The sequence below is a fragment of the Eumetopias jubatus genome, unplaced genomic scaffold, assembly GCF_037043125.1.
Source record: "Eumetopias jubatus isolate StellerSeaLion01/CBP00866 unplaced genomic scaffold, mEumJub1_p1.0 scaffold_8, whole genome shotgun sequence".
NCBI classification, from domain to species: Eukaryota; Metazoa; Chordata; class Mammalia; order Carnivora; family Otariidae; genus Eumetopias; species Eumetopias jubatus.
Genome location: NW_028274814.1, coordinates 104,713,211 through 105,001,568, shown reverse-complemented (window position 1 = coordinate 105,001,568; position 288,358 = coordinate 104,713,211). Strand labels below are relative to the sequence as shown.

Below are 288,358 nucleotides of genomic sequence, written 5' to 3'. Positions count from 1 at the left end.
CCCAATGTAAATAAGCTACAGTTCTTCACAGGTAGTAAGAGGTCAGAATTTACTTAGAAAGAAGCTCGTGTTATATTACCAATAAAATTCAAAGATAAGAAGTTCCCACAGTAAAGGAAGCTAGAGTCATTTAGAAATTTCAAATCATATTTCCTTCATTCATTCCTTCATCATTCAACACATGTTCACTACGCACCAGTCCCCACTCTGAACAGAACAAAAGCCTCTTCCCTCAAGGAAAGTACATTCTGGAAGAGGAAACACCACAAAAGAAGAGAGCTAAGTAAAAGAAAAACAGTGGTACTGAGTAATAAATGGCAAAATTAAAAAGAAAGCAGAAAAGGGAGGTCCAAAGTCGTGTGGACATGGGAACATTTGTATTTAATATGGCCAGGGAAAATCTCATCCAGCTACCATGGAAAATAATATCCAGGTACCATGAACCATAGATATCTGGAAGAAACGCTATCTCAAGCAGAAGGTAGGTAAGTACAAAACTCCAAGTCAGGAATGGAGCAAGATGAAAGTTAACTGCAGGAGGCAGTGGGGTCGGGGTGTGCAGTGTAGTGGGGCTGGGGTATACAGTGTAGTGGGGTTGGGATGTGCAGTGCAGTGGGGCTGGGATGTGCAGTGCAGTGGGGCTAGGGTGTGTGGTGGAGTTGGGGTGTGCAGTGCAGTGGGGCTGGGGTGTGCAGTGCAGTGGGGCTGGGGTGTGCAGTGCAGTGAGGCTGGGGTGTGCAGTGTAGTGGGGTCAAGGTGTGCAGTGTAGTGAGGCTGGGGTGTGCAGGGCAGTGGGATTGGGGTGTGTAGTGCAGGGGGTAGGGGTGTGCAATGCAGTGGGGCTGGGATGTGCAATGTACTGAGGCTGGGGTGTGTAGTGTAGTACAGTGGGATTGGGGAGTAAGTCACAGGAGCTGATCATGCAGAACCACAGGTCACAGGGAGGAGTGGCTTTTGTTTTTCTCTTTCCATGCTCTCAGGATAAAGTACAAATCTGTAGTGTAGCACTCAGAGTTCTGAGAGTCTGGTTCACTGGAGCCCTATCTCGCTAATCACTCGTGCTTGTACTTTATGCCAAAGCCACCGGGGAGGCACTGGATTCTCCCTTCCCTGAATATCTCTGTATGAGCTATTCCTTGTGTCTGCAGGACCCTCCTTCCCACGATTTCCCTTCCCACTTCTGGTATTTTGGGCTAATTTTAGGCACTGACTCTTCCAGAAAGCCTTTCCATGCTGTATTAACAGTTGGCTGAGCTGCATGCCTTCCCATGTGTTTCTACAGAACATAATACTACCCTCTAACATAACCTTTATTACAGTTACGCAGGGTCTTAGCTCTTTAAAATAGGGAATGGGCACATTCGCCTTGTATCCCTTGTTCCCAACAGGGTTTGGCATATAAAACAAACATTTGTTGAATGAATGAATAATGGATCTTGAACCTGGCTCAAATCTCTCTCCAAAAAATCTTAATAAAGGGTTGTTTAAATGATCAGATCTACATAAAAGGTGACAGTTTTGGAAAAGCTCTACTTCTGAATCATTCTGTAAAATCTTCAGATCCTTCATGTCACTGAAACAATTTAGCCTAAAATGTGTCTGTCTCCTAATTAAATAAGAAATGCTAACTAACTTCATCAAGTTTTACTTAGTCAAAAACTCCCGGTAGAAAAGAGACAGAGGAGATTAAAACAAGTACAAAGCCACTTCTCTTTGTTTGTTCTCAGTGGCATTACCATTAAAGCTTTCTTTCTCTGTCTTCTCTACTTAATAAAATAAAGGCCACAGGGAACCGGGAGCAGGTAATCAAAGCAGAGCACAATGCCTCCCTCTTTCCTAACACTTCTTCCTTTAGTACTTTAGAGAAGAAAAGCCTGGGGAATCAGAAGCTGTCAGCAGGTGAGAGAAACAGGACTTTTAAGTACTTTGATGTCAGGCTAAACTGAAACCAATGAACCAGTACAAACCTCAAAAGGGTCTAAGAGTCTAGACTCAATATTAGAAAATAGAGATGAGTTAGCAGAAATGTTTCTAAGCAAAATGTGTATGTGTTTACCATATATACTTATGCAATTGATTAACAAAAAGCAGCAAATTATTTAACTCTCCTTAGTTTATGTTTCTCTAAAGCTTTCTCTTTGGCTCTGATGGTTATGTGTCAAATTCAATACTGGTATAGATAATATTCGGGAATATATAAGTAAGCGTCCTAATCTGTATTCTAATTAAGATTCACCTGTGTCTTAGGCCTTAATAAAATGAAGCTGTGACAATATGCCCAAATCAGAGGAGTAAAGTTTTTAATCATAGATAAACCCTCATCTAAAAGCCAAAAATGCGAACCTAAAATAAAACACAAGGTAGAGCAGGTTATCAGGAAATTTACATTATCTCTTATAATAAAACATGGCCTCAGATGAGTAACAGGGTCGTTTGCTAATGGAGTTCTCTCTCTCCTCAGCCCCAGTGTGAGCTCTGTTTCTGTATAATTCATTCTGAAAATAGAGTTCACACTTACAGACCAATACAAAGTACTCAACAGTATAATTGTGGCATTATTTTATTCTGTTCTATCTTGGGCTGCCTAACATTTGAACTCCCTTCTTATTGGATTGGAATTCCCTCAGTATGAGTCCTAGAGGGAGCTAGGACCCGAATTCCTACTATGAAATCAAAAGAAGAGAAGACATTTCTTCCTCCACCGCCTGGTACTTTAGGCATGTAACCTAAAATTGGCCAACTAGGTATTCCTACTGTGTCAGTCTAGGGGGTTAATTCAAGTTAGCAAGTCTAGTTACCAATGTGTGGGTTCTCCTTAAATTTTTACCTCTGCCCCTTCTCTAGTTACCAATGTGTGGGTTCTCCTTAAATTTTTACCTCTGCCCCTTCTCCCTTCTCACTTTTCTGAACCTGGTTCTTTAGTCTTCCCTTTTCATGAATTCCTCTTATGTTTAAATCAGCTGAAGCCAGCATTCACTGATACAACCAGGCTGATACCCAGCTTGAGTAAAACTGGCTTAAATTTCTCTCTTGATTGTTTGCAACAACTCAGGATGGAGACATTGGATTGTCCCAGTTGCCTTTTTTGGAAATCTCTTAGAAATCTAAACAGGAACATTGTTGATGCAAAAGGATATAATTTCAGGGAGCCAAGGAAAGTTGACCAAATTTTCTAAAAATCCAGCACAAACCCTAAGTAGGTTAAAAAAGCAAAAGAAGAGAATGTGCTTTCAAAAGCCTTAATTTAAAAGCAAATGCTTCCAAACCCTAGTATAACCAACTCTGCTCAACCAGTAGTTCTCAACCAGTAACCATTTTGCCACCCAGGAGACATTCAGCAACGCTTGGAGACTTTTTTTGGTCATTACAACTACGGGAGGTGTGCCATTGCATCTAATAGGTAAAGACCAGGAATGCTGCTAAACATCGTACAGTGTACATAACAGTATCCCATAACAAAGAATTCTCTGGCTTAAAATGTTGATAGTGTCGGGTGCCTGGGTAGCTCAGTCAGTTAAGCATCCAATTGGTTTTGGCTCAGGTCATGATTTCAGGGTTGTGAGATGGAGCCCTGTGTTGGACTCCATGCTCAGTGAGGAGTCTGCTTCTCTCCCTCTCTCCCTCTCCCTTTGTCCCTCTCCCCCTCTAAAAGTAATTAATTAATTAAAATAACAAATAAATAAATAATAAATAAATAAATAAAATGTCAATACCATCAAAGTAGAAACCCTTCCTTATGCTTTTATCTCCCTTTAAATCATATGTAAATAGGGCGCCTGGGTGGCTCAGTCGGTTAAGCGGCTGCCTTCGGCTCAGGTCATGATCCTGGGGTCCTGGGATCGAGCCCCACGTCCAGCTCCCTGCTCAGCAGAGAGCCTGCTTCTCCCTCTCCCTCTGCCTGCCACTCTGCCTACTTGTGCTCTCTCTATCTGTTGAATAAATAAATAAAATCTTTAAAAAAAAATCATATGTAAATAAATGCACCCACAGAGCTAGGATACATGTTGCACGGTCCACAATACCCAAATACATTCATAATTACTTCTGAAACCTCATTTCCACCTTAATGCTAAAAAAAAAATCTTATAATTCATCTGTCAATATTGTGATTCACCCAAGAACTACACAGATGGGAAAGAACAAACAAACAAGAAAAAAGAACAAATGAAGGAAAGGCACAGTGTGTAAAAAGACCTGTAACGGACAAGGAGTGCTGGAGGGCATGACGGGACAACCAAGATGAAGAACGGTTGTGTGCACGGCCAAGAAGTTCTGGAAATGAAGCTTGGGGAAATGCTTCATTACAAATGGCTTCTGCATTCCAGCCGTCCAGATTTTACTCTCTAAGTAATAGCAATTTTTACGGAAAAGGTTTTTAACTAATTGTTTCTTAAGGAGGAAACTCCAGCGTCACTTTAGGTAGTGATCCAACAGCAGGGGAGGCTGGTAGTGGGGAAGTTGGGAGGCTGCTTCACTACCGCAAGAGCTGAAAATTAGCAGGACTGAGTGATGGCAACGTAGATGGAAGCAAAGGCCAGGAGAGGACCTACACATATTCTTAGAGGCTTGCTAAGCTCTCCCTGTAAAATGAGTCTCTTCCAGTACTGAAACATACAAATATAAGGGATAAAAGCCATCTAAATGAGTTAACATACCTCTAGTTTTTCCAATGTGCATCAAAAGGAAACCATAGTAATGTACGTCAATGAATTAAGCGAAGTAAAGGTTACACAATGTGAATGCAGGTTATTTAAGTAATCTCTATGATTTCCAAATAACATATACAGAACATTTATGATATTACCTGCTCCAGAACCTCTTTGTAGGTAATAGTTGCTTTAGTGTTTGTAACAGGACTGTCGTAGATGATAGCAATCTTATCTCCTTGACCATTTTCAATATGACGATCGATGGCATTGTAACAAATGTTAAGCATTCCTTCCACAAACCTGAAAAATTGGAAGGTAAGGGTCAATAATTCTTTCCAAAATGTATTATTGCTTAACCAGTTTCTATATTTCTAGTTTGGTACCACTGCCCTTAAAATAGTGTTGCCCCATGCATAGTATGCCAGGTAATGATGTCTACAAAGTGGATATTTAAGATGGTACAGAAGGGACATCTTTTTTTTTTTTAAGATTTTATTTATTTACTTGAGAGAGAAGGAGCACACGAGCGCGAGTTGGGGGAAGGGGTAGAGGGAGAAGCAGACTCCACACTGAGCAGGGAGCCAGATGTGGGGCTGGATCCCAGGACCCTGGGACCATGACCTGAGCCGAAGGCAGACATTTAACGACCGAGCCACCCACGTGCCCCCAGAAGGGACATCTTTATTTTAATAAATATGTATTTATTTTGATGTGCACTAGAAAAAAATATACCTCACACTTCAAGGGGACAACTTTGTCAACTTAATCGCTTAGGAGGAAACTAAAGTATGGAGCACCAAAATAATCTAGGTTACATGGATGAAATGAATTGTATATAAGAGCAGTGCAGGCCAAGCAAACATTAGGCTGAGAGAACAAATGGTAGATGTGTGACTGAGTTTGGGTATCTGCTGTAAAACGACAAACTTACTGGAAAATTCAATTCTTTAAAAGAACTGTTTATATATACTTTTTTTTGCATCAATTAAGTGTGATGCCTCCAGTTGCACAAAGAATAGATAAGCTCTGTTCTGCTTTTTTTTTTTTGCGTTTTTGAGATGTTTCATAATTTGAATAAAGAATGGATATGCATATAAAATTTTAATTAATTTTTTCAAAGACCTTTGCAATTTAGTGCTTTTCATCTCCTAATTGATCAATGCCTTCCTGTGAAAATACGGATATCATGTAGATAGATGGAGATACTTTTTAAGGAAATATATCTCATTTTTCCAAAAGAAAAAGCTTTGCAGGTGCCACTTGTTTAGGAGGAGGGGATTAGAATAAAGCATTCAAATACAGCAATGGTCTATTTGTTCCAATGTCAGATTAGCAAATATTGCAACAATGCAAAATAACAAGAAAAAAAAACATTGATGCAAGAAGAAAAAGTCTTGTCAGATAGCAGAGGATCACCTTCAGGTCTTCATTCAAAAAGCCCTGTGTGAAACGAGGCAGTGAATTAAAAGCAGCTGTAGATTTAGTGGCGGCATTAAGAAATTACACATACAGAACTCAGCAGGAGGAAGGATCACTTAATCAGGGTCAAATGACCCTCCACACTTCAATAATCGGAATATGACTACCTGACAACACAGCACAAAGGGTAATTAACGTAAAGATTCTTAATCGCCAAGTGTGATAGGTTCAATGTTTGTTCAAAAATATTGTCTCTTCCCCTTGCCCCCACCTCCATGGGAGCTCATCCGTGGGAGCATGCTTTGCTGAATCAGCAGAGGCCTGAAAGCACTTGTGCAGCTGGGCTCACTCACCTTCACCTCTACTTCCTCCAGAAGAGCCTCCCGTATTACAGCTGCCTCCTCAGCCTCCTACCCAAAGCAGATATCTCTGCAGGTGGGAGTAGAGCCCCAAAAAAGTGGGGAACCCAACCCAGTCAGATAATATGTCTTGGAGCCACGTTTCCAGTCATGCCCATCCTGGATCATCTGACCCCATGACAACCTAGAGATACATGGAAATAACTGCTGAATGTGTTAGATTTGGACATTTTTAGAGTTACTGGATATGCATGCCAAGAAAAAAAGGTAGTTTGCTCAACATTTTGTGGCAGAAATAAGGAAAGATGTTTTATAGGATTTTCTCACAAAAATATTTATTTCTATTTTTTTTTTTGTTTGTTTCTGAAACAGAATATTGGAATATTGGCTTGCTGGAAGAGCAAATGTTTTTGTCATCATTCTCTTTCTTTTTATCTACTCTTACCACACTTTGTGCCCAATAATTAATTATGCTCATGACAGTGCACAAAAAAAGGGGCCCCCTCAATACCAAAGAACAGGAAGAATTCACTTTATCATCTGCTGACTATGCTCCTACCGCTTTACTTATTCCTTCTCAATACCTTTCATGGAATCCTTTTCCTGTCAAATCTTTGACCAAGATTCCTAAGGCTCCATATCCATCCCTTGACTCAATCTGCATACACTCCCTGGGTAATCTTTATACTCATATGGCTTCAACTTCCATCTTTAGCTCCAGCCCTGACCTTCTTTCTGAGCTCTGGACCCCTACAGCCACAGCCTGCTGGACACTGAAGGGTTTCGGAATGAGCATCCCCAAAACATGCTACTTTGACATGTGGATTATTTTGAGCAGAAGACAATCAAGGCCCAAAAGACTCAGGAAGACCTTTAGCCTCCCCTGTCCTTAACTGCTTCTAAGAATTTAGTTAGACGGCCTGGTCCAGGAAAAGATCTATCACCAAAGGTAACTACAAAGGGTATGGGCTAGGCATGGTAGGCTGTGGGGGGAGGGTTGGCAGGGCTTGTTTGTTCCAATTCCTCTCTATGTCCCATGGTCTCTGCAAAAAAACATTTGCTCTTTCCATCTTCCTGTGAATTGTCTTCCTTCCCTTTGAAGCTCTAGGCCCCTACCCCCTTCACCTTAGCTCAGGATGCCATATAAGCCTCAATAGTCTGACTATTAGACTCTCTCATGTCTGTGTGAGGCTCCCATACATTCGAAATTAGTTTTTTTCATTAATTTCACATTACATCAATTTAATTAATAGATCAGCCAAAAGAACCTAGAGGGGTACAGTAAAAAATTTTTCCTCCCCAACAAAATCTCTATTTGGAAAGAATAACATGTCCAAAACTATAGTCATTTTCACCCCACCTCAACCCACTGCCCCATCCCAAATGCAAACCCTCCCCTTCTCCTGTTTTCCATATTTCAAGGAACAACCTTGCACCCCGGGACCTGAATTAGAAACCCCAGAGTCAGATTTGATCCCTCATTCTCTACATTCCATTGGCCATATGTAACATCACATTAACCTCCATAAATGTTCAGTTCTCTCATTGATAACCTGGGTTAGAATTACTGCCTCCTAATTAATCTCCCTGCCTCAGGCCTCAGCCCATCCTCTCAAGTCATGTCTCTATGCTATTAGAATGTTTTTCCTCAATAAGTCAGACTTAGAAAGACAAATTCCATATGATTTCGCTCTTATGTGGAATCTAAAAACAAAACAAATGAATAAATAAACAAAAAGGAGAATCAGACTTAAAAATACAGAGAACAAACTGATGGTTGCCAGAGGGAAGGAGGTGGGGGAACGGGTGAAGGTAAGTAGGAGATACAGGCTTCCAGTTACATAACGAATAAGTCACGAAGATGAAAGGCACAGCCTAGGGAATACAGTTGATATTATAATGGCATTTTACAGTAACAGATGACAGCTACACTTGTGGTGAGCATAGCATAATGTACAAAGAAGTTCGATCACTATGTTGTACACCTGAAACTAATGTAACATTGTGTGTCAACTATACTCAAATTAAAAAAAAGGTTTTTAAAGAATGTTTTCCCTCAGTGTAAATGTTCTCATACCAAATAGTGCTCATATTTAGTACTGTTCCATGAAGTTCAGCATAAAAACTATGTATCTTCCAATGGCATGCAAAACCCATTCATCTCAGCTTTGTTTCTCCCCATCCAGCTTCCCACATTTCAGCTTCAATGAACTACAAAATTTGTAATTCCTGAGTCCAGTCAGCTGCTTTTTCTGTGGCTATCCTTTACCTTTACCACCACCCTCCCCCACGCAGTTCCAAAGCCCTATGTACATATCTCTGCCATGGTACTTATCACACTGTATTGACAATTGGTCTACTTACATGTTTCCTTCCTTATGCTATAATCTACCTTATAGCAGAAACAATGCCATATTCTCCTTAAAAGTCCTAGGATCTACTATAGCAGTTCTCATATTAGGCATTCAATGTATATTTGATAAATGAATGAATAAAAATACAGTGAATGTTCAAGAAACATTGGATTTAGGATCCAGGTAGAGTAGCCAGGGCAGTTTTTACTATCTCATTTTAAAGTTGAGAGAACAGAGACTTAACAAGAATAATTCCCAGGACATTTGGCAAGAAATTGGATAATGCCATACCTGCAACCCAAGTCTTCAGACATCTAGACACACATCAGTATTAACATCATATTAATTATTCCATTTATAAATAACTTATTTTCTATCCTCAAGTTCACTGATTCTTTCCTCTGTGGTGTCCATTCTGCTGTTGAGCCAATTTGGTGAGTTTTTATTTTGGTAATTGTATTTTTCAGTTCTCAAATTTCCATTTGGTTTTTCTTTATACCTTGTGATTCTACGCGGAAGCTTTCTATTTCTTTATTGTGACTTAAAAAAAATATTTTGAGTATGTGTATACTTGTCTGTTGAAGCATTTTGATGATGGCTGCATTAAAATCCTTATCAGATAGTTCCAATCTCTGTGTCATCTCAGGGTTGGCATCTACTGATTGTTTTCCCACTCATGTTAAGATTTTCCTGGTTTTTGGAATGATAGGTGATTTGAGATTGTACCCTGGACATTGTGGGTATTTTATTATGAGACTCTGGAGCGTATTTAAAGATCCTATTTATATTCCAGACCTCCCCTAACACTGTGTCAATGGAGAGGGATGCCTCATTACTCCCAGGTACAGGTGTCAGTCCCAGTTCCCCTAATGGCCTCCTTGGACACTGGCGCGTGTGAGGGGTATCTCAATACTGCCAGATTAGGGTGGAAGTTCAGGATCCCACTTGGCTTCCATGACACTATCCTGGCTGTGAGAAGGCACCTTTTTACTGTTTTCCCACGTGGTCTCCACTGACACTGCCAGATGGAAGAGGCTTGTTACCTCTCTACCTTAGGCAGAATGAAAGGTCTGACTCACAATATAACCTTCTCTGACAGCACCAAGGGAGGTGGCAATGTTTGCGTTGCCACCTTAGAGCCTGGCTAGAGTACAAGTCTAGACTGCACCAGGTTTTCATGGGTGAGGATGGGACTGGGGTCATAGTTTTTTCTGTAGCATTTGGCTGGGTTAGGGTGGTTACTGTCTAAAATCCAGAGACAGATTTTGGTTGGGGCTTTTATTTTTTTTCTCTACCTATTGGTGTTTCTGGGTGCCTCCTTCTCCAGCACTCAGTCTAGGATATATAAGACAAAAAGTAAACCCAAGGAACTCATTACCATGTCATTCCTAATATCTCAAAGTTTCTAGATGATTTGGTTTGTTCTCTCTACCTTCCAGAGTCTTCTTATGTGTGTTTTATATATAATGTCCTAGGTATTTATCTGTATTTAACTGGATCAATAGAGGAAAGTACATTTCTCCATCTTGTCCTGAAACCAGAAATTTTTATTTTTTATTTTTTTAAAGATTTTTTTTGTTGGGGGGGGAGCACAAGCAGGGGGAGTGGCAGGCTCCCCACTGAGCAGGGAGCCCAATGTGGGACTCCATCCCAGGACCCTGGGATCATGACCTGAGCCAAATGCAGACACTTAACCGACTGAGCCACCCAGGCGTCCCCAGAAATTTTTAAAAAACATTTATTGATCCCTTACTTTAGGCCAATATTTCATGTGTATTAGCTCATTTAATCAAAAAACAACCCTGCCTTATTAGGTAGGTACTTCATTCAATATTCAAAGAACTTTAGATTTTTTTCAATTATTTGAAAATATGTATGAGTTTCATATTTAAGTTATTAATATCCTAGGGTTTTCTTTTTTAAGGATACCCTTAAAGATATTTAAAGAATTTTAAGGGTATCCTTTAGGACAGGCAGAAAGGAAATTCAAATAAAGGGCAGGGCCCGCAAGAAGTGTTAAACAAGAACTGTTGCAGGAGACAACAAATTGGCATGGCTCCAGAGGTGGTAAGAGTTAATGAATATACCACTATAAATTGGCTAGACTTAAAGACTGGTTTACTGTGGCTGACTGGGCAAACTGACCTGCAAGGAGCCTCCCAGCCCAAAGATTTGATTATTCTACTATGACAAGATTCTTATTTCATTTTATACCAAATCATTTCAGTAAAGGTCAATTGAATGCCTTCTATGTGCTATCTCTTCACTGTCCCTTCTAAATTCATGATCAGGTTTTAAATGGGTTATCTCCCCAGATTATTAAAATAACTAATGTCCACTGAGAAACAACTGAGAAAATATACTTTGGGGTATTTTATTTTTTATATATGTAAATATTTTGCTCCTATGTTTAAGATTGCATTATGAGCCTTTTCCAAGGGCTGGAAAAATTTTAAAAAAACACACATTTAATGATGGCATAATATTCTATTCAATGGCTATTCAATAATAATGTTAACCCTGTATTGTTGCAAATTGCCTTTCATAATACTGCCATTATTTTAAATGATCTTGGAATGGTGTTTCTTATAGAGAAATACTGGTTGCATTGTTTTTTATTACATTTGCAGGCAAGTATTCCTATAATCAAACACATACATCAAATAATTAAATTCCTTCTGGAAATATTGAATCAATTTATATTACAATCAGCAATACCTGAAATCCCATTTTATCACACTCCTCCAAAGACAGATTATTCTCAATCTTCTTCAGTTTGAGAAGTGAAAAATAGTTTTAATTTTGGTTTGACTACTGGTATTAAGAACAACGTCTTATCAAGTTTTCAAAGTTCGTTATATTGAACAATGAATTTACATCTGACATGGTTACAAATTATTTTCTCAATTTATTCATGAATTTCAATTCATGGTGTTTCCTGACATAAAAATATTTGAAATTTGTATGTAGTCAAATAAACTCATCATTTTCCTTTGCAATTTCCTTCCTCTAAGAAATTCATAATACTCTCTCCGGTTTCATTTTTTATACTGATCCCTGACATATGCCAATAATTTATTCATGTATGTATAAAATCTGTATGTAATATATATGATATAGTATATTTACACATATGTATTGTATGCTATCTCTCTGTGTATATATATATGTATGTATGTATAGGTATACATATACATATGCCTAAATACTTATATTTATATTTATATAATGATGTGGTGGTAGAATTATATTTGTTTATTTATCCATAGTCAATTTTACAAGCATCAGGTTTTTTTTTTTTTAAGCATCAGGTTTTTTTGTACAATTTTTATACAAGCATAAATTTGTGACTAATGCTTACTATACTCATTCTTTCATGATGCTCCAATCTTCCCATATGTATTATGCATATATATCAGAGACTTTGCCAGGGCTATGTAGTTTCTAGATACAACTACTTGAATGTTTTTTCAGTAGAGTCTTGTGAAGAGTTCTCTCTTTAAACTCAGTCAGCTTTTAGTTCTGTTAAAGAAAGAAAGGAAAAAACTTCATATTCTTTATTCTACCACATCTCAACCCTGAATTTCTTCTGCACAAAACTGAAAGAAATCTGAATGTACCCCACAGCTCTCTTGAATAACAGAAAAAAATACAAAACTGAAAATAAATTGATAGCAATAATGGAACCACTAGAAATGGTGCTACCACCAGATCAGAGCAGGGGCAAAATTTGGACTACATGAAGCAAACAGAAGCAGAATGACTGTAAAATCCAGAAGTCATGAAAAACATGGTAGATCCAAGTGTACTGATACAGAAAGATTTCCATGACATCTTATGTACTGTCAAGTTAAAATAAAAGAAAGAAAGAAAACAATGTGTAGAAAAAATTATACAACCATACCATAGAATATATTTATGGGGAAACTATAAACCCCAAGCAGGGAATAAAGAGGCTCACTAAAGGCTCTCAATACAAGTCTGAAATAACACCATAATCAGAGGAAGGTAGGAGTAAAAAATGGGCCATAGGTGTTTGGATGGATAATCAAAACATAAGCCACACACACATATTCCCCCACCTACATACACATCACACAAACTCTCACCAGCCCAGTCTAACTTTCTGAAATAGGGAGAGTTTCTGTATGGATGACCCTCTAGAATATTTAAGACCTGTAGAACAGAGACAAGATTCTGCCTGACTTCCAGGAGGCCTAGAAACCCTACATACCATTGCCACCTAGAAATCCCCTTTGCTCTCAATCACAGGACAAAGGACTCTAGTAATCAAAATATGCATTCACTGACACATGAGCAAAGATCCTTACCTGGATTCTGAGATGTACTCCAATCAGCTACCTGAACCTGGACACTCAGATGAGCATATGTGTGTGTATGTAGCTGTTCATGTATGTATGTATGAATATATATATATATATATAGTCCAAATAGAGGACAATATAAAGCTGAGAAGTGGGTAAGGCATATTTTCAACATAAATAACAAGGAGAAAGACATATTTTTAACTTTTTGAATGAGTACAAATGACATGAAGCAAATCTCCTGGGTAACCAAAGACAAATTTACATGAATGAGAGACACCTGGGCTATTTTAAACTAGGGGTATTTGAAGGTCATTTATTCCTACAGCACAGCCTGGTCTATCCTGACTGATAGATAGAAAAATTCTCAGACCCATCAATTTTAGCAAATTCAAACAAACTTTAAAATTGCCATATTTCACAATTTAAGAGGCAGATAGGTACTTTCCAGGGCAAAACAAACAAACAAACAAAAAACAGGGTAATGTCAGCTGCCTTAATGTAGTCACTATAATAATGTTAGATGTCCCTAAAAAGAAGTCAAGATGCACCATCATCAGTGTCTGAGCTCACAGAGGTGGAACTGAGAGTCTTCAGAAGGAGCTCCATTTAGAAGAAAGCTCTGGGCAGGGGTGCCTGGGTGGCTCAGTCGGTTAGGTGTCTGCCTTTGGCTCAGGTCATGATCCCAGGGTCCTGGAATTGAGCCCCTCGTCGGGGCCCCTGTTTAGTGGGGAGTGTGCTTCTCCCTCTCCCTCTGTGTGCACTCTCTCTCTCTCTCAAATAAATAAAATCTTTGCAAGAAAAAAAGAAGAAAGCTCTTGAAATTCTTTCTAGACTTCTTTATGCATGATCTTCTATTTTCCCTTTCCTTTTTCTCATTAACCCCTGCTAGTTTACATCTAGCATAAAACCTTGGACTCAGCTCTTCAGAGGGAATCTTGTTTGAATTTGACTTCACTTCTTCCCCTAAGCCTATGCTGAGTCCTCTCTGTCTTCCTAATATTTGACTTTAGCCCACCCCGGATTTCCCTTTGACCTTGTTCATCAAATGAGTTAAATTGGAGTGTGTACTTGGCCCACACACTGGGCTGAGTGGATGAATGTAGGTAGATATCTGAAGGATTTTTAAGAGGTTGGGAGCCTGACAACTTCCATAGTCTTGATCTCTAGGTACCAGAAGAAACTAGTGCCAAATGCTCACATGATTCTTCTATTCCCATCAATTCTCATGATTACCAAACTGCTCTTTGTTGAGAGCTAAAATTTTGTTATTTAGGCATGTATTTGTTAGACCAGTTTTCAAACATTATATAAAGTAAATAAAACTCTGACACTAAAAAGAAAAAGAAAAAGAAAAAGAAAAAAGACTTCTTTCAGAGGGGGAAAATGATAGCAGTTACTCTGTGAATTTGATTAACCAGGTACAGAAAGTGGAATTAGTAAAGTTTAAAATGTTCCTTTCAATTCCACCACTCCCTCCTATTTCAAGAATAAAACTTACTGTATTTTCAACAGTGTGACCTATGAAATTCTTTCACAAACTGCCATATTTCAATCTGTAAGAAATAACTGTTGAAAGTTACCCCTAGCACAATCATATTTGCTTTTTTTTTTAAGATTTTACTTATTTATTTGAGAGAGACAGAGAAAGAGACAGAGAGCACAAGCAGGGCAGAGGGAGAGGGAGAAGCAGACTTCCAGCTAAGCAGAGAGCCTGACATGGTGTTCAATCCCAGGACCCTGGGATCATGATTGAGCCGAAGGTGGATGCTTAACAACTGAGCCACCCAGGCGCCCTAGCACAACCATATTTGGTAGTCACAGTGCTGCATCCCTCCCTGTAGTCCCAGCTTTTGATTTCCATACTGGACATACATTCACCATTAATTAACTGAAAAGTCCAACTTACAATTTACCTTCCGATAGGAGCTCCCTTCCTTGGATCATATTACAATTTCCTTCCTTGATGACCACCTATTTGAGTCTTTATTTTGGCACAATTTCAAAAAAAAAAGTTCAAGTTCTTTTTTAAAAGTTAAATAAACCCAAGGATAACATATTGAAAACAATTCAAAGATGATGGATATATTTGGCTATCTACATACTAAAACACTAAATCTATATAAAATAGTAAGGAATGTATAACCATGAAAAGAAATAATTCATTATTTTATAGGCAGACTTCGGCAGATTACAACCCCCAATGTTAGCTATCAATAATGATCTTCTCTTCAGAAGTTTTTTCATCCAAAAAATTTAACAATAATTTGTTGTTGGCTAGACCTGAGACTGTAAAGAAAAGGGGAAAAATATAATCGGGAACATGTCCACCATTCTAAAAGCCAGAATGATTTACATAACTGTAATAGGAAGCAAAATGTGGCAAATTTCCTGCGAGAGGTAGAAACTGAGTATGATGAAAGTACAGTAAAAAAAGAGATTAATTCCAGCTAGAAGAATGGGGTTAAGCACTGGTGGATGTTGAAATGAATGTAGTATAGTTGTTATAAGGGTCTGAACTCTGAGGTCAAAAAAACCAGAGTTCAAATACCAGGCATGTCAGGTACTAGATGTAGGACTGCAGGCAAATTAGCATGCTTAGGTCTTTCTTCCTCCATCTATAAAACTGGGAAAACAAAACAAAAAACAACAGAGCACTTACTCTGCACCAAGACAACACTAAGAACAGTTAACACAAATTCATTCAAGTCTCATAATGACTCTGTGTATACACCAATATCATCCTCATCTTATAGATGAGGAAACTGAGGCACAGAGAAGTTAAGTGGCCTAACCAAGGTCCACACTGGTGGAATGGATGTCAAACAGTCAGGCTCCAAGTCACAACCACTTATACTATGCTCTGAAAGGTACTCTATATCCTCCACAAGCACAATTTTATACACATTTCATTGACTCCTTTCAATAACCCTATCAGGTAATTACTATTATTATACACATTTACAAATGAGGGGGAAACTGGCTTAGATAAGTTATGAAAGCACAGTTTTGTGGCAATGGGTATAATGGGCTAAAGTAGGACACAAGGGGAGGGTGACTGTTGCAAGATTTCTTGTAATAATAGTGTTGCAGTGATAGAAATGGAAGGCAGGGAGGGGTGTGAGAAATATGGAAGACTGAAAAAAGAGATTTTTAGAGAAAGAGAGGAAGAGAATGAAAAGAATGCATATTAAAGAAAACAGGGCTCAAGAGGAATCTGCAAACCATAAGCACAAGCCAAATCTGGCCCACATCTGTTTGTGTACATAAAGTTTTATTGAAACACAGCCACACTCAATTGTTTACACACTCTCTCTGGCTACTTTTGCTTGATAACAGCAGAACTGAGAGTTTGCAATGGAACCTAACTGGCCCACAAAGCCAAAAATTATTTACTTTTTGGCCTCTTAAAGAAAAACTTGCCAATCCTGTCCCTAGAGAAGCCTTGTACGATAGAAATTTCTGTGATGATGGAAATTTTCTGTCTCTTCAGAATAGCATAGCCACAGGTAGCTGGCTAAATTTAAATTTTAATTAATTAAAAATAAATGTAATTTAAAATTTAGTTCTTCAATCATACTAGCCACCTTTCAAGTGCTCAATAGCCACATGTGGCTAATGTCACTGCAGAACTAAATTTTAAATGTGACTTAATTTTAATTAAGCTTAAATTTAAATAGCCACATGTGACTACAAACTACCGTATTGAACAACACCGTTGTAGGGAATTTCAAGGAGAGAGAAGTAGTCCCCAGCATCAAATACTAAAGAGAGATCAAATGAGGTAAGGACTCCAGGTCAATCCATTGAAAAGGAACACATAGGTATTGGTGTTCTCTGGGAGCACTATCTGGATACAATGATGAGCACTGAGGCCCCTGCAGTGGATGCAAGTGTCCTAAAGGAGAGAAGAACCTGGAATACAGACAACATGGCTGAGAAGTGAGGATATAAAGACAAGGGGGATGCTCTGGCTTCTCTTTAGCTTGTACAAACTTTTCAACTGGCTTTTATTAAACAGGTGAAAAGTGAAGGTAGCTGAGGGAGGAGGCCCTGAAAATTGACGGAAATATGATTTTTCAATGGCAATGGCAAGTGAGATGGATACAAAAGTTAGGCAAAATTCAGGTTCTGTTTTAGAAGTGCAAGTGCATTGAAGCTGCTGAAATAGGAGATGTTGGCGGGGGGCGGAGCGTACCAGGAGCCAAGACAAGGAAGACCAATGCAAGCCTTATCTTAAAAGCCTGGAATGCCTTGTTAAGTGCAGGCAAATTAAAAGGTCTAGAGCTGGAGAACACCCTGCTTAGAAATGGATTTCAGGTCAGACTTGAGAGGCAAACGAGGAAATGGAATCAGCTAGGATCTCCTAACTAGCCAAGAGGAGCAAATAAGTAATGAAAACATGGGGGAAGAGGACCTATTAGAGAACCAAATCAAAAAGGAACTAGAAGTAGGAGGAAGGACGGTATCAGAGAAAACTGAGGGGGTTTTTTTCATCTCTGGATGTCAAGTTTCTGTCGTCTTTAAAGGAGATCTGGAATAAGAAGAAAAAGGAACAGTTTTGAGATAGGAAAAGGAACTAATATTTTGTTAATCGCCCATGTGCCAGGTTCTGCGTCTGGTAATTTATATATATCAAATCATTTAATCCACACAATATCCCTTGAGGAAGACACTGTTATTCTCATGTTATAGATGAGAAATGAGCCCCAAAGAGGTCAAGTAACTCCCCAGAATTACAAAACTAACCCATGCGGCAGACGGCAACCCAGTGCTTTCTGACCCCAAGGAAAATGGGATGAATTTCCCATTTTATATGTCTGTGTGCTTATTTGAGTAATGCGTGTACCTTCACTAGAAGCTGTTTCCTGTGGGCAGAGACCATGTGCTAGTTCATTAATGGCACACAGCAAATGCTCAATAATTATTTTTAAATAAATGCCTGCAACTGTGAATGAATGTGAACTGCAGTAGTACTCTTCTGACACATTAACACAAATAAGAAAAAGAGTCTCATGAGGTAAACGCTCAGTAAAAAACAGTGACTAGCTCAAAAGACTATTATTGCACACAAACAGAGAAGGCTTTAGGCATTTTTAAGAGGGCATCATATTGCCTTATTCACACGGGGACATCTCATCTAAATTACAGATACTTGGCCTTGAGCGGTATCAACTGACTGTTCCAGGAAACCCTCCAAATTGGGTAATTGCTTACTTGGGGTGGCATAATAACCTAATGTTAATTTAACCACTAGGGATATTGTTTCTGTAAAAGTATTTGGAAAGCACATCTCTCTATAGGGCAGTTATTTTTACAGAGAAATCTAACACAAAGAGAGAGACACCCTTTAGCCCTACCAATCCTTTATAGGTGAGCACCTACACACAGAACCTGACCCCCCCCAGCCCTAGCCACAGCTTGTCCCATCTCCACATGAAAGGACAGCCCAGGCATCCGCACCTCTGCCAGATCATCTCAGATTCAAACGGAGTGAACTGCCAATGGTTAGAAATACAGCCAACAGGAAAAAGAATAGAAAGAAAGGCTCTCAAGAAATCAATACCTGTTATCTGAACTATATCCACTGTCAATGAAGAGAAAAGGCATGAATGAACGATCTTAAAGATCCACGGGTTGTGAGTCATGCATGACAGTTAAATTCAAAGCTGAAAGTGAAGACACCATTTTATCTTGTTGGTTTTATTTTTATTCTAGAGGAAATGCAAGGGGGAAAAAAGAGTTTAAGCAAACAGAAATAGGATTCGGTTTAATATAAAAACAAAAGATAAAATTATAATTAATTAATAGTAAAGGGCAAATGTTAAAGATCCAATCAAAACATGTTTAAATTTCAAAGCATGAATTCATTAAGATTGAAATATAATCATAAATAAATATAAATTTAAAAGTACATTTTAAAGGAAAGGAAACTTCCTCAGTCAGCCCTTTTCAAGAGAGCATTTAGGATATTCTTAGGAGCAGAGGTCCTCAGTCAACCAACTCAGAAATTAAGTCATCATAAGCTCGTAAGGAACCAAACTCCAAACCAGAGCAGGTTCCTAGGAAACCAGACCTACAGACCAGGGCCCACAGGGTCTCCAAGCAGGTAACCCTGAAACCTCAAAATTATCCAGAGAACCAAGAAGGGACAGAAGAGGCGGTGCCACACTCCAATGCCAAGCATTATTTGTCGGAGGGAAGAGAAGACACGTCTCAGCATTTAATCCTGATAACAATGATGAAGTGATGAAGAAAGAATTAAAGAAAAAGGAGGAGAGGGAGAAAGGAGAAGAGAAAGCAGCGCCAGCACCGTGCAGGAGAAGGAAGGCAACTTGTTAACATGGTGCTACCTTACTCTGGTTAAGGAGAAATGTGAAGAGACGGGAGAAAGAGGTAAGGACTGAAAGTAATGTGCTCAAAACCTGAGGACATTAAGGCTTTTTCCTATTTTCATATTACATCGCCATCTCAGCTACCCATTTCTTTCTCTTTAAGGCTATAACTCACACAGAATAACACACCACAATGTCCTGATGAAACTCTCCTCTACACCTGAGGCTCCCAGAAGGCAGACACCACATTCATTAAGTCATTCTGCACAACACTCAGCTCATGTCCACAGAGGGATGTCTAATACAAGCTCTTATTAAAGAGGAGGAATACAATCAGTCATTTTAGAATGTCTGAGAACTTTTTCTTCCCATTGAACCTATATAAATTATTCTGAGATTGTCTCTACAAAGACTGTAATTGGGAGAGAGACAAAGGGGGCATCAATTTTGTTTTACTGCTTAAAAAAATAAAAGATATGAAGCAAATGTGACACAATATTAAGATTTTACAAAGCCCAGTGTTCAATGTCCAATAAATTTTTATCTTTAGTTATTCTCTAAATATTTCATAAGGGAAGAAAGTTGTGAGACTTTATGCACAATATTAATCTTTTTGGAGAAAAAAATTGACAATATACATCAGAAAGTGTATAATTTCTCTTTGACCTAGAAATCTTCTAAGAATTCTTCAGCAGGAAGAAAGTTAAGAAGGAAAGAAGCAGATAGAAACAGAGAGAGAAATTTTGGGGAAATGCTGTGTCCAGAAGGGTAAGTATATCTGCCTGTTTATAATAGCAAATAAAGAGAAACCACCTAAATATCCACATGAAAGGTTGTAAAATAAAAATGTTTACATTCACCTAATATGTTAAAACATTCTGCAAACAGGGCGCCTGGGTGGCTCAGTTGGTTAAGCGACTGCCTTCGGCTCACGTCATGATCCTGGAGTCCCGGGATCGAGTCCCACATCGGGCTCCCTGCTCAGCAGAGAGTCTGCTTCTCCCTCTGACCCTCTTCCCTCTCGTGCTCTCTATCTCTCATTCTCTCTCTCTCAAATAAATAAAATCTTTAAAAAAAAACATTCTGCAAACATTAAAAAGCATGGAATAGAAGAATAGAGGGCTGGAAAAATCACACCTTATTACAAGTGGAAAAATGAGCTATCGATAATATGGATAGTATAATTCCATTTTTCAGCAAGAACAAAAATGGAGACCTAAGAGAATCAAACAGTCTGACAGACATATAAATTTTTTTAAAAGGCAAAACACATACACAAAAAATCTGAGTGTGTGCCAAAACTGGCAAATCTGAATACGGTTTATAGTCTAGTTAACTGTACTGTGCCAATGTCAATTTTGGTTTTGATAATGTCCTAGTTGTGTAAGATGTTACCACTGCGGAAAGCTGAGTGATAGGTACAAACAATTTGTACTATTTTTGTAACTTCTTGTGAGTCTATAATTATTACAAAATTCAATTATTACAAAATTACAAAAAGAAACAAAACAAAACCTTACAGACACAACCATGCTAGCAACATGGCTACAAAGATAAATCTGACTAACTAGATACCATTGAGCATAACTTAAAAGTTTTATTATGCCTTATCCTCAAAATAATCTTAGAACAGTATCACAAACTGTGTTTTATCCTTGCTGATCCCCCAAAATCTACATACATATTACATTCATAGATAAAACATTTTCCGTTAACACTTCCATAATTTGAAACTTGAATACAGTGCAGCCTACTCAATTTTCTAAGAGTTCATTACCTAGCTCCTGCTGAGCCCACTATTTCCTTTATTCTCTTTGTTGTTACTTGTCTTTTCCTCACCTTCCTTGTATTAGCACCTCTAGCAGAAAATGAGAGGCTGTACAAATGGATAAAATTAAAACTGGTTGATTCTTTTATCTATGAAAGGATTCATTAGTTAGAAAGTGGCTACTGTTGATCAAAATGTGAGGTTGTATCCTCTAGTTATTCACACCTCAACAATCAAAGGCAATTCAGAGTAGAGCTGACTGTAAAATAAAACAAATGTTAATACCCATATTTTCAGAAAATTATTGCTAGATAGTTCCCATCACTTGCAATTACTCTTTTTTTTTAAGATTTTATTTATTTATTTGAGAGAGAGAATGAGAGAGAGAGCGAGCACATGGGAGGGGGGAGGGTCAGAGGGAGAAGCAGACTCCCTGCTCAGCAGGGAGCCGGATGCGGAACTCGATCCTGGGACTCCAGGATCATGACCTGAGCCGAAGGCAGTCGCTTAACCAACTGAGCCACCCAGGCGCCCGCAATTACTCTTTTTAAACAAGAAAATGAAAGCGATCTCAAGCAAAAACACTTTTTTCCTTGAATGTATGAAGTTGGTCTTCAAGGTGACACCTTATCTGGAATTTCATTCAGCACGTGGAATAGTTTCTGGCTTAGAAGGCATTCGATAAACGTTTGTGGAATGAACAAGAGAAAGAAGGAAAGGATGAAGGAACAAATGAGTTAATGAATGAGTAAGTTCTGAGCCAAAACAACTCCACTTTCATAAATGTAACAGGCCAACAAACATAGATGTGTGTATATATATGTATACATGCACCAGGCTTGTTTTTTAAATCCGTAACACTGGTATTCTGATAGATGGGACTAACTGGAGAGGAATTATGATACAGCGAGAAGGTGATATACTCTAAAGCCTAACAGATCTGGTTTTTCATCCCAGATCTGCCACCTGCATGCTAGGTAAACATGAGCAAGTTACTTAATCTTCCCTAAATTCTTCAAGAATGTATGTGTTTGAATGGTAAGGAGTATTGTTATTATTACTGTAATAATATATTTTGCATTCTGTAACATTTTAACACGCACGTACAAACACATACACACGTGTGCGCACGCAGTCACACAAATACACACAGAAAGTAAAATCATCTTCCAGGATTTAAGGGATTTTGATGAGAACATTATTATTTCTATCAGATATAGACTTTGAAATAATTAGATATTTAATAAGAAAATCTTCCTAATTAAAGGTAAATTTTACTAATTAGAAATTTAAAAATTAATTCTTTTATAACTTAATTAAACCCAGATAAGAGAAAATTTTATCAAATTGGATCTACCAAGCCTGTAATTACAAATCACATTTCAAACAGCTCCTAAAAAATTCAGGTGAAATAATGAAATGTTTACAGTAAACAGTAGAAGATCTTGAGCAGTCAGGATCCAACATTTTAAAACAATAATAAAATCAATGTAATATTTTCTAAAATTCAAGCTCTTACCAGAATATAATCAGCTTTTACTTCAAATAATAATATTAAGATTTGTATCATTATGGCAATATCATAAATGTGTCCTAGAAAAATAATATTTTTGTATTATCTCATTGATATCACTTTTTAATTTTTTATTCTTTTTTAATTGAGGAATTGTCATATAACATATAGGTTTCAGGCATACAATATAATGATTTGACATTTGTATACACTGCAAAATAATTACCACAGTAACTCTAGTTAGCATCCATCACCACACAGAGTTACAATTTTTTTTCTTCTTGTGATGAGGACTTTTAAGATTTACTCTTAGCAATTTCCAAATATGCAATTAAGTATTATTAAGTATAGCCACCATGCTGTACATTACATCCCCATGACATTTATTTTATAACCAGAAGTTTGTACCTTTTGACCTCCTTCACCCATTTCACCCAAACCCTTAACGATCCCCACTCTGGCAACCACCAGTCTCTGTTCTCTGTATCTGTGAACTTGGGTTTTTGTTTTGTTTTATTCGTTTTGTTTTTTTAGATTCCACATATAAGTGAGACCATTCAGTATTCATCTTTTATCACTTTTAACCAATGATTTTCATTTGATCACTAAAATTTGGCTTATCGGTTAACTTATTAACTACAAAATGACTAATAAATGACAATGTGGTAACATGATATTGGTCTAACTCTTAAATCTGAAATTCTTAGAATCTGATATGTGCCAAAGAGAAAACTTTTTCAGTCCATACTCACATGGGGACTTGGTCTGTACCACGTAAGTGTTTACCTCCTTGTAGTATGTGTGTCTTTGGCTTAATGACTGAAAACCCATGCTGCCGTTAAAATAGTCTCTACTACAACTTAAAGATAAATGAGCTAAGGGGAAGCAAAGGGAGCCAACTGCCTCATCAGGAAACTTAGACCCAAATAGAATGCAAACTGGTACAGCCACTCTGGAAAACAGTACAGAGGTTCCTCAGAAAGTTAAAAATAGAACTACCCTATGACCCAGCAACTGCAGTATTAGGTATTTACCCAAATGATACAAAAATACTGATTCAGAGGGATATATGTACCCCAATGTTGACAGCAGCATTATCAATAATAGCCAAATTATGGGAAGAGCCCGAATGTCCATCAACTGATGAATGATGTGGTACATATATATATATATATATATATATATATATAAATATTCACACAGTGAATCAGTATACACACACACACGCGCACATACACACACACACACGCACACACACAGTGGAATATTACTCAGCCATAAAAAGAATGAAATCTTGCCAATTGCAATGACATGGGTAGAACTAGACAGTATTATGCTAAGTGACATAAGTCAATCAGAGAAAGGACAAATACCATATGATTTCACTCGTATGTGTAATTTAAGAAACAAAGCAAATGGGGCACCTGGGTGGCTCAGTCGTTAAGCGTCTGCCTTCGGCTCAGGTCATGATCTCAGGGTCCTGGGATCGAGCCCCGCATCCAGCTCCCTGCTCAATAGGGAGCCTGCTTCTCCCTCTCCCACTCCCCCCTGCTTGTGTTCCCTCTCTCGCTGTGTCTCTCTCTGTCAAATAAATAAATAAAATCTTAAAAAAAAAAGAAAGAAAAAGAAACAAAACAAATGAACATGGAGAGGTGAAGAGAGGCAAACCAAGAAACAGACTCTTAACTATGGAGAACAAACTGAGGGTTACTGGAGGGGAGATGGGTGGGGGGATGGGTGAAATAGGTGATAGGTATTAAGGAGTGCACTTGTTGCGATGAGCACGGGGTGCTGTATGTAAGTGATGAATCACTAAATTCTACACCTAAAACTAATATTACACTGTATGTTAACTAACTGGAATTTAAATTAAAAATTTGCAGAAAAAAATTTCAAACCCTTTGATGCCTTCATAGAAAGAAGATTCATGAGTCATTTTGGGTTCTGGCAGGATGGATAGTTCAGGCATATCTACCTACAATTTATATAGGAACCCAGATAGAAGATAGATGAAAAAGATAAATCTATACATGTGGTGAAGTTTCAAAATCAGTGCAGTTGATATACACAAGGTTATGTGCATTCCACTGGGGATATAAAGGTGGCTGAGACCCGATCCCTGCCCTTCCATGACTTAGTCATGATTTGTTAAATTACTGGTAGAAGTATTAGCGGAGTGGGAGCTTATCTAGTAGATGTATAGCGGATGGAGATGAGCATTGAGCATTCTTTGCCAAACTACCTTAAAGGGAAATAAGATTCGAGATGATGTGCTTTTTAGGAAAAAAAATAATTAGTCAAGAACATGTGTAAAAGTGGAATCTGGGAAACCAGTGAAGATTTACAATTCCTCTAAAATCAGAGAGTGGAAGATACACAGAAACAGAGATGACAAATGAGGATAAGGGAAGCTACACCTCGGATTAAAACTTTTTAGAATTCTAACACAGTTCTCACTCTTTCGCATCCTCCAGGTCCTGACATCTCAATAGCCACATGCTCACCAGGAAGAAGTTGAAGAGTGTACTTACAACTCATTCCAGAAATTGTGCTCCACAGTGTGACCCAACTTGGTTGAAAAATTAAGTCCACCACTACACGACAAGTCACTTACAACATTCTGTCCTTTCCTTTACACAGCTTTAAAAGTGCATTGTAACTACACCTATTTCACAACGTGTTGGCAGGATTTGAAGAATACATATGTACTTGTAGCACGGGGCCTGAGCTAGATTAAGTGTTCAGCAATTAGTTACCTGCCTCTGTATTCCCATAGTTGTTACCATTATTATTATCATTACTGAGAAATAATCCATCAGCATGAAAGAAAGGAATAGCTCTGGCATGAGCCAGAGAATAACCACATGTGCGTTCCCTATCAGAGACTCTACGAATATCCCAAGTCTTATTGTGGCACACCCCCTAAACACTCAAAGGAAGCATTTAACATTCTTAGAGGATTTGTTCCCCAATGTTTGGCAACAACTATGGAATAACACAAGTAAGTGAGAGAGCCCGCAACTCATTGTCCTTGTGCTGAATTTCAAAAAATATGGTCATATATTATTGATCAATTATATGTCAATATATATAAGAGCTGTATACAATAGGATTCCTGAGAAACACATCTCTGCACTTAGTGTGAGCCATTTAGCAAGGTTTGTCCACCAGGCCCTAGGGTCAAGAGGAAAAGCAATGGAAGAAAAACAAGAAAGAATACTGCATATGACTGTGTAAATCAGTAATAAACGCAGTAAATAAAATCAACAAGTTCCATAATTATACACATATAAGAAGTCCAGTATTTTCTTTTATTGAGAGGTTGGAGGAAAGAAAAATTTTCAAATATTCATACTTACATGAATTAATTAAGCTATTTATCACCAGGTTCTAGTAAAAGTAATATTAAAGCATATTGCAAGCAATGAATAATGTGGTCATTATAGATTTTCCTTAAGCCAAAAAACCAAGAGAGCATTTTTTAGAGAGAAGATTAATACTGTTTTCTAGCGTCCAGGAAACATTTCCAAAGTGGGTAACAATTAATATAAAGCCTCCCTCTCCCCAACTCTGGGACTGTTGTACACATTTTAAATATTTACATACAAAACATAGTTCATTTTTTTCAAAAAGTATCAATCTACTACTCCATATATAATGTGGATATTTTCCAAATGTTTCTAAGAATTAAATCCAGGTGTTTTAAATTACTTTTAGTGGTTTCAATGGAGAAGGAATAAGAAAAGGAAGAAAAGCTAAAATTAACTGAGACTCTTAGTATAGAAACACTATAACATAGTTTTTATTTACGTATGTATTTATTAGAGAGAGAGAGCGCACGTGTGGGGGTAGGGAGGGGCAGAGGGAGAGGGGAGAGAGAATCTTCAGCAGGCTCCATGCCCAGCACCAGCCTGATGTGGGGCTTGATCTCAGGACCCTGAGATCATGACCTGCGCTGAAATCAAGAGTCTGGCATTTAACTGACTGAGCCACCCCGGCGCCCCCGTAATGTAGCACTTAGATGGAGTATAGAAGCTAAATTCAGTCTGCCTGGGTTCAAAAATCCTAGATCTGCTACTTACTAGTTTTATGAGTTTAGGCAAGTTTCTTAAACTGTCCATATCTCCATTTCCACACCCATTTTAATCAGAATAAAAACTGACCCTATCTCACAGGGTGGTTTTAAATATTACATAAATTATAGCACTCAGTATTGTACCTGGCTCATAGCATGGACACAAAAAAGCCTAGCTGTTTTTACTATATGCTGGACACTATGTATACCAGCACATGATTCATTCCAACAATCCTATAAAGTTATTATTGTTGCCCTCTCAATCAGGAAGGATAGGCTGGATTACACCACAGTAACAATCGCAAACTCTCTGTGACTTGCAAAAATAAATGTTTATTTCTTATTCATGCAACTTCACTGCGGGTTCAAGTGGACTCCCCAGATCTGTTATCAATGCATTTCTCTTGCATTGATAGGTGCAGAGGACTTCTATTCCACGTGTGCCTCAAGAGGGCCACAGCACACCAGAAGATTAGGATGGAAGCTCTTGCAAATAAAGGCTTCACCCTCAAGTGACACACCCTCCTCCTCTCACTGCATTAGCCACAGCTAGCCACGTATCTCCGCGTGTATATGGGGACATCCAATCCTTTTGTGTGCCTGACATAGAGGAGAACAGATACCACTGAACAATAATACCCATCGCAGACCAATTTTATAAATTCCGCCATTTTACAATTACTTGGGGGAAAGCACCGTTTCACACAGTGCAGGCAGAATTTTAACCTAGGTATCAATTTGTTTTCTCCACTAATAATGATCCTCGACTTTTTATTCCCCTACCCACCAAAATGAGGTATCTAACAAACTCCCGTTGGTAACTGGCAAACTTCATTGGGCCTTGATTAAGGAGGGGCGTTGGGAGGAAGGCAAAGTCAGGGCATTTGTGGTTTAGAAAAGCACTTAACTCTCAATGAGAATCAGTAAAACTCTATGAAAATAAGAAGAACTGTGGAGAGAAGGCAAAGGTAGATTAGTATAAAAGTACACTTTTCTAAGCTCCAATGCTTTTGCTTAGTTATTTAGCAAACAGTCAATAATACTGATCCTATGTCCCTTTGACAATTATCTATCTTACTAATTTTTTTTACAAACATCTATATTGGTCATGTCTACTGTAGATACTGAGCATTCATTCTTTTTTTTAATCTTCCCAAAGTTATTTTACTTAACTGATACATCCACTTAGGAGAGATGTCTTGAAAGACTTTACTTGGGAAATGTTTTTATTCTAATATCAAAACCTAAGCAGAAGGTATTCTTATTGTCTAGAGTTACCTCTTAACTCCAAGACCTACAGAATTTAATTGCTTTTCTCCCACTTAGAAACATTTATATTTTAAATCTGCAAAATTCGCTATTAACCTAAAAGCCATAAATTAAATTCTACTTCCCTCTAACTTAGAATTTGAAAGTTTTTATTTATTTATTTATTTTAGCTATTCTAGGACTTTCCACTGGACTACTTCAAACTCAAAATCCTCTTTTTAAAAAGATTTTATTTATTTATTTATTTATTTATTTGAGATAGAGTGAGCAAGAGAAAGAGCCTGAGTGGGGTTGGGGGGAGATGCAGAAGGAGAAGCGCAAGTAGGCTCCCCCCTTAGCAGGGATCCGGGGACTTCAGGAACATGACCTGAGCCCAAGGCAGACGCTTAAACGACTGAGCCACCCAGGTGTCCCGAAACTCAAAATTCTTAAACTTCGACTTTCCTAGATATCATAAGAATAGTACTCCTCCTTTCTATGCACTGTCTTTTACCTCATTTAGCCATAATTCCAGCAAAAGCAAATATAATTACTCTCTTTTATAGTAAGTTCTCTATCTCCACGGTTTAGATAAAGGATTTTAGTTCCACATTCAGATGTGCTTCTGAAATTGTAATTTAAAGAGGTTATTAGATTCATATATTGTCACAAAAATTCATCAGCCTCCTCCATATTTCTCTTGCAAATGTCACACCACCATGGAAAGCAAGGAGTTGCTGCTTGTTGCTTATGAAAGTAGAATTCTTTAAAAAAAAAAAAAGCAGTAGCAGCAGAAGCAATAATTTCAACCACTGGATTTTTTTTTTTCTCACCTAATAGTATATGGCACGAACAAAGGAAAAGTAAGCCACTTTCCAGGAGGTGCTAAGAGTTTGGATTTTCCCATGCACCTGGTAGTTGATCCGGTCACAGCTGATTGAATTTGCATTGTTCATTGATTGTGCCATTTGTCAGGCAATCCATCCTTGCTTAAGTAATGGCAGCATTCCTGTAGTTCACTCTGTTCTGTCCTGGAGGTTCAGCAGCATGACGGACTGAGAAAATTAGATATGGCACAGCATCAAGCTGCTGACCTTCAGAATATAAAATAAGGCCCATCTTTTAAAACTGGTCTTTCTCCATGAGGTTATTCTGCCGGACCGTATTTCTAACAGGCCATTTTTCATGCTGACCATGTACCTTCTTAAAATATTTTTTGTATTTATAGAAAAATGATAATTTAAATTTATATATGCCTGTACTGTGCAGAATATTATGAATAAATTCATTTCATTTAGAGTTTGTCAAAAAGGGATAAATTTTTCATCTTTAGGTAAACCTCTACCTTCAAACCAGAATTAAATATCATTTTAATAAAATCTGATAAATATGAAGGAAAATTCACAGAATCTTCATAAGTTAAAAAAAAAAAGACTAAATTTCCCAAATAGTTTAACGTGGCTGACCAATGGATTGCCAAAGTACCAAAATTCAATAGGGAAATTAAACTACTTTCCGGTTGCATAAAATCCACATTATATTTTCCTTATTTGTTTTCCTTGGAAACAAAGTCAAACTCACAGAAAAGTTGCAAATAAAGAACTTTTTCCCCCCTGCTCTGAGCCACTTACTTACAAATGCCTAATAACCTGAGAATAATTTAGTAAATCAACAAATACTAATTATTTCATCCCTTTTCAACTGCCTCCTTATCTTCCCTGGTTAAACTCGCAATCAAATGTGTAACTATCTAGAGAAATAGAATTGCTACAGTATATAACAAGAACACAGATTGGCTGAGTAGCTCTTTATTGCATTGTTTAGACTTTTCCATGGAGTTTCTTCCAGGAACATCTAGTATCTAAACAAAAAAAGATAAGACCACACAAAGTTCAACTTGCAAAAACAGGGAGACCTGTTGATGAGAAACAGGTTTCAAAATAAGCAAAATTCCGGAAATTTAAATCGCGCCGGCCGGCTGCACAAGCCACACCGTCTTTGGGGTGATTCGTGGTGGACGTTTTGAGGGCAGCTGACCTGCAGCCTGCACTCCCCAGACCACCTCCTGTGGAAGCCTGAGCTGGTCGTGTAGCTTTCTCCCTTTGTCTCATAACCATGTCCACCAACGAGAATGCTAATTCACCAGCTGCCCACCTTAACAGATTCAAGAACAAGGGGAAAGACAGTACAGAAATGAGGCGGCGCCGAATAGAAGTTAATGTGGAGCTGAGGAAAGCTAAGAAGGATGACCAGATGCTGAAAAGGAGAAACGTTAAGCTCATTTCCTGATGATGCTACCTCTCCACTACAGGAAAACCTCAACAACCAGGGCACTGTAAATTGGTCTGTTGATGACATTGTCAAAGGCATAAATAGCAACAATTTGGAAAGCCAGCTCCAGGCTACTCAAGCTGCTAGGAAACTGCTTTCTAGGGAAAAACAGCCCCCCATAGACAACATAATCCGGGCTGGTTTGATTCCAAAATTTGTGTCCTTCTTGGGCAGAACTGATTGTAGTCCCATTCAGTTTGAATCTGCTTGGGCTCTCACTAACATTGTTTCTGGGGCATCAGAACAGACCAAGGCTGTGGTAGATGGAGGTGCTATCCCAGCATTCATTTCTCTGTTGGCATCTTCCCATGCCCACATCAGTGAACAAGCTGTACGGGCTCTAGGAAACATTGCAGGTGATGGTTCAGTTTTTCGAGACTTGGTTATCAAGTATGGGGCAGTTGAGCCACTATTGGCTCTCCTTGCAGTTCCTGATATGTCATCTTTAGCATGTGGTTACTTATGTAACCTTACTTGGACACTTTCAAACCTTTGTCGCGACAAGAATCCTGCACCCCCATTAGATGCTGTTGAGCAGATTCTTCCTACCTTAGTTCATCTCTTGCATCATGATGATCCAGAAGTATTGGCAGATACCTGCTGGGCCATTTCCTACCTTATTGATGGTCCAAATGAACGGACTGAAATGGTTGTGAAAACAGGAGTTGTGCCCCAGCTTGTGAAGCTTCTAGGAGCTACTGAATTGCCCATTGTGACTCCTGCACCAAGAGCCATAGGAAATACTGTCACTGTGTCCCGGACAGATGAACAGACTCAGGTTGTAATACTTGCTGTTTTTCCCAGTCCTAACGAACCCCAAAACTAATATTCAGAAGGAAGCTACGTGGACAATGTCAAACATCATAGCTGGTTGCCAGGACCAGATACAGCAGGTTGTGAATCATGGATTAGTCCCATTCCTCATTGGTGTTCTCTCTAAGGCAGACTTTAAGACACAAAAGGAAGCTATCTAGGCTGTGACCAACTATACAAGTGGTGGGACAGCTGAACAGATTGTATACCTCGTTCATTGTGGCATAACAGAACCACTGATGAACCTCTTAACTGCAAAAGATACCAAAATTATTCTGGTTATTCTGGATGCCATTTCAAACATCTTTCAGGCTGCTGAGAAACTAGGTGAAACTGAGAAACTTAGTATAATGATTGAAGAATGTGGAAGTTTGGGCAAAATTGAAGCTCTACAAAACCATGAAAATGAGTCTGTGTACAAAGCTTCATTAAACTTGATTGAGAAATATTTCTCTGTAGAGAAATAGGAAGATCAGAATGTTGTGCCAGAAACTACCTCTGAGGGCTATACGTTCCAAGTTCAGGATGGCACTCCCAGGACCTTTAACTTTTAGATTGTACAGCTGAGGCAGAAAGTTGTTTGTTGTGTACTCTGTTTGGTAGAAGTCTGTCTTACTGTTTCTCCACCAAGAACTCTTTTTAAATGTGTTTTGTTATTGTAGCACTTTTTACACTGAAACTCTACTTGACCAGTTCCAAACTGTACAACCTGAATGAAGTTCCTCCTCTCAGTGGGTTTCTTATTTCTATGTGGAATCTCCTCTCTTGCAGGGTCTTGTAAATAACGATTAAATTCCACTCTTTTCTTTAAAAAAAAAATAAGCAAAATTCCCTTCATTCCTATGTCACAGATTTCTTCACTTCTGCCTTTAACCATGGGTTTCTCCTAAAAGGGGAGGAAGGAAAAGTAAAGAGAGGGAGGAAAGTATTTCATAGCTCAGGTGTGTCTACACACTGTCATTCCGTCTCCCCTTCCTGTCTCTGTCTAATTCCTCCATGGAATGTTTACCTACCATCAGCTCACTCCGTAATGGCTGCTCTGGCCGTGGCCTCCGACTCTCCACTGACATCACATTATGAAAAGTCACTGAGGATTTCTGAATCAGAACTGCCCTTTCAATCCTCCATAGCCTTAAAACATCCCCAGAGCCTTTGACCTCTACTGACGTTCCTACTTTTATCTCTTCCCTTCTTCATACTCCATGACACTGAAATAACCTGCTCTTCCTTCTCCTACTTCTTTGACCAAGCCCCATCCACTCTTACACGGTATTTTTTTTCCTACTTGTCTTCAAAGTTTAGTTCTTAGTATGGTGCTCTTCCTCTCTCTCTCTCCCTCCACCCCCCATCCCCACTCAACATTCGCCAGGCTTTAACTCTACCCACCCCGCATCCCCACTCAACATTCGCCAGGCTTTAACTCTACGTCTTTTCGACTTAGAGTCAAATCTATACTCCTACAGCAAGCCCCCTCCAGGTTTCAGCCCATTAAGTTTCATTTCACAATCAATTCCTCAACTTGGATATCTGACTCACTTTCCTGCAGTTGCCATACATAACTCCCTTCCTTCCCTGAACCCCACTTCCAGGCAGTCATGATGTCGCATTTAGCTTGGGATGGCAGCTACTCAGTTCCAGCCAAGTGTTGCCCATAGCTGCTGGATATTCCACTTTTTTGTCAAAAGAAGACCAAAAATTGAATTGATAGTGGAAATGTAGATTTTAGGTGAAATCTTCCAATGTTTAAATACTGAGAACTACTTACAGAAACAAAAACTCAGTATCTGGCTCAAATAAAACCTACCTGCAGGCTTAGAGTCAGGTTGTGACTTGTAGCCTAAGAAGTGAAGGCAAATCCTTTTGCTTTCTATTCCAAGATTTCTGACACCATCCTGAAACTACCTTCTGAATTTGAGTACAGTAGTGTCCCCCACCCCCCCTTAACTGTGGTTTCACTCTGCTGTTTCAGCTACCTAGGGTCAATCTCAGGCCTAACATTTTGTCACAGGGCCTATGTCATTCATTTCACTTGATCTTATCACATAGGCATCTTATCATCTCACACCATCACAAGAAGAAGAAAGGTGGGTACAGTATAAGATATTTTGAGAGAAATAGACCACATTTACATAATGTTTACTAGAGTATATTGTTATAATTGTTCTAGTTCATTAGTTGCTGTTAATCTGTTACTTTGCCTAGTTTACAAATTAAATTTTATGATAGGTATGTACATATAGAAAAAAAAAACAGCATATGAGGGTTCAGTACTATCCACAGTTTCGGGCATCCACTGGTGGTCTTTGAATGTATTCCCCTTGGGTAAGGGGGACTACTGTACCAGTAACTCAAAATAACCTCTACAAGCCAACTGTTCTACTATACATAAGCACACTTGATTCTTTCTAACCTCCATGCCTTTGTCATGTTTGCTCCCCACACAAAAAAAGTGTTTTTCTTCTAACGTCCTATTTTAAGATCCAGTTCAAATGCTACCATATTTCTGAAAGCCTCCCGGACCACATTAGCTTAAGGAATATCTTTCCCATATTCCAAAGACATTAATACCTAGTATTGTGTGTCAGGCACAGCCCCAAGCATTTTACAAGCTCCTCCCTACCCCCATATAATTCTAAAAAACTGATACTACCATCATTCTCATTTTACAAATAAGGACATTGAAGCTTACCCAAGGTCAGTGGCAGAGGTGGGGCTGAACTCATACCTATCCTTTTCAAGTGCAGAAAGAAAAGTAGGAAATTCGTGTTTTGGTCATCCATTATGTGACATGTTATGTACCACAAAAAAATCTAAAGTTCCATAAATGACTCACAAGACCATTTACCATATGGCTCTCTTCTTCCATTTCTTTTTTTTTTTAAAGATTTTATTGATTTATTCATGAGAGACAGAGAGAGAGAGAGAGAGGCAGAGGGAGAAGCAGGCTCCCAAGGAGCAGGGAGCCCGATGCAGGACTCGATCCCAGGACCCTGGGATCATGACCCGAGCCGAAGGCAGACGCTTAACCATCTGAGCCACCCAGGCGCCCTCTTCTTCCATTTCTTTATAATTTCCTTGTCATTCCTTAAGCCCCAGCCGCATTAGCTTTCTTTCAGTTTCTACAATCTACTGAGCTACTTCATATCTCATGGCCTTTGCATATGCTGTGCTCTTTGCCTGGAATGTTCCTCCCCACTTTTGTCTAATCTCTGCTCATTGGGTTCTCAGTATAAACATCATTTCCTCAAGACTCCTTCCATGATCTTCTAGAGAAGACTATGTTACATCCACCACTAACCATTGTATTTCATAGTATCTATTGCAATTCTAAATAAATAGCTTTGTGATAATTTTTTTAATGTATGTCTCCCTTGCTGCTATGTGGTAAGTTCCTTCACAATCTCTTCCATCATTTTCTCTGTAGTATCCACACAGTAAGTGAACGACTGATGTCTTTAATTCTTATAGACCATTTGAAGACTTAGAGGAATTAAATAACCTTTATTTCATAGCTAGTAAGGGACTGAGATCTTGCATGTTGAAAAACCTACACACTTTCCATTATAGAAATGTTAACCAAGTTGAAATCATTTTCTAATAATCTGCATTTAGTTGGAGTCCTTCCTTTTCAGCTTATGGTCGCTGTTGTTATATATGAAATTCTAAATCAAATAATATATGAGAGTCTTATCATGGAATGCCGTTTAAATAAAAATAAGCAAAAAATGGTTTGCATTGCTTGCACAGAAAGAACAAACCGATGACCTAGACAGAAGAGTAAACCACAATGAGTAATGCAAAAGTGGACTGCCTAATCTTTACTTCAGAGGGTGGCAGCTGAATTTCAATTTCAGGCTAGGCAGCAGGATGTCTAATTCATGAGGAGAAAATAACCCAAACATCCATTTTGTTGTTCCAGGATTAGAGAAATTACTCGGAATTCTAATTGCTTCACCTTTGACTGCAGTTTTCCACTGAAGTCTCTAAAATAGAGACTTTAGTACCCCAAAAGCCAGGTGTCAACAATGTGAATTAACCACCAAACTGTGAGAAAAGGTGGATCTTCACAACTTCCTAGAGCACCTACATGTAATTGGGATTTATTTTTCAAAGATCTCAGAGATTACAGTACCAGAAATGTATTTTACAGGGCTATTCACTTCAATGGAAACTCCCTTCAGTTTATCACCCTTAAGGATTTCTATTCCATGTTCATACTCCTGCATCTGTAAGCTACTCTTGGATAGTTAGCTTATGCCACTGTGAAAGCTCATATGCATTAATATTTATGTGTTGGAGCTTTTGACAGGCCTACAGATGCTGAGGGGAGTTTACTTTCATGAAAACAGACAAGATTATAATGAAGATGGAGAAGTCAAAGGGCACCAAGGATCTTGATTCCATGTAAGTCAGCTCCATCTAGGAGAAGAAAGCTACAGCAACCCCTCCTCAGTTTACTTAAAGGTTTGGATGTCCACATGTCCATTACCCAGATCCCAGATACACAGAAAATAAGCAAGTCTCTTTCACATCAAATTTTGCTCATATCCCCTTACTACCTCCCAAAGACATATGGAAGCAAAAATCATCACATCTATGTATTCTGTTACTTTACTAACATTTTTTAAACTCATTATGTCAGCTCTGCCCTAGATCCTAGGGATATAAAGACAAAACAAGAGAAAGACATTCATCCTGCCCTTGAATTTAGCTTCATAAAAAATTGTTAACCCATAAGGAGTATCTTCAAATACGTGTCTAACACAGTAATGGATTCTATTTGAAATTGAAACTGCTTACTGATGAAGTTTTAGTTATATGGTCTCCCACCTCTATTTCCCTGTCGAACTCTGCTCTGCCAACCAAAATTCTTAGTAAGATCAAATCATACTGCTGAAATAAATACAAACTCAAAGACTTATCTTTATTCACCTTGATCTTTTGGGCTGCTATCAAACAGATATGGCCATGTGATTCCAAGAGTGCAAAGACAGAGGAGTTCAGATACAGTATTATCAAATGTCAGTGATCTAAAATGTATTGAATTTTTCAAAATACAAAGACCCTTCCGCAAAAATTTCATTAAAAACATTTAATGCACACAATTTTAGAAAATTTAGGCAAACAATTAGAGATTTAAGAAGAAAAAACAAGTTAGAAAATCTCCAGGTCAAGAACACACAGGTGGCTCCGTCGGTTAAGCGGCTGCCTTCAGCTGAAGTCATGATCTCAGGGTCCTAGGATCCAGCCCCGCATGGGCTCCCTGATCAGCAGGGGAGTCTGCTTCTCCCTCTCCCTCTGCTCTTCCCCATCTCTTGTGCTGTCTCTCTCTCTCAAAGAAATGAATAAAATCTTAAAAAAAAAAAAAAATCTCCAGGTCTAAAATACCTATTTGATGGACCTTTGACTTCCACATTCTCTGCACTCACTTGGGCCCCTGCCAACCCCAACCAAAGCTCTAGAAACCTGTGCTTTCCCTTCCATTGTCACTGCCACTGCCTTATATCTGGCCCTTACTGGTTTTTACTTGGAATATCCCCATGACTTCTTAATTAACTTCTCTGCACATGGTTTTAAGGTGGGGGGTGGTCACATAAATCATTTTCAATACCATACTTTATGACAGATATGTAGACACAGAACTTTGAGAACACACTCTTAGGAAAGACCATAATCTTTGTTTTGATCTAAGAAACACAAGGAGGGTTTCCTGTTCCTGAAAGAACTGTGGTGTAAGAGTGGAAAGACAGCTAGCTACTCTTCCTCCAACATTTATAAAGTCTATTTCATCCAAGACATGGTCTTAATTCTTTACCCATTTAAGCCTCATAATATTTCCACATTTATATATGAGAACACTGAAGCAGAGAGATTAAGTAACTCGGCTGTGAACACACAGCCAGTAACTGGGAGACCGAGAACTCAAGCCCAGTATTCTGGTTCCACAGACCATGCTCTTAGTCATCATGACTCATTGGCATATATGTGTGTATGTGTGTGTGTGTGTACTTATATGTCTATGTGTGCTGATTTGTCTACATAAGTATACTATATACACACACATAAATATATGTATACATATAGACTTAGACATATAAATACACATAGTGCTTGGATCACTGTCAGGCTTATCAAAGAGAGTTATTCAAACTCTACTGAAAAACTTAAACCAGAAGAGAAAAGGTGCTCAGATTCTAAAGGGAAAACTATGTAAATTGTTCCAAACGACGAAGAGAGGGCATGACGACAATACAGAATAGGCTCTGGTTGGCTTGCCTTTCTCCATTTCAACAAGGAGACATTTATCAAATGCAAACCTGACTGTGTCATTGCCCTGCCTCACTACTGGGAATTTGGGAACTTGGGGAACCCCACTGCAGTGTTTCTCAAACTTTTACAGGAAACATCTCTCCCTAATGGCTGGCAGATGAGAGCAACCACATTCTTACTAGGCACCTAGCTGAACCGGCAGCCACAACTCTGACTTTTCATAGACTGTGCGCCTCACCCTTACTATTCTGACAAGTTTGGCATTTATTCTACAATGTATCTGTTTTGTTGTAATGTAAAAATAATGTTTATAGCTACTTAAAACTGCAACTCTAGACCAAAAAAAAAAAAAAGTACTCCTACCATGATTTCTAGCACCACCTGGCCTATATGTGCATAATTTTGGAGTACCTCATATTGCACCTTCACACAGACAACAGCGCTATGGATCTAATCCAAGCTGGTTCACCGGCCCCTTCTCCCACCTCTCCAGCCAACACAATTATTTGCAACCATAGTAACAGTCAAATTTCAGCCTGTTTTCCAATCCCTGGTCTTTAATAATTAGATCCTTCTCATCTTGCTAAGATATACCCACCCTCCCAAACTCTACTTAGGTGTGATTTTACTTAAGTCTTTCCTCAATTCTCTGCCTCCCTGCAGCGTGTGGATACTTGGTAATACTTCCCTAGTTTATCACACTGTTGGCATTTGTTTCCGTGGCTGTTTCCCATACTAGACGGGGCTGTCCCCGGAGACAGACCCCTGCTTTAGTCCGTGTAACATCCCCAGTGCCAAGTACAGCCCTGCCATACTGGTAAATCTCTGGGCCATTGGAAACTGGCCTTATAATGAGTAACCCAATCCCTCAAGAGAAGGCAGGAGAGGTGACCATAAAATTTAAATTAAAAACAAATCGAAAGATCTGAGCACATCTCCAGTCTTGAATTTCTTTCCTAATACAATGCCAGGTTCCCCGTGAAAGGGATGTTGAGCCCAGTCGCCCAAAAGTCATGAGAGATCTGGCTTGGCGAAGGAGTCACTCACCAACTCGTGGAAGGCGGGTATCTGTTCTCCAGCGTTTTGGTCCAGGGCTTGTACCAGCTGATTTGCTCGGCTGCTTTGCCCCAGAACCGCTCGGGGTCGGCCACCGAGGCCGCGAAGTGGGTCTTGTACTCGCCGCCACCACCGACCGACGACAGCGCTCGGCAGCCCCGGGCCCCGAGAGCGCCCCGCGGGCCGGGGGCCACGTACGCCCTGCGGGCCAGGCCGGCTCCCCGGGCCGGAGAGGACCCAGGCAGGGATCCCCCGAGTCCCCCGGCGCCAGTGACTTTGCGACACTGCAGCCAGGACGGCTTCATCGCCGCCGGCTGGGCCGCCTCCCCCTCGCCAGCTGTGCAGCTCGAGGTCCCAGAGTGCACTCCTCAGGCGACAGCCGGGGCGCTCCCGACTTCCAGAAGGTGGCGGGCAGCGGGCGGGAGGAGGAGGCAGCTCCCAAGGGGAGCCCGGGGCCCTGGAGTTTGGAAGGCACACTAGGGCTGCCGGGAAAAGCCGACCTGGAGCGGCGGGAGAAGCAACAGGCTGGAGTGGGGGCTGTGGGGGGGTGGGTAGGGGCCGGGGCCACACCGGGAGAAATCCAGCCCCTGCGTGCGTCCCCAGCCGCGCGGCTCCCCCACGAGAAGCGCCCTGTTGCCGCAGAACGTCCTCCCTTCTCCGACACGCCAGTGGACCTCCGGGGAGGCCGACGCACCCATCTCGCTTTCAACAAACAAGTTTTCAAACAAACAGGTTGTGCGCAGTTTCTGTGGCTCCATCTGTGCGGAGCCAGCTGGTGGAGACGCATCGCCTCTGGCCTGCGGCGGAAACCAAAACCCCCGGGCTCTGCGGCAAGACCCCTGCAGTGTTCGTTTCCTTAGTTTGTTTTTTTAAACTCAGCTCAGTCCCTGGTTATTAAAAACACCAGCGGCTCCAGGGCAAGGACTGCTCCAGGATTTCATGACAGCTGAGAGGAGTGGAGTAGGAGGTTGCGCAACTACTGACAGTAGGAGGAGTGGAGGAAGGTTGCGCAAAAGTGGGGAATAGTGATTGACCGGCTACTGGGGAAGACAACCCCGCGGGGATGAGGAGCTACCAGCTGCCCGGACTCCTCCCACAGATCTAGAGGTGGAAAGCGGAACGGACTTGTTGCATTTCTTCCCCTCCAATTTGCCTCTGGAGTTTCTGGGGCCCTTTTCTTGATGGGTGGTGGGTGGGGTGGGGGAAGCCAAAAGGAGGAGCTAAATAAAGGTAAAGTGAATCAAACAAAAGACAAAGAGGAAGCTGGGGAAAATTAAAAGACAAAGGCAGTATAAATTACTATCTGGGCTTAACGTTCTAGAAGCTCCTTCACTGTTTTTTACACCCAAGTGAAATTCAGATGCAATCCTGTTTGCCTTAGCATTTGCGGTTTTAAATGTAAAGATGTGTATTCCCAAATCTGAGGTGAGAAATACTGGAATGCCCCTGACCCTAGGAAGGATTGTAAACTTGAGAAGCTGTAAAATCAGATTACTCTGCAGGAAAAGAATAATGTGGAGATAAAGGTTAAAAAACAACAACAGAGACAAATCTAATGCAAAACAAAGAAAATTTAAATAACCACTTTGAACTGAGAAACAAGGCACTAGACTTTTTCCTGACACCGGCAGCCTACTTTATTCCTTCCAACGGCTTCAGATTGAAGGACTTCCAGTAGCAAGAGACATTCACTACCTCTTGAACTCAGAGATAAAGCCATTTAACCTCCTAGCCCCCTGCTTTCCTCTGTCCAGTTGCTTAATGTTGCTTCCTGGTATTTAAGATTACTTGATTCCAAATTATCCCCTATTGTATTATAATGATGTCCACGTCAGTCATTTGTTTAACAAATACGTGAGTACCTACACTGCAAGCAAGATGTGGTTTGTTGGGGGATATTTGAAGGAGGGAAGCAGACAGTTTCTTGGCACTTTGTATATTCGTGGTGCTATCTTTTCAAATAGTTCCTGTGATTTTCAAAAAAAGTACAAAGAAGTGGAAACTATAATCCGCCTGTTTACAAATGGAGCTTAGAGATAGGTTAATGCAGCTACCCAGCAAAACAGGATTCAGACTTTGTTAATACTCAGAGCTTGGCAGCCCCTATACCTTTAAATACCTGTGTGCCAATGATACTGATCACCATGCTTCAAGGTAGAGGGCTCACTCAGGGTCAGTTCACTCCACTCCTGTCCCTTACCCCAGCATACTTTACGAATAGTATCATTTTCTCTGTGTGCCATGACTTGAATAAGGTAGGGAATCTGACTCCGAAATCCGTGGTTTTTGCACCAAGCTGATCATCTTCCTATTTAGAAAGAGACAGAGAGAGTAAGAAACAAGGAAGGAAAGAAGAAAGGAAGGGAGGAAGGAAGGAAGATTGATTTTAGACTCCCAGTAAAATATGACAAATTGAATTCCCACATCCATTCCTAGAAGCCTGCTGAAAGAGAATCAAAGAGTGACAGTGATAGTGGTGGCAAAAAGCCACAAGGACAAAGAGAATAGGAGAAAAGAAACCAAACGAGAGAATGGAAAGAAGATGGATTCATTGTTATATGACTCACAGGGTCACTTTAGGGTGGGGAGGGTCCTGAATTTAACTGCTTTTGGTCAAGTAAAGGGATTTCCTCTTCAGAAATCTGGAATGTGTCAGGATTTTGAGGCCCTGGTTTCCTCTGAAGGTTCAGAATGAAGGTTAAGGGCTTAAAAACACACACTAATTAAAAGATTGTGTGAGGGCGCCTGGGTGGCTCAGATGGTTACGTGTCTGCCTTCAGCTCAGGTCATGATCCCAGGGTCCTGGAATCGAGTCCCACATCGGGCTCCCTGCTCCTTTGGGAGCCTGCTTCTCCCTCTGCTTCTCTCTCTCTCTCTCCCTCTATCTCTCATGAATAAATAAATAAAATCTTTAAAAAAAAAAAAGATTGTGTGAGACAAAGTTAGACCCCTGAATTGCTGGGTGAAACCATTTTCTCGGGACCTGGCAGTACACCGTCTTATTTTAAGTAATTGTACAAAATAGATCGTTAATGTTAAGTTCCAAATCAGATGTGAGTGAAGGCACAGTCCAGCAAAGGCAAGAAATAGAGTGGACAAGTAGAACAAGGGTGACCAATGAGACTAGAAATTTTTCCTGGAGCTCAGTACAGAAGTGCAAAATAATGTCAAATGCAGGCCGGAGCCTGAGGGTGCACCATTGGCCTTTAAATTAAGACACTCAAAGCCTGTTGACTGGCCACTGAACTTAACATTACCCAGAGTCTCAGTTTGAATACTAGTACTGCCACTTATTAGGTAGAAATTTGGAAAACTTATTAACTCTTCTACACTGTAATATCAGTTATCTATATTCTGAGGCTCATAATTCTTACCTCACACTATTGTTGCAAGGTTTAAATATGTACACATTGATTAGCGTCAGGGCACTAGCAAAGCAAGCTAATATTGGACAGCAACAAAGCCTATGAACAACCGACCAAGCCTAAAGGACAATCTCAAAAACCTCCAGCTTCATTGACATACCTGAAAGTTTAGAATCAGAAAATTTTGAAAAAATTATTTTCATTTAAATATGCATGTACATTCTATACTGCTTCAAAAAATAAAGCTGTGTTTTAAACTAATTTGGGGACAGGATAATCGCAATCTTTTCAATGTTTGCCCCTCTAAAACTCTGGCTTTTTGATACAAAATATTTATTTTCTTGTGTGCCAATAAATTGTATATATACTTTTTCTTTTTTTCATGTATTTTATTTTATTTTTTCGTCATAATAAGTGTACTCTTTAATCCCTATCCCCTACCTGCCCCATCCACTCACTGACCTCCCCTTTGGTAGCCATCAGTTTATTCTCTAGGGTCTGTTTCTTGATTTGTCTCTCTCTCTCTCTCTCTTTCTCTTTGCTCATTTATTTTGTTTCTTAAATTCCATATATGAGTGAGATCATATGGTATTTGTCTTCTCTGACTTGCTTCACTCAGCAGTATTCTCTCTATCACTATCCATGTTGTTGCAAATGGAAAGGTTTCATTCCTTTTTTATGGCCGAACAATATTCCATTGTGTATATGTAACATATCTTCTTTACCCATTTATCTATAGATGGACACTTGGGCTGCTTCCATAGTTTGGCTATTATAAATAATATTATAATATTATAAATTATAATAATATAATGCTGCAATAATCATAGGGGTGCACATATCCCTTCAAATTAGTATTTTTGTATTCTTAGGGTAAACACCCACTAGTGTGATTAGGTAGTTTTTTTTTTTAATTTTTTGAGGAAACTCCCCACTGTTTTCCACACTGGCTGTACCAATTTGCATTCCCATTAACAGTGCAATAGGATTTTTAATTTTTTGAGGAAACTCCCTACTGTTTTCCACACTGGCTGTACCAATTTGCATTCCCATTAACAGTGCAATAGGATTCTTTTTTCTCCACATCATCCCTAACACTTGTTGTTTTTGTGTTTTTATTTTAATCATTCTGACAGGTATGAGGTGAACATATCTCAACATAATAAAGGACTTATAAAAAACCCACAGCCAACATCATACTTAATGGTGAAAAATTGATTTTTACCCCTAAGGTCAGGAACAAAACAAGGATGTCCATTCTCATCACTTTTATTCTGTGTCTATTGAAGTGACAATATGGTTTTTATCCTTTCCCTTATTGATGTGACATATGACATTGATTGCTTTGCAAATATTAAACTACCTTGCATCCTGAGAATAAATCTCACATGACAGTGATGTATGATTCTTTTTAAAATATATTGTTGGATTAAGTTTGCTAATATTTTGTTGAGGCTTTTTCCATCTATATTCATGAGAAATATTGGCCTGTAGTTCTCTCTCTTTCTTTTTTTTTTTTTTTTGTGGTGTCTTATCTGGTTTTGGTATCAGAGTAATGCTGTCCTCATTGAATGAATTTGGCAGCTTTCCTTCTTCTTGTATTTTTTTGGAATAGTTTAAGAAAAATGGGTATTAACTCTTCTTTAAATGTTTGGTGGAATTCACCTGTGAAGTCATCTGGTCCTGAACTTTTGTTTGTTGGGATTTTTTTTTTTTTATTACTGATTCAATTTCATTGCTGGTAATTGGTCTGTTCAAAGTTTCTATTTCCTTCTGCTTTAGTTTTGGTAGGTTATATGTTCCTAGGAATTCATTCAGCTCTTCCTAGTTGTCCAAATTGTTGGCATATAGGTTTTCATGATATTCTGTTACAATTGTTTGTATTTTTGTGTGCTGGTTGTTATGTCTCCCCTTTTATTACTAATTTTGTTTATTTGGGTCCTTTCTCTCTCTCTTTCTCTCCCTTTTCAATCTTGCTAGAGGTTTACATAATTTTGTTGATCTTTTCAAAGAACCAGTTCCTGGTTTCACTGATCTGTTCTATTGCTTTTTAAATTTCTGCATTGTTTATTTCTGCTCTAATCTTTATTATTTCCTTCCTTTTACTGGATTTGTGTTTCATCTGTTCTTTGTCTAGCTCCTTTACATGTAAGGTTAGGTTGTTTATTTGAGATTTTTCTTGCTTCTTGAGATAAGCTTGCATTTCTATAAAATTCCTGCTTAGAGTCACTTTTGCTGCATCCCAAAGACTTTGGACCATTATGTTTTCATTTTCTTTCATTTTCAGACTGGACAGCAACATGCAAAAGAATGAAACCGGAATACATTTTTACACCTATAAGAAATATAAATTCAAAACAGATTAAAGACCTAAATGTGAGACCTGAAACCATACAAATTCTCGAATAGAACACAGACAGTACTCTCTTTGACATCAGCCATAGCAGCTTCTTTCTAGATGTCTCCTGAGGCAAGGAAAACAAAAGCAAAAACAAACTATTGGGGCTACATCAAAATAAAAAGTTTCTGCACAGCAAAGGAAACAATCAACAACACTAAAAGGCAACTCACAGAATGGGAGAAGATATTTGCAAATGACAAATCTGACAAAGGATTAGTGTCCAAAGTATATAAAGAGCTGATACAACTCAACACCCCAAAAACTGAATAATCCAATTTAAAAATGGACAGAAGACATGAATAGACACTTCTCCAAAGAAGACATAAAATGGTCAAACAACACATGAAAAGATGCTCAACATTACTGATTATCAGGAAAATGTAAATTAAAACTACAATGAAATATCATCTCATACCTGTGAGAATGACTAGAATCAACACAAGAAGTGACTGGTGTTGGCAAGGATGTGGAGAAAGGGGAACCCTCTTGCACTGTTGGTAGAAATGCAGCCACTGTGGAAAACAGTGGTTCTTCAAAAAGTAAAAAATAGAACTACTTTATGATCCAGCAATTGCACTACTAGGTATTTACCCAAAGAATACAAAAAAAAATCATTCAAAGAGATACATACCCCAATGTTATAACAACATTATCTACAATAGCCAAATTATGGAAACAGCCCAAGCATCCATCGATTGATCAATGGATAAAGAAGATGTGGTAAATATATACAATGGAATATTACTCAGCCATTAAAAAGAATGAAATCTTGCCATTTGCAACTACATGGATGGAGCTAGATAGTATTATGCTGAGTGAAATAAATCAGAGAAAAACAAATACCATATGATCTCACTCATATGTGGAATTTAAGAAAGAAAATGAAAGAGCAAAGGGAAAAAAGAAAAAGGGAGAGAGGCAAACCAAGAAAGGGACTCTTAAATATAGAGAATTGATGGTTACCAGAGGGGAGGTGAGCAGGGAGATGGGCTAAATGTGTGATGGGGATTAAGGAGGGCACTTGTTGTGATAAGCACAGGGTGATGTATGGAAGTTGAATCACTATATTGTACACCTGAAACTAATATTACACTGTATGTTAATTGACTGGAATTTAAATAAAAACTTAAAAGAGTGCCTTCTCAGATAATGCAGTTGTGATGGAAAATTCAATACAAATCATTAATATTTAATTTAGATCACCAAAATCCTTGAGAGATCATTTTATTTCTTCTGTACAGACCATTTCTAAGAAATTACCCTGTTTCTGTTTCATATTCCACTACTAAAGCCACTCTATGGTACTCAAATATTTGTAATAAAACCTTGAATGTATTAGAAATGTATTACTGCCAGTGAATAAATGATAAAAAGGAAAAGAAATATCCTTTAAACTAATATTTTTTCATAAAGTGTAGTCAATTACTTAGCATTATTTTAGGCTGCCATTTTTTTTTCTGTTTCTGTGAATGTGTTTGTGCAGGGGGTATATGAAATTAAACTGGGAAATGAAACTTAAAGTCAATTTACCACAACATGAGCTGTTCTTATGTAACGAGGAGGTGAGCAATAATTTTTTGGTTTCCACAATAACACAAGGATCTCAACTGAAGTACTCTTTTAAAATTAAAGGAAATATAGGAACAAATAAATGACTTACTTTAGGTAGATCATGAAATCAGGTGTCTCACGTATTTATTGGAAGCAGTATAGATAAAAAAACTAAAAAGTATGAAATATGTGTGAGGTATGTGGGCACCCTTTTTCAACCATTATTCTGAATGATGAAATGCTTCGATGACTCTTGTGGTACCTTTACATTTTATTTGTTGGTACAATTTTCTATCTGTTTTTAGAGCTGAACAAATAAATATTTATGGCTTGCTTAGGACATTTGTTTTAAAAGAGGTTTTTGTAAATTTTATTAAGAGCTCCAGAGTACATTCAGATTTTCTAGCGAAGATGTTTTGTGTATAAAAAGTATTTCAATGGACATGTCTTTGTTATTTGCTTACACTTACATTTTTGTTCAATTCAGATGCTCCTATATCTTGATGCTAATATAAAATTCATCTTTATATCTATATACTTATAATATATGGATATAGAGTTTATATTTTATAACATTATATTATTTATCCCCATTGAAATTTGCATCAGCTCAGTAGAAACCAACTCATTGCATTTGAGAGAGCAAGAAAACTTATTTTTTTTTATTATTTTATTTTTTGTCCTTTTCTTGGATTGTTGTTTTCTAGCTAAAAACTTCAGATACTATTATTGGGCTCTCCTGGACATTTTAGCAGAATAGACTGGAGGAGTCTTCCTTGTATCTCTGCTTAAGAGCTATGACAACCCCGGGAGGCAGGACAAAGGTTTAGGTTGTTTGATAAATCATCACACCTGCAAAACTAACTGTAAATCTATGTGTGTATAAAATGGCTAATTTCTGCTTTCTTCTTCTTTAACATCTCTAAAGGCTATTTCTTCAACACTTTTGCAGTGAGCTAATGGAATAGCATGCTAGCCCAACATCCTTTCTCCAGGCTCATTTTCCTCCTTTCACTCAGTGAATCAGCAAATATTTACTGAGCGCCTCTCACCGTGCTCGGCAGGATTCCAGGAACACAAGGAATTATTTATAATGACCAATAATTCATTTCTGTTCTCAGGTAGCTCCCAGTCTAGCCCGAGGAAAACAAGTCCACAAATGCCATTCTAGTTTGTTACTCCCTTCAGAAGTAGGTGAAAAACAGCAGAGGAGGACTCAAGAAGGGAATGGGAAACCGCGTTCACAGCAAAAACAGTCCTTCTAAAACATAATTGAATTGTTTCGCTCTCTTACCTTAAATCTGTGAATATCTCCCCACTGCCTATAGTGGAAAGTTCAAAGCCTTTAACACAGACCTGTGATTTTCATTTGGTATCTATACTGCTACCCGGAGGGCATTTGGAAGTGAGTAGTGTATTCTTATCTATTGGAGACTAATAAATTATCCCTTAACTTAGCAACTTAAAACAGCAAATGTTTATTATCTCATATGAGATTCTATGGATCAGGAATTGTGATGGCTTAGCTAGGTAGTTCTGGTTCTAATGGGGTGGTGGTCAGGTTGTTGGTCAGAACTCTGGTCATCTGAATGCGCAGGAGAACCTGGTCCATGCTCACTCATGTGGCTGTTGGCAGAAGGCTTCAGTTCATTGGGCTGTTTTGAGGGCATGGCTGGTGCCTTTCCCCAGATGAGTGGTTTAGGGGTGTGTATGTGTCTGTCTGTGTCTGCGTGTGTGTGCGCACACATGTATGAGAGAGAGAAAGATAGAGACAAAGAGAGACAGAGATAGACAGAGAGATACCAAGACAGACTCCACAATCCTTTATGACCCAATCTCAAGAAAGGCAATTTATCACCTCCGCTTTTACGCTATTGGTCACACGGACAAACTCTGGTGCAAAGTGGGAAGAGACTACCCAAGGGTGTGAATAGCAAGGGTCTGGATGAGTGGGGACCATCTTGGAGGCCGGCTAGCAAAAATAAGGATACTTTTGGTTTGTCATAATGACTGGATGGCTATTAGCATGGGCAAAGACCAAGGATTTTAAAGTCTTGTACAAGAAAGAACTGCATCCACTCTCCAAACTGTCAACTGTGTTGCGAAATAGCTCTTCTACACTTTGCATACACTACCTTTTCTCTTATGAGCACACCTGGCCCTATCTGTACCTGGCTTCTGGCAATTCTCTGTAAAATACTATTTCTTCTGATCTCCACAAATCTTCCTTCTGGCTACAGTGCCTTCTTCAGTTTGGCAACCTTTCAAACTCCCTCTTTACCATTTAGTACAAACACCTTCATCTCCTGGATGCATTCCCTGATCACATTAAACAGATGAGCCCTTGCTTTGCTCTGCCCTGTTTTATATTTGTTATAGTACTTACACTGCTGTAATTACCTTTACCAACTCTTCTCCCCTAGAAGACTGTGACCCCAGTAGGAATATGTTGTATAATCTTAGCTTAATCTCAGTGTCCCCATACCTTACACTGTCCCTGCACAGAGCAAATACTTCTTATCACAAGTTTGTTGAATGGATGACCCAGTTAGTGATATGTTGTCTGGGTTTGTGTATGTATGTATACAAGGATGGTGCCACTTAAGAGAGAACTGTAGAACATAAAAGCTTGAGAACAACTGATGTGCTCTGTTTCAACCCAGATTCTGCTTTGTTCCATTGGTGTCTTACTGAATTACAAATTTACCTTCACATTTCATAATATATTTTTTAAATAAACATTTTGAATCATTGACAAAAGGATAACTGAAAGTTGTATTTTTGGAGATCATGTTTATTAATTTTAGGGGACATGACCTGATTCATACACTTATCTTTCAGAAATTGTTCATGTTAAAGAGTTTAGGATCCCATACAAATCAAGAAAGAATAAAATCCTGCCTCAGTGCATTTAATGATGTTTAACCATTGAACTCCAGGAGTTAATACAAGTTCTATGTTATAGCCACTAGAATTTATTAAACTGGAACTGCAATAATAGGATAAAAAGCTACTATACTAAAAGAGATATTACAAATAAGAAATGGGCTAAGTTACAGGCAACAGAAATCTGAAGTTATGAAAACTAATGCTTGCTATTCTACACAAATCAATGCAATATCCAAATGCGTTAACCTAAAGAGTAGCTTATTAAGTGAAGCATCTGTGCTATCTAGGAATAATTTAGGAGCCTCCTAGGGCTTGGAGCTTTACTTCTGGTGTTTGATCCCAGAATTATCTGTTTTTGCATACTTCTATTTATGAAAGATTCAGCTTGCCAGTCATGACGGTACCTTGACTGACTTCCACCGAATCTTCCAGATATTGAGTGGCTTCCAAACTCCTCTGATGCTCTTGGAAATATGACTAGTTCAAAGTATACTCATTCATTCAGGTAGCCTTTTTAGCAAAGAGCTATTACTTAATGTCAGCTCTATGTCAGGCATATACGAATAGTAGAGATCAAAAAGAGACACTTTGTGCTAGATCTCATGATGTTTACTTTCTAGTGGGCAGATATAGTAAATAATAATCTAGTACATAATAATACAATAAACAAATATTTTAGATAAGGATGTGGGCCATGGTGAAAATAAAACAAAGTAAAAGGAAGTGACTTCCCTTAGGAGGTGATAATTTAAACTAAGTCTTGAATTATAGGAAAAAATTGACATGTGAATATCTAGGGAAAGAGAACTTTAGATAGAGAGACAGAGGGACCAACAAGTGTAAGGTTTCCGTGGTTGGAACAAGCTTAGAATATATGGGAGTCAGAAAGTTAACAAGTGACGTTGGAGCATGTCAAAAGTTGAGAGATGCAGTATAAGAGATAGGAGGAGCTACATCATGAAGGACATTATAGACTATGGAAAGAAGCTTAGATTTTATTTTAAAATCAGTGGAGAGCCATAGGATGAATTTCAAAAACAGAAGTGATATTTTGACCCTTCTATTCTGGTAACATAATCACTAGCTCCTGAATCTACATCTGTGACCAAAGGTCTTCAAAGCATCCAACAGTAGAGGTGGCTTGGGTTTGCTGATGGTGCACTGTCCCTTCTATTTACCATGTTTACATGTCATGGAGCTTCCAAGTCCCACCTTGACTCCTGTTTAGGAAGTCCTTTCTCTTAAACTAGTTTTACCAGTTGGTTAGACAGGCACTTAATTCTTCAGTCATTCTCAGCCTTTTTAACTCCCTTGTCAGGTCCATATTAGAGAGCTATAAGGAAACTTACTCCACTTCTCCCCCACCAAAACAAGCAAACAAACCCAAAAAACTTTAACATCTCAAACCCCATTCTGGGCTCTTAATCCTAAGAATAGTTAAGTGGATTAGGCCCTTAAAAAACAACACAATTTTAACACAGCCAAATAATGCCAAATATTCCTTACTTATTCAGTGTCATAACTAGTCATTGTTTTACAAACTAGAGAACATTCAATGGCTATTCTAGACACAGGACATTCAAACTGCTAAAGAAAATGTTTTTCATTGTTGTTTTTGTTTACTTGTTTTGAGAGAGAGAGAGTGTGGGAGGGTGCGGGGGGGGGGGGGCTGGGGGGGAGGGTAGAGGGAGAAGGAAAGAGAGAATCTCAAGCAGGCTCCATGCCCAGAGTGGAGCCCGATGCAGGGCTTGATCTCACAACCCTGAGATCATGACCTGAACTAAAATCAAGAGTTGGACGCTTAACCAAGCCACCCAGGTGACCCAAGGAAATTCTTAACCTATTAATCTTAGATAAAACAGCTGTTACGAAATAAGTCAATCAGAGAAAGACATGTATCATATGATCTCACTGATACGAAGAATTCTTAATGTCAGGAAACAAACTGAGGGTTGCTGGAGTGGTGGGGGGTGGGAGGGATGGGGTGGCTGGGTGACAGACATGGGGGAGGGCATGTGCTGTGGTGAGCACTGTGAATTGTGTAAGACTGATGAATCACAAACTTGTACCTCTGAAACAAATAATACATTATATGTTAAAAAAAGAAGAAGAAGAAGAAGGTAGTAGGAAGGGAAAAATGAAGGGGGAGTAATCGGAGGGGGAGACGAACCATGAGAGACTATGAACTCCGAGAAACAAACTGAGGGTTCTAGGGGAGGGCGTTGGGGGGATGGGTTAGCCTGGTGATGGGTATTAAAGAGGGCACATACTGCATGGAACACTGGGTGTTATATGCAAACAATGAATCATGGAACACTACATCAAAAACTAATAATGTAATGTATGGTGACTAACATAACATAATAAAATAAAATTAAAAAAAGAGCTGTTACTTTAAGATATTTCTTACCCATTTCCTCAAAAACTGTCCTCAATATTATCAAGACCATGCTTTTTTTAATGTAAGTTTTCTGTGATGGAAAAACATTATAAACAAAAGAGCCACTTTGTGTAAACCAGTATAGCAGAGGGGCAGCTGGGTGGCTCAGTTGGTTAAACATCTGCCTTCTGCTCTCTTCATGATCCCAGAGGCCCCCCACGAAAGAGGCCCACGTTGGGCTCTCTGCTGAGCAGGGAGTCTGCTTCTCCCTCTGCCCTTCACCCCACTCATGCTCTCTCTCTCTCACTCTCTGTCTCTCTTTCTCAAATACATAAATAAAATCTTTAAAAAAAAAGTCTTTAAAAAAAGCAAGTATATCGGAAGTTCAGTTATGTGGGTGCCCCTTTTATGTTTTTTTTTAAAGATTTTATTTATTTATTTCACAGAGAGATAGTGAGAGCAGGAACACAAGCAAGGGGAGTGGGAGAGGGAGAGGCAGGTTTCCCGCTGAGCAGGGAGCCCTATGCGGGGCTCGATCCCAAGACCCTGGGATCATGACCTGAGCCGAAGGCAGACGCTTAACGACTGAGCCACCCAGGGGCCCCACGGATACCCCCTAAACTTTGTCTTCCTGGGATTAGATGCTTTAGGAACTAAACTAAATCTTTACTTCTACCTTTGAGCAATACTGTTTAAATAACTCTTAGACCACAATCAATATTTGAATTAAAATTTTAGATTGAAAATCACAAAGTTTCCTTAAACATGAGCACTTATGCTTTCAGGATTAGATAAGCAATAATAGAAAAGTGACCAACTTGGGCCTCTGCATACTTCTTTATTATCTACCATATGTGTAATGCCCATTGACCGTGCTACATAAAGCAGCTACTTGTAACAACACTCTCTAAGACTCCATAAAGGGAAGATAAATTTGAGCCTCAACACTGTAAATGAATATGTAGTAATTAAAAAGTATAAGCTGTTAAAATTATGTTGCAATTAAGATATGTAACAAAATTCTTAAATTTCTATGAAAGTCAAAACAATTATGTACAACAAAACAAAGACTTCTACAGTAAAAAATAAATACAAACTAGGGATTTGGTTATGTTGTATGTAATTGAACAATAATCAAGTTTTATTTGTTGTCATAACCTTAAAGTTGACTTGTTTCTCACAAATATTATTAGAAAATAACATTGAACCATAGTATAAATATAAATTAATTCAAAATAGAGAATGATGTGAATATTTGACTGAACTGTCACAATTTCACCTTTGGTAATTTGATCAAGATTGTGTGCAAGGTCTAAATCCAGGGGACTTGGGTTTTGTAGGCAATACTCTTCCTCAATCTTTCAAAAATAAACTATTTTTTATTTAAATTCAAATTAGTTAACATAGAGTATATTACTAGTTTCAGGGGTAGAATTTAGTGATACATCAGTTGCATAAAGCACCCAGTGCTCATGACATCAAGTGCCCTCCTTAATGTCCATCACCCAGTTACTCCATCTGCCCACCCACCACACTTCCAGCAACCCCTAGTTTGTTCCCTATAGTTAAGAGTCTCTTATGGTTTGCCTCCCTCTCTCTTTTTATCTTATCTTATTTTCCTTCCCTTCCCCTATGTTCATCTGTTTTGTTTCTTAAATTCCACATATGAGTGAAATCATATGGTATTTGTCTTTCTCTGACTGACTTATTTTGCTTAGTATAATACCCTAAACTTAATCAGCTTAGGTTAGAAAAGCGACAGTCAGTAAGCTTGCAAAGGAAAGACTCAACCTACTTCAAATTTCTCTTTGGAGATAGAACATAGGTTTTAAAAAAATAACATTAAAAAATAACAATGATTCAATTGTCAGGCAATCAAAACAGATTTAGTAAGAACTAAAGAGCACAACTACTTAAATACTACCTTGAACTTATCTGTAACCCCTCCCTTTATTAAACAAAAACAAAACCAAAAACACCCAAGTGGGCTTTTATCCATTCTATAGAGGTAAATGAATAAAATCTGAGATGTACAATTTGAAGATATATCGTTCAAAATACATGTGGAAACACTGATAATAAACATGTGTAGCTAACATTTATCCAAAGGAAAGAAAAATGGAGAAAAGGAACTTAAGAACCATAAAAATTGTGTGATTTTTTTCTTTCCCACTCACCTCAATAACCTTTGATGTGGGCCAAACAAGCTGTAAATTCCAGGCCATCAAAAATATACAAAGGAGTAATTATTATAGGAAGAACCAGAGAGAAATTATTATGATAGAGGTTAAGAGCTGAGACTCTTGAGACAGTCTTTGATTTCAGTCTGTGCTGTACGATTTGAGGCAAGTCTCTTATTTCAAAACTGAGTTGCCTCCTGTGTAAAATGAGAATAGTACTAGGAAATGTAAGTGAGGTAATGCATATGAAGTACTTGGAACAATGCTTAATTCATTGTTGACACTAAACAATGGTTATTTTCATTCATGCATTCAACATGTATTTATTAGGTACCAGGTATATGCAAGGCATTCTGCTGGGTAATAGGAATATAACAGGAGCAAGATTCTAATTATAGAACTTAATAAGAAGGAGAGAAGATTAATTATCCATTATAAGAAAGTGCTGTGGGAGTATAGGAGCACATAATCATTCTTGAAGAGAGTGGGGCAAGAGGTAAACCAGAGAAGGTTGCTTGGAGGAGATGATTTTTAAGCTTAGCAAAACAGGAATAGACAGGGGTTGAACAAGAAAAGAGGTAAAAAAGTGTTCAAGACAGAAGAAACAGTGTATGCAAATAGCTTTATTTATTTTTTTTTCAGAGATTCAGATGGACGTACACTTTTCTCCTCCTAATCTCTAGTTATTTTCACTTACTGGGACCTCTGTCTAGAATACTTTTCTGCCTCTTTGCATGCTCCCTGCCCTATGACACCTCACCCATACACAGTGGTTACTAATGATTAAGTAAAGGTGTTGTCTGGACTTATAAGGTTATATTAGCACATTTTAAGCCGCATAAGGTAATATGAAATTTATCTTCAGGGCCACACAAGGTCACTGAAGTTTGAAACGTGTGTGTGTGTGTGTGTGTGTGTGCATAAGTGTGTGACCATGCTATTTCCTGGAGGTTAATATTCTTCATTGTACTTTACTTAGCATCAACTTACCTTGAGAAAAGGAGAAATGGATCTTCCTGGATGCTGGAAAAAAAGACCCACAGATGGAATGGTCCAGAAGCTGAACGTTATAACATTAAGTTTTATATAGCCCCATAGTGTGAAAACAGTATCTGTTCTGATACTAACCTGGTATGTGCAACAAGAAGAGAAACTGAACCCAGCAGAGTATAAAGGTATAAATGTTCAGAATATGCAGCCCCCAAAGATATAGTGACAGCTGGGGTGACAAGGGAAGCATGACCAGATACTGGGAAAACTCACAAGAGGCCTTTATGCCAGATTATGATGCAAGAAATGGACTATGTGGGCCAGAGACAGAAAAGAAATTGGGAAAATAATTTGATTTGCTTATTGCACTCCAAATAAACTCCAAATTCCTCAACTTAACTTAGAAGACCCTCCAATATTTATCCTCCCTTTACCTTCCTTTCCTCATCTCTTACCACATCCCCAAGTTGCCCGTGGACTTTCAGTTTCTTTATACCTGTTTCTTACCCCCCTCTTCTTATACACGTGATTTCATTTTAGTTGATCATTCTGTTCTTATTCACTTGCTTAATTTCTCCCCAGCCTTCAGATCTGTTCTTGTATGTCCTTTCTTCCAGAAAGCCTTTCTAAGTATAGTTAGCTGCCTCTACTTATGTTCTTCCTCTGTCAGAGCATCTCCTATACTTCACAGAGAGCCCCAGTAAACAATAACTTGTGAGGGTAAGGAGCTAACATACAGAATCATGGAATCTATGATAGCACTATTACATAGTGGGTGTTTAATAAGTGTTTGTTGGAGACTGTATCTGACTTGCCAATTGACTTAATGAATGGATAAATGAATAAGACAAAAAAAAATCAAAACAAAAAGCACTATAAAAGAAAGAAGGGAGGGCAGGGCACCGTTTTGATGCTTTACCCATAATGTTTATAGTTTACTGCTTGGGGCACCTGGGTGGCTCAGTTGGTTAAGTGACTTCAGCTCAGGTCATGATCTCAGGGTCCTGGAATCTAGCCCCACGCCTGGCTCCCTGCTGAGCAGGGAGTCTGCTTCTCCCTCTACTTCTGCCTCTTCCCGCTGCCTCTTCCCCCTGCATCAGGCTCCCCGCTCAATGGGAAGTCTACTTGTCCCTCTCTCTCTGACCCTCCACCTGCTCCCCGCTGCCGCTCATGCTCTCTTTCTTTCTCTCAAATAAATAAAATCTTTTTTAAAAGTTTACTGCTCATATCTCCTTCTGCTACTTCATTATTAGTGGATAGAAATGCAAAGGATTTCTGTATATGGATTTTGTATCCCGTCACCTTACTGAATTCATTTATCAGTTCTAATAGATTTCTGATGGAGTCTTTTGGGTTTTCTATGTAGAGTATCATGTCATCTGCAAACAGTGAGAGTTTTACTTCCTTACCTATTTGGATGCTTTTTATTTTTTTGTTGTCTGATTGCTGTGGCTAGAACTTCCAGTACTATGTTGAAAAAAAGTGGTGAAAGTGGATATCTTTCTTATTCCTGACTACAAAGGAAAAGCTCTCAGTTTTTCACCATTGAGTATGATATTGGCTGTAGGTTTTTCATATTTATGGTTTTTATTATGTTGAAGTATGTTTCCTCTAAACCTACTTCATTAAAGGTTTTTATCATGAATGGATGGTGTACTTTATCGAATGTTTTTTCTGCATCTATTGAAACGATCATATGGTTTTTACCTTTTCTCTTGTTGATATGATATATCTCATTGATTGATATGTGAATATTCAACCACCCTTGCATCCCAGAAATAATTCTCACTTGATTGTGGTGAATGTTTGTATTGTTGGATTTGATTTGCTATTATTTTGTTGAGGATTTTTGCATCTGTGTTCATCAGAGATATTGGCCTGTAGTTCTCTTTTTTTTGTAGTATCTTGATCTGGTTTTGGCATCAGGGTAATGCAGGCCTTATGGAATGAATTTGGAAGTTTTCCTTTCTCTTCTATCTTTTGGAATAATTTGAGAAGAGTAGGTATTAACTCCTCTTTAAATGTTAGGTAGAATTCACCTGTAAATCCATCTGGTCCTGGACTTTTATTTGTTGGGAATTTTATTTATTACTGAATACAATTTCATGGCTGGTAATCAGTCTGTTCAAATTTTCTATTTCTTCTAGGTTCAGTTTTGGTAAGTTAGGTTTCTAGGAATTTATTCGTTTCTTCTGGGGGTCCAATTCGTTGGCATATAATTTTTCATAATATTCTCTTATAATCCTTTGTATTTTTATGGTGCTGGTTGTTATTTCTCCTTTTTCATTTCAGATTTTGTGTACTTGAGCTCTCTGTCTTTTAAATTTAAATCTCAAATGTCTTTAATGCCGCAGCAATTAAAATAAATTAAAAGTGACACCAGCCCCCAATCTTGAGTAATGAGAATTTTGAGGGAATAAGAAACTTAAAGTTCTTGATATGAGTGTTTTGAACATACAAAGCAATAGACCAGACTTCAACATCTAGTAAATAAATAGACTAGAAGGCTGAAGAATATTTATAAGTCAGATACCTTTGAAAACACTAAGATATAAAGCCAAGTTTGGGTAATATTCCTTTCTTGTTAGATCTTGTCATCATAAAATTTATACCTTATCACCCCTAAGTGTAGTAATTTGTTTGCAAGAAGATCTTATATGAGATTTTAGTTTTATGATCATTATTTTTATTACTAACCTCAAGATGCTTGTTGCTTGTTTACTTGGGTGTTATGGAAAACTGTACTTAATCTTTGTAGATTTTGTTTTAGTCAATTGGATTTAAAAGCACTCAAATTTAACCTGCTGGCAATTATTTAATTGCTCTTGTTATAATTAACTCAATTTCTTTACAATAGAATTAAGTCAATATGTATAAAAGATTTTTCAGAGTCTCATGAAATTAGGAATCAATGAATTAATCTCCATTATGATTAAATAAAATAGTTTGTGAATGTAACAGAAACATTTGTAAAAAGTAATATCATTACCATATCAGTAAGAGTCTGTTAGTTTTTAAGCAAGCCTCCTGAACTTCTATAGAAGATTGGCAAAGCCCAGTTGGTTGATACCAATATCTATGTTCACTTCTCCTTTGGCACGCTGCTAGGCTACATTCTAGCCTTATGAGGTGGGGCCAAGAGTCCAGGTTCTGAGCCTAATGTGGGCCTGAATGATGTGTGTTCTCCAAGCCTGGTCCCTAAACCTTTGAACAAGATCTTTTTTTTATACCTCTCTGCTATCCAGCTGCAGAAAATCCTTTGGAAGTCCCCAAGACCTTAGAATATGGTGGAGATAAATGACAGGAGCCTAGGTCCCTGAGAAACCATAAAAAGTAGAGTCTACCACTTCCTGACTTAGATGCGATATGAATGAGGAATGAATCTCTATTGCGGTAAACCATCAAGATTTAAGGATAGTTTGTTACAATGGCTAGTCTGATCTGAATAATACAAAGGATATGAAGAAAATTCTAAACTCGTCTCATGCTTTCCTCTCTTAAATACCACCGAACATGCTCAACCTTGCTATATATTAAATTATCATTAATTTGTACAAACTGGTCTAAATGAAGATAACATTGATCTGGATATTGCCAGGAAATCTATTTATCAATTGTTTCCTGCATTTTTACAATAAAAAATGTGCATCTAAGTTAGAAGTATATAGTACTTAACCATAGAGCCAAAATATTCTCCCTTTGCCCACCAAACACTAAAATGCCTTTGTTAACACTTAGTAATATTTTCTTCCCCCACATGCTCCATATTTTCTGCTAAGATCTTTCTACTGGACAATTTCATCAGTAGAAAAAGAGTAATTTGGGCTTGTAGGGAGTCTGATTTAATGAAAATCCATATTACCAGTTAAAACGCATTTTATCAAATCATATCATGAAATACTCATTCAAATTAGAGTTAATTCTCATCTTATTTCATCTTATAAAGTGAATATACTTCCTGCTTTCTACTTAAAAAAACAAAATTGTATGCTAGCTAGCAGACATTAATTGTTAGCAATATGAAGTTTCTCATTCTTCAAATGCATAGGAAAAGTTTGATCATGATGGCTAACAAAAGTAGCACAGTTATTTCTGAAGTACTATACATTGTTTTTATTTAATTATACCCAGAATCCAAATCAGAACAACAAGGAGTCTCTGTTATTCTGAAATAACATTTTTGGCTGACTGATTTTATGGGTGAATGCAATGTTCCCCTTAATTAATTCAACATGAAAGGAATTGAGCATTTTATTTCTCATTTTACCTATAAGAAAATTGAGATTCAGAGCAGGAAGTTAACTTGCTTAAGGATCTACAGCTAAAAAATGGGAGACTTGCTGCATTTGACCCTAATGAGATTGGCTCTGATAGCCTGACCTCTTAATGACTAAATCCATTAACCAGAATTTTTCAGACTTGAGAACCTACAGGTTGTTGAGAATGTATCTGAGGATTACTAAGGGTCCATAGACCCTAGATGGAGAAGTATAAAAATTAACTACTAAGCATAGTCTTATTATGTTATATCTTGGTCTAATAAAACCATAAACAAAAATTTACATAGAAATTACAAAGCACAATGGTAAAAAAAGCTGTCAGATGATCTAAGCCATGTGTATACATGTATGCATATCTGTCTATCTGCCCATTTGTTCATCCCATTATTGAAGAGTCTGGACTTGGTTGTATACAAATAGAGACTTTAGTTTTCTCTAATTACTGCCTTTGCAGTGCTCTTGAAACAGTCTTTAAATCTAAGTCTGCAAACAGCTGTAACCCAAAGCCTTTAAAAGCAATAAAGGAGCAAGGATAGTTGAAAGAGTATCAATTTCCACATATTCAATTTCTTTTCTTTTCTTTTCTTTTTTTTTTATTTGACACAGAGAGAGAGAGAACAAGGGAGTGAGCACAAGCAGGGGGAGCAGGAGAAGCAGACTCCCCGCTGAGCAGGGAGGACCCTAGGACGCTGGGATCATGACCTTAGCCGAAGGCAACCCTTAACCACCTGAGCCACCCAGGCGCCCCCATGTACTCAGTTTCTTATGTGTTCTTTCCTAAGACTGATCTAGTTTTGAGTGATCTGTGGAAGAGACTTAAGGGCACTTTCCCCCTCTCCATCTCCCTTTCCTGTCTCTTCTGTCCGGCTTCATAGAAAGAAGGCACACACCTCAAAAATCTCTCTGGACATCAAAGTGACTTCAAAATACTGGTGTAAGAAAATATATCAGTGTCAACGGATAACCAAGGAAATAGAAACCACCTTAGGACTTGTGCCTTTCCCGGTCTTAGAAACATTTCTGTTGAGGTTGAAAAATTGTCACTTAGAATGGATTGGTACTGCTAATTGTTGTTTAAAGACCTCACCTCTTCCATCTTCTCACTATTGTCAAAGAATGCATCAATTTGAGGGTATTCCACAAAAGCAAAGCAAATAACATATAGGCAAGAAATAATTAGGGGCGCCTGGGTGGCTCAGTCGTTAAGCGTCTGCCTTCGGCTCAGGTCATGATTCTGGGGTCCTGGGATCGAGCCTCCCCTCCGGCTCCCTGCTCCATGGGAAGGCTGCTTCTCCCTCTCCCACTCCCCCTGTTTGTGTTCCCTCTCCCTCTGTCTTTCTCTGTCAAATACCTAAATAAAATCTTTAAAAGAAAGAAATATTAAATATTGAAAACAACTCTTTTCATGTATTTAAATATAAGCAGTTCTGGGGCTCCTGGGTGGCTCAGTGGTTAAGCATCTGCCTTCGGCTCAGGTCATGATTCTGGGGTCCTGGGATCTAGCCTCTCCTCCAGCTCCCTGCTCAATGGGAAGTCTGCTTCTTCCTCTCACATTCCCTCTGCTCCTCCCCCCTACTCGGTGCTCTCTCTCTCTCTCTCTCTTGCTCTTTCTCTCTCAATAAATAAATAAATCTTAAGAAAAAATAAATATAAGTTCTTTTCAGCTCTTTACAACTTTGGGACATGTTACTAGTGAAAAGAAAAATTTTGAAGAGTTGAAGCAGTATAGGTTAATGAAGTAGATCCTTTCAATATAATTGGAATATTTTCTGAGACCACCAAAATTTTCAAGATACATTGGGTAAAACCCACGGATAAAATTTTTATGATTTCTTCCAGATTTGGCATGTATTATTCAACAAAGGAGTTAAAACCTGTTTTATCAAGTCATATCATGAAATACTTATTTTAATTATTCAATTCTCCTCTTATTTCATCTTATAAAATGACTATACTTTGTACTTTTATTAACAAAAAAATAAAAATATATGCTAGCTCCTAGACTGGTTAGTTTGGGGCAAGAAAAGTTTCTCTTTATTTAGATACATGGAAAGTTTGATCATGTTGGCTAGTAAAATTGATGAGTTCGTTCTGATTTTATATAGAATAATTTAATTATTCCCAGTGACCAAGTAACAGAGTCTGATACGTAAATGTACACATATTTAACAAGGAAATATTTCTGGATCTGTGATTTATGATCTAGGCTATGTATTACATGCATCTTTAAAAAATAAGTAATAAGAAATAACATATTGGTTTACATTTTTTAATAAATTATTATAAAATTATATGAGTTAATCTTGTCTTGATTGAGAGAACTCTATTTTACAAGACATATTCTATATTTTATTTCTCAGTGTTTTTATAATACTTTTGAAAATGAGTATTAAAATGCTTTCTTGAATAGAAAAATGAAGTTAGACTTTCCTTATCAGAAAGTATATCTTTCTGCTTTCCAAGTTTTATTATAAAGAGGTATTGATATATCTAGAAATGTCTCTTCTTCATTTATGGATATGTGTAATTGTAGTTAAACTGCAACATAATGATTTACCCAACTGTTAGTGTATCAGCTCAAGTGCAACAATTTGCTTGACACATAGTAATGTTATGTTTGCAATTTTAAGCATTATTGACTCATTAAATAAATGCAATGATAACCATTTTATTAAAAAGTATTGTTTTGGGATGAAGAGTCAGGATCAGTAGCTATGCTTTAAGCCAACATACTGTATTTTGCTAAAATTTTTATTACCTAAAGTTAGATTTAGAGTACACTGTCTGATCTGTAGTACACCTCAATCCATGTTATATCACACCAAGTGTCTTTGGTATGTGCCAAACGACTATTAAAGTCAAGAGAGGGTGTAATTTAATGAAACAAACAAGGATAGGATAGGCTGCCATTTCAAAAGATCACAGATAGCTAATTTAGGGATAACTTTGTTCTTTTTTTTTTTTAAAAGATGTTATTTATTTGAGAGAGAGAGAATGAGAGATAGAGAGCACGAGAGGGAAGAGGGTCAGAGGGAGAAGCAGACTCCCCACCGAGCAGGGAGCCCAATGTGGGACTCGATCCCAGGACTCCAGGATCATGACCCGAGCCGAAGGCAGTCGTTCAACCAACTGAGCCACCCAGGCGCCCAGGGATAACTTTGTTCTTTTCTGCTGATGAAGAGCACCACTTGGGGTTGGCTTCACTGTTTATTAGATTCTGTGTTCCCTTTTTCCTGATTTACTTTCACTTTTGCAAGAACACAGTCTCAAGTCCCTTCTTAACAAAGGGGTCATCAGAAGTAACTTCTGCATCCACAAATACCTTAAATGGCTTTAGTTGGGCCTTATGCTTGATGAGATATTTTGGTTGTTAATTAAATTCTGGCTAGCAACTCATTTCCCAACAGAATTTTGAAGATGGTACTTCATTAGATTCTAACATCCAGGGATGCCTGGGTGGCTCAGTCGGTTAAGCAGCTGCCTTTGGCCCGGGTCATGATCCCAGGGTCCTGGGATCAAGTCCCACATCAGGCTCCTTGCTCAGCAGGGAGCCTGCTTCTCCCTCTCTCTCCCTCTGCTTGTGCTCTCTCTGTCAAATAAATAAAATCTTTAAAAAAAAAAAAGATTCTAGCATCCATGTTACTGATAACATTTTGAGGTTGGTATAATTCTTATTCTTTTGTAAGAAGACCTGTTTTTCTGCCTGAAAATCTTTTATGATCTTCTCTTCATCCCTGGCATACTGAAATATTCAAAGTGCCTCACTGTGGGTTTTGGGTATTTTCCCCCCATTTATTATACTAGGTGTTTGGTGGGTTCTTTCAATCCTAAAATTCCTGGCTCTTCGGCTCTGGAAATTCTCTTCTGTAATTTCTTTAGAATTTCCCCTTTATCACCTTTGTTGTTTTTCTGAAAGTTAAATCTGATGTTAGACCCTTATCAGAAAGGGTTTTTTTTTTAAGATTTTATTTTTAAGAAATCTCTACCTCAGTGGTGGGGCTCAGACTTACAACCCTGAGATCAAGAGTCATATGCTGTACTGACTGAGCCAGCCAGGCACTCCAGAAAGTATTTTTGATAATGGTTTTTTGGCTTGGCAATGAGAAATGGCTTAACCAATTAAATTGCATAACAACCAAATTTAGCTAAATCTGCACGCTCGAGAGTTTTTATACAGTTTGTTTAAAGCACATGGCAAGAGAAAAACATATTATAAAAATATTATATTGGCAAATATGTATTAAAATTTAGAGTAATTTATTTGTCAAACCTTTCTGAGTAGATTGAGGGGAGTTTTAATTTCGTGGATAAGAGAACAAACCAAAGCAAGATGACCTGAATTGAAATCCTGGCTTCACCACTTTCTAGCCAGGAGATATTAGGCAAGTGACTTCATCCATCCATGCTTCAATTTTCATCTTTAAAATGAGGTATCAGCAGGACCTATCCATAAGGTTGTGATAAGGGTTGAATTGTTAATAGGTTAAGCTGTATGAAATTTCTGTGTCCAACCAATTTTGACTGATAATTTCAGTTTCACATGGTTCAGCCCAATATGAAAAGTTTTTAGAACAAACAGTGCCTGACACATGGTGAAGACTATACAGTGTAGGTCTAACTATGAGTCAGTTAAACTAGATGCCATTAGAGTAACAGCTACAGATAACAGTTGTTTGGTCAGTTTTGGTAAAGCCATTTCAGAATACTTCCCAGAAGTGGAGAAAGTAAATGACTTTCACCTCTAGGTAACCAATCTTTTTGCAAGTCAGGGTTTTTCAAATTGTTTGCTTTTGACAAAATTGAAGGAGGACCTAAATGAGCTGAGTAAATAGATTATTAACAATTATTTTTGGTGGTAGATGACTGTGCTATTTTTACTTATAACATAGAATTCAAATAATTGAGTGATGTTTATATTAAAAAATATTGACATTTCTATTGACATATTTATGAAAGCATATTTTTTGTTCTATACAACAATAAAAAATAGAAATGGAATTGATCCTAAATTTGTTGCATCTAACATTAAGTGATGTTAATCTTTGCATATATTAACTAATATTTTAAAATTTAAATTTAAAAATAATTTAATCTCATTAAGAGATTCATTTCTAATTATTTTATATTTCTAATAAAATTTTACCTTTAGTTAATTGGGATGACATTTATAGAATATATTGTTTTGAAGAATTGCACATCATATTAAAATAACTTGATCCATAAAAATTACATATTAAATCTATAGGAAATTTTTAACAAATTAAGAAATTCAACTTAATTTATATTCCTAATCTAATTCTCTTACTTCTGAACAGATAGGCATAAATCAACAACTATGCTGCATAAGAGAATGTTCAACTGAAGAGTGAGAAACCAGTGTGGACTTCTAATTTCTGGGAGTGGCACTTCTTTTTTTTTTTTTAAGATTTATTTATTGAAAAAGAGAGAGAGAGATTGAGCACATGAGCAGGACGGAGGGGCAGAGGGAGACAGAGAGAGAAAATCTCAAGCAGACTCCATGCTGAGCACAGAGCCTGACCGGCGGCTCGCAGGACCCTGAGATCACGACCTGAACAGAAATCCCGAGTTGGACCCTTAACAGACGGAGCCACCCAGGCGTCCCATGGGAGTGGCACTTCTTAAACCTTTCTCTCTTGGATTTGGTGAACACCATTTCTCCACTGTTAAGGCAAAGAAGTGAAAACCCTAGATTAATAATTTACAATTTGGATAATGTTCAGCTCTCCCCATTCCCTGAGGTTCTGCTTAGATAAACAAGGTTGGGATGGAGACTAGGGCAATGATAAGTAACAGCTATCTGTAATCAGCTCTCAGAGAAATCATGGCCTCTTAATTATTTTTAGCATTTTTTAGAATGTAGGAAATTGATGCCTCTTTTTTTCTCAGTCTTGGGTTTTTAGTTGTTGAACTTAAGTCCAACAATAAGGAAATTGCCACTCAGCTCACAAACAGAATGAAGCACAGATTTTTAAAATTGTATAGTGAAGTTATCGTGAAAACCCTAGAATGCATCCTCGGGTACAGGGAGCCATGACACCCAACTTGAAGTTCGATAAGAAGTATGCTTTCCAGGTTTTAGACAAGTGCCATCTAAAGCCGAGACAACCTGTGAACTGGAGATTCCATCAGAACCACAGAATGCCTATACTACTATTTATAAGACAAATTTCATGGAGATGCATTTAAAAAAAATCAAAATAGATAAGCCCACTATAAGTTATCTGTCATTTTATCTAAAGATTTCTGGAAAAGTATGAAATAAAATTGAGATTATTACAATCAGCATTGTAGGGTAAAATTAAGAACAACTTTCAGTATTTTAGTATTAATCAATTCTTTAAAACTTTATTACAGAATAAATGTACCAAAACTGGAAGAGAAGAAAAAAAACACACAATGAAAAATATAATAATTGTTCTGATGAAATTATATATAAGCAAGTCAGCAATCTGGATGAAAAGACTATTTCGCAGTACCCAGATATTTTCTAAAAATGATTATCTAACAACATTGCTTCTTTTGTTTGTTTTCGGCCATCATTCTCTAGTTTATCACTGACCTAATCAAGTCAACATCACTGGGGGCTGGGAATAGATTCCAAGTACATGAAAACAAAGGGATTAGAAACACATCTCCGTCTTCTATAATGTAGAGATAACAGAGACAAAGTATCAATACATTCAGCCCAGGAAATACTAGTAAGAACAAAATCACAGAGAACAGTTTGGGAATATATAAAGAAACATGGAAATGTTTCCAACACAATGTTCACTAATCTTAGTTTTTAATTTATACCATATTAACCTCTCAGAGTACTATAATTTAGAATTGATTCTGGCCTCACATGTGGAAAGACAACAGATTCAAAAGTTTATGTGTGCCTTTTCTTCAGTATCTAAACCAATGACTAAATATTACAACCATTCAAAGCAATGCATATATTTACTAACATAATTGTATTGCCCAAGAGTACAACACGTTATTTTCCACATGTCATTTTCTATTTGATAATAACATCTGATTTACTCAGTGGTCAATCTTCTGTCAATTTCAACATCGGTAACAATCTGAGAACCTGATAGCAAGTGGAAAGTTCTGACCCGTTGAAATACCTGGTATTTTAAGATTCATGCATCTTGTCTGTTGGCTAGACCCTCAACTCAAGAACGCACATATGCAACAAGCTTGGGTATTTTATTTCTCTGTGCGCGTCAAAGTAGAAGGAGAAGAACTGAAAGCTTTGTTTGAGAATGTATGCATTCATTCTATAAACATTTTAAAAGAACTTGCCATGTGCTCCTCCTTGCACTGATAAACTCAAATGTTATAAAATAGTTAAGTAACAGCCAGAGAGGAGATAGAAGAGCAACCATACTAAAGCCAAGCATAAAAGTGGTGGTCATGAAAATGACTCTAAATTGTTAAAATACAGTCTAAATTATGCTTACAATTTTTTTTGTGTGTGAAAGCAAGTAGGAAGCATGTTTATTTTAGTAGGATATTTTAAATTTTATCTTCATTTTATAGGACTGTAACTTAAAATACTTATTGTTGAAAATGTGATCTTTAATACTTAATTCATTATATAAAATATATTTACTGAAGTGGTAGATTTCACAACAGCAGCAGGTGTACAATGATATTAATGGGCCGTGCCTCATTGTTTCTTTAGAAACTTTTAGAATTTATTCTCATAAAAATAATCATCTCCAAAGGCCAGTAGAGAAATTTAATAAGCTTGAGATTAATTATGATTACATTATGTCTCAGAAAATGGACATTGTGTAATAAGGTATGGCTAGATTCCCTGGAGAAACCACAGTGGTTATTTCCAATTGGTCATTTCTATTAGATACAGGAATAGCACGAAAAAGCTTTGAAAATTTAATAGTCTCTGTTCTCCCTAGAGGACTCAATCAGTAGGCTGAAATGAAATGTTATGCTGGATTTCAAAATAGAATATTCTGAATTATGTACACAAATTAATATTAGTGGTCATTCAGAAAAGTAATTAAATATTGCACATGTGAAACTAGCCATATAGAATGGCATGAGTTCATAAGTTCAAGGACTTCATGAAATATTGCTGTGGGCAAGTAAAGATTTATATCAAAATTGAAAATACAAGCCTCAGGTCTATAGTTTAATATATTTTCTGGTCTAAGTTGCATGCATTATCACATTTTGTGCTCATATAAAATGCACAGTTTTCAAAAATAAACCCAAATGGTCACCACCAATCAAATTAGTAACATCCCAGTGAAATTCAATTTGGCTAAAACCCAAAATTGTCAGTCTCATATCTGATCTCCTAAAGATATTCTTTCTTTTTTGTACCATATATTTATTATTTTAACCTAACAACATATCTTATGCTAGTTATTAGCAAAACAGCTATACATGACCATCCATATATTTTGAAATGTAAAGTTGACAATTATTTCTGAGCTAATGTTTTATATTTTACTTGCAATTTACTGATTTCTAGGCTTTCCCCAGGAATGGCGGTTTTGAATCAATAATCCTGCATTATTATTGTTTTATTTCTATAAAATCATTCTGTTAACTCTTCTTAGCATTCCATTATATGTAATTAAGAGTTTTAAGTGCAAATGAAATAAAAATAAAAAATCGACCGCATGTTTGGCTCATCCACTAGTAAAGCAATTGAATAAAATGAAAACCTGCTATCTGTTTCTAGTATTCAAAATCCATGTGTTTATAACATGGTCTATGGTAGCCTTTTGATGTTATTGTGATTTCCAGAGGAAATATATTAAGATCATTTTTGATGGCATGTTTCAAAATATTGTGGACTCTCACCAACTTTATGGATTTATGATTCTTGATACATATCAGTTTTCTTTCCATTCCTTACTTTTGTATTACAAATCTATGGAGGTATTTTAAATAATGAAAATAACTTTTACCCCATTTTCTTGAATGCTCAAGAGAAATTAAAAAAAAAATCTGCTCCCTAGGCACAGTCACTGAAATATCAAAAGAATGAGTCTTTAGATATATTACAATTGGGAAAAATAGAGTTTTTTGAATAGTAATATTGCATAAAATCACCAGATGGCATCTCCCAGTCCCTATAGACGATTTCTCTTCTCTTGGTAGACAAAACACTTAAGAGAACAAAATAAATTATTCTGTACCAAAAAAAGGAGCTGTTTCCAAGTACAAACTTTATTTTTGTATCACCCTTTCCTCACTTGTTAGTTTCTTGCTTCCATTTTTACTGATATTAACAAAAAGAATATTTATTGTCTATGTAAACTCTCAGGTTTATTACCAAGGAAACACCTGGAAGCAACCACTAAAATTCTCTTCTTAAAATCTCTCTCCAAGAATATAAAGTCCAGGGTGTGTGTCAAGTGTCTGACAGATGCTCATAATATGACACTGGTACTTCTGACTTGAAGCTGACTCTGCTACAAGAAGCACAGCTCAGAAGGCAAAATTAAACGTGCAATGTCTAAACTGAGTTCACTGATCATTCTTGTTTTCCTCTGAGAACCTCAAGCTGTGGTTTACAAACAGTTTAGTTGCAGAATGTGCTGTGAAATAGCAAACTGATTTTAACTTATCTGTTACCTTGGGGCTTTGTTTACTTTCTTAAATGGAGAAGCAGCAGGATATAAAGAAAGAATTCTGGAAAAGTATACCATCTAGAACTGTTTCCCAAGCTCTTTGCTGTGGTCAAGTACAACGTAGAAATAACTGACTCAACAGAAATAAAGGTTTTGTTTGAGAAGGCTCAGGGCTTTTTTGTATTCTAAAGGTTTTGGTGGATTTCTCAAAAGGAAATATGGATAAACAGTGATATCACCCCAGTGCACTCATTTTGTTGATTTCTTATGGAGACTTGATTACAAATGAATGTACTTTGGGAAATATTGTCCTGGTAGAAGCCAAAGTTAATCACTTGTTTTAGAGAATTATAAAAATGCTAATACTGGGGCGCCTGGGTGGCTCAGTCGTTAAGCGTCTGCCTTCAGCTCAGGTCATGATCTCAGCGTCCTGGGATTGAGCCCCGCATCAGGCTCTCTGCTCCGCGGGAAGCCTGCTTCTCCCTCTCCCATTCCCCCTGCTTGTGTTCCTTCTCTCGCTTTGTCTCTCTGTGTCAAATAAATAAATAAAATCTTTAAAAAAATGCTAATACTATCATTAATGATGGCTTTTTTTTCTTTAAGTGTGATATTAATGAATGAACAAATTTGGAATATTTTTCTATTCCCATTGCTATTGAAATATAGTTTATAATATTTTAGGTGTGGTGTGTACCATCACATATTTTCTCAAAGAGAATGTCTGTATATGTGGAAGAACCTGAGTAAGTCACTGAATTTTTCACATTTTTGTATGAGACGTGTTGATGCAAACTGTGACATGGCACGGATTGTTCAAATAGATTTTTTGAAAGTTTTCCGCTGAATCATACAGATTGTTAAAGTATGAAGATATCAATGGACTTATTTAATAAATTTACCTCCCTTGCTTTAAGGAAGTTCCAGTTCAAGAAGATAGAGTAAAATGTTCATGTCTAAATATTAGAAGAAAAAAACAGCAAAAACTAAGAAAAAAGTTAACAAACAGGATACCTATGGCATAAATAAGAAACTTCTTTTTTTCCCCTCTCTTCTCTTTAAGAAACCCCAAGATTTCCAGCCCCGGCTCCGTTCTAGGTGACATGCTGTAAAGGCCACCTTTTCCAAGGCCACCTATTGGTCCCTGTTAGCTGCTGGAATTTCAGCATTTAGGTATTTGTTCTAAGCAGCAAGGAGAGGAGGATGAAAGGATTCTCTTCAAGAGCACTTTCTGGAAGTTGCACACCCTGCTTTCCTTATATCCATCACTAGAATTTAGACATATGGTAAAACCTAAAGGCAAGGAAGCCATGTGCCTAGCTAAAAATTGAGAAGAAAGTAAGAATAGTGATTAGGGGATAATTAACAGCCTTTGCCACTCAGGAAGCTAGTTAAAGCAGAACTTGAAAGTTAATTCAGATTCTTAGATTTCCTATGTATTCTTTCTTTACCACATTTCCACTTATTCTGTGAATATACACGGGTTCTGCATTATTAAACTCTTCAAACCTGACTTTGAATCTTCCCTCTGTCTTAAAGGTTTTTTCTAACTACCAAACCTCAGTCTGATGATTTATGTCTCTGAATTTTCATGTAGTCAGTCTATACCACAAAGTCTGGGTGGTATTGTATTATAGAAACTTCTGTTTGTATGCAGTCTCTTTCCAACTGCATCTCAAGTTTCAGGAGGCCTGAGAGCATAATGTTACTACAGGTTTGTGGCTGGCCCTAGTTTTCGATTTTCTGGATCCAGTGACCTTTGTGCCCTCATCCTAGTTTATGGGCTGTAACCTTGTTGACCTCTGTTGTTTATAAAAATTCATCCCACCCCTTAGCTTCTGTGGCACCACCCACCAACACTTCTTGTGAGTTCCAACTAGCATGTTAGTGTTACAACACTGTGTTCCCACAATTCCCAGTAGAAGAGATCTTGAACTTTGACCCCCAATCAGTGCTCACTTGTAGGATATTTTAATACAGTCAAAGTTTGCACACTGTTGACATACAGACTGGATCTGGTTTGTAGACAGATTTTGTTTGGCTCATATAAGGTCATTAAAAGAGTGATTTAATTGCCAACATTTAAAAATCAGATGTCTTATTAAAAAAAGAAAATAGAATTTCTAGATGCTCTTGAAAAATTCAAAGATCTGGTTACATTGGACCAACATGCCTATAAGCTATTAATAGGCTTGAGCTGAGTAGCTATTATCCTGTTAGAAAACACAATGCTATGTGTTCACTAAATCTCATTTCCTTTTCTTTCTTCTTCTTTCTTCTTTTTTTCTGAGCACATAACTAAAATACATTTTGCAACAAATCAGTTGTCACTGTTTGACTGAGTTCAACCAATCCAATATAGTTAAAAGTGATATTCCTAACTTCAAGGAATGCCGGCTGAAAAAATTGCCCATATGATACTTCTCCCTTTCTTAGCCTGTATGTCAGACTGGTGCAGAGGACACAATTGGACGACTTCAAGCCATAAGAGACAATGGGGGCACTGCATAGGAGTCTGAATCCTTGAACTATTACATGGAACAGAGTTCCCATGCTAATCTCCGCTGTAACATAAGCAATAAATAAAACTTTATTGTATTAAACCATTGGGATTTGAGGATTGTTTGTTACAATAGTTAGCCTAAGCCTCTTTCTTTTTTTTTTTTTAAGTTATTTCCACACCCAATGTGGGGCTTAAATTCATGGCCCTAAAATCAAAACTCACGCACTCTACCAACTGAGCCAGCCAGGAGCCCCGGATATACCCTTTTGACAGTGGTAGGCAGTGTACAGTTCACCATGATCTCCACCAATCCCAATTTACCTCCCCAATTCTAATAAGGAGTTGACTTTTTGACTTAAATTATGCACCTAGAGCAGTCATAGAGCAAATTTTGAGGACTAAGTTTAAAAGGAATTTGACAAACTGAAGCATTTAAAAATGTTTACCAAGGCCTGGATTACTTGCCATAAAAAAGAACAGTTGTAGGAATTATGAATGTAGAGCTTGGAAGTTTAGAAAGTATTTTAAACAATCTCCCAATATTTGAAAGGGTTATGCAATGTGGAGCTTAGTCTTCATATCTTTGGAGGGCATAATTAGGACTCCTTCCAGAGCATAGTAGACACTATTCTTATATTGGGTTAATAGGTTGAACTACAAGAGCCCTGAATTCCAGAAAAATTCTTAGATTTTATGAAGTTGGTGCTAAAAATTATTCATCTAATATGTGAGTGTATGTACCTATTATCAGTTCTGCTTTCCTTGGAATATTACAATTTTTGTTTTGGTTGGGTTTGGTTGCCTTTATTGTTACAATGAACATATAATGCTTTGTTTTTACAAAGTGAGCTTCAGCTGTGCTACAGATTGATTTGTTTATTATGAATACAAAATGAAATTGCCTTGGTAAAATAATTAGTAGTCAATAGGTCCTAACGATGCTAGCATTTTTACTTTCATAGTTCCTAATATTGAAGATAGATGAGCTTTTATGTCTCTTTACATGAACTTTCTTAAATAGGTCCAGTGACTATTCCATTTGTAACCATCTTTAAATTTCATATGATTTTTTGCAGAATCTTAGTTAATGTTAATATCATTAAAATATAAGAAATAAAATAAAAGAAAATATGAATCACTGAACTCTACCTCTGAAACTAGTAATACATTTTGTTAATTAAATGAATTTAAATAAACCAAATTCAAAAATAATAAATAAACAATAAAAATAATAATAATAAGACCTAGGATACACAAACAAGCAGTCTAAAACCTAAACAGTTTTAATATTGGGATAATCACTGTGATATGCTCATTCAGTCTTTAAGTAAATCAATGCTACTTTTTTGTTCTCCTTTATACTTACAGGGTTGGCTCTCTCATTTTCAATACAGCTTCTCTGACCCCTTTTATAAGTTGGTGGGGAGTGATTAGTTGAGGGTTGCAAAATTAGGTCATAGCTACCTCCTTGAAAGTATGTTCAGGTGTTTGACTTGCGCTTTGGGGAAGCTGGGGGCCGGGGGTGGTTGGCACTTTGGAAAATTGACTTTCAGTAAAAGCAGAGGAAGAAAGTGTTCTCATTTGACATACAAACCGTATTTTTCTCCAAACTGGCAAGAACAGAGAGATGATTTGGGGCAACTTGGAGGGCATAGAAATCAATTTCAATAATGTGGGGAAAAAAAGATATAAAATAAAATAAAATATAAAATATATTAAAAGGATTTTCCTAAAATAATTCCTTTACCTGAAAAAAAAAAAAGTATTTCTACATTTCTGCCCTTCTCTGAACTTTTTCAATCTATATGACCTAAACTGAAATAAAAATGTGAAAGTTACTCTTGAAGTCACTTGACTTTCCCTTCCCCGATCCTATTCATCTCTTTATCTTTCCAGAAAGAACCACTAGCCTAAATTTGGAATTTATTATTCCCATGAATATTTTTGAATTATTACTACATAAGCAAGTATTTTTAAAAGATTTATTTATTCATTTTAGAGAGCGAGAGCATGCGGGGAAAGGTGCAGAGGGAAAGAGGAAGAGAGAGAGTCTCACTCAGACTCCCCGCCAAGCCTGGAGCCCGACACAGGGCTCTATCTCACAACCTTGAGATCGTGACCTGAGTCTAAATCAAGGGTCTGATGCTTAACTGACTGAGCCACCCAGGTGCCCTGATACATAAGCAAGTATTAATAAATTATATATTATTGATTTGCCTGCTATTAAAACACATGCAGTTGACCCTTGAACAATGCAGGGGTTGAGGTACCAACCCCCACACAGTTGAAAATCCATGTATAACTTTTAATGCCCCCCAAACTTAACTACTAATATTTACAGTTCACTGGAAGCCTTAGTGATAACACAAACAGTTGATTAACACATATTACATATGTTCTATGTGTTATATACTATATTCTTAAAATAAGACAGATAAAAGAAATTGTCATTAAGAAAATCATAAGGAAGGGAAAATACATTTACAGTAATGTATGGTATTAAAAAATAAAATCCATGTATAAGTGGACCTGTGCAGGTAAAATCCACGTTTCAGGGTTAACTACATATGCACCACACAGAATGCAATTTGCTTTTTTTTATTCAACATTACAGAGGTTTTTGTTTTGTTTTGTTTTAAAAAGTAAATGCATTCTTGTTAAATATTTTACCTATTTTTTCCCTTAAGCATTTAAACAATTTGTGCTAATCCATTCATATGGTTCCAAAGTCAATAAGGATAAAACACTATAGAGTTGTCTTCCTCCCACCTCTGTACTTTAGCCACCCAGTTTCCACCCACCTCAGTTCCCCAAGATAGGTACCTATGGTTACTAGTTCCTTGTATATCTGTCCAGAAATGTTTTAAATGATAGCATGTTATGCACTGTCTGTACATTGCTTTCTTTTTTAAAATAATATATTATCTTTTCATATCACTGCACAAAGAACGTCCTTTATCCCTTCTTAAAATAACATGATGTTTCATTTTATGATTGGAGCTTCACATATTTACTATTCTATTAATGAACATTTACATTGTCTCAATTTTTAAGCAACTACGAATAATGCAGCAATATATAACACACTATTTTTTTTGCACATGAGTTATATTAGTTACCTATCACAACATAACAAACTAGCAGCTTAAATTGACAAATATTTATTATCTGACATTTTCTGTGGCCTGAGATTCCAGGTACAATCTAGATTCTTCTGCCTCATTAACTCTCATGAGACTGCAATCAGGGATTGGTCTGTGTCTGTATCTGAAGGCTTGATTGGGGGAGGATCTGCTTTCAAGTTCACTCACATGGCTGTTGTCAAGATTCACTTCCTTAGAGACATTTATTTAGAATAAACAAATAGTAAAACAATACCTATTATTTAAAAATGAATGAAAAAGTAGCAAGAAAATTAAATTAGAAATACATAAAAATACTGCATAAAACTAAACTTAGAAAAATCCAAAAATGAGATGATAGAACTAAAAAAATAATCAATTTTATTTTTAAATGCTTTGATGACTATTTTGTGCCCATAAGTTGGAACACAGATGCTAGAGTTTCACGGAACTATATGACTAAATGTGGAATTGCTTCATCAAAGTATGTGTACATCTTCAAATTCACTAAATATTGCCAAATTGTCCTCTAAAATGGTTTTAAAAAATGGTTTTGCCAGTTTACATTTACACCAATATTTTAGGAGACTCAACAGTTCTACATATATTTACCTATCTTTTTATTACTATGCCAATCTCTGGGGCATGAAATGGTATCAAAATATTATTTAAATTTTTATCTCTGTGATTACCAGTGAAGTTTTGCATTTTAATATAATTTTTATCAAATTTTTTCTGAATTACCTGCTCATAGCTTTTATCTACGTTTCTCTGTTTTCTTTTCTTCTTATTGAATCATAATAATTCTTTGATGTATTCTAAAGAACAGTACTCTACCTGTTATATGCATCTCAAGTCTCTTTTTTTTAAGTTTCAGGTCTGTTTTCTTAATTTTCAGTGGCCCTTTTTGAAATAAAACCTGTCATTTTATTTATTTTTTTAAACTTGTCATTTTAATGTAGTATATATCTCAATACATTTTTATGTATGGCTTAGTGTGAAGTCTTTGTGCTTTCCTCCACCCCATCCCAGTAAGAAAAATAATTGTCTTATACATTCTTTAACATTTTTATAAAGTTTTACGTGTAAGTCTTTAATCCATAGATTTTAGTTATCCATCGAGGCATGGTTCCAAAAGTTTATTTTTGCTACATCAATGACCACACTGAAATCCATTTTTCACTAATACAAACTATGCTGTCACTGGTATTCTTATACACATAAGCACCTGTTTCTCTGTGGTGCCCCTTGAAGTGGGGTACTGGGGTGAAGAATATGCTGGTTTTCATATTCACTAGCTACTGCCAAGTCATTATTCTAAGGGAATTGTTAAATTGGTTCTATCACCAGTAAAGTATGAGTTCTCCTTCCTCATGAGTGTCACCAAACAGTAATTTGCATCAGTCTGCTGAGTCTTAATTGTTCTATCAGCAGTCACCTTACAAAGTTATTTTTTTCTTTCAATTTGTTTACTTGAGATACATTACACAGTGACATATTCAAAGTGGATGGTCTAGTTTCTGAGTTTGCATGATTTGTGAATCCCAGTTTATTTCTTTCAACAATAGGCAAATATCCCCAAAGAATGTATTAAATAATGTATCCTTCCCCTATTGTTACCTCATATGTAAGACTATCTTAAGGGTGATCAAGGGAAAGGAATTTACAAATTATTTACTTGAATTTTCTCTTCCCTGTGCTTTGAATATTCATACTAATAATATCTTGTATCTTATGAGCACTTGACAATTTTAAAGAGTTCTAAATGTGTTTGACAAGCATTTAAAACTCAGATTAAAGTTTCTCATAACTAAGCATAATAAAAGTAGTAAAATGTTCTTTTTTGTATGGATGAGTCACTTTCAGTTTCTTAGTTATCTATTATGTTATGTTTAATCAAAAATGCTTGCATATTTATATCAACTTTCTGTTTACCCCTCCGATTATTCATGCCTGAGTGGAGTGTCAGCTGCAGAAATAGGAGGCTTAATGAGTTTCATGGGGATACCTCATTCCAAGAACAAAAACTGGAAAAGGAATAAAACACAAGTGCCTGCATGCTAATATAGACCATTGTTAGAGCTGATATTGGGAGCACAGGATGATAGATAGTCCCTGCACAATACACATCTCCTTTGGAGAGACCTTTAGTTCCAATTTGGTTTTCTTTTTATAAGTTAATCTCCTACAGACACTGTGCTAATGCTAAATATATAAACGACAGATACCCAAAGGGAGAGGTTACCACTACTCTACCCTGAATACTGTATTATTCTGCACCTGCTCAGGTTTTATTTTAGACTATTGCATTGTTCTGAGGCTCTCTTCACTTTTTTTTTTAAGAACCATTGTTGTTTGTAATAGAAATGGATGCCATAAGAATAAACATTTAGCTTATTAGCATTCTACACAGACATTCTTTTTCTATGAAAAAGAGCCTTAATTTACTTTGATGAAGATAATGCATTGTAAAGTACCTTTTTTACATATTTAATATATGCTATGTAGTGCTAGTCTGTTGGGACAGCAAGCAAAGTTAATTTAAAAGAGTGAAATTTAAAGTTGATCTATGAAGTGCATGAAAAATGGAGAACTAAGACAATTATTTATGCTTTTCAGATTAAAAATTCCAATATATCCATAAATAAAAAGAGAAAGATTTTGGATCTGTATAATTTAGATACATTATTTTTTGTATGGTTTCTGTGTGTGTGTGTGCATGCAGTAAAATACATGGAATTATAATTTGGTCTTATATTTTACAGTAAAAATCAAACAAAAGAATTCCAAAGTACCTTACATTTCTTAAGCCAGGTGAAGTTTTTGAAGCAATATTTTCCAATGGTATTCAGAAGGATTTCATTAACTCAACTGCAACATAGGGGAAAATATTGTTTGATTTAATTTTAAAACTTATTTTGAACTATATTCAACAACTTTCAGATATTCTCTAAATTTCCCAATCCTCATATTTCAAAAAGAATAAATTTCATTCATTAAAGCAGAAAGATGCTGATCCTCCACACATAAAAGAATACTCTGATGTGGTGCTTGGGTAACAATAATGAAGGAGATAGGCAAGAGAGACAAATGGGAATGAACATTAATATAATGACTAATTCATGTAAAGCACTTTATGTATTATTTATATTATTTTTGTGGTTGATGCCATCCCTTGTAACCCATCTCTCTCTTTCTTTCTTTTTTTTTCTTCCTTCCTTTCTTTTCTTTCTTTCTCTCTTTCCTTCCTCCCTTCCTCCCTCCCTCCCTTCCTTCCTTCCTCCCTCCCTCCCTTCTTTCTTTTCCTTTTTCTTTCTTTCTTTCTTTCTTTCTTTCTTTCTTTCTTTCTTTCTTTCTTTCTTTCTTTCTTTCTTTCTTTCTTTTCTTTCTTTCTCTTTCTTTCTTTCTTTCTTTCTCTTTCTTTCTTTCTTTCTTTCTTTCTTTCCTTCCTTCCTTCCTTCCTTCCTTCCTTCCTTCCTTCCTTCCTTCAAAGCATTCTTTTTTCTTTTTGGCAAATAACCCAAGAGAAGTTAGCAACTTGATCAGTTTGCATGGTTAGTAAGTGTCAGAGTCGGTATTTGAATTTTATGACTACAAAAATCAATATCCCATCCAACATACCATGCAATAAGAAGTACCCAGAGAGTTTTGGCAAAGGGTTATTAGATGTACAGATATGTCTGATAAAGCCACAAATTTGTTCTTCATGCTTTTTGGTGTTGTAGAGGAGGAATGAATGCATTGCTAAGAGCATGTATCTAAGGAATACAATTTCTTGGAGAATTTAAAGATATGAACTATTACTACTAACAAGGCCATATAGTGCCTTAGAATTTACAAAAATATTTTGTATGATTTAGACATTACTTCATGAGGGTTTGTTTGTTTTTTTTTCTAGTCATTGTTCTATTGCATTTCATCTATTCAACAGCCGGTGAAGAAAATATTATTAACCAGTTTTTATAGATGAAGACACTGAGGTTCAAAGACTCAGCCATTCAGAGATTTATCAGAACTCAAAGGTCTCCAAATGTCTAGTCCCCTAAACTCCTACTCTTCCACTACCCCAAGGAACTGTTCAATACATCAGAGATGGAAGATAGACAGTCAGGGTCCCAACAATGATTTAACATTAAGAAAAGAGACAGTGGAGTGCTTGGGTGGCTCAGTCAATTAAGCATCCAACTTCAGCTTAGGTCATGATCTCGGGGTCCTGGGATTGAGCCCTATGTTGGGCTCCCTCTTTGGCGGGGTGTCTGCTTCTCCCTTTCCCTCTGCTTCTCCCCCCACTCATGCTCTCTCTCTCAAATAAATAAACAAAACCTTAAAAAAAAGAAAATGAGACAATTATTGCAATTATTTATACTTCCAAAATTCCTTTTTTTATACAGAATAACCCAAGTGTTTGGATTCTAAAACACCCAAATTAATTCTCTCAATATTTCCTTTACTTTGCCAAATTAATTAAATGAAAAAAATACTTCTCCATCAAATTTTTTTAATTAGATAAAGAAATATTAAAGAATTAAAATTTCTTGAATGTACTGATAGTAAATGCTATAATGTTTTCAACCATCATTTAGGAAGTCCATTTATCTTACTGGTTAGGGACTGTGGCTCTGGAGTTCTGACATCCAGAATCCAAATCCTAGTTCTAGAACATATATTTTTAGACAATGATATAACATTTCTGAATCTAATTTTTCCATGCATGTAATGGATATAATAATATGCCTATGAATGATTTATGATGCTTGATTATAAGTTTTACAAAACTACTCAAAATAAACTTTAATAACCAAAATGCAGTGGCCTATGTAAATTCAGAGTTCAGAGTTCTCAAAAAGTCCTTGATCACAGCTCTGGCTTCATTTTTCTAAAGTTTCCTGACAATGTTGTCTTACTTCAGGGTAGCCAAATGCCTGTAGTACTTCTGAGCGTCCTGTCTCACATGGTTCCCTCAAGAGCAAGAGAGCCTACCTTACTCATAATCCTCAGATGCAAGCCCTTCAAGCTTCATTGGGATTTAATTATCTAGAAGTCCTTTAAAATTGTTTCTACAGCAGGAAGAATGAGAAGGAGTACTCTTAGTGGTTTAAGCCAATGTATTGATCAGAGGCTCAGTAGTAAATAGACCACATAGCAGTGGGGGAAGAGACAGAAATGATAGTGGAGAATACCAAAATCATTGTCCCCTGCAGCCTGCCATATAGGGTGGTTATAGAGAGAAAGACATAATCTATGCAAAGCAGCATCTCTGACACACAGTAAAAAATACAAAACCACTAGATAATGTTATCCTTCTAATGCTTTTACTTTATTTTCATTTCATTTGATTTCATTAGCAGACAATCTAAAATATAGGAGGCAAGATTATATAGAGTATCTTATAGTTTTTCTAGGATACTTATTCTATATAACTGAATTAATCTGTTGTTATTTTATGTGCTGAGTTTGGCTTATACAGAGAGCCAAATCATACATCTTGATTCAAACAATTCTTTGCTCTCATCCTCCCTCTTTTTTTTCCATAAAAATATTTATAAATTAAATTAATCATTCAGCAATGGTTGATTTGGCAAAAAAAAAAAAACAACTATAGTAGAGTAATTCATTAACTAGATCATTGGTTCTCAAGCTGTATGTGTTCATGATACACTTTCAAATGCACCAATATAAGCTGAATATTTAAAGGGGATTAAAAGAAAATGGGCAATTTTTTTTAAAAGCACATTTTAGAAAATTTAGGGGAAGAAACCTCTTATTGAAGTTATTCAACTATCCTTTTCAGAACTGAGCCACTGAGTAGTTTTATCTTTCTATTCTGACCACATTCTTGTGAATTTGCAAGATGTTTTCACATATTCTTTTTTTTTTTAAGATTTTATTTATTTATTTGAGAAAGAGAGAATGAGAGACAGAGACCATGAGAGGGAAGAGGGTCAGAGGGAGAAGCAGACTCCCTGCTGAGCAGAGAGCCCGACGCAGGACGTGATCCTGGGACTCCAGGATCATGACCTGAGCCGAAGGCAGTCGCTTAACCAACTGAGCCACCCAGGCACCCCACATATTCTGATAAACATGTTCATCTCTCTTTTTTTCATCTTCCCTTTCTCTGCACCTTTTTTTTTTATCCTAAGAGATTCCATGTCACTTCACCAAACCTAACTTTTCATAATGATACTAACAGCTAAAATTTATTGAGTGCCTATTATTTCCCAGAGGCTGTGTTACATTTTTTATATGCCTTATCTCTCTTAATCCTCTAAATGATGACATTCCTTGCCAGAGATGTTTTGGTCCTTTTAGCACACATTATTGGGAGCTCTGGAGGAAATCTTTTAACACATTCTATGCTTCAGAGAGTTATTTTTATAGTTCGAATAAGTCACTTACAAGAAAGAATGCTTATATTGTTGCCTCCTAATACACACACACACACAGACACACACACACACACACACACACACACACACACACACACCTGCTATGTGATAAGTCTAGAGCTCTTCCATCACCAGGAGTCTCCATGCACAGGAACCATGCAGTCCCTGAGTTTATAGCCTCATATTCATGCACAAAGACTGCCCACCTATTTCTAAATCATGGGTTCAAATTCCTGGAAGAAAGAATATGATTGGTCCACCTAAGGTTAAATGTTCATGAATCACTCAGCTATATCTACCATGAAGAATTTTGTAGTTGTAGAAGAAGAAAGAGGAGGAGGAGGGCAGGGAGAGGGGGGAAAATAGACCAATTGATTAGTTTTTGCTATTTGTACTAATGTCTCTGATAAAAGGATGCATGTTATGAGTGCTTAGTGGGATTGGAGGAAATGGGACATTCAGAGATCAGAAGAGTCTGGACAAAGGAACAGGAAAGTTACTTTGCAGAGACACAATTTCTTAGCTTTATGTCTAAGGGTTTGTAAGTGCTTTAGTAATGAGCATGGAGAATTTATGAGTTATTTATAGTTATTTAATTGTGTTTAACATCATAGCATATTTGGTTTTCTCTGTATGTGAGATGAATCATTCTTATCCATTTTTTCATAATTTGAGTCAAAGAAACCTTCCCGATAGTTTTATAAAGTTATATCAAAATAGGGAATTTTGGCAGAATTGTAGTTAAGATTCTTATACTCAGTGAGGGCAGATCATGTAAGTAGCAAGCCTTACAGAATATTGCAGTAATAAGACGTTGCTGTCTGGAAGCATTATGCCATTATACTCATTCTTTAAAAAAAAAAAAAAGTTCTTTCTAGAAGCAAAGAAGTGAAAGAGAATATCAAAACAAAACATAACTCCACATAACTAAGGACTCATACTCAGAAATGCAATAATCATTTCCCTGGACATGATGTCTATAGATGTCTCTTCACATTCTTTCATAGGAATGACTTAGACTATAACTGACTTTTCTGGTCCGAAGCTGTCCAAGAGCTTCCTCTCTTCCTGGCGTGTTGGACGCTTCACTCCACTATACTGAAGAATGCCATAGTTTTCTCGGTTACCCTGAAGAGCCACAGATTTTCTTTCAAGAAGCTAACTCATTAATATCTGTAATGTCCATTGTGAATATTAACATAAAAAGTGAAAGAAAGAATAAGACCCTGCATTATCAATTCAAACTCAATCTCAAATCAAGATCTGAATCATTCCTTGCATCCAGGTTCTTTTAACAGAGAAAGTTATATAAGAAGACAACATTTAGTATTATCAGTCTTTTAACAATTTCAGTTGCTATGCAATGACACCTCATTACAATTTTAATTTGCACCTCCCGATGACTAATGATACTGCACATTTCGTGTTTTTGGCGACCTGACTCTTCTCTCTTTTGTATGCCTTTCTCCTTTTCCCATTTATAAAACTGTGACTTATATTTTTCTTATTGATTGGTTTTCTTAATCTTAATTTTATTGATCGATTACTTATTGAATAGGATAGTCTGGAAGCAAGTTCTCTGATGCATGTACGTGAGACAATGGCTTATCTTTCCAGTCTCGTAACAATATCATTTGTGAATAGTCTCAATTTCATAAAAACCAATTTATCAATCTTTTCTTTTATGATTTGCTTTTTTGTGAACTGTTTCAGGGATTTTTGCATACTTCAAGCACATGAAATTTTCTCCTCTATTGTATTCTGGAAGCTTCATTAGTTTACCTTTTATATTTAGATCTATGATCTATCTCAAACTAGTTTTTATGGGTCAAATTTAATGTTTTATTTATGAATATCCAACTGACCCAGCACCATTTACTGAAAAGACCATCTTTGTATAACATTCCAGTGGTGTTCTTATCACAAAACTGATGAACATATGTGTGAATCTGTCTCTGAACTTTTTTTTTGACAGGCAAAAGATAATTTCCTTTATTTACAAAGTGTAGCCAAAACAGTAAGAAAAAAGTTGAACCCAGTGGAAAAATAAGCAAAGAATATGAATAAGCAATTCATAGAAGAAAGAAATAACTGCCATTTCTGCATATAAAAAGATGTTACATCTCATTCACATTTTGGTGAGGGTATAAATTTGTGCAATCTTTTGGGAGGGCAATTTGACAAATCTACCCATACTTGTTATTTTTTTACGTATTTTTTAATTTTTTATTGTTATGTTAATCACCATACATTACATCATTAGTTCTTGATGTAGTGTTCCATGATTCATTGTTTGTGCATAACACCCAGTGCTCCATGCAGAATGTGCCCTCTTTAATAGACATCATCAGGCTAACCCATCCCCCCACCCTCCTCCCCTCTAGAACCCTCAGTTTGTTTTTCACAGTCCATTGTCTCTCATGGTTCATCACCCCTCCGACTTACTCCCCTTCATTCTTCCCCTCCTGCTATCTTCTCCTTTTTCTTTTTTCTTAACATATGTTGCATTATTTGTTTCAGAAGTACAGATCTGTGATTCAGCAGTCTTGTGCAATTCACAGCGCTCACCATAGCATATACCCTACCCAATGTCTATCACCCAGCCACCCAATCCCTCCCATCCCCCATCACTCCAGCAACACTCAGTTTGTTTCCTGAGATTAAGAATTCCTCATCGGGCGCCTGGGTGGCTCAGTTGGTTAAGCGACTGCCTTCAGCTCAGGTCATGATCCTGGAATCCCAGGATCGAGTCCCGCATCAGGCTCCCTGCTCAGCGGGGAGTCTGCTTCTCCCTCTGATCTTCCCCCGTCTCATGTACTCTCTCTCTCTCATTCTCTCTCTCAAATAAATAAATAAAATCTTTAAAAAAAAAAAAGAATTCCTCATATCAGTGAGGTCATATGATACATGTTTTTCTCTGATTGACTTATTTCACTCAGCATAAACACCCTCTGGTTCCATCCACGTTGTTCAAATGGCAAGATCTCATTCCTTTTGATGGCTGCATAATATTCCATTGTGTATATATACCACTACTTCTTTATCCATTCATCTGTTGATGGACATCTTGGCTCTTTCCACAGTTTGGCTATTGTGGACATTGCTGCTATAAACATTGGGGTGCACGTACCCCTTCGGATCCCTACATTTGTATCTTTGTGGTAAATACCCAGTAGTGCAATTGCTGGATCGTATGGTAGCTCTATTTTCAACTGTTTAAGGAACCTCCATACTGTTTTCCAGAGTGGCTGCACCAGTTTGCATTCCCACCAACAGTGTAGGAGGGTTCCCCTTTCTCCTCATCCCCTCCAACCTCTGTTGTTTCCTGACTTGTTAATTTTAGCCATTCTGACTGGTGTGAGTTGGTATCTCATTGAGGTTTTGATTTGGATTTCCCTGATGCCGAGCAATGTTGAGCACTTTTTCATGTGTCTGCTGGCCATTTGGAAGTCTTCTTTGGAAAAATGTCTGTTCATGTCTTCTGCCCATTTCTTGATTGGATTATTTGTTCTTTGGGTGTTGAGTTTGATAGGTTCTTTATAGATTTTGGATACTAGCCCTTTATCTGATATGTCATTTGCAAATATTTTCTCCCATTCTGTCGGTTGTCTTTTGGTTTTGTGGACTGTTTCTTTTGCTGTGCAAAAGCTTTTTATCTTGATGAAATCCCAATAGTTCATTTTTGCCCTGGCTTCCCGTGCCTTTGGTGATGTTTCTAGGAAGAAGTTGCTGCGGCTGAGGTCGAAGAGGTTGCTACCTGTGTTCTCCTTTAGTATTTTGATGGACTCCTGTCTCACGTTTAGGTCTTTCAACCATTTGGAGTCTATTTTTGTGTGTGGTGTAAGGAAATGGTCCAGTTTCATTCTTCTGCATGTGGCTGTCCAATTTTCCCAACACCATTTGTTGAAGAGACTGTCTTTTTGCCATGGGACATTCTTTCCTGCTCTGTGAAAGAATAGTTGACCATAGAGTTGAGGGTCCATTTCTGGGCTCTCGATTCTGTTCCATTGATCTATGTGTCTGTTTTTGTGCCAGTACCATACTGTCTTGATGATGACAGCTTTGTAATAGAGCTGGAAGTCCGGAATTGTGATGCCGCCAGCTTTGCTTTTCTTTTTCAATATTCCTCTGGCTATTCGGGGTCTTTTCTGGTTCCATACAAATTTTAGGATTAATTGTTCCATTTCTTTGAAAAAAGTGGATGGTATTTTGATGGGGATTGCATTGAATGCGTAGATTGCTCTAGGTAGCATTGACATCTTCACAATGTTTGTTCTTCCAATCCATGAGCATGGACATTTTTTCCATTTCTTTGTGTCTTCTTCAATTTCTTTCATGAGTATTTTATAGTTTTCTGAGTACAGATTCTTTGCCTCTTTGGTTAAATTTATTCCTAGGTATCTTATGGTTTTGGGTGCAATTGTAAATGGGATCGACTCCTTCATTTCTCTCTCTTCTGTCTTGTTGTTGGTGTATAGGAATGCCACTGATGTCTGTGCATTGATTTTATATCCTGCTACTTTACTGAATTCCTGTATGAGTTCTAGCAGTTTTGGGGTGGAGTCTTTTGGGTTTTCCACATACAGTATCATATCATCTGCAAAGAGTGAGAGTTTGACTTCCTCTTTGCCGATTTGGATGACTCTGATTTCTTTTTGTTGTCTGATAGCTGTGGCTAGGACTTCTAATACTATGTTGAATAGCAGTTTGATAGTGGACATCACTGCCACGTTCCTGACCTTAGGGGAAAAGCTCTCAGCTTTTTCCCATTGAGAATCATATTTGCTGTAGGTTTTTCATAGATGGCTTTTATGATATTGAGGTATGTACCTTCTATCCCTATACTCTGAAGAGTTTTGATCAAGAAAGGATGCTATACTTTGTCAAATGCTTTTTCTGCATCTATTGAGAGGATCATATGATTCTTGTTCTTTCTTTTGTTAATGTATTGTATAACGTTGATTGATTTGAGGATGTTGAACCAGCCTTGTAGCCCAGGGATAAATCCCACTTGGTCATGGTGAATAATCCTTTTAATGTACTGTTGGATCCTATTGGCTAGTATTTTGGTGAGAATTTTTGCATCCGTGTTCATCAAGGATATTGGTCTGTAATTCTCCTTTTGATGGGGTCTTTGTCTGGTTTTGGGATCAAGGTAATGGTGGCTTCATAAAATGAGTTTGGAAGTTTTCCTTCCATTTCTATTTTTTGGAACAGTTTCAGGAGAATAGGTATTAATTCTTCTTTAAATGTCTGGTAGAATTCCCCTGGGAAGCCATCTGGCCCTGGGCTTTTGTTTGTTGGGAGATTTTTGATGACTGCTTCAATTTCCTTGGTGGTTATAGGTCTGTTCAGGTTTTCTATTTCTTCCTGGTTCAATTTTGGTAGTTGATACATCTCTAGGAATGCACCCATTTCTTCCAGGTTATCTAATTTCCTGGCATAGAGTTGCTCATAATATGTTCTTAGAATTGTTTGTATTTCTTTGGTGTTGGTTGTGATCTCTCCTCTTTCATTCATGATTTTGTTGATTTGGGTCATTTCTCTTTTCTTTTTGATCGGTCTGGCCAGGGGTTTATCAATCTTGTTAATTCTTTCAAAGAACCAGCTCCTAGTTTCGTTGATCTGTTCTACTGTTCTTTTGGTTTCTAGTTCATTGATTTCTGCTCTGATCTTTATTATTTCTCTTCTCCTGCTGGGTTTAGGCTTTATTTGCTGTTCTTTCTCCAGCTCCTTTAGGTGTAGGGTTAGGTTGTGTATTTGAGACCTTTCTTGTTTCTTGAGAAAGGCTTGTATTGCTATATACTTTCCTCTCAGGACTGCCTTTGCTGTATCCCAAAGATTTTGAACAATTGTGTTTTCGTTTTCATTGGTTTCCATGAATTTTTTTAATTCTTCTTTAATTTCCTGGTTGACTCATTCATTTTTTTTTAAATTTTTTATTGTTATGTTAATCACCATATATTACATCATTAGTTTTTGATGCAGTGTTCCATGATTCATTGTTTTTTTTTTTTTTTGTTTTAAATGTTTGCAGGTTTTTTTTTTTAATTTTTTTATTGTTATGTTAATCACCATATATTACATCATTAGTTTTTGGTGCAGTGTTCCATGATTCATTGTTTGTTCATAACACCCAGTGCTCCATGCAGAACGTGCCCTCCTCAATACCCATCACCAGGCTAACCCATCCCCCTACCCCCCTCCCCTCTAGAACCCTCAGTTTGTTTTTCAGAGTCCATCACCTCTCATGGTTCGTCTCCCCCTCTGACATACTCCCCTTTTCTTCCTCTCCTGTTATCTTCTTCTTTTTCTTTTTTCTTAAAATATGTTGCATTATTTGTTTCAGAAGTACAGATCTGTGATTCAACAGTCTTGCACAATTCACAGCGCTCACCGTAGCACATAACCTCCCCAATATCTATCACCCAGCCACCCCATCCCTCCCACCCCCAACCACTCCAGTAACACTCAGTTTGTTTCCTGAGATTAAGAATTCCTCATATCAGTGAGGTCATGTGATACATGTCTTTCTCTGATTGACTTATTTCACTCAGCATAACACCCTCCAGTTCCGACCCATTCATTCTTTAGTAGGATGCTCTTTAGCCTCCATATATTTGAGTTCTTTCCGACTTTCCTCTTGTAATTGAGTTCTAGTTTCAAAGCATTATGGTCTGAAAATATGCAGGGAATAATCCCAATCTTTTGGTACCAGTTGAGACCTGATTTGTGACCTAGGATGTGATCAATTCTGGAGAATGTTCCATGGGCACTAGAGAAGAATGTGTATTCCGTTGCTTTGGGATGGAATGTTCTGAATATGTCTGTGAAGTCCATTTGGTCCAGTGTGTCATTTAAAGTCTTTATTTCCTTGTTGATCTTTTGCTTAGATTATCTGTCCATTTCAGTCAGGGGGGTGTTAAAGTCCCCCACTATTATTGTATTGTTGTCAATGTGTTTCTTTGCTTTTGTTATTAATTGCCTTATATAATTGGCTGCTCCCATGTTAGGGGCATAGATATTTATAGTTGTTAGATCTTCTTGTTGGATAGACCCTTTAAGTAGGATATAGTGTCTTTCCTCATCTCTTATTACAGTCTTTGGTTTAAAATCTAATTTGTCTGATATAAGGATTGCCACCCCAGTTTTCTTTTGGTGTCCATTAGCATGGTAAATGGTTTTCCACCCCCTCACTTTCAATCTGGGGGTGTCTTTGGGTCTAAAATGAGTCTCTTGCAGACAGCATATTGATGGGTCTTATTTTTTAATCCAATCTGATAGCCTGTGTCTTTTGATTGGGGCATTGAGCCCATTTACATTCAGGGTAACTATTGAAAGGTATGAATTTAGTGCCATTGTATTGCCTGTAAGGTGACTGTGACTGTATATTGTCTGTGTTCCTTTCTGATCTATGCTGCTTTTAGGCTCTCTCTTTGCTTAGAGGACCCCTTTCAATATTTCTTGGAGGGCTGGTTTCGTGTTTGCAAATTCCTTTAGTTTTTGTTTGTCCTGGAAGCTTTTTCTCTCTCCTTCAATTTTCAATGAGAGCCTAGCTGGATATAGTATTCTTGGCTGCACATTTTTCTCGTTTAGTGCTCTGAAGATATCATGCCAGTCCTTTCTGGCCTGCCAGGTCTCTGTGGATAGGTCTGTTGCCAATCTAATATTTCTACCATTGTAGGTTACATATCTCTTCTCCCGAGCTGCTTTCAGGATTTTCTCTTTGTCTCTGAGACTCGTAAGTTTTACTATTAGATGTCAGGGTGTTGACCTATTTTTATTGATTTTGAGAGGGGTTCTCTGTGCCTCCTGGATTTTGATGCCTGTTTCCTTCCTCACATTAGGGAAGTTCTCTGCTATTATTTGCTCCAATATACCTTCTGCCCCCCTCTCTCTTTCTTCTTCTTCTGGGATCCCAATTATTCTAATGTTGTTTCGTCTTATTGTATCACTTATCTCTCAAATTCTGCCCTCGTGATCCTGTAGTTGTTTCTCTCTCTTTTTCTCAGCCTCTTTATTTTCCATCATTTGGTCTTCTATATCTCTGATTCTCTCTTCTGCCTCATTTATCCTAGCAGTTAGTGCCCCCATTTTTGATTGCACCTTATTAATAGCTTTTTTGATTTCGACTTGGTTAGATTTTAGTTCTTTTATTTCTCCAGAAAGGGTTTCTCTAATAACTTCCACACTTTTTTCAAGCCCAACTAGTATCTTTAAAGTCATGATTCTGAACTCTAGGTCCAACATTGTACTAATGTCCGTATTGAGTAGGTCCCTGGCTGATGGTAGTATCTCTTGTTCTTTTTGCTGTGGTGATTTTTTTCGTCTTGTCATTTTGTCCAGAGGAGAATAGGTGAATGAGAGAACAAAATGCTAACAGGTTAACAACGGCCCCAGCAAATATACTCTATACAAATCAGAAAAGACCTGAAACCAGGGGAAAAGAAAGGGAAAGAAAGAAAAAAGAAAGAGAAAAGAAAGAAAAAAAAACAAAAACAAAAACAAAAAGATAAAAACAAAAACAGAACAATACAAAAAAGCAGAATATGATCAAATATGATCAGGCTAGTGCATAGACAGTGCCACACACTAGATTTTGGGTGTATTTTGGTCTGTTAGAAAAAAGTGCCTCCTAAAATTTTAAAGGAAGAAAGACTTATATATGTACAAAATAAGGGTTGATACAATGAAGGGATGGAAGATGACTGTAAAGATGAAAATTATAAAAGATTTTATAAAGGAATTGATAAGATAAGACGTTGTTTGAAAAAAGAAAGAAGACAAAAGAAAAAGAAAAACGAAAAAAAAAAGGGAGAGAATGTGATCAGGCAGGAGACTAGTACAAAGCCATACACTAGTGATTTAGGGTATATTTTGATCTGTTAGAAGAAACTGTGTCTCAAAATTCTAAAGAGAGAACAAGTTTTATATATATATATATATATATGCCAAAAATAAGGGTAACTACAATGAAAGGATAAAATATGACTCTAAAAATGAAAAATAAAAAGTTTTTTTATAAAAAGGGATTGATAAGATGTTAGTTGAAAAAGCGAAAAAGAAAAATTAAAAAAACAGTTAAAAAAATTAACTTTGAAAAACTAATGAATCGTGGTAAAAAAAGCCATGAGTTCTATGTGCAGTATTCCCCTAGCGCTGGAGTTCTCCCGTTCTCCTTGATCGGAAAACTTGGTCTGGGCTTGCTGGCTGTTCGTGCTGATCTTCTGGGGGAGGGGCCTGTTGCCGTGGTTCCCAAATGTCTTTGCCGGAGGCGGAATTGCCCCGCCCTTGTCGGTCTGGGCTAAGCAAACTGCTCGGGTTTGCTCTCAGGAGCTTTTGTTCCCTGCAAGCTCTAGGTACAGCTTTGGAGGACCAGGGTGAAAATGGTGGCCTCCCAATCTCCACTCGGAGGAGCTGAGAACTTGGGGCCCCGCTCCTCAGTGCACCCGCAGAGAAAAGCAGTCACTCCCGTCTCCCCGGTCTCTGGGCACACTGCGTGCTCACCCGGCCTGTGACCGAGCGTTTCTATCTCTGGCACCCGACCTCATGTGGAGTCTCCAAACCCAGCAGATCCCTGCGGTGCGCGTTCGCGCCACTCCTCCCGGGGTGGGGGGAAGGGGAGTCTCCCCGGCTCTGCCGCTTGTTGGGTCCCTGCTGGAGAAGCAGTGGCCCAGCTGGGCCGCGGATCACAGTTTATGGCAACCCCGAGCTGAGAGCCGGCGCCTCGGTTCCGTCTCTGCAGCCGGCTTCCCCGCTCCGATACCCGGGAGCTCTGCGGCACTCAGGCACCCCCGGTCTTCCTGTGACCCCGAGGGTCCTGAGACCACACTGTCCCGCGAGGGTTCCACCCCCCAGCTTAGCCACTGGAGCGACATCCCTCAGTGGAGCCGACTTCCAAAAGTTCCGATTTTGTGCTCCGCGGTTCTATCACTTGACAGAAGCGGCTGACGGAGGCCCCCTCCCCCACCGTCTATCCTCCCAAATATCGCCTCGGATTCACTGCTCCGCTCGTCCTACCTTCCAGTAAGTGGTCGCTTCTCTGTTCAGAGAGTTGTTGCTACTCTCTTCTTTGGTCTCCTGTTGAGTTTGTAGGTGTTCAGAATGGTTTGATCCCTATTCAGCTGAATTCCTGAGACCAGACGAAATCCAGGTCTCCTACTCCTCCGCCATCTTGCTCCTTGATCCTGTCTCTGAACTTCTTATTGTGATTCCTTAATCTCTATACTTATACTCATGCCAATATTATGCATTCACAATTACTGTAGATTTATACAAAGTATTGATAACTACTAATATAAGTAATCCAGCTTTACTCTTCATCAGGATTTCCTTGACTCATAAATCCTTTCATTTTCTTATAAATTTTAGGATTAGCTTAATTTTTATTTAAAAAAAGCTGCTGGGAATTTGAGATTTTATTCATTATATAGACTAATTTGGATGGGGTCTAAAATCTTTAGTGTTTGAGTTTTCTATTGCTGCATCACAAATTACCACAAGTTTAGGGAATTAAAACAACACTCATTAATTATCTCATTTTCCATAATCTGAAGTCTGGGCATGGTTTATCCGGGTTCTCAGCCCAGGGTCAAGGCTCACAATGCTGTTTGTCTCCAGTCAAACTGTTGGTTCACTCTGGGGTCTGAAATGTGGCTCAGGGTCCTCTTCCAAGTACTTGTGCCATTTTTTTTTTTATTTGCGGCATAGATTACTTTTTTGACTACTTGTTGTGACAATTACAGTAACATCCCAGCTTGATGTAAAATAAATTGGAGGGGAAGGAAAGGGATGCAGGGGCAGGAGAGGAGAGATGAAGAGACAGCTAAACAATCCAAGAGGGGAGTGGAGGGAAGGGAAAGGAAGTTACCACAAGAATAAAATACAAACCCTAGAGAAGGCAGCCTGCAAAAGTGCCCAAAATAAACACTTCTAGTTGGTAAAACCCGGTTTAGATTTTTCAAATCTGCATTTGTTAAGTCAAGCTTGGAGGGTGGAGCATCTGAACAGTCAGCATAAGATGGACAAGCTAGATACCTTCTAAAATAAGAGGGGTAAGAGGACTTAAGTGAAGGTCAGTTGGTCAGAGGGATGGATTATCAGGAGGAATGGAAAACCAGATTCCTGCAGGCCTTCCTTACCACCCTTAGACGGGGGTGAGTTCAGTGAGCAAGGCAGGTGGGCAATATACTACAGTGTAAGTATGACCAAAAGTTGGCTTTTCAGCATATAGGACTAACCCCCTTGGGTTAGTCCTGGTGCATGGTCAGGCACCCCTAATCTAGCTGGCTTTTCAACCCCACAGTTCACACAGGTGAGAAACTGGCCTGGGGTCTGTGTCAGGATTCTGCAACAACTCAAAGATGAATTTCACCTGGGTCTTATAAGCTTAGCATAAGATTTTCTCCCTGAGTGAAGCCACTCTGGAAAACAGTATGGAGGCTCCTCAAAAAGTTGAAAATAGAGCTACCCTACAACCCAGAAATTGTACTACTGGGTATTTACCCCAAAGATACAAATGTAGTGATCCAAAGGGGCACATGCACCCCAATGTTTATAGCAGCAATGTCCACAATAGCCAAACTATGAAAAGAGCCTAGATGTCCATCAACAGACAAATGGATAAACAACAACAACAACAAAAAAATAGATGAATGGATAAAGAAGAGGTGGTATAGGTATACAATGGAATATTATGCAGCCATCAAAAAATGAAATCTTGCCCTTTGCAACGATGTGGTTGGAACTAGAAGGAATTGTGTTAAGCGAAATAAGTCAATCAGAGAAAGACAAGTATCATATGATCTCACTGATATGAGGAATTTGAGAAATAAGACAGAGGATCGTAGGGGAAGGGAGGGAAAAATGAAACAAGACAAAACCAGAGAGGGAGACAAACTGTAAGAGACTCTTAATCTTAGGAAAGAAACTGAGGGTTGTTGGATTGGAGGGTGGTGGGAGGGATGGGGTGGCTGGGTGATGGACATCGGGGAGGGTAGGTACTATGGTGAGCACTGTGAATTGTGTAAGACTGGTGAATCACAGACCTGTACCCCTGAAACAAATAATACATTATATGTTAATAAAAAAAATAAAAAAAATAAAGAAAGAAAAAAGATTTTCTCCCCGATCCCTTGGATACTACTGAAGCCAGAAGCTATAGGTCGATGAGGTTAAACCAGTAGATGCCAGTGGTGAAGTTCACATAGTGTCGGCTGTCTGTGTTATGAATATAAGTACTTGGGGGACAATATTGACTACCAGGAAGATGAACGGCATGATCTGGTGACGCAGCTGATAGCCCAAGGCCTGGTCATTAGAGGGGTTCAACACATGAAGCTGGACAGTCATCAGCCACAATGTTCCTGATGAGTTCTGTGTGTCTGTGCAGGGTGAATCTGGAAGTTGATTGTGGCCTGGATCACTGGGGGAATGACATTTACTTTGACCTCTGAATTAAATATGGTGAGTTGCCTTGGTGGTCCTCACCAGTTCATTGGTTATATGATTTTTCCTCCATTAGCCCTAGGACTGGGTCTCCCCTACTTTAAGTATTTGTTCCTTACTATGTAGAACTCTTGGCAGCTTGCTTCTGTAAGACCAGGAGAATCTCTTCCTTCTTCCTTCTTTGCTGTCTAAACCCTCTTTAAAGGGCTCATGTGATCAGTCAGGCCCACCCAGGATAAAGATACTTTTCCTTAACTTCAACTAATTAGGGACTTTAATTATATCTGCAAAATCCCTTCACCTTTGCTGTATACCTTGAGTCAGAGGCAAGCTAAGGGCCCTGCCCACAGTCAAAAGGAGATTATAGACAAGGGTGTGAATCATTAGAGCTCATTTTACAATTCTGCCTTGTACAAAGTAGTGGGTCTTCCAATCCAGGAACATGGTATTCTCTCTATTTATTTAAGTCACTTTTACACTTCTCTCAGCCATATTTTGTAGTTTGCACTGTAGCACAACTATTGGAAGATTTATTCCTAGGAATTAGATTTTTTTATGCTGTTATAAATGATATTTTAGTGTTATTTTCTAGTTCCTGTTTTCAGCATATAGAAATAAAATTTACTTTTGTATATTAACTTTGAATCCAACAGTCTTGCTAAATGTACATAGTAATTTCTACTAGTTTATCTGTAAACATTACTAGGTTTTATATACTCACAATTATATCATGTTTCCCTTTTTTCCCTCAATTTTATATTTTTTCATGCTTTTTGCACTGGACAGGACCTATAGTACAAAATTTAATGAAGTGATGATAGTGGCATTCTTGCCTTGTTCCCAACCCCCCCAAAAAGTTAAATATTTCACCATTAATTATGTTAACTATGGGTTTTTTATAAATATCCTTTACCCAATTAAGGAAGTTTCTTTCCCTTACTGTTCTGAAACTTTTTTTTTTAAATCACTAATGAGTATTTAATATTGTCAGATGATTTTTCTGCATGCATTGATATGATTATATTATTTTTATTCTTTATTTTCACATGATTAATTATATTTGTAACTTTTCTAATATTAAACCAATCCTGCTTTCCTGAAATAAAACATTCTTCATCATGATAACACATCATATATTTTGTATATTACTTTATTTGACTTGCTAATTTTTATTTAAGACTTTTACTTATGTTCCATGAAAGATACTGTTCTGTAACTTTTCTTTCTTATATTGTTCTTGTCCAGTTTTAGTATCAGATTTATTCTGGCTGCATAAAATGCATTGGGAAATATTCCCTCTTTTCATATGCCAAAGAAGTTTTTTGTTTTTTGATTAATATTATTTCTCCCTTATATGTTTACAAGAACTCACTAGTAAAGGCTGGAGTTTTATATTTTGTGAAGACTTTTAAGTTACAGATTCAATTTCTTCAAAACATATAGGGCTATTCAGACACTATTTTTTATTGTCACTATTGGTAAATTGTCTTTCTTAAGGAATTTTTCCTGTCATTTATCCTGTCTTCCTTCTGTGTTAGTTGCAGAGTATTCTCAGTCCAGGCTTCCAGAATACAAATCTCTGCTCAAATGACCAATGAGAGAATAAGTTAATTATTGACAAAAGTTCTTTTCAAGCTGTTAAGTAAGTTTACTAACTATAAATGAGAGATATATTGGATATATATTGGATAGTTTTCATATCTTTCTCATAACCAATCGCCATAACCAACAATCAAGAGTTTTTTGTTTGTATTTTGTATCTTTTAAATAATTTTTTTCTAATCTATAACCTTTGCTAATTAAGTCTCAGTAACTGAAGTGAGAAAGCTAGTAAAAAGTTGGAAAGGATTGAAGACTCTTTTGTGCATGTTACTCCATTCACTGCCATCTAGTCACCAGTTGGTCATCTAAACATACCCTCGATAAGTCATCAATGTGGCATAATATGGATATGCTTCATAATAAAAATAAAAATGACTTTCCCATGTCTGATAACATCAAAACATCCTAAAAATGTGAAAAAGTCAATTAACCATTTGGATTTTGTTAGCTTGCGCCTAAAATATATTTTTCAACTATTACATCTTTTATACAGCTGTTTATTCTTAAGTAATTCTGAAGGCTCTTCAATATGTGGGAACTAAGACATCAGCAAATACACCTGAATTTTGGGAAATACGGAATTTGTTATAATATAGTTGAAAAATACTTATGCAAAATATATATACCATTTAAATATTTTGTAAAAATATTTCTTTTTTTAAAGATTTTATTTATTTAGTTGAGTGTGCGAGAGAGAGAGAGAGAGAGAGAGAGAAAGAGCAAAGAGCACTCATGAGCAAGGGGGAGGGGCAGAGGGAGAGGGAGAAACAGACTTTCTGCTGACACAGGACTCAATTCCAGAACCCTGGGATCACGACCTGAGCTGAAAGCAGATGCTTAAAGGACGGAGCCACCCAGGTGCCCCTACCATTTGAATATTTTAAAAGATTTTGAGAATAATTCATTAATTCGTGAAATGGCAGTACTAGACATTTGGGAATTTTGACTTTTATTTCTTCATTATGTCTTAGAAAGCTTTTAGCTGTTCCCAACACTTCTAATTGTACCAAAATTTTACTTACTTGAAACTAGATTTAAAAATCCTGCATCATCTTCTTATCTAAACAACCAAAGAGATATTTATTTTTATCAAGTATAAAGGACTAAGGTTTTCACTTTACAGCATTCTATAAAATGATTTAAAGAATCAGGCAAATAAAAATTGCCTGATTTTGTTTGTTGGTTGGTGTTTTTGTTTTCTCATTTTGTTTAGTATTCTCAGAAGGGTGTAGGATTAGTGAGGGATCAAATGGAGGGCATACATCCTTAGACAAGGACAGTCTTCCACCAGTAGAAGTTGAATATTCTGAGAATTCTGTTACATCTTGAGAAACATCACCGGTGTTTCACACACCAGATATAAAGCGTACTCTGAAACCCAACAGTGGCTGCCCCTCTTGAGCATTTTGATGCTTTTCCCCCTCTCACTGCCTGGGTAGGTTCCTGTTGATGCTTGATAGGCTTAACAAATAAATACTCTTTGTTCCTACTGCCAAAATATCCCTTTGATGGCCTCTCTCTAGACCTCAGTTCTGCATTACCCATAATTTAAACTTGTAAACACTTACTCTCTTAAGCTAATGCGAGAGTGATTTTATGCCCAAGGAAATAGATTTGTTAGAATACACAAGTATAAATATATGGCCAGCTTTCCCTGTAGGTATCTATTTGGTGGTCTTATGGATGACAATTGTGTTTAAATATACTATAATATGGAGATTTCATCCCTTAGGCTTTCAACATTTTGTGTCCTCAGTATTAAAGTCTATGTATTTCTCACTGGGTATAGTCACCCTTAAATTGCTATTTGCCCTATAGGGAAGAAACAGTTGAAAACTAGTCTCAGGACTAGTAGAGAGGGAAAAAGAACTGCCCAAGTGAGAAAAGATATCAGGATAATGGAAAGAAAAGCCCAGGATGAAGATTAAATACTTGAGATGCAAGAATATGTCTTCCTGCAGATTCTTCACAGATTCGCCTATGTTTAATTCTATAAAAATATATTTATTTTCTAAGTAGGATTAACTGTAAAACAGATAATTTAATTGAAGCTAGTGACTATATTTTTAATCCATTCATACGGGTTATTTAAATGTAGAGAAGAGTTGTGTCTCCTTTCTGCTGTATTTGGAAGGGCTTTCAGTTAAACAAATATCTCTTCTATGTGTATTAAAGATTTTTTTTCTAAATAGAGGAGATGTGTACAGACTGAGATTAAACTATGGGCAAGAAAAAGACAAGAAAGAGCTTATCTTCTGGCAAACTCTTTGCATTTTCCATTAAGCCATTGTTACATTGTGCATTGTTACATTGTTACAGTAGTTTTGGAATTCTTTGTGAGCCTAATATTAGTATCATGGAACTTTACTGCTGATAAAGACAATCTAATTTACGCCCTTCATTTCCCAGGTGATGAACAAAGATCTCCTAAATCCCAGTTCAGAAGTGATTTCACAATATCAAAATGTCATTGTCTCCTTACATATGCATTTTTATCTGTAATTGTTTCAGGAATGGAACTGATAACTGTAAGAGAATAATGTTCAGATTAGTTAGTGTATTGAAATCATTTTTGAATAAGTACTTTAGACAAAACACATTGTTTTAGTAGCAATATGATATTTTGTTCAAAAACTGAGTGGCCATTTTGCATATTTTCATGTTATGTAAAGATACTGAAATAACACTATGAACATTAAAGCCTTACAAATGAACAGGAAATATAGTCAAAACTCTCCCTTAGCTAAACAGAGTTATCATAAATAACACACACATCCTTTGAAATTTCCATTTTAAAAAAGCAAAAACCCAAGCCTTCAAGTGAGAAATACCAACAAACAGTTCATCTTTAATTAGAGTTCAAATTACTTAACACTTTAAAGCACGGAACTTCACTAAAAATCCCTCTTTTAAATTCACAGTGTTTTTAATTTTATGCAGAGCTTTAAGTATGGAATGTCGTGCAGCTTTAGATCCTTCTATTCATTAAAATGACTTATTTTGAACAAAGAGCTGACTCCTTGGAATGCCTGTTGTTGTATTTCACTGAATGAATGTTTTCTGACTTAACAGGGAATATTTTAGTGCTACACAATAGAGAACTGAAAGGCAGCTTAGTCACTTGGAATTTTAGAAGTTGTGTGAAGTAGAAGTTACCTGGGAGAAATGTTACCAAATGATACATAGACTTAGACTATTCGATGTATAAAATTATCAGGTCTGTAAAATTTAACTAGTTATAAGAATGTTTATTGGTTAGAGATACTCTGTCTTGAGCCATTTTCTCTCTCCCCTCTTCCAATTTCTGAAAGTGGCATACTATTGGAAAAATAAAGAAAATGAAGTGAAATAACTATTAAAAAATACCTAATCACTGTTTTTTCAGGTTAGTTATATTTCGGTCATTACTTCCTATGCTCATCTAAAATTGTGGGACCACATTTTGAGAATCATTGCTTTGAACCCCGACCCAACTCTATCTTTTCTTCAAATCTATTGCAATTGCTTCTTTTCCTCAAGCTTTGTTGGCTCATCCTGATTGAACATGTTCTCTTCTGAATGACATACTATTCTGATAGATGATATATATATATATACACATATATATATAAAATTATTATTTGCTATTATTTTGAGCCATTTAAGATTGCCATTTAAAATAGTTAAACCATTGGAGTGCTTTGGTGGCTCAGTTGGTCAAGCGTCTGCCCTCAGCTCAGGTCATGATCTCAGGGTTCTGGGATTGAGTCCCGCATTGGGCTCCCTGCTCAGTGGAGAGCCGCCTCTCCCTCTCCCTCTGCCTGCCTCTCTCTGTCAAACAAACAAAAACTTTTTGAAGAAATAGTTAAACCATTAAAATGTTGGCAATTTCCTATAATTCAAGTTAATATATGTCAAGCAATATGTGCGTGCTTTCAAATGTGGCATTTATTTAATTCCCTCATGTACTTATTGTATACTACGTTTCATTGTATATGATTAAACATATTTTACCATCTAGCTTGTAAACTCCTAAGGAAAAGGACTGTTGAATTTTTTTGTTTGCTTCTAATGAAGAAGACCACAAAAAAAATTTTGTTGAGGGAATGAATGAGCAAATGAAAGTAGCAGTAGGGAAGAAGCAAATGCAGTTATTGCATTAACAAATCCACTTGTAACATCCCTTAGCCAGAACTTCTTTTATAAAATATAGCTAGAGGGGCACCTGGGTGGCTGAGTTAGTTGAGCATCAGACTCTTGATTTCGGTTCAGGTCATGATCTCAGGGTGGGGAGATCGAGCCCTGCATTGGGCTCTGTGCTCAGCACAGAGCCTGCTCAAGATTCTCTCTCTCTCTCCCTCTCCCTCTGCCTCCCACCTCCCTGCTCACACTCTCTCTCTCAAAAAAAAAAAAAAAAAGCTAGAAAAGAGAGGAGCCATATAAAATTTCAATATATGATATATAATTTTTAATCCAGAAACATAGATATTTATTCATTTATTCATTTATTCATTCATTCAGCAGTATGTGGCCTGTACCTACTATGTTTTGGACATCATACAATAAGTATGAGAGACCAAAACAATAATATCAAATACTTCTTGAGTTTTTATATACCAGGCACCATTCTAAATGTTTTACACATTTCAACTCATTTATGCTCACAAAAACCTATGAAGTATTATCTATAGCTAACAAATAGTGAAAAGAAGACACAGACAAGTCAAGTAGCTACTTCAAGGGTACACATCTCATAAATAGTAGAGGTGAGCTTCAAACAATGCAGTCTAGTTCCAAAGTCTGTTCCCTTAACCACCATCTAGTACTGCTCCTCAAGATAAAATCCAGACACAACATCCACTGTACTTTGAGGCTGGAAATAATTTGTGTTGTTTCCATCACTGCATCCTGAGCACCTAGACCCATGGCTGATACATTTATGTACAGAGTAGCTGTTGTTGAACAAATGAATGAATGCTCAAGAATTCTTCTAGGGAAGTGACATGGTGAGATAAAATCTGTAATAGAGACAGGAAAAAAGTAATATGGAAAGTCTCGGGATGCAGAACTTAACCTTGGCTGATAGAATTAGGACAGGTTTTATGAGTAACATGTGAACCATGTTTAAAGGAGATCAGCCATAAGAGTATTCTTAGTGTAGAAAAGAGCATTTGCAAAGCTCTGAGTCTTGAACCGAGCTAGGTTCTACTTCTGGGTATTTAGTAGAATATAGAGGAGATGAGAAAGCTGGGAAGTTCCTCTGGGGTAGGACTGGGAAGGGTGATGTATCTCAATCTCAGGAGATTGCATCTAATCCTATGGGCATTGGGGAAGGCAGCAGGCTTGTTTTCTTTCTTCTTTACTCTCTGTTTGAATCTACCCTTTAAAAGTTTTTCAGTTCAAGGGCGCCTGGGTAGCTCAATCAGTTATGTGTCTGATTCTTGATTTTGGCTCAGGTCGTGATCTTGTGGTTGTGGGATCGAGCCCCACATTGGGCTCCCTGCTCAGTGAGGAGTTTGCTTAAGGTTCTCTCTCTCTCTACCTCTACCCTTCCCCTTTGCACTCTCTCTCTTACAAATAAACAAATAAATCTAAAAAAATAAATGTTTTCTCTTCATTAGTGGGTTTTCTTGTTGTTAGAGTTGCTCCCAACTGTATCTCAGCTAAATTTAGTGAAATGTCAGTTATTAAAGCAGTAAGTTTCAGATCTTACAAAAATGCAAAAAAGTATTAAACCAAACCTCCACAAAGTCCAGGAGTTTAACTGTCTGTTAGAACAAAAATAAACATTTTCAGTGAAAGATAACAGAATTCACAGTTTCTACAACTTCCCCCCACAATGTCTAACATGTAATAAAAAGTACTAGACTTCAGGTGCCTGGGTGGCTCAGTCAGTTAAGCATCTGCCTTCAGCTCAAGTCATGAACCCAGGATCCTGGGATTGAGCCCCACATTGGGCTCTCTGCTCAGTGGGGAGGGGTAGAGACAGAGGGCTTCTCCCTCTCCTCCCCGCTCACGCTTGCTTCTCACTATCTCTGTCTCTCTCTCTCAAATAAATAAATAAAATCTTAAAAAAAAGTATTAGACTTCAAAGAAGCAGGAAAATATAAATCATTGTCAAGAAATTTTTTTAAAGAGTTCAATAGAAAAACCCCTGAGATGAGCAAGATATTAGAAATAACAGATAAAGACTTTAAAGAAACCATGTCCAATGGGATTAACATTAGATTGGAGACAAGAGAAGAAAGTGTCAGTGAACTTGAACATAAATCAGTTGAAATTATCCAATCTGAAGATAGAGGGAAAAATTGTAACAAAAAAAAAGCAGAGTCTCACTGAACTGTGATAAATAGGAAGTCATTTGCAAATAGAGTTCTAGAAAGAAAAGAGAGGGAGAATAGAGCAGAAAATATTTGGAGAAAATTTTCACAAAATTTGGTGACAAGCAAGAAGCTCAGCTAACTTCACACAGGATAAATACAAAGAAAGTACACAAGGAAACCCATAATTAAACTACAAATGAACATCAAAGAGAAAGAGAGTGTCTTAAGCAACGAGGGGAAAAATATATATTACATTCAGGGGGACAGTAGTATGAATTAAGTGGACAAATTTTTCATTAGAAAAAAAGAAGAAAATGGAATGACATCTTCAATGTGCTAAAACAAATCAGAATTCTGTGTCCAGCAAAAATATTTTTTAACAACAAGGATTTAAAAAGACGTTTTTCAAAAAAACCAAAACTGAAATAATTCATCCCAGAGATCTACACTTCCAGAAATGCTGGAGATTTAGATGATAAAATGTAAGCGGGCAGACTCCTCTTGTTCCTTTATGTATTCCTCCCATTGCATGTAATGGTACTTACAGAAGTTAGGTGCTTTGTAAATAATTTCTTACAATCCATGTTTGTAATTAATTAACAAATAAATAGTTTTGGACCAATTATCTGAATGATTGATAACTCATTTTCCAGCTTCTGTAATTTTTGTTTTCCTAGCCCAGTTCTATTTACCTTGGCATTTAAAGATTTCATCTCACTTGTACTATCCAAAACTTTTACTAAAATCAGGTCCTATTTAGAGAGGGGAATGAGATTTGTGGTATCCAAACAGAAATTCTGAATAACCAACAGTTTTCCTTGAAGGATTTATGGTTTTATTTTGTTACTGCCTGAAGCACCCAAGTAATTGCTTTTTGTTTCGAGGTGTTCCACATTATCATGGTGTAACATATTTAAATATCCCTACCTTTATTTTCTAGACACAGTGCAATTTAAAAGTATTAGCATGCATTTTTGGTTGTGATCTGCTTTAAGCTATGGCCTGCAAAAAAAAAAAAACAATTATGGGAAATATTCTGCTACTGTGTTTTCTTTCCAGAAGAAAAATTTATTATCTCCCTAAACCTTCCTTTCTGTATCTTAATTTTCTCAGTTTCCAAAACTAGAATACAAACTCCTCATGAATAGACTAGAATTTGGTTCTTGAAATCCTTTGGTACAGCGCTTTCTACTTTGTAGCTGTTACTGGTGAATAAAAGAAAAAGAATGAATGAGTTTCCTAAATAATAGACTCACTAGTTGGGTACACAATTTTTTAAATTCTGGTCATTCCCAAGTTGATATTAAAGACGTTGGATTGTTTGCCACATGATCTCATTATTTATATGTTGTTGTTCTTATAGCCAAACCCCCTAAGTTTATCTGTAATTCCTCACTGTGTTCTTCCTCTCTATTCTCCCTTTGGCTCCCTGCATTCCACTGAAATTCTCTTTATCAAGGTCACAATGATTTTCATTTTACTGAATGCGGGGGCTTTCTTTCTATCCTCATGATATTCCAGCTCTTAGAACCAGCAACACCCACCCTGATATTGGGACTCTTTTTCCTCTGGTTTCCATATACCACCTTTGCCTCATTTTCCCCCTGGTTCACCACCTTCTAGGTATATAATTTTATTATCTATTATTTTGGTCATCTGTTGTAATGGTTGTATTTTTTTATAATACATTGATGATATATCAATATATTTCCTAATATTAATATATCCTTGAATTCCTAAGAACTCTATGAGGTTGTAGAGGGTTATGAGTTTATTGCCATTTTTCATTTCCAAAGGTTTTTTTATTCTGCATATTCATAAGCAGGTTTGCATTAAGTGAGAAAGGGAGAGAGAGCTCTTTCCTGTGTTTTGATCTCAGAAGTACATATGTTAACTTTGAAGATGATAGAAAAACAACTTCCATTTTTCTAAGCTTTGCTAGTTTATATAGCACCAGTTACATCTGCAATAAAGCTGTTAAGCAAAGAATTCTTAAATAAGTTTAATAAGCTCTTTAATACATTTAATAACACATTTTAATTTCTATTATGGTTATTTATTCAGCGTTTTTTCTTCTGGAGTCAATATTGGAAACTTGTCAGAAAATTATCTATTTCATTGATATTTTCAAATTTATTAGTAGGTCTATGAAAAGCAGTCTCTTAAAACTAATTCATATTTCTTCTTTTTCTCCTGTTTTATGTCTAAAATTATTTTTTCTTTTATTACATTTGTCAGAGAGTTTATATTCTATTTTATGACACCTCCTCCTCATTCCCACCTTTTACACATGTGCAAAAGCAAAAACAAATACAATAGAAATCACAATTTTTAAATTTATGAATTGTGTTTCTGTCCTAAAATTTTATAAATTATCAGTTTTCTACCTTGATCCCATTTATTTCCATTCCAATACTCACTGTTAACTATTTTTGTCCCTTCTGTATTCTTTATTTGAATAATTTATATTAATTTCTTCTGCTTTCTTAATAACAAAATGCCTTCTTTAAAGCATGTCTCTTTACGTCTAAGTATACATTTGGCTGTCTATCCTACAAGTTCTCATTTTTCTTTTCTTTATATCTAAGAATTTTATTAATGCTGATTTTACTTTCTATTTGAACAAATAATTTCTTTGGGAATTTTTTTAAAGATTTTCTTTATTTATTTGACAGAGAGAGACAATGAGAAAGGGAACACAAGCAGGGGGAGTGGGAGAGGGAGAAGCAGGCTTCCCCCTGAGCAGGGAGCCCGATGTGGGGCTCGATCCCAGGACCCTGGGATCACGACCTGAGTGGAAGGCACACGCCCAATGACTGAGCCATTCAGGCACCCCTCTTTGGGAATTTTTTTGAATTAAGGTTCTAAATCCTTACTGTGTGTAGGGCTGTTTCCCTCTGAGAAATATTATTTTCCATTAATGTCTGGTACTTGCCAATCAGAGCTCCCCATTCATCCCTGACACCCTGTGCCCTGCGGTTTCCCTCGCTGATTCCACAAGTCTCACATGCTTTTGCTATATGTACATATAATTTCCATCCTGCATGGTTTTGCAGAAAATATAATTTGTAACTTTTTTTCCATCCATTTTCCTTGATGCTTTCTATGATTTCTAGGAGAGCAATGGAAAGATAAGTAACTAAGCCACTGATACATTTTTTGGAGATTGAATTTGTAAAATATTTATAGTGATTTAATAAATCTGCTGTGGCAGAAAGGATCTTCTCTCTGCCACAGTGTCTGCTCATTGAATATATGAATATACTTTTTATAGCATCTCATCACTACTGAAGTTAATTTTAAATTAAACTTTTTCATCAACTAATCTAACTTTGTTAATTAACTTTCAGGCATCCTGTGTCTATTCAAAGAATGTGTGATTAACATTTTAGAAGCTAAATTGAATTTATGTCTAGGGAATTGTATCAAGAGTGGTAGCTGGATTATAAGGTATTTTGCAGGATAATAATAAAAGTAAAATGAATACAAAGAAAAACAGTGAATTGTCTATTTGAATGTCTTCAATATTTAGAAAGCTAAGTAAATCACTAGAATAGTCTATTTTTTTATGGACTTATTAATTATTCATATGACCTAGTGAACTAATCTGTGACTGTTTTGATGAGTTTGATCTGATTCATTTGCATGTATGATATGATCAAACTAATTGGTGTCTTGGACTCCTTTAGCTTTTACGTATAAAGTGAAAGGCTATCTAAATTTAAGAAAAAAAATTGAGGAAGGAAATTAATATCTATTAGTATAAGTTTTAAAATATCTCTTAGAAAGAATTATTATGAAGTTCTTAATTTTCATGTTTTTAGTGATGGGCTCTAAATAATGATCAATACACAAGATCTACTCTTATCCAAGTTACATGTAAACCTTCTACATATAAGCTTATTATTCATCACTGTTGTACAGTCTCTCCTGCCGCTAACAAAATTGTCTCTAAAAATTCTAGTGGTAGATTTATATTAATGAGGGCTAACCTGTCTCATAATATTATACTGCATGCATTTTTCAAACTATCATATATAATTACCTTTAAAAGTTACTATATTCTGCCTGGTTAATTTCTAACACTATAGTTTGGATACAATTTTGAGCACATCATAGTTGTTTTTTATACTCTTATTTAACAATTTTCAGTCAAACTTTCCGGTTTTTTTTGATTCATAGTTTAAAGGTGCTGAATGGATTCTACTTCTGAGAGTAAGCTAACTACTTCTGTCAAAAGTACTCTAGCAACATTGCGGTTATTGTGTTAATAATTTCTATGATACCTACATGCATGCATTTTTATGTAGTTCACCACCAGCCACACAGACTAATATCCTTACTAATAACTTAATTGTGATATACACAGAGTTTTATCTTTCTCTTCTTTCAGGTCTTAACTCAAATGTTATCTTCTTGGCAAGACCTTCCCTAACCATCCTATTTAAAAATACACTTCCAGGGTGCCTGGGTGGCTCAGTTGGTTGGGCGACTGCCTTTAGCTCAGGTCATGATCCTGGAGTCCCTAGATCAAGTCCCGCATCGGGCTTCCTGCTCGGCAGGGAGTCTGCTTCTCCCTCTGACCCTAACCCCTCTTATATGCTCTCTCTCATTCTCTCTCTCTCAAATAAATAAAATCTTAAAAAAAATTAAAAATAAAACAAAAATACACTTCCAATGTTCCCTCCCCTGATTTATTTCACTCCATAGCATTTATCTTCCTGTGATATATTTTACTTATTTATTTGTTTATGGTCTGCCTCCCCTCTCTAGAATTGAAGTTTTATGATGTCAGAGATATTATATGCCCTTGTTAATGCTCTAATCACTGCTACTGGAGTAGTTTCTGGAATGTCATAGTTCTCAATAAATATCTGTTAAATAAACAAAAAACAAAACCCAGAATGAAATAGACATTATGTCTATATAGAAAATGTCAAGGGTGTTACAGGAAGTAGTGGAGGATGTTTTTAAGCAAAACATCTTTTAATATATTATGCAATATGGCATATAATATTCTTAGTAAGATGTGCCAACAAAAGTTGGTCTATATAAGTTTCTGTATTTCCACATAATAAGTATCCAGTTGTATAGAGCCATAAGATTTGGCAGAATCTTGAGATAGAAAATAAGAATGAAGTTCTTAGTCCTCTGGATTCATACTGACAATGAAGATATTAAATGATGAGCTGAGTACCTGCTATGAAGGGTGGGGATAGAGTAGAAGCTAGAAAACTGCACCAGATATGCTAGTGAGAGTTTGCTTCTCCGTTTCCAGATGCTGTGCCTCATTCAGTCATCTTCATTGGGACTTGCTACTCACTGCCAAGAACAATATAAGAACCTGAAAAATATAAGACAGCTCCATCTCTATTGATTTTTTCCCTTATCTTCTGGTATGCATAGTACTAGGTAAATAAAGACCCCCTGTATAATTGCTTCCTCTGATGCTCTTCAACGTCTAATGAAGCCAAGTGTTCCATTATACCCGAGTAGGTCAGGGCATCACTACCAAAGCCACAAATCCCGAATCAAAGCTCATTTTGGCACTGGTGCCTGATGCAGGATGAAGGAAGTAGCAATATGCCAGGTGGAGATAAATTACTTAGCTGGCTGATTACATCAAATTGCTTCCAATATAATCAGCTGGGACACATTTACCAAACTGGCATTTCAAATCATTATAAGGAAGTTGAATTAATTACCTAGTTATATGGCTTAATATTATGTGCTCAATATGTGCCGTTAGTAGGCACGTAAAGTGTTAATTATTACATATGGAAGGAAAAATAGAGTAAAATCAAAGCTGATTTTTGTTTATAATGTTAGACTTATCTTTACATTATGACTCTGGAATATTGTCCTAATTATGAACTCTGTTAGTTATCAATGAATGTTTCTGATTAACCTGAAATGTGTATGGAGGCATCAGCGGAGAAAATTAGGAAAAATAGACCTCACCCTACAACATTCAGCACCTGAATTTCCTTGTATCAGCCTCCATTTAGAGTCAATCAAAATTAGATTGCAACTCATTTTAAAATTTTCCTAGTTGTTCATTGCTGTCTGCCAGCCCTGGGACCGCAGTTCAGCTGTGCTCTGTCCTGTATACATTGTTTTTGATTAAAAGGCTTTATTCGTTGGTTGAGATGAGGTTTTACACAGTCCCTTGATCCACAGAGTTCACTGTCTTGCCATTTTCACATTTCATTACATAGAGAAAAGGAAACATGGGAAAGATTGGGCCATAGTATACATCATTTTTTTAACCTTTGAAACTGATGACACAAGTGGCAATAAAAATGCATTTTAAATCCTAATATAGTGACATTGAAATTAATGTAAATGGTGAGTTCTGTGACTGTCTTCCTTTTCTATTTAAATGTTGAATACTACTGCCTTGATTCCATAACAGAGATTTTTTTTTATGCCTTTTTTTTTAAAGTTGTGCTCAGAACTAAATGATTCCTGTTCTTAGGGATGTTAAGACTCAGACAACATCAAAATTAAAAGTATAAAGAGTTGATGGAGGCTTTTCATTATCGCTTCAAAATAATTTGGTCAGAGAAGTCTCTAAAATTTCATCCTGGCACAGAAAAAAAACCTTCCAAACTGTTAACACTGGTTACCTCAGGAAGGATTATGATTGTTTTTGACTTGTTAAAAACCAGAAATATTATTTTTGAAATTTAAAATACCTAACAATGTAAATTTGATCACAAAAAATAATGGAATTCTCACTTCGAAGAAGATAGTAAGTCCTTAGTTTTTACTGAGCATATTTATGACCCTCCATATATTCATCGCCATAAACTAGAAAATGCACTTATTCCACATATTTATTTCCTGGGTGTTTTTATAGTAGACAGTTGCCTTCTTGATCCTACTGCCCATTATCCTACTCTCCTTCTCGTTTGGGAAGAATTCCCTTGATTCAAGTGATCAGAGTTCTATCTTCTAATACAAAAGTTCAAATATCCAGATACCACATCTCCCTGATACTGAACTAGTGAAATTCTTCACCTTTGAGCTGGAACCTGCAAAGACACGGGTACTATTAGAGATGTTAGTATGGCTCTATTGAGTCTTGTAGAAGTACCAAGTATGGCGTCCTTCACATGGACTTGACTATATTCCCTGCTTCTTAACTAAACTTTTAGTGTATGCTTATTTTCTGGGACTGATTCTACAGCTTTCCCATACACTATTGAACTAATCATTATTTATTCAGAAAAATATATTTTTTTCTTTGGTTCACTAGTTTATCTCCTGAAAAAGTGCTCCTTATTATTTTTTTCTAACCTTGTGGCTAGAGACTTTGATTGTTAATTTAACAATAATTACAACTAAGCCAACTTCTTTAGTCTACAATATAACATAATCTCCAGGACAATGTGGAAGGCAATTATAAAAATAATTTTACAAATACATCACAACTGTGATTAATGCCCCAAAGTTTAATGGGGTGCTGTGAGAACACATAATGAGGTACCTGGCAGGTAACTGCCTCTGAGAGAAGCAATGTATTTTTCAGAGCTATGATGAAGGTGGAATCTGGATCATATTAAGGCTGGCAGCTGATGGGTACAGGGCTGTTCTCCAGCTGATGTGTCTGATGAAGATCAAACTGAAACATAGGGCCATCAATATATGGTGTGTCCGTCCGCTGACATACTTTATTAATCCTCCTTTCCTCTTGGAGTTCTGGAGCCTCCGTTCTCAAAGGCCTTGGATCCAGGTTTCCTCCCCTCAGCAACCCAAAATTAGGTGTTCATATCACTTGAGAAAAAGAGTAATGAAAAGGCAAATAAATGTCTTCTGGTGGCCTCAGACATCAAGATATCAGCAAAGCTCTGCCTTCCGTGGATGCAGCCGTTCTTCCTCCTGGTTAGTTCCACTTTCTTTTAAACTTAGAGAATAAAAGTTTCCACCTGCAGGAAGTAAATCCAGAATTCTCCTTGAGAAGCAAAGTGTCATAAAAATCCACTATCCGCAAAGCAGAAAATAGATTTTCTTTTAGGCTAGTGTTCTCATTTTCTTTGCCACTTTAGTTTAATTTAGGTCCTGGGCATGAGTTTATTTTCACAGAGGTATTTATAGAGAGAAGAAGAGAGAGAGAAGTTTAAATTTGAATTCCTCCAATGCCTTTAAGATATCAGGGCTCTCTCCAAGGAACATAAATGTATTTCCTTCATAGCGGCGGCTTCCAAAACATGATGGCTAAGAGCCAGGCTCCAAAGCAAGTAGATGAGGTTGTTATTTCTGCTGTCACCTTCGTGGGACAATTCTTTACTCACCTAAGCCTCAACTTTCCAGTCTGTAAAATGTGGCAATAATAAGATTCTGGTGAGGATGGAATGAAATAAATTTGTGAAGTGTCTGGTACAATGCCTGGTCAATATCTGCACACTAGGCCTGCGCTCTTAACACAGCCATCATCATCATTTTTTAACAAATAGTCAGTACCAGAATAGCAGTGGAAGTTTTGGGCCACAGAAAGATGGACAGAGAAAGGAGCACATTCATGTCACATAGGCAACCTCTAAAAATATTTTAATTTTATAGAACCTATGCTCATCTACATTATTCATTTTCACCATTTTTATTGACTATGCCTCTTTGGATTAACCTTTATTTATTTCATTACAAAGCAGCACATTAAAATGTTTGAGTAAGGTCTCTGGAGTCAGAGAGCCTGGGATATAAATGCAGTCTCTCCCATTTTCGAGCTATACCCTGTTAGACCAGCTACCTCTCTGAGCCTCTGTTTTTACATCTTTAAAATGGGGGTACTAATAGTGTCTACCTCATAGAGTTGATGTGAGGATTAAATGAGATAAGATATGTAAAGTTTTTAGAACAGAGCCTAGCACAAGCTAAACATTCAAGAAATGTTAGTTCAGTATAATTATATTACAGAGTATCATAGATTTGGCATGTTCTTCTCCCAAAATCAATAGCGTTTTCATTTCTTATCCTGCAAAGCCTGTTCAAGGATTTTTCTCAGTATGCTAAGAGTTGATAAAATTTTCATTGAAAAAATTTAGGCTGAAACAAGCAGTGTTGCCAAATCTCAAATTTTCAAGATTGATTTAAGCAATTCTGTGCTATCCGTCAGGGTTCAGTCAGAAAAATAAAGAAACTACTCTATTTCAAGCAGGAAGAAATTTAGTGCAGTGAACTAGTGACTTAAAAATACATATAAAGGACTGGAGGAGCAGGGATTGTGGAAACCACTCACTACTACTCAATATTACTCACTTTTATCACAAGCCATGAGAGGATTAGAAAGTTCCAGAAGTCACAGGAAATTTTCACTAATGATCTCAGATCACCAAAGCACCAGATGAACAATTTCCAGGGATCCAAAGGAGTTGCAAAGAATCATATGTGTTGCAGCTTCTTTCAAATATTGTGGCCTCTGCTTGGTGGACTCTAAGCCAGAAGGCTGCTGGCAAAGGATTCTGGGAAAGGCATTTCCTAGACTCTCAGTCACTGTGATATGAGGACAGCAAGGAAAAAAAAGTGCATGCTGGTTGTTCTTGGAAAAGTAATATGCAAGTCACTCCTCTGACCATTAGCATTCATTTGGACCCTTTTACCTATATTTAAATTTAAAACAAAAAACAAAAGTAGCAGAATTCTTAAATCTAACATATTGAAATTATTTCTTATTCAAACACAGGTGTGCTCACTCTCTTCTTATAAAGGAAAGATGCCAAATTCCACCAGTTACTTTATCCAAATCAGAGTGATGTTTCTTACCTTTCTAGGTTGGTCATGACAACTTTTGGATAAACTTTAATCTAAACAACAAATTTTAAAATTACCCACCACCAAAATGCTTTATACAAAACAGTGAGCACTGTGAATTGTGTAAGACTGATGAATCACAGACCTGTACCTCTGAAACAAATAATACATTATATGTTTAAAAAAAAAAGATAGTAGGAAGGGAAAAAAGAAGGGGGGAAATCGGAGGGGAAGATGAACCATGAGAGACTATGGACTCTGAGAAACAAACTGAGGGTTCTAGAGGGGAGGGGGCCGGGGGGATGGGTTAGCCTGGTGATGGGTATTAAAGAGGGCATGTATTGAATGGAGCACTGGGTGTTATACGCAAACAATGAATCATGGAACACTACATCAAAAACTAATGATGTAATGTATGGTGACTAACATAACATAATAAAATAAAATTAAAAAAAAATACATGCACACCCTGATCACTTAACTTAAAAAAAAAAAAACAGTAGAAGAAAGGAAAAAATAATATAGGTAAATATACACAAGTATATTCATAGTGAATCAGGTAAGAAACTATGGGCACTATAGTGACTTCTGCACCCAGATAGGAACCAATAATTGATTTTAATAACTTTCTTTTTGTGGTAACTGTTTTGTAACCATTGTGCTCAGTTCGCACTTCAACTGCTTATAGTTCTCTACCTGGTGAGTTGCCCTAAACCTTAGTGGTCCCACCTGCATTAACATTCCTACAGGCCTCCATCAGTGTCTCCTCCCACAGATGAAAGCAGTAGGAATGTCCTAGAAAAATCCCTTCTGTTTTGCATGCCACCCCACTGTGTAGCAGAGATCTTATTTTTCCTTAATAATCAAGACCATTCACTCCAAACTGTTCAGTGAACCTCTTCTTTGCCTGTTGGTTCATTGTTATCTCATCATCCAGTTTCATAGAAATTTCATATGTCCTATGGTAGAAGCATTCCTCCCTTAGGACTGGGAGCTGAAGTTATTAGGACAGGAATTGGGACATTAGGAATGAAAGGAGCCACTCCCACTTATTTCCTTAGTTCTAGACCCTTGTATTCTCATTATACTTCTAGGTGGTTGGGTACCTGGTAAAACCCCGTGAATCCTCTAGGTATTAGTATATTACCTCACTTATACACAGTAAATCAATTCCTTGGTCAGAAACAATGTTTCCTATGACAGAAACAATGGATCCTATGACAGGAAGTCCAAGGTTTATGCTGCTGGCAAAGTTTATGGGACTAGGAAGGAGAATCTATACCCACAGTGTCTATTCCACAGAGCTCAAATTGCTACCCTTAATGAGATATAAAATTCAATGTATCCATTTGCCACCATGTGACTGGCTGATGGTAGGGAATGGTACAGTACTGGGGACACAACTTTCATCTTAGCCCTTGACAAACTGGGTACTCAGTAATGGTATTCACTGGCTGGATTAGCCTTAGAGAAGGTCCACTCATGTGGCTTAACTTTTGGATGACTTCCATCTGTGCTACTTTGAATACTTTGTTTTTTCATTTATTGAGCAAACACTGAAGTGGTTTTTGAAAGATAGTGATTAACATGCACAGATCAAAATCATCTTGTCTATGTGATTCCTGAGGGTTTCCTCTGCAGTGTATGCCCTTTGGTGAGGCAGTGTATGTAGGGGATACAAATACCTGTACACTAAGTAATGACCTAGAATGTTCTCTTCTGTTGATCTTTCATTTACCTCCTCCTCTTACTTCCTGGTCACCAATGTTCCAGGCATGCTCCTTCCATATTCATCGCAATTTAGTCAATCCATTAAAATCATCTATTAATTGGTATATATCCATCTATCTGGTTCATTTCCCTGACCAGCAAAGTGAAACACTAAATGTACTGTCAAGTTTCTGTCTACTAGGAAGTTTCTCTTTCCCAGCCTTCTAGGACCCCAACTGAGTGGAGTCGTTCTGCTATAGTTGTGTGGTTCTGACAAGCTGCAAATCTCTTTTTTCTGTGTAAACCAGCGTTGAAATTTTTCTTTCTCATAAAATTGGTTATAAAAAACTCTTCATGGGGCACTTGGGTCATGGGATTGAGCCCCACATTGGGCTCCCCGCTGAGCATGGAGCCTACTTGGGATTCTCTTTCCCTCTGCCCCTTCCCCACCAACTCACCCCCCCCTTGCAGCTCTCTCTCCTCACAAAGCAAGCAAGCAAGCAAGCAAGCAAGCAAGAAAGCAAGAAAGCAAGCAAGAAAGAAAGAAAGAAAGAAAAAGAAAGAAAGAAAGAAAGAAAAAGAAAAAAAGAAACTGTCCATGAGGTCACAGGTATAGGCTGAGGGAGAAGTGGCAATACTTGTAACTGCAGAATCTAGAGGGGCTTTTGTTCTCAACGATAGGGGAGTGCAAGGGGTAACAGCTTAACTTTTACTTTGGAGGGAATATGTTAAGATAACAGAGGCCATTGGCACTTTAGAAACTTCACTGAGATAGCAGGCCCCAGAATTTCCATGGAGATCACTTGCCAACTTCTTGCACATTATGTGTCATACGAAGGTATCTAGGATACTTGTTGATTCTTGTCAACCAGATCCAAAGAGGATGTCAGCAGTGTCGTAAATTCCAAAAACCTATGGGTTGTAAGGATGATTAAGATGCCTGTGGAGAGGTAGAAAATTTAAATAACCCTGGTAAGAAAAAAAAAACAAAAACAAACCCCAAACCAAAAACCCAAAACTGCCACTAGTAATCTTTTTAATGGGTTTAACTTTAAAGACTGGCTGTAGGTTTTCCATTTGTACGAATTAGTGCTTTAGAAAAACTGAAAATTGGGAGAAAAGGAAAATATTTTCATATCTAATAAGCAGATTTACAAAACAAATCAGATGAATAAAAGTGATATCTGAGAGTAGGAGTATTATGTAAAAAGAACAAGTAATCATGTAAAACAGTGAAAGGAAGCAAGATAGGATCATAAGATAGAAATGAGAACTTAAAAATGAATTTTAGAGAGATAATGAAGATGAGGGATAAGTACAGATAAGGCAAAGGGAAAAAAAAAAGCAACAATTATATAGAATGCTAGGATAATCCATTCGTGAGTTATTTTATCAACTGTAATTACTTTTCTTTTTCAATTAACAACCATGAAAGGGAAAACATCCCCAGTGCTGAAAAGCATTTACGACTCGTATATAAGAAAAATAACATTTTGCTACAGTGCCAATGCCAGGAATATCATAGATTCTATTTGAAATTTAAATGTGCCTAATGTTCATCTTTGTGTAGATATTTAAAACTCACACATGCTGATTAGTTATTTTCATTTTCAAGGTTGTCATTGTCAAAAAAATTTAAGTACTTCTCTGGAATAATTTAATATCATTCTCTACTAGTAAAATTAGTCATCTTCATGCTGCTGTTATAGACTAAAACAATATTACTGGTTCTAGAAATAGTTTTCTTTGCTACAATTGAAATACAATATATATAAAAACTTATGTTTCCCCTCAAATTTCTCCCAATTTTACATTATTTAATAGTTTTTGGCATTTTAAATTTTACATTTTATTATTTTTATTTTATGGGAATATACATCTAACAGATTTTTAAAAATCAGAATATATTTCCAGATTCTTTAATTTTACTGGGTCTAAAGTATTAGGTGCTTAACCAACTGAGCCACCCAGGTGCCCAGAATTACACGTTCCTAATATTGCAATACTGGAGGGGAATTGAGAGAAGTACCATTAAAAGTATGTAGTAAGCATCTGCCATATAGTAGGATTGGCACCATGTTAACTACAGTACAAAGCATAAATGCTCGTTGCCTTCTGGTGATTTATGATCTAATTCATAAACCACTCTAAATCCCTCCTCATTTTATACATCTGTGAATTTAAAAAAATCTCATTTCATTGTTTTATGGTTTGTATTTTTAAACATTATACTTCTAAGTAACTGTCCACGTAAGAGTTAAGTGGCATGCTTTTTATTGTTAGGTGAGTTTTTTTGGTTTTGTTTTTCAGATTTCAGCTCTGCTATTTTGTAAATTAGTTTTATTGAGATATAATTCACATATCATAAAATTCAACCATTTAAAGTATACAATTCAGTAGTTTTTAGTATATTTGCTGCTATCTAATTTTAGAATATTTCATCACCCCCTAAGAAACTCTGTTTCAATCATTACTCATTCCTCCTTTATCTCAGTCCTTAGGAATCACCGTCTACATTCTGTCTCTATGGATTTGTTTGTTCTGTACATTTCGGATACATGGAATCATATAATATGTAATCTGTTTCATTTTTTTTTTTAAGATTTTATTTATTTGACAGAGAGAGACACAACGAGAGAGGGAACCCAAGCAGGGGGAGCGGGAGAGGGAGAGGCAGGCTTCCCGCGGAGCAGGGAGCCCGATGCGGGGCTCGATCCCAGGACCCTGGGATCATGACCTGAGCCGAAGGCAGACGCTTGACGACTGAGCCACCCAGGCGCCCCTGTAGTCTGTTTCATCTAGTTTCATTCACTTACAATGATATTTTCAAGATTCATCCATCTTGTAGCATGTATCAATACTTTACTCTCTTTGTGGACAAATAGAACCGTGTGGATATACCGTATTTGTTTATCCACTCGTCAGTTGACTGATAACGTAGATTGTTTCCACAGTTTGGCTATTATGAATAACGCTGCCGTAAACATTCATATACAAGTTTTTGTGTGGACATATGTTTTCAATTGTCCTGGATACATACCCAGGAGTGGAATTGCTGTGTCATATGGTAACACATACCTATATAAATAAATCTCATCTTTCTTTAACAAAATAAAATATATACACACAGAGGTTAAAAATTTTATGAACGTCTTTGTCACACTAAGCTGGATCAGTATACAAGTTATTGTTCATTATTATCCCTGTTGGCAATTTAGCAACATTCCTGAATCATTGTATTCTCTGACTGGGCCAATTGGATTGTGGCCTAGAATTACCGATGAAAAGCCTTTCTGTGAGAAATACAAACCATTGCTCCTGGATCGGCAGTGGGATACATAGTGAGCTTCGACAGATACGAAGTTTTACAATAGTGTCTGAGAATTCTCCCACAAATTATCTGCTTTGAGGCTAGGGACAGGTATAAACATACATAGTGAATCCCTACACTTCTTGAAGTTGCTTGAGTCTCAGAAAGCTGGCAGTGAACCTGAGAGTTAGAGGCTTTTCCTCATCTTTACTCTTCCAATGTACCCAATGGTTTTCCAAGTTCTGAATTCCTTGTATTAAATTTCTTCCTTCTTGGGTTACTTGGAGTCATTTTTGTGTTTTTTTTCTTATTGAAACTTGATATATTTATGTTGGAGGCTTTACCACACATATTTTTAAGTCCTATGGAATCAAAATTCTATCCACACATTTAAGAGATATTTATTTTATTTTTTTTTAAGGTTTACTTATTTTAGAGAAAGAGAGTGAGCGAGAGAGAGCTCTTGAGAGCAGGGGGAAGGAGGAGGGGCAGAGGGAGAGCATCTTCAAGCAGACTCCCCGCTGAGTGTGAAGCCCAGCTTGGGGCTCCATTTCAGGACCCTGAGATCATGACCTGAGACGAAGTCAAGAGTCAGACACTTAACTGACTGAGCCACCCAGGTGCCCCTAAGAGAGTTTATGTTAAATATTAACTATTCTTTTTGAAGATTTATTTATTTATTTATTTGACATAGAGAGAGGGAACACAAGCAGGGGGAGCAGCAGACAGAGGGAGAGGGAGAAGCAGGCTCTCCTCTGAGCAGGGAGACTGATGTGGGGTTAGATCCCAGGACCCTGGGACCTGAGCCAAAGGCAGACGCTTAACCGACTGAGCCACCCAGGTGTCCCTAAATATTAACTATTATAAGAAGCTTTCTCATGCTGCCATCTCCCTCACCTTGGTATTGCTGTAGCTTCATCCAGATTGTCTATGAAAGAAAGAAAGTTTCCTACTGGTGCTTTATGCTGAGGTCACCACCTTAATGCCTGTGGGATAATGAGCTCCATTGCCTAGCTCTTGAAATATCACAGCTCACTGAATTTTCTTCCTGCTTTCATCAGATGTGTCTTCATGGACAACATGTGGAACTTTCTCTAATTTGTTATGGAAGGGTTCTGGTTCCTTATGAGACTTTATGGGAATGCATGGAGAAATAGTATTCATTTTCGGCTTTCAGCTTGGAAAAAGAGTCCTTGGAGTGTTATTTTTCTGCTCATTTTGTTTTCAGCCAGTCATCCAATTTCTTCTTTTATAATACATTTTGGTACTACAACCAAGACATGTAGAGAAATACATTGATAAAGATGTTGTTATCTATAAATACATGTGTAAAGACTACTTTCTGAGAACCCGCTACATGCCAGATACTGTATGATACATTTTACATAACACTAAGGGTATTTTTTAGTGCATACTATGTTCAAGGCTTTCTCTAACTGAGCCACCCAGGCACTCCTGTTTTGTTCTTTTCATGAGCAAATAATATAGTCATGTTTTGCTCATAATTCTTCAATGGTTCCCTATCACTTACAGTATGAAATTCTCTACTTTTTAGCATGGTTCAAAAGGCACTTTGTGCTTTGATTCCTTGAACCTATTAAGTCTTAGTTCCCTCCATTTCCTCCAAACTATATCTTTCCCTAACATTGTGTTTTTCCATCTGACTGGGATGCTTAGATGACTAGCAAACTCCTAATCATTCTTCAGGTCTTACCTCCTTACCTCCAGACAGTCACCCTCCACTGATTTGATTTCTTCAGGAAGACTTGGATAGAATGTCATCTCTATTGGCATTGCTTCTTGCACATTTGTGGTAGTGAAGTATGCTTCTGTCATAGGCCTGTTGTGAAGATTAAGTAAGAGTGTTCTTGGAAGAGACTCAATAGAAAGCTTTGACTACTAAGCATTATCCAAACATATTAAATAAGCACATCGTAATTTTATGTATTTTTTACAGCTTCTCATTTTTTTGTTGTTCTACCTTTAATATTGTAAATTCTTTTACACAGGATTTGTGCTTATGACCAGAAAAGATGCTGGGAATATTCTAGGTGTGGTTTATTGGACAACATTTACCTGTTGCTGAGACTCTCTAGTTGGTCACCAAACCAAATTTGAAAAGTTTTTAGGTCCTAAAATGAAAATAATTTGCCATGGTGATGTACATGTCAATTTGCATTTAAATAGTGTTATTGAGGGGCGCCTGGGTGGCTCAGTTGGTTAAGCAACTGCCTTCGGCTCAGGTCATGATCCTGGAGTCCCGGGATCGAGGCCCGCATCGGGCTCCCTGCGCGGCAGGAGGCCTGCTTCTCCCTCTCCCTCTGCCACTCCCACTGTTTATGTTCTCCTGCTCTCTCTCTGTCAAATAAATAAATAAAATATTTAAAAAAAAATAAATAAATAGTGTTATTGACCGGGAAGAACTGAAGTGAGTCAGCTGAGCATCTCTGGTGATGACAGAACAACCAGAGTTTCAATTGCTTAGATACTTAAAAAGTGGGGGTACTAGGCCTCCTTTCACGGACAACTTGATGGAACCACACAAATTCTTTGCTTGCTTTCTGAGCTGCTGGGTCTTGCTGATGAAGCTACCATTTCTTCACTAGCAAGAAGATGACAATACAATGATGGCTCACAGCCTGTTAAGATACACAATAATTCCTATTCCTTCTGTTAGGAAAGCTCGTACAGTGTGCCCTCAGTGAAAACTAACAATAAATAGCCTCGTGTTCTTAAACTAAAATGAGTATATGTGGATGTGTCTTGTCATTGTTATCCTCAAACATAAAAGAACCTGAGATCTATGACCTGAACAACATAGTCAGGCATTGTTAATGCCCTATCTTTTTATCTTTATAACCACAAATTCTTAGCAATATTCTTGTCCCATATCAAACATTGGGTGAAGATAAAAGAAAAGAAAGGAAAAAAAAAAAAGAGGGACACACACGTGCACACACACACAGAATGAAGGAAAGGTGGGAAGGAAGGAAGCCTGACAACAGTCATTACTTTCCTGAAGAGGAAATCCTTAAAAACCGTACCATTCTTCCTGTATTTATTCACGGAACAAACATTTACTTTATGGCAATAGTACTTCAGACAGCTTACCATGTGCTGGGGGCCCTGCCCTCATGGGGATACCAGAGAATAAATAGGAAAAGCAAATGAACTAGAAGCCATCAAATAGAGCTACATATAAAATTAAACAGGGCTACATATAAAATTAAACAGAGCTATATATAAAATTAAACAGGGTGACAGGCTAGGCAGTGCCTGGTGAATGGATCACTTTAGATCAGGTGGTCAGGAGAGACTCCTTACCTTATTAGTGTGACTTAACACCTAGCAGTGTGGTTTTCTGGGTGAGCTCACGCTGCACCAGGTGCTGTTCAAAACAAAAAACAAAAGTAGCCAAAGACAATTGCCCTGAAAAATATTAGTGAAGTTTGGGAAGAACTATGACCAATTTGGTCCCAGAGAACCCGTTCTGCTTCCTCTGTTTTGCCACTCACACCATTCCCCCTTCCAACGTTCAGGCCTGGTCCAAATCCAGTCAAAACAGTTTCCATCACAACAAGATTGGTTTATGAATGTGGTGATTCACGCTGCCATCTGATTCTCTGCATTTGGCTGAGAGCAATGCTCCAGGCATGGAGACACGGAAAGCCAGTGCGATTCAGATTTGAAAATACCATCAGTATTATGGTCACTAAACCCTCTCATTTTTATCACAGTGTTTTTATTGACAGATATGAAAAGGAGAATTATTCTTATCACAACCAGATTTTAAAAAGAGTCAATGAGAAGAAGTTCAAGTGCCTTGGAGTACCAAAGATATTTTGTTCTGCATTGACAGCAAATGAAACAGTCATTTAGAAAAAATAACAGCATGTGGATTAAGTGGTCAACACAACCTGATGCACCCAGTGAATTTGAGTCATTGACATCTAGGAAGGTGGTTATTAAGCTTCAATGGACAGAGAACTAAAAATTCTCCCTCTGAGCTTTTCACACAGGATCATTGCAGAGGGTGATATTCCAGACACGGGACAATGGTTTACCTGATGCCCATAATCCAAAGGAAGAAAAAGGTAACCAAGGTTTACTTAGTGCTTTTGATGTGCTGCTCAGGCAATGTACTAGATACCATGTATGTATTTCCTCCTTCCAGGTGCCCTTCCATTTCTGCGTGGGCTACTTCACCAGGGCATCACCCTCTGCCTTCGATAAACACTCTTCATTTATGTTCAAGTCTTCTGCAGCTTTTACTGGGATTTAGACATGGAGGCTCCATGGCTGTAGTTACAGTTTATCGGTACAGAAGAGCAGTGTGCACGTCCCCACAAAAGAAGTAAATGCAAGCTCATAAGGAGATAAAAGGTGCCTATTGACTGAATTTCCTTCTAGAAACTATACTTAGGATATGGAAAATCCTGTAATGTAACCATATTCAAAGTATACGTACATAACCTCTTTCACTAAAAAAAAAAGAAAGAAAGAAATAGGAAAGAGAAGAAAGAACAAAGAAAGAAAGTAAACAAAAGATTCTGTCATCTTGCCTCTGACTTATTTTTAAGCTTTTTATATGGTAAGATCAACAAAGAAAAAATAAGGTCAATACTGAGAAGAGATGAAGGGAAGAGTCAAATACTGGAACAGAGGTGGAGAGCCTTTGTGGCATACCCCCTTAGGCTAGGACATAAATTAAACCATTCCCCAAGGGTTGCCTCACAAGAGCAGACTGGCTATTAAGGCAAGGTTTAGAGATCGTCTTATTTATTGTCTGGGTTTTTGTTGTTTCTTTTTGTAACTAAAGCATATTGGAATTTTCCTCCCTGTATTTTCATTGAACCAAGGTTATAAAAGTGATCTGAATTATATATTAGCCATTTACATCCTCATTTACATTGAGAAATCTCTCAGTATGAAAAATTTGAAAGTGAATGATTATGTCAGGTATGTTTAGAATAGTAAAGCCATAACAGGAAATGTGATTTGCATTTTTGACATTTATCCATACGTTAATTACTTAAGTGTTCATGCATAAGTGGAAATTGTTGAATTTTCTTCATATGTTAGTTATTGACCAAAATCTTAATAATATTTAGATACACATCATTCAGGCATTATCTTCTTATGTGGAATATACCTCCAGAAATAAAGTATGAGCCTCTAGGGTAACTGAAAAACCACTACATTTTATAATTATCAGATAAAGTCTAAGGCAATAAATATTGTCTTTAAAACACCTGGGAAACCATTATCTCTGAAAATAAATTGTAAACTAAGCATGATTTTATTTTGCAGGATTTTGAAGCTATAAATCAATTTATGCTTTGCCTCTATTCATTTAACCTATTATTCCCTCACTTCCCTATTTCCAAGGAGGTGATAATAATAACCCCCCTCCCCACACCGTATCTCACAGGGGCTATTAGGAAGATAAATGGCATAATATATGTGAACATGTTTTGGGCTACTTGAAGAGGTATAGAGACAAACTTGAAAGAGTCGTTTAGAAAAACTAACAGAGTATAGACGAAGTGGTCGACAAGACTTTACATATATAAATAAGTTTAGTATTAATTGCTGTTGAGGAGCTATAGCATGAACGTTTAATAAGATTTTTATACTTTCATGTAAATAAAATTTCAGAGATACATTCAATATATGGTCAAAAAAAGGAATCAGTGATTTACCACATCCTCTGATTCAGATGATTCAAAATAAATGCTATTGATTTTTTCCTCTTGAGTTCATTATTTTTGATCACTCTAGTAAGTCCTCATGGGCCAGCATTCACAGCACTTTTTTGGGGGGCTGTTGAGCCTAAACTCAGAAATATACCTAGACCTTTTTACGTGTGTTACAACTATAAATGGTTAAGTCAGTGGCTTTATAGAGTTAACAAATTATATTCTTCTCATTAATTCCTAAAAGACATTGTGTTATTTTCCATCTTAATTGTGCTATTTTTCAATCCACCATTTTACCCATAAATAGAGATGAACAATGATACAAGTTATCAGAAACAACAGAAAATCCATTGATCCCTCCAGCAGAAAAAGCAGTTGTATGCAAAGGGGACAGTTGTGGGGATTTGTAAAAATGTGGCTGTGATCTATTTTTTCTTGGCTTCAATGCATTATTGGAGAGGAGTCTCAGCTGGGTTCTCCAATCCCTCAGTTGAATTGTGGTTATTCATGGGTTCAAGGTCATCAACAATCATAAAATGAATGCAGATTAATATGGGGAATTGAATTTAATTCTCATTACTCTGGAGAAATAGCTCTGGGAACGGATGCTATGTCTGCTGTCTAATAGATACCTTCTGTGCTCCCAAGGCACCTTGCCTACAGAAATGTTTTCACTTGGATTAATAAATAAGCCAGGCAATAGCATGTATCCTCTAAATGACCAAAATCATCGATTGTGCATTTTTATCCCAGCAACTAGAACAGTGGCTGAAATGAAATAGATGCAGTATACAATATGCTTATGTGGATGAATGGATGTCTTGAAACAAATTACTTATTAACCATTTTAGACCTCAACCTGGAAAAATATTATTCCTGTATTTTGAGGTCAGATAAAATTAGAAAAAGAGACCATGGAAAGAAACTTGGGAGAAAAGGGTAAATTCAAAGTCCTTTAAAGCACAGATGCTTTGTTGGGGAAGGGAGACACCTTATTAGGCTCTTCAGTTACACATAAACAAAGCAAATTCTCTGCCTCTTGTTCTTTGTTCCTAAAGGAAACTGGGGCAATTATTTGGATCCTTTAAATCAGGGCTCTATTTCTGAATACTTGTTCTTTCCTTTGTCCAAAATCTCTCTCTCTCTCTCTGTTTTGTTTTGTTTTGCCTTGAATACGGTTAAAGCAGGATGCCCTGCAATGGCAAAGTAATTGCCTTTATAAAGATTATATATTCTTCTTTGGGAAGTTACTCATAAAATAAAAAGAGGTGAGTCTCAATCTCTTGAGGTAAGGCGTATCTGATCTTTAACCAAGAATTAAATGATGTGTCCAGCACCTTCCAGGGATCCACGTATCACAAACCCTGGTCGGGAAAGGCTTGGCATTTCTTGCCCTGTGTGTTGGTGTCTTCAAAACAAAGGCAACTGCTGTTAGTTAGCAGGTGTGGAGGTTTACGTGCTGTGTTGCTGTCGAAGTTTGAGGCAGACCGTAGTACTTCCAAAGATAGGGATTATTTAAGAGGTGAAGAAAGGCAAAAGGTGAGAGAAAGACAAGTTAACCAACTTCTCAAATTCCTCCTCTTAGTATGCAGTAGTGTTCCTAACAAAATCTCTTAGTAAGAGATCATTGAAATTTCAAAAAAGTAGTTAAAATGTTTTATTATATTTTACTTAAATGAATTAGTTCGTACATTGATCTCAGAAAACCCAAATTATGAAGAATTTGTCTTAAGCAAAGAACTCTTCTATCTTCTTTGACCAATTCTGTAATAGGTCTGAGAATCTCATGGGACGTGTACAAATGTGGAGTTGGACCTTTGAAATAGTATCAAATTTTTAGATTGTGATAGTAATTTGAGATTTCAACATTTATCAATATTTTTAGAATCTGTAGTTTTTTTTACAGGTGATGTTCAAAATTGTTGTATATTAATTGCAGAAAATGTTCATCATACATCCAAAATCTCCACTGGGATTAATGTAAATAATTGGACAAGGCATTAAAATATTAAAACAATCTTTCAAATACCAACAACAAAAGAATGAATTATGGTCTTTGACCTGAAATAAGAACAGTTTTAATTTTGTGCTACCTACAATTATTTGGTATGAACTCTTGCTTGACACTGATAATGTTAGAAAAGACTTAAAAAGGTAAATAAACCTAAGGTTGGATGCTCAATTTTAAACAGCTTAAAATACACTATTTCAGAATTTAGAGAAAATAGTTTTTTAATTGAAAAAAAACTGCATATAAAATATGCAACAGAGGGGCGCCTGGGTGGCTCAGTCATTAAGTGTCTGCCTTCAGCTCAGGTCATGATCCCAGGGTCCTGGGACTGAGCCCCGCATGGGGTTCCCTGCTCAGCAAGAAGCCTGCTTCTCCCTCTCCCACTCCCCCTGCTTGTGTTCCCTCTCTAGCTGTGTCTCTCTGTGTCAAATAAATAAATAGAATCTTAAAAAAAATATGCAACGTAACTGAATTTTTTATAAAATATGAAGAAATTAAGGAAATGAAAATATTTGCATAACTATAAAGGAGAAGATCCATATACAAATAATACTGATATTAATGTCTATAGATACTATTGTATAGCTATTATAAATTCAAAGTATGGTCTTGATGGAATAGGGTTGAGCAAACTGAGGCATATACTACTACTTTAAATTTTCTTTATAGGGGCGCCTGGGTGGCTCAGTCAGTTAAGCGGCTGCCTTCGGCTCAGGTCATGATCCCAGGGTCCTGGGATCGAGCCCCATGTCGAGCCCCACGTCGAGCCCCACGTCGGGCTCCTTCCTCAGTGGGGAGGCTGCTTCTTCCTCTCCCTCTGCCTGCCGCTCCCCCTGCTTGTGCTCTCCCTCTCTCTATCTCTATCAAATAAATAAATAAAATCTTTATAAAAAAATAAAATAAAAAATCCAGTTTTCTGCCTCCCTGACCAGTTCTTTTAAAAAAATAAATAAAAATAAAAAATAAATTTTCTTTATACTATCCTAGCACTGAAAGTAGTCAAAGAAATGTGTATAGTTCTAGATGTTGCATTATAAAAATATATAAAATAAATATATATAAAAATTTGGTGTAGGTAATACAAAATTATATAATTAAATTAAATATTTTTGTAATAGCTTCTGTGAAGTGTTAAATTTTTAAATATTATCCCCAAGACAATGTTTGGACATAGAGTAATGCCAACGTGCATTACAAATTCATAAACAATTTCAGACAATTTTTTTTCCAAACTGAAGTTATTAAGGCAGATAAATCCTATTTAAGTACTGTGATGATTTGACAAAAGTCTAATTTGGCATTATTGTCAATAGAATACAAATTATTTGAAAATCTTGATTATAACATATAATGAGTAATTCTGCTGGCATGGAAGCTAGAAAATTGTTATATGAAATAAATATATAATAATTTATGATTTGTTTTGCTTTATTATTCATCCAAATGCTTTCCTCCTTCAATAGAATAACGAAGGATGTGTCATATTTAAGTTTGTTCATTTTTGATATATTGCTGACCTTCAGTAATAAAAATTATCAAAGCTTAGTGCATATTTTTCAATGTATTCATTATGAAGGGATGCTTGTCAAGGTAAAAAGGAAGACTGGGTTTCATTTAATAGCCTGTAACTCCAAATCACAACTTTTAAATATTTAATCTACATTTATCATGTTTTCCAGGTCTCACAAATGTTAGGTATAAATCTGAGGTGAGTCTTGCTCTGAAGGAAGTGGACATTTCTATTTTTACTAATCTTGTGAAGGAGCCAGAGCATCAAAATATAATTGTCTACAAGTTAAAAATATAACTCATAAAAACATAAAGTAAGCTCACATCAAAAACATTCATGAAAGTCAAAAAAGAAAGAAAGAAGTCAAGAAAGAAAAGAAAGAAGTCAAGAAAGAAAAAAATGCTGAAATGACACTGCTAAATTAAATACAAAACTAATATCCTCCAGGACCATAAAACATAACCTTTGGGGTTATTTTTTCTATCAGACAGAAATCATTTGTATCTCAACTGAGCAAAAATCATTTGCAATTTAACAGTCTTCTAAAGGTTACATCTAACTGCACAGAGTCAGAAACTTTATCAATAGTAAATAATAAATCCAACAAAACTGAATCCTCTTAGAGAATCAGATAAGCTTGGAGTAGACCCATTCGTGTTCTAGTATGTCATGGACAGGACGTGAAGTCATGCTTTGTATCCCACGTTTTGGATACTTTTTCTTAGTAAGGGAAAGGAAATGAAATCTGGGAAATTCAGTCTTATATTGGGGTGAGAGAGGGACTCCTTTAACTGGAGCTTGGGCAGTGGGCCAGGACTCTGCTGGATATAAGTGGACTCAAAAACATGCCCTGTGGTCAGAGTAACTTGGCCTTAGCCATTTAGAAGCAGGTTGGAAGCAAGGCCTGGAGGTGCCCTGTGGACTGGCCCTCTTCAAGGATGGGCCCACGCTGGTGCACTCCAAAAGTACCCTTATTTTATTGTAATTGTAATTTATTCTGTGTTTTGATAACCTTTCTGTATCTCCAGCCTTCAGTAAAATCCAGCCAAGTGATAGCCTCCTCATCTTTAGCTGTGTGGTAGGAACATAAACAATGGATCTGTTCCATGACTGGGCAAGTTATTCATGTTAAGCATGGAAAGAAAGGGGAAGGGCAGTGTTTTTCCTAATGAGGCCAGTAGAGTGGTAACAGCAGTGGTTCAAGGCAAAAACTTCATAACTAATACTGTGTGCATTAAATAAATCCCTTTGCACTTGAAATATCTAGTGGTTTCTGTTTTTCTGACTGATGGACATAGTTCTTATTATTTTATTATATTATTTCTATTAGTGTCAGTTATAATATTAGTCTTATTATTAATATCCTCTGAAACATTATCTAGGAACCACAAAGTCTAATAATATAACATTCTTACCTGATTTTCCAATGCACTACTCTAGTCCTTTTACCCACAGACTTCGTCCTTGATCCAGAAGCATATATATAAAAAATGATCAACAGTTATATGAACTGGTGTCTCATTTAAATACACCACTATGGATTTATATCTATCATTGATCAATGGCTTAATGGGTGGAGAGATTTATTTCATTTGACACCAGTCTAAGAAAGATCATTGACATTTTGGAGAACAGATTTTGAGCAATTAGAAAAATGTGTAATCAATAATAGGAGAGTTCTCATGTCCCACATAAAGCAAACGTGTCAAGAACTATTGTGTGATTTACCTTTAATACATTATCTTCCTCCAGCTCTCTATCGATTACCCATGACTTACAGCAGTTTGAAGGGGAAAATAGACACCACACAGGTAACCTTGTTTCACGGCTGAAACAGGTAGAGTTTATTTCCAGTAGCTGGACTGCTTTGCTAAGAGGAACTTGGATCAATGGATTTAACATCCAGAGTTATAAATTCATAGAAAAATGTGTGACTGTGAGGGCTTAAAACTAAGGAATAATTTTCAAGAATTATTTGGAAAAGATACAACGGATAAACAGATGTGGAGAGAAAGTATCTGGCTCATCAATGCACTTAAAATGTTCTAAGCGATCAGTCTGGCTCACCTCAGGGTCTCTTCATTTTTCTTTGGTTCTCATTCTTCTCTTTCTTCAAGGACTTAATTCTATCTTAACATTGTCATTTCTGCCTTTCCTCATCATCTTCACGTTAGTGTCTGGAAAAGACTGCCATTCAATTGTCACTTCCACCTGCTTGTTTTTGCTGGCAAGCAACAGGCTCCTTATTACACACTAGCCGTGTGAGCTCGAAAAATGTCTTTACTTTGAAAGACTCTTGCTAACAGCATATTTCAGCAAATAGTGTCATTGGCGAGGTTGATATCTTTATTAATAATCTGGAGTTTATAACCATAAACATGCGACTAACCATAAATAAGAGTGATATCCAGGCACAACGTGTAGAACCAGCACTGTTACAGTTATACCACTTGTAACATCTGAGAATTCTATGCATGAAACAGTCTACTGCTTTCTGAAAGCTGAAAAAAGAAAATACAAAGAACTGCTAGAAAGTAATTTAAAGCGTTGTTGACTAGAAGACACATTATGGTGAAAGAAAATTAACCCTGGCTTTATAATGAGACCACTTGAGCTCAATCCCTGACTCCCTTATTCTTCTTTTCTAAGATTTTATTTATTTATTTGAGAGAAAGAGAGAACGAGCAGTGGGGAGAGGCAGAGGGAGAGAGAGAGAGAGAGTGAGCGCGCTAGTGCACAAGCCGGGGGAGCAGCAGAGGCAGAGGGAGAAGCAGGCTTCCCGCAGAGCAGGGAGCCCGATGTGGGGCTCGATCCCAGGTCCCGGAGATCATGACCTGAGCTGAAGGCAGTCGCTTAGCCGACTGAGCCACCCAGGCTACCCCCTGACTCTTTTATTCTTTTTTTTTTTTTTTAAGATTTTATTTATCTATTTGACAGAGACACAGTGAGAGACGGAACACAAGCAGGGGGAGTGGGAGAGGGAGAAGCAGACTTTCTGCTGAGCAGGGAGCCCGATATGGGGCTCCATCCCAGGACCCTGGGATCATGACCTGAGCTGAAGGCAGATGCTTAACGACTGAGCCACTGAGACGCCCCCCCTGACTCATTTATTCTAAGGATTAATTCATTTAATTCACCTCTCTCCCTCTCTCTCTCTCTTTCTCATTCTGTCTTTCTGTCTCTCCGTCAGTCTCTCTCTCTCTCTCTCACACACACACACACACACACACACACGCACATGCCACACATCTGGCTTATATCAGGGGCCAGCCAGCTATGACTTGCAGGCCAAATTCAGCCTATCACCTATTTTTGTAAATAAAGCTTTACTGGAAAACAGCCATATCCCTTTGTTTACATTTTATCTATGGTTGCTTTTTCACTTCAAAAGCAGTTTAGTAGTTGTGACAGAGACCATATGGTTGCAAAGTCTAAAATATTTGCTATCTGGCTCTTTACAGAAAACATTTGCCGATCTCTGGCTTAGATTATAGCAGAATACCAAAAAATATTAGTCTCATCCATTTTAGGTTGAAAAAATATGGCAGAACACCTAGTGCCTAGGTCTTGGTTTCCAAAGCATTCTCCAGTAAAAAGAAGCAGGGCTCCTTGGAAAAATGGTTGATTCTATGGCTGGGGCAGGAAATATACAGGGTGAGCCTGGGGCATCTTGTAGTTCCCCCCCAAAAAAGTGATTAAACAAAGCAAAATAAACAGTAATAGGGCTATGTCAATGAACATACAAGGAAAGGTACTCCCAGTGATGAAAGCTGAAACGTTTGAGTAAATAAATAAATAGATAAATAAAAAATGGTATTGGGTTATAATTCAAGGTCTAAAATAAATCTCCATGAGTTCATACTGATATAAATAGCTGACTGAATAAATAAATAATGGAGAAAAATAGAAAAATCTCCAGTACAGAAGAATTTTAAATAATTTATGTAGATAGTCTGCCCTCAAGGAGGTGTAACTGTCCATTCCGTAAGTGAGGCTGTGCTAGTGACTTCCTTCAAAGATACAGTACAGAAAAAGGGACAAAAGTAACTTTGTAGGAGAGAAACCTGACAAACACTACTGAAGCCAGGTGATCAAGGTCAACATCGACAATGATTAAGTCAGATGGATAGTAGGTACCCTTTATATGATGGGATGAGAATGGTACTTTGCCTCAGTGGTCTTCCTCTACAAAGTATATAACCCAGGTCTAATCATGAGAAAAACACCAGAAAAATCCCAACTGAGGGGCATTCCAAAAGTATCTGACCAGTACTCCTCAAAATTCTTGAGGTCATCAAAAACAAGGGAAAATTTGAGAAATTGGCACAGCCACCAGGAGGCTAAGAAGACATAACTACTGAATAAAATGTCATCCTGGATGGAATTCTGGAACAAAAAAGGACATAGGTAAAAACTAAGGAAATCTGATTAAACTATAGAATTCAGTTAATGATAATGTATCAATATTGTTGTCACATCAATTATAACAATATATCATACTAATATAAGATAATAATAGGGGACACTAGGTTTGGGGTAAATAGAACTCTCTGTTCTATGTTTATATTTTTTCTGTAAATCTAAAACTATTCTAAAGGAAAAATTTTATTTGAAGATTTGTGAGGAAACACTTGAAAAGTTATTGTATTTGATGGTCATATCTTACACATTTAGGTATAGAAATTATTTCATCAGATGGATCTAACAAAGCAGAATAAGATGAAGAAAAAGTTCCAAATATTGTTATTCTCTTGTAGTAATTTACGGTACTGAAATATTTACTTGAAAATTTTTGCAGCTTTTGCATTTGTACTAATGGGCTCTGATCCTAAAAATACTAGAGAAATAAGAAACTCTATTTCAAGTAGAAAAGACAAAAATAGCAGGAAATAACAGTCATGCTCTGAAATATAATAAAGTCATTCAGAGGTTCTATGTCATCACAGTACAAAAATGAGAAAAGAATACAGTTAAAGGTAAAATCTACTGGGGACATGTTTAATTCAAGCCTTGTATTTTGGAAACTACCCAAAAGCAGTAAGAGATTTAGCACAACGTCTGGAAAATTAGAGAGAGTACAATGGAATGGCAGTTCATTTGTACCTTGGAGGAAAAAAATCAGCATAATAAGAAGGAAAACAAGTTTTCCTACATTTAAAAGAAAAAAATACTGTAATCCATAAACATATTTCCCAAAGAAATAACTATTCTCAGGTAACAAATGTGCAGCTTATAATGCAAGGGCAATTTTTTTTTTTTTTGCTAGGAATAAATTCAAAAGTGACACAGTTCATTCTAGAGATTGCTAAAGTTTGAATGCTTTAAAAAGTTAAGCAAAAAAAAATCCAAAGCTGTCATCTGAAGCATTTTAAATCAATGACAACATGCTTAGTTTTAAATAATGACTCTAAGCCAAATGAAGCCACACTGGCAAACTTTCTGGAAGAGACACCGGGTATTTCTCAAGGGCTGCTCTCAGGTCATTTTGGAATAAAGAATCATCGATACCCTGGGCCTCTGATGCTAGAAGTGAAGGGACAGACCCTGAGTCCATCCTCAGGAAATATCTTTTTCAACCTATTTAAATGTAAGGAAGTAATGTAATCTTTTAGAAGACAATGATATTCCCTTCAGAAGACATACTATCATGAATATAGTAACCACAAATCAATGGTTTCCATGGCTTTCCCTGATATAACAGAAACAACATTTAGGATTATCTCACCTTTACCTAGAAAATAAGTTTTTAAAACAGATAGTCCTCAAACAAGTCAAGGTAATAAAGCAATTTAACTTATCAATTCCACGACACTAGATTGGAGAATATCTGTTAAATTGAATACAGTTATTAGCTATTGGTATTCTATATTGATACGTAAATATAGAAAATCATACAGTGTGCTATTAGGAACTTAATGGTCAAAATAATTGTCAAAATCTGGGTATACTGATTAACTCCAAATTGAGCATATAGATTCTATACATGTTTACTTTAGCCTGATGTCCATAGTTTGTTGTTGTTGTTTTTTAAAGCAACTAATAATTCAGTGAAGAGTAAAACAACAAAGGTGAAACAGACAGACCAATCCTGTTGACTGCTTGATAGTTACGTTGTTTAACATCTTGGCTGAAGAGCAGGAATTAAATTTGCTTATTCCAGTATAGCCTCAGCATAGATTAATCAAGTTTCATTTATTTAACAAATGCTTACTGATCACAAAATTTACAACAGATATTGTGCTAAAACTCTGGGGATACAATCCAACAGAAGAGACAGATAATAATTAAATAATCACATAAACAGATGTGAAATTGCTCTTGTGATAATTGATAGGAAGGACAAGTACATAGTGGTATGTGATACAGTCAGAGAATTGGAAAAATCTCTGAGAGTCACACTTGAGATCAGATATAAAGAGTAAATAAAGGGCACCTGGGTGGCTCAGTCTATTGAGTGGCTGCCTTTGGCTCAGGTCATGATCCCGGGGGGGCGGGGGATTAAGCCCCGTTGTCGGGCTCCCTGCTTGGCCGGGAGCCTGCTTCTCCCTCTCCCTCTGCTGTTCCTTCTGCTTCTGTTCTCTTGCTCACAGTCTCTCTCTCAAATAAATAAATAAAATCTTTTTTTAAAAAAAGAGTAAATAAAAGTTCACTAGAACAAGAGAAGAGGGGAAATTTCCCAGGTAGAGAGAAGAATATATGCTACTACATTCTGGTGAAAGTTAGTGTGGACCATGAAGGAACTTTGGAGATCATAGTAAGAATGTTTGCCTTTATCTTAAGAGAGCAGGAAAGCATTGCATCTTAACCAAAATGCCATAACTATTTTTGCACTTAAAAGATGCTATGCAGTCTAATATTTGGATAGATGATGAGATGGAGCTGACCCAGATTCAGGTACATTTGTTAAAGCGTTATTATACTATCTGGGAGTCCGTTTCCGAGAACCTGAGCCAATGATGCTTTCCTTGGAGATTCTAAAAAGTGGATAGATTTGAGTACCATTTAGGAAATAATATGCACTGGACTTGATGATAGGTGGAATATGGGCTGGGAGATAAAAGAGAGAAAGAGAAACAGATGTAAAGATTAGCCTCTAGATTTCTGCTAGTGCAGTTTGATGGGTATTGGGGCTACTCCTTGAGACAGACTACAAAAGAAGATTATTAAAGAGGGAAGATGATGTTGAATACCATGAGTTCATTTGGAGATGTTGACTTAAAGATACCACTGGGACATACACGAAGGGACGACCACAGTGGCACTTCCTGAATGGCAGAATAAGGATCTCTGAAAATCTGTGCCCCATAAAAACAATGAGAACACTGGAAATAATTGTCAAAATCAACTTTTTTAAAATTCTGGAAATTAATCAAAGGCTTAGAACAATTATGAAGCTTTTATTTGAGAAAAATGGCTGAATCACAACAAGGACAGTGAGCTCTGTGGCATTTTAACTTGCCTTACTCCCAGCACCCTGTTTCCAGCTCCCCAGTAGCACTGAAAACCCACAAGCTCACAACCAGCATCTATGAGCCGCTAGAGGGAGCAGAGTGGGTTCGGAGCTTCTTAAAGCCCCTCCCCAAGGAAGATGTTGCTCTTTGACCTTTCTAGCGGCAACTAGGTATAGCTCCCTTTGCAGGGTTTGCCTTTAATTGACCCATCCCAGAATTTCTTCTCTGTGTGTCTTATATCCAGGGTATTTGTGGAAAATGGTTAGTGGTAACCAGCAATACCAGTTGTAGCTAAGAAGTTGACCAAAAATCTTAATAAGGGAAATGGGGTAATGAGATGTCCATTGGGGGATTTAAAAAGGTCCAACATATTCCTGGAAATCCAGAAGGACACGCTCAGATGCAAGGCTGCACGTATGCCCAGGAATGACTTGAGAAGGCTCTAATCTCTCACCTTTGGCTGATATTGATGCTCTGCTAAAGAAAGAAGTAAAGACTAAGGCAGAGTTTAAGGCAGAGTTTTAACTGTGTGATTGGGGCATTGTATGCATAGCCTAACATACAGAGCCCATTAGTAAAGACAGGATGACTCACTGGTTCAACGCCTTTAAGGAAATATCGGTCTGATCATTAGCTGATCACTAAGTTAATCAAGAAGAATCTTCATTGGCTGCACACAACGAAGAACACAGGTTGAATGAGTTTAAGTAAGTCACTAAACAAACAACTTTGTTGGCGGAATTGTAGAGTGGTGCAGCCATTTTGGAAAACAGCTTGGCAGTTCCTAAAATTCTTAAACATAGAGTTACAATAAGATCCAGCAATTCCACTCCTAGATCTATGTCCAAGAGAAATGAAAGTCTGTTTACACAGTCATACATATATGTTCATGGCAACATTATTTAAAATAGCAAAAGAGTGGAAACAACACAAATATCCATCAACTGAAGAAAGGATAAAAAATATGGTGTATTTATATAAGGGAATATTATTTGTCCACAAAAGGGAATGAAGTATTGATACATGCTGCAACAAGGATAAATCTTGACACATCATGGAGTGTACAAAACCATACACCAAAGGTCACATATTTTATGCTTCCCTTTATACAAAATTTCCAGAATAGATAAATCTAGAAAGAAGAATGATTGGTAGTTGCTAGGGGCTTGGAGGGAAGTGGGAATAGGGAGTGACTGCTACTGGATGTGGTGTTTTCTTTTGGGGTGATGAAAATACTCTAAAATTATATAGAGGTGATGGCTGTACAAATGTGTGAATATATTTAATTGTACACTTCAAATGGATGAATTTTATGACATGTGCATTATAACGCCACAAAGTTGTTACAAAAAAATAAAGGATGGAATGATAAATTTCAATGTTTGGTGTTTAGAGGAAAGATAATAACTTTGGATGCAAGTTATAAAGTTTTCTTTAAAATTTTAATATGTTGATAAATGGAAAGTTTCACAATTGTCTTAGTCCATTTAGGCGGCTATAACAGAATCCTATAGACAAAATATATTTCTCACTCTTCTGGACTCTGGGAAGTTCAAGATCAAGGCACCAGCAGATTACATGAAGGCCCGCTTCCTGGTTCTTCTGCCTATGGCCTCATAAGGTGGAAGGGGTAAAGGAGTTATCTGGGGTCTCTTTTATAAGGGCACTAATCTCATTCATGAGAACTCCACCCTCAAGACCTGATCACCTCCCAAAGGCTGCACATCCAAATGCCATCACATTGGGGGTTAGGGTTTAAACAGGTGAATTTTGGGAAGAGACATACAGTCCATAGCAATAATGAAGTTACAGAGTACAATTTTTTAAAAGAATATTAAAAAATAAAGTAGGGGAGATAAAGGGCCCAGGGACTCAGGCAAGGAAGTGATTGCAGAAAACATCTTGGAGACATTACATATATGTCTCTGGTTTACATTGCCTTAAAGCTATCATGTTAGAGAACATGAATATGTCAAAAGTTACTTTGAAACCAGGCAAGAAATATTATTAAGATAAAAGGAGCTCACTAAGGAGATTAAAGCATACGGTCCTTTGCTGTTTCTTAAACTTCTAAACTTTTCAAAGGCATTTGGATGATAGAACAAAGCATAAAAACAGAGCAAAAACTAAAAGGAGCCATTCACCGTAACTGAAACAGCCAAATGTAAAATGCAAATTGTTTTTAAGGCACTGGTGCTGTGCTTTGAGAATGCTTTTTCAGGGTTTTTCAAGAGAAGCTGGAGATGGACACAGTTTATATGGATACAGAAAAGAGATTTAAATGAAAAAGAAACAGCATTCCTTCCCATGTACGTGGTACATTCAAACCACTACTCGGTTCTGAGGGCCACTTATCTACATATATATGAAAAGCTAAAAGAAAACATTTTGAGTGTGTTCTTCTTTTTACGAGAAAGACGTTGTAGCTACAAATCAATCTCAGCATTGCTCCTCATTGTCTTATATAATTATAGCGTTTCTATCTGCTTTGTCCATGTTACAGTCTTATTCCAAGTCGTGTTCATATCAGTACGATTCTTCTTGGCCAGCTAACCTGCTGGCATTTAAACAACTGTCATCCTTGAATAGTAATACGAGAACCATGAGCGAGGAAGACTGGTGAGGTGATGGGGGAATTCGCTTTTGAGCAGTGGATGAAAAGCTGATATGGTCCAGGGTAGGTCTCTAAACGTAGTCTTTTGAGAGGTGGGAGCGGGACAGAGAGGAAGAAAGGTAGGCTTCGGAATCAAGCCCATGAAGGGGAGTGGTTATATTCCTGGACTTTCTTATCCTAAATAGAGAATAGAATCTTCTTCAGAGAGATACAGGAAATATTAAATAAAATGATGTTAGTCAATATTTTGTGTGTCCCTGGAATAAAATAAGCTCTCAATCACTGGAGTTATCATTATTAATTATTATTGAATCTTATTTTACATTATAAGCCATAAAAAGCATCAGGAAAAAAGTGACATTGTTGTGACATTATAACACGTCCAAATAAATATTAATAAGTAATTGTAGTGCGTCTCGGCCAACACAGTTTCATATCCTGGGAACTGGGTTGATGTTCACATGAGAAAGATGATGAACACATAATAATTTCTACTTAAATATGGCACAGAGGTACAGTGTTTATGAAACAGTGTTTTTCTCCTTTTGCAATTAAAAAAAAAAAAAGACAAAATTCAACCTCGAATGAAATCATACAACAACTGGGAGAATGAGAAAAATGAACAAAAAATGTCAGACTCTTTTGAACCTTCTCTCTTTCCCAGATGAAAAGTAGAATGGCGGAAAATGATTATTTTTTCGAATGACTATGTTTGCCACTCAAATATGAATAGCACCCGAATGCTAACAAGTATTGCATAGTCATATAGGATGTATGCTGGTCTTGCCAGCCTACAAGGGAGAGAGGGCTATGGAGTTGCATCAGTGGCACAGATTACAGCAAATCGTCATTAATATAATTTTCATTCCTCCCTCCCAGCTCATAGGTGTCATGAAATCAGTATGTCTCATCCACCAATTAGTCTGCTAGGTGCACTATGCACTCTCTGCTATGCTACAATATTGAATAAATGTTGCTTTGATGAAAGAGATATTCAGACTGTGTATGCTGGAAACACAGCTGTCACCACTTTTCAGCTGGAAAGGAGAATAGTCTGCCCTTATACTGGCAGAGGAAAGGAATCCTCCACATCTGATTGCTCTCCCAGGCAAAAGCTTGATGGAGGTAATGGTGACAAAGGGGTAGAAGTTTAAGTAACTAGAGTTACAGAAGGTGTGTGTGTGTGTGTGTGTGTGTGCGCCCGCACGGGGTGGATAATGGACCCCAGGGCTTTAAGACAGAGCACCTAAAGAAACCATTCCTTTAGGGATTCTAGCTGGGGTTGGATATGCTATTGAAACTTGGTGAGATATAATAAGATGGGAGACTTTCTGGCCAAGAAGTTGAAAACCTTTTACGTAGAAGGAGTGAACTGGCAGATCTTAGTTACATTATAGGTGCTTCTGAGGTGGATTTAGAACCTAACCCTTATTTAATGGCATTTAATGCCTAAGAGCATGAGCCTGATTCCTGTTCAGCGGGGCCTCTAAAGGTACTGACAGACTCGAAAGAGAGATGCAGGCAGTCAAGGTCAGCTCCATATTTTTTCCAAGAACAGTATACACGTCCATCTGCTTGCTCAAGATTTAGATTAAGATCTAGTAAGCATTCCCTACTGTGTGCCGGGTGACATTTTATCTTGTTACCTCCTCCCAGGAAACAATTTATTTATATTCGTTAGGTTTGCAGCAGCTGATTTATTAAAACAGAATGGAGTAAATTCTTCAGGCAAACAGAAACATTTTATAATTCTCATCCGTTATTTGTTCTCTATTAGAAGTTTTGTAGCTATCAAGTCAGGAGGAATAATGCACACTCTTACTGCATGCCAGACACTGTTGCAAACAGTTGACACAGATTATCTCCTTTGATCTTCACAACAACCTATTCCCTAGGTATAATTATAATCCAAATTTTACTGATGTGGAAACAGAGCAAAAGATATTGTCATTTAGCCAAGGTCACACAGGCACTAAGCGATGGCTCTAGGATTCAAAGTCTGTGAGGTGATTTCAAAGCAGGGACTCTTAAACTCCAGGCCACACCATCACCATCACCATGCACTGAGTCACTCACAACCCAAGGTTTCAACTTTTGTTCTAAGTTTAGCATAGTACTCCTCAAATTTTAATGCATTTAAGAACTACTGTATAAGAGTTTAGACCCCAAATCAAGTTGTATAGATGATATAAGGGAATTCAAGGACAAGTTTTGCCTCACTAGCTGACTTTAGAACTCAACCTTGAGAAGAAGCAAGCTCACTGTCATTTGCAAAATCACAGCCAGCTTGTGAAGCAAATGCGATGTGAGTAGAAGCCAGCCCTCCCTCACAGGGTGCTTGGATAAGCCAACTACAGATAACTTATCTGTTCATTTGAGCTCAGACGTTGTTTAGGTACCATTAGTTTGCCTGCTGTATTGCAGTTAGTATATGAAATGTAAAATATAAAATAAGTACTTAGAAATGTATTTTTATTAGTATTGCCTTTTCATGCAAGCCTTAATCACTCTCCATTTATTCATTCATTTGTTCCTTCCCCCCCTTCTTTCCATCTATTCATAATGCATTAAGTGCTAAGTGTTAGGTATGTGGACCAAACAAAATAAAACATAACCCAAACATGCTCAGCGTATGCCCTTCAAACAAGTAGGGAGCAACCATATTTCTCAGTAGTGCCTTAGCTCTTAGAAACATACCAAATATTAATCAATGGAACTAGGTCTTTTGCCTAAAACCATAGAAAAATTTAAGACACATAGAATTATGTCTTGATATTTACAGTTTAGAACTCTAATGGATAAAATTCTGGGAAAAGAAGAGGATTAAAGAATCTCTTTTGAATTTGGTAAATGCATTTGCTTGTCATCAAGATACTTTCTTTTATTGCTAGATAATGGAAATAATGTGTTTAGCTCTTAAAAATGTCCATCTTGGGGCGCCTAAGTGGCTCAGTAGGTTAAGCGTTTGCCTTTGGCTCAGGTCATGATCCCAGGGTCCTGGGATCGAGCCCCACAAGCCCCACGTCAGGCTCCCTGCTCACTGGGAAGCCTGCGTCTCCCTCTCCCTCCGCCTGCTGCTCCCCCTGCTTGTGTTCTCTCTCTCTCTGTCAAATAATTAAAATCTTAAAAAAAAAAAAAGTCCATCTGTTATCAAGCTAGGAGATCAATTGCAGTTGTCTGTATTCTATTTTTATGTTTCCACATTTAAAATTTTCTTAGTGAGTATTCCTAGATTTTAATTTCTAAATGTTCCAATAATACAAATAGAATTAGACAGTTTGATGCCCAAATGCTATTCTGTCCAAATAAAAACTTGTAAGTCATGGATAATACCAGAATATGATTAAAGGAATCCTTAGGAAGTAGAGAACCCAGGCCAATAAGATGAGGAAGCTCAAACTATGTCTCATTCTGAAGGAAACACATTGATATTCCCTCAATGCAATAAAGTAATGCCCATCTGAGCAGATCTCCTCAGATAAGGATATTGTCAAATTGTAGAAAGACATCCTAACATATTTAATTAGTTTACTTTTTTTTTAAAGATTTTATTTATTTATTTGAGAGAGAGAGAATGAGAGATAGAGAGCACGAGAGGGAAGAGGGTCAGAGGGAGAAGCAGACTCCCCGCCGAGCAGGGAGCCCGATGCGGGACTCAATCCCGGGACTCCAGGACCATGACCTGAGCCGAAGGCCGTTGCTTAACCAACTGAGCCACCCAGGCGCCGCCTAATTAGTTTACATTTTATAATGAACTTGAAGTTTGGAAATCCAAGAAAATAAATGTATGACTCATGGTTTCCACATAGATAAAAGAAAAATCAAAATCACTGATAAGCCTATGAACAATTATATCAGCTTTTCTACCACAGAATACACTCAGTTTTGTAAAAATTAAGACAATTTTAAGTGATTATTTTTTATCAAAATAGGCATTTTCTGACATAAAACATAAATTGTGAGGTAAGCAAGGTAATGGCAGTTTTTTAAATAAAGATTTTATTTATTTTTTTTGAGAGGGAAAGAGAGAGAGAGTACATGCACGAGTTGTGGGGAGGGGCAGAGGGAGAGGAAGAAGCAGACTCCGCACTGAACAGGGAGCCCCACCCTGGGATCATGACCTGAGCCAAAGGCAGATGCTTAACCTACTGAGCCACCCAGGCGCCCCTGACAATTTTAAACATATACCTGATGACAAAGGCCTACAAATTTTATTTGAGTGTTTCACTAAACTATCCAATAAAATTTGGAACCCAATAGAATGTTATTTTCCAGGGGCACCTGGGTGGCTCAGTTGGTTAAGTGACTGCCTTCGGCTCAGGTCATGATCCTGGAGTCTCAGGATTGAGTCCCGCATCGCACTCCCTGCTCAGCAGGGAGTCTGCTTCTCCCTCTGACCCTCCTCCCTCTCATGTGCTCTCTCTCTCTCTCTCTCGTTCCCGCTCTCTCAAATGAATAAATAAATAAATAAAATCTTTAAAAAAAAACCAAACTTGCTTTAAAAAAAAAAGAATGTTATTTTCCAGAGCTCTCGTTGAAAGGTGAAGATGCAAAAGTTCCCTCTTCCTCTTTTAGTAATTTTTTTAATAAGCATGACAATTTACAGTTCACAAAAGTTTGCTTTATGTTTCTTTTTGTTACCTTCACTTTTTCAAGATTTGTGTAAATGCTTTCCAAACTGAACAATGGAATGTCTCAAAAGATAAACATTTGGAAAGGAAATATTAATATCGTTAAAAAAGATAAAGATAAAAGCGAACATAGAAGTGGAAAATTTGAAGAGTGGGAGCATGAAGAAAAGAATACATTAGTAAGCAGAAGAAAAATACAGACATTCTTTAATTTACATAAATATTAACTTTCTGAATTAGCAAAGTAGTTAAACAATGTTGATAGTAATCTGAAGTTTCAAATTTAAAGACAATGTCAACCTGAAATTGATGATAATTAGGCAGCAGTATCTCTAATACATTATTGTAGTATAACCCAAATCTAAATCACATAGGAAAGATGAGGACTCGGAGAATATGAAAGCCAAATTATTGAAGCTGTGTATTTGAAGTCAAAAGTTCTTTCCTAACATGGAAGAAATTTCTATAGTCATTGAGTAGGTGGATCCCAGAGGACTAGAAAACTACTAAAAAAGAAAAATGACCTGTCAGATGATAATTAAAATTACCTGCAGGCTTAGCATTGGTGATATGCCACAATTTTTAGAATGCCATGGAGACATCTAGTAAAATACCTCTTTCTTCACAAAACCTATTTTTCAAAAGGTTACTTGATAATATTTTCCATGGAACTGTATTTCCAACTCTATACTGAAAATGAATAGATGAGAGGCATTTTCTTTATTTTTAAAATGTCTTGAAAGTCATCTTTATTGAAGGTATTTCTTCAGTAACCCAAGGAGTTAAGGGAGGGGGAAAGAATCAGACATGGGATGTAAATAATAACAAGCGAAGAAAATCTAACAAGTATAGAGATGAAGGAAAATTGAAGGGCAGAGATATAAATGCTGCGATTTTATCTCCACTTTTTCTCCTGAATGATGTTGAATGCAACAATTAACCTGGCATTAACCTCCACCCACACTTTCCATTGACTCAGTGGGAGCTCGTCACAGAGCTACAATTATGAGCTGCATATAATGCAAAACTGCGAACTTGCTCGTTTACCATCTCTCCTATTCTCTAAATAGTTTATCTCATCTACTAATATGAAAGTTCCACTGACGTCAAATGCAGATATTTTATATCTTAAGAGCTATAACATTTATATACCTCCTATATGAAAATGAAAAATAAATCTCATGTCTTTGCTTAAAATATGTCTTACACACATATGAACCTTTGTCTTCTATAACCACTAGCCTGAATACAAGTGGCAATCACTATGTGCTAACACATTATGATGCTGAAATTCTACAGTAGGAATGTTGTCCACATAAAGACTTGGGGTAAGGAGAGGAAGATTTCTCCAAACTGATAATATAATTTCTACAGGCTCAGTGGGGACATATTCTATTTTTTTCCCAGGCTTCATCTCTAATTTAAAAATTGGTGTTAATAGTAATTATAACAGAACTGATATAAATGACTCAGTCTATGCACCATCATTTAAATCTCTATAGCTACTCTCTCTCCTCACCTAGTTCTTTTTCTTCAAAACATTTCGACTGCATGAACATATCCTTATTTGAAAACTCATCTTGGAATGAAGAGGTTTCCTCAGTAATTGCCTAAAGCCTTCCCTAATGAACATCTTATCCTTGGCATAATACCTGTATTTTCTTTATATCCTTTCCCCATTAAAATTTCTTTTTCCCCCACTATTTCATTGTTGTTCTTTGCATACTACTGGGAGCTAAGACAAGCTACTACAATTAGTAGGAACTCACAAAAAAGGAGAGTTAGTGGGAGCATTTACAGTGACATTTTAGGAAAGATGTGGGGCATTAAGAAATCTTGAGTCCTCTGAATTTCAAACATAGGTCACTGCATACTTTTCCTTTGTAAACTAAAAATTCTTCTGCAGTCAAAGTCAAAAGCCTTCAAAAAAGAAATATTTTTTTTCATGTCTGCCCTTACGGACAATACAGAACATGGTGGTGAGTGCCATCTCACCAAGGGATCAAGCTATAATTTGGTGTAAAGGCCTATATCTATAGCCTCAGAATGGATCTGTTCTCTTCAGCGTCATTAGGTGATATTCTAGTTGATGGATTCTAACCTGTAATCATTTTTCTCTAATAAATTTTAATATACTATTTCAAGAAGAACCACATAGCACCTTCCTGCTCAAAAAGCTCTCAAGGCCTTCTGAATAAATTCTAACGTCCCTAGAGTGACTCCCAAAGCCTCCTACAGTGCCTGCCATTCCCCTTCCCTATCAGTTTCTTTCTAGTCTTAATGTTGTATTACTTTGTTCATGTCTTCCATGTTCCAGTAAAGTGGACTGTGTCAGTAATAACATTCATGCCGTTGTTTCCTGACTCCACACATTTAAGTGCTTCGTTCAGTTCAACTAAAATGTCTTCCAATTCTATCTCCATTTAAAAAAATCTTCCTGTTTTTAGAGACTGGGCATAAATGCCAACTCTTCTATAAAGGCTTCTATGTTCCATATAATGCGTTGTTCATATGTCTTGTATGTTGCATTTACCACACCCTACTCTGTTTTGCAGATAATTATGATGGCCATAAGTTCCTGCAGGGCAGGGGTCATATTGTTTTTATCCTGTTGTCATAAATTTCCATAGAACATAGTAGAGCAAATATCTTGTGTAATGTAAGCAATCAAGAAATATAGTTGAACTAAATTTCCGTTGTAAACTGTATTTAAAGTGAAGTCTATCTGCTAGGAAGTATGGTTCTTTTACTCACCCTTTTATTCACTAATGTTTATGGAGCATTGTTTACATGCCATGCAATGAGTATATAGTGGCAAACCAAACATTGTCTTTTCGTTCATTAAATTTACAATCTAGCATTACAACATAGCGTAATATAAAAAGTGCAGGATGTGTTGTCACTTGGATTTGGGTCAGAGCCCTGCTCCTCACTAGCTAGGAAAATTTGAACAGCTGATGTTATCTCTCTGGAGCTCATTTACCACTGTTGGTTAGATTTGATGTTCTTTACCATCTTCTATGGCTCAAAAATATTATATTTTATTTTGACTCTAGGGAAACACATTTCAGTGGATGCAAACTTTCAATTATATATATGTCAATATCAATATATCAATAGTCTTTTAAAAATATAACTAAATTGCTTTCTCTCTGTACAGACCAAATACAGTAACAGCACATGTATTTACTAAGTAAAATCAAATACCTGTAAGAAAAAAGAAATCAGCTTCAAACAAATATTTTGGTAGGCTTAGTATAATTTACAAAATGTTAATAAAAAAATTTAGGATTATTATGTATTGCTTCAGACAAATGAGGGCCCAATTGGAAAATTCTGGCCAGGAAGTTCACCAGAGTTGAGAGTGTTCCCTCTGGCCATGTTTCTTCAGCCAGACCATCATGATGGAGAAGATGACTTTCCCCAGATCAGCTCAGTTCTGTAGGAGGGAAATAAGGACACTCAACAATGGCTAAACTATAGAGTGTTATGATCTACTTTGAGGAACATTAAAGAAAGTAATTCACAAAGCCATTCACACAATCCACAATTTGGCATTGAAGGGATTCAAGATCAGAAGACCTTACATGATGCAGGTATTACCAGTGAACTCAGGAGTAGAAAAATCCCTCGAAGACTGACTAAATCTGGACCTTGATCCACTTTTATCAACTCTATACAGTAGTTGTTTCAGATAGTCTCTATTCTTCCCAGACCCACTTTTATCTCAGCACATGGGCTTGTTTCCTACATCATTGAAATCACAGAAGCTTTCCAAGGGGAACTTTGCCAGTCTCTTCACAGATTCTATAAACCTACTTGCAACAGTGTCTAGTCTCTCATCTTCTGGCTCCAAGGAAGGAATTCTCTTCCTCTTACCCAGGCCCATTTTGCCACCTTTTCTCTGGATCCCTCTATCCTCTCCTGCCTTCTAGGTAACCATACGTCATCATTATTCCTTCTCCTGTATCTCCAGCCTTCCATCCCTGCAAGCTACTTCTCCCTTAGAAGTATTGAAATATGCTCAAGGTTCTCCCTAAACACACCATAAACGTTTCATTTTTGGAGAATTTTTTTCTGAATTCCCAGATTGATTTAGGTTATAGACTCCCATTGCACCATGTACTTTCCTTAATAGCATTTATAACTTTTTAAATACAAATAATTCCAATAGGGTATTGGTGGTCTTGAAAACTGCTTTATCATCAGTGCTTAGCACACAGTAATCACTTAACATGAAACCATAGAATGAATGAATGAATGAATGAATGAATGTATTTTCCTCTCTCTCTCACACACACACAAACTCTCCTGAAACAAATGGCTTGCATAAACACTTGTAATAAAATTTTCTCCTAAGCTTTAAAAGAAACACCAATATGCTGATTTTTTTTTTTTTTTTTTTTTTTTTTTTTTTTTTTTAGTATTTGCAGAGTGGTACCGGAAGGAGAGGTAGAGAGAGAAAGAGGAAAGAGCCCATGGTGGTGGTCACTGTTTACTGTGAATTGCCCATATACACAGCCATCCCTTCTCCTGAGAGGCCCTTCCCTGTGTTCTTCAGGAATCAGGGAAAACAAGTGCCTTAGATATTGGCACTGCTTATTAAACGGAACTGAAAAACATTATGCCTCACATTAAAGCTCCACATCCATTTCTTTGTATTAACCTTTTATTATATAACTGTTTGTGATAATGTATGGCAGCAATTCATTTGCAAAGTTCAAAACTAACTTCAGTATAGAAATTCAAGAACAAATATTTATATACACACATACACACATACAGGTACACACACACACACACACACACACACATATTTAAAGTAGAAACCAAATGGAGATTAAAATAAAAATACTAGTAGTCTTTTGGGACAGAGATGATGATTTTTGTAACCCTGGAAAAATACACATTTGACACTGATTGTACTTGCAATAAATGTAAGACCAGTAGAGAGCACTACATGCACTAACTTTTTAAATATTCCTTCGAATACTAACTAATAACAGCATTTAATGAAAGAATATTATTTTTCATTTTAAATCTTACTTAGATTTTTCTCCAATTTGTAATCAAGGTGTTATTTTATTTGAAAAATAAGGTACTTAAACGTCTCCTTGTGATTTCATTGTGTTCCTATCTCCTTTCATTTGGTGGAGATGAAAGATTCAATAAAAAATATCTACAAGTGGATTTTTAGTCCTTTAATTTTTAACTTGCTTTAGACATATGTACTGTTAGCTTCTTCATTAAAAATTATGGTAATCATCATTGACTTATTGAATTGCTGGATGGTACATCATACCACATATTTCAAACAGAATAATGGTCTTCAGTCTATGGCAACTATTTTTTAAAAATCACTTTGGCATTTGAGGTTTCAGAAATTCAATTAAATATAACATTTCTGTAGATAAGAGGTATCAACTGGTGTATGATAGAATGTTTACAATGGAGCAGGAATAAAACGGCCATAGGTATTGTAATCTGGAAGCATATCACTGAAAATGGCCACATTAGCCCTGGATTATACAAAAGTACAAGGCTATAACTGAGTGGAATTTACATTCTTAATGATGATCTAAACAAGAAAGACTGTCAATTGTAGCACTCTCTGACATAGCAAAAACCGAGAAACAGCCTGAAAGGACACCGATAAGAGACTACTTCAATAGGATTTTATGAAGTACTTAAGAAATGTTATATGTATCTATATGGATGGACATGAAAATATCACTATATAAGATAATCGAGGTGTAAATATGGTGTATACTATAAAGCTATTTGAGCTTTGTTTTTTTTTAAGATTTTATTTATTTATTTGTCAGAGAGAAACAGAGAAAGAGCACAAGCAGTGGGAGCGGCAGGCAGAGGCAGAGGGAGAAGCAGGCTCCCCACTGAGCAGGGAGCTCGATGCGGGACTCAATCCCAGGACCCTGGGATCATGACCTGAGCTGAAGGCAGTCGCTTAACGGACTGAGCCACCCAGGCGCCCCACTATTTGATCTTTAAAAAAAATATGTGCACACACACGTGTGTGCACGTATCTATATAAATTAAAATATTATATATAAGATACATTTATATATGATATATATATAAAATTTCTGGAAGAATACACCAAAAAAAAAATCCCTGTTAACATTTATTACTTGCAATGAGTGAATGAGTAATACCTTTTGAGAGTTGTTTTCCATGTGCATTGTCTCACACTTAAAATTTCAAAACAAAAATACTTGTTAAAAAGATAACATATTAACTATATAAAATATTTAATAGACTAGTTTACCGATTTGTCCTAGCTAAAAATGGTAGAGATTTGTTTCCTCTCTCCATTTATCTGCCAAAAATATTTGTTTGGCTTGATCTGCCACTACTGATCGATGCAAATTTCCAGGTGACAGGAACCTGAAGATATTCAGAGTTAAAACCACCTTTATCTCATTTTTTTCTCATCCTAGTTAAATCCTCAAGAAGCCAAAATAGAAGTCATAATTGGATTTACTATGTGAGTAAATGCTTTCAGAAAGAAGTAAAATGAAGAAAATTTGGAAAAGGAAATTTCTCAGAGACATTACTTCAGGAGGTAGATCTACCTTATAAGCACAGATTCAGGAAAAGACAAAATAATATTGTAAGTATCAGAAAGGTCCACTGACATGGACAAGAGTTCATCCAGGACCAGAAAGGCAGGGAAGGCAGAGAAGCTGAGAGAGAGAAGCTTACTCTAAAAGAGCATAATTTGATCCCACTGTTAAGTTACAGAACAAAAACAAAAACACAAAACTTAATGCTTTGGGTTGGGCCCAGAAATTTCAATGCAAACCAATTAAAATTGTAATTTTTGATTTCAATTCGAGCACTGGAAGATAAAAACGAGAGTTTTGAACTCTCTTGTGAATGTGCTGTCCCTGCTAATGTTGCAGTTTGCTCTTTAACTTGCTAATTACTGACATATATGTCCCTCAGCACACCTACAATAAATTCTGTTACTAGCCTCAGTTACTGGACTGTCTCATAATCCGGGAAGAATTCAAAGATGCCCTCTTCATATGTTTCTCCCTAATATCCTTAATGAATTCCATAGCACCAGAATTAGAGAAAAATAAGTAAGTTGAGCTGGATTTTTTTTTAAAAAGTCAGGATTTAAGTGCTTTTCAATAAAAACCTATTTAAACCATATTTTAAATGAAGTTGAAGCCCCAAAGAAAGAAACAAGCTTTGATCCTAGTGTCCTTTTCAAGGATCAAGGTAACAGTGTTCTCTGTTCATCATGGTTAAGATTCTCTACAACATAGATGCCTGATTATAATGACCATATTCCTCTTTTTTCTTTAGTTCCTCATGAAAATATCCTGGCCCGCTTGTTTAGCAATTCTTCGATTCAAAACTGCAATGAGTATCTTCCCGCTCAAAGGTATAATGTTTTATTATCTACATGCAGGAAAGAAAATATCTCCAAATTTCTTGTGAAAGTGAATGTAAAGTGCCTCCAGGAAGCCTTCGCAGAATACAGATTTTCTTTTCTTTCTGTATAGTTTTAACACATACAAATTTATGATGTCACTTAATCTTGTTGATGCATCATTTTGTAATAAATTCTATGCCATTTCACTGATGCTCTTATTTCTTGTCCGGTTATTTTATAAACTCTTAAATCGCTTCTCGGCCTTTTGGCTAAGATCAAGTGTAGTATCTGTTCTTATAAACTCTTCAAAATTAACATGAATGTCTCCTTCTAACTTTGTCTAAGGTCCGGCACTCCTAGCCAGCACTCCATCAACTACAGGGTAGATTTGTTATTTAAAAAATTTTTTCTAAAAAAAAAATTTCTATCAAGTACAATGTGACCTATTTTCTGACCTTTCTAAAGTGGCCTTCCCCTCTGCTGCATATTTCATCACAACTTCCAATTTTATTTGCTTTGTGAATTTTGCGGTGTGTTGGTTAAAGTTTAACAACTGACCTTCCAGAGGGGGGGGAAAAAAAGAAAACTTCAATATATAGTATTTGCCCATACGCTGGGTGTAAATGCTTCCACTATGGCCAATCTAACGTGACGTCGCCGCAAGTGATGTCAGGACAACGTGCACATAATTGGGTCTTGGGAACAGAGTCAACAGGTTTCAGCATACCACTGTTTGTGGCCATTACCGCTACCCAAGATGATCTGGTTTATAGTATCCTTGTATGTTTCCTTTCATAAAAACTAAGCGCTGTAAGTAAAGGGACTTCTTCCATGATTACCACCGGGTCTCTCCAGCCATAGAACAGTGCCTGGCATATAGCAAGGACATATCGAACGTTTGTTGGCAAAACACATAATTTTCCACTTGAAACTGAATATACTAAATTTTTTAAAATGTTACGCTAATAATTTTTTATTAAAACTTTAATAAAGGTTGTGGGTTTTAAATATTTGGAAACATCTCCTGAGTCGATGAGAGAGAGAGAGGAGTCCAGTATCACTTTTAAAAATCATTTTATCTTGCCTTTCTTAAATCTCTTAGGCTTTGTCAATGATGTAAATGTGAGGTTGGGATGAATAAAGAAAAAAAGAAAATTGTAAGCTGTGAACTTAAATTTCATTATAAAAAGATCAATCATGACTTCCAACTGTGAAAATAGAAAAATGTTCATTTCAAAATGAAATAAAAACATCATTTTATATTCAATGAGTTAAATAGGCATAAATAAAATACCCTAGTTCCAGAAAGACTTTGGACTTATTATATGTGCGATTGCCCATTGCAGAATCAGAGAAAAAGTTAATTATCATACTTAGGATTTGCAAGATAACTGTAATGTAAAGTAATGCAAATAAGACCCTACCATTGAGGAATAATTACTCATATATCAGATTTCTGTCTCTCAAAGTTCTTTTTTATTTCTTTGAAAAGAAATAAAAAATAATTAGAATTGAATTTTTATATTTTTATTTCATCTTTAATTTTCTAACATCCAACTCTGAATTAGTAACTCTTCATTTCATTCTGATGTGATTTTTATTGTAGAAGCTACAACACAAAATTTTTTTCCTGGCCTGGATTGTATTGGTACATTTCATTTATGATGGGCACAAAGTAACTCATGAAAATGTTCAGTACATTTCTGTTAATTATATTATCTTTCACAACCTGACTCTCAAAGGTCCCCTTTGGCCTGTTTTTCTTTTACTCCAAATTAAACAGTCTTTCTTTTTTTTTTTTTTAACCCAAACACACACCATGTGTGCTCTCCCATCCTTGGCTTTGCTCTCTTGCTTCTCAGAATACCCTTCTCTCTGTCACTGTCTTTTGTAAACCTGACATTATTCTAGACCCAGTTCAGTCATCAAATCATTCATTCTTTGCACAGTACTTAGTCACTAATTGATCTCTTTCTTGTTTATTACTTTGTTTATTGTCTTTCTTTCTCCTGCAGACCATAAGTCAAGTGAGAACAGGGCTTTTTCTTGTTTGCTGCAAAACCCCAGGGCCTAGAACACTGCCTAGCATACAGTAAGTACATCAAGCATTTGTTCAATGAACAAATAAGTAATTATCAAAACAGATCTAAGGATTAAATGAATATAGTAAGATTATTTATGATTATTTTTTAAAAATAACATAAACATTTATATTCCAAAGTATAGGTTGGCACTTCATCTTAATCTAGTGTTATTTCGACAAAGCTGTGAAAATTAAGGAAGATAATGTGATATTTTGAATCAGTCAAAAATAATTTCTAACACCTAAGGTTGAAAGAATTCCAGTCTGCAGGTGCTATTTTCCTCATATGACACTGCGCTTATTATATCCCACTTATCTAGCTACACTCATTTTCTTGGTATACTAATTCTTTATGCAAACCTTCTCTTGATTTTGTTATATAATTCAAAAAGATTCAATTAAGTGAAACAGACCTTAACGTAGCTTTGAATGAATTTTTTAGCAAGAACAGATTTTATATTGCAAAGTAAGTAGTCATTTTAATATTAACCTATATGGATATAGAATGGAACCAGTATTATAGTTCTTTTCTCCTTTGACCTAAATTTCCTCCATGCATTCCTCTCTTTGAGGATAATTCAAGCATAACAAAAAAAAAAAAAAAGAGAGAGAGAGAGAAAGAATCTATCTATATACATACACAAACACATTATAAATATAATATAAAATATATATAATATAAAATGCTGGAATCCCTAAATCTTCAGCAATACAAAATGAAGTATAGTATTTCTTAGTGGAAAGCACAGGGGCTCTTGAGCCTGAGTGCCACTATTCTTAAGCAAGTTGCTTAACCTCTATGATCCTGTCTACTTATCTATAAAATGGGATAACAATACCCACTTTCCTGGGTTTCAAAGAGGAGAGAGAAATCAACCTAGCACCAAGCCTAGCATGTTTTAAGTGCTCAATAAGTATTTAGTGAATTCATGAATTCCATTGAAAATATAGTTACCACTGAACTAAATGATTATATATCATTTAATGAAAAATTGTACTGATTGTGTAACCAAATAGCTAAGATAAAAGTATAATTATGTGTTTTAACAATTCCTTGATTAATACACAATCAACAAAGCAAAATACATACGAATAGATCAAATACATTGACCGTGATGGAATACTATGGTTAGTACAGTAGTGGTCGAGGCAACTATTCATGAGACCTAAGTATGATCACATTTCCTGAAGCTAAAGAAGAGGGTAAGGAACTTTTCTCATGTCTCTGCGTGTCTAAAGTAGGAACCCACAAATACTGTCACGGAAAGTTATTCATCTTCCATAAAAAACAAATTCTAACAGATATGCAGTGTTTGTTATTAATTTTCTACACCTACATAGACATAAGCTAAAGGCACTGAACTTGCCACTACTAAACAAACTAATGAATATATGGTGATTTGTGCTTTCTTTTACTTTTTCTTTTAATCCTTACAAAAACTCTGCAAAGTCAACACAGAGAGATTATGATAGAGCAAATTTTCAATTAGAGAGCTCAAGGTGTAAGTCTAGAAACATGCTCTAAAATGTTTGGTATTGGGGATACATCAGAAAACAAAAAGACAGAAAACCTAATTTCCTAGACATCACAATCTGGGATTTGTGTTGAAATAAGTACAATTATGGCTTTTAGACTTATGAATCAAGCTGCTCAAATACATATTCATAATAAAGTATGTTGTTAAAAGAACTACATTAGTGACCAATGGATTTTGTACGTTCCTTTCATCCTCAATTATTGAATGAGGTTTGATATTTTGTGCAAATCCACAGAACACACTCTGCTGTTTAGTGTGTACAATGTAACTTTTTTCTGTTGTTTGATTTAGGGGATGTGAATAATGATAATCAACCAAAATTGTTGCTTCTTCCTGTCCTTTCTATGCTGCTTAGAGCACTTACTGCATGGAATTCTCACAGCTTGCTCATTTTTTGTCTCCTCACCTGGACTGACCACTGTCCAGGGAAAGGGCTCTGTCTCTTTCATCTTTGCGTGGCCAGTACCTAGCATAGTGCTTGCCACACAGTACAGGTGGGATGATGTATGTTTGTTGTATGAGTAAATGTATACATTGTTTTCAAAGCAGAGTCACATGAACAGTATCATCAGACCCTCACAAAACTCAGATTGTAGGGTAGAATTAATTCTCTCATTTTACGGAATCTCAGTGAAATGGAAGGTTATTAATTCCTCTGTTTGACAGATGAGGAAAGGGGATCAGTGAGAGATTATGTGATTTCTGAAGAGCACATAACTAAGACTTGAATTTCAAGATCAGGGTTCTTAAACACTAAATGAAAATATAGGCATAGTGAACTACTATTTTAAGTACATCTTTAGGATCTATTTGGTGCATGGCCAGTCATCTTTGACTTGCTCAAATCATTGGTGAAATCTTACTTTTTTTTTTTCAAATGTAAAAAATGGGAAGGAAAAGATCTTCAGAAACCACCCACATTGTAACTGGAAGACAATGAAATAGATCATATGCAAATATTTTGCTGTAAAACTGTGTCTGCCTTTAAGAGTATATTGCTAGCCAAAACAACTTTGCTTTGTCATAAAGAAGGGGATGGAGGCAGCTTTGTCATTTCCAATCCGGAACCCACAGTCATCACCTTTCTGCTTACAGAAGGTTTCTATATGCTTCTTATTTTCTTGATCAGGAAATGAAAGTCCCTACAGTGGCAGGATAGTGAAAGCCATCTGTTGGGGTGGAAGGGGTCACAGCCGGTATTTGGAGGTTCTAGTCATTGAATCCTGATCAACTGACTCTAAAATGATCCTTTTAATAACATCATCTCCCACTAGACCACAGGCTATATGAAGGCAGGAAGTGTCCTGAACTCCCAAGTGAGGGAGTTCCCAAGTGAGGGAGTTCAGGCACATGGCACATGGCATGTAACACTCCTAGGGTATTTCCTGTCACACATGTTAATTAATCAGTAAGTGGCAACTCTCAGTAACCACTGGCTAAAAACCAACCCAAAAAGTGCTAGGTGCGTGTTTTTCAAACAGAGTGATAAAAAAAATTTTTCTTTGTGCATATTTTTTTTTAATTCAAAGCCATTTTTAAGAAGTTTGTGTTTAAGGTAAATTATTTTCTAGGCAATACACTCAGGTCCTTAATGGAGACCTAGTGATGGAACCCTGGCCTTAAGTCAGTTATCCTGTATACTGTTATACCTCAACATTCCAAAAAAACTTCAACAGAAATTAACAGCAACTATAATGAAATCCTAACATTTCTGAACTAGAAGCGTTTTCTCTCTAAGGGATGGGATTACTGAGTTGACAATTTCTCTTAATCTGAAAAAAATCCGTCTTCCCCCCTCCCTCCTTCCCCCCATCCCCTTTCAATCTTCTCCCTTCCCGAGAGACGCACGTACACTCAGCATTTTATTCGAGTGGAAAGTTGAAAGAGAGCAACACACTGGCTGCACCCATCCAGCGCTCCTTGGGGTGGATAGCAAAGTTCTAGGGCAGAGCCTTCCTGCCCGGAGCCGGCGATGCAGCCGCTCTCCGCTACCTGCTCAGCTTCACGACGCAGCTGAAGGTCCGCCCGCCGCGGAACAGTTGCGTCTCCATCTGGCTGCCAACCCACCCTAGCTTTCTTCTCCTCCACCACCACCACCTTCCCTCCTTCCCCCCTCCTCCCCCTCCTTTCCATCTTCCCTCTCCACCCCCGCCCCCAATCTCCTCCTCTTTTTCTCACTACAAGCGGTTGCTGATGCTGAAGCCGAGCGTCACTTCGGCTCCCACGGCAGACATGGCGACATTGACAGTGGTCCAGCCGCTCACTCTGGACAGAGGTAAGGGAGCGGCTCGCCCGCCAGGCCGCTGCGTCCCCTCTGCCTTCCCCTCTGCCCCTGCCAACTCCCACCGGGACAGCCGGACGCGCTCGGGCAGAGGCAGCAGGGTGAGCGAGGGCGAGCGAAAACGAGCGTAGAAGGCGTTCGCGCCGAGAGCAGGATACTTTCTTCCCCTTTCTCTGCCCGCCACGTCCCCACTGCCCCTGCACGCTGCGCTCACCCGGCCCAGGGATGCCTTCGCCGGGCTCTGGCGCCCCCGCTGCCACTCCCAGCCCCTCGCCCGGTCGCCTCCCGGCCGCCGGCTTTGTTGGAGCGGAGGCGCAGGGACCGGTAGGCGCCCGGGGCTCGGGGCTGGAGAGGGGCAGGGAGGAAGCTCGCCGTGCCGGGCGAGGGCGCCTGCAGCCGGAGACCGGGGAAGCCTGGCGAGGGAGCCGCCTGCCAGCCTGCGCGGCCCGGGGGCCCAGGAGGGAGGAAGTTTGTCCGGGAGCCGGAGGACGAAGGTCGGTCGGGCTGCGGGTGCTTAGGCGGCCGCCCGGGGGCGGAGGACGCGCACCCCGGGGTGGCCTGTGCCGGGGCGCACGGCGGCCCGGCTGCAGCGGCGAGGAGCTGCCCTCGGCCGAAAGGGCAACGCGGAGCACGGGCAGCAGTGCCCGGGTTGGGGGCGCAGCGTCGCTGCAGCGGAGCCCGACTCTCCCCGGCTTCGTGCTCCGAAGGCGGTCGGGGTCTCCTCTGCCCCCGCCGCCTGCAGCGCTCCGGTGGTGGCAACTCAGTTTCTCCTGCCCCAGCCAGCCTTGTTCGTTCTCTCCCCAGCCCGGTGCCAGCGCGGTGCCCGGGCTGCGGAAAGCGCTGGGACGCAGCGCAGGTTGCCTTTGAAATGCAACTTCTGACCCGCGACCCTGTGCGTCCTGCTCTTTGACTTGAATGGGGAAGCAGTGTTTGCTTCCTCCCAGGACCTCACCAAGCCTAAGGCTAGAATCCTCCAGTGCTCTGGGGGGCCTCTCTGGAGTGCGCGTACGAGGTTATACCTGTCCCTGCGTGTTCAGGTTTCCTTTCTGGCTTCCGACGTCTAGTTATGCGGGCGCTGGCGTCCCACGACGCCGCAGCGGAGGACACCTGCTCGTCCCCGTCCGCAGCAGCTTGGTTTAGGACCCTGGGCGGCCATTTGGAAATGGTGTGCTCAGTCGAAGATGATTTAGCCCGATGTGCCTCTAAAAATATTCTTCCTAGCGGATTAAACTGGACTGTGGGGGCAAAGCAAAAGAGCATCCTGATACGAGTACAACGCAAAAGCCAGTGAACTCAGTGGGGTTTTAATTTGGAGGGATTGTGGATGACTTTAACACAATCTGTTGGCTCCAGAACAGATATTATGGAGTGCCCATAGCAATCTTACTTGGGGTAAGAGTTGAAAAATAAAAACAAAAAAACAAAAAGAAAAAAGAAAGAAAAAAGTAATAATTTTATGTTGGGAAATGTTGATTTGCAAGCTACTAAATTAATAACAGTAAAGAGCTCAGAAATCCAGGTATAATCCATGATTTCACCCCAGTATCATCATCTACACTAAGCAGGATAAATCCATTGCCACTAAGAGCCAAACAGATGGCAAGCTATTAGAAATTATGGATTTCCCACGAATTTCTGTTTTAATGTAATGAGCTCTTATATTGTCCCATGACTAAATCAGCCTTTAAATATCCCAAGTAAAATGACTACATTGGGAGAAAAAACAAACTCCAAGAAAATTGCCTACCTGAGCAATTTTATATATTAGGACTACCAAAAATATTTCACTTTTTGGATTTTACTTTAGCCCTGAGATTCCTGACTCAGTTGTAGAGAGGAAGTGCAATCAGACGTAAATATGTTCTTAAAGTTTGTTCTTGTTTGCAGCCAGACTGTACCTGTCCTTTCCAGTGTGATTAGGCCCATTTAGTAAGTAGCTCAAGAGGCAAAATGAGACTGGATGTAACTGAATAAATTAACCAGCAGCTAACTGCAAAGTCTGTAATTTATGGATGATGAGTTATTGACACCATTGCTGTACATGAAGTCAGTGTGTGTAAATATTTTTCCCTCTACCTTATTAAAACATGATTAATTAATTGATTAATTGCATCTCTAAATCAATGGAAGAAAGGGTTCTGAAAATGTTCCTACAAAAAAAATACAAGTCTGTTTAAAAAGGCAGCCCGATAATACATATCTGGGTCCTATCTGCTTACAACTGTGACACTCACTTTGTATGGCTTGGTTAGTATCTTTGGGCATCAGTTTTCCTCTGTGCTCTGTAAGGAATTTGGATTAGATGATTCTGACACTGTGCAACTTTAACAGTCTATAATTCAATTAGTTGAAATTAGAACTCAGTTTCTGGGTCATCTACTGATAGATTTTCCAGATTAGGCCTTCTCCCATGTTGTTTGGGTGCCCTTTGTTGTGCCCAGAGGTCACCCCCACTGATTTGGCCCCATCAAAGCATTTCTCACATGCTGTTGCATCTATCTCCTTATTGAATGGTGCCCCTTGAGGGAAGAGACCATTTCTAAATTCATTTTCATATTCTCAGTGCCTGCCGTAGTTCCTGACTCACAGGAGAAGATCAAAAATTAATGTGAACTAAGGACTGCAGTAATTTAAGCAATGTTAAAAGATAGGGAGTCAGTCGTGAACCAAGGTCCAGTACATAGATTCACGACATTTTGGCTCTGGGAAAGATGGCAGGAAGAACACAGGCCAGTGGTTCTTAACCTTTCTTTCCCCCTATGTGCTTGACAGAGTCCTGTCAGTAACCATAGCTCACAGAAGCTGTGATTAGTAACCAAGAGGGGTTGGGGCAAATAGGCAAAGAAGAAGGAAAGAAGATGCTTGACAAAGCCTCCCAAAGGCATCTCAGCAAACCTGAATGCATAAATCCATAATTTGATTTTTTCTAGCATCTTTCCTTTTCAAATGAAAAACGTTGAAGAAGCTATAAGTATTTTCAAGGTTACTCTACTAGTTAGTGGGAGATTTTGTGCTAAAATTTAAATCTTCTTGTTTGATGCCCTTTGGCACCATAAACCGATTTATCTAGAATCTTAAGGGCAAAGGTTTTAAGCAAAGAAATCAAACCTGTGGATTGGAATTAAGATTTACTCCTCCCAGAATTCAGAAGATATTATCTGAAAGTAATAAGCTCAGAAGTCTGCACCAGCTTCTTGGATCTTGTTTGGGAAGGGAGCCTTTGTCAGGATCAGGCTGGGCCCTGAAAAGATGAACAGAGGGACTTAAGGTTTTCACTGCTCTGTGCCTATTCCAAACTCTTTTCCACCTGCCATTAAGGCTTCATATTAACCCCGTGCAGGTCTCTCGATGGCTATGGCCGGAGCAGGCCCCTGTTCACTCTGGTCCCAGTTGTCTGGATTCTTCACTTATTCATTGAGTGCCTGGTCTAAGCCAGACCCTACTGTGGAAAGGCTAACTGGCTAAACAGAGTGGTGAACTAAACAGACATAATTCTAGTCTCCGTGGCAGTTAGAGCCCATGGGGAGAGAGAGGTTAATCCATACACACACATATGCACACATATATACACAAATAATTCACTCATTCAATAAATATTCATTCCCTGAATGTATATATCATATATATGTGTACATATATGTATAGACACACAAGATTTTATATATATATATATCTGGGGGAATGCCCTCTAGAGAAGGGTGTCACCTATGCATCCTGGGAACATCAAGGAAGGTCCACGTGAAAACGAGAACACAGGGAAGAGTGATGAAAAGTGAATGTGTGAAGTTGGTGGCCAGGGGTCAGATGATGTAAGTTATGATGAGGATTTCAGATTGGTTGAAAACATGAAGTACTATGAAGACAATAAAAGTGTTGTGAGGATGGAAAAGAATGGGGAAGGACCTATTTAAATGGTATTGGTCAAGGAATGGTCCATGAGAAAGCAAAATTTAAACTGAGTTCTGATGTATTAATACAACTTTTAGGAACAGCATTCTGGATAAAGGGAGGAATACACATAAAAGTAACTTGTATGTGTGCAACTTGGCTACCATCCCGTTAATACAAACAAATGATCGAAAAGAAAAATTACCAAGAAATAGTAACACTCCAAATATGCATCCTAGGATAGAAATTTGGTTTTAAGTATACCAAGAAAATCGATAGATCAGTTTTTTCTTCTTATTGCTAGGATAAAATATCATATAATTAGATTTTCAAAGACATACTGAGCACTGTAATTTACATGTCACTATGCATAAATCTACATGTTGAACCCAAGTGGTCATAATATGAGATATAGTCATTTTTAGTCTAATATTTTATATTAGACAGTGTTGTAGAAAGTAGTACCTGTAATTTACCCTTGTGGCAGAGGGAAGAGGCTGATAAGGAGATTAGTGTGGAGTCTTCTCCGCCAGAATTTAAAATGATATAGCAATTCTTCCCTACACCAGAGGTTAGTTTGCCCCGACTATAATCTCTAAAACAGGGAATGACCTTCAGCTAAACTCAAGAGAACAAAGCAGGATGCAATCCGTGATACTTAACACTTTCATAACAAAGGACATAGGAATACTTCACTACATTCAAGACTTCATGGATTTACGCGCTTAAATACAGTAGCTCCAACTCTCCTTCACTTTCCATCTCAAGGTCAGAAAAGATAATACAACCAAATTCTTCAAAATTTTAGTTCTCTGTAACTTTAATCCGAATTGCTTTTTTTTTTTTTAAATCAAGGCTTATAAACAAAATAACACAAAACCAGGTCTTGGAAAATATGGATAAATAAAACAATTTCTAGGAGTAATTAAAATTGTATCATTTTAAACATTTGAGACTTTGTTGATGACATGATCAATATTTTACAATCTATATTAGGTGCCTATGTAAAATCAAACATTGGTATCAGTCATCTAATGTTTCTGTGAGTTAGATGCAACTTGGATAAGTCACACAAGTATAAATAGAAATCTTGATTTCTTGGTTTCTGATAAGAGTAGTAATCTAAGATATTGATTAAACAATATCTTATTGTTTTCAATATTGCTGTGTTTTCCCTTTTAATAAAATAAAACTTTTAGTCCTTTAAGAATTCTAATATAACAGCTTAACAATAACCCACAACCCTCAGCCTGCTTCTCCCTCTCCCACTCCCCCTGCTTGTGTTCCCTCTCTCGCTGTGTCTCTCTCTGTCAAATAAATAAACAAAATCTTAAAAAAAAAAGAATTCTAATATGAAAACAATAGCTTTTATTTTGTGGATTATAACTTTATGGAAAAAAAACATGGGTGCAAAATTGAATGCAAATGAAAATCCCATGGGTGCCACACTTTTCATGGAATTTGTGATACAATAAAATTTTTCTTTCTTCTCTCTTCACTTTTCAAGGCATGCAGAGTTTATTACTTTATGTATCTCCCAATTCAGGCCTTGGGCAGCCTATAGCTTTCTAATCAACTGTATTCGCCAGTTTTTATAAAATCTGTATTTGCCTGAAAATTGCTTTTGCTCACAGTCCAAAGGGGCTTGTCCCTCCTCTCTCTCCTTTCTATTTCTTTTAACATGAGGAGCGATTGAGGAAGAAGGAAAACAAAAATTAAGTTAGTTCTTCTGTTGTTTCACACATGTATGCCCTGATGGTCAGATGGGGGAGGAAGGAAAAGAGGGATTGACTCTGTCTTATGGCTCTTGTCCTAAAACCTTCTCACAGCAGCAGCCAGGTATGTTTTCGTCTACAAACATTAAGTGCTTGCTTAATTTCTCATGTTTTCTGTGAGCTTCACTACACATTAAAAAATATATTTTTTTATTGAGTTTTTTTGACAAATCAATATTTGTGTCTTTCATTCCACACTATATAGTTACAGAACATTTTCCAGGAGTCAGAATCATGCCACAGCCATCTTCTCTTTTTCTTTGATAATGAAAAGTTGCAATACGAAGGACCCAAATTTTAGAAATCTTTTGATTATTAAAAAAAGGTATTTTTGCATTTAATGGGAGTTATATGTACAGTTTTAAAATTGAAAAGAAATCAAAGCGTTAATGATAGAGCTTCCAGAAAAAGAAAAATAAATCTGGTGTATACCTTCTAGTTTGGTGCACTAGCTATTCAAGCCCTGAGATATATTTGGTGTGCTCCAGTCATTTATGAAATTAGTGTTTTTGCTTTTGGAGTGCTTCCTCGGGGATCACAACTAGGGCTTAACTAGGACTAGTAAGGAAAAGGAAACATTGAGTGAATAGTATCAAATGGGAAGCTGTATACTGGGTATTAGGGATGCTATTACAGGTGCAAAGCCAATACCTCTTGGAGAGAATTCTTATCTTAGTCTTGATATCACTCTATTAGGATACAGCCTTCATCAGATCAAGGTGCTGGACTTGTTTAGTTAGAGCTCAACCCATTGTCTGGCACAGAGTTGGCACACTCCTAATATTTGCTGATTGAATGAATGAATGATATTGACTTAGCTCAACTACCTCTCATGGACACATTTGTAGTGCTTAAAACAAAAAAAGCCTTCCAACCCATAATAATGTGAAACAGGTGGCTACCTCACTTTATCACTTTGCTTCTGTGTGTCTGTGTATGTGTAGCAGACTCCTAAAAGTGGTATGCTCTCCAGGGCCAAGAAAGGGTGTGACGTGCTGCTGTTGATATCATGGCCTACTTTCATCGTTCACATCCACCTGCTATTTTAACTTGTTATTTGAACCATGCAAGCTAATGCCAAAATACAATTGAAAAGGTTTTTAAAAAAAGTTGTTTTGTGTGTGTGTGTGTGTGTGTGTGTGTGTGCGCGTATGTGTGTTTGTGTGTGGAGGGGTCTAACAGAATTTCCTCCACACACACACACACACACACACACACACAAATAAGCTACGCTGCTTCATTCCCCCTTTTTTTTTTAAACTACAAAAGGATGAATGATGAAGCTGTGTCCTGATAAGCAAGTTAAAATGGATTTAATTTGAAATCACTCTGTGTTGGCAAGTGGGAACACACTTTAAAAGTCATATTGATTACATCAATGATTTACTTCTGGGCTAGGTGGTAGACAAGTTGTTTTATGATTTTTACTAACATTATGTGCTAGCTGAATTTGAAGACTGGTCTAATAAAAAAATAAATATGCCCAAACACTACTTGAAAAAAATTGTGTTGAATTAAGACTTACTTGATAAGTTATACTCAGATAGTTATTTATCTTGGACAGAAAACTGTAGCTCCTTCTTTAAACTGATGGCAATTTCTCCTAGAAACACCGTAGCTATTTCAAGTCCAACTAGTTCTGCTATTTTTGTTTACTTGGCCAGTGTGGTGATAGTTATGATATTTCAGTATAAAATCTGTTTTTTTTTTTTCTATGAAAGAATTATCTTTAACCAAAAAAGGCTAGAATGAAGGGAATCACAAAACAGCAATACAAGTTAATCCCCCAGTTTAGATGGGGGAGAAAACCATTAAATCCCAGCTGAGTTTATTTAATAGTAATGAGGGAATTGGGAAAATATGGCTGAGAGACTCTTGAAAGTGATCTTTTGAGGAAAATTGGAGAAGAGCAGTAATTGCTGATAGGCAAATATCCTTGATTCCAAAAAGGTGAGAAAAGTGTTTTAGGAAACTGTAGTTCAATCTATTTGTTTTTCCTTGCTGACAGAAAAATCTAAGAATATCAATAGAAGAATGGGATTTTGGTGCTTATTTATAAAAGAAAGTGGTGATCACACAGAGCCTACATGAGATCACTAAGAATAGATCTTGTCAAATTTCAGGGGTGTGCTATCCATACTATGCTTATGACATCCTAACTTTTAGAGAAGCCTTGTGGAAAATGTAGAAATATGTGAAATGGATGATCATACTCTTGGATTTCTAGTGGTTGAAACACTACTCCAAGGCAGTTTGGTTCTCTGTCCTACTCACCATGGTTACTGATACTTTGGATGAGAGTCGTGGAAGATATGAATAGATGATATAGAACTAGGTGGGGTTGCAAATGATTAAAGAAACTATATCAGTATTCTAAAATTATACCTGGCTTGAATGGCAGGTTACAGCATAAGAGACAGAATTTAGGGGCAATGAATAAAGTATTCATTCATTCATTCACCAGGTAAAAGGAGCCAGCCCTCGCTATTTACTGCTCTTGGTCATACTGTCCAGTGAATACTGCCCCACCGACTCCACTCAGCCACCTTGAAAACCTCAGAGAGGCCCCGTCATCATGATTCAGTCCTGGGCTGGAATAGAGGTGTATTAAATGGCAAAGATGCATTCCGGAGTCAGCCTCCCTGGTTTTGAATCCTAGCTTTTCCATTTACCAGCTCTGCAACTTCCAAAGTTCCTAGACACTTTTGAATCTCCATTTTCTTATCTGTAAAATGGCAAATGACAAAAATAGCACTGACTTCACAAACATACATTATATGAGCTGATATGTATGAAGTACTTAGAACAGGTCATCCTAGTAACCACTCAACAATGATAATTATTTCTTCCTTGAGTTGTGGAAGTTCTATACTCCCACCCTACTCCCAGGGGCAGAGACAGATAATATTTCTTGTCTTCAGGCTATACTAAGAAGCAGAGACTATTTATTTTGGTATTCTCTAGAAGCAAGATGCATTTAGAGATGCCTGGAGGTCAAAACCAAAAGTTTCCTGTATACATGCTTCATTTGCCAACCCACTCTCCCCAAATCACTTTTTTCTTGATGCTTGAATAACACTTTTTTTCCCCATAATTCTATTAGAGTACTTAGCACACAAGACTGACTTTTTTTTTTTTTTACACTGCTGTCATCCTAACAAAATTAGGTTATTTACATTCATGTTTGTGTTCGCATTACCTATCACAGTGCCTGAAAGATAAAGTGCTCAGATATGTGCTGAATAAATTACTGGTTGGTCTTCACATGTTGCATGTGAAGGGAGTAAGACTAGGTAGGTGAGCAGATGACACAAGATGACAGATTTTTACTTAGGAAAAAAATTTTATACATTTATTCAGCTCAAAATTCAAATGGGTGCCTTCCAGGAATTAGTGAACATCTTACTACTGGATTACTGGAAATGTACAGGCAAAAGTTGAATAACAGATTAGAAAAGCTACAGAGCGACTTTAGGATTCAGTAAAAGTTTAGGATAGGGATTAGAGTTTATGTAGATGTTCATTGTTTTTATTTTATTTTATTTGTATGCAGCTATCAAAAGTGTACTAAATTGTTGACTGGGGAAAATATAGCCAAGAGCAACTTTTTTTTTTTTTTTTTTTTTTTTACTCCTTTGTAGTGCTATTTCATTGTTAAGCATCACAGAACAGGGAGAGGCATATATATGCCAGTCAGGAGTAAGAGCTCCGGATCCAGATGGCTGGGTTCAAGTCATACCTATTCCTCCCTCGCCCTTGCTATGTCAACTTGGCCTGTTGCTACCTTCTCTGTATTTTAGTTTTCATCTGTAAAATTGAAAATAATATCTCTCTACCTCTTGAGGTTGCTTTAAAAATGAACTGGAAAAACATACGCAAGTGCTCAAAACACTGCTAGGTCCATATAAGTGCTCAATCCTGATTGATTATTCTCCACCTCTTCTCCCCAGGGCATGCGTTTTTCCCAGTGCAATAAATGAAAAGTGTACCAGCTTCAGGTTTTGACAGATGGGGATTTGAATTGCAGTTCTGCCACTTACTATCTGTGGAAGCTTAAGATATTTCTTATTCTGTTCACACTTTCTTTCTTTCATTCTTAATACAGGAATAATGACACTTTGTATGGTGATTCATTCCTTCAATTCTTCCCTCTCTTAGCCATTCAAGGAAAAGTGAATGAGTCTGCTTTGTGCCTGGTACCAAGTCAAGGGCCAGAGGTAGAGCTTGCAGTCTAGGGAAGATAGACATTAAGCAGATAGTTTATGGTAAGAGAGTTTAACTATTATAACAATGGCTCACGCATTGAGCATTTACTACATTACACTGCATTACATTACATGTACTACTATATAGCCAGGCATTTTGCTTAGATCTCTTCGTGTTTCATTTCAATTAGTCCTCGAAACAAGACTTCGAGGCAGATGCTATTAGTATTTTGAAGATGTGGGAATTGAGGCATAAAGAGGCTAAATAAAGTGATTGAGGCTCAGGCTGGTTGATTCCTGAGGCCTTCAGCTTAATTACTATGCTACCCAGAGGGCAAGTGCATAGGTCTGTGATGGGGACTGTAGCAAGCTTTGAGGAATTTGAACTAGTAAGGGACAAAGGATGCAGAGGTGCTTGCAAAGTCTTCAAAAGACAGACAGACAGACAGACGGAAGGCACACCAGGAATGCATGTTATGCTGAGAGAAATGACTTTGTCCAATGCTTACAAAAGGAATGTATACTAATGTTGCTAAAGATTAATTTAAGTGATGTATTTTTAAGAGTCTACCACAATTATTCTAAAAAAGCAGGTTTAATAAATGGTTGTGCTCATTATTAATTTCTTAGTACCGAAGAGAGAATCCCTGTAGGTAGAGTCACAAGAAAGTACTAGCAATATTCTGTTCCTTCCCATGCTGTGCCGGTGAACCAAAAGATAATGACTGTGGCATTCAGATACCTTTCAGTGCTCTGTACTGCACAGCCAAAACTTCTTTATAGACCTAGAATTTTCACAGGCTCTCATAAGGGAGTGATAATAGCATCCCGAATCCCCTTTCCTTACAGTCTTTGCCTCTAAGTGGGATTAGTGAGAAGGATTTGGGAATGTGGCAGAACTCAAATTTCAGGCACACAGAGATAATTTTGTTCAAAATTAGCTTTCAATGTCTTGAAGACATACTCTGCTTACCCATTATTATTAAACACACTCTGCTTACCCATTATTATTAAAATACATGCGTTGAGGTTTTCATACGGATTTCAGTGGCCCAAGTAACGCTGCATTTGTCTAGCATTAAGTGTGGAGGAGATGTTCCACCTAAGTAAAACTTACAGATAACTGAAGTTTACTCCTTTAGGCCCCAAACTTACTAATTTTTAACCTAAAAGTATAGGATTCATTTACTTTCTTTCTTTGTTCTCTAGAAACAGTGTTTGTTCTCTAGAAAAGGGAATTTTTGTGAAGGAATTGTGGAAGATAAATAAGGCAGTAAAACTTAATGCACATTACTGAAGGAATGATGAGATACTTACTTGGATGGCCCAAAGGGAAATTCTGCATCACTCCAGCTTCTCAGACCTACTGTAGCTAGTTGAGGTTGACAGATACGTGCCTCTGGATAAATGAAGTATTCTGGATCATGTAGACATTCATTTCTTCTGATGTCACCCACGTTCCCAGTATTGCCAATTTGGCATTCAAATGATAACTGTGAATAGCAGAATATTAAGATGGGCATATGTTCTGGACTGAACGTGTCTCTCCCCTTCCCATTTATATGTTGAAGTCCCGACCCCCAAAATGATATATTTGGACTTTTGGGAGGTAATTAGATTCAGGTGAGGTCATGAAGGTGGGGGCCCCATGTTGAGATTAATGCCCTTCTAAGAAGAGACCAGAATACTCTCTCACCAGGTGAGTATACACATGCAGAAGGCAGAAGCTGCAAGCCAGGAAGTGAGCTGAAGGAACGGGATCAGGGAATCAGCGGGCGCTGTGAACCTCCCAGCCTCCAGAACTGTGAGAAATAAATGCCTGTTTTTTTAAGCCACCTAGTCGATGGTATTTGGTTATAGCCATCTAAGCTAAGACAGTGTGGCAATCATCACATGATCTTGGCCTCAGCAGTCCTCTGTCTTAAATAGTTGAACAAATTAGCTACAGGCAAGATTTGCTGTGCGTAGATACACATTAAGGTATGTCTAATTTCCTGCTTACTTTCATTTTCTCCCCTCTCTGGGTTTAGAAATCTCTGCTTTACATGTACTAACAAGTTTTCAAAGCTGCTTCTCTTGCATTGGTCTCCATTATTTTCAGAGCTTGAAAAGAAAATATATTTAATTATTCTTTTCTTAAAAGTTTCTCCGGGATATTTTCCAAGTGGAGATTTTCTATTTGTAAATTGCGTGTTTTCCAAATATGAAGGAGCTCTAACTAATCAATTGTTTTATATTCAAATAATACTTTCCTGCTCTATTATTGATGTAGGCCTTTGCTTATCTTACTATTATCTTTCTTTTTTTGTCTGTGGTGGTAGCCCTAGGGTTGATAGTATATGTCTTTAATTTAGCACGGTTGTCCTTCAAACAATACACTTCAAATTGCTTCTTCCCATTTTTGTGCTAGCTGTACCTATGCCAGAAACCCGTACTTCATTGCTACAAACCAGGGGTCGCAAGCCATAGCCCCCAAATCAAATTTAGTCTGTGAGCTAAGATTTTTTTTTTTTACGTTTTTAAATGGTTAGAAAACACCAGAGAAGAATATTTTGACAGAAGAAAATTCTATTAAATTCAAATTTCAGTGTCCATAAGTAAAGTTTGATTGGAACACAGCCATGATCATTCATTTACATACTGTGCACGGCTATTCTCCAGCTACAAAGGCATTGAGAGTCGAGGAGTTGCGACAGACCATTTGGTCTGGAAAGCCCACACTATTTACTGTCTGACTCTTTACAGAAAATGCTTGCTGACCTCTGCTTTTAGAGCATTAGAAAAATAGAGGAGAGAACATATCTTTTATATTTATCTTCAGTTTAACCATTTGAGGGTCTTTCCCCTCAGCTTTCAGTCTTGCTTGTGTACCTGTGTCCCAGCTGGTTCTCTCTCCTTGCTCTCTGCCTTCCCCCAAGGGTAGACTGTTGTTGCTTGTTACTTGATATTAGTCTGGCCCGGGGGACACAGGGCTTTCTCTATTGTCCTGGCCCAGCCTCAGTCTCAGGAAGGCCCTGTGCCGGAGTCTCAAGGATGGGGCTTTCTCAGTGATCCTGCCTCTCTTTGGTCTAGAGACTAAAAACTATGCTTTCATCCTTGGAAGGTCTTATGTAGGAGTTCACTGCACCTTCTCTCGAGGTAGGAAATTTCTAATAGTATTGGCATAGGATCCTGGGACTAGGAGTTTCCTGCCTCCTCCCTCTCCCTTGTGGTAGAGATTTTTTCTTTCACCATCTTCCTGTTGTAATGTGTCTTCACTTCTTGTCCTGTCTTGGTCCATTCTTTCTTATGAGTTCCCAGTAAAAGTTTGTGGAAAAAAGCCTGTGAGTATTTGCCTGTGCTCACTCCCCCTCTCTGCTTGGAGGAGTGTCTGTACCCTTTGTTACTACTGTTTTGCCAGGTTAACTCAATCTTTGTGAGCTGTAATTCCTACTAACCTACTTGAGTAAGGAATTGTGTTCCCAGTTGGGAAGACAGGCTTTGAAAGCATTTTTACAGCTTAGTTAATTTTCGGTACTGATTTGCACATCTGAGCAACTATCTGGTTAGGCAGACTGTCTTTACGTTGTTACTCATATTTCATATTAAAATCCAATTTAGAGACTAATTTGAGTGACTCTGTAATATGGTAGACTGAGCTAACACAGAACCTCTCCCATTACAAACATCAAGATGTGCCAGATAAAATCTAACAATTGAAAAAACTATCTATAGCTTAGATTGCAAGTGAGAAAGCATAATCTCCAGGTGCCAGAAATGAAAAGGGAAGTGAAGGCTGGAATGACATCTTGGTAGAAGTTGAGGGAGGGGGAAGAAAGACATGTCAAGTGGTTCCAGACTTAGAAATTAGCCCCATGGTTGGGGGCAAAGCAGGAACTAGGGGTGAGGTGTTAGATATGCTCTATACGCATACCTTAAACTTCATTAATTAGCTTGGAATCTAAATATATGCCACAGAGTTGGTTCAGGAAATGTTCTCTCAAGAAATTTACATAAAATGATTGCTAGGCTAGAACAAACAAAAGAAGTAAAATGAAAGACAGTACTCTTAAGAAACATCTAGCTACACTGGTTTCTCATAGAACAAATAAATAATCCCTGCCAAAGGCGGGCTCACAATTAAACATTAGAAATCTATGAGAAGGAGCTAGAACCTTGGACTGAGTCAGTATTCATAACAGATCAGTGAGTGAATGAACCCTGCATTTCCGGCAGAGGGAACAGAAATTCATAGAGAAGGTATATCTGTAAAACGAAAACAACTTGATGTGGAAAAAATCAGAAAGAGACTATAAAATAAGCATATTTATAATTACTTTAAAAATGTATTTTAAAAGAATGGAAACTATAAGGAGATAACCTGACACTGAAAAATTAATAGGTACATTTGAAAAACATTATTGAAAAATATGAGAAAAGAATGTTGAAAGGTTTTTTTAAATGACATATTCAATTATATTAAAGTTCTGAAGAATTTGAAAACTTAAATTTATAAGACCATTTTTATGTATTCACTTACATTTTCACTTTATCTGATGTTATAGGCTTATATTAGAAATTACTGGGGAACCTGAAAGGAAGATATTGTGGGTTAAATATTAAACAAGCCAGGAACTGGGGGGTGAGACTTATGTTTGGTTTTGATTTTCGAGATATTAATCTGGTCATGTCATCGCTTGCATTAAACTCTTCAGTGATTTCCCATTGTCCAACCTTCTTAATATGTTTTATATGTTCTTAATTTTATTAATTGAGCATATGCCAAATATTTATTTGTGTATGACCTCTCCCTTTTACTCCTTAGGTCCCAAATGCCTGGAACACAGTCTGGTACATTGCAGGTGTTTAATAAATAGTTGTTGAATGAACAGATAAACTCAAGGTCTTGGAAATGCTGTTGTCTTTGTGGGAAAGCTCTTCCCAACCTCTTCTTCCCCTTTTCCTGGCAAACTCCTCTATTTGTCCACGTTCAGGTTTCAGATTCTGCAAGAAATCTTTTCTTGTTCTCTCAGCCTAGTTTAGATCCCTGTTTAATTCTTCCACAGCACCTTATAATGCCCTTTTGTAACGTTACTCAATCGTTCACTCAACAAGTAGTTTTTGAGTGCCTGCGATGACCCAACCCCTGGCCTAGGCCCTGGGAATGCAGTAGCAAACACAACAGACCGTCTGAACTCTCGTGAAGTTTATATTCCAGTGCGGTTGGGGTGGGGAGGGCAGGCGAGACCTAAGTAAACCAGTAAATACATAGTACTTCATTTAATTACAAGTAGTGGGAGGAACCAGGAAGCAAGCTTAGGGGGATGAGAGAGCCAAGGAAGTGGGGGTGGCTCATTTACATAGGGGACCAGGGAGGTCCTCGTGCATTAGATGTTTTTAAAGAGAATCTGTAAGTGAATGAGGCATTGGCCCTGAGGTTAAGTAGGGAAAAGTGAACCAGTCAGAGGAAAGAGCAAGGGTAAATGCCTTGAGGGGCGAATGTTCTAAAAGTATTGTGGGACCGCAATGAGGCCCATGTGATTAGAGCAGAGTGAACAAGGGAAAGGGTAGGAGATGAAGTCAGAGAGGGACTTTTTTTTTTTAGAAGGGATGTCGTTTTAGTTATTACAGTTACCACTGGGTGGGCTGGGCATGGTGCAGGGAAAAGGGGCATGGTGCGGCTTCTGGTCTCACAGATGGTTCAAAGGAGCACCAGGGGCTGAAGGTACAGCAGCCCCAGGACCAGCAACAAGATGGCGCTGGGCGGCACAGGCCGATTCAGGATGTGGGGTCTGGGCTGGGAGCTGGGTGTCCACCAGTGATTCTAGGGGACCCCAGGACCAGCCCTCCACAAAGCTGGTGGGCCTAGGAACTCCTTTCCTCAAGCCTCAGATGGGGTTCGCTCCACTTAAGAGATCCCATTCCCAAGGTCTGGGCATGGCCGTGGTGGTGCCCCCTTGTTTGAGGTGCAGACCCGTGGTCACAGCCTGGGGACTGACTGGGTCTAGCCCAGCCAACTCAGCAAAAGGTCAGTACCCAGCTCCTTTCCGTGCTGCTGGGGAGGTTGCGGGAGGGAGGGCCCCACAGAGTCCAGTCCCCACAACTGTGGCTGCTGAGGGCCCCGCTACATTGGCTGCCTCCTGGAAGAGGGCATGGAGGTTTTCGTGGAGATGAGCCAAGCACTGGAGGGAGGCCACTGTGCCCACGGACTGGCTGAGGCTGAGGTTTGCTATTTTAAGGGTTTCGGTTTTCGCTCCTAAGATATTAAAGCCACAGGAGGGATTTTAGTTTGAATGGGCTCTCTGCTATGTTGACCACAGAGGGTAAAAAGTCTCCAGGGAGATTAGTTAGAAAGTAATTTAAAAAATCCAGATCAGAGATGATGGTGTTTGGGACTTGGGGAGTTAATAGGGAAAGCAGTGATAGGTGGTCAACCTCTGGATACATTCGGAACATTTAGCCCACAGGATTTGATGAAAGATTGAATATAGTGTATGAGAGAAACAAAGCAGGGGATGATGATCAGGCCTCTGACCTGAGTATCTGGAAAAAGTGAGCCCAATTTACTGAGATTGGGAAGACTACAGAAGAGCAGAAGGAAGGGGTTATTCCAGGAGGAATATAAATTTGGACATGTTGAGTTATCTATTGGACACACAATGAAGAGTTTGTGTTGGCAACTGTATATAAAATTCTGGAACTCAAGGGAAAAGTCCAGGATGGAGATATAAATAGGGGGGTTATTAACATATAGATGGTATTTAAGGCATCTGGAGCATGGAAAGATGAAGACTGTTGACTCAGCTCTGGGCAATTCCAACATTTAAAGGTCAAGAAGATGAGGAAGCACGAACTAGAGAGGAAAACCAAAAGAGAGTGGTGATCAGAGGCCAAGTAAATGTCTTTTAAGAAGACGGCAAGGATTATCTGTGTGAAATACCAACAGGTGAGGTAAGATGTCATTTGGGAATTGACCATCGTGTCTAGTGTGTGTGGAGGTCATTGGTGCTCCTGACAACTTGTTGGAATAGCAGGTGAAAGCTTCATTGGAATAGGTACAACAGAGGATGGGAACAGATATTTTAGAGACAGAATGAAGGAGTTTTTGGAGAACTTTTGCTTTCAAAGGGTAGAAAAATCATAGAGTAGCTGGAGGAAGATAGAATACTCAACATACTTAAAACTCCTGTGCCTGTAAGAATGGTAAGAATTGTATGTTGTGATAACAGTTCTGTCCATCTTGTTGACTTCTTTTTGCCTACTACAGTACTTGACCCAAAGCAGAAGCACAATTAAATATTTCTTAAACAAGTACCATTTCAGTTAAAATTATAACCCTAAATTTGTTATCATTTGGAAATATTTTCAATTGACACTTCTTTTTCTTTTAAATTGGACAAAAATATGTATTTTGACACTGGTGAAAAAATGAAGCGATCACAGATAATGATTATTTCATATCTACTCCCCAGTTCCCCCAGCTGACTTAATTATGCTAAGCACCACATACCACCTTTATTTCAGAAAAACCATGCAATGTGACAAATTAATTTGCTAAAAATATTCAGCACAGGTAGCTTTAATTATCTGGAGCAGAGTTTTTCAAATCATGGAGAAAAGAAAGTAAATCTATTTTTCTTCAACAAAGTAGACTTTGATTTAAATTTGGAGAGCATCAGGAAACCATGAAGTCTTTAAGGAGTACCATAGTTGTGTGTGAAAGGTTGATTCATTGCTAAGGGATGGTATGCATTTATGTGATGAAGCACATGTATTTGATCTGAAGATGGTCAGTTGTCATACTATAGATCCTAAGCCTGACATCTGGGAAACTACACAAATGAACGAAGTCATGAAAGATAAGAAGAAACACAGGTTGCAGTTAGATAGGGGTGCTTAGCTTTGTTTGATGGATAATCAAGAATGTTTGAAAATTTTAAGCCAGGAAGTGAAATGATCTGAGCTGTGTATTTATTAACTAATATAAAAGTTGGTTGCAAGATTGAAATGTATGGAGAAGATCAGTGTTTTACAAACATGACTCTGGGAGATTTTATTGGATGCCCCTTGAAAAAAGTTCCACGGTAAAACAAATGAGGAGATGCCAGGTTTCCAAAGCACTGGATTAAACAAATTTAAAGATGTCTCTAAGGTAGCCTATGACATGCTTTGTGAATCTCCAAGTCATATGGGCTAGGCACATCATGGAACTCTTTATTCAAGGAACTCTATTATTCTTTGGAACAGTTTGACAATTTTGGTCTGTATTATCGTTGTGATCTGGATGACCAAACCTGAACCTGAGGAGGAATTATGGGAACGGAAAAGAAGGAGGAGATGATAGTGGGCATGCCTTATTGGCTAGTAGGTGGTGAAAATAGGGAAAGGGAAAAGCCAAAAGGGAAACATATTGGTCTATAAAGCTGATGAGTTTAGCTTAGCACTTCACGAGCTTTAAGATGCTGTGGGGACAACCACGTACAAGTTAAGGCTTTGACCCTGAAAGAAGTTTCAGAAGCACAGATACCAAATAGTGCATCGTGTTGAGAATAATGGGAATGATTAGAGCATGAAGTAGGGATATTGAAGAAATGATAGTTACAGATTTTTTTTTGAAAAAAAGTGCAGGATAGAGCAAAAGACTAGTTTTAGAAAAGATATGGCAACAAGTACTTGAAAATAAATACTTTTTTTTTTAGCGTGACTAGTATCATTTCTAGTATTCAGACTGAGATATAAAAAGAGAACCAATGTAAAAAAATGTTTTTCTGCTCAGCATATTAATTCACCATGGCAGAAAAGTGTGATGCCTCCTTCAGAAATCCTGACAACCTCAGGATACTTAGGCAATCGGTATTTTGTGACAAGTCAGGAAACCCTCAGCTGTTTAGCTTTGTCATCCTTCCTGTGAGTGTTCATGGTGATCCACTGTATCACATCAGGATTACAGTGTGAGGTTCCCATCTCCTCCCCTTGACATGCTCAGAGGTCTACCTTCTGGGCTTTCTTGAGAACCACCAGTTCGCAAAGAAGTATTTATTCTTAGAACTGTGCCTGTCAGCCCTTGCAGGTGCATCATGGAAAGTGCAGGAATTTATTGAATGGCTGAAAAGCTGACAAGGTGCCATCACCAGAAACAAAACCTTTTAAAAAATCAGAAAACTGAGATTAAATAAACAACAACACACTCTGTCCTTTGTTTTATTCATATCCTTTACATAATTAAGTCTACCTGCATTTATGTTTAGAAGGAAATAGATGTAGCAAAACCTGTGAATGCATTTTCAAGGTCAGAATGTGGAGTTTGGAAGAAAAATATGGAGCAGAAGGTAAGCTCATAGGAAAATTAAGTCAGCCAGCTCTCCCCAGATGGTCACCTTTATACTGTTTTTGTAGCTCATGAATTAGGCACCTGTGTTTTCTTCAACTCACTCCCTGCCATGTGAATTCTTTCATTTGACATTTTAATTGCAAATAAAAACAATAAATCCTGATTTATTTCACCAAAAAAAAAACCTTATGTTTTTTACTCTTATCTGTTCTTGGAATGCAATAACACATTCATATTTGGGGATTCCTAAAATGCTTATTTGAATTTTACAATTCAAATTGTATAATATGATAATAAAAATGCAAATATAGTGGTTTGACACACATAAGGATTTCTTGCACTTTTCAGGAGACTGACTTGAGTAACTTTTAAGATCTGTTCAGTTTCTTTTTTTTTCAAAGATTTTATTTACTTGTTTGACAGAGAGAGAGAGAGAGATCACAAGCAGGCAGACAGGCAGGCAGAGGGAGAGGGAGACTGGCTCCCTGCTGAGCAGTAAGCCCAATGTGTGGGGGGCTTGATCCCAGGACGCTGGGATCATGACCTGAGCGGAAGGCAGATGCTTAACCAACTGAGCCACCCAGGCGCCCCTGTTCAGTTTCAAAATATAGATTATGTGTCTTCTGTTAGAATGTATTTTTAAAGTAGATCTATGATTCATGATAAGAATAGCCATATGGATTTCATACCTAATTCAATTTAAAATGTTCCTTGAATGTGATAGTCACGTGTTAAGTACATCATCTACCCTCATATATGAGAAGAACATAATGCCTTTAAATAAACAATGATTTCCAAGTAAGGAATGTACTTTTCTCAGTCACTGCTTTCAAACTTCTCTGGCATTTGAACTGGCATTCTATTATTGAAATGTCAGGTAAAGATAGTAAGCTCCCACCATCAGTGCTTAATAAACCAACACAATAATTTCCACTTTCCTTTGCATTGCTTCTATGCATTGATTAGGTGTTAACATTTATGTAAAAGAAAAGTGATTCCTAAGAGATACATATTATTTTTTCTCTTTCTGTTAGAGATACCCTTCATAAATGTAGCAGAAAAATAAATGTGTTTAAAGCACATGTACAATTAAAGATAAGATAAAACTACTCAGTAAATTATGGCAGGAGTGGTTTATATTAATACCACTTGAAAAACAATGCCTTTCAAATTAAAATTGTTTATGTATGAGTAATTTGTCTTGCAGTAAAATTAAAAAAAAAGTGAGAATTCGTGGTCTGATTTAAAGATTAGGACCTTATCTGATTCAAAAGATAAAACAAAACTAAGCTTATTTTATTTAATAGTCTCTCAAATGGAACAAAACCAAGTTATTTACTGTATTCAAGACCTTGTTGAGTAAGTCATTTCAAGTTTATTGCATTTCCCTGTTTACTTTGAGTTAATTAGATCCTAATGACTCATGAAATAGAAAAGGTAAAAGTATAATTTTAAGGACGTCTAGTGGTCTATGGGATTAAATTTTTTCATCTGACAAAACATTAAATTATTATTTAATCTAATATGTGCTTGTAGCATCTGTTTTTACCCAATTAAATGTTTTACTTGTGAATTTAAAAATTAACTCCTCATACTTAGAATCTACAACTCAACCTCCAATTTCATCTCCTAGAACTTCCTTAAAATTACATTTAAAAATGTTTCTGATACATTTTCATGTATACAGAGATTGAATTGTAGAGTCACTGAATAGTCTTTTGAATAGTGTTGTTGAATGGCATCAAGCAATTCAACCCTACCCCCCCCCCCCGCAAATATTTCCTCCACCTTCTGGACAGGTATTTTCTTTTGGCTCATTTATTTGTTCCATAAATATTTAATGAGTACCTGTCATGTTACAGGACTTAAGCTAGGCATGGACATCAAAGGAAAACAAAAAGCAATCATCATTCTTGTTCTCATGATACTTACAATTTACAGTAGAGAGAGAGTAGCCAAATAATCATGGAGATAAATGTAAAGTTACAATAATGATAAATACTAGGAAGCAAGAGTAGATAGTACTATGAAAGAATGATGGCACATGGTAGACATTTAATAGTAGGCACTTGATCTTTGTTTGCTGGATTAATGAAAGAATAATTGAATGAAGGGGATAGTACAGAGACTTGTCTTGGAAAAAGCTTCCCTAATCCAAATCAAAACCTCAATGAGATACCACCTCACACCAGTCAGAATGGCTAAAAATTAATGTCAGGAAACTACAGATGTTGGCAGGGATGCAGAGAAAGGTGATCCTCCTACACTGTTGGTGGGAATGCAAGCTGGTGCAGCCCCTCTGGAAAACAGTATGGAGGTTCCTCAAAAAGTTGAAAATACAGCTACCATACGGCCCAACAATTGCACTACTGGGTATTTACCTCAAAGGTACAAATGTAGTGATCCGAAGGGGTATGTGCACCCCGATGTTTATAGCAGCATTGTCCACAATAACCAAACTATGGAAAGAGCCAAGATGTCCATCAACAGATGAATGGATAAAGAAGATGTGGTGTGTGTGTGTGTGTGTGTGTGTGTGTGTGTGTATATATATATATATATATGAATATTATGCAGCCATCAAAAAGAATGAAATCTTGCCATTTGCAATGATGTTGATGGAACTGGAGGGTGTTATTCTGAATGAGATAAGTCAATCAGAGAAAGACATGTATCATATGATCTCACTGATATAAGGAATTCTTAATCTCAGGAAACAAACTGAGGATTGCTGGAGTGGTGGGGGATGGGAGGGATGGGGTGGCTGGGTGATAAACATTGGGGAGGGTATGTGCTATGGTGAGCGCTGTGAATTGTGTAAGACTGTTGAATTGCAGACCTGTACCTCTGAAACAAATAATACATTATATGCTAAAAAAAAAAAAAGAAGAAGACGACAGTAGGAAGGGAAAAATTAAGGGGGTGAATCAGAGAGGGAGACGAACCATGAGAGACTATGGACTCTGAAAAACAAACTGAGGGTTCTAGAGGGGAGGGGGGTGGGGCGATGGGTTAGCCTGGTGATGGGTATTAAAGAGGGCACGTACTGCATGGAGCACTGGGTGTTATATGCAAACAGTGAATCATGGAACACTACGTCAAGAACTAATGATGTAATGTATGGTGATTAACATAACATAATAAAATTTAAAAAATGCAAAAAGAAACAGCTTCACTGAAGCAGGTATGTTTGACCTGAAATCTGAAACATGAATAGGCATTCACTTGGCAAAGAGTATAGGAAAAGGGTCTAAAACAAAAACAAAAACAAGGCTTGGTGGCAAGATAGAACATGACAGATAAAGAAGAGTGAGCCTGTAATAAAAGTTCAAAACTGAACATGGTGCCAGTAGAAGCTAGAGTGGTTGGTCTTTATTCACAGACCACATGATTGTCTATATAGAAAATCCTACAGAATCTACCAAAAAAGCTACTAAAACTGTTTTTCATAAGATGAGAAAATATAAGGTTAACATTAAAATATCAATTGTATTTCTACATAATAACAGTGAGCAATTAGAAACTAAAATTAAAAAAACGGTAATATTTATAGAATCAAATATAATATCAAAATCATGAAATATTTAGAATCAAATGTAACAAAATATGTACAAGAATTGTTTACAAAAAAACTATAAAACACTGCTGAAAAAGTTAAAGATTTAAATAAGTGGAATGGCATACTATGTTTACAGTATTGGAAGACCCAACTTTGTAGAGATGTTAGTTTTTCCCGAATAGATTTGACACAATCCTAGTTAAAATGTCAGCAGTCTTTTTTTTAAATGAAAGCTGACAAGCTAATTATATATAATTATTATAAAACTTACATGAAAATGCAGAGGGTATAGAGTAGCAAAATTGAAAAGCAAGAAGAAGGAGGATTTATACTACTACTTCATTTCAAAACTTACTATAAAGATATAGTAATCAAGAAAATGTGATATTAGTGTAAGTATTAATATACAGATCAATGAAATAGAATAGAGCTCAAAAATAGGCTCACAGATACATAGCCAATTGATATTCAGTATGTGTGCTGGGAAACTAAGTGAAGAAAGGTTAGTCCTTTCAATAAATGGTACTATAAAAATTGGATACCCATATGCTATGCTGAAAAATCAACTCAAATGGGCCATAAATATAAATGTAAGATCTGAAACTAAATTATTTTAAAATAAAGTATAGAAGGGGGGACCCCTGGGTGGCTCAGTTGGTTAAACATCTGACTCTTGATTTCTGCTCAGGTTATGTCTCAAGGTCTTGAGATTGAGTCCCGTGTTGGGCTCCCCAGTCAGTGAGGAGTCTGCTTGAGATTCTCTCTCTCCCCCTCCTCCCATCTTAAATAAATAAATACATCTTTTAAATAACAATAATAATAAAAGAAAGTTTAGAAGAAAATCTTTAAGACCTTGGGTTAATCCAAGGTTTCTTAGATTGACTGTAAGAAGCATAAGCCATAATAGAAAATAGTGCCAAATTTAAAATTATTGGTTTTCAAAATAAACCAATTTACTTTTATTTTATTTAAGAAAATTTTTAAAAAACCAAGGATAAGAGAAAATAGTTGCAAAACATTTCTGATAAAAGGATTTTTACCCAGAATATATACAGAACTCTTAAAACTCAACAATAAAAGAAAATAAATGACCCAATTAAAAAAATAAAAGATTTGAATAGACACTCCACCAAAGAAGATATATAAGTGGTTAGTAAGCATATGAAAAGATATTCAACTAGTGTTTAGGGAAAAGTAAATTAAAACTACACTAAGACCCTATTAGGATGGTTTTATCTTAAAGTCCTCATTTCTGTGTATGATTTTTAAAAAGGTAGACTTTACTCTGTATGATTATTGTCTTAATTACAGAACAGTATAGAAATGACTCTTCCCTCAGACAATATCTCTTACCTAGGCTAAATTCTGGCAGTCTTCTTTCTCCAGTAATTACCTTTCATTTGATAATAAACTCTCATCTTCCCAAAATTTTCCCTGTTCAAAATCTTGGACAAATCATAATGTGTCCCTTGACCTCAGTTTCCTCTATGTGAAATATAGAGTTTGGAACACAAAGTCCCTTCCAACTCTGTGATACTACTCTCCTAAAACTGAGATAACTTTTTGATAAAAATCAAGGAAAATTAGCCTCCTTCACCTACATTTGACCCATCTATGGTATGAATAAGTGCATATAGATACCGAATTCTGGTAAGACCTACTCCTCGTACAATTGTGCATATTAAAACTTTAGCATTTATTTTGATTATTTTTGTAAACTTTTCTCCTGAGTCAAATTTTTACTGTAACTCTCCTTACTAATGTATCTGAATTTCACTAAAAAATATGACCCTCGATATAGTAGATGTGTGAGTATTGATTTAGGAAACGTTGGACTCATTCTTATAATTGGTACACATTTATGTGTACAGTAAGTTATTTTTAATTAGGACTCAAGGACAAAAACAAGCCTGAACAATTTAACTATTGAACAGTATAGTCAAAAAGATCTGCCCTGGGATCCAGAGTATCTTAGTTTTAGTTCTGGCTTTATCACTAACCATTTCAGACTACTTAGATGTACCCAACCTTTGTTTGTTTGTTTGTTTGTTTGTTTGTTTGTTTGTTTAGAGAGAGAGAGTGCGTGCACATGGAGGTGGGAGGGGTAGAGGGAGAAGGAGACGGAGACTCTTAAGCAGGCTCCACACCCAGCATAGAGCCTGACACAGGGCTCGATCTCACCCTGAGATCATGACTTGAGCTGAAATCAAGAGCCAGGAGCTTAACCATCTGAGCCACCCAGGAGTCTCAGTACTCAACCTTTATATCATGGGCAATAATTTTATCTTACTTGGTTTTGATTTCCTCATCTTTAAATTTATGGATCTGATTTGATTATCACTAGGGTGACTTCTGTTTGAATAGTTTATTGCTTCTATTCAGATTTATTACTTTCAGGTACATACAAAAATTTAAATTAGGCTAACTGTCTATCGAGAACACTTTTAAATAATTCATTTTCTTTTACTGTCTTATATTTACTGTTCATTTACCTGGTGGCAGGGCTTTCTATTACCTCCTACTCTGAGCATTCTTCCTTTCAAACTCTCCTGCACGAAGCCAGCTTAGCATAATTGTGTACTGGGCCCTGTTTTTCCTGGGACTCAAGTTGCCCTCTCCCACCACTCTTTTTTTGTGTGTCCCATTAATTAATGGCACTCCTGATCAACTAGTCCAAAACATTGGTTTTATAAAGATGCTGAAATTGACAGAAATTAAGCAAATTTCCCAAAATTATAGCAACAGTTTCAGGACTACAAACTAGAACCCTTGACTTCCTAGTCCTTTGTGTTTTCCATAATATCATAAGACATTTCTAGAGTAAATGGATGATGATAAAAGGAGGATTTGTATCAAGGTGGTAGATTAGGCATATGTAACTTTATTTCCCTCCTACCTCAAACATCATAGATGTAAAAAGATGTAAAACAAACAATAAATTTTAAACAGTGATGGGGGATAAAGGATGTTATTAAAACACAGAGTTTTAAAGAATCCCCGGAAGATAGCAAGCAGACGGGATCAGATTCATGAATGAAAATGATGATAATAATAATCAGTAGTAACATTCATTAAGCTTTTACTATGTACCAGGCACAGTTCTGAGCATTATCATTTATTATTTAATCCTCAACACACACACACACACACACACACACACACACACACACACACACGTGCATGCCGCGCATGCATTCTGGGGTAGGTTTAATTATGATCTTTGCTTTACTGTAGAGGAAACTCAGCGAGGTTGAGACCCCCATCTAATACCCTATGCCCAAACCCCTCAGCTTCCCTGCCTCTCTGGTTCCTGTCTCCTTTCTAATCACTGTGATATTCTGGCAGAACAGAGAAGACTAAAAACTCAAAAGCATGAACCTGAGAGAGCAGGGTATGGGCAAATTCTCCCAGTGAAGGCCAAGGAAGAACCTTAAACTCACAAACTCACAGAGAGCAAAAGAGATTCCTGGTACAAACATTTGGTGATCGATTAAAGAACGGAATTGATAGGGTGAATCCATTCTCTTTTCTTCGTTCTTTAGACTTCAAAACAACAGCAGTTGTTCCTAGGTTAAAAGCTCCAGCATTACTCTCTAGAAGAAGACATTTGAATTTTGGAGTAGGAGCTGAGATGAGAAAAGCGTAGCAATATCCCCAGACGTTTTTCAAAGGCCAGGAGCAACTGAGCCATCATACCCAGGGACACACCCTCTCTTTATTACCTTTTGCTGAAGTGGCCATTCCTCAGCCACTTGCATATCTACTCCTGGAAATAGGCTTTTATTATTAGAAACTGTATCCACCCACAGATGGATGGGAATCCCTACTGGATTATGGAAGCATATAGTTTTTAAGTCATCAAGTAGACCTATTAAATAAAAAAAAAATCACGACTCTTTGAGAATGACCATCTTTATGAAGATATATATATTTATATAATTATATATAATTATCTCAGAGGAGATAGAATTCATTGAGCAAACAGATTGCACTCTTTAAAACATAAATATCAGAAAAATCAAGAAAATAATAGGCTGAGGTGAAGAAGAGACAATCATAGAGAAAAAGTTTGAAAATAAGAGATGAAAGATGTAAGGAACCTATCAGAGTTGAATTATGGAATAAATAATGACAAAGGCAAAAACACTAGAAAGAGGAAATACTAGGGAAACATTGGAAAAATATGGCAAAATAATATTAAAATATCAGTCAAAATAGAATTTAAGCCAAAACTATGTGACAAGGATGATACTTAATTTAGAGAAAAATTACTAAGAATGTATTAGTATCCTAAACCCTTGCATACCTAGCATCAGAATTTTGAAATACATGTGTATGAGGCAAAAACTGGTAGTGGGGAAAATTAGCAATTCACACAACTTTCTCAGAGATTGACAGCTCAAATAGACAAAAATGTGAGACTAGTTGAGATTTCAATAATTCATTCATACACAAGCTTGAGTATGCATATTATATAGGTTTGTGTATGTATTATCTATTGTTTTCAAACATCTGTGGAATATTTACCATGTATGACTCCAAAAATGTTATTAAAATACAAAATGAGAAATGACGCAAGTAATTTCTTTCTCTGATCAATATATAACAAAATCACAAAGTCAAGATAAAAGTATAGTCCTTTTAAAACCATTCCCTTGGTAACTTTTTTTTTTCCTCTAAATAACATTTACTTTAGGGGCATCTGAGTGGCTCAGTCGGTTGAGAGACCGACTCTTGGTTTCGGCTCATGTCAGGATCTCAGGGTTGTGAGATTGCGCCCCTTGTTGGGCTCCGGGCTCCATGGGGAATCTGCTTGGGATTCTTTCCTTCTCCTTTCCCCTCCTCCTCTGCCCCTCCCCCCTGCTCATGTGCTCACATGTGTGCACTTGCTCCTTTTCTCTCTCTCTTTCAGATAAATAAATAAAAGGTGAAAGATTTATGTGATCTGAAGAAAAACCAGGGTTAGGGTTAGGGTTAAAAAAAAGAAGAAGATAGTAGGAAGGGAAAAATGAAGGGGGGGGAGTTCAGAGTGGGAGAAGAACCATGACAGACCATGGACTCTGAGAAACAAACTGAGGGTTCTTGAGGGGAGGAGGTGGGGGGATGGGTTAGCCTGGTGATGGGTATTAAAGAGGGCACGTACTGAATGGAGCACTGGGTGTTATACGCAAACAATGAATCATGGAACACTACATCAAAAACTAATGATGTAATGTATGGTGATTAACATAACATAATAAAAAGATAAATAAAATCTTTTTTAAAAAAGAACACTTAATAAGAAATCAAAATTAAACGGTAGATAAAAAAGAAATGATCTGCTCTGTCAAAAGAAGAAAGATCTAACTATGGTGGGATTCTGAGGAAACATGCAGAGTCATGAACACACCCATAAACCTAAGCAAACTATCAAGAAGGAAGTAATAAGGATATTAGTAAGGAAATAATAATGAAACAAAATATATTTCACAAAACCAAATTCTGGATTTTTGGAAAAGACCAATACCATGAATGAAATGTTTTCATGTTTGATTGAGAAAAAGAGCACTGGTACAAATTTTAAAAAGAAAAAATCAGATGAAATAAACATTCTAGGACCATAAGACAATGAAATGATAGAAAATTGGAATAGCCCAATAGCAGAAGAAACTGAAAAGAAAAGCTAAAACCTACCCCAAGTTCCCAGTTCCAAATGAATTTACAAAGATCTGTCCTTCAAAGAACAGGAACTTTTAAAGTATTTTAGCTATTCCAGAGTATATGTTAAAATTAATGGAAAAATATTTGGTAACTCAGTAAATAAGATATTAGTCAGGATTTTTTTTTTTTTTTTTTTAGAGAGAGACCAAGTGAGAGAGAGAGCATGAGTGGTGGGGGGGGGGGGAGCGGGCAGAGGGAGAAGGAGAGAATCTTAAACAGGCTTTATGCTGAGTGCAGAGCCCTTCATAGGTCTTGATCACACGACCCTGACATCACATCTGAGCTGAAATCAAGAGTCAGATGCTTAACTGACTGAGCCACCCAGGCGATCCAAGGATTCTATTAATTCTAATATAAAGAATGATCTGATGACAGAGTAAATGATTATCATAAAACTAAAATTTCATAGATTGGAATCACTATATACCCATGATTTCAATTCTCGATAAAATAGTGAATTTTAAGACCTAGAAAATGAAATAAAATAGCTACTTCCAATTTTAATCTAAAGCTATTCACTTGGTTAAATTATTTTGAATCATCTTTGAAATTTTTCATTTTAATTTTAGGAAAAATGATTAGTAATAGAAAAATTTAAAAGATTTTTTAAACAAAGAAAAAGCATCTAAAGCACAGGACTGGGATTCAGACTTACCCTATAAACCCACAGGAGGTGACTTCATTTTATAATTAGGAAAAAATACTCAAGTTCATTTTTGATAATCTCTAATATTATCCAATACTTCATAAAACTATATTAAACCAAATAACACTTCATTCGTTACTGGTAATTTGCTATGCAAATGCAGTAAGTTACTAACCAATTACTTTTCCTCCTTCTCTATTCCCAAGATTTAGTTTATAAAAGAAACACCAATAGAAAGTCTGAGAAAGCAGCCCCAGGGAATCTAACATACTGAGGAGAAACTCATTATTTCATGTGTTTCACTTGGAAGTTTAAATCATCTTAATAGTAATCATGTTCTCAAGAAAATACATAAACTATTCACCACCATAACAATTTCTGGGAAGTCCAAGCTTCACCCTGTCCTATGAATATCTTTTACAGGTGTAGATAGTACCACAGTAACCTCACCACACAATTCCCAGAGTAACTAAGAAACTGGATGACAGTATGATACAGTAGCAAGAACGTAAAAGAGGAAAATACTGTTAAGTAGCTTGATAGTGGAATAATATATCAAAGTGTCAGTTTGGATAGAAATATTCATCCATTTTCTAGTGCAGGAGATACTTGAGGACATGAGAAGCTGAATTTGTAAGGTTTCTTTGTAACACGCTCTCTGAAAACACCCAATTTGATTGGGTGTCTCTCCAGCAATTTCTTGATAAAGTCTTTTTCCCTTCCCATTTCCTGAGCACTATGAAAAAGGGAATTGGGATTTACTAATGATTATTACAGAAAAAAAAGCCTCCCAATTTTACGATATGCATAGGTAGAATCACTCCCGGTATAAAAGCTTGGTTGCTTTTTTTCTGTACTAAGCTAGGGAAATATTATAGAGCCTAAGGGTCCACATCATTTTGGGTCTAGTATTTTAAGATGACAAATAATAATTATTTTACTAACTTTCATCAAGGAATCATTAGACCGATAAGGAGTTGTGGAAAGAAAGGTAAAAATACATAGACTTTAATTTTAAGGTAAACTTAAAGCTCTGTGAAGGAGGTTCTGTCTTTCATCCAGCTGCACCTAAGGTCAGTTGAGGTCATAAATGAAGCATAAATAAATAACAGTGTGGAGGGACAGGCTGGTAGCTGGTGCACTGCTGAGGTATCCTATTGCTCATCTGATGTGGTTTTATTGTATTCCTGCAGTCATATACCCAGTATACTTAATTGGCTAATGAATAAGTGTTCGTTATATTCATGTTCTAAGAAACTTCAGAAACGGTTTGCATACAAAATGTTGTCGTTTGGATAACATATTTTAAAATACCTCTCCAGAGAGCTTAAAATAAGACTTCTCTAAATTTTTTCACAAGTGCTAAAATGAACTTTGAGACACTTTTAAGTCATACCCATTGGTTCTTACTCCTCCCATTCATGGAAGGAAGATTAAGTTTGATCATTATGGAAAGATGGGGTCCGGTCCCTTAGGTTCTTATTTTCTTAGAGTTCACATTTTGTAAGATCTAAATCTTGTCAATAAGGCCTGACACAGGTATCACTGTTAACTAGTGAATACAGGGGCACCCGGGTGGCTCAGTCATTGGGCGTCTGCCTTCGGCTCAGGTCATGATCCCAGGGTCCTGGGATCGAGCCCCGCATCGGGCTCCCTGCTCTGTAGGAAGCCTGCTTCTCCCTCTCCCACTCCCCCTGCTTGTGTTCCCTCTCTTGCTGTGTCTCTCTCTGTCAAATAAATAAATAAAATCTTAAAAAAAAACCAGTGAATACAAATACTATATAAATATACAATAAAATTTAATTCTGTACAATCAATTCCATTCAACAAACACTTTTTATGTGCCTACAAGTGTCATGATTCTGTATTGGATACAGTGGCATATACAAAAATTAGTAGGACACAGATGTTCTAGTATTTAGCATAGAAGAGGACAGTAGATTGTTCAGCTTCTTTCAGACAGGGAAAGACAGATTACATTTTGTTCAGGTCTAGTCCTCATAGGTTCCCAAAACACAATCAAATCAGCTGTTCTTTTGCATGGATGCCATGAAGGTTGGAAATAAGAAAATATGGACTGAGCTAATTTCACTGTCATTAGGAATAAGGTTATAGTTGGCTGTCATGATGTACAGACATGTACGCAAGATTAAAGAGAAAAGTGAGGTGAAAATACAGAAGGAAAGGGAAGACATCAAATATAATAGAGACAAAAGAAAGCTCAAACAAAAAAGGAATGTGCAACTTTTGACTTCCTGAGATGTCAGGTAATGGTAGACAAATCAAGATTCAGTTTTAGCTGCTTGGGAAGATTAGATGAATTTTAAAAGGGGGAGGGTGGGTGTGGAGGGAGAAGAAAAGAAAAAGAAGGAAATGCTGATTATAGTTCCTAGAAAAACTGGGAAACATTACTCATTCTGACCGCATAATGGATTGTTTAACAAAGAAAACTATCTTAAGCTTTGTATACTAAAGATTTGTTTATTGGGTAAGTAATCACTTTCAAATGAGATAGGTACCTTCCATTTCAGAGAGTCTCTTAGCAACTACAGCTTTTATTTTGTAGCATAAATTGTTCCCTTGGTTGTGGTAGGTTTGGCAAACACTTTAAGGAGAGTCTGGGCCAGGATTTTGTCATTTTATAAATTCATGATTTAAAAATTCTAGTATTGTTAAATTTTTTTTTTGTTATATATTCCAATATCATCCCAAATCCCATGAAGAAAAGTCATCCTGTTTTTGATAAATAACAAAGTAGGATATTTTTAAGAATATAGTGAAGTTTTATTTGAACACATTTAAATTGGGCTAATTCTTTTTTCGGGTTTAGTTATGCAGTTAGTCTGCATTTGAGGAACATGGCGAGTTGTTGGTGGATCAAAGCAGAGATGATTGGCAGATGAGAAGGACACACTGATTATCATGTCTCATTAGTAACCTGTAAAGTGAGAGGGTTTCCTTTCATAAACAGAGCAATGGAAGTGCAAGGCATTATTGACCATTTATTTTGTTGGTACATATGTTCTGCTGTACAGCATTAGACTTTTAAACTGACCATTTACCTGCCTAGTGGGAGCTGATTAGTACAATTTTAGGAATTTTGCAACCCAGTGATATCATACTGTTAGTTTGGAAACTGGCCTTGGTAGGAGTATTTACATAACAAATCAGCAAGTGTTACCAATCAGGACTTTTGTCTTATTTTGTTTTGTCTTTTTGTTGTGGAGAGCTGGTTGTTGATTACTTACCAGGAAACCACTGTTGCTATTGCTCTGCACCTCACTTACCATGTTGCATTGACCCTGGTTTTGCCTGTTCTTCTTCTAACATACAGACTTGCTCCCCTCAATTTAGGGTCTTTGCTCTTGCTATTCTCTGTCTGGATGCCCCTCCTTTGGATTTCCATAAGGCTGGTCCTTCTGAACATTCAGGTTTCACTCCTAATGTCACCTTTCCAGAGAGGCTTTCCAAGACTATCTTAATCAAAGGACCATGGGTGACTCAACATCATCAACCTTAGCTCTGTAACTTAGAATCGTGTCTTTAAAGTTACGTGCTTGTGTATCATTTAGCTTGCATCTGGTTGCAAGCCACAGAAAACCAAACAGTAAAGCCTGTATTTGTCTAGTAGGCAGGAATCATGGGGTTGCACATTCGAGGCTAGTACAACAGCTCAGTGATGGCATCAAGGGCTGGGCTCCTTTCTTTTTCCTGCTCCACCTTCCTTAACACGTGAAGGTTCTTTGCATGATCACAAGCTGGGGAAAGAGGAAGGGTGCAAAGACCAACTCTCTGAAGGCATATGCCAGCAGTTTGTCCACTTAAAAAGCCGTCTTAGAAGCGTACCCAGTGACTTGACACTTAAAACAATTGGCCAAATGACAAGAGTCTGGAAAGAGAAGTATGTTTGCTTTCCAGCTTTTGTAGTAGAAGGCAAGGGACGTGAGGGTTTTAGATGGCTTTAGAGTAGATAATTCATATTGTTTGCCACAGTACCCAATAAATGTTTATGGAATTAGTGAACAATATGCTTTAAATGACCCAGCTCCATCTTCATCCAAGTTCCAGATGGAGATGAGTCATAGGTCAGATTCTGTAGTCTAAATGTCACTCAAGTTAATAAAAATTCATCATTAAGGAAGAAGAAAATGGTAATTGGATTATTCCAGATCACTGGAAGCTCATGCCACTTAAGTGTCAATATTTTCTTGTTTTGGGTTGTAAGGTCCAACCTACCTTAAAGGAAATCTTTCCAAAATAGTGTTTTGGAAATATTTCCAAAATAATCTTACTATCAACAGGTAGTTGATGATTTGATCATTTTTCAATAATCAAAATATGTTATCAGGGGCACTTGGGTAGCTCAGTCGGTTAAACACTCAGCTTTTGGTTTTGGCTCAGGTCATGCTCTCGGATCTGTGGGATCGAGCCCCGGGTCGGGCTCTGTGCTCAGTGTGGCGTTTGATTCAGATTCTCTCTCCCTCTCCCTCACTCTCTCTCTCTCAAATAAATAAATAAATAAATAAAATCTTAAAAAAATATGTTATCAATACGAACACATTGATTATACCATAACACATTGAGGGGTTATCTCCTGGAACTTTGGACAGTGTTATGACTCTTTGCCCCAGCTTACAATGGTCCTTGATGCTATATTCAAAAAATTTTTTTGCCATACCTTTATTGTTTTATTTCTAATCCCTTTTCTGTGGCAGGATAGAGAAATAAATAAGAGCATGGCCACTGGGATCAAACACATATGGTTTTGGATCCTGGCCCTATCATTTACTAGTTGTATTGTTTTGAGCCAGGTAATTCATCTTTCTGAGCCTTAGTTATTTGTTATTTTTCTTTAACTACACAGTGGAACAGTAATAATTCTTTTATATATTGGTGAGGATTTTACAAAATGATATAAAAACAGCAAATAAGCACTGGATAGATGATGACCTCACCTTGTTCTAGATCACATATTAAACTACCTATGAGTAGTAACCTGAAGAGTCTATCTGTGATCTGCTTCCTGCATCAGCCTCATCTGAGAGGACCATTACAAGAGCAGATTTCAAGGTTCAACCCTCAACATCTTTTTTTATTTCAATTTTTAATAATAAATGGTCATGTTGACTAAAATTTGAGAACCACTGCCTTCAGCCCTCAAGCAAGGATTTGTTGATCAGATTAGTTTAATCTCTGTTAATGACCTCGGAGAGCTGCTGGGAATGATTTTAAGAATAGGGATTCCTGAGTCACATCTCAATGTAGCCCAGATTCTACAGCCATGTTGCTGAGATTCAAATCTTAACTCTACAACTTCCTGTTTCCCTGGGGAAGTAATTTTAACTCTATTGGTCACAGTTTCCTTTTCTGTAAAATGGGGGTAATAATAGTACCTACCTCATAGTGCTGTTAAGAGGAGTAAAATGTTTAAATCAGTGCCATACTAAATACTAGACATAACAGCTATTACTACTATAAGTTAGCATTGCTATTTAAAATCCCTGGGATGTACGTTGAGATTCCATATCAGTGATTCTCAGTATGGCCACACATTGTAATCACTGGGGAGTTCTGAAGATCCTGATGGCAAGACCATACCCCAGCACAATGAAATCAGAAATATATGTAGGTAGGATCTAGGTATATGGTTTTATTTTTTTTCCCAGTGTTCCCAGGTGATGCCAGTGGGTAGCCAAGACTGAAAACCACTCCTCCCTGCCATTTAAAAGCTCTCCTGGTGATTCTGATGATCAGACAATACTACCTGAGAGAGGTATACTGGCAAATGGAATAGGGGTTAATCTTTATTGAGGGAGGAAAGATTAAGAGCTCAGCCTCTGACCAGGAAAGCCTGCAGAGCATAAAGCTATTATAAAAGTACTGAATGTTGAGGGCAAAAGCTGCTAAAAGAAAAGCTGTGAATGGAATTAAAATAAAAGGCACAGGGTTTGGAATCACTTAGATCTGGACTCCACACTCAGATCTCTTGTTTGTTAATGAGGTACTTAAATCTCTCTAGAAGCTTCCATTTTCTCATTGCAAAATGTGGGTATTTACTACCACATAAAGGTTGTTGTAAGGATAAAATGGGTTAAAAGTGTAAAGTTCTTAGCATACAATGCCCCCTACTTAATAGGCATTAAATATTTATTGTTATTGTTGCTTTTAGAAGTGAGGATTAATGAATGGCTAAAGTTAACAACACAGGAAACAACAGATGTTGGCGACGATTCAGAGAAGGGGGAACCCTCTTAAACTGTTAGTGGGAATGCAAACTGGTGCAGCCACTCTGGAAGACACTATGGAGGTTCCTCAAAAAGTTAAAAATAGCACCCTACAATTCAGCAATTGTACTACTGGGTAATTATCCAAAGGATACAAACATACTAATTCGAAGGGCTACATGCATCCCCATTTTTATAGCAGCATTATCTAAATAGCCACATTTATGGAAAGAGCCCAAATGTCCATCAGCTGATGAATGGATAAAGAAGATGTGGTATATATATGTACACACACGAATATTACTCAGCCATAAAAAGGAAAAATCTTGCCATTTACAGCAGTGTGGTTGGATCTCGAGAGTATTATGCTAAGTGAAGTAAGTCAGTCAGAGAAAGACAAATACCATATGATTTCACTCATATGTGGAATTTAAGAAACAAAACAAATGAACATGGCGGGTGGGGGGCGGGGAAGAGAGGCCCCCGGACTCTCTTACCAAGAAATGGACTCTTAACAAACTGATGGTTACCGGAGGGGAAGTGGTGAGGGGTGGCAGGGATGGGTTAAATAGGTGATAGACATCAAGGAGGGCACTTGTGATGAGCACAGGGTATATGTAAGTGATAAATCACTAAATTCTATACCTGGAAGAAAAGATTATAATAACATTGTTTGGTGACAGATGTTAACTACACTTATTATGATGAGCACTGAGTAGTGTATAGAATTATTGAATTGGGATGTTGTATGCCTGAAACCAATATCACACTGTATATTAATTATATTTCAATAAAAATTATATTAGTAATATATATTAAAATAAAGAAGTGAGGATTAACAAAATCCAGGATATGAGAAAGAGTGAGGGGGAAGGGTAATACCCCAGCATTTCCTTAGAAAATGGGATAAATGCTACATAGAGGGATGAACCTGAGAGTTGGCAGGCCAGAGGAGGAGTCCGTTTCAGGAAAATATTCTGAGATCTTCTTGTTTTCATTGTTTGTCTGGCAGCCTTCCCAGTCCTTATCTAATATTCCTCATAGGCTGAGCTAAACTAGTAAATCCAAACTTCTATATTAGTAACCAAATTTGGTAGAATAGTTTCATGAAATAAGTGCAAGGAGGTTCTGAATAAGAACCTTTAGGGGACACATTAATAAGGTATGCACAGTATTGCAGTGGTTTTAAGAACAAGTGTTTTGCTGACTCGGAGGCTTCTTTCGCTCCCTTCCAGATTCTGGCCTTGCAGATTTCTGGTACTTTTACAGAGCTAAAGGGAATCAGAATTCCATTGAAAACTCCGGTCTCATATCCAGTTTATTACTCATCAACTCTTTGCAGCACTAGCCAGGTCTGGGCTGGTGGGACCTGATTTCTCCCACTTTTGGTCCTTAGACCTCTTTTGGCTTTTACCAACTGCTTGTATATCCCATGACCTCATCCTGCTCGATTCTCTTGGGTGGGTTCCAGCAAGATGGCTCAGGCTCCAGTGGGCTCTGCTTTCCAATTCTCTCCCTCTGATCAGATAGACATAGAGGGCAGGCAGGCCACCAAGTCCACTGTCTGTGCAACCAGGAAAGATTCTAGTCTCCCTTCTTGCAGGCACCCCCAGCAGCTACCATTGGTTCTATTGGGAACACTCCTCATTGGATAGAAGGGAAGCAAAGACTTAGTATTCTGACCCAAGTTAATGACATAACACTTCTCCATGAGTTTTCTTTCCTCTCACAATTACCTCTTAATAAGGATTGGAAAAGGCCTATGGTGTAATGTATAATAGGGCTGGACCAGCTTTTAATGGGGTGTGACTGGTTTCCTTGATGGCTTTTTTTTGAATAATATTTCTTAGCCTTGGATGGTCATAGGAATCATCTGAAAGCTTATACAAACAAACAAACAAACAAAAATCCTGATGACTGGATCCCAGTCTTGAAGATTTTGATTTAATTAGTGTGGAGTAGCAGGCTGGTTTAAAAACTCTGCAGGTGATTCTAAAGACAGCCTTTATTGGGAACACTGTTTTAGAATGGGGTGCTACTTAACACTAATTACTTGCATTCATGAGCTTTTACCAGTCATTTGGGGACTCCTGGAAAAACCCTATTCAGTGTTACACAGGGTATTAAAGAATAATGGAAATGTGAGGATTCCTGGAATGCTGGGACCGATAGGAACCTGAAATATCATTTTATTTACTTTCTCAACAAATGGGGTCTGTGAACCAGCAACTTCAGAATCACTTGAATTGTTTGTTTAAAAGACCTATTCCTGGGCCTTATTTTCACACCTTCTGAATTAACCTCTCTAAAGTGGGGGTGGAAGGTCAGGAACATATGTTTTAATAACTTCCCCAGGTGATTGTTAAGCACATTCATGGTTTAGAGCCATTAATCTGTATCAGAGCTTTTCAACCCTGACTGCACATTAGAATCACATAGGGGCTATAAAAATACCCATGCCAAGTAGACCAGTGGTTTTCAACCTTGGCTGCACTTTAACATCACCAGCAGGGTTTTTGAAAGCCCCATGCCCAGGCCCCACACTGTGCCAATCACATCAGAATCTCTGGGGTCGGGACCCAAGCATCTATGGTTTTTACAACTCTCTAAGTGATACCAGTCTACATCCAAGGTTGAGAACCAGTATTCTGAATATTCTGGTTTAATTTGGGGGGCAGGTGGGGGCAGGGGAGTCTCAGGCATTGATAGTTTCAAATGTATCCCAGATAATTGTAATGTGCAGCCAAGGTTGAGAATTCCTGAGTATTCAGGTTGGGGTCATTTTCAGCTTTTCTGAACTTCCCTCATGTGGTTACTCAGTGGCCTTTAGCCTACAGATGCAGGCTTGCCTCCTTCTCCCACACCAGGTCCATGCCAGTCTTGACCAAGTAGATCTAGTCTCTTCAGAAGTTATGTGTCTGTCTAGACACAAACCTCTAACCCCTGCTTTCCTGAGTTAGTTTCATTAATCTATTACACATTCAGTAAGTGTGTATTAAACTTCTCATATTTGTCAAGTACTCTGCATTGACCCATGGATATAATGGCAAATAAGATAGCATTCCTGACACCTAGGGAAGTTTATAGATTTGCAAGGGTAAAGGAGGGAGATATACATGCAAACAGAGGCATAGGAGAGAGTAGTAATTATTACAATGGATGAGTGAAAAGAGAACTATGGGAACTGAATCTGCCTTGGAGAATCAGGAAAGACATGTCTAAGGAGATGTTATTAAGCCAGGTCTTACCCCATGATTTAAGACATCTTCCATGATGTGATTTCTCTCTACTCTTGCCATGGTTTCAACTTGAGCCATACCAAACTCCTTTCAGTTCTCTGTCCCACACTCTCTTGACAAGACTTCAATCTGCATTGATTTGCCTGGAACATTCTTCCCCTTGTCCCCAACCTTCACCTCCTACCTAAGACTGCTTAGCTATTAATTCCATGAAGAGGCCCTTCCTGGCCTCCTGAATGATGATAAATGCCCTTGTTATACATCCATGCACCAACCTGTAGTGATTCTTTTATAGGACATGCCCACTTTCCTGCATGTCTGTGACCCCTCAAACCTATAAATGTCATGAAAGTAACAACAACCAGCTGTGTCCTTTACCACTGTGTCCTGTGCATAGCATGGTGCTAAGGCATTACTGGATGAATGACTGGATGAATGACTTAATTGTGTTCCAGGAACAGGGGATGATGTGTGCAAAGCCATACAGGTTGGAATTCAGGGCCACGTCCTAGAATAACAAAAATTATGGATGTCCAAAATAAGAATGAGCAGGGAAGAGTTTTTAGAGATGAGTCAGAAGAGGTTGGTTGTTAAGGGCCTTGAGTGTAACCGCACATGGTCTGAACTTCACTTTGTAAGCAGTGGGAAGCCAGAGAAGGTGTTATGTGGGGGAGGTAATAATGAGGTTTATCATTCAGGATAGTCACTCTGGAAGCAAGGTGGAGGATGGAATGAGCAAGAAAAGGCTAATTTAGGGAACAGTTGGGAGATGTTCCAGTACTATGAGGGAAAAATAATAAAAGCTTTTCTGAAGTAATCAAGCAAAAGGGCTCCATTCAAAAGGCATATTTGAGATAGAATCTCTAGCCATCGCTGAATAACTGCATGTGGGGGTGAATGTGAAAGATGATGCCATTGTCTAGCTTGGAGGACAGCTGGATGGGGGTGCTATTAATGGAATTATGGAATATGGAAAGAGAAGAGCTAGTTTCAAGAAAAAAAATATTTTTTTAAGACTTTATTTATTTATTTGACAGAGAGAGAGAGATAGCCAGAGCAGGAACACAAGCAGGGGGAGTAGGAGAGGGAGAAGCAGGCTTATGCTGAGTGGGGAGCTCAATGAGGGGCTCAATCTCAGGACCCTGGGACCATGACCTGAGCCGAAGGCAGATGCTTAACAACTGAGCCACCAGGTGCCCCCAGAAAAAAAATATTAATGAGCTCAGTTTTTAACATGTTGAGAGTTCCATATGCTTATGGACATCTAGGTAGAGTCTTCTGTACAGTTAGAAATGCATAAAATTCTTAGCTTGGTAACTTATTGACTGTGGATATGGCTGGTATTGTCCAATTGACTACATTAACTTCCAGTTTATGTACAAAAAAGACAAACTTTTCAAACTGTCATTGTTGTTTTGATTTCATGACTTTTGCTTCTTTGGGCCACAATTGGCAATCAGTTGGCAATACTTCAAGGGAGATTCTCCATTAAGGTCACTTACTGGTTATTTTCTTTGATTAGATACATACAGGTATGCCAACCGCCCCTAAATTCTGAGGAGGTAATGATTTTATTATAGGTAGCAATGCTGTTCTCTTCTTCTCATTTGTGAGTTCAGAAAGGAAGTGTGTCTTATTCTTTTTGTTAAACTTAGTGCCTGGTCTAATAGGAACACAAATTAGTGGATGGATGGATGGATGAATTTATAATCTGATGACAGAAATATGGGGTGCTTTCTGGAGCTAATCACTTAGGAACTGAGAACCTTCTATCTTATACATAAATGCCTATGTGACTCTTCCCTGAGCTACCGACTACAACAACAGGTAGAAGAGATCACCTTAAGTATTTTTAAAATGGCCTTTCATCATATCATTTTTTCTTGGCAGTACAAAACCACCCTGGGAATTTTAAAGCTATAAAAGACAGTATTTCTTTTTCTTAAAGACAATATTTCTTGATACATTAACCTTTGATATTGTCAAATAAAGGAGGAACATTTAACTTAATTGTTACAGGAAATTCTTTTGCTTGGTACTGTCCTAGAAGCTGGTAGGTAGGTACATGATCAGATTCTTTAGGAAGATAACCCTATGGACCATATGAAGAGGCTGGAGGAGAAGAAATGACTCTATTTGAACAGAGGAGAGATGATGATGAGGGCTTAGAATAATAGAATAGCAGTTAAATGGATAGAGCCCATTAGTTAATTAATTAATTCACGAAATATTTATTCACTGTATTATACCAGACTCTGGGGATGCAAAGGTAACCAAACTTAGATAAGTTCCTACCCTATGAGATTTTATCAATAAGTGGAAGAAAAAAGGCACTTGATCAAATCATGATACTAATAAATGTATAACTGCAGATGTGATAAATGTAGTATGTGAAAGGAAAAGTCAGACTGCACACAGCATCTCAGAGGTAAAATTGACAGGACTTACTTGGTTATTGAGGTATCAATAAAAGACATGTCTCCTACTCTTCTTTCCTGAAAGAATATTCAAACTGATTTTTGTGGCAGAAATAACATACTTGAAATGCCACCGAAGAAGGCATATCCAGTGACGAATTGTGTAGAACAAATTAAAATGACTTTTTACCAAAAGATTAGATCAATAAGCTATGAATTTTAAGTTGCGACTTTGCACCACTTATTTTTCATTGCACCATTCAACTGGAATGATAGTACTTTGCTGATGAGATACGGTTGACTCTAGATCTCTCTATTTTGATTTTATTTTTTCAGATGTTGCCAGAGCAATTGAATTATTGGAAAAACTACAGGAATCTGGAGAAGTACCAGTGCACAAGCTACAGTCCCTCAAAAAAGTGCTTCAGAGTGAGTTTTGTACTGCTATTCGAGAGGTATGAGACTAAAATTTTAATCCCTTATATTTAGCCATATGTCTTCTGAAGAGAAAAACGTGAATTTTCCACACAAACAGTTGAATAGTTAAGACTGGAGCTACATCTAAGCTTTCTGTTTTTAGCTCCTTGGACAGATGATAAAGTATGATTTAGTCTGCTAAATTCTTAAATTAGATCCAGTCAGGATTTATACATTCTTTTAAAACCAAATATTGACCTTATGGTACCAGTGAGGTCACTGCCTCAGCAGGTAACTATTACTTGCTTGTAGTCTAAGTTATTTAGTGGCCACATGAAGTCATATGGAAATTCAATTCAAAATAGTCACAATTCGTGAGGGTTGAGCTTTTCTTAAAAGAACACTCAACTGAATCTTAGATAAATCTGGAAGAGTAACCTCCTACAGACTAATGTTATAGTTATCCAAACATTGCTGTCTAGTGCAATAATGGAAAATCTCTGAACAGACTGATATGCCCTTCTAACAAATCTTTGTAATGCTTTCCTCACTAGTGGGTTCAAGAAGCCTAATGTAAAACAAGTGTGTAGAAATGACTGAATTTTTTATTGACTTGTGGTGGAATTGACTAGTCCACTAATGAATTTAATTGGTTACAATAGAGTTCATTTGAGATGTATATGCCATATCATTTTTTGAATAAAATAATATTAAGTAAGCCCATCATTTCTTCCCCATCAGGTACTAAGTAATAATTCATTACTGAGAACCTAGAGTCCATAAATCAAGCATATTTGCTCTGCTAGAAGTCCCCAATAATAAATTATCTACTGTCATTCTCTCCAAAGCTAGTTGAACCCAGTGACTACCTGGAGAGTTTGTTCTATAGTGGAAGACATACACTTGACAAGGAATACTTGTTATCAACGTCCCTTCCTCCTTGCAATTCTACCTGTAGCTAATGCACTTATTTTTACCTCAATAATGCTAATATATGAGTATGGGAAAGACCTAGGTGACTAAGATAGAGACATACAAAACCTCCTTCACTACAAATTTAAACTATAGCCTATCCAGTGTGGTTACAATGTAGATTTTGCTGAGATTTGACTTAGACTGGGCTTGTGCTAAATATTTATCAGGTGAAGTTGTTCCCTGTTTAATTTTTGTTTATAATGAACACAGCTTAAGTATATAACCATAATTGTGTCTCTAAGTTCAAAACTATGAATTTAACCAAAGGCTGAAAGGAAATTTCTCAAAGTGTATGAGTTCTCGGCCACCAGGGGCCCAGTGGGAAAGGAATAGATATGTGGAAACCCCGTGGGCCACTCTCAGTTAAATTCCTGTAGTCACTCTGTAGATCAAGGTTAGATCCCCTCTACACTCTTTTCTTCCTTCACAGAGTGTTACTCCTCTGAGATTTGATGGCTTATTTTTCATTTTTAGATATTCTATCATCTCTTTTACTTTCCACAGAACTAACTGAAGGATAGGACACCGCAAATATATAACTCTGCTCACTGGGAATATGGCATATGGTCAATGCAAAGTCTCTACTTTCATGGAATTTACATTCCAGTGAGAATATGATTAAATAAATATGCAATACAATGTCAGAGGGTGACAAAACTATGGAAATAAATAAAGCAGGGTTAGGGGTAGTAGGAGTAAAGCTCTATTAAGCTGGGGTGGTAAGAAAATAACCTAACTGAAGTAATGGAACATGTCACAATTATAAGTGGGGTATAGTTTTCCAGGCAGAAGAAACCACAGTTGCAAAAACCAAGAATGATCTTAGTCCGTGGAAGGAATATCCCAAAAGCCAGACTGTCTGCAGTAAAATAAACAAGGTAGATTTCCCCGAGGCAGCCAGAGAGCAGATCACGTAAGGCCTCGCATGCCATGGTTGGCGCAGTGGATTTCATTCTAACCATGGGGGAAGGCCCTTGGAGAGTTTTGCCTTGACCTGATTAGATTAAAAAGCTCCTTCTGCCTGCTGTGAGAGAATACAAGTGTGTGGGCAAGAGAAGAAACAAGAGAGTGCAGGAACCAAGTAATGAGCGATCAAGTGAGAGACTAGATGACGGCAGCTTGCAGGGTCAACAGTGTAAGTCATGGGAAGTCCTCGGGTTCCATGTGTGCTTTTTGACAGTAAAGTCAACAGGAATTGTTCATGCTTTGGGTACATAGTGGAGAGAGACAAGTCTCTATTGCCTTTTAGGTTTCAGCTTGAACAATTGGATGAATGGTTACATAATGAGATAGGAATCTTTGCAAATGGACCAAATTTGGACTATCCAAGAGCTCTGTTGTAGACAAGAGTAAGTTGATGATGCATTTCAGACATCCAAGTAGAGTCTGAGTCTGGAGGTTGAGGGAGAAGTTGGGTCTGGAGATGTAAATGTGGTATGAATATCTGTTCAAATAAATGCACAGGCCTTTTTCTTTAAAGAGTTTGCTAAGGAAACAGAGAATAAAAGTAAAAAAGAAAATAAACATTAAGACATTGTATTGGCATTATAAATATCTCTTCCAAACCCTGTCTGTGGTAAAATGTTCTGTGTGTATCATTAGTGATCCATGTAAATCTATAACTGAACTATGGGCAGTCCAGCAATTTCAGAGGGAAACAAATGATATAATTTGTCTGCCTTACATTTTATAAATCTGGACTCATAAGATTAATTTTAGGTTCATAGTAATGTCCTTATAATAATTTTGTCCTTAAGGGCAATGCATGTTATACAGAAATTTGTTTTCATCACTTCATCTTGACTCACATTCCATACTAGTTTTATGATATTGTTCATATTTAAGTTTGGAATGTTCCTCATTATTCTCATTATGTCACTCTACATTAACTGGGAAGTAATGGTAAAAATAGCAATATGTATTCAGCAATTCTGAATCACAGAATAGTATTGTATCTCCATCTAGTAAAAAGTTCTTCAATACAAATGTAAAATATGAACCCATGTTGCCAGACAGGTGAATCCACAAGCCAATAAAGAAAAGGGCAGCTGAGAAGTATGACGATGTACAACAACAAATCTCCAAAAATTCAAGTGTTTTGAGTCAAGGATCCTTTCCCTCCTGGTCTCTTGGGTCCTGACTATTATGATAGCATGAAATCTTTGAAGTTATGGTTTCTTATTCAAATTATGCTCAGAATCTCTGTGGTTAAATTATTTGATTTTTCAGGAATATTTGATGGTTAATACTTTCCAGTGTGAAAGTTATGAATTTGTCATGACAGGTAGAGAAAAGACAAAGGACTACAGGGGCATCATCCTAAGTTGAACTTACCAGAGCAAAAACAGGCACAGGTCATCGTCAACAAGACTGTAAAACCTAAATTATGCTCAAAAAAAATTAAGGACAATCAATTGCCAATATTTAAAATTGCCTTACACAAGTGTAACAATGGTTACTGTTGCAATCCCATGTTTTGCTTTACATTTGGATGCAACCACTGAATCAGCTCTTGGCCTATGGGCAGCACTTATATGGGAAGAATGGTTTCATGAAATTTTATTTTGTTTTTTGCTGAAAATGAATGATTAAAAGAGATTCGATGTTTTCTGTCCTTAACTATTCTTCTGTCATCTCTTATAAAGATGGACAAAATTGGGGGCGCCTGAGTGGCTCAGTTGGTTAAGCGACTGCCTTTGGCTCAGGTCATGATCCCAGAGTCCCGGGATCGAGTCCTGCATCGGGCTCCTGGCTCAGCGGGGAGCCTGCTTCTCCCTCTGACCTTCTCCCCTCTCATGCTGTTTCTCTCTCTCTCTCTCTCTTTCTCTCAAATAAATAAATAAAATCTTAAAAAAAAATGGACAAAATCATGTTGAGCTCAGGACTGAAGCAAGACCATTTATGTATATAACTAAAAAAGGCACTGATCTATTAATAAATAAGTTTCACTTGAATGCCAATCCACACACAGTTTTAGCCACAGAATACAGATAGTAGTTGGCAGTACTTACCTTGATGTTGTGTTTTATGCTGAAGGATCTTAAAAGGACCTGATTAATAATTAAATTGTACCTATTCTGGGCAAATAATTTTAAAGTACGTGGCAGATAAATGGACTGACACATGATGCTGCTCTCCCATAGTGAGAGGTACCAGCTGACAAGAGAAAGTTCACAGAACTTTTTGAATGAGAAATGAAATAAAAAAATTTTATGGTACTGATATTCCCAGTAAGGACCATTTCTGGAATTTTAAGTGGCTTCTTCAAATTTTAGTTCCTCACTCTATTATCTAGGTTGCATGACCTAAGTTTATAAATTAAAATATAAGGAAATATATGGGTTGAAATATAGGGATTATAAAATGTTGACTTCTGATAAGAGAATTTCCCATGACAATTGAAGGGTGAACTTGAATTGAATTCAAATAGCTCGATTGCCAAGAGATGAACTTTTTCCTGACACTTCCTGTTCTTTGTGCCTCAGAGAAAGAAATCAATAGTATATGAGTGGTCATATTTTAAGAGGACATCCAATTTCTGCAACAAAGTTCAAAGAAATTCTTTCTGAAACTAAAATAATAAAAAAAAAACAATGAATTTGTTTACCATCATCATCTTCCAAATTTTACAACATTCAGGCTTCCTGCTTTCCAGGGTGATGTGCTCATTGATCTCGTGTTTGATGTGCTGCTGAGAGCGGTCTGTGGCGAGGACTTGCTCCCACATTTATGACCATCATATGCATGTGTGAACCAAAAATGCAGAACCGAATGACAGTCACCAAAAACTGCCTTCCTTGGCCAATCACCAGACGCTGTGTGTTGGTATGCTCTCATGTAGTAGAACTGTAGATTAAGAAAATAATCCAACTCCCATATGGAATCATTCTGTGATAGTCAGTAGGATTGTTGGAAAACATTCCCGTTCTCCTCTCCTTCTTAGCACATGTTACAGTTGGATTTCTCCAAACTCCTTAAAGCAGGATGTGGTTATAACAACTGCTCTGGCGAGGAAAATGTGAGTGGAAATGATGTGTGCCACTGCCTTGGTGAAGCCTTTGAATTGTACGTGATATGCCGTGTTCCTTCCTCTTTGCCATGTGACTAGTGATGTTTTACCTGATAAATGATCAATCAGCCTGGGCTGCAGAGGGAGAAAATGAGAAATACAGACTTTAGCCAAGCTTTTACAAACATGTAGCCTGAGCAAGCAATATACTTTTGTTACTCTAAGCCTCCAGGATATTGGGGTTATGGTACCACAACATAATTCAAGCCATCCTTACTGATAATACACAACCATCAAGCCAAATTTAGCTTGGATAAAGGTTATAAGCAGTAGCAAGCAACCCTTTAACTGCTGTAAAACAAAATTAATTTCTGAAGTCTGTGTTGTTATTTTCAGTAAGCTATGGTAAATCTTTTTAAAGCTATATGAAATTGATAACCAATATAAGTACCCATGCCCATTGGGTGGCTCATAAATTTTAAAAATTGAGATACTTGGTTCGTAGATTTTGCTTCTAGGTTATTTTCCATTTGCTCCTATTCTCATTTTTTTTTCTCCCTGAGGATGGAGCTGGTTAACCCTCCAGCACCACCTCCCACCCCATCTAAGTCTTACACTGTTGCTTTATAAAGGGGTTTCTTTGTTTTATATACTTAAAGTTGTAAGCCACTTGGAAGAAATATTTAGAACGTATCAGCCTGCTATTCAATAGCTCTTAGTCTCCAGTGAGAGTCTTTCCCTGGAAAGATCTATAGATTAGGAATTATCATCACAGTGCCTCCCACCGGTAATGTGTGAAATGTCACTGTGAGGCATCTGTCAGGTGGGGGTGGGGGGCAGCCACATCGTTAGAGCAGTGTTGTAGTCAAGTCAACCAATGTTTAAATCCCAACTTGGCTACTTATTTCAGACCTCTCTAATATTTTATTTGTCAATTTTAAATAACAGAATGATGCCATCAGTTTTGAAAGTGATTCTGATAATTAGAGATCATATATGTAAAGTCACATAGCACAGAGTCTGGCATCCAATAATTATGTAATCAGAGGATGCTATTGTAATTAAAGAGTAGACTCCCAAATTATCACTAGGTAGAGTGTTTTGGTAAGTCAGGACATAGAAAATAGATGGGAAGAGAAGTGTTAGTTTCTATAGGCTAGATTTAAGAAAACCCGTAAGACTAATAGACATATTCATTGCCCCAATGTTAGTCATGAAACAAAATAAATTGAGCCATTGTACCCTAATGCCACAACCATATGGGACATACCATTATGACACACATGTTTTTTTTGTGCTGTTCTGTACATCTTAATCTACTGTGTGGATGAAAATGTGGACAGTAAATGTAATCAGCTTTATGAGAAAACTAATGGCGGATGGTATGACAGCATGCAGATTTATAATTACCTTAAGAAAACACATACATGGATCAATACTGACAAGATGAGGTGAAGTAAGGATACATAGGAGGAGAAAAGAGAGCGGGAGGAAAGGAGAGTGGACGGGAAGGAAGGTAGAAAGCAGAGAGGGAGAGGGAAAGAAGCAAACAAGAAAGGAAGAAAGAAAAAGACAGGAAGGAAGGAATGAAGAGCGGCAGGCTAATGTGGAATCATGGCTTAGCGTTGTGTATTGGAAAAATGGCAAGAACATGGAGTCATAGAGAGCACTGACAACGAATTCTGACAACCTGGACTCAAATCCTTGCTTAGCCACTTAATTAAATGATCTTGTGCTCATTACTTAACTTCTATGCTCTTGGTTTTGTGTATCCTTTTTTTTTAAACATAAAATAAGACAATAATAATTTTATGGGGCTTTTGGGAAGGTTAAATCAAATGAGATTAAAAAGGATAAAATACCTCGACTAACACAGTGCCTAGCTAAAAGAGGAAGTAGTTAAGAAATGATAGCTACTCTGGTGAAAAATTCAGTGGTTTTAGTGACAATACAATAAAATTTTACTGTGTTCTAATAGAAATATTAATTATAAATACAGAGAATAATGGTTCTGTAGTTATCAGTCATCCAAACAAATGAAGAATTTTTTTCTCAATAGGAAGATCACATTTTAAGAAAATGTTGACAATCTGGAGTGGTTTTAGAATAAACCAGTATAGTAAGGGATCTGAAAACCTTGCCATTTTACAAAAAGTTAAGGAGTTGGTGATAGTTAACCACAAAAGAAAAAAATAGTGGGTAATATATTTGTCATTTATTATTTGGTAAGATAAAGTGAAAGGGAAGTAACCAATGTGGACCACTGGGTGAAAAGCGGATTTCAGATAACTAGCAAGAACCAGCAATGAACTCACTTATAATGTAAGAAGCTTCCTATAACAATAGCAGAGGTCAGATGGTCATATTTCAGATCATTTTTGCACAAGAGTTTTTAACTTAATGTCACATATAAACTTCATGTTGTAGGTGAAGTAAAAGCAAATATATTTATATGCGTTAATAATGTATATTTATAGACTTACATATAAGTATATATAAATTATAGAATTTATATTTATATGCCTAATTTTTGTTCCCTTCCATTTATGTGCAAAAGTTTTATGGCAAAATATGTTTTTAATGTTTTACTTTAAACATGGATAGAATGGCATGGATTCATTATGTAAAATTATCAATCTGTTATATAATGGCATCTAGAATAGTATTACATTCATGGGAATTAGCAAAAATGTGTCTGACATATGTTTACACATATCTCTTTCTGTTCGTATTGAATTTAGCTCAAGTGACAGATGACAAAAGAAAGAAAGCTTGATGGCTCTTACATTTCCCTTGATTTTATTTGCACTGCCAAATGTGATAGGACACAAAAGCTAGATTGTTTCTTGTGTGATAAGTTTCCTGCCAAGAAGAGCATGAAGTCAATAAAGCTTATTTCTGAGCATCCTGAAAATACATCGCACATTAGAGAATTTTTATTTTCTTTACCAAAACTTGTATTTGTCCCAGCGTGTCTTGACATGTCTCCAAGCAAAAGGAATCATAAATAATTGGGGAAAGCTTGATCAAATCAGGTACTCTAGAAATGTTTGAGCTGGTGGGTTGCTCAGAACTACAAGAACAATAAAAATCTAAGAGTGCCTCTGTTCATTTGGTGTAACCTACTTCTGAACTCTGACATTTTGCTAATCTTTTGAAGCCAGTTATGGTGAAAATAGCAGCTGTACCATTCCTGCTTGGCATGCAGTTTATGAAAACTATGATTGTTTCAGTAAAGCTCTGATTTTTAGCTATCCTGTGAGTGCTGATGGTCCTACTGAAGTCCGTGTGTGTGTGTGTGTGTGTGTGTGTGTGTGTGTGTGTGTGTGTGTGTGTGTGTGTGTTACCCTGAAAGACCAATTTTTTCCAACGGTAAAAAGTTTCTTTGCTCTGCAAAACTCCTAATGGAAGAAAATTCTTCCTACTCAGTGTACATGTGGAACACATATGCAGTTTCACTTTTTATGGAGACTTACTACTTTTCAACATCAGCATGCATTAGTGTCAAAGACTGACGATTATCCTAAAAGATGCCTTGCCTCCTCCCTGTGAAAAGTGGCCCAATATTTTCAAAGCCATATCCTAGAACCTCTATATTTTTTAAGGTTTTATTTAGAAATAGTGCAAACTGTGTGCTTTTTACTGTCAAAACTTTTGTTTGTTTGTTTGTTTGTTTGTTTGTTTTTGGCTTTCCAGAGGGTGTTAATGCACTTTGTTGAACTTGGGTCAGAAATTTCACTTTATTCATTTTTTTAAGTATCTGATTTATTTTTCCTTGTATCTTAGAACAGTTTGACAAGAGAGGTTCATTTGTGGCTAGACTTTCTTGTAGTAAAATCTAAAATGGCTGTAAGAAGGAAGCTAGTCATCAGATTCCAGATTCACTGTATGATTGCTGCTAGAAATGTCTGCCATTTTGGAAGGAGAAATTAGAGCTGAAAACTTGTGACCTTTCCAGAACTGAAGGAGGGATATCTGTGAGGGGAAAGGGAGTTGAAAATGAGAAAGCCTTGTCAGTTTAACCATGGGAAAGAACTATAGCAACTGGAAAGACTGCAAAACTCTTTTAAAGGTTACTTCTGCTTAGATGATTTAAATTGAAAAAAGATTTCAGACGTCTTTCTTTCCTGACAGAGGCTGCATTGTTGATGCCAACCTTTCTAAAAATAACTGTATTTGCCTTGAGGACACGGGATTTGGTAGGACCTAAATTCAACTTGAAGTGTCTTGAAGAAAGTTCAGGTGTCTTGACACAAGCCTGTTCTGCCATAAGAGAGTTTAATTCTGTTTGCTTTTGAAAGTGATGTGGGCTGCAACTTTGAGCCCTTGCTGGTATTAAAACAGATTCAAAATTGATTGAATACTAAAAATGACATAAATATTTCCATATAAAAGATCACCCCAAACTTTGACTTCTTCCAAATCAAACAGGCTTCTCATTGAAATATATTTTAAGCAGACACAGAATTTTCTTCTTTTATATGATTTGGTTAATTTGATTAATTCTTTTCCAGGAAGCAGCCATTAATTTTTACAAAAAAAAGAGTCACATAATCTTAATAAAATAACTCAGTGTCAAAAGCAAAAAATGGCATGAGCACTTATACACATGGCTGTATTTTTCTTGGGATAACACCATAACTTTATCAGATTCTCAAAAGGGCCCATGATATATCCTCCTACTCCACTTCCCAGAAAATGAAGACTACTCCCTAATAAAGGATTCTGGTATCAGTTGAGATGCACTACTTGACTAGTTGGTCTCCATCTCTAAAATCCTTCCAATTCTATGAATCTGTAATTACATAGCAAGTAACCTATGTTTTTCTTCACATAAATGACATGGAATTATATAAGGCTGAAGCATGTATGGATGGTAGGAATATTTGACTATGTGAGACTGTGTATTATTGGGGTAGGGAAGACAGATACCATGCAAATTTTTAAACTGATAAAAATAATGAGAAAAATAAATGTATTCATTGAGTTTTTCGAAGAATATAATTATGATTTTATCACAGGAAATTGCAAAAACAGAATGACTAACTCATGGGAAACAATTTTTAAACTAAGTTACATTTCTGCAGCTTTCTCAGGAAAACACATTTGTAACAATGTGAGGAGTGTTTATAACATCAACATGTCACTTTCTGGTGGCAGGAATGGGGTCTGTATGGCAGGAACCATCATAGACTGTAATTGCACTAACGGTCATTGATCTTAAAGATATCTAAACAGACCCTCACAAATAGTCCATAATGACTCTGAAGACTGTTAGCATTCACTTGGGTAAATACTCTGCTCAGGCTTCCTATTTGCTGTAACAAATGATAAAATAAACTGTTCATATTTCTAGAAGCTTGTAATTATATGTACTTACATAGTAGTTCAAAATAATAGAGCCCTCAGAGAAGTTGTATTTTATATCAGTTAGATAAAGTGAACATCCTGTCTTCTCTTGAGATCATAGGACTGGAAATCAGAACTCTATTTTTGGCACCATGGATGACAATTTTTTTTTCAGTGAACAAGTCATTTAACCTTTTCTTGCTTCAGTATTGCCAATATATGTGTAGTATAGACAAGTCCATTTGTACAAGCCATCTAAAGTGAATGTTAAGTTACAAATTGTCATTTTTAAGCTGCTTGCTATTATCCCTTGGGTGTGATTTGCACATTAGTATCACTTATAATTCAAATATATGCAAGTTTATCATTAACCTCCTCCCTCCCTTCCTTCTTTCCCTCCTTCCTTCCCTTTTCCTTTCATACAAGATTTAGGGCTGACTACTGACCACGACATCTTATATTCATCATTTCCTTGTTTTTTATATAGTCTGAGTGCTTGTATATTTTCCTCAAATATGTTTATTTCATTTTTTAAGATTTTATTTATTTATTTATTTGAGAGAGAGAGAGCAAGTGAGCATGAGCTGGTGGGGGGCGAGGCAGGGGGAAAGGCAGAAGCAGACTCCCCACTGAGCAGGGAGCCTGATCCGGGGCTCAAAGAGGAGCTCCATCCTAGATCCCGAGAACATGACCTGAGCTGAAGGCAGATGCTCAACCAACTGAGCCACCCAGGCACCCCTCAAATATATTTATTTTAATTGTATTTGTTTAAAATGTTATAAAAAGGTATCATGCTGCTGAAATCTTTGGGGATGTCCTTTTTTCACTTAATATCATACTCCTAAGATTCAATCATACTTTATTGTGTTACTGTAGTTCACTTATTTTGACCGTTGTGTGATATTCCATTGTGTAAATATACTACCATTTATTAATTCACTCTCTCATTGATGAACATTTGAATTGTTTCCAGGTGCTGCTATTAACATATGTGCATTTCTTGTCACATGACCAAGACTTCTTTTGGGTTCATATCTAGATCTGGAGTTTCTGGATCATAAAGTGTAAAAAAATATTCAACTTGAAGAAATAATGCCAAACAATTTTTAAACTTGGTTGCTCTGGTTTGTAGCCCAACAAGCAATATAGAAGTTGTGTCATTCCCCATTATCTCCAACTTGGCATAGGAGACATTTAAACTTACACTAACTGACTATACTAAAATAGTATCTCGTTGCAGTCATCATTTGTATTTAATTGATCACTACATAGTTTAATACCTCTTCTTGTAATTATTGGCCATTATGTTTTTTTCTGTGAAAAATCTGTTCATGTATTTTTTGCTGATTTGTGTTTATTTTTTTAATATTTTTTATATATATTCTTTTTTTTTAAGTAGTCTCCTGCCCAGCATGGAGCCCAACAAGGGGCTTGAACTCACAACCCTGAGATCAAGACCTGAGCTGAGATCAAGGGTCGGATGCTTAACCAACTGAGCCACCCAGGCACCCTTTATATATTCTTATTATTAATTTTTTGCTGGTGATGTGTCTCCTACGTTATAACTTGTCTTCAAGATGTCTTTCATAAATAAAATTCTTAATTTTAAATATTCACATTAATTATCTTTTCAATAATCAAGATTTTGGGGGGTATCTTACTTAAGAAATATTTCCTACCCTGAAGTCTAAAAGATATTCATCTATATTTTCTACTAAAAGTAAAAATTTTATTTTTGAAATTTATATTCTTAATCCATCTAGAGTTGATTTTTTTTTTTGTATGTAGTATGAGTTAGGGATCTGATTTTGTCTTTTATCTGTAAGGGTAACTATTCACTGTTCTATTTATTGAATAACTCATAAATTTCTCTGTGATTTGCCATATTAATACACACCAGACTATACACATGTATCTGTTTCTGGGTTTCTGATTAATTGGTTAATTTACCTAACCTTTCATTAATGTCCTACTTATTTCTTTTGGGAGAGTCAAGGTAATGAGTATGGGGTGAGCGGCATAGTTTTAATCCTAGGTTTGTTTTATTAGGAGATTCATGAGTGCTTAGTGTGTGTGTGTGTGTGTGTGTGTGTGTGTGTGTGTGTGTGTAGAAATTGATGAAAACAAACCATTCATGCATCAATGAACAATGATGAGTGTGTGCCATAAACTAAAGATTATTATGATAATTCCAATTATCTTTTTTGCACTAGAGGTCCAATGGGGGAGAATAACACAGTTTAATGTTTTCATACAGAATAGTTTCATATTCATAACTTGTGGGTCTCTTTCAATTTCTTTCATCAAGGTTAATTAAGGTTTTAAGTAAAGTCATTTTTCTTATTCAGCTGAAGGCAGAGAATGTTTCAGTTATCACAGCAAAATTAGTGCTTACCACAGTATCTGCCACGTAGTGAGCATTTAATAAATATTTGTTGGATGCATAAGAAATTCATTAAGATGACCTTTTTATTAGTAGACAAACATATATTTGACTTTCATGGGTCTTGATTTTCAAATCGGACTCTGAGCTCATACAAATCTCAGGTAAAACCTGATAGCACCTCTAGTTCAGAATAAGATCTTACTTACATTAAAATGGCTTCCAACCTTGAAAGGTGATCAGTGATTATAACCAAAAAAAATTTTTTACATTTTAAAAATTGTTTCCAACTATGAAAACTGACCTGTAATTAAAATAAAAATTTCAAAATTTTTTATTTATTTGTATAAACTGCATTGGTAAGGATGTGCAAATATGTAACACATTGGTCTTCATGTGGTGAATGTATAACTACTGTATTGGACATAAAATCTAGTAATGTGTATAAGGTGAAAAAGGAACCTTAGAAAGCCCCTAGTCCTGTAGTTGTTAGACTTTGTCTTTCAAGCTAGTTAGTGCCTGAGTTAGTATCAGAGCAAAGTTTCCTGAATGCTAGTTCGGTTCTAATTCCCCTTGCTTTGGACAGTATTTCAGAACATTCTGAAATGTGGAAACAACGAAATATTATTTCACTACTTATCAGTAATGAGTCAAAATAATGGGAAAATTGCATCATGGTTCCCATTTCCATAATTCCTATTCATATCAGTGTTCCATGTGTACCAACAACATTCTTTTAAAATTTTTGCCTTCTAGTTCTTTCTTTGCTTCATTTAACACAAGACGACGCATTGTGGTTTAGTATTATATCCTCTCATATATTTGAAATCCAAATATCCTGGAGGCAACGTAAAAATTTTAGTTACTAATCATTGCGTAATTGGCATCATATCCCAGAAAGAATTACGATATTTCCAGAAAATTTCAGCCTCTCCTGGAATAATTTTAGTATTTTTAAGATCAAACTTTAGCAGATGTGTTTCAGAACCTATCACAAATATGCGTGTCTATTCAAATATGCCTTTAGTCCTTTTCTTAGTAACTTAGTTGTGGAGGCAGCAAAGCCATTTCCAACAGATAGCTATATTAGGGCGAATGCTTGCTCTCCTAGTTAGAGAAAAGAAATCTATTACAGGTAATCTTGTCTTCCAGACTACTTTGTTTTCCTCATGTCTACCTGTTGATTATATAAGAGATGCCAAATATACATTAAGCCTGATACTTGGAAACCTTTTGAACTGCATTTTCTCCGCATTGTTTCCCATGATCGGCAATGGGGCCAACAGAGACATATCCTCTTCTCCTCAGTCTTGCTTCTGGAAGGGTGGGGCCAGTGACCAGTGACACCAATGACAGGGAATTCATGGAGGTCTGAATAGCCAACCAGAAGCATCACCTTGATGACAGTGGACAGATGTGTATTTTCCATGTTAAATGCAATAGTGTCTCTCTTTATTTAAGGTGAAGAAAGAAGAGGGGACTTAGTCTTTCTGGAACATCCAGTAGAACAGATAACTTCTCTCTCACTGCTTTTGTAGACATCATTTCCTAAACAATTTTCAGGTCCTATCCACTTGGGGATATCAATCCAGGCATGTGGTCACAACAAGGATGACAGTGCCATACACATCTTTCTAAAGAATACTTGTGGAATATAAGCCCATATGGAGTCAGGTGGGCGAGGTTACTGGCAGCGTAGCAAAATTAAAGAATCCTATCTCCTGGAGTTTCTAATTGAAAGGATATTCTGTCAGATTTGTTTTATGACCACCTGCATAACTACCAGATATTTTTTACTCCTTATTTCAGAAAGTGAATTATAACTGGGTTCTATTAAAGTTTCTTTGAAAATCATTCCATTTCCTCACAGACGGGACAATAATTACTTCTGTGTCTAGGATAGAGACTAGCCAACCACCACTATACATTGAGAGAATTGGGATTGCTAGACATTAGCTAAGTAAATTAGACTTTCCTCAACAAGGTAAAAAAAAAAATACGTCTTTTTTCCACACATGACAAAGATCTGTGTCAACTATATTTCAGTAAAAATTAAAATAGCCAAATCATAAGGTTGGAAGAAATTTGAGGTCTTAGAAAATTATAGAGACACCATAATTCTTCAATAGAACTTCTCAATAATAAATATTTTAAATGTCTGAAGATAGTCCCAGGAGAGGACAATAATTTATTAGTTACCATGGTTGAAGAGTTTGTAATTATATGATTCAAATCACATTGTTGATATTTCATGCAAAATACCTTGTCAAGCATAGGCAATTACTCAAACAATAGTTAAGAGGAAGAGATTCATTTAGAATGTTCACTTGCCTTAATTAATTTTGGCACATTACTACAGCCGAGGGAGGAATTTTTAAGATCTCCATGACTTACTGACAGAAAGTAATAGAGCCACTGAATCATACTCGATACTCATATTTTCATCTTAGAAAGGATAAACTTGGGTAATAAGGAGTCCATTTAAAATGTTGATTTAATCATCATGGTATTAAAATTGTTTTTAATGAAATTGCTTATTAGTATAATTATGACTTTATAATATCTGCATTGCCAAGTATAAAAACAGATTGAAATAGCCACACATTTGAAGATGTGACTATGTAAATGAATTTTCCCTAAGTTGAATTTCTATGTAATGAAAACTGTACCCTGGAAAATTGGACCCTGTTAAGCTATAGCTTAGTGTAAAAAAAACCCTCAGAGCATTTACTCTATCTTAGTTGAGTTAGTTATAATGATCTACTAGGATGAAAAAGAAATATTGCCTATTTCATATTTCATAAAATTGTATCTCATAAAATATTTCCATTTCCATAAAATATTTCCATTCTGTAGAAGAGAAAATATTTTTTTCATTGAATTCCCAGTGATAAAAAGATTTACATTTGTTAACTTATTGTAAGATTCCAGAAACTTTTTGACCATCAAATACTTATATTTAATTTTTTAAGATGTTTTACAATGGATACTTAATTAAACATGAGTTTACAAGCAAAATATTTACAACTTCATCTGTCAGGCTGTTTTGCTTATTCAATGTCAAATGTTCAGATGTTTACAAACATGGATTTTCTTTTAGGAAAGCAATATTTATAATTGTTAGGAAAACATATGCTTATTGAACTACATATTTCAGTGTATTTGGTATTGTACATATTGGCAGCTAAAAAAACAGTAAAAGGAGAGTTTTCCTCAATGGCTAATTTGAATATATAAAACTATTTAGTCGGCTTTAAAAGCAGATGCATTGTACTTAAGCTTGTTGACTTGCTTTGCTAATATAGAAATAATTTTTTAGAGATATTGTTCCAGACACTGCAATGCCATATACATAATTTTATTTTAATGTAGCAGGTTATTTAGGAAATAAATTCATTATGTGTTGTGTGCTCACTCTCAGGGACATTTCCTGTTTCCCACTCTTCTCCACTACCTGCCCTTTCTCTGAGCCTCTAAAAATCAAGTAACCACTGATACATTCTCTTTACCTCCTCTCATCCCACGCTTTTATCCTCGAATGTGTCTGGAAAAGGGAAAGAAGCTGAATGAGTTGGATGCCTCCCCTAGCCCCCGTCACTGTTTTCAGCTGACGATTTCTTAATTCTGACTGTGATTTTGGTTCTTTTAAAAATGTAGCAATTACTAGTTTTAGCGCCTCAGGGCTTAGATCATTTCTACGTGAATGCTTTTTCCATTTGTAGCACAATTTCCATTGACCTTTCCTAAGGTACACAAATAATTCCTTAGAATCCCTTTTTGCTGCTGAAAAGAATACAAACGCATTACATTTACAGTGTTCATGTACAATGGTAAATTAGGCCCCAGATCGGTGAATTTTTCCGTTTGTAGCTAGCACCCAGAGGAGCTCCTGGTGAAAGGAATGACTGCTATACATAGTCTGGCCAGCTTCCTGGCTCAGCAAGTTTTCTCCTGTTTCATAACAGACTTTCTCTTCCTTTGTGGTCTCTCCCAGTAAGCCATAGATGATGGCACTAGACACTGAGTAGGTGTTTGTGATGTTAGTTGTACTTTAATACATCTTTGGACCATGTCTTCAGTCCTCCGTGCTTGTGTGGGCCGCCCCCCCCCACCCCCGCCACCACACACACACTTCTGTTTACCTCACGTCAGCAGCTGCTCCTCCTCTCTGTGCCCAGGGCTTGTTCAGGAGTTTTTTTCGTAGTATCAGGCTGATCACCTGGACTGGCAGGATTGACCTTTCTTCCTGTTGAAGAGGAACATATACTTCCTCTAGCTATTCTTCTGGAACTTCTCAAGGGTACCAAGGAAGGTTGTGCACTGCATGTTTTAGGGACATTGCTCATTTATGTGGTCATCCTGGGTTTGAATATTTATTACTACGATGTTCTGGCAGATGGCTGTGTCTTGAAGAAGGGCCAGCTTTTTCTAACATGCGCAGAGGCACCAATTGTGCTAAGTACAAGACTGGGTTTCCCATAACATACTCTTTGTCATCTTGGACATTTATAATAGAAAGGCAATACTTTGTACGTTGAGATTCTAAGAGAGATCCCAAACCTATTAGGAGTTAGCAGAAGTCCCCAGAGCCTTACAACCAGCAACCTTCCTCTCCCTGATTTAAGCTTTCTTATATCCTTTAACTTTCCTCATACAGTATGGTTTCCCATCCTTTCGATCATCTGGTTACCTGTCTGTAAATGCCAAAGTTCATGAGAAATGCTACTTTTAAGTTTTGCACGATTGGTTTACATGAAACGCTGTTATGTAATTCATGCCCACTCAGTGCCCCGTGGGCTGATACATATATCCGACCTTAGGCATAATTCAGTTGAGTTATGCTCTTAATGGTTATATAGTCGTCTACATCTCTAACAACACATATACTATTGTATGGCCATCTACTTCTTGGAATCTTCCAAAATAAATGTTATTCAGTGAAACGATTTCCAAAAATTTTTAAAATAAGAATATGTCTATTCTAAGGACACCTGAGATGCGATTTTAAAAAATACAGGGTTCCAATAGACATGGTTCTCAGCCCAAACCTCTGGACTCTTTGCCAAACTCATGACACATTGCCGTGATGGGGTGCATCTGCCGAGAGTAATTCCACACCTCGCCAACTCAACAATCTATCCAAGCAGTTTGAATTGAGTAGAAGGGACAGACATGTCCCCAGCATTCTCCTCACTGAGGAATCCTCGAATTCATATTGAAATGCTTTCTTTCTTTATGTGCAACCAGAAACCACATGCATCTTAAACACCAAAGTGAATTCCCCTGAAGCCTTCAGTTGAGCTTCATAGGACTTTGCTCATTTGTCTCATACTACCTGACATTTAAAATAAAATTTAAGATACTTTACTTTAAATTGTTAAATGCCAATGCCTTTTCTCCACCTAATTCAAAACTCAGTTCACCTTAGCTTCTTCACCTTGTGCTTCACCTTGCAGCTTCTCGATGGCAATTATGTCATTGTTTAAATAAGATATCACATCCTTAGCGACCTTACTTAAGTGTCAAATGCAGAACAGTTGCAATGCAGTGGGTCTGGTTTTTGACGCGCGAGAACCGTCTCTGCTCTAGGATTTCCTCAAGGCCCAGCCAATCCTGCCAACTGATAGTGATTATAACTGATAGGAACCAGCTTGTGAAACCAGCCAAGAGGCAGGTTCTAGCCTCCAGTGATCTTATCCAGTAGGTTGCATATGCTTACTTAGTTAATTGAAGCTAAGCAATAAGTTTGCTGAGCAGTTTGGCAGGTAGCATTTCTGATCTGTCTTGTCAGGAGACAGTTAAGTGAGATCCTAGCCACATTCTAGTTTCTGAATTAATTAGTTCCTGGCAAATTTGACCTAAAAGACAAATAACACACAGCTGTGGAGAAAGGCATAATTCCTGCCAGTTTCTTTCCTGTTTTACCAGCAGGGCTGATGTCTCTGGATCCTTGAGTAGGCAAACACTGACATGTTGGAAGAACTCTGTGAGTCATTACCTTGCTACTAAGCAGATGGCCTCCCATAATTACCATTACACTCTCGTGGAAGGCAACTTCAGCATTACCAAAGGCAAGAAATGCTACCAAGGTGCAGTCAAGTTGGTAACCATCCATTATTTCACTACGGGAGGCTCAGACTAGCTGCTTCCAGCTTTTCCTTTGCTCTGTTGTCAGTGTAGGAACACTTTAGGGATAAATATTTTGGTGTGGACTGTATATCCGAAGTATACTTAAATGAAAATTAAAATTCTACTAATATGTTAAATTGGTAATATAAAACACATGCAGCAGCCATGTTTTTTATACATTTCTGGGTCTGAAGGGGATGGGTTGCAAATACTAACAAAATGCAAATTGAAAAGAATGGGAATTTACTATATATAATAAGACCATACCACCAAGGAAACATGCTTAGAGAATGGGATTGTTTCCAGTGGATATTCCTCTGAGCCCTGCCATCTTCATGATTTTTCATTTTTATGGACCAAAGAAAAATGTAAGAAAAAATGGATAGAAGTCTTACATAAGAGGAAACCAATCCAGGTGATGGAGTAGAATATGGAAGAAAGGAATAGTGCAGACACTCCAATGTTTCCTACCAAATAGCTTCCCTCACTTCTCTCCAGCTGCCAGAAAGATGATTTTATTGATGTGCCTACACCTCCTACCTCTTCATCCCTCCCCCAGAATAATTCAGGGAAGGGTGAGTTTACTCCCTCAGTTAGGGGGGTAAATCTCATTGGCTTAAAGTAAGGCAGGTACCACGGTGTCATCCCCTTGTGAATGATGGGTTTAGCAGGGCAGGGAAGTGACCATGATATAGCTAATGTGAAATGAGTGGAAGTCCAATGACAAGTTTCTGAGGAATATATTATAGGTATTAAGAAAAGACATAGAAACCTCTTTTCTACTGGATATCATCCTGTCTGGATGTGATTTTTGGAACTATGATGGCCTTTTGAGGGCTATAAGGAGAACAAGGCTCCAAAGACAAAACTGATACTCAGAGGGTTCCAGAGGAGTAAAGACCTGGGTCTTTGATGAAAAGGTTAAGTCCCTGAACTAATTCTCTAGATTCTCCTTATCTTGAACTTTCTTGTTGCTAGCTTTTCTCAGTGTTTGAACCCGTATTTCCTAAACTTTCCTGCACAGGAAAATTCACCAGGAGAACTTTTAAAAATCCCAATGCCCAGCTCTCACCCCACTGTAGTCTGATCAGAGTGTTGGGTGGGAGCCAGATACCAGTATATTTCAAGGATCCCCAGGTGATTCCATTATGTAGCAACATTTGGAAGCCATCTGGTTTGAGCCATTTTGAAGTATATCTTTTGTTATTTCCATCCAAGTGCTTCCTAACTGAAATGACAGAATTCAAACTAAAAAAAAAAAAAAGGATAAAGGAAACTAAAAACATCATTTGTATGAGTAGCTACACTGAATAAGAAAACTGAAACAATATTAAGGAGAATATAAGAGTCAAAAATGCTTTAATAGTTTTCAAAAGGAACTCTAAGTCAGTTACTTAACAATTTAATTGAACCATATTCAAATGTAATCAAGTACCCACTACTCTTGATAGAGTAGTCTTAGTGATTATTTCCTTTGATAAAACTTCATATCTATTTACTAACCTGAGGTTTAATTTACGTAAAATAATTAAAAGTGAGAGAATCCTTCTATCTTTATTAAATTTGGTCTTTGAAGAATGTCCACATAACAGAAACAAATACTGGCTTCTGTTGTATATAATTTCAAGAACGGAAGATTCATTATCTTTGTCAGCTGTTACAAATCTCCCTAACCACACACACACATAAACAGCACATACATAAACACCACACACACACACAAATATACACTCATCATTTTTTAACCCCTGGTAAATCCTAGATTAAGTCCCTCTGATATCTTATCTTGTTGTGTAGTCCATAATTATTATAATGTTGAATTTAGGAAACCATCTAAGAAATGATCCACTCATACTCCACATGGGGAGACCCAGGCAACAAACCTAACAGTTCACCAGGAAGCATGGCAGTAATTCTAGGACTCAACCAGGAAGTCATATTTTCTACTCTCCAGAAAGTTATACTTTCTCTTATTTTGAGGAGGGGAAGTTCCTGTCTTCTACCTCTTCAGGGTAGAGACTACAGAGCGATAATCCATTAGTTGTTTCCTTATCTAAGAGTCAAAGGGCAACAACCTCTGTCTCTTCTTAGACTTTTTTAAAACACTGTGCCGGGGACTCGGGATCTTGCTGAGAATTTCAGTGTCACCCCCAGCCCAAGTGTGGTTATTTTTGGTACCCTAAATTTTAACCTTATTTATAATCACACACCACATCATAATCTAACATGATGGCTTCCAGAAAAAACTTCCAGTTTTTGCGAAAATGTTCTTGATATCCCTAGCTATCATGGATCCCATTCTTCTCCACTATTCAGTCGTTGGACTGGGGCCTTGACTTCCTACTTTGTCTTCAAGATCATAAAAACTGGATGGGTACTATATATGTAGGTATCTCTAGTCTCATTAGGTAGCAGGATAGGCCACTCAATTAAAAAAACAAGCCTAGTAAGTTGATAGATAAATGGGCTTTGCATTTCATTGGTCATGCCAGTGTAGAATTTCTTTAATTTTACAACACAGAGAGATAAGTTCCTCAACAGACAAGAAAAGTGCCTACCCAATCTTTTTCTTTAAATAAAAGACTTTTCAAGAATATGCATTTACATAGGTAGTAAGAACATGAAGAGGACACTACAGATTTAGAAACAGGCATGAAGGGCGCCTGGGTGGCTCAGTCGGTTAAGCATCCACCTTCAGCTCAGGTCATGATCTCAGGGTCCTGGGATCGAGCCCTGCTTTGGGCTCCCTGCTCAGCAGGGAGTCTGCTTGTTCCTCTCCCTCTGCCTCCCCCCCACCTCGCTCATGCCCTCTCTCTCTCCCTCTGTGTCTATTTCAAATAAATAAATAAAATCTTAAAAAAAAAGGCATGAGATCAGAAGGTTGTTTCCCTTTAATGCTGGGTTATGCTGACAATTATCTCTAATAAAAATGGGCAATGTGACAGGAATAATCAGTGGCTGAGAGAGAGATTGTTTGCATCAATCTGAATTGATAGCATTTACCTGATTGAGGGTAGGTAGTAGTGAAGCACTTCAACCTGATTAAACTTTCTGAGCTTTTCTTCCCCCTTTTGAAACTTAGATTTTTTTATATGATTTAATTTGAAGGATATGGAAATACAAAGGCAGATTTTTGTCATGCCTAAGAACAGGTTAATAATGCATTCGGATTCACATCATCTTCCATGTTGATAAAACTGACCTACTTTTTCTTCAAGAGACAAAATGTCTTCTGAAAGATTTTCACATAAAAAATGTTGCATGTTGGTGTCTTTCTTCTTGCATTCTATAATTAAACCTGGCATATCACTTCCAAAAGTTAAATGAAGTTTAGTTCATTTTCAGGTTTGGGCTATGCAGTGAGTTAGCATCTCTGCTGCTTGAGACAAGTGGCATTTGCTACTTTGCCTGCCAGAGAATCCTTCTGACAGTAGTGATAATGATGCAGATGTTTTTCTTTGTAGGGATCTTCCAACAATATCCCTAATGAAAACATATGCCTACTTCCTGGCAAATAAAAACAATCATTTTTGAAAGCAAGAAAATTCAAATGCCTTTATCCTAAGATGGCCAATGTAAACAGTCCATTATTTTCTCCACATCATTTCTGCTGTGTTCTGTTGCAGCAATAAAGTGATTCTTTTCTTTTACTTTTTTTTCTTCTGGCTCTGATATGGAGCCAACTTTACAAAAGCTTATGCAGGTTCCAAGTGAAGTGGAGGTATTTAAAGCAGTGCAGGTGTAATTAGAGTGGAGGGTTCAAGCCTTGCGCAATTGACTGTTAAAATTGATTTGCCATGTCATCTTGAATCTTAGGTCCAGGTGAGCTGATTTGGTTTCAAGAAAGAAAGAAATACAGTTGCTATCAGTCTTATGTCCTTAAACTCAGGAATGTAACTTTGGGTCTTGGGATTTATAGAGATGAAAATATTGAAAGACCTGTGTAAATAATCTTTAACAGATCCTCTTATAGGCATAGTTGAACAAATGTTTTTACATTGAACAAAAATGTGAAATTTTGCAAAAATGCAGCTGAGATTTTTACAAAACTGAACTCTAGATATATTTTGGGGTTAAGTGAATGTTTGCTGCTGCTCTTTCCTCAAAGGAACATTTTAATATGTTCCAAAAAACAAGGCTTTGTCAGCTTTTTTAAAAAAGAATTTCCAGTTGATACGCACAAGAGATGTCCTTACACTATTCATTTTTTAAAATGTTATTTTATTGTTGTAAGAACACTTAACATGAGATCTGTCCTCTTAACAAATAGCTAAGTGCACACTGCAGTAATTTTGACCATAGGTACAATGTTGTACAACAGATCTCTAGAATTTATCGTGCTTAACTGAAACTTTATGCCCATTGTTTTGTAATTTCCCATTTCTCCATTCCCCCAGCCCCTAGCAACCATCTGGCCACTCTTTGATTCTATTAATTTTATTATTTTACATCCCTCACATAAGTGGAATCATGCAGTATTTGTCTTTCTGTGACTAGCTTATTTCATTTAGTTTAAACAAAGGACAACACATGTTGGTTAGGATGTGGAGAAATTAGAACCCTTACACATGGTTGGTGGAAGTGCAAAATGGTGCAGTTGTTATGGAAGACAGTATGCAGTTTCCTCAAAAAGTTAAAAATAGAACTACCATATAATCTAGCAGTCACACTTCTGAGTATTTATCCAAAAGAATTGAAATCAAGATCTTCAAAAGGTATGCGTGCCCTGAAAGTCATGACTGCTTATTCCTCAACCTCACCGCAAGCCTGACCCGTACTACTAGATGGGATACAGAATGGAGTAAAGACCAGAGATACCCGTTGTATCCATTGCTTGGTCATTAAAAAATACATCATTTTAAATGTACTTGTCTGTGTTAAGAGAACTATGTCAAAATGCCACATCTGATGGGCAACATCAAAATAGTCCTATTTTCAAAACTTATTTACCACCAGGGGAGCTATTTTGAGTCTCTTTTCTCTCCTTCTTGGGTGAATGAGCCATCATGGTCATAGGACATATAAGTAAAACACTCTTCAGAATAGAGGGGGAGGGCCCAGAACAGTCTGGGTAATTCAAGCCAAATAAATTCTGTCATTAGTAGCAACTTGGTTAAGTTTGTGTGCACCTATGGATAAGTGATTTTGTTCTCTCTTTCTCCTGTCTTTGAGAGGGCACATTGCCCTTTTGTATGATCAGCCTTAGAACATTTTTAGGCTCTACCTTCATAAACAAAGTGTGTTTAATTATGTTTACCTCCTTACTTCAATCACCTTTTGAATCTAACAAGAAAATGGAGAACAAAATCATTTCTGTGTGTCTATTTAGCCCTTGAATGAATGAGCTTGAAATAGAACTCTAACGCTGTTAGAATGCTTAAGCCAGCAGTTTTAAAATCCCCTTCATTTCTTCTCTTTCTCTTTTTATCAAACCTGCACATGTTTAAGAGCTAGGGCTCGTCTTTGATGACAAATTAAAATTTAGTGATTGTTTTATGCACTTTATGAGATTAATTGAGCAGAGCCAAGCCTGGTGCCTTGAACAGAAGTTGAATTTAATAGAGCACATCAGAGAAGAGGAAATGGAAAACTCCTGTTCATGCAGAGGGTAGTCTGGTGTTTTGGTAATGGTGAGTTGGGACAGAGTTAGGAAAGGCAAGCCTGTTCTGATACTCTTCATTTTGTAGCTCCTCAAATCAATTATCCTCATATAATCAATCTTCATTATTTGGGAATGCTGTATTTATGAATTCATTTATTTGCTAAAATTTATTTTGTGGTCATTCTCAAATATGCGCAGAGTTGTGAAAAATGTGAGTCACCCAATGAGCACCCTCATGTTCCTGGCTGAAAATAAGCAAGGCAGCGCTCCACCTTCTTGTTTCAGCTCTTATACCATAAACAAGCATTCTTTTCATGGTCTATTTGGTGTCATGCTTATCTCATTTTTGCATTTTTTGTTGGCAATTTCACTGTTTGGATCGGCCCCCAAAGTGCTGAAGTTCTGGCCAGTGTTCCTACGTGCAAGAAGGCTGTGATGTTCCTTACAGGAGAAAATTCTTACTAGATTAACTTCATTCCAGTGTAAGTTGTAGTGCTGTTCGCCTTGAGTTCGGTGTTAATGATCAAAAATGTTTATTGAATAAAGTGTCTTTAAACAAAAACACACATAAAATAAGTTAATAAATTGATTGGTTGATGAGAATGTTGTGACCAGAGGCTTGTAGGAACCTAACTGTATATTTCCCTAGGAACAATGACGCAGTATTAGCTAATTTAGCATTTGCAGGGTCTTTATAGACTGTGACTACTACAAGTCACAAGAATCAGTTGTAGTGCTCATTTTCAATATAATCATTCAAGAGGAGAGATCAGGCCTAGGAATGCAATTAATATATATATAAATATATAATTATAATGTAAAGATTCATGATTTATCATTTTCCAGGAGACTCAGAAATTATGATGAAACTAATTTTATAAGTTTCACAGAGATCACCAAAATGTGCCTCACAGGAAAGTTAGTGTAAGCTGAAAGACTTGGTCAGAGCTTTGACAGTTAGGACATTTGCCATCTGATAACTTTTTTGGGAAAGAACCAAATCTTCTACTTCTCTATTTTGAAGATGTATTTCAAAGACTGCACAACTCCTATCTCAAAGTCTTTAAATGGTGAATTAGCACAAACTTTAAAACTGTTTTCTAAATAGTAGGAGGAGCCATGGAACATTTGGAAAAATCAGTGATTATGCAATAATTTCGTATTAAGACCCAGACCAAAACTCAGGATTCTTTTTTGTTCATTTTTCAACATGTGTCTGAACCTCTCCTATTCTGAAGCTTTATTTATTAAACAGTCTTTTTTTGGTAATAACTTAATTTCAGAAATATCTGTTTTAGTAATTTTCTTACTTGTTATGAGAAATTTTATCTATAGCAAGAATTGCTTCCTGTAATTAGTAGAAGAAAACTTTGTTTCTTCATATCACCTAAATTGGCAGGAGGCACAGATGGGGAATTACTAAAAATAATTTGTTAATATCTTCTCTTTTTATTCAACTGTCTGTAACCCAGTTTTAATGTCATTAAATTTTCAAATAATCAAATAGAAAAAAGGAAAACAAAACAAAAGTAATTAGTAGATTATAAAAGTAAGTCACGTGATCTGATCCCAATTTTTTTTTTGCATTAGCAACAAACTTTTATGGTTTAAAAATCATATGTCTGTCACCAATAGAATTTTTTTTCTAATTCACACTTTTTTTATGACAATCAGGACCCACTCAGTATCTAACATGGTTTTGCCACTAGGATTCTGTTGAGTAATGATCATGTATACAATCTGCTTTTGTGTTTAATGACTATGATCTAATTGGTAAAATGCTGATTTTAATTTTATATCCTGTATTTTTATGCTTAAGATTTAAAGAAAGGACAAGTCTAATGTATATTTGGCAGTGAACATACTGTAATTGATCAGGGAGTAATTATAATCCATTTCTCTTTTCTAGCGACCGTATCCCATTTCTTCCATTTCTTAACAGACTTCTAGTTACAAGTAAATGGGTCTGTATTTTCTTGAGTCTATCTGAACATATGAGAGAAGAGGGAGGAATGAATAAGTATCAAGTATATAAACTATAGTGAAAATAGTAATTGATAAACTCTTTCACATGGACAATGATAAGATCTATACATAGGGTATAGAGTGCCTTTTATTCTTGTGTCATTTGTTCATAAATACATTATGGCACATTATAAGATAAATATGATGGCACAATTAAAATAGTGTGAAAGGGTGCCTGGGTGGCTCAGATGGTTAAGCGTCTGCCTTCGGCTCAGGTCATGATCCCAGTGTCCTGGGATCGAGTCCCACATCGGGCTCCCTGCTCCTTGGGAGCCTGCTTCTCCCTCTGCCTCTCTCTCTCTCTCTCTCTCTCTCTCTGTCTCTCATGAATAAATAAATAAAACCTTTAAAAAAATAAAAAAATAAAATAGTGTGAAAGAGGGGACGCCTGGGTGGCTCAGTGGGTTAAGTGTCTGCTTTCCGCTCGGGTCATGATCTCAGGGTCCTGGGATCGGGCCCCACGTCTGGCTTCCCTGCTCAGTGGGGAGCCTGCTTCTCTCTCTACCTCTGCCCTCCCCCTGCTCATGATTGCTCTGTCTCTCTCTCTCAAATAAATAAAATTTTTTAAAAAATAAAATGAAATAATGTGAAAGAGTATTTAATACCTGAGGAAAACATTCCCAACATTTTAAGTAAAACATCAGATTATAAAAAGCATATAATGACTGAATTGATGTTGATTTTTAAAATTGAACAAATAAAACAGACTAGAAATAAATCTCCCAAAATGTTAACAGTGGTTGTATCCTAATATGGAATTATAAATGATTGTAATTTTTTGCTTGTACATTTCTATATTGTACACATTTTTTGTAATGTATATGAATTACATTTGCTGTCAACTCACTTTTAAAAAATGTATTTCTTTGTGTTCTTTTTCTCCTGGATATATTTCGTTGGAAAAAGGCATATATGTGAGTTATTTAAGTTCAAAAAAGATGCCTTGGCTCCATTGGTTAAATATAAGACTAAAGCTCAACTTATAAATTACATAAGTAGATGTTAGAGCCAGCCCCTCAAGACCCCATCTTCTCACTCTAAATTTCTCCTAGAGGATAACATACACAAAGGGCTTCATTTGCCAACTAAGTGGATAACTCACAAATTGTATCTTACAGTCTATATTCTTCCTCTGATCTTCAGATCTACATATCTAGCCATCTACTGAACATCTCTTGGAGATCACAAGACAACTCAATATCATCCAAAGTCAAAAACATTATCCTGCCTCCCTGCCCACACCTCCAAATGGGACCTCTTCCCATCTTTTCTCACCCGGAGTCGACCAACACCAAGTTCTGTTCAGTCTACTCCTTAATGGTATTCACTATCTTGCTCTGAATTTTATCCAACATTTCTTGCCTGCCAAACTGTAATAATCTCTTTTTCAACCCCAGTCCATTTATGATGTCTCAAATATTGTGTGGGGCATATTTAAACTAAAAATCTATGCATTGTCTGAAATTCCAATTTAATTGGGCATCCTGTATTTTTACTGTTACCCTGGAAACCTATTATTAGCTATAATAATTTTAATTCAATCAACTGAATAATCATGTTGGTTTTTAATAACTGAGCTAAATTTTTCTTTAGTGTTTACTTATTAGTTCACATGACTTCTGTGACAGTGACCATATACACCGAATTGACCCAAGATGATTAGTTCATTTACCACATAAAGACCTATTTTAAGAAGTGGAAATGAATTTTACAACACTCACAAAATTTTAAGTACATTGGTAAATTTTAAATTTTAAAATTGCTCCCAAGGAGCAATATTCTAGTGTTTTGGGATCTTTTGTGAAATTTCACATCATCTTAATCCAATCAGTAAAACGAGACAAATTTTTAAGCCCCAAACCTCATTTGAATTTTACCCCAAATAAGCAAATAGAGATAATCCAGTCCCTGTGAATGGTGTTAGACTAATTGGATATGACATCTTCCCAACATTTTGCTCAGGCGTTTCCTGTCACAGGACTCTGGCTCTGTAACAAGGACAGGATGGAAAGAGCTGCCTTAAGGGAATTATTTTTGAGACAACCATAAGGAAAGAGATTTCTCCCTGGTGGCTTGACCACCTGCCATGTGGACCCTGTGGAAATGCTGTTATTTATGATCTCACTTTTTTCCTGCAGTTATTAAATGATTTGTACAAAGCATTTAATTTGTCTTACTTTATGAAAGTTATATGTGTAAAGAACCCACTAGGAAATATAAACCAATCATAAAAATAAGTAGAGATATCAATAGTTAATGACACAGTTTTTTTTAAATTATAACCGTTCCTCAGTTTTATAGCCTCACAACTAATTATTGTACTATCATATAACAGAATAATTCTTTGCAAATCTATAAAACTGAACAAAGTATTTTCTCTTCCCTTTGGAAAATTAAGTATAAGTGTAGCCATTTTAATTCATTTAAAACACGTGATCTAAATAACCTCTGGAAACTTCAAAATTCATAGAGATTTGAGGACTGTGTTATGTAACACAGCAGTAGTTTTCCTACTGAGTCCCTACAAAACCAAAAACAAATTAAAAGATGTGCCATTTACTGTTGGGCATGAGGGGGCGTTTAATCCTCCGTGTTAAGTGACGCCTGAATACCCTCCTTAAGGGCCCTGTCATCCCTCCCACATCAGTTAGGCTATAGAGTGCTGGGGAACTTTCTTAATGTGTTCTTCTCATTAGAATTAACCTATAAACAGCATTTCAGAAAAATTCCTAGTTCCATTGTAACTTGGCTAGGCAGATGGGTAGATATTTAAAGGCATCATTTTGTCCAAAATATTCTTCATCTTCATCTAACTCTAAGCATTGGAGATCACTTGCAATTTGAGGCTATATTTTCCTTCAATAGAGTAATACTGTTTTCACATAAATCCTCTAAGACACGAGATTGGTCACAAATTATGGACCCTTTCAATCCAGCTTTTCTACTGCTGTGGTCTAGTTAGTGTTCCTTGAAGAAAGTAATAGATGGCGTGTATCACATTGCAGCAGAAAGTCTGAGTCAGGTAGTTGAACTTGGACATACACAAGTGGATTGTGAGAGACAGACTTGAAGTTTCAGTGCTGTTAAGATGCTTTCATAGCCAGTGTGGTTCCAGGAGTGCTCAAATCCTCTTCTGCATTTCAGCCGTCCTTCTCAGGGAGTTACCAACCAAGGAAGCTAGATGAAAGGACCAAAACCAAATAGGAAACACATTACCGCTTTGTTAATTGCATGGGAAGTAATGAATATAGATTGGATAATGAAGGTTGGGCCCAGACACCTAAATGAACCCCCCTTTTCTCCAGTCTGAATCTGAGATGTCTGTTTAGGCCTAAGAAAGTAGACTATAAAACAACAAGATCAGCTACCTCTGCCCCAAGCGGCAACTCCTGCCTGATTTCTTGTGGCATGGATACAGAAAGGGATGAAGGTGTGTCTCATGGATGGCTGAGCTTTTAGAAACAATCAGTACCTCTAGTAAAACCATGGCCGAATACAGTTCCTGGTTGCTGACCAATCACATGAGCCAAGCCTTCCTTCCCTGTGGCTATTGGGACAAAAAGTAAACAGGTATGCAGAGGTTAACACGGGGGAGGGGAGGCCAGAAGTTTTCAGTCCCACAACGTCGTATTTGTTTTCAGTCTTCAAATTCAGTGTTTTTTATGTGTTTGTTTTTGCTTTTAATTATACGTAATGCTATCCTGTTGATGACTTAGTTGTCAGCTGTATCTTGGCAGGAGACAGGTGAAGTAGGAGCCTCTGTAGGAAAGCTGAGTTGCTTCTGGAAAATAATAGTTGTATTGGAGAGTGTTAACTGAGGTTTTTCCTTCAGTGCTAAAAGGAAGTGCTCTCTCAAAGGCATTTACTATATACTGTATCAGCATAGTTGAAAAAAATAGTAATGAGGGGCGCCTGGGTGGCTTAGTAGGTTGGGCGTCTGCCTTCGGCTCGGGTCGTGGTCCCGGGGTCCTGGGATCGAGCCCCACATCGGGCTCCCTGCTCGGCGGAGAGCCTGTTTCTCCCTCTCCCTCTGCCTGCCTCTCTGCCTGCCTGTACTCTATCTCTCTGTCAAATAAATAAATAAAAATCTTTAAAAAAAAAAAAAAAGAAAAAAATAGTAATGAAGTTATGAGGCATACTGCCTAAAAAAAAGGTATTTTGTGTCCTTTGTGACTAAAAACTGCACAGTCCATTTATCTTCCCCTTCCTGGTTTGAGGACATAGAGTATTTTGCATGGCACAGTTGTCACTGAACCAAGGAGGAATGCTTCTACTTCAAGGCTCATTTCTGGAAGCAATGTCAGTCACCATATTGATTATTCCAGCAATACCACCAAATGTCTGCCTTAATGACTGAACCCTCTTTTGCAAATCATTTCAACCTAATAAGAGATTGTCCTTTGCTTCTTTATACCTGTCAGTATTTTTCTTGTCCAGTGGGTGGCATATTTTCATCAAAGTTGATGGCTATAAAAAGCAGTAGAAAAAGACATTACTCTGGAAATTTTATCCTTCTTGGACTTTCGCAGGATTGATTTGAGCTTTGATGGTCTAATTGTAGCAGACATGACTTATGACAAGCATGTGTCATTTTCATTTCTTTTTGCAAACAATGGTTGGTAGGTTTAGACATTAAGTTTTATACCTGAAATTCCTTCGTTTATAGGAATTCTAACACTGCAGTTTTAAACAAAATGTTTTACAGCTACAAAAGCATATGGAAACTATATGTGATAGATACATAGATAGCTATAGTTTTAAATATATAACATTTATTTATGGTTGCCATTTTTCCAAAATGGAAGAAAAACTCAAGGCAAAAATTAGGTATTTTTGAAATATCTCTTCCTTAATAGATGAACCAGTTTTCAGTTGATCTGGAATTATTCCTATAAAACCTCCTAAAATAAACAGATTATATTTTCAGTAACTTAAGCTCTATCTCTATTTTATTTTAGCCATATGAAGTATAGTATACACATTCACATCAGGGCACTTGATTTTTGCATGCATGGACTTCACTCCACTGAATGCAATTAAATTTAGGACCACAGATTCATTTTAAATACATCCCCTGCCTAAAATCTGCTTTCAGAAAACCTTCCATATTTTTACATATTATGATAGATATATTGTGACTTAATATTGTAAATGTTGTCCAACTACCCAGGTGGCCTATAATTATAAAAGGATATGGAAAGGTATCAATCTTTGCTTTTAATATCATTAGAATATTTAAATATTTTGTGAAATCAAGATACCATATCAAATAACTTTCTTTTATTCAACTCTTATCTGAGTTTCCGAATCTGAAAAATCAAGAAAACCACTAAAAATTATAAATACAGATACAAATATCAGTCTTAATACTTTTATTGGCTTTTTCTTATTTTTAAAATGCACATTCTTACTTGCTTTTTAAATAAAAACTATACATTTAACAAGTCTTAATGAACACTATAATTGGTAGGATTCAGACCATATCATTTTTCCATTTGGACTATGTTTCTCACTAATTTGCTCTAATAAGTCTGATCATTTGTCTTTCCACTTTATTTTCCCCCTCTTGAGGTAGCTCGGTCTAATGTAATTTTCATTTTTCACAATGTTGCTGAAAGGTTTATTTCTTTTTTCTAGTCACTGATATAGAGGAGTGTATTTAATCCTAATTGTAATTCTGTTGACATTTTAGGAGCCAGCCTGTTCAGAATGAGGTACTACAGAATCTCTGGAGTATCTTGTACTTGAAAGAAATGTTACCATCCATATATGTTGCTTTCCACATTTATAAACTTTAAAACATTGGAACTAATGTCATCTTTTTATTCTATTAAACATTTTAAATATATGTAGGTCTTAGTGTATCAAAGCCCTTGTTTTTAATTTCCAAAATTATGATGAAGTTTCAGAATATTTTCATCTCAAAATATTTTCTGCTTTTTTAAAATTTGGGTTTATGGAAGTATAATTCACATAGAGTAATAATAACTCCTCTTTTCCGTGTACAATTCTAAGAGCTTTAATTGTCACATACAATCACATGATCATCACCATTATCAAGATATAGGAGTTCCAACACCCCCAAAATTTCTTCATGCCTGGTAGTCAACTCGTCCCCACCCCTAGCTTCTGGCAACTTTGATCTATTTTCTGTTCCTATTATTTTGCCTTTCCCAGGGTGTCATATAAATGAAATAGTCATGGAGTCTGGCTTCTTTCACTCAAGCAACACCCATTTGAGATTCATGCACGTCGTCGCATGTATGAGTAGTTTCTTCCTTTTTATTGCCAAGCAGTATTCCATTGTATACATGTACTTCCATTTAATTATTCTTTCACAGTTGAAGACTATTTTAATTGTTTCCAGTTTGTGGTGATTATGAATAGAGCTGCTATAAGTATTTGCATACCATTTTTGTATGAATATGTGTTTTTATTTATCTTGGACAAATAGCTAGAAGTAAATAAGGGAATCTTAAGGTAAGTGTATGTTTAACTTTATGGAAAACTGTTATCCTGTTTTCAAAAGTGGCTGTGCCATTTGGCATTCCTACCAGCAATGTACAAGAGTGCTAGTTGTTCAACATTCTTGCCCATACTAGGTGTTGTTAATTTTTTTAAAAATCTAGACATGGTAAAAGAGTGTAGATGTATCTAATGATGGTTTTAATTTGAATTTTCATAGTGACCAATGATCTTGAGTATCTTTGATGATGAGTATCTTTTCATATTTGCCACCGATAGATCTTCCTTGATGACATGCCTATTCAAAGAGTTTTTCCAATTTTTAATTGGATTGTTTTCTTACTGTTGACTTTTGAAAGTTCTTTATATATTCCAGATATGAAGCCAATATTTATCAGATATATGTTGTGCAAACATTTTCTCCCAGTCAAATTGTATTTCCATTTTCTTAGCAAAGTTTTCCTAAGAGTTGGTGTCTACTTTTTTTTAGCTACATTTTAATCTATCCTCCTCTCTCAGTTTCTAAACCCTGATATTAACAAATTTGAATTAATTTTTAATGAACAAGTTATATAACTCTTGGAATTGGAGGGGCCTCGAAGAAAACAGACCCTAAAGATAGCACAGTTCTGTATAATATTTACTCGAATAATATAGCAATCAGGAATTCTCTTGGCTGAAAGTAGCAGAAAATCCAACTTCAGTGGCTTAAACAAATAAGACTATTTTTCTTCATTACAAGTTGAGAGATAAAGGCAGCTGCTTCCAGTGTTTCAGGAGCTCCATGTAATCAGACCAGGTATCTGTCCTTTTTCATGGCCTTTCTCTTGCAGTGGTAGGCTGGTACTACAGCTGATCATATTCACACTCAGGACAAGAAGTGAAGAAGGAAAAAAGGATAGCACTTATACTAAGAGAACAACACTTTCCCAGAATCCTCTCACCTACTTCCACTTAAATTCTTACTGGACAGAACGGGTCCCATGGTGAGGCAATGCAGGGAGGAGGAGGTTGAGAATGGGAGCTAGGTAAGGTGAGCCTACCCAGTATCTGCCTCACACGGCAATTTTAGAATAACACCAAAGTACAAAAGACAGTAAAACTGTAAGAGCAGAAGACAGAACAATCAAAATCTAATTTCGAATTCAAGGTGTTTTCCACACTTGCTGGCCAAGCAGCTAAATTCTAAAGGCATAGTTTCAGTTGCATCTTAGGAATGCACATAATAATAATAATAATAGATATATAGTAGCTATTATCATAAGAATTTAATAAGAATCATGGGTTATGGTTTATGAAGCCACATATTTTATCCTTTTTGATTGCCTCTTGAAGGTAAGGTTTTATGTAGACGCATAGATAGTAGGTCACTGAAAATCACAAAGAAAAGAGACCCAGGATGAGAAACTCATGATATAGATTTGTCAGCCCTTACCTACCTCTCTCTACCAATCAGAGTTCTCAAGACCAAGAAGAATAATTCAATGTAAAGTGTATATTTTGATATGGTCTATGTAACCTGCGTATAAATGAAAGCTCAAAAGCAAAAATCCTATCGCAGTAGAATTTTACCTGTTCAGCTTAACATATCTAAGTGGTAATTCTGTTATAAACCTGGTAAATAAATTGGAGTGAAAGAGAAGCTTTTACTTCATTTGTACTTGCTATTCTCTCAGTGATGGAATTTCCATCCAGAAAAAGTAGTCTATTTGCTTGTTAATATAAAGAAAAGTAAGAGTAAATCTTTTATTTAAAAAAAATTTTAAATTTACAGTGAAAGTTAACATTCATTTGAAGTTTCAGAAGGAGCCATTAATTTTTTTTCCTTCATATTTTGGCCCAGTAACTAGAGTAACTCTTAAATGATTGTTAGCTGAATGAATGACTAAACGCACTTTCTGAATCGACTGACTGCAACCCCATCACCTTAATTGAACTGATCTGTATTTGTAAATTTTCAATAGCTTGGAGTAAGTTCCAGATACTCAAAATGCTATTGAATCTGTGAGACTTATTCAAAGATAGTAAATTACTGATACAAAAATGTAAGCTAAAACCTGTACAAGAGTTTCTAGAAATTATTTTACTTTCAGTAGGAATTAAACCCATCTTACCCAAATGGAATGTGGTTAGAAATGCTGTAGCTGAAATTGTCCAGAAATTTGGAGGCCCAACTGATTCTGGAAGCTGTAAGCCCCACTGTCCCTTGTTGAAGCTCATGCAACCCATTTTCTGTTTTCCCTTTTAAGAATTCTCTCAGGGCATCTGGTAAAATATTTTAGTTTTCTATAACAACTTCCTTCAAAGTTTTACAAATATCTGTACAATTGTCTTTGAAAAGTAAGCTAAGTAGGGATACATTGTGTCCCCAGAAAATGATAAGCTAAGTAACTTTCAGAAGGCAACCTAACTAATGGAAATAGAACTAATATCTCCCAGCTTTGACTTGACTCTCTAACTAGACCATGTCAGCCAGTGTTTAAAGACCAACTGATAAGGATCTGTGGTGCCTTACAGGAGAAAAGAGTAACAATGATATTTGACTTCTTTTCTTTGAATCTTAGTATATTACAATAATAAAAGTCAATTAAAAATGCTATTTCACTTTCATTTGGAGTGATGAATTTGTTAGTTTCCGAATTGTATTATACATTTGCAGCTACCATTTGTATAATGGTAGGCATCATATTAAACCTAGATGGCTTTATTCAAAATATAAATAAATACTGGTGATATCTCCACATTTTTGTTTCCCCAATGCTGCCAAAATAATAGTAGTCTGACGCTGTCTTAAGAAGAAAGCCTTGTGTGGTTGAAAGAGAAAAGATTTTGGAGGCAATTACATCTGAATCTCTGCACCAAATCTGCCATTACCTGTGCGGTCACGGGCATGTTACCATCTCTGTGGCCGGTTCCTTGTGTGTAGAATCCCTGAATCATAAGCTGTGAGCATCGAATGAACTTACAGATATAAAATGCTTAGCATTACACTTGGCCTAGAGCAAGTCCTCTTTAAATGCTCACCAGAATCATGATTTTTTACTCCAAAAGATATTTGTTGAACAAGACCCTTTTATTTATTTACAAGATCCTTTAGCCAGTGCTACACAAGTGCCTTTTTGTGGCCTACTAATTATTAGGTATAAGAAGAAATGATATAGCATGGTTTCTTAGTTTTGGGTTTTTCAATCTCAAGACTATTGACGTTTTGGCAGATGGTTCTTTGTTATGGGGAGCTACTCTGAGCTTTGTAGGGTATTTAGCAGCTTCTCGGTCTTCTAATAATAGATGCCAGTAGCACCATTCCCCTCCCCATTTATGACAACCCAGAATGTCTCCAGACATTGCCAAATAAATGTCTTCTAGGGTGCAAAAACAACCCCAGCTGAGAACTACAGTCTTCCATCAATTCTCTGTAAAATGTGTTCATGGACTACCAGTCCTAGGAGATTCTTCCCAGAAGATCCCAGTGTCAAATAAGTTGGGAAACATTGAATATTAATAATAATAGTAGTAATAATAGCTATTTTTAAAATAAACTTATTACATGCTGCAAACTGTTCTAAACTTATTTAATCCTCTTAACAGACCTAGAAGTTAGTTACAACTCTAAGGCTTATTTTTCAAATGAGAAAATTGAACCCCAGTGAAATCAAGTAACTGACCCAGAACATACAATGAATACGTGGTGTCTGCAGGACCTGTGTGTTATCTATACAGACTGCTGCCTCTTGCATACTCTACTTTTTAATTCACAATTCAAATTGCAATGTTAAAGATAATTATTCTTAAATTTTTATTTACTTTATTTTACAAACTTACAAAATTAGCATTTGCTTTCATCAATTTCATCATCCTAATTGTTGGCTAATGATTGTCCTCATAAACATCCTTGGATGCAAGCAAAGATAGCACTTTCCCTGGAAAAGATCACCAGAATGACCCCAGACAAATTCAAATGGTTCAAAACTGACGAGGGAGGGAAAGATTTCTCTGCTTGGAGGAAGCCAAGAACAAGGAACAGAGAAAATGATAATTGGGTCTTTTAGCATCCTGTTAAACAGGGATAAATGAGAGTCTGGCATGTGAAAGGGCGTTCTAAACAGAGCAAAGGTCTAGGCAGTTAGGAAGGTGTATATGTTTGCGGAACAGTGAGGGTGGAGGAAAACAACTAGGGAAATGAAATTAGAGAAAAGCCTGGGTTGCGCATTATTGTCACTGGTTTGACTCCTGTAGGCGTTTGACTTTGCAACCTTTACTCTAAGAGTCGTAGACAGCCAGAAGCACAGTAGTGACATGGTCAGGTAGCTCCTTGACAATGATAACTAAAGTCGATAGTGTTTGGTGGTGGGACACCCAAAGAAGACACTGATGCAGAGTTTTGAGCAAGAGATATAATGAGTTAAGATAGAACAAAGGAGGGGCGCCTGGGTGGCTCAGTGGGTTAAGCTTCTACCTTCGGCTCAGGTCACAATCCTGGAGTCCCGGGATGGGGATCGAGCCCCACTGGGGCTCTCTGCTTAGCGGGGAGCCTGCTTCTCCCTCTGCCCCTCACCTCTCACCCCTCACCCCACTCGTGCTCGCTCTCTCTTGCTCTCTCTCGCAAATAAATAAAAATATTTTTTAAAAAAGATAGAACGAAGGGATCAGATTTAAGAGAGATTATTAACAAGAGAAGCAGAGTAAGGAGAATCTTGCTCTTAAATGGGCTGTAAGATCAAATAAGTAGAATTAATTTGTGGAAGAGATAGCTCTACAAAACAGACTGATGCACTTTCAAGGAAATAATGTGTCAACATGTTGAGCAGCTCTGCTGGTAACCTGGAGAATTTGCGTTAACCAGTCCCGGGGTATGCAAATGCTTTCCTGGAAAACTATTCCCTTCCCATTCAGATTGCTCACCAAAATTGTACACCCCAGTTATTTAGTGAAGTATAAGGCTAAATGGTAGATTCTGAATGGTGCCCCTACCTTCCTAGTCCAGGCCACTTGGTCTTTTTCCTTCTAAACATGCCACTTGGGAAAGATGAGTCAGCATTAATGGAAATTCAACCAAATGTATTTGAGAAATGATGAGCCAGCTTAGAAATGTCTGGAAGAGATCCATCTGAGACACTCAAAGAACAATTGTTGAATGGATGCATTAATCACATTCTGAATTCACTTTAATAACTTTTTACTTAAGTGTGGAAAATAAGATGAATTTTCTACTTCATCTTTTACTGAATAGCTAATGGGTCACTCTCAAAAAATACCCCAGCAAAATTCCAAATGGACTTTTACCTCTACACATCATACAACTGATTTTTACAATTTATTATTTAAATCTTTAAAATGGGCATAAAGTCTAACATATTTAATCTTGTTAGTTTTTTTTGTAAATATTGTCTTCAGGGGCGCCTGGGTAACTCAGTTGTTAGGCGTCTGCCTTGGCTCAGATCATGATCCCAGGGTCCTGGGATCGAGCCCCATATTGGACTCCCTGCTCCACGGGAAGCCTGCTTCTCCCTCTCCCACTCCCCCTGCTTGTGTTCCCTCCCTTGCTCTCTCTCTCTCTCTCTCTCTCTGTCAAATAAATAAATAAATAAAATATTTAAAAATAAATAACGTCTTCAAACTATCCTTTAAGAGTTATTCTCTATACTTAAGTTTATTTATGATGAAGCAATTTATATTGCCACTGATACACAGATTTTATAATCCCATCCCTGACAATTTAGAAGGAAAACATTTTTTTCTACTACATTCCAATAATTTTCATAGTTTTGTCTAAAATCATAATTAATAATAATACCTGATATTTAAGGAGTGCTCTTTAAGTGCCAGGGGTCTTGAAGGTATTATTTCAAGTAAAAAAACCATTTCTCAGATGGGCACAAAGAGGGTCAAAGTGGTAAAGTGGTTCAATCAGGACCTCGCAGTTCCCCAATTAGACTGCAAGTCTCAAACTTCGGTCCATTAGTCAGCGAAAACTGTGTGCTTTGTACAGTATCATTCTGAGTCCAGATTTTACTTCTATTCTTTTTATTTCACTTAAATGTTAACATGAACCCATACCTGATATGTTGCTCTCTGTTACTAGTTCTAAGAATCTCTTGCTTTACTTGTCCCTGCCCCTGAATACCATTTATCTCCTATGTTTATGAATTATGAATATGTGTCACGAAGGGTAACTATACCTTACAACATGCAAGGAAAAGATATTGTTACCCCAGTCTTGTGGAATATTAATTTAGGAAACTATTTTTAAAGATTTTTTTTTATTTATTTGAGAGAAAGAGAGTGGGGGGGCTGGGGGGAGGCGCAAAGGGAAAGGGACAGGCAGACTCTGTGTTGAGCTCTCTCTCTATCTCCCTGAGATCATGACCTGAGCAGAAACCAAGAGTCAGATGCTGAACTGACTGAGTCACCCTGGTGCCCTGAAAACTATTTTTAAAGTGTTACTTAGGGGCGTCTGGATGGCTCTGTCTCTCTGTCAAATAAATAAATAAAATCTTCAAAAAAAAGAAAGTGTTACTTAGATTCAGGAAGTTATATATATTATATTATATATATATAATTTTATCACATATTTGAGAGACAGAGCTTTATGAAATGGTAAAAAATCTTACTGACAAAGTAGTTTTTATAAAACCAAATATATGAGTTTTTATATTTGAGGAACACAGATACCCAAATAATAAAAGTGTGTGCCTTCTCTGCCGCAACCGTGCCCCACCAAAAAAAAATAGGAGGGATCTTTGGTCCTAATCACCGGGATAATTTATCCAGACCTATTTCACCTTGTGACCGAGAACTTGCATTTTACAATGAAAATTTATAATCCTATCTGCAGTGAAAGAATTGATATTCCTAATGTTCTTACGCACTCTTTTTTTTTATGTGAACGTTCTAGGTGTATCAATATATGCATGAAACGATAACTGTTAATGGCTGTCCTGAATTCCGTGCCAGGGCTACAGCAAAGGTAAGGCTTGAGTAACTTTGAAAATATACTTGACCCCAGTGATCTAGTAATTGACTGTGCGCGTGTGTGTTTCAGGTATTCTCGTGTGTACACTGTAAGAGAATTTAGACATCAGTGGCAGCCCAGAGTCTAGAACCAGTACTACTTCCCAGGTAAAAATCCTAATGGAAAATTGAACGTTTCTGCTGCTTCTGTAGCTTAAGAAAGGAGAATGATTTCATTAAACTCACTAAACGTCCATTTGGCACAAGCAAATCTACTGGTTCATTGTATGAAATAATACGTGGTTTTCTGACACAGGCCTCTGATCCAAAAGAACTTGTTCCCTGTTCAGTGTATGAAGATTTATTTGCACAAGTCCAAAGATTTGACTTGAGTCAGACATGAAGAGAACTCACCTGAGACCCACTGACACAGGATTCTTCCTTGTCTTCAGCAGAGCAGTGGGTAGCTTGCTGAAAGAATGTGACATTGACCTAAAGGGAAAGCCGGTCACCTTTTGTAGTAGTTACCACATTCGTTCTTTAAAGACTCAAATCCAGAGATTGCAGAGAAATCTAACGGAAATTTTACACTAACAGAAATCTTATAACAATGGGATCATGAAATTATCTGGAAAATAGACCATTAGGAAACAATAGTTTTAAACTTTAAACTAAGATCACTTATGTAGTTCTCATTTTACAAACACAGAAGTGTTCTAACAGATGCACAACGACTTGCTTTGTTAAAAGCTCTTCTCTTTCTAATAATGTATAAGAAACAAGAACTGGTGAAAATAATCAGCATTTTCCATTTAATTCTTTTGTGTTATATCACCTCGTTTGGTTTCTCTCTTGATTTTTTAGTTGTCATTCTGTAACTGAACACTGTAGATTTGTAAGTTGTTTTGTTTTGGTTTTTTTAACCCAGGCAAAAGGAGGGTGTTACTATCATTACATCATGCTTTGCTTGTACTGAAGTGGAACACACACAGAAAAATGATCCCTACATGGTTTAATTAAGGGGAAAGTGAATTATGTAGTGTTTTGCCATTCTCATTTCTTATTCATGTAGAACAGCAGGATAGCAGCATAATGTTGCAATAGCACAATATTTTCTGGTTGTTTCTGGGCTGTCTGCATTGCATCCATGTCAGCCATTAAAATCTATGCATGATGACAAGGTTTGCATGAGCAAATGCATGTAGCTAAAAACAAGCCATTATTTCCATATCATTCACTAAATTTCACTAAATGCAGACAGTAGCATAATGCTCAATTGATGTGATAATGTTGTGTGTGGAAAAGAATGTACAGTAGTTGGCAATCAGTATTTTCACAGTGTTGAGTAAATCACTTTATGGTAGGCATCTAATCAACTGTGGTTAAGGCAGGTTAATGGAAGTGGAAAATAAGAAGCAGGCAGAGAATCTTTTCTTGGTAGAAACTACTTCAATGCTGTTCTTTTCTTTCCATGAGGGGTGGGAACTAATGGTAAGTTGTGTTTTCAACTTATTTTTAAAAATTAATATAGGAATCTTAAAACGATGTCCATATTAAATGAAATTGTGTACACGTAGGTGTAGAACCATAGGCTGCTCATTTTGCCCACGACGCCATAGGAGTTGAAATATTAATGTAAAATGTAGGGGAAAACATCCTTACCAGATAAGAGGACTTCTCATAATAATGCAAAATATTGATGTGAAATAATAATCATCTGTTTGAATTTATTATTTGTTTTAGCTTTTATTTTCCTTTAGGTATCCTCAGTCAAAAAAAAAAAAAAAAACCCAAAAACTAAATTTGCAAAGCCAGTGGTCTGGCAATAGCAAGATTATATACGTATCTACCAGAGTTTATACATATAAGTGCTTCTAAGTACATTGAATAAATATTCATGAACGTTTATGTGCAAGCACTGGGGTAGACTGTGTGGCATACAAAGAATCAAATTACATCATCTCTGCCCTTCGGGTGCTCATGGTCAACACATATACGGAATAGTGAGAGCCTATGTACCATAAGGATGTAGTCTGTGGACCAAAGCTATTTCGGAGTCCAAGAAAAGGAGGAATTACAGCTGCCTCAGGTAACTGGGACAGGGTTTCATGAAGAAGGGAAATTTGTATCATAATGGATAAATTCTAGAAAGCCGGAAATAGCCAGGCAGGGCTTTGCCAAGGAGAGGAATCATAGATGACATTTAAATGAAGCTAGCACCCTCCCCACTGTGTTCTTTTTTTCACAGGAGAATGCTATAAAAATAAGAGGAGTTGCCCGATCCTACCCACTGCAAAGCATACGATGAGCCTTATTTCCCTCGTTTTATTACCAAATGACCATCTTTTCTTTCAGGCAACAGTTGCAGCTTTTGCAGCCAGTGAAGGCCACTCCCACCCTCGGGTAGTCGAACTGCCAAAGACTGATGAAGGCCTTGGTTTTAACGTGATGGGAGGAAAGGAGCAAAATTCCCCCATTTATATCTCTCGCATCATTCCTGGAGGGGTGGCCGAAAGACACGGAGGCCTCAAAAGGGGAGACCAGCTGCTATCAGTGAACGGAGTGGTATGTTCATAAAATAACCAGAGCTTTTCTCCCCTAAGCACATTCCCCCCCACTGCTGTTACTAAAGTCAATGTTGAAATCCTAGAACAAATCAGAATTTTGTGTCCAAACAGCTTCCTCAGCATTGATGGACAGTAGACCTACAAAAAGCAGTCATTTTATAGTTTTTGTGTCTCGTTTTGTCTGTTTGGGGATGATAAGTATGAACTAGTTAGAAAACCATCCTCCCAAATCATCCCAACTGGTAGAATTTTCCCCCCATATGATACTCTAATGGATTTAATGTTTAGAAGAACATAATAATTCCAAGGCACTTTTTATTCAAATTACTATAGAAAAATACACACATTTAAAAAATAAAGATAGAACTCCTCACCCTGTGTTTTTTATTTTAATTAAAGAGGAAGGATGATTTTAACAGAAAAAGATAATGCACAGCTAATTCCTTAATGTACAGCTATAATAAAAATATATTAGCCTCGTTCCCCCAAAAAGTTTGGTTATGTCATGTATTCATCCTAAATATTTTCCTTTTGGCATGAAGTTAAGGTAGTTTAAAATATATAACATTTTAAAGTAGAAGTATGAACGTACTTTGTTTTTCATTCCCTTGTATTCCTTGGATGCCATTACCTCTTCATGTAATAAGGACTTGCTAAAGAAATAACTTTATCTGAAATGAATCATTTTTCTCCCCCTAACTTCTACTTACATCAAAACTAATCGAAAAGCATAAATTTCAGAAGTTTAAATAAGAATAGATCAATGTTTACCTGTGTATTCACCTAAGATCTTTTCCCTGAGAACTTAAGATTTTAATTCATCAACTAGATCTGGATTATTTGTGACCATGTTGATCTCTGCTTAGAACACAACATCCAAAATAAAATGCATCTGGAATGTGCTATTGGTAACTAGGGGCTAAATTCTGGTGTATTTGTATCATGCATTTTGTTTATTCCTTTTTTTTTTTAATTTTTAGCCTGACTAGTAGTTTTGTAGAACCCCAAACTACTTATTCAACTCTGCTGACCTCTGACGGCCATCAAAATCATCAATCCACGAATATTCTGTATCACTTCAGCATTCCAATTCTAAAACTACCATTTCATTTACTTCTTTTTATGTAACAATGCTTGAGATGAGCTTTCTTGTTGACCTTTAGGTAACTATGAGTTTTTCAAAGCATGTTTCAACTGATCATTTCAGAGTCCAACTTTCCAGTAGAGCTAGGTCATGCAATTATGTCACAAAGTAATCTGTGCCTCAGTGTATGAATTTACTACAGTTTATCTGAATATATTGGGAAGATCTAAAGTATAGATTTTGAAAAAAATGAAAAGTACAAAAAAGAACCAAAAATACATTAATAGGAATTGTGATTATATATATAGCAACAATAAATGTCAATGAAATCAATTTAATAGGTGGTTGGTTGACTTTTAACTATCTGTCAAGGGAGCTAAAGAGCCTTTGTTTAACCCATGTATTTGCAAGGAAGCAGCTGTAGGCATTTCCTAATCTCTCATCTATTCCTTGCAATGACCACATGACTTTATCTGGGTGGTTGCAGGGGGTATTGTAGAGTAGAATCAGATGCATCAGGCTCTATCACTCAATATTCATATGATTATAAGCTAACATCCCCTACACTTGAATTTCCTAGCCGGAATAAGGGGAGTGGTAAGGAAGGGCTCTGATGAAGATTAAAATGAAGCAAAATGTCTTTTAAGAACTGTCCTGTGATAATTTGTTGACACACACCTTTGTTAAGTAAGTGTGTTTATTGAAGAGGGTTAGCAGTAGCCCTGTGATAGTTAATGCTAGCCTTGCTAAACATAAATCTTAAGGCAAGTTCTGCTACACATGCAGGCCTATTTAATTTAATTTTATTTTTTTAAGATTTTATTTATTTGAGAGAGAGAGAGAGAGAGAGAACACGCAATGGGGAGGAGCAGAGGGAGAGAGAGAAATTCTAGTTCTCTGTCCATTCAGATGTTTCAGTCATTACCTGAGGAAAAGGTTTCACTTGAGGCAGATAAAACGACATTCCAGGGCCAGGATTTTTGTTACCCTTATATTCAGTCTCAGACAACAAGAAATCCTATTAAACTGGCAGTTGGAAATAGGAAGGTTTAGTGATCAAACTTAGGCCATTAATCCTATGGTATGGGCTATGAGCCTCCTTAAGATTTTTGCACCCTGTTCATGCAAAGGTGGGGAATGGCTCCAAAAGTCTTTAATATTCCACGTATATTTAAAACTTTTAATTTTACCAGTTAAGTTCCACTTATCATGGTAGTTAATGAGTCACTAGTTTCACCAATTTTGAATCCATTTCTGACATATTTTTGCTAATAAGCAAAGCATCGTTTGTTCAGTGAAATAGTATAGTAAATGCTTTTATGGTGGCCAAGCTCTAGAATATTGCCTTTCTGATATAATTCTTACTGACCACCTGGTTTAAGCTCCTAAAATTGGGGTTTCAAATATTGCACATCCGTATAATCAAACTATATATTATAAGCTACATATTTTAAAGTTTTTAAAAGTAAGTTATATATATTTCAAGAGTGCCTAATATTGAACAGATGTTCATCAAGAGGTAGTTTTCATTCTATAGACGAGAAACTTTATGAGTTTCTCCTGGCCGTGCAAAGAGTTGTTAATCCCAGACAAGAACCCTGGGCCTCTAACACCCAATCCAGAAGTCTTTTCAGTATAAATTTCAGTCAGATAAAATACTTAATTAAAGAAAAAACAATAACCCTATAATGGAAGAGCTAAAAAAGAGAAAAGATTAGCAAATGATCAAATTATTTCTCTTTACACCTTAAAGTACCATTTGGGGAAATTACTGTGGAAGATTTTGAGAACATGTCATTATAAACTGAGAAAAAAAATTTAGAAAAAAGTGATTTGAAGGGCTGAAGCAAATCTAAACTACTTCAGTACAAGTACTCTGGGGAACATTTCCTAAAGTCCTACTTAAAAAGTGAAGAAATTATTCTGTGGATCTTTAAACATCTGAAAAGATATTTGAAAAGATGTCTTGATTATGTATGTTTCTATTCCCTGCCTCCTTTTAGAAAGGATATGTCATAATGTCTGGTAAAAAAAATATGTATATACAGAACCATTAACATGGGGTGTTAGGTAATAAAGTAGAATGATGGAAAGAAGGAAAAATCAATAAATAGAAATAAAGAAAAGGTACAGCAATTGAGCAGGTGATTTTCAGTTTCTCTTAGTGTCTTGGAAGACAAAACAGAAGGAAACTCATACCAGCTCAGCTATCATTGGAGGGAAAATTTTTTTTTTTCTGAGCTCCAGAGAAATTTCCCATGGGATTCTCACAGATGAGACATCGAATCACCTGATACAGTTTTCTAGAAAATACAGAGGTCTTTTGTGTAGGGCTACTTCTTATGTCAACCCTCAGTAAAAACAGAGCTGAGTGCTCAATTAAAATTTAACATTAACAGAAGGTCAAAATGTTACAGTTCGAATTTATAGCTTTTTAATGATCTCCTTTTCACCCTTCTATGCACAAGTATGTCTTCAGCAATTTTCAGAAAGGACTAAAGGACCATTTGTAAAGGGTGTAGCCAATGTGGAGCCAGCAGAGACAGTAAATAAATTTAGTGATAGAGTCCAGATATATATATAAAAAATCTCAGTAGAATGATAGAATAGGCCTAATTTAATGAGAATCTACATGAAGTCTTGCTCCTGTGCCCAGAAAACTAACTACCTATGTGCAAAATCAGGGAGGAATGGCTTAAACATCAAAACCTGAGAGGGAAAAAAAAAAAAAGCTTAGGGATTTCAGTTGATTTCAAGAGGAATATGAGGGAAGTTGGGAAAAAAAAAACCCACAAAAACCTGTTAATGTGAGTGTCAGGGCAATTAATACAAATATAGTGTACAGACATGGAAGGAGACCGCTCCAGCTCTGGAATGTGCTGTTCAGCTCATACCTCATTGTGCTTCAGTCCTGGTTCCATCCTTGTGGAGAATGATTAAGTTCATCCAGAGATGAGCAGTCTTGTATCTGATGAAATGTTAAAGAAGGAAGGGAATTGTTTAGGATGTAGGCTCCACCTACTCTCTGTGTACACTACTAATGAGAGATTTTTCCTGAACAAAAAGTTTAGAAATCTACTACAGTATAATACTTTCTGTTTATTTAGTACTTTACAGTTTATGAACGGCATTTACGTGATATTCTCCCAAATGTTCCTCGGAACAGTCGAGCATGAAATGGGTAAGGCCAGAGTTTGTCCTCCCCCCGCCCCCACAGAAATGGATACACAGAAACCCACACTGAAATACACATACATGAACTGAATTCCAGCCTTTATTTTGATCATAACTGATGCTTACCAAATGCAATTATTAGTTATTTAAAAAGTCGATCCCAACGAAATCTGAATAAATTCTATGGGATTGTGCCAACGTCAATTTTCTATTTTTAATATTAAACAATGCTTTTACAAGATGTTAATATTGGGAGAAGCTGAGTCAGGGGCACATGGGACTTCCCTCTCTATTTCTTTTCAACTTCCTCTGAATCTATAATCATTTCCTAATAATCTTTTTTAAACAGAGAAAGTTCAAAAGAATCAACTTGAAGTATGATATCCTACTGGTACTGATGAGAGAGAGGACAGGTGGGAGAAGACAGAAAGATAAAGTAAAAGCCCAAGAACTTTAAATATATGGCACCGCGAGAAGAGTTCTTCATTAGCCTCTGAAATCCATGCATGTTTTTAGAGCATCATTGGTGGGAAAATTGCAGTTAAATTTGCCCAGCTCTGTAGTTAATCCTAAATAAAGCTGTTGATACAGTGTATGCACAGTGCTAATTGATTTTTAAGCATAACAGATGAATGAGTAAAAGTTTAGGGATGGAACAGAATAAATTGTTTTCCTGGAATTTGGCTTTTTTCCCATTTTATAAATACCTAAGCCAAGTTAAGGGTGAGTACTCACAGTCTAAATTACTTATGCAGAAATGCTGTCGGGTGTGGAGTGAGGACGAAACAAAAATTAGAATTCCTTAGATTTGAGCTCTGTGGAGCTACAGCATCCCAGAAGGAAAATCTGTATGAAAATCTCATTTACCTGTTATCTGAACGAAGAGAAAACAAAAATAAAGTGATTTTTTAAAAATTACTATGAAATAAGAGTTCTATGAAATTTTAATTTAATTTACACATTCTGATGAGGAGCTTAAATTTTCATAGAATTAATTTAATTTAAATTTTCTATGAAAATTTAAGCTCCTCATCAGAATGTGTGCCCACTGAGAGCAGTAATTTTTGTTCATGGCCTTACCTTCAGCCTTGGAACAGTCCCTGTACGTAGCCAAGGCTCCATATAGAATTGTTGAACTCCAGACACCATTGTAAGCACTTTCCATAATGAATTTGTTATTTCCCCACAATGATCTTTTGTGGTAGGTGCTATTATTAGTACTCTCGTTTTCAAAATGGGGAAACAGGAAGAGAGTAATCAAGGGACTTCCCCCGGGGCTCCTCGGTGGCTCAGTCGAGTAAGCGACTGCCTTCGGCTGGGGTCATGATCTCAGGGTCCTGGGATGGAGCCCGCCGTCGGGCTCCTTGCTCCGCGGGAAGCCTGCTTCTCCCTCTCCCACTCTCCCCTGCTCATGTTCCCTCTCGCTGTCTCTCTCTGTCAAACAAATAAAATCTTAAAAAAAAAAACAAGAAAGAAACTTCCCCAAGGTCATACAGCTACTGAATGATAGAGCTGGACATTCTAACTCAGGCAGTCTGGCCTTATTCATTGTAATTTAAAGGTAAATTTCTCAGCCATTCATAAAGTAGTATTTTTATCCATCTGTAGAAAAGAATCTTAACCTTTATGGGTTTATGTAAGCACATTATTAGTGGGGAAAGTTTCAAAAGTTAAGAACCGTTCCTAAAAATAGTAATGTTTTGGAAAAGGACGCGTTTACTTGAATTCAGGTGGCTCCGAATACGGAAGGGGCCTGAAGAGCTTGGTTTGGATGTATTGAGCTGTGCCATAGCTGCCTAACCCCTCCCTCTGCTCCGTGCCAGACACAGAAATTTCGGAGGCCACCGCGAGGCTGGACCAGCCAGGTACAGCCCGGATTGATGCGCGGTCCCTGCCGATGTCCTCTTGCCTGTCAGAGGGGAGCAGGCGGAGACCTCAGAGGGGGCAGGCAGGGAGGCAGAGCCTCAGCCTTCACTTTCCCTAGATGCCTGGTGTGAGGGTCCCCAGCTCCGTTCTCAGCCCCGGGGCCTCGAGGAAAGCTATTCTCCTCACATCTCCTCTCTGCCTGGGACTCATTTCCAGATTCTTCATCTTTCTCTGCAGCTGAGTGGAGGATTGTTTCAGTTATAATTAAATAGGAGTGCAAGCTGGAATTTCAGTCAAGTACTGAAAGTTTTTGTTCTCTGGATGACTTCCTGTGACACTGCACTCACAACTATGAAGGAGCCACGAAAAATGCAACTGTGTTGTTTTATCCCAGTCACCTTGGGAATGACACACACACAAGGTGCCATATCATCCGGTACATGGCAACGCTGAGCAGGTGGTGGTCCAGTCCCCTTCATTGTGAGGTGGCTCGTGAGGTTGGCCTCCCCCACAGAAACAGGTAACAATAGCTCACAGGCTACAGCTGCTGTATCCCGCCCTGTGGTCTCAGCCTGCAGCAAAGGGCACTGGGAATATTGCTTCTCGGACATCAGCTGCTCAACTTGAGCTTTTGAGCATCCACTGAGATTGTGCTGGTAAAACTGACTGAAAACGTATCAGTGCCAGGACACACTCACGTTTAGTCAGTAATAAAGGACAAATCTCTAGACGCTAGAAAGCATTCCTACACATGGGGTCAGACTGAACTAAATCCCTATTTAGATTGCTGATAATGGGTATTTGACCGTTCAGTGTAGTTGCTGGTGCAGTCTTTCTCAGAGTTATTTTTACTGTGTGTTGTTTGTGTTTTCCTCATTTTGTGCTGCTATTTTAGCAATTTTTTTTCATTCATTCAACAATTATTTGTAGAGCAAGTATTATGTAACAGCTGCTGAGCTAAGCCCCGGGTATAGATGGCGAACCAAATAAAAAAGGTTGTAACTCTCATGGAAATTTCTGCCTGGCAGAGAGTAAGAAAATGATACTGATAATAATAATAAGTGTGTACACATAAATCGATATGTAACCGGTGATATATCTATCACTTCTCACAACCTAAAGGACATCACCCTGATGTGATTGAGTTCAGTTCTGCACTGGCCAGGATAATGAGATTTTCACTCCAGCTATGGATTAGTTTCCTATGGCTGCTCCAACAAATTATCACGAACTTCATGGCTTAAACAGTAGAAAAGTGATCTCTCATAGTTCTAGAGGCCAGAAGTCTGAAATCAGTTGAATGACCCAAAACCAAGGTGTGAGCAGGGCTGTGTTCCCTCTAGAGGACAATCCTTTTCTTGTTCCTTCCAGCTTTAGTGGCTGCCTGCATTCCTTGGCGTGTGGCTGTCTCGCGCAAGTCTCTGCCTTCTGTCTTCGGTGTCAGGTCTTCTTCCACGTCCCTCGTATAAGGACACTTGTGGCATTCAGGGCCCACCTAGACTGTGCAGGATAATCGCCTCATCTCAGGATTCTTAATTTAATTAAGATTCGGCAAAGAACCTTTTTCCATGTAAGGCAACATTTATAGGTTCCAGGGAATAAGACCACTGTGGGCTGTTATCCAGCCTTCTGCAGTGTGCTAATGTCCTAAATCCAGAGGGCTTGCACTTGTCCGGGACTATGGAATACGACCAGTTGTCCACAGGCTGGGGCACATTGGTTTTCCACTCTCGGGTCAGCATGTGCTGAATCTTTTCCCATTTTACTCCTGTTCTTCCCCTCCCACTCTGGGAACTTTGCTCCTTTTACTTTCTGTCTGTACAGTCAATGAAGCCTTTCGGCCTCCTTTTTGCCTTTCCCCCAGCCCCAATTCTATCTTGTCTTTGGATGATGAAAAGCAATGCTGCCATTTCTTTCTGCTGTACAGCCAAAGGTTTTCAGCTATTTTTGAGTCTTTTTTTTTTTTTTTTTGTCACCTAGGTGTGGATTGAAGGAAACCAAGGGGTATGGGGGGGAAACACACAAAAAACACACATTTATACTTCCAGATATAAAACTGCCTCATAATTAAGCACTGTGACAAGTGTCAGAAAGGGAAAAGGAGAAGAAAACAAGGTGCTGTGTAAAAGAGTATGAGAAGCTACTTTTAATAGCAGTAGGGATAGTCTCGCTGAGACACAGGGCAAGGACAGAGCTTGTGTCGGGGCACCCAGATAAGGAAGTCCGTGACTTGCCACGTGGGACTGGCTGAATATGAGCAGGGCGACTGCATCATGGAGAGTCAAGTAAGAGGAGCTCAAGAGTTGGTTGGGAACCAGATGGGGCAGATTCTTATAGGTGCTACCAAAAAGGTTTTATTTCCTTTTATTTTAAGTGTGAGAGGAATCTTGATGTCCATCAATTCTGAAATCTGGTGACAGTCTAAGGATTTCTGATACCTTCTATGTCTATTCCTTATGAAATGAAATGTGTAATATTTTTTCACTGTTTAAGTATGGGATTGTTTTTTCTCTATTTACATTTTCTTTCTATATCCTTATACCACTTGACTAAGATCTGGCACCTGAGAGCAACTTCAGAAACCATTTTCTGTCTTTCTATGTTACTTTTAATGGAAATTAGAAAACTTTTACTTTCTTGACAATTGATATTTTCAACATCTCAATTAAGACATTAAAATTCAAGTTCTTATAGTTTCTGAGGAGTGTAAGCATATTCTAACCATAATATGATCATTTACTTTTTTTTTTTAAAGATTTTATTTATTTGGGAACGAGAGAGAGAGAGAGAGAGCACAAGCAGGGGGGAGGGGTAGAGGGAGAAGCAGACTCCCCACCAAGCAGGGAGCCCGATGTGGGACTCGATCCCAGGACCCTGGGATCATGACCTGAGCTGAAAGCAGATGCTTAAACAACTGAGCCACCAGGCGCCTGATCATTTACTCTTTGAAACTCTAACTCATCATGCATAATGCAGAAATGACAATACCTTTCTCGCAGGGCAGATGTGATTAAGAGAAAGTGTGTGAAAGTACCTGCCACTAACATTAATTCTTATTAACTATTATTTATGTTAACTGTAAATGTAAATAACTTTCCTTTAAGACAGGCAAGAGTCCCTTTCCTATCTTAGAATTTTGCCTGCATGTATATTTAAACTCCCATCTCAGACTAAGTCATTTCCTTTGCTCTCTGTTTGTCTTTAGGAAACAGTAAAAGTCCCCCATTGACCATCCTAAGTCCAGAGGCAGATGGAGCCTATTCATTGGCTGGTATTGGCAAGTCATTGGATTTTTTGGTGTTCTTTCATCTTCAAAACTGATATAAGGGCACCTGTCCTATCTACCTTGCCTAATAGCAATGAGGGTAAAAGAGAGAGTTAATAAATATAGATAGCATTGGCAAAAAGAAGACTTTATCTTTCCACAAAACATGCACCATTATTACTGTATATTATTATCCAACAGCCTTTTTCCTCAAACTCCCAGATGGGTCTGTCTGTATTTCCTGTTGCTACAGAGTCTTAATTTGCAAATGCAGAAAATGGAAGTAATCATCCTTCTTCTGTTGGCTGAGAACTCTGTGGTTTATCTCAAAGGAATACAGCATTTGTCTTCAAATTCAGTGCTACATCAAGATCGGGCATTATTTTGGCTTTGAGGAATTCACCAAACCCAATTACCAGTTATTGTTTTAACCATTAGCAGAGAAGCCAATTTCTATTGCCTAAAAGCTGTGCTTGATGATTCAGTTTAAGCTTAACTGGCTTGAGAAAGAATATTCTTTTAGGTTATTAAATATTGGCCTACAGACTGCTGGCACCAGCCTAAGGCACAGCCAGGATGTTGTTAATATACCACGGCTCTATAGGTATACCTAAGTTAAGCCAAGTTTGTGCAGTTTTCCACAGTGGATTTTGATCTTGTCTTGTTCTTGGTTACACTTACAAAGCAAGAGGAAGCTGATACAGATGGCAGTCATATAACACATCATAAGCTCTGTGTGGTTACTGGGAGGTTCATGTCAGATGCCCAAACTTAGAAGTTGATTGCTGAGCCTCAGCTATGGGAAATGGAGGGAAGGAGTCTTGGCAGTGGTGGTGCCGGAACCCCACCTTTCTAAGTTCAGCCATCGGGTATAACCACGTTTAATGAAGTTGCAAAGTGTGTCATGTTGAACTATAGACTTCCACCGAATCATAGCATGTAGGGAATTTCACAAATGACAACCATTCTGGAAAGGAGACTGCATCCGAGGCTTGTCTCAGAATTATAAGATCCATAAGAAGGAACCCTGCCATTGACCTTAATTACCATGGGTGACAAAGACAAAGAGATTGACAGCTCACTGTGAGTGAATCTGTCTCTACAGGCAGGCAGTATTTTAAGAAATCACTTTAAAGGAGTCAATCAGACTGCCAAAAAAAATTATTAACCAGGTGCCCTTATGCCTGGCACTGGGAAAGGAGCAGTTTAAACAAAACATAGATCATACCCTAAAGGGGCTTACTTTTACCTAATTCTCCTGGAAACCTCAAGTTAAGTTTTTCATAAATAGAAATGGCTACATTACTCATAACTGGCCTTAGATTTAGCTTTGGGTGATTGGTAGAAATATTGCGCCAAAATCTTATGAACAGAAATAGGCTAAGAACTCTCCACTTTTCTGCCTGAATCTAGATGGCACAGTATCATATTTGACCACTCCATAAAGTCTAGAACTGAAGTCTGCAGGGAACCTGAGACCCTGAAAGCTCTCTGAGTTTTATAATCGGTCTGGAATGAGGCTGACCACCAGGCTGGGAGGGGGAACTGTTGCTAATCCTGAAATTCTCTTTATTTTTGTGTCTCTGATCTGTTTAAATTTTTAGAAAATTTAAATGATGATTATGTTATTATTCATTCTTAAGCAATGTAAGAAGCAACTTTAAATATCACTGCCCATGCCATAGCAGTTGAGACAGAGCTAATTCCCACAGGAACCCATTGCACGCACCATTTCACATGGGTCTTATTTTATTAAATGAAATTGGCAGGAGGGATAATACAAAGCTGTATGATGCTAGTTATCAGAGCACACATCATTTTATGGTGTCAATATTTGTAGATGTTAAAAATATTTCCTCCAGTTCCAGTTGTATTGAATAATATTTTGCACATATTTGGAGTATTCCACAAAGAAGCCCAATCACTTTTAACCTGTTTGACCTCTAATAAATTTATTAAGAAAATCATCAAGAAGTTAATTATGTGCAACTTATTAGGCATATTTGATTATTCTGTGAATAAAACAAATCAAATATAGTCATTAACATTCCCTCTGATGCACTTTCAATTATTTATAGAAATGTGGGACTTGAGTCAAACTTTAAACTTTATCTTTTGTCATGTTACTCTCTCTAGATCTAACCACATCGTCTGCTTTCTCTAATACATTAGCTGCTTAGTTATTCCACCGAAATTTTAGTTTGAGAGATAAAAATCGGGCTATCTGTTGACAAAAGATAGTTAAATTCCCTGTATCTAGATCATATATGTAGCCAAACAAGTTTATATAATATTGCCCAGTTATAGTCTTGATATTCATTCATTCATTCAAAAAAGTATTTTTTAAGCATCTATAGTGTGCAAGGCACTATTTGAGGCATTCAGGATCCTCTGGTGAAAAAAAAAAAAGAGAGATTGGGAAATTCTTCCCTTCATGGAGTTTCTATCCCAGTCGGGCAGATAAACAATAAACGAAATAAATAAATAAACATCTATAATGTTAGGTGGTGGCAAGTATTAAGGGAAAAGAAAATAAATCAGTACAGTATAAGGAGGATGGGGAGTGCCAGGGTACTGGGAGGAGAGGGTGTGGGGCTGGGTGGTCAGAGGAGCATCAGTGAGGTGGTATTTGAGGAGAAGACGAAAGCAGATGAGGGGCTGAGCCCCCTGAGTGTGTAGGCAAGAACATTCCATCCCGGGGAAAGAGTGCAAGGCCCCTAAGATGGAAGAGCACCTGGCATGTTGGAGGAGCAACAAGGGGCTACGGATGAGGTCAGTGGCAGTAGCTTCTTCCCCCCTTTTTTTTTAATTTTTAAAGTTTTTGCGGATTAAAAAAATGTAACTTTTTAAAAAATATATCTTCTACTCGGCATATATGCCACTGCATTAAAATGGCAACTTAAAGAGCGCCTGGGTGGCTCAGTCGGTTAGGCATCTGCTTTCGGCTCAGGTCATGATCCCAGGATCATGGGATCGGGTCCCACATTGGGCTCCCTGCTCAGCGGGGAGTCTGCTTCCCCCTGTGCCCCTCCCTCCTGCTTGTGCTCTCATGCTTTCTCTCTCAAATAAATAAATAAATAAATAAATAATAAATAAATAAAATCTTTTTTAAAAATGGCAGCTTAAAAATCCCCGGATACTAGGCTTAGAAATGAAGCAGGCAGAAACACAAGCATAGTCCCAAAATCAGGAACAAAAGTAACAGGAAAGGCTTCCTTGGAGAGCTTACAGCCCAGGCATTTGCCAAGCACTCTGAATGCACTGGGCGACTGAACTCTCACAGACTAATTCAGTGGAATGTGTGGAGTTTGAGGAGTAATTTAGTAACTTCTCTCAGCCCTGCTCTCCTCATCACAGAAGATAATAACATTGGCTTCCTCGTTTTTATGTTTTGGTGTTAAAATGGCATAACACAGGGACGCCTGGGTGGCTCAGTCGTTAGGCGCCTACCTCTGGCTCAGGTCATGATCCTGGGGTCCTGCGATCGAGCCCCCACATCGGGCTCCCTGCTCCACAGGAAGCCTGCTTCTCCCTCTCCCACTGCCCCTGCTTGTGTTCCCTCTCTTGCTGTGTCTCTCTCTGTCAAATAAATAAAAAAAAATCTTTAAAAAAAATTAAATGGCATAACATGGTCCCTGACACATAGTAAGAACTGAAAAAAATGTTTGTGATCCTTGTTACTAGTTTGTAATTACAGCCATTAACTAGGAAATCGTTGTCTTTTCAGAGAAGTGACAACATAGCTAACTTACGGAGTTGTTGATGAACATTAACCCAATTTGTAAAATTTAGGTATTCATCCGTCCATTCATTCATTCATTCAGCAAAATATTATTGGGTCTGGTGTTGTCTTAGTCATTGGTGACAGAAAAAAAAATAAATCTGATTTCATATTTATGGGTGTGGGGAAGAAATAGGCATAAGTGTGGGGTTCTGTGGGGGATCATGAACGGGCAATTATTTATTTATAACCGGGACGTGGGAGGGCCAGATCTGGCTCCTCCTGCAGACGAGACTCATAGGCAAGTAGATGCTACAGGTAGGTGGAGGCAGCGAGGAATACGAAAGAGCCACCTCACGGGGAGCAATAACAGAGTCCAGACCTGAGACAAAATTGCCAGTTCTTCTGTTTGGAGCCTGAAAATATAAGCAGGGGCCAGATTTTAATGAGGCACACTGGCCTGACGACTTCGGGCTGTATCTAAGCGATAGGGCGACTCAGAAGGATTTGAAGCAAGAGAGTGACCTGATCAAATGTGCATTTTAGAATGCTTACTGTGATTGCAGTGTGAAAAGTGGTTTAGAAAAGGGCCACAACCAGAGGCAGGGCAACCAGACGTGGACATAACTTACTGCTTAGTGAGAGGAGAAACAGATCTCATTTTGAATCTGCTGTGTAGGGAATAACTCTGTTTCTTTCTTTGTTGCCCCACATTGTTATTGGGGGGACAGGGGGCAGAGGATCAATTATCATCATATAAAAGTAGGATTTTAAAGCCGACTCATGTCATTTTTTAAAAACTTCCTGGGTGGACTGATTTGTACCTGTCTCTGGGATCTCACATCTATCAAGCTTGAAATCACTGCAGTTTTTCATCTCAGGAGCCATTAGGTGAAAAGCAAAAATTTAAACCTGCAGTATTTCATAATCCTTCCTCACCATTTCTCACTCAAACATCATTCCCTGAAAACTTGGATGTATAGCATTCCCGCTTCAGCATGAATGATCTACCAGGCCATAGAACTAAAATGCTAGCACAGACCAATAAACAACCGAGACGATGTGGAGAAAAGGAAAACTTAGACAGATTTCAGCAAATTAACGGTACCAGCAGAAAAAACATTCAGTTATGACTGGTCAAATGGAATCTCGGTGGCTCACACAGACCACACTTCTACATCTATAATTTCTGTGGTCATGCAGCTAAAATCCCTTCATTTCACCTAATTTACCCAGGCAATTACAGTTGTAATTTATTTTTGCTCAACTTACTTCAAAGATGCACCTCAAAGCACTTTTTAAACAAAATTACCCTTTGTCCCACCTTCTTTGGTTTGTTCTAGAATGACTTTCCCTGTCATTTTCCTTATGATGATACTGGGCTATTGTATTAAAACAAATTACACAAAAAAATATGAATACATCCTTATAAAATTTCCAAATACTTCAGTGTGAAAAGAATGCAGTCAAATTCTTTTTTAAAAAATCCCTTTAACCATTTCCCTTTCTTCATTCCATTCTCGCTCCTCCCTCCCTCCACCTGCCCTCGTGAAGAAACGCTATGAGAGTGGGTATTTATGCAAACATTTTTCTTTGCACTCAAGTATACACGCACACAGCATTTAATTACTTTAAATGTTACACACAACTTTATTTATTTGTTTTTAGACCTAAACACATAAGGCAATACAGAGCGGTGATTACAAGGCAAATGGAGAGACAGAGTCATTACCCATTAATGGTGTGCCCTTGGAAACTTACTGTGCCTCAGTTTCTTCATACAAAATTGGGATGATAACATTACATACTTCACCAGGTTGTTGGGAAGGGTAACTATTTTGATAAATTTAAAGCACTTAGAACAATACCTAATAGTAAATACTCAATGAATGCTAGGTATTATTATTTTTATAAGTACTTTTTAAAAACGCATTGGTATTTTCATAGGTACTTATTATTCTGTGACTTGCTTTCTCAGAAGTATGTCATGGGGGGCATCTGGGTGGCACAGTCGGTTGAGCATCCAACTCTTAGTTTCGGCTCTGGTCATGATCTCCAAGTCGTGGGATCAAGCCCCACGTTGGGCTCCACGCTCAGCAGGGAGTCTGCTTGGGTTTCTTTCTCCCTCTCCCTCTGCCCCTCCTTGCCCTCCCCCAACACTCGCTCTCACATTCTCTCTCTCTCAAATAAATCTTTTTTTTTTTTTAAGAAGTATGTCTTGAACATCTTGCCTTGTTAGTATATACTTACATTTTTAATCTGCTGTGTAGTATTCTGTGGTGTGTGAGTACCATGGTTAATCTAAGCATTTCCCCCTGGATGGATATTTAGCTCGTTACCCAATTGGCTTTTTGTTCTGTTTTGTTTGTTATTGTGAACACGGCTTTAATGGAAATCTTCATGTATACCAGTGACTGTTTTTCTAGGGTGAATATTGATATGGGGCTAAGGTTAGGGAGATATGGGCATACTTTATTTTAATGGACACTGCCAAATTGACCTCCAGTTTATACTTCTGCATTGTACGAGAACATAAATTTCACCAAATCTTTGGCAATACATTATCAATTTTTAAAAATAATTGGATCATTTTTGTCCCATTCTGGATTTAATCTGTATCTCCCTAGCTAATAGTAAAGTTGAGCATTTTTTTACTTGAGCCCTTCATGACAGGGAGCTAGTCATACCAAAATTCTGGCAGAAATGAATGAGGCACTACAATACAAAAAAGAACTCCAGTGTGATTTGGGATATGAGTGAGGGGGAGAGTCTTAGAAGGTAAAGTTGAAGAGGTCAGCTGGGAGTGCAGAAGGAAGGTCCTTATAGGTCACTGTAAGGTGTTTGGAGCAAGAAAATGACCTAATAGAGAAGACGTGCTATCTGGGAATAGACTTTGAATGATGGGTGGAGATTTACTACCACAGGAGAATGAAGGAAAGACATTCTAGGCTGAGGGAATAAGACTGAGAGATTATGGAAACATGAAAATACATGGTAAAAACAAAATGCATGTTGCCCATATATTGAAAATGAATATAAGGAAACAGGGTTGGGCCCACTTGTTTGAGGGAAGTACTTTGCATGTTATACAAGTTTTTATTTTTATTTCTAGAAAATGGGAAAATATTCATCGGGTAGAGGAACCTGCCTTTCCTGGGTGCGTGGGTGCATTCCGTGGGCCAGGTTTAGTACGTGGTACTTTACATGGGTAGTTCATTAAATTTTAAATGACACCTCTGAAGGAAATGTTACACCATTTTGCAGGTGTAGGAACTGAAGCTCAGGGAAATGAAATAACTTGCCCTAAATCATACAGCTGGTAACCTGTGGGTCAAAGCTTTGAAGCCAGCTCTCCCCAGATAGGTTAAGTAGACGTTGGGTAAGTACTGTGTCCTGTGCTGGGTACTGGGGAGGAACAATTGATGTGGCCCAGTCTCTGCTCTCTAGGACAGTGTCTACCAGAGCTGTGGGTATTCTGCTCTTCACCGGATTTAAGCAACAGCATGGAAAGACCAGGGGACTCAGACAAGAATCTGGAGAAGAGTTTTGATGATAAGAGAGAAGATAGAGGATATTTTAAAATCCAGGCAAGAAATCATAAGAAATAACAGGGAGGAGAGATGAGATGGTAAGTGGGGAATCAATATCAATCAGTATGGTGGTTAATTGGATGTGCATTGAGGAGAGCATGAAAGATGTCCCCAAAGTGTCTAGTTTGGTTGGCTGCATGGCCAGTGACAGCAAGAACCAGAGAGGAGGGGTGAAAAGAATCTTTGGAGGTTCGAGCCAGTTAAAGCATTTGAAATAAGTTTTATTTTGTGGACCTACCTGAAAAATCTTAGTGTAAGTCACTGGTGACAAGTCCAAGAATACTCTGTGGGTGTGCTTTGAATTGGAAAAGACATTTATATGCAGAGCCAGAGAGATACTGGACACTAAACCCAAAATATCCTTTAAATGTTCACTTCTCCTGCAAGAAGGCATCTGTAATGTTGAGTCTCCACAATTAAATTAAATGTTATAGCTATTATTAATGTTTATTATTCATGGTACGCAGCGACATAAATGTCCCTGCTGCTTTTTACACTTCACAAGAAACACATTTGACAGCTCTGGACTCAGACAACTTCTGCCTAGATTTTTTTATGTTTCTCCCTTATGCTTTATATGAATTGCCTGGGCGTCTAGGATTCTAAAACAGGTTAAATAATAAAGTGTATCCTTTGAAGGGTTTGATTGAATAATTTCAGGAACCTGTTATTTTTTCTGACACCCCTTAGAAAACAATGGTCTCTGTGAGATCACCAGAGTAAGACACCGAAGCGGAAAGAAACAAAACAAAAACAAAACACTCTTCTGGTTGACAGAATCCCAGTTGTTATTGCAGGGAGAGAAGATAGGAAAATGTGTACCGTGCTTAGTTAAATAAGATTCCCCCATACCTCCTTTGATTAAGCCTTTTTTCTAATTTGCAAAGTCTTTCATAGAACCTTCCAGTATTAGCCTTGTCCCCATCATGATAACAGGCCACTGATCCTAAAATTCAGCGGGGACTGTTTGAAGGGTGGGCTTTGGTATTTGTCCTTAGGGATCTCAGCCAGTGTTGAGGCATGCAACACTACTTCATTAACATTTAAAAGACCTCAACTGAACCTGGGTACTCCTTTCTAAACTAGTTTGACATGTTAAGCCAGCTTCCACCATTCTTGGGATCCTGCAAAAGCAGCAGATCATGCTAGGTCTGCATTTAGGGTCTTGGGCAGAATTGCAAATTGAGCAATAATGACCTAGCTGCCAGGAAACCTACCATTTCTTTTTTTTTTTATAAAGATTTTATTTATTTATTTCAGAGAAAGAGAGATGAGAGATAGAGAGCACGAGAGGGAAGAGGGTCAGAGGGAGAAGCAGACTCCCTGCTGAGCAGGGAGCCCAATGCGGGACTCGATCCCGGGACTCCAGGATCATGACCTGAGCCGAAGGCAGTCGCTTAACCAACTGAGCCACCCAGGCACCCAGGAAACCTACCATTTCAAACTTTTCTCTTAAGTCAGATCTCTTCTTCCCTTCCCCTTCTTCATGCTGCCCTTTGGTGTTCAGTGGACCTGTCCTTCTTTGATAAAATCACTTCCCCTCGTGTCCACTGAAAATTCAAACTCCCCAAGGGCTGCTGATTTTTTAAAAACAAACAAATATTTACTGAAGAAAGAGCATGTACCAGGTGCTACCGTGTTACTCTTTGCAACACCTTCCTGCATCTTAATGGATGACCAACCGTCTCGGGTTGTGCGGGACTGAGGCATTTCCTGGGACATGAGTGTTAAAACCAGAGACTGTCTCTATCTAGGAATTGAGGCACAAAGAGTTAGGGCATTTTCTAAAGATCACACTCTTTTTTTTTTTTTAAAGATTTATTTATTTGACAGAGAGAGCACAAGTAGGCAGAGCGGCAGGCAGAGGGAGAAGCAGGCTCCCCGCTGAGCAGGGAGGACCATGCTGGGCTCGATCCCAGGACCCCTGGGATCATGGCCTGAGCCGAAGGCAGCCGCTTAACCGACTGAGCCACCCAGGCGCCCCTAACGATCACACTCTTAATGATTTTTCTACTATTCATATGCCTCAACCCTCTTGACTCCCAATCTCTGGACTTTCTGCCCTGTCACACAGGCTATACTAAGGGTCAGTTTGATGATTTGATAAAGGAGTCATACAGTTTTAGTGGCTTAGATATTATTTGCATGTTTCAGTGAAGTATAATAGTGGGGAGTATGGGGGAGGCAGTTTTTGGGAGGTATGTGGGATGGTGGTTATCACACCTCCACACCCCTCCCGTTTGCCAGACCACACCCAGAAGCAAACGTTGAGAACCGGCAGTTTCTGCATGACTGTTTCTGAACGTCGGCAAGAGTCTCTGCACCTCAGGGCTTTGGAGTCACAGTGTCAAGGCTTGGGAGAGCGTGGGCGGACACAGCATGCATTTTAGCAGCACGAATCAGGTGAATCATGACTGGGAAGGGTTTACTGTAACTTCGACTTCTTGGTGAAACTTACTCCTCAAAAATTAATAGACTGATTGGAAGATCTCATTTCCTAGGAATATTTTCCCATGCTGCTTGCTTGTTACCAGATCTCTAGTGCTCACATTTGTACTCTTGAAGATGGCTATGTGTGCCTTTGTATTATGTTTACTGTGTGTATGTGCACGTGTATGTGTGTGTACAGATGTTTATTGAATGTGTGTGTGCATTTATTACGTTTGTGTGTATTTGTGTGTGTGTTTAATCTTCATCCGAACAACCATCAGGAATTTTTTTCCTTCATTTGGTGCCAGAACATCATGAGTTGAGCTGTTACTATAAAGCATTACAACTGAAGTGTAGTAGCTGCATTTGCTTCCAATTTTAGCCTCCAGATCTCAAAGGTGAACTGAGATCACCCATATGCTAGATTTGTGATTTCTGGTGCTGATTTTTCTTCCAAAGCTTTTGCTCCCTCTAGGTTTCTTGCCCCCTGGGCCTGCTGGCAATGCTCTGCACTCTCTGCTTTCATGGTTCAGAAATTTTTATATTTATAACTACTCTCACAGGATGAAAATATGTGTAATTATAGACACTCTTTTCTCCTGTCAACCTCTCCACTCTTTTGTAGTGTTGGGTTAGTTGATGATTTTCCCCTCTCAAGTTCGCTCACACTATGCATGCTACTATCAAGCAAATCTCCTACCCACTGTTCCTCTCCTTAACAAAGTGGGACGCAGTGGAGGGACTGAGAAGAATAGTTTTTCATGAATAAATAATGATCATTTGTAATTAACATATCAATTGTATGTATGGAAATGATGCTTCTAAATTACTTGACAGTAATTAGAAGCAGTTGATTTACCTAAATAGTTGGAAACATTCTTCCAACAAACTCCATCCACTGTTAATTTATTTAGCAAACTTTGCCCTAGATAATATAAAGGAAATGTCTACTTACTCCAAAATTAGATTTTGTTGTTGCTATTGTCCTTAAGCATCTGAAGCCCTACAGTAAGATTATCACAAAGAGCTAGCATTTCTTCGACCCTCTTTAAATATCACACACTTTTCCAGGTGCTTTGTGTACATTAAGTTTAATGCCTGTAATGATCCTTAGAAGTAGATACTCTATGATACCACTTTTACAGAGGAAGAAATTGAAGCTTGAAGATAGCAAGCAACTTGTCTGAGCTCATAGAGCTGATAAGTGAAGAAGCTCAAATTCAAACCAAGGAGCAGTACTGGCTCCTTAGCCTAATAGAAAAAAGTGTGTTATAACATATAGATAGATAGATAGATAGATAGATAGATAGATAGATAGATAGATAGAGGGAAGGGAGAAAGATGGTTTATTCATTGACTATTAATTGAACACACCATTGATGTTGGGCACAGAGATAAATAAGACTCGTCTTGCCCTTGGACAGGCCTGTGACAGCAGAATGATTGTAAACAGATAAATTACAGTGCACTGAAATAGATGTTAGCATTTAGGCAGGAACAGACTACTATGGGAGAATATTAGCATATTTTTTCCAAGGGATAAATGTGATACTTTTTATATACTTACCACTTTTCTTCAGCAAAAGAGAATACATTTAGAACAAGAAATTAACATATTTGAGGAAAGGAATGGATCAAAAAGTCATAGAAGTTTTTTCTGAATATGTCCTGCAGCTTGTGCAGAGATACTCCATTCTTAATTAAATACCCAATTAATATGTATAGGGTTTTCTCAGTGACCAAAAATGATGATTCTAGAGCTACACCAAGGCAAAATTACAAGATTTTCTAGCCTACTCAGCTCTCTTTCCCAGAATAACATAGTAGAGAAACTCTTGACTATTTACTATTTGGGTTAATTATAGTCTAGAGTACTGTGTCCAAACACTGACCTACGAATCAGTGCCTGGTTGGCTGGCTGTATCAGGGTTTTATAAAGTCGCATATTCCTAGGACATATCGCTGAGTATATGGCAAGTTTGAGATACAGCCAGGCCTCTAATATTTTGAAAAATGCCTCAGTTGAATCTTATGGACATCCATGTTTAAGAACTACTGGTCTAAAAAAAGCCAGAAACAGGGAATAGCCACCCCTATGATATTTACTTTCTCTTTAATATCTTGTTTAATGCTATGGATTTGGTAAGTGAGAGTCTAATCTCTGGAAACAGATAGATCTCAATTCATTTTAATCTGTTCCACTTAACTACTTGGGGGCCTAGGATAAATTTCTTAAGCTTTCCATTCCCATTTTTATAGAGTTATAAGGATTAGATATAATGCACAGAAAGTAGCTAGCAGTGCTTTGCACTTAGTACACACACACACACACACACACACACATTTTTATATACAGACATACGCACTCTTAAAATAATAAAATGCCTTAATGGACTAAAAGAAAAACTATCATAAGAACAAAATGACCAGTCACTCTAAACTTTGTGGAAAAGGAGTAGGTCTGTCTTTGACTATACTGGATCATTTCAAATGTGAGAATCATAACTGGCTAATAGCGAGCCCTTCACATAGCCCTCAGGCTGCTCCCTCACTAGCCAACTCATACTCATTAGTGCTAGGAGTTGACCGATCTTACCCTTGTCATTAGTTCCTATCCTTTCACATCACCCCAAAAAACCAATCTCTGTCCAAAAGGTACAGATTTCCAGTTATAACATAAGTCACAGGGGTGTAATGTACAGCTTGGTGACTGTAGTTAATAATTCTGTATTGCGTGTTTGAAAGTTGCTAACAAAGTAGATCTTAAGAGTTCTCATCACAAGACGATCATTTTGTAACTGTAAGTGGTGATGGCTGTTAACGAGACAAAAGATTAAATACAAGGAGATAACTAAGATTGTTTCTAAGGGTCTTTACAGCTATAATGTTCTGAGTTCCTGAGTTACCTAGATATTATGACCCAATGCTCTTAATATAATTTACTCTCTGGTCACATCATTGGGCCCTTAATCCAAAGGAATGACTGATGTCAATGTTAGGAGCCCAGGCATAAACTTGGCTCTAGATATGCCTAGAATAACTGAGAGGGATAGCCAATTCTTGGCTATCTGAAAAAGTGTTTAAGCAACTTTTCTATTAGCAAACTCAGTCAAGATTATGTTCAAGTAATCCTCACAGAGTAAGACCTGCATGAAGACCTGGGCATAGACCGTTTGACAGCTAATTATGCACAGATAACAAGCTTCCTTCCCAGGACGGGCATCTCTTCCATCTGAGGGCTAGCCAGGGTCAAAATTTAACAACTAGTTTCCCTATTGCAGTGGGGGAAAAAACATGAGTCATGACCAAATTAGTGTCTGCAGTGTGATCCAAAGTTCTCTTTTATTAGAGAGGATTCTTAAATCAACTAGGAAATGGAGCATACCATGAAATAGCAACCATTTTGATATCTCCCAACCTGTGGAAATAGAAAAGCTATTGAAAGATCAGAAGGCAGCCATGTTGTTAAGTTGGTTCATTTACCAGCCACTGACTTATTAAACTTTCATCAAATTAACTAACTTTAAAGCTTCCTAGAGCTTACTACTGCATGAAATTGCTGATGAAACCAGTACGCACCTGGTTTTTACTGAGCTGTTTTTTTCCCAGCTTCCTGAATGAAATATCTTCTCTTATATATTAACATTACAGGATTATTATTTTATATCAATTTACTATTTTTAACTTGTATTTATGCATTTGGAAGTGACAAAAATGATTTAAATTCTCTCATATTGATTTCTATGTGTATTCTTAAAAGATTTAGCAGGAGAAATACATATTTTCAGGATAGAAATGTCCATTTTTCCTAGTGCCTTTTAATTCATTTCAGTGACTGATCATGGCCAAAGTATTATGCATAACTGTGGGGTAGATAATATTTCTCTTTAGGGCCTTTTCTCTTTCAGGGCCATACTCCTCTTTAGTCTAAATGTTTCCTAGGTACCTACTATTCCCCCATGCTTCTTTACCACCCCTCGCCTTCTTAATAATATCTAACTTTCACCAGATGTCTTTACTAAATGAATCCTTGCTTATGAGTTCCTAAAATTGCAGTAGGTACACCACAATTCTTAAAGCAAGAGAATGAAATCTAATCATATAGAATTTCCAATTTTAAATGCAAGAGGGGATTTTGCTTTAAAATGGGAAGCCTTGCTAGGTTTCTCCAAATTACAGAAAGGCCACATTTTCCTGCTCAGTGACAAGCTGGTGCTGCAGGTTTTCAGTGACCGCTCCAACTGAGCAAGGTGTCACAAAGGACAATTTCTGAATCAGGATAGCTTTTATATGTACAGCTTTGATAGAAACAGTTCAATTGTCGACAAATAAACTATTACATTTCAAAACATGTTTTAAATATTTAGCTCGAAATAAGGCATACTTTCATTAAGAGTGAGTAGTAGAACAGGCCAAAAGTAGGGATAGGTGATACATTTTCAGGGCTCAAGGAATACCTATTAACAAGTGTTTGCACATCAACACGTATACTCTGAGCAGATAGTTTGGCTTCTTTTTATGCATGGAATAAGACCTCCATGGGAAGATGATCTGCTTTTTCGTTCTTACCTTAAAAAAAGAAAGAAAGAAAGAAAGAAGTAGAGAAAACAGACTATTCTTCCAAAAAGTTGAACTGAGGGACTAAAAGCACTCAAAAGATAAACTATATGTTAAAGAGGCAACCATATGCACTCAAAAGTATTCATAAAGTAGGCAAAGCCCGTGAAGAAGCCATCCAGATCAGTCATTAAGACAAGAGTTGAAACATTTTTCTGAAAACAATTGAAAAATAAAGTTAAAGAGTGTTTGAAATAGTACATTCTACAAACATACTTATATTTCCCGAATCTCTGAGTTACCTCTTAGTTTCTCTTGTACTATTCAATTATATAACTTGTATTATTTGAACAAAGCATTTTTTGGAAGCAGACCTATGACACTCTGCCCAGATCCCATCAGAAGGTTCTGTGCCCTGGTGAAGAAAGCAAAGCAAAAGGTAGAGTCAGACCAGAAGACCTGTTAACTCTGGTGAGCCCAAAGGAGGCTGAGTCATCATCTAAACCAGAGAAAGAGCATCAGGGCAAAAATTCTAGATTCAAAGACCATGGAGTCTGCTTTTTAATAAATTGCTAACTCTGGGGGACAACAGAGCTTGGGGTGGGAGAGGGTAACTTTGATGGTTCAGTGGGGCTGGATACGGCACACCAGCCACATTTCTCTCAGCTTTTTGTCCCTATGGTGACAGCTTGATGGCCCCATGTATTAGTACCACAACCCTCCCATGGCAACTCTAAACTGCAGACATAGTGCCTACACGGAGATAATGGGCCTCTAAAGGTCTGGCCTAGAATTTCCAACCCTATTAAATGAAAGCAAACAGAACAAAAGCCAAAAAGGAGTTTAGAGACTAACATCTGGCCTAGAAAACGGGTGAACCAGTGTTACTGAAATATATACACATAAATTTTAATATTAAAAAAGAAATTAGAGAAAGGCATAAACAACCAAGTTGCCCAGATTTCCTTTTGAAGGAGATTTTCATATCTTAACAGTTCATCTTGAGGCAAATTAGAAATTTTGAGCACACTGAAAACAGGGATGATATTGTACAAAGGTGTCAAAGTTTTCCCCTTTCCTTTAATGTTCTTCCAAAAAACTTGGTAGAATAGAATTCATAGAATAAATGCTAAATAAGCATCTGTTGAGTGAATGACCAAATCCATGATTGAATGAATAATTAAGAGAATGAATTGATCAATGAACAAGCCTATTTTCCTAGGCTTTAGCCACAGGCAAAAACTCACTCTGCCCAGCTGCTATTTATAACCACTTGCTTTCCATTTACCCCAAACTTGGTGAAGGGGTGGCTCTGTAAATTGCCTCCAGGGCTCATCATGGTCGTTTCTTAAATCCTTAGTATCTGCCGGATAGTCCAACACGCGATGAAATAGCGTTCTTACACACCATGATGGCTACCTCATTGCTAAATTCAAAGCATTTTCTTTTTCTCAGACCACATCCACCTTGCTGAAGCAAGTTATAAAATTGGAACACAACTTCTTGTCTCCAAATCTGTATAATGTAGCAATTACGAGTTTCCAGATATAACTGAAGTGTGCTTGAAGTGCAACCTACTTTATTTATTTATTTATTTATTTATTTATTTATTTATTTATTTGGTAACTCAATGTAATATCCATTTTTAGTCCCCCTTCTGCTTGGGTTGTAAAATGTGATCTCAACCAATTTGGGGTGGCCTTCCTGGCCACTTCTGTCCACTCTCAGGTGTTCTGGCACTCTCTCAGCCTCTCTCCTCACACAGATGTTTTCTTCTGGGAGCTTCATCCAGGAAGCAAGTCAAAAAGACCTTTGCACTTTGATCCTATAAAATATGAGTTAGGTCATTTGCCCTGAGGATCAGCTGACAGGGAAGATTATTTCCTTTTCTTGGGGCCCTGTAATGTCTGATTACAGCTTTCTTCTGTTTTGCTTCTCACTAATCCCAACCTGGAGAATCTTTAGACGGTTGGGGAAAGAGACCTTTTTGTATTTACTTGTAGTAAAAACATGGTTTCCCAACTATTATCTGTACCATGCTGTTTAAAAGACTTGGAACTCAAAAGCCAAGAAGTGATTTATTTTTTGCTTTCTGCTTCATCATTCCTACCTTATAGGTATGTGTGTATATATGATTATATCCTTAGTAAATTTCTCTGAAAATAAACTATTCTTTATAAGGGGCTTATTCAATGCATAACAATAATGCCCTCTGGAAAAACTGTGCCAGTTTGTGTTAAGTTACTAGCAGTATGACAGTCCCATTTCCCTACATCCTTGGAAATACACCATATTTTTAAAAATACATATTCACCATTTTTAAATTATAATTATAAAGGAAATATTTTGTGTTCATCTGTACTTCTTTCATTGCAAGGGAGCTTAGACATCCGGAGTTCATGTGCCCATTTTGCTTAGGTCTTCATAGACTCAAGAGTTCTTCATGGTAAGAATGTGAACGAATTGTCATATATTGAGAAAATTTTTTCTTGTTTGTTATTTGGCCTTTTTGTGGTATATGAGATATAGAAACTTACAATTTATAAATCTGATTTTGTGATTTTTTTTTCCATTGGCATTTTTACTCAAGAATTCTTTCTCCGTTGCAAGATGAACATTTCAGCTCTGCTTCATTTTAGTTGTTTTATGGTTTTAATTTTCCATTTAAATTTTTAATCAGTTATATTTAGCGTAGACTAGGAGATTGGGCTCTACATTATTTTCTATCATTTAATTATTATTTGCTTCCACATCATTATTTAACAGTCCTCTCCCCCTTTGGTCTAAATTCCACACTTATCACATAACAAAGTTTTACACACGATGGATCTGCTTCTGGACTCTGTGTTCTCTCTCTTACTATAACAACAAGACACTGTTTTAATCATGATAGATCCCTAATAATGTTAATATCTGATAGGGAAAGTTCCCCTTTTTTACTATTTTTTTAAAATTCTTTCAGAATTTCCTTGACCAGTGCATTTACTCTTCCAGATGAAATTTAGAAATCCCATGCTAAACGTTAGTGCAATATCTTAGGTCTTGATGGCTTCTCACCCTCTAAACTTGAACCCCCACTCAATCCGTTCTGTACCCTAGTGCATCCTAACCTGCCTCCACTTCAACCTCAAACACAGTAAATAATAGTGATGATGGCAATGTGTCCCATCTGCCGTAGCTTCTGGACATTTCAAAGTGGGACTTTATTTTTATTTTTTTACATTTAATTTAATTTTATTACGTTACATCAGTCACCATACAGTGTCAAAGTGGGATTTTAACTAGATCATGACAGCAGACTGGTCCCGCAGGGCGAGGAACAAGCGAGCTCTCCCGTTTAAGAGCTGTCACTGTCTTTCCAGAGCGTGGAAGGGGAGCACCATGAGAAAGCTGTGGAACTGCTCAAGGCTGCCAAAGACAGCGTCAAGCTGGTGGTCCGATACACCCCGAAAGTCCTGGAAGAAATGGAGGCGCGCTTTGAAAAGCTCCGGACCGCCCGGCGCCGACAGCAGCAACAACAGCAGCGGCAGCAACAAACACAGCAGAACCACATGTCCTAGGTGAGGAGCGCCTTCTTCCGCACCAGCGACGGCCCGACACGTACAAGTTTGTTTCGGTTTTTAATACAGTGTCTGAGGCAGCTGGAATACAATCATTAGGTTATGACAGTCCCCCCGCCCGAATCAGTCAAGCAAATAAAAAAACCCAATGACCTCAGAAAAATGTAAACAAGACAGTCGCTTACTTTATAATGCCATTCAGCCATATTTTCTGCAAATGTGATATTTTGGAAAATCATGTACTTGGGAGGGCCGGGTACAGACTATAGAATGCCTTTAGGCACATTAGGAAAATGCAGCCTCTGTGCAACCCAGATCCCCGGGCACAGAGCTCCATGACAAGAGTGTGTGCTGGATTCCAGCCGCCCGCCTCCCCCCCCCCCCCCACTCACCTTCTTGGCCAGCTGCACAGTGTACGGAACTAAACAACCGTATAGTGCTGATCCTGGGAAGAGCCCTTTAGAATACTGATACAAATTACTGGAAAACTACTCCATGGAGAAAGACGTGGAGACCTGCCAGTGGACGCGCTCTGAGAGATCTGAAATTCTCTGTGGGTGCTCACTGAAAATGTGATGCTCTTGCCTTTTTTCTAAATTCCACTGTGACAAAAATTCTCAGTCAGGTCTTGCTATTTGTTTTTTTAAGAAAAGCCAGGAAAAAAATGTGAAGAGTAAGAATCCCCATCTTTGAAGTGTGCTAGGCTTCCCATGTGCTAGGCTCTTCTCCCATGTTATTCCTTATCCTCAGAAAAACCCTTCCAGGTAAGTATCCCTAAAACCCCATTTTTTAGATGAATGATACGAAGTTGCAATGGCTTTGTGGAGCCCTCCCACAACGACACTTTCAAGTAACATAGAATATATTTTCCTTTTTGCTCTTGCAGGCATTTCATCTGCCAACATCAGATAGTCTGGAATTCTATAAATTGTCCTTGCTCTCCTTTGGAAGAGACAGTTAATAGCATAACACACCTCTCCACTATGATGTCTGCAAATGGGATTTTCAAGGGAGGTTCAGATGTTCTTGGGAAAATGACAATGGGTAATAGTGGTTTTATCAGACTACTATTTGCACAACCAGAAACACTGGATATGACATGAGACTTTCTGTGGTTTGTGACACAAAAAGGAGAAGCTACATGGGGAAGTATAAAGACTCCAGGATTTGTCCTCAGACACTGCTGAGAATTCAGCTGTCTATCTTTCTTTCATAGCTTGTGAGTTTTTATTGTACATATCCCATAGTTGGGTGACTTCATTTAAAATCACCTTCCATTCACTCTAAAAACTACATTTATTCAACAGTAAAGATCTATTTGGTACTGCCATGGGCTTGACACTGTTCAATGGGCTGTAGAAACAGCCTGAGCAAAGCAAAATCCTTGCGCTCATGGTGCTTACATCTTGGTTGGAGGAGACAGTTAATATCCAGGTAAATGAAAATAACCTACTGGGACCGGTACTTAACAGAGTTAAAATCGAGTGCTCTGATAGACACCGGCTAGCTGACAACCTTCTATTAGGTGATCAGGGGAGACGTCTCAAAGGAGATGACGTGTAAGCTGGGGTTGAATGGTGAGGAGAAGCCAGAAATGAGCATAAGAAGGAGAGGAACTAGCCAGTGCCTAGCTCTAAGAGAGACATGAGCCACTTGATGTTTGAGGAATAGAAAGAAAGCTGGGGTAGTTAGTTAGGAAATAATGAGGAAGGACAGAGAGGTAGATGGGGGCCAGGTCACAGAAAGCTTTTTAAATCACTGAAAGAAGTTAGATTTTATTGCAGTGGAAGCCACTAAAGGTTTTAAGCAAGGGACTGACATCTGATTTATGTATTAAAAAAGATCACTCATGCTGTTCTGAGGAAAATAGATTATTGCAAGGTAAGAGTGAGAGCAGAGACTAATTAGAAAGCTGTTATAGAGTAGTCCAGGCAAGCGGTATGGTGGTTGGACTGGGGTGTGATAGGGTTGGGATGGAGTGATAAGGATGCATCTGGACAAGTCATTTTGCCCACATCCTTCTCTCTAATCCATTCTGAATACAAAGGTACTTTACCTCCCTTGGTACTGTCAGAATCCCTTCAAAGGTCTAATAACAATCCACGGTTCTTCAGTAGAACATGGAACTCTTTCCACTAACTCATTTTCTTCTTCCATCCTCAATAATGCGAACTTGTACCGTTTTCCTAATTGATTTGCCACACTGGTCCACAGTAAAATTATTCTAAAGTGTTTTGAAAGAAGTATGTTCCCATTCAGACTTCTGAGGTCTCACTAAAAGCTTCCACTATTCTACCCATTCAGTCATCTTTGGAAGGATACAATTTGGCCGTCAGTATTTGCTGGGCCGTGCACTCCATTGCATTTCTCTGCTCCATCAGTCTTCATTAAATCACTTCAGAATTTCCTATTGTCTCACCGCCAAAGACTAACGTTCTTTAATAAAAGACATTTGCAAACAGTTTTTTTCTGGTAGAGGGTACAGGAAAGTTCTATTTAAATGAACATGCAATTTATATTTATGTCTGCCAAGACAGCCCTTGCTACACACACGTTCGTGGCCTTTTGGGATGACACTGTAGCGGCCATTCCAAGTACGAGCGAAGTCGTACCGAGTCAGGTCATCCATGGATTTTATGGTGAATTCAGTCAAAGAGACCTACATTAGCTCTTGTTCAACTCTTAATTAATTAAATTTTTAAGGATTAAATGGGATTTGCTACACTTCCTAACTCATACTATGGTTGCTTTGGGGAAGAAATTTGAAGCTAATTTGGTGTGTGGAGATTTATCTCTTATGCCCACTTTTAATTTCAAACTCGCCTGAAATAAATCTCAATTGTCTTTTCCCCTAACTTCCATGTGTGATAATCAGGAATAGATTACATTTTCTAAAAGGTAATAGAGATGATCCCTATACAACTGAGTTATAGAAACCTAAACAGAGAATAGGAATATGGCTATTTTTATGCTATCCCCACTTTCTTGACAAAGAGCATTACATTTATTCAGGTTAAGGCATCTTATTTTTCAAGCATGATTTTATAGACATCCATACTTCACCCAGATTCTCAAAGAATAAAAGGAGGAAGGAAGAAGAATCCTTCCTGAGTTGTCAACATTCTGAGGAAGTCAAGACTAAAAGATTGTCAAATTTCTCTGACCTCCTATTGCTGCATTGATGGCGGAGAATTCACTGCATTTGAAACCAGGCTGGATCTTCACAGATTTACAAAGTAGCTGGAGTTTAGCAGTGGCCTCGCCCACCGTCAGGCCCCCGTTTCCCTTCCCTTGTCCACTCCTGACTGTTCTAACCTCCCACGACCACTGCCACAGCCGCCGTCCTTCGGGTCCGATCCAGGGAACCACTGCAGAGCCGAGGAAACCAGCCTCCAAGGATGATTCTGATAATTGAATCCAAGGAACCCAGAGTTATCAAGCAGAAAACCGGAATAATAGCAATAATCACTGAAATGCTGGATAACATTTATTAAGCAATTAGGGTATGCCAAAAACCTCTTCTAAGTGCTTCATCTATGTTCAATTACTTAATCTTCACAACAATCCTATGGGTAGTAGGTACTATTTTTAATCTCGTTTTAGAGGGAGAAACTGAGGCACGTGGGATTTTTTTTTTTAAAACCTGTGCCACAGTTCACAGCTCATAAGCGATAGGGCCATGACTCAAACCCAGAAACACGGGCTTCAAAGCCTTTCTCTACACCGCTGTGCTACGACTCTACTTCTTTCTTCGATGGCACCTGCCCTTACCTCCCCCATCCCTCCTCACAGACATCCTCACATGAGCTTTCCAGGGATTCATTCTCATGCTCGTTAGAGTTATCCAGCTCCCCCTTATCATTTACCCCATACTTCAAAGTACTCCATCACCTCAGCTGTATCCATGTCTTACTGCTGCCTTAAAAAAAAAAAAAAGTTACCACAAATTTGGTGGTTCAAAAGAACATAAATCTATTATGCTGTAGATCTGAAGTCCAGTACAGTCTCTCTGGGCTTTAAGAGGCTCCAAGGTGAAAAGTCATTTCTCTGCCTTTTCTAGCTTCTAGAGGCTCGCCACATTCCTTGCCTCGTGGTCCTTTCTCCATTTTCAAAACCAGCAAGGGTGGCTGAGTCCTCACACTGCATTGCTCTGACCTCGGCTTCCTCATCACAGCCCCCTTCCCTGGCTCCTCCTTCTCTCTTCATCTTCCACGTTTAATGATATCAAGCATATGTCCCACCTGGACAATCCGGGATCATCTCCCTGTTTTAACATCAGGTGTTTAGCAACCTTAATTCCATCTACAACTTTAATCTCCCTTTAACGTGGTATCTAACATATTCACAGATTCTAGGGATTAAAGTGCAGATAGATTTAGGGTCCATTATTCTGCCTACCACAATGGCTCATTTAAAAGTTAGCAAAGCAATTTGAGCGATAAGATTTACACTAATAGGGAAAAAAAAGGCTTTTATTTAAACAAGTAAAAAAAAATCACTGATCTGTTGCATTACAAATCAAGGGAATGAGAGAAATAATGAGAACATTTGGTGCAGATGGTCCTTCCCAGTGGGTGTTTCAGTGACCCACATTTTGGATGCCCGGTGATCTCTCAGCTCCTGGCATATCCCTCAGGCCTCCTCCTTCCCCACCCTCTGGAGAGGTGAAAAGATCCAAGACTGTTCCTAAAATTCACCTGTTGTTCTGAGGCCCATTCCCCTGGGACGTGTACTATATAATAAATTAATTCATTAAAAATTCAAGTCTCTAGATCTCTGTCACTTGCTGACTCGGGGACCTATAGGAAGTTATTCAATAGAAGACTCAGTGAAATGGTCTGTTATGGAGATTAAGGAAAAAATATGTAGAACTTTTAACACAATATGTGGTGATTAGTGAGCACTCAATAGTAGTAGAGTAGTGGTCACATTGTAGGAGGGAAAATGTCGGTACCAGGCAGTGCTTGCGTGTAATATGTTCTTAAGTGAGTCTTGAAGAAGCACAATGGCCTTGTGCATGGCTTTGAAGCCCCCACCCAGGGGCTTTTAGGCACATCTGCAGAAGGCATGCCAGCTGGAGGGTGTTGATGCAAAGTAGGCCAATTGCAAGGCCTGCCACAGTTTGTAAAAATCTGTTTTGTATATGATGCTTTGCATTCATGGGCATAAAAATATCTGCAGCTTTAAAAACAAAGATCGGAAACCACTGTTCTCTCTGAAAGGAACGATTCCATGATGGGGCAAGAGTGACAGGTCTTGGGGGGAGTGTTCACGGAGGCTGATCCTCTGGATCTGACCACATGGGCAGCTGCGTACTCCGTTCTACTTGGTGTCAGGCTGACCTTGTGTGAGAAGAAACGGGTCTGAGAATCTGCTTCAGAGCAAGGAAGTTGGGGCTTCCTGCCTATCAGAGAGAGGTTCTGCCGGCTGTACCCCAACCCTAAGAATCACACTGTAAAAGTTAACTATCCTTTGCCCTCATGAAGAAAAAGAGAGTCATCTGGAAATGGGAAGAAGAAACGTTTTACATTTGAAATGTTTTCCAACTGGTGTTCTGTATTTCATTTTAGGGAATAACTGTGTCTTTTCCATCCCCATTTGATAATTACTTCCTTTGCAAACATCAAACGATTTTTTTTTCGTATGTGGAATATTGTGCATGAGTGATAGGGCCTAAAATAATTCTTGCTGTTCTCACATAGCACATGCTCTTCTGATATTTTTAGCATGTTGTCATTGACAAATGAATACTAATCACTGGCTTCCCTTCACTCTTTCCTCCTCTTTCAGGTCCTTAGAGAGAAGCTACCTGATCAAAGATCTGATAGTCACAAATTCGAAACCGTGCTTCCGAATCCCAGCACATAGTAAAAGGAAAAGACCACATTGATAATTATACCTGTCAAGAAGCTGTGAACACGCGGTGTATAAATTCTTTACCAAGGCGACTCAACATCTTCTTTCTCTGGGCCTGAATCCCACTGCTCACGTGCTCTTTACACACACAGACCTTCCATTCACTGCAGTGGGAATTCTCAGTGTGTAAAGGGAGAGGTTTTCCAGTCTGCAGACTGAAATAGTACAAGAAGAATCAAGTCCATGACTTTCAGATAAATCACCAGGCCAAGATGAAGTGAATCTTTGGTCTATAGCTTTTCCAGAGATTAACAAATCCCTCATTAGGCTATAGTTCAAACTGCATCAGTTCAAGGTTGTTAACCACTTAAAAGAAACCTACGCATTGCCCGGTACCCTGACCTCGTCCACATCCATACTGCTGAATTGTCTGAATTAGAATTCCAGTTAATTGCAAATTCAACCTTTATTCCCCTCTTGAAAAAGGCAAGTTATGCTATTTATACTCTGTTCAGGTTCTAGAAGCAATTGGCTTTTTATTTTCTGTTTCCATGAATTTAATTTTGCATTAATGGAGTGGGACAATTTTCACTAAACTTTTGGTTTGCTAGAGGCAGGGATAGAGAACTCTAGTAGGGTATTTTTTTTTTTTAATTTGAGTATTGCTTGTATCTATGATTATTAATTCTAACAGAATATTATGTATATTTATTCCACAAAATATATATTATCAGAGTGTATTTGCTACAAACTGAGGTCTTTTCTTACCAAATGTTACAAATTTGGTAAGAGAACGCTAGCAAAGGACCTAGCTTTTGGTTAAGTTTTATATTTTTTGATTGACAAACTCTGGAGAAATCTGAACTCTTTCTACCTACACCGATTCGTCATTACAGAAATTTATTTAATATTTTAAAGCTTAGGGCTTCACAAAGCTCGATTATGATATGTGTTCATATATATATACAAATATATATGTCACACAAAGTTTTGATCAGTTTCCCCAAAGATAAACTGGATATTTTTGGCAATCTAAGACCAAAAGTATCATTCCTTTTAAAATTAGGCAGATGTAAACCAGGATATAATATTGTGAATGAAAAGAAGCTGTTCCTTCAAGAGAGAAAAGATGCCTAATTCATTACACATATTCATATAGGAAAACAGACAAGGAGATATCATCTTTCAGAAAGTATCAGTTGCTGGAAAATGATCTGTTAAGAGCCCCCTATACAGATCATCACTTTTGACTTATGATAAATCTAAGCACATAAGTCTGACTTTACTCATTGGAATGAATAAGAAGCAATAATCATTTGGGCACTTAAATAAGTTAGGCACAAAAATGTACCTGAAAAAAGAATAAATGTTTCAGTTGAAACATTCTAGATAGAGCATTAAAACTGAGGCAAATATTTGAATGTTCCCTTTTCTCAGATGCAGAAATTGATTCCCCAACATAAATAAAGTTTACATTTCAGATAGTCCCCCAAATTAGAAAGTGATGAAGCTCAGTTCAAAAGCTATTGCTTGAAAACAAAATAAAACCAGTCAGAACTACCCAGCACATTTTATTTTGCCCTGTCAAGGGGTATTATTGTCAATACCAAGTTCTGCCTATTCTTCCTGGTGAATTTGAGTTCTTTCCCTTGGCCAGTACATCACCCAACAGAGAACAAAGAGCGAGGAAACTAGGAGGTACACCAATTTCAACAACCGTCCTGAAAACATATCATTTTTTACTGGAGAAAACGGGGGGGGGTGGGGGGGGGGCAAGGGGGAGGACCTTGAATGTTATGTAAAATAGGTTTAAAAAAGAGATAAGCATGACTAAAGGGAGTGAATGGAGACTACGTGTGAGTATTACTCAGTTTGAAAGGGGTAGTTCTCATTTTTATAAGAAAAATTTAATAAGACATATATTTTAGTTATCATTTAACAAAGAAATATTAAAGCTATTCAGGCGATGCCACAGATTCTCATAAAGGTGCTCATTGCACCTTTATAATGAGAAGATGGTCATTTCAACACATTTCAATGCCTTGTATAAATTTGGAGCTTAAGGTGTGTTTTCATTTAGCCATAAGTGTATGGTTGATATGAAATGATCATATGTTTTCACATCAATATAAATATTGTCATGGTGTTACGGAAGCAGCTATCAAATGAGCAGATACCTTACACTTGTGTTTTCTAGATGTCTTTGTATGTTATGCTTCATTTGCATAATGTTAAATGCTAATAAATCTATGCCAAGTCCTTTGTCAAAGTGAAGGGGCAATCCATCACACCTAAGGCATGTAAAGACAGATTACATGTCACAGTGGTCCTACATACAAATGACCAAATGACCAGTTTTTGTTTTTTTTTTTAGTAAAATCTGGTTATTGAAATATAAGCTTTCCCCTAAAGTTTTAATCCAAAGTTTCTGTCCCTAAGACTTAGAGATGCCCTTTTGTGGTTCTCTAAGTTTCGCTGAAGCCAGAGGGGAAGGGAAAAAAAAATTCCCACAACTTGTACTAATGTTCTTTATTAGTAATGATCACTGTAGAGCCACTGACGTGTCCAAAATCATATTAAGGACATATCATGTTGCTCTTAACGTGAATGTCAGTCTTGAATATCATAAATAAATGAGATATTCGAAGTTAGGGGGGAAATCTGGTATGACTATTCCTCCATGATCCTGGTGAATTTGAGTTCTTTCCCTTGGCCAGGTTGGTGGCCAGATTTTGCTAAACTCTTTGCTGCTGTGATTTTGAAGGCCAGTACATGAGCATAGTTTAGTAAAAGAATACCTGAACCTCTCCATTTGGGGCATTTACATTTTGATTCTGTTGCCATTTGAAATAGAACATCCGCAGGGAGATAACGAGCTTAAATTATAATTGACTTCGGAAAGAGTAACAGACTTTTGTGCTTCCTCAATCATGTAATCAATAGGGAATTCTCTCCTTCTGTGAACTACCATTATCTTTAAAGACAATGCTAAAATCTAAATGTAAAATCTAGCTGTCAGGGGCTTTTTAAGAATTCAAAGCTGTCTCTGAAGAACTTGGCTAGAGATGGATTACATCAATTTACAAGTGCAGTTCTCAACCGTGACAAATCAAACTGATGTGATCTCAGTTCATTTTACTCAGCTGTGCCTATAGGACTCCAAGACGTGGGGATATTTTGTCTACATTATCTTAAACATCTATAGATATTTGTGAATGTGTGATTAATGCCTGAATTTCTCATCTTTTAGCTAGTTTGTGTTTATTATACAGACAGCCTGTTAATAAGACCAGCTTTCGATAGTGTTGTGAAGTAGAAATCAGTGCTCTGAAGATTTAGGGAAGCCATCGTTAGGCAATCTCCCCAAACATGGGGCAGTCCTACCCAGCGCACCCTCTCTGGATCATAAACTCCACGAGAAAAAGGTCTGTGATGGCTTTGTGGACCTGCCAGATCTCTGACATCCGGTGTGTGGGAAACACGAGAGCCGCTCAATTGGTATTTGTTGAATGAATGAATGAATGATTGGATATAGGTGGATAGACAAATGAATTTTGCCTTCAGATAATCTGAAAAATTTCACCAGCGTACAGTAATTGACACTGTAATTTCTGAATTTCATAGAACCAGAATTGATTCTTTTCATAAATAAATACTTTTCAGATAGATGAATTTGGAATCAATTACTTGAAAACCTTCAAGGATTTGAGGCCATTTAGATAACGGATGGTGTTTGGGAATTAAGAGTTTTTAACAATGAAGAAAGCTCAGCTTTGCTAGTTCTTTATGAAAGCTCCCTGAGTGATTTTGCAAGGGTGATTAAAACATAGAACTCCATTTATGAGTTTTATAAAATATTCTGTTTCAATTTTTAAAAAAGGAAGAAAAGTCATGACATCAAGCACATGATTAATATCGCCTTTAATATTTACTGATAACTTCTCTCTAAGGAGTTCATAGTAATTGGGGACACCTCTGTAAATCTTCTGCTTTCAAAAAATCACTTCTTTCCTATTTGATTTCTAGACTGTACCTGAGCTAAAGATGAATCACATAGCTACTAAGCCTTTTCCATGTATTTATTCATTTAACAAATATTTATTGTACACCGAGAACATGAGTACCTGGTAGGTTCTAGAAATAACAATGGCAAACAGGACAGACATAGTGCCCTCCGGGGGCTTACTGTGGGGATCTCCTCAACACTTAACTCTGGCGATTAGCTAGAGTTTACTGTCCATCAGCTCCCTCTTCACAGCCGACAGAAGAAATAAAATCCCTAACTTGTGGAAATCGTGACAGACCCCCTGCTCATATTTTATGTGAGCTTGCTTTTCTAAATGCATCACTGAAAAATACTGCTCAGTTTATCCACACACCATAGTTAGATCCCAGCAAGGTAGGTAAGTAATAATTTACTCATAACACTTAGCTCTTACTAGGTTCTACTGTGCTTGGTACTTTCCATAGACTATATCACTGCATCTCTTCAACTCTAGTAGGTTTCATTTTATAGACAAGAAAACTGAAGCTCAGGTATGTGACTTGTCCAGGTCGCAAAGCTAGCTGATGAAATGGGGATCTGAACCCATGCAGTGTTACACAAGAGTTCATGTGTCTAACCATTATCTGTGGTTTGGGGGACACCATTACATTAAATGAGTCATTAAGCGAGTCACTGTATATAAAAGTACCTTGAAGTTGTAAAGTAGTATACAAAAAGGTAGCAGCCAAGTATAAAGGTCAATAGTACATCAGTGGCAGAAGCAGACTGAGAACTCAATCTTACGTTACAGCTTACTCTCGTGAAGAACACTTCAAGCCAGGGACATGGATAAAGTCCAGATTCCGAAAATTTTTGACGTGATAAATATGCCAATGACTTTTCAGAATTATATGTTAGCCACTGTGTCTATTTGGTGCTACAAGAAACAAAATCCCTTGCTGTAAGGGCTTCTAATAAATACACAGTGTGGAGCTGAACCAAGGATATTTCACATTTCCAGGGAAAGATCGGGCAATAGTACTATTTTCTCACCATTGCATGTGATTGTGTCTTTCCAATTGTTTTCTTTATTTTTCTGAAAGAGCTGCAAAATTGTGCAGTGGTTCAACCTGACCAAAGTGGTATTATGCTGCTGGGAAGTAAAAGCATTAGACACCAGACTGGAAGTATTGTCTTCATTATCAACTGACTTTTAAGTTCATTTAAAACATGGATATAGGGGCGCCTGGGTGGCCCAATTGGTTAAGCGTCTGTCTCTTGGTTTCCACTCAGGTCATGATCTCAGGGTCCTGAGATAGAGCACGGCATCAGGCTCTGTGCCCAGCGTGGAGTCTGCTTGAGATTCTCCCCGTGTCCTTCTGCCTCTCCCCCCACCCCCACTCTCTCTCTCTCAAGTAAATAAATAAATCTTTAAAAAATAATAAAACATGAATATAGAAGTATTTTTAGATGCTGAAGGTGCCTGAATATTTGGATGCCAAGTTCCTTGTACTTTTTCATTCCAGACCATACAGTGGGGTCATATTATTGAAGGGGTAGGTTCTAAAGCCAATATGAAAGGCAGAAATTGAGATTGGTCTAATGTTAGAACCATAATCAACTGGATGGCACCATATTTCCAGAGGCCAACAGGAACTGACACCTTCTGTGGGAATAGCAAACTCCTGTTTCCATCTCATTCAGTCACAGAGGGGAATCCTACATACGATTTACATGTGTTCTCTCTCGGCACCTCCCAGTTAAATGGGCACATGATGCAACTTAAGTGCTGGTTCCTGTTGGTGGCAGCAAGGAGTCTTCTTAAGAAGATTTTTGTTATGTCATTATTCTTCCCCAGTACTAAGTAATTAGCCCCTTCAAAATAATTAACATTTTAGGAAGTTTCGCTTTGCCCATAATACACCAGTGGAGAAATTCAAATACTTCATATCCAAAATCAAACCGGTTACATCTCTCTACCTCCCTCCTCCCTTTTGTCCCTTTTATTTCCACTGATAAATATTACCATTCTCTGTACAAATATTGTCATCTTTCTCACTTCTATTTATATCTAGTCTTAGATTCTTTAGATTTCACCTTGGCAAAGTCTCTTAAAACTATCTTCCTTTACCCATTCTCACTATTCTTACCCATGCATAGAACCTTAGTATTTTTTAGCAGGACTTTCATGATCTTTTAACTGTTTTCACAATTAACATGCCTCCCCAATTTTCCCTATACGTCAGTGCTAGGTAACCGCCCCCCCGGAGCTATTCTTTTGCTCAAAATCTTCTGACGGCTTCCCTATCACCCCCCACCCCCCCCGCAATACACACACAAAGTCAGATTCTTAGTCTGAACCAAAACACTAGTATGGTGTTGAGGAAGGAGGACAGTAGCGTGCCCTCCCATCCACAAGTGCAAAGTATAGAACATGAAACGTGATAATATTAAAATCTGGTGCATGGACTGTGAAATAGAAGTCATGGGTTTCATGATGCTGAAAAAATTACAAGTTCTTTTTCAAGGTGAAATTAAATACAAAGACAGACTAGCAGTGTTCTATAGCAAAGATATCAAGATTCCATCAGATTATGACCCACAAATTCCAAAGTATTTGCTTGTGCGTGTGTGTGTGTGTGTGCGTGTGCATGTGTGTGTGTGTGTGTGCGCGTGTGCATGTGTGTGTGTGTGTGTGTGCATGTGTATGTGTAGAGATAGGCTACCATGCTAACATTAGGAAGAGATATAGGTTGAGATGTGCATTTCCCTACTATATAGCTTTGCATTTTTAGTCATTTTGCTCTATCTCGTGGTCCAAGTTGACCACTACCTATTCCTGGAAACTGCCCCAAACTGTCCTTCCCCTGAGCTTTTGATCATTTGTGAGAGGCCTCTTTCCTTCCTCTATCTATGCCTGAAAAAAGTTGCTCAAATTTTAAGGCTCATTTCAAATGGTCCCTCTTCCAAGAAGCTTTTTCTTATTTCTCCAAGCCTGATGTTATCTTTCCCATCATTAAACTTCACTGTGGTATTTGTACGATTTTCAGCTCTTTTCTTAGCTTCTCTTATAGTATAATTATTTGTGCCCTTATCATCCTAATTTGCCCTGTAGTTAGTAATTTCATATGGAATGGGTGCTTAGTATTTCTTAAGAGGAATTACCTTTCACTTGTCAACTTCACAGAATGTCTTCAGGATTATTTGGGGGCCTATCTCAGTAGCTCACCCATAAAATTCATCTGAATTGAGAACTCAACACCAACACTTTTAAAAGAGAGAAAAGCTAACTTCTGAACATTTTTATTAAAAAGAAAAGAAAAGATAAAGATAATAGTGTTAATTCTTATCACTTATTTCTTAGGTTTTTCTGATCTGATTTTTGCTCTCAGGGTGAATATGAAGGTTGATGTAAATATTTTAGATATCATCACCACCACCACCCCCTTTACACACATACACACACAGACAGTGACTTTACTGATGGTTTATTCCCATGTACTTATTTGGTTGCATATTACATGGGAAAAAATGGTAAATGGTAAAAATTAGGTTTCAAGTCAGCCACTGAACAAACAAGATGGGCACCATATTCTGATTAGACTCCAGTCCTGTATTAACGGTCCCGACTATTTCTGCCGTTCACTAGAACACAGGCTTAGCTACTCGTTATTAGCCCTACTGTTCCCTGAGCCCCCAAACCACTACATCTGCAGTGGGGGACTGGGAGACTAAATATATTGTCTCTGCTTTAGCTTATATAGGAAAATCAAAGTTAATGGAAATAAAAAATTTCTCCAGCCCTAGTCACAGTTTTATCTGAGTATGGCATGTATATACCAAACATATTCAACATCTGATTTAAACATGATACTCATTTATTTCTCTCCACAGAATAGAAAATACAGTATCTTACAGGAAAATTCCCACACAGAGACTAAAACCTGCACTCTTTTTAATTCTTTAAGTTAGAATGATTACAAAAAGAACTCTGAGAAATCTCCTACATGAACACAACATAGTTTCAAAGAGTTTAATTGCTATCTGTCTAATAAACTTCCTGTGGGTTCTTGTCCATTAACTGTGTTATATCTAAACAGGCTCTAAAAGTGGGATGCTGACTGGCAGCCATGGTAGGAAACCCAGAGAGGCTCCATGCCTGGATTTTTTGTGACACAACTTCCCAGCATCTGGTCCTCAGCTTTGCAGTTCCAGGCTCATTTGTTTTTCTAGGGAACTCAGGGACAGTTTCAGTTAATACCTGTTTTCTCAAATAACTACTAAGAGCACTCCCTTTAACTCTCACTAAATTGAAGTGCCTCAATTTAGACAACACATTATGTTGTCAACCTACTTAGAGGTGATAAAGTGCTGGGATGATGGTTCATATTAACCTTCAATTCACAAGATGATTATAAGGATTCTTTCTTGTTACAAATAATCAGAATGCAACCCAACCGAGCTTGAGTAAAAAAGTGAATTAACCACCCCCAAAGCAGGCCAGATCCAGCGTCTCAATGTTAACAGGTTTCCTATCTTTTTTTTCACTTCTTTCATGCCCCTTTCTCCCATCCTCAGCAATGCTTCTCTCTCCTCTTTATTCATGGCCCTTTTTCTCCCCGGCACTCAGTTCCTCTCCCTTATCTGTTCCTCTCCTAATCTTGTGTAGCACCAGATCTATATCCTTATAGCTCTCAATCCAAAAGAGAAACTAGACTCTTTTCCTCAGGTCTATATTGTAAAAGCAGATTCTGAATGGCCCTGCTTGGCCCTCTTGGGTCAAATCACATGGGAAAAAGTGGAATGAGTACCTTGGTCTGGGTCGCATCTTCGTGTCTACTGAGTGTTCACTTATTAGCTGTAGAGAAACCAATATGAGTCACTAAGAGAACTACAAAGGGAACACAATATAAAAATGAGGGTTCAATTCCAGGTGAGAGAACACATTGCCTGAAGAAATTAGAAACATCTTAGAAAAGATGTCAGTTGAAATGGCTGTTAAAAGTTAAGTGGAATTTGACAGGTGTGGAATCGCATTGAGATGGCCATTGACAGGAGGAGGAGCACTACCCCAAATCTTGGGCTTAAAACAGGAGTCATTTACTTAGTTCTTAATTCTGAAGCCCACCAGTTTAGCCTGGTCTCAGATAGACAGTTCTTCTGGGGTGTGGCTGGTTGGGCCTCCGCATGTGTCCACAGTCAGTTGCCTATCAGCTCAGCAGCTTAGCTGACTAGGGGTGGCTGACTTCCAACTGAGGTGCCTCAGCACTCCTCATTCCAGCAGGCTACTTTGGGCCTGTTCTCTTGACCAAAGAAGGGACTGAAGAGAAGGTTGAAGTCCACAAAAACGTGGCTCAGACTGACACAATGTCACTTTCACCACATTCTATTGATTAAAACAGGTCACAAGGCCAACCCATATTCAAGGATTGCAGAAAGAGCCTCTACCTCTTGATAGGAGAAGTTCAATGCAGAGGGCATGGATACAGAGAGGGACAGAAAATTGAGCCATTTTTCAGTCTGCAACAATGTTTTTACAAAAATAAGAAGATTGAGAAAGTGGGGCACCTGGGTGGCTCAGTGGGTTAAGCCACTGACTTCGGCTCAGGTCATGATCCTAGGGTCCCTGGATCGAGTCCCGCATCGGGCTCCCTGCTCGGCAGGGAGTCTGCTTCTCCCTCTGAACCTCCTCCCATCTCGTGTGCTTTCTCTCTCTCATCCTCTCTCTCTCAAATAAATAAATAAAAATCTTTTAAAAAAATTTTAGAAGATTGAGAAAGCATCTTGGGTAGACAAAGCTATAGTTAACAGCTAACATTCATTAAGTGCTTACTGTGTGCCAGGCACTCTTCTAAGAGCCTAACATACACGGACACATTTTAATTTTTATAACATCTTTCATTTCAGAGAAATAGAATACCTGCATATGGAAATCTAGATGTGACTTATTATTAGAAATCTAGATGTAACCATAGTTGAGTCCAAGGCCAGGAATTCCCTGAACTCTGGGCTATTGTCCTCAGATCTCAGATTACTCTGCATAATTGCTGCTTGGGTTCCCAGCTGCCCATGTAGAATATAACAACTAATAAGATGATGTATTAGGGTTCTCCAAAGAAACAGAAGCAATGGGAGATAGATAGATAGATGATAGATAGATAGAGATTTATTATAGGAATCGACTCATGTTACTATGGAGGCTAAGAAGTCCCACAATCTGCCATCTGCCAACTAAAAAACCAGGAAAGCTGATGGTGTAATTCAGTCTGAGTCTGAAGGCCTTGAGGCCTCCTGAGAACCAGCACTGCCTGTGTCCAAGGGCAGAAGAAGATGGATATCCCAGTTCCAGCAGGAGAGCAAATTCACACTTCCACTGCCTTTTTGTTCTATTCAGGCCCTTAATGGACTGGGTGCCAACCACCTGCATTGGTAAGAGTGATATTTACTTGGTCTGCTAATTCATATGCTAATCCCTTCCAGAAACATCCTGACAGACACTCCCAGAAATAATATTTTATCGGCTATTTGAACATCTCTGTCCCACTCAAGATGGTACATGAAATTAACCGTCACAGACGGTTTCAACCTCTTCTTCCCAAAGAGAATGCAATCTACTGAAGCAGATGTAATAGGATGTTGAGAGGATTTTTTTTCTATTGGCCAGAATTATGGTTAAGGCTTGAGGATGAAATCAGAATTTACCAAACATTAAAGAATCTGAAGACAGCTTTAAACTTTCTAAGAGGTAGCAGAATTGGCCCCATGTACTTCAACCTCTACCCAATCACTAAACATCACAACAGTTGAGAGAGGGAGAGAGAGAGAGACAAAGAGACAGAGAGATGTAGAGAATGGGATCTTTTAGAGAGAAAATTTTCCATTTCTGCCTCCACTCCCATCCAGCCCAAGCCATGTGAGAGAGGAGAGCTTCAAGACATCCCTCATAAAGACATAAGGGTAACTATAAGAAAAAAAATCCCTGGAAACTCACTCCCTTGCTGAACAATTGCTGAACTGTGGAAATACATCATTCCCTACAGTGCCATTGCTTCTGTAGCTGAGAGCAATGAGAGGGTTCTTAGGAAAGCTTTGAGATGTGTCCCTTGAGTGTGGGGCACACATGAACAAAGAGACCAAAGACAGGGAGCCTCCTTCAGGACCTGTGCCACAAGGCTTGAAGGGAACGTGGTGCCTGGGAAGAAGATGGGGACAAACCTCTGCTTCATTCCAATTCCCTGTGGCCCTCAGGGTACCCAGAAGAGGGTTCTCAGTAGTGCCAATAGGTCTGTGTGATGAAGTATAGAATTTAGAGGAGCAGCTTGAATGAACTTGGATGTTACATCAATGTCAAGTTGTCATACAAGCTTCTAAATGCTTATTCTCACTTATTCACTACTCTCACCAGTAGTAAACCATTCGTGGGCCAGAAAGAGTCCATGGACCACACTTTGAATATGAAAGTGAAGGGGTTTTGCTGGAATATGCCACTTTGGCATGAGGATTATTTTGAGCTCAAGGCAATCAAGACCCAGCAGACTCAAGAAAAACTTTTACCCTGCCCTTAATTACCAAAAAGAATTTAGATATGGGGTCTGGCCCAGAAAGAGAGCTATTATGAGATAAGTTTTTATCTAAAAGACCTATCTGTAAGGCAGGGCAAACATCTAATTACTAAACTAAACATCTGCTCTTCTTATTGCCCCGCGAATTACCCTCCTCCCCTTTGAAGGCCCCTACCCTGTTCCTTAGCTCTGGATGGCACAGAAGCCTCAATTGCCTGACTTGCCCTGGTGTCTCATATGTTGGGGGCTCCCATATGGACTAAATTAAATTTGTTTTTCTCCTGTTAATCTGTCATGTGTCAATTTAATTATTAGAACAACCAAGGAATCTAGAAGGAAAGAAGGTAAAAATTTTCCACCGCTACAAATAGCACCGCTTATGTATATACTCTGCAGAAGAACTTTGGATCGAATATAAAGATTGCGGATCTAAATAGAACCCAGATTTAATTTCAACAGACAAAAGCAAACAGAAAGTTGTGGAATCTGCCCAAGATACTGCCAAAAAAGGATTGCAAGGGAGAATTAAGGAAGAAAAAAAAATTGCTGAAAGAAAATTGAAAAACAAACAATATCATTTATACTGTAGGGTACAGAGATTTTCAATAAATTCATGAACTTATAATAATTCTCATTCTAAGTTTAAACTTATTTTATCCTTTTGTGAGTGCTTACATTTTAATAAAGTCCAATCACAGCAATGGATTTGCTTCAGAATTGAACCAATCAGAGCAAGAGTCCTGTGGGATACTGTTATTTATAATAAGAAATATTTTGTCTGTTCCTGGCACAAAGCTCCTAAAAACCCTGGGAACTTCCTGGGAAGAAAGCAATAAAGGAGTCTTTTGTTATATTAATTAAGTGACTTTTAGAAAGTCCCTAGATCTCCTAAGGATGTGGGCTGATTGCTGGTGGAGCCAACTACATGATTAGAAGGTTGGAACTTTCAGACCGACCCTATACCCTCCCAGGAGGGAGGGGGAGCTGAAGATTGAGTTCAGTCACCAATGGGCAACGATGTAATCGACCACGCTGATGTAATGAGGCCTCCATAAAAATCCTAAAAGGACAACGTAGGAGAGCTTCCCGGTTGGTGAACATAGGATGATTCAGGGAGAGTGGTGGTGCTCCAAGAGGGTGTGGAAACTCCATGCCCTTTCCGCACACCTTGCCCTCAGCTTGCTGTTCCTGAGTTGTATCCTTTTATAATAAACCAGTAATCTAGTAAATAAAATGTTTCTCTGAGTTCTGTGAGCTGCTCTAGCAAATTAATGGAAACCATGATGGGGGTCATTGGAACCTCCAGTCTCTAGCTGGTTGGTCAGAATACCAATTGCAAGGCACCCAACACAGTGATGTTCATGCAGTGTTTCCCGGGTCTAAAATGAAATCTCCTTAGTACTCTTCCTTAGTTCCTGCTCCATTTGGACGAATGCTTGGTTCAGGTCAGAGAGAAGCATACAAACCTCTCAGACAAGAGTTTGCTGTCCCAGCCTGCCAAAGAAACTGCATAGGCCAAGGGATCGAGGCCTGAGAAATTTTCAGAAATTCGTATGTTCAGGAAAAAAGCAAGCTGTTGGATTTACAATTTTCATTTGAAATATACTTTTAGAGAGGGATCACACTCAACATAGCATTAAGAGATTTGCATTTCCTATTTCCTATTGGACAGAAATACACCACAGTATAAAGATGTCATTCTCATGTATACCTTGACTGGAAATTACTGAACAAAAAAGTCGAATACACACTCCTTTTCCCACAAAACACAGAGCTGCTATATAAAAACTCGAGAGTCGTGGCTTACCTTTCTTTGGCCATGGCTTATTGTGCAAGCAGTACCTGGATTTTTTTTTTTTTTTTTTTTTTACTTTTAACAAGAAATAGGTATATCTTGAGAGCTATTTCTAATCATGGGAAGCATGGTAAAGTCAATGAGAATTGTCATTAGTTACAAAATAGTGGGGAGGGGGCCCTAGATGAAATCGAGGTTCTAAGGTTGTTAGGATTTTGTTTTGTCTTTTCTGTGATGGTGATGGTAAAGACTTGAAGAGTAGTAAATTCAAAGTGTGGAAGCAAGTCTCTTTCCCCTTAGAGACAGAGACAGCAATTCACCCTGGGGATTGAATGAAGAAGTTGGAATTTAATTTAAACATAAAGCCATTAGCCATCCTTTATTCTTAGAGGAAACTGAATCACCATTCAGCGCGTGCGCACGTGCGTGTGTATGTGTGTGCGTGTGTGTGTGTGTGTGTGTGTGTGTGTGTATGTGTGTTAAAGAAAAAGAAAAGGAACCCAGAGGAAAGCCTTGGTCTTACCACTCCAGCAACTGGGAAGCATCTCATGAAACACCAGTCTTCCCCTCTCTTCCAGGAATGACTCTTAATCTTGCTTCTCTCTTTTTTTGTTTCCTAACAACGGACCTCCCAGACTATAGCTCTGTACACTTGAAATGAAGCAAATAGAAATTTGTAGACCTGTTAGGATAGACATCATATAATAAGAGTCATTTAAAACCTTCAGTGAAATTAAGAAAACAGTGATGTAACCTACTGCAGCATCCACCTGTTGCTAAAATGAGAGACAATAAACTTCCCAATGCAAATTTGAAGTACAATTTTTCCACGTGGCCTGGAAATATACAAATGGCTTTCCACGGCTCGCAAGTGCAATTTTCTATCTGACCACCAGGGAGCAGACAAAGGCCTTGAAAGAACAGCTCTTCAATCACTAAGACGTGAAAATGTCAAAACCTTACCGCAAAGGGAATGCAAATAAAGCCAAAGAAATAAAAGGCATTGATGAACACACTGGCTCTCTTGTTTTAAAAATGAAGGATGCCAGAAGGTGTACCTAAGACAAACCATCTCAGCCATTTTTCATCTCAATATCTTTTAAAGGGTTTCATCAACCATCATTTTGCTGGTTTGAGTTTGAGGAAGCAGTGTCTCCTCTCTCTGAAAGTGAGCAAGTACTAAAGAAAGGAAGGGGGTACATAGGTACCCCGTGTACTTCTTGAAATGACTTCACATGTCTAAAAAAGGGGACATTGTGATATCACCATAGTTAAGGTGCAAAGACTTCCCTAGGAGTTCTCTTGAGTCGTAGAAAATCTAGCTGAAAAACTACAAGTAAATCCACAATTTCACTTAGTGTATAAGTGCCAATAGAGTTTAGTTTAGTCACTGGCACATTTGAAATTAAATTCCAGGCTATCAACTATACAATCGGTAAAATCATGGTAAAAATTCTTATTTATAGGCAAGTTTACACAAATTATTCTTGAATACATAAGATCCACCTCCCATATGCCTTTAATTTAATCACTTCATGTTTAAAAACCACCCCCCGGGTTTTTATTTTAGACAGGACTTCAAAAAATAATCAGTCTTAGAATTAATTTCTAAAATTTGACTTTGAAATCTGGCAGTCCTAATGTTCCCTTCCCAGTTCCTTAACTCCTTTTCATTCTGTACCTGCCCCCACCCCCCACTCACCCCCCCCAGCATCTTCCCTGTGTGCCAGTATATACGTGATTGCTCAACACCTGTTGTCACAACCTCAATTGCTATAAAAGACATAGTGACCAGCTTCCCAAATTACCCTCTGAGCACCAACTGAAGTTTTATAGGGCTCAAATACTTAAAGCTGAAGGGAGAAGGTAACGGCACAAAACTTTAGACTCAGAAGGCTGGGTTTAAATCCCAGCTCTTCCCGTACTAGCAAATTCCTTAACTTCTGTGTGAATTCTTTTCCTCTTTTGTGAAACAAAGAGAGTAGTCGTAGCATCTAGCTCATGGAGCTGTTTAAGCCTTAAGTGAGATCATGGGACAGTGTGTCTGGCATGTTGCAAACTCTTAATGAGTGTTAGTTCTATGTCTTCATTACAAGGGAGTTCTTTTTTATAAGCCCCTTCTCCAGTGACTGAAATCATTACCCCTGGCCGGTTTTCCCTTAAATAGGCCAGAGCATTCTGAGCTTGGCTCTGATTTAATGCCTAAATGGCAGTTTACAAGAACAACTGTTCATGACAACAATTCCATCTGTAGAACCCTGTACGAGTCATCCAATCTTTTTGACAGATGAACCCCTCAATATGTAAAGAAACAGTATTGACTAGACCAACAAATACTGTATTTACCAGAGTCCCCAAGCTCTTTCTCAACTAAGAGGTAGGAAGGGAGGATCTCAGATGACTAACAGACATCTCAAGCTCAGCCCAGCCCCAACGGAACTCCTGACCACCCCCCCCACATTCAGGCCCCCCATCTTAATTTATGGCAGCTCTCCCCTGCCGGTTGTTCAGAGTGACCCCCAAATCCACTATTTCTCTCACAACCCACATCCAGTATGTTAGGAAATTCGGATGACTCCACTTTCAAAAATATATCCAGCAGCTGACCACTGTAGTGGAAACTACTCACGTTACCATCATTCTGATTCGGGCCACCATCTCTCACCTAAATGGTTGTAGTACCTTCCCGACCCCCAGTCTCTTCTCAACACAGTAGCCAGATTCTTCAAAATGACAAGTCAGATTGTGTAACTCCTCTGCTCACAGCCCTGTGAGGACTCTTCACCTAGAGTAAAAACCAAGTTTCTTACAATGTCTGCAAGGCTCCATTAGCCCACTTCTATTGATCACACTGTCCTCAGTGTTGTTCCTCAAAAACACCAGGCTTTGAGCAAGCTCTTCTCTTGCCCCAGCATACTCTCCTCCACACAACTGCTTGGCTAATTCCTGCAGATTCTTCAAGCTTTGTTCAAGTCTTAATTTCACAGCATGACCTATCTTAACCTCTCTAGTTCCTAATGCAAATCGCCCGTTCACACCCCCCCTGCTCTGAACGCATCTTCCCCTGTTCTATTGACTCTTTTTCCTTAGTACTTACCACCACCCAACATATATATCTATATATCCTCTCTCTTCTCGCTCTGTCCATTTTTTGCACTGCTTATTTTATTTTGTCTATTTCCCTCTACTAGAGTATAAGCTCCACAAGGGCAGGGATTTTGATCTGTTTTATTCATTGATGTGTCCCAATTACTTAAAACACTCAATAAATATTTGTTGAATGATGTGAGGGAGAAAAGTAGTGCACAGAGAGGCTTTAAGGTAAATTGAAGATTTATTGGGCTGATCACTGATCTACGCAATTTCACATACAAATTTACCTGTTTTCCTCTTTTATATTGTATTGTATATAATAATATATATTATAATATATTATATATATTAAAAGTGAAGCTTCTGTTAACCCAGACTTCTATCATCATTTCTTGCCTAAGATTTGCTTTTCAGGTATCAGCAGTAGATGCTGAGACATAAGAGTCACATCACTACCTCTTCATATATAATTGGGTCAAAACAATAACAGTAAGAAGAATAGGGAACAAGAATCAGAAAGGCAGGAAAATGGCAAATTCCTTGAATGGAGCTTCAGAAGGCAGTAATTATAGCCCTCACATGTTTTTGGGTCCAGCAGTCAAGTTTGTCAAATATGAACTCACACTTGTAAGTCATTTTCTTAGAAAAACTGGTTTGGATCTTTTTTTAACTATTAAAAATTGTTAAAATCAATAACATAATACTTAATATAAAAGATCAATTTAAATTTAACTTAAATTTAAAAGATAACTCAATTCAGGGCACCTGGGTGGCTCAGTCGGTTACGCATCTGACTCTTGATCTCAGTTCAGGTCATGATCTCAGGGTTGTGAAACTGAGCCCCACATCAGGCTCCATGTTCAGCATGGAGTCTGCTTGGGATTCTCTCTCTGCCTCTCCCCCAGCTCATGCTCTTTCTCTCTCTCTAAAATAAAATCTTTAAAAAAAATAAAGGATTGACTAAATTCAACAAACATATAATGAGTGACCATTATGCATTAAGCAATGTGTGAGCACTGAGTAGAATACCAGATGAGACATCATCTTTGCCCAGTAAGAGTAGGAAACCTAGGACATGTACCACCAGTAATTATAATTCAGCACAGAATGTGGTAAGTGCTATCATAAAGCTACAGAGCACAATAGAAAGACAGAAATGAGAATGATTAATTCCAACACTCAGAGATATTCACTTTTAAATTTCATTTTAAATTTGTGCGTGTGTTTATCTCTTGCAAGATGCTCAACTAAATTGACCTCAGCCAGTTGCAAATAATTGCTATGGGTTTTTATTTTATGTTATCAGACTCTATGCTCTTCATTTGTCATTCCCTCAATTTGTTTAAGTAATGCTTTGCAAAGTACAAAGCCCTGAATCCTGAAGCTTTAAAGATTATTTTTTTTAATCTAGTAACTTCCCATAATCTAAAGTACTACTGGACTCAATTTAATTCATCTTATTATCTGAAGTTGAAATGAATCAGGAGATATGAAGTATGACTCCCATAAAGCATAATTCAAGCATCTATCAAATGAAAAATATTGTGGTATTAGCTTCATGAACACTACTACCTGATTGTGTTTCATATAGATGGTCAAAATTATAAATATATGACCAAACCAAAAATGATGAGGAAATTCCTTTGCCAATATTCTCTTTTCCAGTGAATGATAAAATCAGAACCAGAAACTTAGGAATTGTCTTTGAAATCTCCCTATCTTTCCCTTTACCCAAGAGCCAATTCAGCATCAGATCCTATAGATTTTTACCTCCCCGGTACCTTTCAAATGCATACATTTATCTCCATCTCCTGCCATGCTAGTTCAACCTACCACCATATCTCACTGGACAATTGCATTGATATCTGGTCATCCTACATGGACTCTTGCCTCCTACAAGCCATTCTCCACACTGTGTCAGGAGCAATTCCCATTTGCATGTGTGGTTATTTGGGGGGTCCTGGGTGTTAAAAGCCGAGTGACTCATAGTTTTCGACTCATGGCACAGTATCATCACCAATCCATACAACGTTCTTCTCTTGTTTTATCTGTTACTATTTTCTCCCTCTACCCCCATCACCAATATTTTCTTCTCTCATTCTGCATATTCCTATACGTAGATATACTTGCAAGAAATATGATGTTATTTCAGCATAATGGGGTTTTAAACCGTATGAATGTTACCCTGTGAAAGATTGTACTCTGTATCTTATTTTTATTCACTCATCACTATGCTCTTAAGATTTCACAACGTCTGCATATATCAAATCACCATGGTGTACTTTTCAAATGTATCAAATCACCAAATTTTACTATTTGGGGGGGTCATTTTTACCTCAATTAAAAAAAATATTTATTTATGACACTGTTTACTCATCTAATTAAGTACTTCCCTCTGCTGCCTAGTCTTTACTGGATGCATTCACTACATTTTTACCCACCGTACTGTGAACATGAATTCT

The 288,358-nt window shown here is 37.6% G+C and overlaps 2 protein-coding genes and 2 pseudogenes across 2 annotated transcripts in view; 3 read left to right on the top strand and 1 right to left on the bottom strand.

Annotated features, from left to right (window-relative positions):
• Positions 1–38,917, bottom strand: part of ACSS3 (acyl-CoA synthetase short chain family member 3) — a 145,846-nt gene extending 106,929 nt beyond the window's left edge. The window contains exons 1-2 of the mRNA XM_028105411.2: positions 38,507–38,917; positions 4,805–4,949 (exon numbers count right to left, since the gene is read on the bottom strand). Of these exons, the coding sequence (XP_027961212.1) occupies positions 4,805–4,949; positions 38,507–38,820 (459 nt within the window). The 5' untranslated portion in view covers positions 38,821–38,917. The remainder of the gene's footprint in view (positions 1–4,804; positions 4,950–38,506) is intronic.
• LOC114210966 (importin subunit alpha-1 pseudogene) lies at positions 30,161–31,743 on the top strand (annotated as a pseudogene).
• A 107,953-nt stretch (positions 38,918–146,870) lies between the features above and the next one.
• Positions 146,871–147,047, top strand: LOC114211087 (U2 spliceosomal RNA; annotated as a pseudogene).
• Positions 147,048–152,435: 5,388 nt separating this feature from the next.
• LIN7A (lin-7 cell polarity scaffold A) lies at positions 152,436–269,772 on the top strand. The gene is made up of 6 exons (XM_028105483.2): positions 152,436–152,517; positions 193,823–193,941; positions 233,736–233,807; positions 236,147–236,356; positions 263,408–263,605; positions 269,396–269,772. The coding sequence occupies exons 1-5, from the start codon at positions 152,436–152,438 to the stop codon at positions 263,603–263,605; spliced, it is 681 nt and encodes a 226-aa protein (XP_027961284.1). The 3' UTR covers positions 269,396–269,772.
• Positions 269,773–288,358: the final 18,586 nt, after the last annotated feature.

Bases quoted from the DNA above. Each gene is read 5' to 3' on its own strand.
- LIN7A (XM_028105483.2), top strand. From the start codon at position 152,436: ATGCTGAAGCCGAGCGTCACTTCGGCTCCCACGGCAGACATGGCGACA. The intron at 193,942-233,735 runs GTATGAGACTAA...TGAACGTTCTAG, and splicing joins TTTGTACTGCTATTCGAGAG to GTGTATCAATATATGCATGA. The intron at 236,357-263,407 runs GTATGTTCATAA...CTGTCTTTCCAG, and splicing joins TGCTATCAGTGAACGGAGTG to AGCGTGGAAGGGGAGCACCA.